Source organism: Carettochelys insculpta, chromosome 1, assembly GCF_033958435.1.
Source record: "Carettochelys insculpta isolate YL-2023 chromosome 1, ASM3395843v1, whole genome shotgun sequence".
Classification (NCBI taxonomy): Eukaryota; Metazoa; Chordata; order Testudines; family Carettochelyidae; genus Carettochelys; species Carettochelys insculpta.
In genome coordinates, this window is record NC_134137.1 from 275,721,392 (window position 1) to 275,951,975 (window position 230,584).

Genomic DNA, 230,584 nt, shown 5'->3' on the forward strand with positions numbered 1-230,584 from the left:
CAGTATACCAGCACAGGTGCTACCAGAGCACCTGACCACGTCCATCCCTGCACCGGCAGCAACTTGACCACCTTGTGTCTCTGGGCACACCAGAGAGCCTGAGGATCAGGAAGACCCAGTTCCTAGAGTGTCGTCGTCGTCCTCTCTGGATCAGGCACTTGAGGGCTCTTTGTCTTCACTTCCTGCCCCAGATGCTAAGGCACGAGCTTCTTGATGCCTTTGCTTTTGATCCCCAGCAAGGGTATGAACACTTGTTTTCCCACATCCCACCAGGGTCATTTGTGGTCAGCACAGGTAACCACAAGGAGAGGTGCAGGAGCAACTGGGGCCTGCCCCCAAAAATAAAGACATCAAGAAGCTGGACTTCTTCAGCTATAAGATATACTCAGCAGCAAGGCTCAGATCTTGAATTGACAGGCACCATTGTGCCCAACTCCTGGAACGCATCATCTAGGTGCTACTCCCCACAGACTCTCACCAAGAATTTGCTGCATTCCTGGAAGAGGGCAAAACTGTGACCTATATCTCCCTCCAGGCAGTGCTGGATTCAACCAACTCAACTACTAGAAGCATGGCCACTGCCATCATGATGCGGTGGGAGCACCATGTGATACACATACACATCACATGTGGCTTCAAGTGTCTGACTTCCCCTTGGAAGCCTTGCGCCCAGTCCAAGTTCTCCCATTTACTTGTGTTGGTTTGTTTTCGGACAAAACAGTCACCAGCTCCCCCAGTCTGAAAGGCTCCTGAGCAACCCACAAGTCACTCGGTATCTTCTCGTCAGCATCTCAGCACAAGCCTTTTAGGTAGGGTGACCATTTGTCCTGTTTTTACAGGGCTAGTCCCTTATTTAAGCTGTCTTGCAGGCATCCCAACTTTAAGAAAACAGGCAAATTTGTCCCATGTTTTGTGGGGCTCCTGTTCCCTGGCACCCTGCGTCTTGGGGTGGCCACCTCTCCTGCCAGCGAGCTCCTCCACTGGGTGGCTGCCCTGTTCTCTGGTGCTCTGCACCTTGTGGCAGCAGCTTCTGCTACAGGGGAGCTTCTCTATGGGGCAGCTGCCCCTTTCCCCAGCACCCCACTGTGGCAACCCCCCACTGCTGATACACTCCACAATGGGGCAGCTGCTTCATTCCCTCGTACTCTACGCTTAGGGGAGGCAGCTCCTGCTGCCAGGGAGCCCCTCCATAGGTCAGTTGCCTTGTTCCTGAGCCTCCCACGCCTCAGGGTGGCAGCTCCTGCTTCATTCCTTTACCCTCCCTGGCAGGAGGCTTTGAGACATCCCCCCCCACACCAGGGAGTTCTGGAGCCCCCATCCTCCATTCCCTTTCATCCCTGGTGCCTCACTCTGGAGCAGCAGCCCCCATTGCCAAGGAGCCCTGACATGGGACAGCAGCCCTACCCCCGCACCCCGGTGGCCAGTGTCCCATATTTGTCATAGGGCAATGTGTTCACCCTGCTTTTAGGCCACACTCTCCTCTTGTGGCTTCCCAGGTCCCTTTGGCAAGACCATTTCCCCAGTCACGGCAGAAACTATCACTGCAGGAGGTCTTCACAGTCTTCCTCGGGCTACTTCAAAGAGATCACAAGTCCTGGACTGAACTTTTGAAGGTTCACCTTAGGATGATGCTGCCCATCTCATCCCCGTGCCCCTTATTATGGACAATGTCCTGCATCAGGAGCTGCTGTGACCTGACCAGGTTCCCAGCCTGGCCCTCACAGCTCACCTACGAGGGTGCAGGCTTCCTCAGCAGCATTCCTGCCATAAGCTCCAATTCATGATATTTACAGGGCAGCCACTCGGTCCTTCCTCCACACCTTCGCAGCACACTGAGTGGTCATTCCGCAAGCAAGAGACGATGGAACCTTCAGCAGAGCAATTCTGCAGACGGCCATGTGGTGTTCTCTGACCTCCCCAGAGAAACTGCTTGGATGTCACCTATTGACATGCGCAAGAGCAATCATTCGAAGATGAAAAAAAGGTTACCTGTCTTTTGTAACTGTTGTTCTTCGATGTTTTGCTCATGTCCATGCCAATCCCACTCACCTCCCTTCTGGCAGAATACCAACAAGAAGGAACTCAGGGGTGGAGGGTCAGCAGAGCCCTATATATCACACCATGCATGCACTGCTCCAGAAGCCTCCACAGCCAACTTGGCAGGTACTGTTAGGGGAAGACCCTTCCAACAATTGTGCAAGCAGCACGCGCGCGCACACACGCACACACACACACTTACTGGCATGAACACGAGCAACGCATCTTGTTACAAAAGGCGGGTAACTGTTTTTTCATGGTGTAGACAACCAGAGATTTTCTAAATTCTCTCCCTCAGGAGCAATAGCTTATGAGCTTCCTTAATTAGGAGTTGAAGGTCTTTTGGTATCTGCTCTGGGCATTCTTTCAGACAGGTGCAGGCACCATTGTCTTAGTAATAAGGTCCCATAAAAGACATGGATTGGTGTCCAAAAATCTTATGATCTGCTGCAGCAAAACCTCCTGCAAAGTGGAAGAGACCAACACCAAGTAACTTTGACTAAGGATAAAGATCACATTTTGCTCCCAGAGTATGTTTGACCAACTCTGAAATGATCTTTCCCAGGAGATGAACATAAATTACATTGGCTCAAGGGACCTCATTATAGACAGCACAACACTGGGCTTCTGCCAGTCTGAACAACGCAACCACTTGTTTTCTTGTTTAAAAGTTTATTTTGAAAAATTAAAGTAGCTATTCTTCAGACACTCACTGGCCACTGTTTAAAGTGACAGGCAGAAATGAAGACTACAACTACCTGGATCTGGCCAATGTTCCAGTTCTGGAGTAAGTCATGTAAATTCACCCCTCTGTAAATTGCAGCATGGCTTTGTTAATTGTATGGAGTAACTTTTTACTAGGGTAGTATCCCAGAATCTCACTCCATTAGTCCATTAACTATACAAAGCAAGCTTATCAGGAGTGGGGGTAAAGGTTACTGCAGAGGTTACTGCAAAGGTTACTGGTAACTTCTCTGGGGGGGAGAGGGAAATTCCCAAGGCTGTTCTCACGTTCTGCATGCCCACTCTCCTCTCCTTTCGTTGAGGTGGATCTTCAACCTTCCCTGCCATTTCATCCCTCTACAGCATGGATGCAAACTGCTTCCTTCAGGCTACCTGCAATGCTCACTGCATATCAACACTTTGGCTTCCTCACAGGTGCAGGTTCAGATGCTGTGGAATTTAAGCTTTTGAGCAGGGGGCGGAGGAAGCAATACGCAGCCTTTTAGGTTTAAAAGAACACCTGTATTTGCTGGGCTGTCATCTCCAGTCTGCAGCCACTAGTAAGGAATAGTACCACAGAGACTGCATAGGAAGAGGATTTGTGTCTTCCTTGTGCTAAGCCTGAGGTAAGGAGGATGTAGGTGTGTAGGTCAGCGGCGGATGGCTGTGAAAAAAGTGGTGGGCTCCAAGTTTAAGTACTCTTAAGATTTCAAGCAACTGGATCAAGCCAAACACTAGCAAAGAGGGAAAACAGCTAGAGGCACTAGCCCAAGTAAAGAAATACCCTGAAATGGGGAAAGGCGCAGGGGGAGGTGAAGAATAAAACAGCTCTGGCAGTTGGCCCTAAAGAGCCCATAGCTATTTGTATTAAAGGCCTGAGCCTGCCTAATGCTCCCCCCCGCCCCACACCACTTCTCTTTAAGCAATGGCTTTTCAGTCGCTCAGCAAGTCAGGGCCTAATACTGGTTATTGTGGCCACCCACAGCTTCACTTCAGTTATTCCAAATTCCCACTGCTACATCTCCTGTACACAGCAAATGCATATAGGGCCCTTCATGACTTCATAGCTTTGGCCCATGGGTTCTCATTTAACTTCAGTCTGCTCTCCCTAAGGAGTCTGACACTTTTCTCCTTCCTCTGCTCCCCCAACCCTGGTGCCCCGCCTCTTCTCTTAGCTGCAGCATACTACTGATAATCATAACTAACGGAATATGGTAAACTTTCATAACCAGCAGCCCCGGTTGCCAGATACGCAAATGTTCTGGAAAATAGAGAGCTATACCTAGTAGTGCATAACACTAGAGCAAAACAAGATTAGATATAAGAAGCAAACAAAAATGTAGGCAGAGTACTTTATTTACCAACAGTAGTATTGTACACTGTAAACTTATGCTGTATTTGCTGTAGTTTTTTGTATTTACTCACTATGCTGGATTTACGGAAAACGTAAGTAAAATTTACTCATGGTTAAAGTGCTGGTTATTTCAGAGTTCTGGATGATAGAATACTGGATACGAAAGAATTTACTGTGTTGTTACATGATCCTAGAGATTCTGCTTCCCTTTTGTATTATTGTATATGGCAATAGCATCTACAGGCCCCAGTCAGTACCAGTGCACTATTGTGCTAGACACTGTGCATGCGTACGTGTACACACACACACACACACACACACACACACGAGTTAAAGGACAATCCCTATCTTCAAGAGCTTACAGTGGAAGGGTAAACTGAAGTAAGGCTTTCCTAAGCTGAGGAAAAAAGTGTATCTAGTGTCAATGAAAACCAGATGGTTGGCACCAGTTTTACCCACTTTTTAAGGACAGGGACCTTCTCATTAGCCCCTGCAACCTCCCCTCCACTCCCACTTCTGGGCCAAGCCTGTAGCAGTTGAATACATGAGAAATTAAGGAAATAAGATGAAAATAAAACTTGATTCCACAGTGAGGTTCTGCTGATTGGTTGGTTGTTTTTTGTCAGGGTGTAGAAAGGCACACATAGCCCTCGGTAATCTCATGTGGAGATGTAAGCAGTATGGTGGCTGGCCTCGGGGTACTAGAGAAAGAAGGTAAAAAAGCTGCATTTATAGATGTCATATTTTACCACTAGATTTTTATAAAGTCAAAGATGTTCACAAATGTTCAGGAAGTCTACATAGTGTCTCCCTTGCTTTAGCTAAGTCAACAGTGTCAGCAGTGCATCATAGGTATCTCTCCCACAGTGCCTGCAGCCCCTTTGATTTCTTTTTTTTTTTTTCTAGTGTGTTACGGGGAGAAATGTGCTGCAAGTGCTTGTGGGTGTCTGATGTAATTATCCCAGCGTGCAATGTCCCCCACCTGCTATTGGTAAACAAACAGCCCAAGGAATTTCACATGATTGTTGGGCCATTTTCCAAAGTCTACCCTGGATCATGCCTCAGCATAGTGCAAGCATGGATCCCGAATAGCTTAAAGCCATTGCACACTGTGTGATGACCACTTCCCAAAGTGTCATGCAGTATTTTATTACACAAAACCAGTGGGAGGATGAGGTGGATATGGATGATTCAGATGACATTGAAGGACTGGAGACCAGGAAGGTACTGCTGCTGGCTGACCTAGATGTATTGCATGCAGTGCTGGTTTTGAAGATGGGAAACCAACATACACTAGTGGACCTCATCATTCTGGAGCTCTGGGACAACCAGCAGTGGCTGAAGAACTTCCACATGCACAAGACTGCTTTCATGGAACTTCATGATTTGCTCTCCCCTACCCTGAAGCACTGTGATAGCCAAATGAGACCTGCTTTGACAGTTCCTGAGAGTGGCAATTGCTCGGTGGAAGTTTGTAATGCCTGACAGCTACCAGTCAGTAGGAAATCAATTTGGGGTGGGCAGATCTACAGGGGGCTGCAGTGATCCAGGTAGCCAAGGCAATTGATGCCCATCTGCTGCAAAAGACCTTGCCTCTGGGAAATGTGCAGGAGACGGTGGATGACTTTGCTGCCAGGGGGTTTCATAACTGCAGTGAGGCGATAGATGGAACACACATCCCCATCATCATCCTCAACCGCCTGGCTTCAGAATACATAAACCACAACGGGTACTTCTCCATGGTGTTGCAGGTACTGGTGGATTACAAAGGTTGCTTCACCAACATCTAGGTGGGATGGTTGGGAAAGGTGCATGCTGCACACATCTTTAGAAATTCAGATCTGTACAGAAAGCTCCAGAATGGAACTTTCTTCTCAGACCAGAAAAATCAAGATTGGCGAAAGAGAGAGGCCCACAGTGATACTGGATGAGCCTGCTTGCACTCTGGTCCCTAGACTCACTAAGCCATACACAGGCATCCCGGACTGCAGCGAGAAACACTTCAATTACAGCCTGAGCAAGTGCAGAAAGGTGGTGGAAAAGTGCCTTTGGCCAGATTCAGGTGCCTTTTGACCCATTTGGACCTTTGTGAAGCCAATATCCCGACTGTGATTTCAGCATGCTGTATTCTCCACTACATTTGCAAGTCAAAGGGGAAAAATCTAATGCCAGCCTGGCTGGCAGAGGCATATGCCCTGGGTAGCGTTTATGAAGAGCTGGATACACGGGCAATCAGCAATCCACATATAGAAGCAACAAAAATCAGGGAGGCTTTGAAAAATAGCTTTATGAATGAGGAGCCAGCCTCATGAAACTGCTGCTTTTAACTCTTGGGATACATCCACAATGATGTATGCTTGACATTTATGAAAGTATCTCCAGCTGCACCCCATCCCGTGAGAACCAATAAATGACATGGTGGTTTTTTCACAACAGCATTCTTTTTAGTTGGGGGGAAGGGGGATGAAGGATAAAGGGGTGGGGAAAAAGAAGGGAATCCTGGACTCAGGTGTGGAGGAATGTGAGCCTTTTGCAGTGTGGAGAGGTCCTGGGGGTGGACTGAGAGGCTATCCTTGCCCCTCCCCTCATATTTGGGCCCCCTAATGAGGGGAGGTCAGCCACATTGAGGGGAGGTCTGGCAACAAGGTGAGGAGGTCACATAATTGTGAGTTCTGTGGTGGATGGCCCTCTGTGGTTCCAGCATGGACCATAGAATCACAGAATCACAGGGCTGGAAGGGGCCTCAGGAGCTGATCTAGTCCAGCCCCCTGCTTCAAGCAGGATCAACCCCCAATAAGTCATCCCAGCCAGGACCTTGTCCAGCCGGGACTTAAAAACTTCAAGGGATGGAGAATCCACCACCTCTCTAGGCAACGCATTCCAGTGCTTCACCACCCACCTGGTGAAGTAGTTTTTCCTAATATCTAACCTACACCGCTCCCTCTTCAACTTCTGACCATTACTCCTTGTTCTGCCATCTGACACCACTGAGAACAGTTTCTCACCCTCCTCTTTAGAGCTCCCCTTCAGGCTGCTATTAAATCACCTCTAAGTCTTCTCTTCTGTAAACTAAACAAGCCCAAATCCCTCAGCCTATCCTCATAGGTCTTGTGCTCCAGCCCCTTAATCATTTTTGTTGCCCTTCGCTGAACCTGCTCCTGCAAATCCACATCCTTTTTATACTGGGGGGCCCAAAACTGGACACAATATTCCAGATGTGGCCTCACCAGTGCTGAATAAAGGGGAATTTCGGTCTGCTCCTTGACAGCCGTCAGGAGCTCTGCTGAGTCCCTGGTCCTCCACTGGACCACGCTTTGCTGCCACTTCTGGGTTCACTTTCTGTCAGCAGCAGCTTGAGCTTGCTCCCTCTGTGCTTCTTGCAGCTGCTGCAGGATGAGGGCCTGTTTTGATCTTTTCCTGCAGCACATCACAGCGACCCTGTCTCCTCCACTCATGCTGCCTGTTGAAGACAGTCAACATCAAAATTTAGACACAATGTTTAAATATGACACAACGCACTGACCCATACAATGAATGGATCTCTGTTTGGCAATCACTGCAACTTTTGTTTTCTAAAGCCACTTTTGGCGTGTTAAGGATAAGAGTGATGCAACCTCTGCAGAACAGAAGCTATGAGGTCTCCAGACCATTTCATTGGGGACAAGGTAAGATCCCGGCAGCTAAGGGAAGTGGGCGTGGGGTTTGAAACAAAGCTCTGTAAAATGTAAAGCGCAGGAAAAAAAAACTTTCTCGGCATCTCCTCCTAAATTCTGTGCTGGGAAACAGCCATTTAAAGTGGGGAGAGCCCATGCTGGCAATGCTGGTGTCTGGAAACAGGGGCCACCCAGCCCAGCAGCCGCATGGTGGAGGAGAGGGGTTGTGCCTGCCAGGCGCATGGTGGGCTGAAGGATGCCAGCCCTCTAAAATGTAAAGCTCAGAAAAAAAACGTCCTTGGCAGCTCCTTATAAATCCTTCACAGCATGTGGTTGTGGCATGGGGGAAGGGAAGAGCTGGGAGCCCTCCAGCAGCTTGGCGGGAGGGGAGAAGGCCAGGAGAGCCTGCCAGCTGCATGCAGGAGAGAGACGGAGAGCCCACCAGCCACATGTATGGCAGGGCAGTCCTGGGAGATTTAAATGGACGGGGAGCAGTGTTATAACATTAAGGGGACAAACTCTGATGAAATTTCCTGTGCTGCTTCCAGGTTGTTAAACGTGACATCCACCTTGTAAGATTAACAGACAGTGTAAAAGAAAATATGCTCAGACTGTGTGAGAACAGGGCTGGAAAATTTGCCAGAATGCTGTGTGGTGCCATGATGCCACATTACTTACCAGTTGCCTGGTGTGGCAAGGCATGCTATCATGGGAGCCATAATAAATCAGGCCTCCCCAAAAACCTTGTGCAGAAAAACAAGAGTACCTAGGTGAGACCTTTATGGAGATCTGCAAGAAGGATAAGCGCTCTAGCCCCAGAAATACTAACAAGATGCTCTAAGGAGCATAGGTCCACCTCACACCACCTGTAATCCACTTGTAGCGGTTTAAAAAAACATACTCATCAGAAAAGCCCTCTCCGGCATTGCTGATTCGGGAGTATCAGATGTCAATGAGGGGACTGGTTCCAGGGTAAGGAAGGGCTCCTGGTTGTCACAATCGGCTTCCTCCGGCGTCTGCTGACTGGTGGCATCCTGCTCTTCATCAGCCTCTGCCTCCTCCTTACCCTTTTGGCTCCCACTGGAGAGCTGCACATGGCCGCCTAAGGAGTCCATGCAATCCTTTGGGAGCGTGGCTGGGTCCTTCCCAAGAATCGCATCAAGCTGCTCTGAAAAGTGGCATGTTTTGGGAGATGTCCCAGCTCGTCCATTGGCTTCTTTCACCTTCTGATATGCCTGCCTGACCTCCTTGATTTTGACCCTGCATTGCTGAGTGGTCCCTGGTGCACCCTTTCTCCATCACGACCTGGGAAATCGTCCCATAAATGTTCACATTTCTTTTGCTGGATTGCAGTTTGCTAATCACAGATTCATCATCCCACACAGAAATAAGATCCTGGATCTCCCAGTGGCTCTATGCTGGGGATCTTTGGCAACCCTGAGAACTCTGATCAGAACTAGAACCCTGAGAACTAATGCTCGATGTGATCGCTCCTGAGGTGTGCGATCCATGCTGATCAGAAGGAAAATGAATTCAGATTCCCAGGCTTCCTGTTACCTACTTCCTTCACACCTGGGCTGCGTCTACACGTGCACGCTACTTCGAAGTAGCGGCAGTAACTTCGAAATAGCGCCCGTCACGTCTACACGTGTTGGGCGCTATTTCGAAGTTGAAATCGACGTTAGGCGGCGAGACGTCGAAGTCGCTAACCCCATGAGCGGATGGGAATAGCGCCCTACTTCGACGTTCAACATCGAAGTAGGGACGTGTAGACGATCCGCGTCCCGCAACATCGAAATAGCGGGGTCCTCCATGGCGGCCATCAGCTGGGGGGTTGAGAGATACTCTCTCTCCAGCCCTTGCGGGGCTCTGTGGTCACCGTGGGCAGCAGCCCTTAGCCCAGGGCTTCTGGCTGCTGCTGCTGCAGCTGGGGGTCCGTGCTGCATATACAGGGTCTGCAACTAGTTGTTGGCTCTGTGTATCTTGCACTGTTTAATGAAAGTGTGTCTGGGAGGGGCCCTTTAAGGGAGCGGCTTGCTGTTGAGTCCGCCCCGTGACCCTGTCTGCAGCTGTGCCTGGCTCCCTTATTTCGATGTGTGCTACTTTGGCGTGTAGACGTTCCCTCGCTGTGCCTATTTCGATGTTGGGCTGAGCAACGTCGAAGTTGAACATCGACGTTGCCAGCCCTGGAGGACGTGTAGACGTTATTCATTGAAATAGCCTATTTCGATGTCGCAACATCGAAATAAGCTATTTCGAATTTGGGTGCACGTGTAGACGTAGCCCTGGCGTGCAGCAGAGGTGAAAGCAGCCAGAATGGACACCTGTGGGGCACTGTGGGATACCTCTGGGATACCCCCCCAGAGGCAAATAAAATCAATTTAAAGTAACGCTGCTTCCACACTAGCAATAAAGACAATCACACTATAAAATCAAGCTAAATGTCTTATAACCGATCTTATGTTCTAACGTAGCCATAGCCTGAGGAGAGCTGTCATTGTGCTCCATTGTGTTATTTGGGCCTGGTGCTCAGAAGGCTATCTCCTGTCTATTGATAGGGCGTCTTCTGGAAATGCACCCAGCACTATCAGATGTGCAGGGCATATGTCCACTAGCCTTAAAGGGCCTGTTACCTGAACAAAAGCTGGTTTTCATTCAAAAATGACCTTTAGAGTTCTAAAGCAAATTTTCGTGGGAAACGGTTGACCCTAAACATTTTGGCTATTTGCACAAAATCTCATGCTTGCTTCTGCTGGGAGGTTTACACATGTTAATTGCAAGCATCTTGGCAAAGGTTTTTAAATGGCTACTAACTTCTCATGTTTTCTGAAAAATGAGGTTATTGGCTAAGGAAGGCTTTCAGCTGACACTTCTAGAGAATGAGGGACTTGCTTTAAAAATTGCGAAAACCTTCAAAAAGCTGAAACCTGCTTAGTTTTGCATATGCGGACTATTTTTTTAAGACTAGACTTATTATTTTTAATCCATTCTTACTTGCATTAGGAAACTATTTCCTTCTGGGCTCTCAGTGCACTGCATATTAAATCTCCTTAAAATGTGAGGCTCTTTCCCTGGAACACGCTTCAAAAAGGAGGTGAATGGGCAGTATTATCTGGTTTTGCTTCCTTGATATTGTTTTGAAAACAGCTGTGACTTATCTAGGTGAAGTAGTTGATATCAGAGACAGCTTCAAGGTAGGGAATGTTACAACACAGCAAGCTAACCAATTAGACCATTGCCATGCATCCTATTCAGAAAGGGAAAAGTAAATGCCAGAGTATACAGGAATTCAAAAGCTTCCAAAAGAACAATCCACTACACTCTGCTTAGTCTTATTAACATAAAACAGCTAATAAAATCTGGCACTTTAATAAGGTTGGCTGTAAAAAGACTCTTCCACTGTTCAAATAATTGAAAAAACAGACTTTACAGATCTTTGATGAGGAACAAGTTAAACAGCTAGCTGGCCAGGAAAGGTTTGGGGTTTTTCCCCTGCTTTTCTGATCCATGTGTGTAAAATGCTAATTAAAAGTAGTACAAAGGCACAGCAGATCTGAGGAACAACTTGAAGCACGGTGTAATCCAGCAAATGAAAATCATCAATTGTGTTAACATCTTAATTACCTGGTGTGTCCAGAACAGTTAGAGAAGGTACAGCAAAATGGTGGAAAACATGACATGATTTTAAACTAGTACACACAATAAGCCAAAACAAGCCAACCTTTCCTAGGTTGTTTTGTGCAGACTTTGCTCCTCTTGAAGTTGGGTATCTGTACTGACTGCAGATTCTGGTTTCAGTGACTCCACAAGGTTTAGCTCAGCGATCTCTGACCTGATAATTTGTCTGGAATGCTGGATCCTTTGCTTCTGCTGAAGTTCCAGTCATACCGAGTGTCCCGAGTACCATTTAAATAAGCAATGTGTCCCCATGCCATTTTTTGTTGGGCGAAGCTTATGAGGATGGCAGAAGGGTGCAGGAAGTTGGAGACCAGTTTGGACGCTGGTGTAATGTAAAGCAACCTCAAGTCTACTTTCAGTTGTACCTGCCAATTGCCAACAGCCCCCAAAGGGCACTCTTTTCCCCTTGTCCGTTACAAGATGAGAGCAATAGAGCCGTACTGGGATTCAAAATTTGTACTTGCATCCTCTTCCATCTCCACAATAAGCCATGATATAAAGCACATATATGGATTTGCAGGGCTCTACAGAGAAGGTCTGGGTTAAGGAGACATCCTGCTGTAAGGCCTGTTACCTGGAAGGACAGGGAGCTGAGTGGTGTGAAAGGTTGCACTACAGGTTGAACCTCTCTCATCTGGCACCTGGGGGATTTGACCAGTGTCAGATGAGAGAATTTGCCAGCCCACATGTGGTTAATATTGTCTAGCAGCATCACCAACACTTCCACCGCTTACTGGGCTCTTAGAAGACATTTAGGGATAAATTACAGCTACATAACCGCACAGAACACTGAGAGCCAGGACTGGTGGCTGGAAACAAACTTTACGGGACCACAGGAAACTTGGCCAAACACATAGTCATCCGGCTAAATAAAATCATGCTCAATTACAGACGTTGCCAGATGAGGGAGTTCTGGATTAGAGAGTTCAAACTGTCATTTGATACATAGTGTCCCTAGCAGCAGTTTGTTTTACTCTAGTAAGGTGAGTTCAGCCTGTGTTTTCTTGGGAATAGTTGGCTCTGTTCATAGAATCATAGAATCCTAGGGCTAGAAGGGACCTTAGGAGGTTATCTGGTCCAGCCCCCTGCCTAAAGCAGGATGAACCCTAAATAAATCATCCCAGCCAAGACTTTGTCAAGCTGAGACTTAAAAACCTCTAGGGATGGCGATTCTACCACCTTTTTGGTAATACATGTAACTTCAGACCATTGGTTCTTTTTCTGCCATCCATCACTACTGAGATCAACTTCTGTCCAGCCTCTTTAGAGCGCCCCCTTCAGGATGTTGAGGGCTGCTATCAATCTCCCCTCACCCTTCGCTTCTTCAAACTAAATAACCCCAAATCCCCCAGCCTCTCCTCATAGGTCATGTGCTCCAGCCCCTTCGTCATCGTAGTTGCCCTCTGCTGAACCCAGTCCAATGTAGCCACATTCTTTCTATATTCGGGGCCGGCGGGGAGGGGAGCAGAACTGGATGCAATACTCCAGATGTGTCCTCATCAGTGGTGAGTAGAGGGTAATAATAACTTCTCTAGATGTGCTGGAAATGCTTCTTCTAATGCACCCCAATATGCCATTGGCCTTTTTGGTTACAAGGGCACACTGTTGATTCATATCCAGCCTCTCATCCATTACAATCCCCAGGTCCTTTTCTGCTGCACTGCTACTTAGCTTGTAGGTCCCCAGCCTGTAACAATGCTTGGGATTCTTCCATCCCAAGTACAGGACTCTGCACTTCACCTTGTTGAACCTCATCAGACGTCTTTTGGCCCAATCCTCCAATTTATCTAGGTCACTCTGGACCCTCTTCCTACCCTCCAATATATCAACATCTTCCCTGAGCTTAGTGTCATCCAGAAATTTGCTGAGGGTGCAATCCAGCCCCTTATTCAGGTCATTAATAAAGATGTTGAACAATACTGGCCCTAGAACTGATCCATGCGGCACTTCACTTGAAACCAACTGCCAGCCAGATATCATGCCATTGATCACTACCCGTTAGGCCTGACTGTCTAGCCAGCTTTCTATCCACCTTACAGTCCGTGTATCCAATCCATACTTCCTTAACTTATGGGCAACAATGTTGTGGGAGATTGTACCAAATCTTTGCTGAAATCAAGGTATATAACCTCCATTGACTTCCCCATGTCCACAGAGTCTGTTACCTCATCATAGAAGCCAATCAGATTGATGAGACATGACTTGTTCTTGGTGAATCCATGTTGACTACTTTCCTGTCTTCCAACTGATTCAAAATGGATTCCTTGAAGATCCCCTACATGAATTGTCTGAGGTAAGACTGATCGGCCTACAATTCCCTAGATTGTCTTTCTTTTCTTTTTTCATGACAGGCACTACACTTGCCATTTTCCAGTCATCTAGGACCTCTCCCAGTCTCCACAAATTTTCAAAGATAATAGCCAAAGGCTCTGCAATGACACCTGCCAATTCCTTCAGTACCCTTGGATGCATTCAATCCAGGACCATATATGTGTGTGCATGTAGCTTTTCTAAATAGCTCTTAACCTGTTCCTTCTCCACAGAGGGCTGCCCACCTCCTTCTCATACGGCATTGTCTAGTGCCGTAGTTTGGAAGCTGACCTGGGCCATGAAGACTGAGGCAAAAAAAAGCATTGAGTACTTCAGCCTTTCCTACATCATCTGTCACCAGGTTGCCTGCCTCATCCAGTAACAGCCTCACACCTTCCCTGATATCTCTCTTAATGTTAATATGCCATCCCTTCTTGTTACCCTTCACATTCATTGCCAGCTGCAGTTCCAGTTATGCTTTCACTTTCCTGATTACTACCCACTATTCTCCAGCCATATATTTATATTCCTCCTTAGTCATCTGTCCGAGTTTCTACTTCCAATACGGATCCTTTTGAGTTTAAGTTCACCAGGCATTGCCCTGGTAGGCCAAGCTGGTTGCTGACCATATCTGCTTTTCTTACTGCACATACAGATGGTTTGTTCCTGTGCCTTCAATAAGACTTTTTTAAAAGAATCCCAGCTCTCCTGAACGTCTTTCCTCTTCCTATTCATTTCCCAGGGGATCCTGCCCATAAGTTCTCACAGGGAATCGAAGTCTGCTCTTCTGAAATCAAGGGTCTGTATTTTATTGCTCACCTTTCTTCCTTTCGTCAGAATCCTGAAATCTCCCATCTCATGGTTGCAGCACCTCAGGTTGCCACCCACTTCTATTTTTCCTACTAGTTCTTCCCTCTCTGTGAGCAGCAGGTGAAACTGTGCATAGCCCCTGCTCGGTTCCTTCAGCACTTGTGTCAGGAAGTTATCCCCAACGTTCTCCAGAGACTTCCTGGATTGTCTGTTTGCTGCTGTATTGGTCTCCCAACAAATGTCTGGGTAATTAAAGTCTCCCATAAGAACTGGGGCCTGTGATTTGGAAGCTTCTCTTAGTTGTCTCAAGAAATGTACATCTACCTGATCTGGTGGTCTACAGCAGACCCCCAACCACAACATCACCTCTGTTGCTTCTGCATCTAAGCTTAACCCAAAGATTCTCAACTGGCTTTTCTCCCTCCATACAGTGGAGCTCTGAGCAGTTATAGGGCTCTCTCACATACATCGCAACTCCTTCTCTTTTTCTTCCCTGCCTGTCCTTCCTGACCAGTTATACCTTCCTCGATAGTGCTTCAGTTATGCGAGTCATCCCACCAAGTCTCCGTTATTCCAATCACCTTATACAACTTTGACTGTGCCAAGGCCTCTTTTTCATCCTGTTTGTTTCCCAGGCTTCTTGTGTTTGTGTATAAACTTCTTAGATAATTCCCTGATTGGCCTACCTTCTCCTTTCGACCCAGGGAACTCCTTTGTTGCTCCTTCCTCCTTCCCCACTTACTTTGGACCTTGTCACAATCCCCCGATGAACCTAGTTTAAAGCCCTCCTCAGTAGGTTTGCAAGCCTGCCCACAAACATGCTCTTCCTTGCTTCATTAGGTGGATCCCATCTCTTCCTAGCAATCCTTATACCCAGAACAGAATCCCATGGTTGAAGAAACCAGATCCCACACTACCTGTACAACCACGCATTTACTTCCATGATTTGATGATCTCTACCTGGACCACTTCCTTCAACAGGGAGAATAAGTGAGAACACCACTTGCACTCCATATTCCTTTAATAGTAACAGAGAGATAGCCGTGCTAGTCTATATACTATCAAAACAAAAAAGCAGTCCAGTAGCACTTTAAAGACTAACAAAATAATTTATTAGGTGATGAGCTTTTGTGGGACAGACCCACTTCTTCAGATCACAGCCATGCCTGAAAGCAGTTGCTTAACTCCACTGGAATTGGAGATATCTGACTTGGCTTTCTTGTCCTGGAGGCTACATGCTTCCAGTTTCGTTTCTTGTTTTGTACGGCACTTACTGGTTGCTCAGCCTGCTTTGCCTGCAGGACAAAATGCTGCCTTCTGTGGAGGAAGTCTTCACCTTCTCTGATGAACCAGAGGATAGATATTTGCACCTCAAGTCCTCTAATCTTTTCTTCCAAGATGGTGACCAGCTTGCACCTGGTACATAAGAAATCCCTTCTATCTTCCAGGAGGAAGACAAACATGGTGCATGCTGTGCAGGTCACAACAGCTGACTTGTCAGTAGACTTGACGCTATCCAGCTTTCCCTTTTGTCAGAGAATTCCCTCAGATGCCATTAGTGCCACCTTAAAGGGCAGAAGCGAAACAAAACTATAAAAGAGACCAAACAATAACACAGGGCTCCCCAAAAGGTGAACTCCCAGGCAAACTCCCCTGTCAGCACCCCCTTGTCAGTCACGCGCCCATTGGTTGCTTAGCCTGTGGCTTTTGAAGCCTTCTCTCTTTTGATGTGTCCTACCCCTGGTGAGTCGCGCGCACACACTCTCTCTCTCTCTCTCTCTCTCTCTCTCTCTCTAACTGCCATGGTAACTGAGCTCAATCAGTAACGGAACTGCAGATTCAAATTCAGAAATTCAAATTCACACACTCAGCCCAGCAAACTGAAATTCAAACAATCAGCCTAGCAATCAAACTCGCCCACAAGTAACTGAAGCAGTGTAGTCATAATGCACAGGTTCAATAATGCTTTGAGCACAGTGTATCTGCTCATAATTCGGGCATAAAATCACAGGCCTCCTCAACTGACTGACTTCTTCTGCACACACCCCCTGCACTGAGAGGAGAGACTAGAAGGGGAGCTCACAGGGGCAGGACCAGCTGCAGAGCCAAAAAGACATCTATGAACTATGCTTCAGGAGAGGTGCCCACATTAACTGTCTCTCCTGGGGAGCCTGAGCACATGCTTCTCCAGCTGTGTATCTGAGTTTAACTGCACACAGGGAACAGCCTGGAGCCTCCAACTGAACACTCACAGCTGACAGTTGCTTCAGGATCCCTTCATAGATCCCTTCTGCTGCCCAGTGGTACAGAGTGAGAGCAGGAATTGTAGATCGGTTGTTACATGTTCCTAGTCAATGAAAAGATCTGACACCTGCCAGGCTGTTGCATCTGTTTGTTTTAGTGTCTTAGCTCAGCTCTCCATCCTTGAACATAAGGTGCAGGATGTGGAAGAAATTTTCGTGCTGTTCCTGGAGACAGGCCCAGAGTGCAGGAGCTCCTGGTTTCTTCTGTTCTCCTCTGGGCTGTGTGTAATGAGTGACACTAGATAGTGGACATTCACCATCTGCAGTAATCTCGAACAGTGTTAGTTCCCTTCCTGAGCACAGAGAATCATACAGCAGAGGTAAATAGACAGGTGTTCTGCTCATTTTGCACTAGCATTTCCTGCATATAATTGATTGAAAGTCGATGGGTGCCTGGCTCTACAAAGCAAGGTGGCCAAAGAGGGCAGCTATACTTGCGGGTGATGTGTGCAGTGGAAAATATTGCAAAAGCCTGACATTCCAAGCCAGAAGTGGCTCTTACAACGTGATGTGTAGAAAAACTGGGTGCTTGATTTCACTAGACATGACCTTTCCAGGACACACTGGCCATGTCTACACGAGCCCCAAACTTCGAAAGGGCCACACAAATGGCCATTTCGAAGTTTACTAATGAATCATTAGAAATATAGATAGTGGGATTTGTGATGACAGGGAGAACCGTATGGTGACTTGCCTGCCTGGTGCGAAGGTTGCGGATCTCTCGAGGCATCTAGACAGACTTATGGGCAGTGCTGGGGAGGAGCCGGTCGTCGTGGTACATGTTGGTACCGATGACATAGGGAAGGGTAGAAGAGATGTTCTGGAGGCCAAATTTAGGTTACTAGGAAAGAGTCTGAAATCCAGAACATCTATGGTGGCATTCTCTGAAATGCTTCCAGTTCCACGTGCAGGGCCAGATAGACAGGCAGAACTTCAGGGTCTCAATGCGTGGCTGAGACGATGGTGTAGGGAAGAGGGGTTTAGATTTATTAGGAACTGGGGACACTTTTGGGGTGGGGGAGCCTATACAGGAATGATGGGCTCCACCTAAATCAAGGTGGATCCAGACTGCTGGCATTAAACATTAAAAAGGTCGTAGAGCAGTTTTTAAACTAAGAGGTGGGGGAAAGCCGATTGGTGGGGGGGAGCACCTGCATCGGACGGAGACTTCTCTTACACGAGGCTCCATAGATAGGGATTCCCTAGAAGTTAGTCAGATAGGGAATGAGGGAAATAATATATGGGCAAGATCAGATGTGAAACAATCGCATATAAAAAAAAATCCGACGCGTCTGTGAAAGGCGGACATATAAATAGTGGTAGTTTTTTAACGTGCTTTTACACTAATGCTAGGAGTCTGTCTAATAAGATGGGTGAACTGGAGTACCTCATATCAAAGGAGGAAGTTGACATAATAGGCATCTCAGAAACAGGGTGGAATGAGGACAATCAGTGGGACACTATCATACTGGGATATAAATTATATCAGAAAGACAGAACAGGTCGTGCGGGTGGCGGAGTGGTACTATATGTGAAGGATAATATAGAATCAAATGAAGCAAAAATCCTAAAGGAATCAAAATGTTCCATAGAATCATTATGGATAACAATTCATTCCTCTAATATGAATATGGCATTAGGAATATATTACCGACCACCTAACCAGGACAGTGATAGTGATGCTGAAATGTTAAGGGAGATTAGAGAGGCTATCAAAATAAAAAACACAGTAATAATAGGCGATTTCAATTATCCCCATATTGATTGGGTGCATGTCACCTCAGGACGGGATTCAGAGATTAAATTTCTTGATGCCTTAAATGACTGCTTCTTGGAGCAGCTAGTACAGGAACCCACAAGGGGAGAGTCAATTCTCGATCTAGTCTTGACTGGAACGCAGGATCTGGTCCAAGAGGTAAGTGTTACTGGACCGCTTGGAAATAGTGACCACAATATAATAACTTTTAATATTCCTGTGTTGGGAAGAACACCGCAGCGGTCAAACACTCTGGCATTTAATTTCAAAAAGGGGAATTACACTAAAATGAGGAAGCTAGTTAAACAGAAACTAAAAGGTAGAGTAACTAAACTAAAATCCCTGGAAGCTGCATGGAAACTGTTTAAAGACACCATACTAGAGGCCCAACTTAAATGTATACCCCAAATAAAAAAACACAGTAAGAGACCTAACAGAGAACCACCATGGCTAAACAGCCATGTTAAAAAGGCAGTGAGAGAGAAAAGGGCAGCTTTTAAAAAGTGGAAGTCAAATCCTAGTGAGGAAAATAGAAAGGAACATAAACACTCCCAAATTAAGTGTCATAATGTAGTAAGAAAAGCCAAAAAAGATTTTGAGGAACAGCTAGCCAAAAATTCAAAAAACAATAGTAAAATGTTTTTTAAATACATTAGAAGCAGGAAGCCCGCTAAAAAAGCAGTGGGGCCCTTGGACGATAAAGATATAAAAGGAGCGATCAAGGAAGACAATGCCATTGCAGAGCGATTAAATGATTTCTTTGCTTCAGTCTTCACGGCTGAGGATGTTACAGAGGTTCCTAAATCTGAGCCAGCCTTTTTAGGTGACAAATCTGAGGAACTCACTCAAATTGAAGTGACATTAGAGGAGGTTTTGGAGTTAATTGATAAGCTGAATAGTAACAAGTCTCCAGGACCAGACGGTATTCACCCAAGGGTTCTGAAAGAACTCAAATGTGAAATTGCGGAGTTATTAACAGTGGTTTGTAACCTATCCTTTAAATCCACTTTGGTACCAAATGACTGGAAGACGGCCAATATAACACCAATATTTAAAAAAGGCTCTAGAGGAGACCCTGGAAATTATAGACCGATAAGTTTAACATCAGTACCAGGCAAATTAGTAGAAACACTAGTAAAGAATAAAATTGCAAGGCACGTAGAAGAGCACGAATTGTTGGGCAAAAGTCAGCATGGTTTCTGCAGAGGGAAGTCGTGTCTAACTAATCTATTAGAATTCTTTGAAAGGGTTAATAAACATGTGGACAAGGGGCACCCAGTGGACATAATATACCTAGATTTCCAGAAAGCCTTTGACACGGTCCCACACCAAAGGCTTTTATGTAAATTAGGCGGTCACGGGATAGGAGGAAAGATCCTTTCATGGATCGGGAACTGGTTAAAAGACAGAAAACAATGGGTGGGAATAAATGGTAAATTTTCACAATGGAGGAGGGTAACTAGTGGTGTTCCCGAGGGGTCAGTCCTGGGACCGATCCTGTTCAACTTGTTCATCAATGATCTAGAAAATGAGGTAAGCAGTGAGGTGGCAAAGTTTGCAGATGACACCAAGTTGTTCAGGACAGTCAAAACCAAAACAGATTGTGAAGAACTACAAAAAGATCTCAGCAAACTGAGTAATTGGGCAGCAAAATGGCAAATGAAATTTAATGTGGGTAAGTGTAAGGTAATGCATGTTGGAAAAAATAACCCAAATTACACGTACTACATGATGGGGTCAAATTTAGCTGCGACAGATCAGGAAAGGGATCTTGGAGTTATAGTGGATAGTTCTCTGAAGACATCCACGCAGTGTGCAGCGGCAGTTAGTAAGGCAAATAGGATGTTAGGAATTATTAAAAAAGGGATCGATAATAAGACAAAAGATATCATACTTCCCCTATATAAAACTATGGTACGCCCACATCTTGAGTACTGCATGCAGATGTGGTCTCCTCACCTCAAAAAAGATATATTGGCATTAGAAAAGGTTCAGAAAAGGGCGACTAAGATGATTAGGGGCTTGGAACGCGTCCCATATGGGAAGAGGCTAGAGAAACTGGGACTTTTCAGTTTGGAAAAGAGGCGATTGAGGGGCGATATGATAGAGGTATATAAAATCATGAATGGTGTGGAGAAAGTGAATATAGAAAAATTATTTACCTTTTCCCATAATACAAGAACTAGGGGACACCAAATGAAATTGATAGGTAGTAGGTTCAAAACTAATAAAAGGAAATTTTTCTTCACACAGCGCACAGTCAACCTGTGGAACTCCTTGCCCGAGGAGGCTGTGAAGGCCAGGACTCTATTAGGGTTTAAAAAAGAGCTTGATAAATTTTTGCAGGTTAGGTCCATAAATGGCTATTAGCCAGGGATAAAGTATGGTGCCCTGGCCTTCAGAACAAGGGCAGGAGATGGATGGCAGGTGATAAATCACTTGATCATTGTCTTCTGTTCTCCTTCTCTGGGGCACCTGGCATTGGCCACCGTCGGCAGATGGGATGCTGGGCTGGATGGACCTTTGGTCTGACCCAGTATGGCCATTCATGGCTACATCTACACTAGAGTTTTGTCAACAAAACTGGGGTTTTGTTAACAGAATTGGAGGAGCATCTACACACAAAATGTGTTTTGTCAACAGGCTATTGACAAACTTGGCACTTCCACCAACAGTGTTCTGCCTCTCTGCAATGAGGAATAATGCCTTTGTCAGCTGTTTCTGTTGGCAAAAATAAGCTGTGTGGACACTCCGGGGAGCTCTCTGCCAACAGACAGGGCTTCCAGTTCACCCGGCAACCCTATCTGCTGAGCTTCCGGTTGGCTGTTCTGTCAAGAGAGCGGCCAGGCAGTCTGGCCACTCTCTGCCAACAAAGCAGACCACTTTTTCAATTCACTTTTGTGTGTGGACGTGATCTGTTGACAGAAGTCAGGCTGGAAGATTTCTCCTGACAGTATCGTCTGTCGACATATCGCTGTAGTATAGCTGTAGCTTATAAGACTGGCCTCACTCACCTGTGCAAAAGCGATAATAGGCACTGTGGCATGGCTTCTACTGCCGTGCTCCAAGAAAGCCATACAGGTGCATGGAGCCAGGATGTTTCAGTCATCACCCCTGTGAAGCTGCCCAGCCCAGACTGTGACCTGCACTTCAGACACCATGTTGCAGGCAGCAGGATTCCATTCATGTTAGCACCTGGTGAATGAGGCAGGACTGTGAGGCTCATGTCCAGGTTTCTCTCCCTTTTCTAACCTAAGCAGCGGACAGCAGCACCAAAACATTTTCTGTGGGCAAAATACTTGCAGTGGCACCTCACTAGTAAGCTCCAAGAAAATATGGTCCAGTTATGACTCCTCTTAGCCTTGGGAAAGGAGTGCTGGTGGTCCTTTAGTTGCTGTTAAAACACCATCCTTCCTGTACTGTATAACTCCATATGGTGTTACAGATAGGCATGCATAACAATGAGAGTTACATTAGGATGGTGGGACCCTCTCTCTCCCTGTCATTTATACAGTACCTAACACAATGGGGTCTTGTTCTAATGATACTCCTACGGTATTAACAACAATAATTGTGCTATTTTCTACTGGATTTTTATCTATCCTTGTTTAATTAAATCTGTTCAAGAAGTTCTGCCTTTGTGAGGCTGTTTGGATGATCAAGCCTACCAAATGGATGTATCATACTGCGAAAGCTCACACATGCTTTTACATTTAAAAAAGCAAAACCAAACCTCAGGGCAAGCATTGTGAATAGGAGATTGTAGCTAACGCAAGAGATAAATGAGTCAAACTTTATTCTGATGGTTCCCTAAGTCGTGAGCAAGTTGATGTCAGAACTAATTGTTAATTACAGGCTTTTTTTCTTCATGCCTGATGCAATGATTGCAGTTTAAAGCACAAATGATTGAATTATGCAACCTTCAGCACATCCATAAATCCCCCTTCACCTTTTAAATGGCATATTAGATGCTACTGGTTGACTCTAATTCCCTGGAAATACTGAAAAAAATTGGCTCCCCATCCTGCAGTATTTAATAAAAACTGTACGGTGGCCATTTAGAAATATATGAGCAAAATTCATAGCACAGACTGAGATTTGAGAATCCTACCGTGAAACTAGTATGGTAGGGAAGCCTGCATATGGATTTTATTTCTTAGAATTCATTTGGTTGTGTAAATCCCAGAGCCATATCACATCTCAGTTCCAGAGGCATTTGGAGAAAAAATACTTCATTATTTTGATAACAGAAGACTGACTGTTTGCCCCCTTTCATTTCTTATGTCCAAGCCTCATAACACCCTGTCTGCAGAGGAAAAATTCCCATCCAAGTTGTAAAATTTAAGTAAATGGAAATGCGTGAACAGTGATGCGCTGAAAAGAGCACCTCCAGGACCATGATCTTAGTTGACATGCTTCTCACAGTGGTACTTTGTTCAATTTGCATGTTTTAAAGACAAGCCTTAAAAAAAAAAAAATTTCTGATATGAGCCTGAGCTTGTCTCAAGCTTTGAACTTTTCCATCCTTTCTCCTGATTATGGCCAAGTGACCCATATTTAAAAAGCATTTACAATAAAATTATAGTGCTTTCTTTTGTGTTGCTGGTTTTCCCAGTGAAAAGCCGAAATGTTTTAAAATTGTCACTTTTCGACAGAGATAATGGCTGTAATATATTTAGTCTCTTCCCCCTTGTTGTGTTTAGAATGGCTATGCTAATAAAGGGCACAGCTGTCGATACTTTATGGCCTGCTGAGGGGTTGCGGGGGGAGGGAAGGAAGGCAAAAAACAGATTGACTGTGTGTCAACAAATGCAGCTGGGAAAGAAAAAAAGGAGCCCCTTGAAGGCCTCTGCAACTTATAGTCCAAGATAAATGATGTCCCTATGTTTAAAAAAAAAAATGGAGGTTGGCATTCAATAAGAGGAGGCTGAAAAGAGAATGGCTTCAAACGAAAAGCCTTTTTCTCCTTCTAGACAGCGTACAAGAGAAATGAGCAAAACTGACCACAGAAGAGGGGGAGCAGCCAAGGGAAAAAACAAAAAGCCTATCCTGGAAAATATATGGCGTCCGTGAATGAGCTGAAGTGCATGATCACCAGCAGGCGCAGAGAATACTGTTTAATGGAAAGGCTGCAGCAAACTTTTACACACTGTTGTGGTTTGGGTCTAGGCTTGTTTCTGAGGAACGGGGGGCTGTCAGAAGGCACTATGATTATTCATAACAAATAAATTAAAGTGAGCTAGTTGGAAGAGAAGTCACACGCAGAACCTGCAGGGCCAGCCTTGGCTGCACTCAAGGCTTACTTTCTGAGTATTGTTTGCTGTGGTTTTCCCCCAAGTGACCCATCTTTTACAGGTCTCGCCCTCAGCTCTGAAGCGAGCAGGCGATCATGTATTTGTGGCACTGGGCTACAGAGTGTGGTTATGAATGATTCTTCTTGCAATCCAATTCAGTCTCCTCCCTTCCTTCCCCCACTCCCATTGTCTCCCTCTCACTTTCTGGGGCTTTGTTTGACATTGTTAGTGTCCAAAACAGCAGCTACATTTTAGCAATTTGAGTGATTAGAGCAAAACAATGTAAAATGGAGCTACAGCACCATTTTAATATATGGCTCAAGGAGATGAGCTGTAGAATTAAGACTGGAATTAAGATATTGCGTATGGTCCAATATCCATTAAAGTCAATCGGTAACTTTTCACTGACTCCAGTGGCAGCAGGGTTGGGAAGCCGGGTGATGTAACCACATGCAACCAAACTTTGCAACATTTCTTAAGAAGCAGGTGCCGGGGGGAAGGGGAACATTGCACTGCAAGTGGTGGTGTGATCAGCTGTGAACAAAGTCAGGCCACAAGGTCGTTTTGCTGAAAGGCGTATTGCTGTGATTTGCTGCTAACAATCACTTCCCAACTTTGAGGACCACCTTTTCCTGCGTCCGGCATGTAGTGCTCAACAGTAAAGTCAGCACGCAAAGTAGGGAAGGAGAGGAAAACAGTGAAACAGCCACAAGCGATGCTGCAGTCACACACGCCATGTGACACAGGATATTCAAATGAACTCCGCTATGAGGAGCAATTAATAAGACTGGGACTTTTCAGCTTGCAAAAGAGCTAAGGGGGAGAAGATAAAGGTTTATAGCAACTGGAATTTAAAGGTGTTGACCTGCTGAGGTGATAGGGTCCAATAGATGGCAAATGCAGTTAGTGTATACATGCCCTGAGTCAGTCTAGCAGACCTGTACCAAGCCACATTTTAGTTGTTCTCAAGCTTACCAGGCTCTGCGTTTCCATCCAAGAGGGGACAATCTCTTTGTGGTTTCTTTTCTCTCCTGAGTGGGACGGTACTGAGCAAACAAATATCATCAAGCTTTGTTGGGGAGGGGAAGCTGGAAGCTATTCACAAATCCACCCTATTAAACAATCACTTTCCCCCTTTATTTATAAAATTTCAGCCACAATTATTGTCCCTTACAGGGCCAGGACATACATGTAAGCCAGACACATAACAGACAAGACAGAATTGGTAAATGCAAGTATCAGAGGGGTAGCTGTGTTAGTTTGTATCTGCAAAACCAGTGAGAAGACCTGTGGCACCATACAGACTAACAGAGCATAAGCTTTCGTGGGCAAAGACCCGCTTCGTCAGATGCATCTGATGTAGTGGGTCTTTACCCACGAAATCTATGCTCCAATATAGCTGTCTCTAAGGTGCTACAGGACTTCTAGTTGTTTTTTGGAAAGTGCACTCATCTTTTTGCACAGCACTCTTTGAGTTTTAGGTAGCCCACACATTTCACGAGGGTGCAAGCTTTCTTTACCCAAGTGCTGCATTTTTCCTGCTAGTTTTGCAGCTGTCTGCTTTGTATATGGGGGGGGCTGACAGAATTGCCAGGTGTGGCTCCGTGATCCTAGAAGAGGTGGGACTGGGGCTAGCCTCTCCCCCCACCCTCCCAACCCAATGGCGCCACCTGGAGTGCTCTGTGTGGGATTCTGGAGCACACTGCATGGGGTTCCAGCAATGATTTAAAGGGCCCAGGGCTCTGGTTGCTGCTGCTGCTGCTGCTGCTGTGGTGGTGGACAGGCGCCACAGGCCCTTTGGAATTGATGGGCCCTGGGGCAGTTGCTCCCTCTGCCTCCATCTTCAGTGGGCCTGTCAGTATCACCCTGCCCTGAGTCTGTCCAGGAAAAGAGGAGCTTTTACTTATCTTTACATGGTTGTGTATCTTTTACTTACTTAGTGTTCCATGATGCTAGAACTGGAAGGGACCTCAAGAGGTCATCAAGTCCAGTTGCCTGCCCTCTCCTCAGGAGCAGGCACTGTCTATATCATCCCTGTTAGATATTTATCCAACCTGTTCTTAAATATCTCCAACAATGGAGATTCTACAAGCCCCCTCAGCAATTTATTCCAGCACTTACCCACCCTGGCAGTTAGGAAATATTTCCTTGTATCCAGCCTAAACCTCCCTTGCTGCAATTTAAGTCTCTTGCTTCTTGTCCTATTCTCAGAGGCTAAAGAGAATATTTTTTCTCCCTCCTCCTTGTAACACCCTTTTAGGTATTTGAAAGCTGCTCTCATGTCCCATCTCAGCCTTCTCTTTTCCAAACTGAACAAACTTAATTCTTTTAATCTGCTGTCATAGTTCATGTTCTCTAGACCTTTAATCATTCTGGGTGCTCTTCTCTGGACTCTCTCCATGTTCTAAAATGTGGTGCCCAGAACTGGACACAATACTCCAGCCGAGGCCTAATCAGTGCAGAGTAGAGCAGAAGAATTTCGTCTCATGTCTTGCTCACAACAGTCCTGTTAATGCATCTTCCCATAATATTTTTGTTCTGGCAGCAAAAACATTTTAAGCAGATTAACAAATCTGTATAAAAGAAGAACTGGCTAAAACCACACTTACACCAGCAAAGGTATAGCAACGAAGGGTCCTGTGGCACCTTATAGACTAACAGAAAAGTTTAGAGCATGAGCTTTCGTGAGTAAACTCACTTCTTCAGATGCTGAAGAACCAGACCAGCATCTGAAGAAGTGAGTTTACTCACGAAAGCTCATGCTCTAAACTTTTCTGTTAGTCTATAAGGTGCCACAGGACCCTTCGTTGCTCTACAGATCCAGACTAACACGGCTACCCATCTGATACTTGACAGCAAAGGTATGTGGCCTTAATCTTACCCCAGCTGTACTCATTCACTGTACATAAATATGTAGCATTAATCACATAGACTATCAAAGCTCTTAAGCATACAGCTAATAATCCATTCAATATTTAAATGTGCAATAGTGACATGTTATTCTGGTCTACTCTTAATCTATTAGCAAGAGTAAGAGAGTTTTTTTAAAAAACGTGATGATTCTTTAAGTGTTCTTAGCTTTTTAAGCATGGGTTTGGGGTGGTGTTTTTGTCTTTTGGTGAATCAGTACCGTAGTAGTAGTAGTAGTAGGCATCCTTCAGTCTGCATAGACTATGGATCGCGCCCTTTAAAGTTTCAATTGAGGACTTCATTTACAGCGTCTATTGTGACTGTGAAGACCCACATGAGAGTGACAGTCCTTGCTGCATCTCTTGCAGATGTAGTGGGTGTCTGGCAAGTCCTTATTGTGCTTTTTGTGCACTCGCTTCTCCTCTGCTAGCTGTCTGATCTTCATCTCACCCTTCTGAAGGCCCTTGTGTAACCCCTGCCTCCATCTACTGTGGTCATCTGCTAGTTCTTCCCAGTTGTCCAGCTTGATGTCTACCTCTCTGAGGTCTCTCTTGCAGACATCTTTGTAGCACAACTGGGGGCGTCCAGGAGGTCTTTTGCCAGAGGCTAGCTCACCATACAGGATGTCTTTTGGAATCCTTCCATCATTCATCCTGTGGACGTGGCCAAGCCAGAGGAGTCGATGCTGCCTGAGGAGGGTGTGCATGGTTGGGATTCCAGCTTGCTCGAGGATGGCGGTGTTGGTCACTCTGTCCTTCCATGATATTCCAAGGATGCGCCTGCCAGCGCAAGTGGAAGACGTTCAGCCTCTTTTCCTGGCGGGCATACAGGGTCCAAGTCTCGCTGCCATAAAGGAGGGTGCTGAGGATGCAGGCTCTGTAGACTTGCATTTTGGTGTGAGTGTACAGCTTGTTGTTATTCCACACTCTCTTGCTGAGTCTGGACAGAGTTGTGGCCGCTTTTCCGATCCTCCTATTAAGCTCAGTGTCCAACGACAGGGTGTCAGTGATGGTGGATCCGAGGTAAACGAACTCGTGGATGAAGGACAATAGAAATTTTCCTGCAAATGTGTAACCCCAGAGGCACTGAGACTATGTACTAGGGAGAGTGAAGTCTCTGCTCTACAGCCTTGGCTGAGAGCCAGCTGGCCTTTAGCTCATGTGGTAGAGCCCAGGGCTTTAGCCCCTGAGGTTGCAGCTTCAGTCCCTCCTGCCAATGACCTGGGTCTATTGGCATTACAGATGTATTTTCAGGAATGTCTCAACCTTAGGATCTTGATATTTAGCTGATGGGTACCCTAGTTCTCCTCACTCTGCCTTGCTTGTGTCATATAGCACATGGAGTGCTTCTACAGTTGATCTTTTGCTTGCCCTACTTCAAAAGACAGGCTGAACACGTCAGTCTATATCATTAATTCAGTTGTTGGCCTGTATCCACTACTGATTCCTGTGGTGTTCCATTTGGTACCATTCCACAGGCAGAAAGGTTACCTGTATAAATTACTCTGAGTTCCTGATTACACCAACTAATTGGGAAGCCATACCGTGTTTTGGTTTCTGAGTATATAGCTGTAGGCCCATACTCTGGGCTGCTTTGAGTTAGGCTCTAAAATCCATATCTAGTCTTTAAATACAAATGAGCTACTTTTCATATGCACAAATATACAATCGCTATACATAACACTGTCGGAAACCAAATCCCAACAGGTAACACACAGCTTTGTAGGGGTGGGGAGTGTTTAGTTTTCTCAGAAAGGCCAGTTACTTAAAAAAAAACAAAAACCAAACATATAATTTAAATGCAAACAGCAGAGTGTTTATATATTTAATTTTAACAGCTTTACAGCGTATGAAAACTGACGAACGACAGTAGTTATTCCTAATCTCAGGGCACATCTACACTTAACGGAAGATTGCTGACCACCATCTTCTAGTAGAGCTGAACTAGATTGAATGATCAGGGCACTGTCATCGACTCTGGGTCTCCTGGCAGTCACAAGAAGGTAAGGAAGTCAACAGGAGAGTTTTCGCTATTGTCTTCCCACTGTGGGGACAGCAGCAAAAATCAAGTGAAGGTACGTCGATTCCAGGACACAATTCTCCTTCACCTTCTCTGGGGTTGCAGATCTTAAATCAATTCCTCGCCCCCTGCCCCCCAGTGCAGACCTGGCCTCATTTTTATTGTAATTTCTGACATTATTATGGAAACTAAAATACTTGTTTTTTTCTATGTTTTAGTATAATATTGTAAACTTCTTTCAGGTTTCCTGGCAGCAGGCTCTAGTAGAACAGATCGTGTCTGTAACAGGGCACACTCAATATTGCCAATCTCAGTAGATTAAAAAATCATGAGTCTCTCTCCACCTTGCACCAATTCAGCCCCACAGCCTCACCTCTGCTCCATCTGGCCCTTTCCCAGGAACAGAGGTGCTGTCCTGTCCCCCTTGCTCATGGCTGGGGACACTGAGTTGTCGGGGTTGTTCTGCTCCTGCCTCTCCCACTCCTCCTGGGAGAGGTCCAAGCAAACGGGAGGGCAGTCTGCTAACTTCTGGAAGCACTGAACTCCATGAGGGGCATGAAGCTTCTAGCACCACCACAAAATGAGATCCAGGGCCCTCAGCAATCCTACCACCAGTGCTTTTATTCTAGGAAAAAGAGGTGCTGGAACTCAAGTCTGATGATTCCTCAGAGGGATTAGGGTGTTCAGTTTGAACGGCCTGGTCTCAGCAGGAGCTTCTGCACTGGCCCCTGGGCTGCTGCATGGTGGTGGGGGCTCCTGACCCAGTCTCCACAAACTGAAGGGCGGCGGGGAGTCCTGCCCCATGCCTGTGATACTGTGGAACTGGTGGGGGCTCCTGCCCTAATCCCTGTGTCACCCTTCTGCCAGAGGGAGTGGGCAGCAGCCAGGGCCGGGTTCAACATCTAGGGGTTCCTTTTCATCCATCTCACACAGAACTGGCTCTAGCCCCCACCCAGTAGCCTGGGAACGTCACACACCCCTGGGCGCCTCGGAGAGGCCATGCTTCCCCACTCGCAAGCACAGCGCCTGAGTGTAGAAAAGTAACTTTTAATGAAAGAGGCAGAAGAATCATATGGCATAAGCTTGGAAAAATACCACACCCAGAGTTCATAACCAGCCCTCAAGTAACTGTCCCAGCTCAAATGGATTGAGCAGTGTCCTTTGCCTCTCAGGATCACCAGTCCAATACTGTAAACAACCAATCCACACACCCAAACTTTCTCCGTACCCCTCTTCAGATGTCCCACTTACAACTCTGTTCAGTCCCTGCAGGCCCTGACCCATCACCCTGATGCATTCCCTCATTGAAGCTGGGGCAATGCCATCTTTATGCTTGTCCGGTGTTCTGCTTGCCCCTGCCAGCTACCCCACCAGCCAGCCACCCACCAGTCATGCCTGCCCACCACCCCTCCTACTGGCAGTCTGGTGGCTGCTGTCTTGGGGATTTTGCTGTAGGCAAAATCGTGTAATTTCAGCTCTCCTTAGCTTCAATTAGCAATAATTTCAGCTCGTAGGGACATTCAGCTCTTAGTCTAGCCACAGCACTTCCGTACCCACCAAGGTGGATTCTCACAGAGTATCTTTAGGTCTACTTTGAATGGGGGGAGAGGGCAGGGGAACAAACTAATCAAACCAGTCTTACAGCTGTATAGCCAAAAAGTTTCCAGCCAGCTGGGTCAACCACTATGCCTCCCCACTTTTTTTTTCACAATGCTTAGAGGGAGCCCTGTGCAATCCATATCTTACACAGTAGTGATCACTGCCTTGTACCCCACAAAACTGCAAGCATTGGTGAGACTCCACAATTCTTACATTGGGTGATAGTATAAACTGTGACTTTACAACAACACGTTGTTTACCATAGACAAAACTTCATTGCTTCACCTGCTCCCATCAGGCTTTGTTTACAAGACATTACATATGCACACCTTTGTATTTTCATGCAAATGGTCTCTGAAGGACACATTCTCTAACTCCTTCAGCAGTATTGAGCTCCTGCTGGCACATTCCTTACACCTGTGCTGCTGCGGTAATGGTGGGAGCTCCTGCCCAGTCCCCATGCTGCTGTGGGGCAGCAGGGGCTCCTGGCCCAGTCCCTGCACTGCTGCAGGGCGGTGGGGGCTCCTAGATCAATCCTTGTGCTGCTGCAGGACAATTTGTGAAATTTTTTCTGGTGTTCTAATGGGAAAAAAGTGTCAGAGTTCCATTCTGGTGCGTTCTGCCGGAAAAAAAGCCCTGCCTTTACCACCCATTTAAAAATATGCCAAACCGAGATGGCAATAATGCATGCTGGCTCTTCCTCTGTGCCAATTTCAGCCCAGAAAGGAGGCATTCTGAGGACAGTAGTTCCCAGCGAGCATGGGAACTATAAGCCTGACACAGCAAGAAATGCTGGGAAATGGGCCAGGACTACAAGCACTCCCTCTTTCCTCAGACTGAGGATGACTGAGTGGAAACCTGTGTGAGGGCTTCTACCAAGCAGGGAGTTCTACATTTAGATTTTCTTTTTAATTTTGTTTGTTTGTTTTTCTCTTTTTTTCTCACTGAAAAATTATGAAAAAAGTTAATGAAAAGGTTAAGCACAAATGCAACTTTATCATGCTCCATTGGATATTTAATTTGTTTTTACCTTTTCCCTCCTCCCCATTTTTCTAGGATGGGGGAAAAGCCAAAATGAAACAAGTTTAACTTCAGTTTTTTTATAATCAAAATCAAAATAATTCCTTCATTTTCAAATAAAGAGGGGGAGCCTTTCATTGAAATATGCTTTAGTGGCTGTTGAAAAGCTCCAACAGTTTCGATAAACTGTTCATTTATGAAGGTGATCTTGTGAGCCTTGGCTTAGCCCTGCCCTGAAAGTGAAGGTTTTGGACTTGAGTTGAAATTTTTTTTTCATGACTTTTGTTACACCAACAGTGGTGGAGTTTGGTTTGTCCAGTGAACTGAACAACTCGTGGAAAGGAAGAAAATAAAAGAGTGGCTACGCCCAAGGACAGAAAGGTAAGTCATGGTCACTGCAGTCATCCTGTAGCTATATTTTAATTTTAATAGAACATAACTCCTTTGCTTGTGAGCATAGTCCAGATCTTCAAAAGAATTTAGGCTCCTGACTTTCTTTAAAATCAGTGGGAGTTAGCAGCTTTAAATACCTTTGAGGATATGGGTCTATATGTCTCTCCCTATGGAAATCACAGGAATCTTTTGTAACTGGTGGCTGAAAAAAACAAATGAGTTCCACAGTAGGGGTTGGGAATATGAACATGAGAGAATTACAACGATCAGCTCCAGTCCTCTCCCTCACCCCTATCATTGTGTCTCCCTGAGTCTCCTACATTCCTTGAACCCCCAAGGTCTTTTTCCTGTTGCTTACATTCCATGCTCCCTCATCCTCCTCCTAAGGCCTCATCCATCTTCCTGTTACTCTCCTTCCTTCTACACCCTCCTGTTCCCCCATTACTGCAGCTTCCCAGTCTGCTCCATATCTTTTCACCATTTCACTAGACTCTGGCTTCAACACACTCCCACCTTGTCTCTAACTCCTACCAGTACCACCTGTGCCTCAGCCCAGCCAAAGGCATCAGAAAAGGATTAGTTTGTGATTAGTTATACTAGAAGCATTATTCTTTATAAATATAAAGTCAACTCTTAATTTGTTAACTGCCACCATAAAAAGTTAAGCCTGGCATTATAATGTCAGTCAGTATGGCTGTGGTCACACTTGGCCAAAGCTTTGATATGGCCATGCAAATGGCCATATTGAAGAATACTAATGTGGCGCTGAATTGAATATTCAGTGCCTCATTAGCGTTAGGATGCTTCTGGACACGGAGCTTCGAAAGCACCAAGTGTGGCCACAGCCTATGGATTTATAGAAAAAAAGGTCTGGTCAGACAATCTTTCTCACTTTTTGATGGGACTACATGCATGAGTTGATAAAAATAACAGTTGTAGACTTCTGTAAGGTATTTGCTTTAATAAAATACAATGGTCTAAAGAAAATTACCATAATATAATGTCAATGTATTAAAGCTGTTGAAAATGACTAACCGCTCAATCTCAAAATTGTAATTGCTAATGAAGAGCTATCATCTGGTGCACTGTTGCTTAAACTATGTTCTGCCGAACACTAGTGTTCTGTGAACAACTCACAGGTGTGCCGCGAGAGTCCGACACTTTGTTGATATCATACACTGCCCATATATATTTTCTGTTGTTAAAATCAGATACAATGTTACTTCTTCATTACTGTGATATCTGACTAAATTACTTCATTTAGTTTTTGCTGTATATGTTGCTGTTTGTTTTTCCTTTGGTCTGAGTTTTTTTTTTTGTGAAGAAAATTTTCATAGATGTTCTGAATAAAAAAAATTATTGTTTAGTGTTTCATGGTCTCAGAAGTTTAAGAAACACTGCTGTAGTGGACATGCTTCCAGGAGGGTCTTTATCAATGATTTGGTAGATAATATGACGCAGTGCAACGATTATCAATGATTTGGTAGAAAATATGAAGTCATTGCTGATAAAGTTTCCAGCTAATACAGTTTGGTCAGAGGTAAGTCACTGTAAGGGCAGGTCAGTTTTCCAGAACAGTGAGAGTCTTGATGGGCTGCATGCAACCAATCAATGTGTAGGGTCATACTTCTAGGAAAAAAAAGATGTAAGCCGAACTTACTAGATGGGGGAGAGCGTCTGAAATCTGTGCTCTGAAAACGATTTAGGGAGGGCAAACAGCTGAATGTGAGCAGCCAGTCTGCTGCTATGGCTAAAAGGGACAATGTAATCCTAGGCTGTGTAAACAAGGTAACATTTTATAGGAGTAAGGAGGTTTTTTTTTACCTCCATGTCGCATTGGTGAGCCCACTGTCAGAATCCTGTATCTGGTTCTTGTATCCACACTTCAGAGACAAGGTAGAGAAATTGGAGTAGGTTCAGCTAAGTGCCAGAAGAATGATGGAGTTCCTTAAGTCTTTCACTGTACCTAATTTACAACAGAGAAATTTAAGAGGTGACTGTCTAGCTACACAGGCCGGCTATGTGAAAGTTGAGGGCTCTTTAATCCAGCCAACAAAGTTCAAAACAAGATCAAGTGGCTGGAGACAGCAATGTTCAAGTTGAAAATAAGACACATTTTAATGGTGGGGCTACCCCCGGTGCAACTCATAAGGAGATGTAGTGGAATTTACTGTCACTTGAAGCCCTTAAATCAAGGGGGTGGGGAATGTCTTTATACAAGATCTGCTGAACTTTAACTACAAGCTCTTTGGTTTGACTCAGGACTGACTGGCTGAAATTCTCTGATCTGTTTGTCACGCTCCCTGCAGCTTTGCACCGTTCACTGGTTATCGTTTGGGCAGATTTTAACATTTAATACCCAAAATATAAATAGTCACAACTTGAGCTGGCAAATAATTCATTGCAAATAATATGACACATTTTGCACTTTTTATTCACCTGTGAACAATCACCACTTTGTCAAATCTGGTCAAACACTTCCTCTGACTTGGCCTTCTCTGCCCTGGGATATTGGCCTTTGGTGACCAACCTCAGATGTAGCTGGACCGATGCAAATTCCCACAGGAGACCAGGAAAGAGACAGTTTGCACCAGAGGAGCTTATTTCTGCTTGAAGATAGAATATTGCACAGAGTTTCTTGTTAATTTGTTTCCTTTTTTTTTTCGTTCATAGAGTGTATCATATCCTATTGCACAGTCTGATTCTTGGACTACCTCCCATTCATGCGTATTTAGACCTGGGGTCAGCAACCCCTGGCATGGCCGCCAAGAGTGGCACGCAAGCTGATTTTCATCATTATGCAAGGAGGTAGCTCAGCCCCGCACCTCCTCCCACACGTAGCTGGGAGCTTGCTCAAAGCCATGACATCTGTGGATTAAAAAATACCAGCTAATGTTACCAACCACCACCTCAGTGGTAAATCTCTGCATCTTCTTGTATTTATTAACTAAGCTGTTGCAAGTAGGACTATTCATGACTTTAAAAAGCATCACCGGCACTCAGACCCTACAAAGAGGTCAAAAGGTCACATTTCGGCACTGCCTCGGACAGGTTTCTAACCCCGGCCTAGACCATATTCCCTCTTTTTCATGGTCACACGACATCGCTATGTCACCAGCAACTGCATAAATGGAAAAATTGCTATTCAAAATTACCTATTTTGTAACCTTTCTTATTTGATAATTGTTTTGAAAAAAATTAATCACATGCTCCACTTTTGCTGTTTGCATCTACTTCTACTTCTCTCCCCCACCCCGCACCACACACAGCTGGAAATGAAGAGTCTTCGTATCGTGGACCCAGGAAATATATGTTATAGGTTAAATTAAGTTAAGGAATTGATGCAAGAATTACTGGGCTGGGCGTCTAAGATCTGTTACGTAGGGGGTCAGTCATAATGGTCCCTTCTGGACTTAAAATGTATGCATTTGCAGGTAAAATTTAATTTAATGAAGAGAGAAGGAACAGCTGTGCACAGCGGAAGTCAGCACCATTCGCAGAGCACTATGTAACCCCAAATAAACTGGAGCACCTTCCCAACGGTACAATGTGGTACCTGGTGGCAGGGAAATAATTTCATTTGAACCCCTAGGACAGAGACAGAAAGCCAGCTGGAGATTAAAAAGAGGGACATCAGTACAAAGCCATTGCTAGATTTTGCTATTCCTAAACGTTTTATTAGAATTCCTGATAGGAGCAGGCATTATGAGTAAACATATATAAATAATGCAATAAAATATTCAAGACCTCTAAAAAAGCTACAACTGTGTTGAGGAGAAAACTAAACTTGGTGCTCAGTTAAACCTCCACGACCCTTGTCTGATCCCCCACCCCATCCCCGCCTCCTGGGTTTTCAATACGTCCAACAATGAAAGTGAAATCCTATCCCATCCAATTAGAAGAAAATGAATGGCTCATCTACAATAAATGGGCTGTGAATAACAATAAGCCAACAAAAGAGCAATGAACTGGAGACAGAGTACAATCTTCCTGAATGTTAATCGGCAACTAACTCCACAAGCTTCTTAGATGTGGAAAGAATTGGGGGGAAAATAGATTAAGGAAACCTTTAGAACACATTGCCTTTTAACTATTTAGGCCTCACATTTTTACCTAAATACCAGAGTGCTTTTAATTCTGTCTTTTATAGACGGCTGTGTATGTTCGCTTCTTTTGTGTTTATATTTGAAATAGTAGGTCCTACAATACATACTCAGATACAGGTTTTTGTTGTTGTTGTTTTGAGGGGGTTTTGCACAGCTAAATCTATTTTTTTTAAATAGTTTGGTAAAACCAATGAGTACTGGAAACTGCACAGACTATTTTTAGCTTGCAGAATTAAGTAGTCCCTGGAACTCTGAAGAAGCAGCAGTTGCCTTTGGAAGGCATTAGAACCTAAGAAAGCTTTGCAGTAAAGGACACACCATAAAGAAACTACCGACAAAATCAGTAATTGGGGATCTGAAAGTAGAAATACTTTCCTCCTCTTGACGTACACGTACACAGAGCAAGTGACAGCTTTAATGGCGATCGCTGTATCCTTCCATCTCTTATATTTCTTTTCACAGTAGCCTGAATGATGTCTGAAGTACTTACCTAGCGACCCAGCTGCTCTTTGCTCTGTTTTTAATCTCATAGGTGATCTTTGGAAAACAAGGAAAAGCGGCAGCATTCCTGGCAGAGTCAGCATTAAACCCTTCACTAAAGCCTCACCCTTGTGTGAGCACACGAGTACATCTGAAAATGTGGGCTACCAGCTTGAGCTGTCTGGCTACCCAGTCAACTTCCATATTACATTTTTGCCCCCAGGCAGGCATAGAGGTCAGACATCTGAACAACCACAGAAGCCAGCTTGGGCTGCCATCCCCTTCTGCCCACTATAAGCTATGCATTAGAGGCCCCATCCAAAGACCACTGAAGTCCTTGGAAATACCTCCACTGACTTCAGTCGGCAGCAGATAAGGCCCTTGAAGATTATCATCTCATGCTGCTTCCCCACAGCCAGGTGCTCACCTTAGCAGAGCTGTAATACCAAAGGGGCATAAAAGGCACATCCCAACCTCTAGCAATAATAACCATTTGAAGTACTGTGTCTTGTCAAGCATTGTGGCATCACAGCAAAGCAGAAAGCATTAGGAGGCTTGTCTCCTCAGGATATGCTTTGCACTGTTGACCTTCAAGCCAGTCCGAGCTACTGGTGTCTCCACCTATCCAAAACCTGTGTCCTCATTACCTAAATGTTTGTTCCGCGCAAAGCCTCGTACATAGAGGTTCCACCAGGAAATGCTTATTTGTAAAAGCTTGGCCTCATCATCACAACGTTTGGTTTTCTGTTGCACTCAGTTTACAAAGGGTTGCCCTGCAGTGCTGCCTACAATGTTCTTCTGATCTTCCTAATGGCATGCACTCAGCAAGAGAAAAAAAGAGTAGGCAAGATGGCAGGCATGGCCATAGGATATACCATAGGGTTCAAGTTCCCAACCTTCGACTAGTTGTACATTGAAAAAATTCTGAGTGATGTAACAGTACTTGGTAATCCTTAGCTCTGCCATTCCGCCAGATCAGCTTACTCACAGGGGATAATCAAGCAATTTTCTTTGACTTTGAAAATATTTTTACTGCATTATTTTTATTTGGTCCCAGTGAGGCCTAGCACGTGGTTGGCAATGTATCACAAAGGACCCCTGAAGAGTTTACTATTTAGAAAGACAATCTGACTTGGTGGGGCGGAGTATGACATACAAGTAACCAGGTCAACCTCTGGCTGTGTGATAATATTGTGTGTTTGATAATGGAGGTTTTAAATAGAGAAATCCACTATTCCCATGTGTGCCCCCAGTAGAGTCATTTGGCAGGTAACATCTTGTAGATGTCATGACAGACGTGGGGCTTCAAAGTTAAGTAATTAGGGTGTTATCATCTGGCCTGATGTGGGGGTGTCACCAGAGGCAGGTGGATCAGCATTTCACTTGTTCTTCAGAGTTTTACTTAATTGTAGTAATTCAATTTAATTTTACAAGTGAAAGGTAAGTCGCTAGTTGTTATGACTGTGATGAAAACCTAGCAAATGTGACCCTGTGTAAAGTATGCAGAGTTTGCAGAGAGCCTGAAACAATGGGTCTGGTGTGAACGGCCCCACTCTTTACAATGGCAAATGAGAATGACTATACTATAAATGCCACTCTTGTTAACTATTTCACTGCTCAATGAATATGCGAGAAAAGCAAAGGAGGATTGTATGACAGAAAGACCAGAGCTGTCCCATCCATAGTATGGTTTGGGGCAACTGCCCTGAACCCCATATTTTGTGGGGCCGTGCACTTCAGGTGACCAAGAAAGCACAGGGTCAAGGGCTGCCCAGGGGATTAGTGGAGCCCTGGCAGCAGGGCTCGGGCTCCTCCCTGCACTCACTGGTGGCAGTGGGAAGCAAAATAATGCAGCCCCAGCCTGCTCCACTCTGTCAGCTTCCAGCCTCGCTTGGGGGGCGGGGCCAGGGGGGTTGAGGGAAGAGATGGAATGGAGACAGGGGTTTGGGGAAAAGAGTGGAGTGGATAAAGAGCAGGGGTTGGAATGGATGAGGCCTGAGGCAGATGGGAGGTTGTCGTGGGCCCTGCAGCCCTCCAGGGATGGCCCTGACAAAAAATCTGCACAATCTACTCAGAATGATTGTCCACTTTGGATAGGGCCTTTAACAACACATGGCTGGCCTGCAGGGGTGTGCCCAGTTGGTTTTATTTTCCTGAGGCTGGGAGCTTAGCCATCACAAGTTTGGGAGACGCTGCTGTGGTCTTTTCTCACCTGAACTCCATGACCTACTCATGTGTGTAAGGCCCCGGGCCTGCTGCAGCCCTTACAAAGTTAACCACCAAATCTCACCAACACTAACTGCTGAAATACACCAAACACAAGAAGAAAGTGAACCATTTAAAGAGTCAAATTATGTAAAGATATTAAAATTGTACAGCAGACGCAGTTTAGAGTAGGGATCTTTTTTGCTCCCAAACCACAACACAAACTTTCAGGTAACCACATTCCTGGAGATGTTCCCAAACATAATATCTAAGTCCAGATAAAGCTGCCAAGTTTATCTATATAAAATCTAACTATGTTGTGTGTTTTCATTGTACGCCTGGAAAAATGAAAGTAAAGAAAGAAGACCTACCTCACCCCCGCTAATCTGATATACAAGCAAAGGTTTAGCCTTTGTATGCTTTGAGAAGAGCAAGAATTCAGCAGGCATGCAGATAAACAAGTAATATCTGTGACCAGCTAAAGGGGACTTGGAGAAGAGAATTATTCATCTGTTACATTAAATAACAATTTGGTCTCAGCAGCATTAAAATAAATGTTCAAAGCGCATTGTTTGCTTGAACAAAGAGGGGAAAGAGCTGTTAGAACCAGTTTACAAAGTGCAAATAAGGGCACAAATAAGAGGGGGACATGTATGTTAATGAGCTGGGTGGCCACAGTTCAGCATGGAGTTGCAAGCAGAAAAACACTTTCCTGCTAAAGTAGTGTACACCCTTGTGCATTACCTTTGAAAAACAATAGTGTACCCTGCTAAAACTTAGAAGCAAGAGGTCCTCAAATTAATTCCAAATGTTCATGTGTGTCTAATGTATGTTCTCTGGCACATCTAACCCTGAGTGCCCGGCAAGAACAGGACAAGCTTGGTATCTGGCTGCTGTCCCTGTCACATTCACTGGAAATAGTGTTGCTTGGTGCTTCTGTAGCACTTGCCATCCAAAAGTCTCAAAGTGCTTTATAAATATTTAGGCAACCTTGTGAAAGAGCTGAGTACAAGCTGGGAGCAGTTGCAAGTGCTCTGGAGGAGAGAATTAAAATTCAAACTGATCTGGGCAAACTAGAGAAACAGTCTCATAAACAGGATGAAGTTCAATAAGGACAAATGCAAAATGCTCCACTTAGGAAGGAATAGTCAGGTGCATACAAAATGGGAAATGACTGTCTAGGGAAGGTGTACTGTAGAAAGGGATGTGGGGTCATAGTGGATCACAAGCTAAATATAAGTCAACAGTTTAACATTGTTTCAAAAAAGGCAAACAGCATTCTGGGATGTATTAGCTGGAGTGTTGTAAGTGAAAAAATGAGTAATAATTCTTCTGCTCTACTCCTCACTGATTAGGTCTCAACTGGAGTATTGTGTCCAGTTCTGTGTCCTGACACATTTCAGCAAAAGAAGGAGAAATTGGAAAAAGTCCAGAGAAGAGCAATAAAAATGATTAAAGGTCTAGAAATCATGACCTATGAGGGAAGATTGTATAGTCTGGAAAAGAGCAGCTTGAAAGGGGACATAACAGTGTTCAATGTAATAAAAGATTATTACAAGGAGGAGGGAGAAAAATTGTTCTTCTTAACCTCTGAGAATAGGGCAAGGTGAAGTGGGCTTAAATTGCAGTGCGGAAGGTTTGTGTTGGACATTAGGAAAAACTTCCTAACTGTCAGGGTGGCTAACCACCGGAATGCATTGCCTATGGAGGTTGTTGAATCTTCATTCAATGGTGATTTTTAAGAGCAAGTTACACAAACACCTTTCTGGGATGGCCTAGATAATTTTACTGTGGGGTGGGACTTTCAGAAGAATCCATTTCAAAGGTTAACTGGACTATTAAAGAGAGGGGCAAAGGACACCAAGCCATTTTTCACCAAAAAACCCCAAAAGAACTAAGCACATTGCTCCTTGTAGGTGATTCTGATAAGAAGGATGGTCAGCCATGTAGCTGGGAAGTAGTGTGATAACAATCTTACTTTGAATCAAGATTGTAATTTTGTTGTCTCTAGAAAGTATTTCACTTTTATTTGTTTGTAACCATTTATAACACTATCCTTTATACTTGGACTCACATAAAATCCTATTTCCTTTTATTTATAAATGTATTTTACTTCTAATCTAAACTAATCCAGGGTTACATTTGAATTGCAGTGATAGTTAACATCTGTTGACATGTCAAGCTCTATTGGGCTGTCTCTTTAAAGGAGCAAACAAACCTTGTTATTTCTCTGAATGGTCCAGGATAGAGATGGGCATTGCAGACCATGTGAATTTGCAGCTGGGGGCTGCTAGAGCCATTTTGCCAGATCTAACCAAGGTCAGTGGAGTCAGAGTGTGGCTGTGTTATAAAAAGCAGGCTGCTGGATTCAGAGCTACTGGCCCAGGGTTACTGATCACACAGATACTCAGAACAGGTTTGTATGCTGCTGAGAAGCATGTAGACAAGGGAATTACAGTAGCAGCACATTTTATAGTCCCCACAGTTACAGGTCAGGTGATGACACAGTCTTTCAGTCATGTGGATTGTATCCCAAAATGAGACACTGGCACTGTGAAACTGTGGACTAGTTGCTTAACTTCTGTGTCCCCTTTTCCCTCCATCTGTAAAATGGGTCTAAAGTTCTTACTTTGTTCATATGGATTCTACAAGGCTTAATTCAGTTTTCAGTTTTTTTAGGTTTTGTTCTTGGGTTTTAATATTTTTTGCAGGGGAAAACATTTTCTAATGACACCTACTATCAGAATCTGGCCTACAATGAATCAACAGAAGAGCAGGAAATAGAGATTCTAATTCACCAAACATTTTAGCACATGCTTAAGTCTCATTGACTTCGATTTGCTTCAAGTTAAGCATATATTTGCAAATTTTGTTATACCAGGGCCAGAATCTGGGGTGAAATCCTGGATCCATTAAAATTGATGCAAAGGTCCCTTGTATTTAACAAGACCGAGATTGCACCCCAAATCTCCTGGATTCCAGGCTTGTGCTATAACCACTGTGCTGTCTAAAGCTCAATAAAATCCATTCTGCTGGTTTTATGTCTCACCATCCAACTGCTTGCTAACCCCAGAGAGTCAATGTTTTCTTTGTTTATCTCCTTCCTGCCCAGTGCTCGACATAGCTAGGACATTTTTAGATGATCCAGTAGAATGACGTCAGAAGAGACAATCTCTGTCCTTGGAAAGATTTCCTGTAAATACTGCCTTCTTTATGGCTTGTCATTAGTTCAACTGTTGTGTAGGCTCCCAAGGTCTCTTTCTCCAGATGTATTATGCAGGAGATCTGGTCAGAGAAAAATCCAGTATGGCTGGAGTCAACTGTCTCCATTAACTGCCTCTAAACACAATTTTCCATTAGAGTCATGCTGTGTTTTGTAAGACTGTAAAGCTGTAACCTAATTCTTGAAGGTCTCTGCTTTCCATCCACCAATATAAATTAATTTCTCGCTCTGACAGGCCAGAACAGGCAACAGGAGTGGTCAGCCCAGGCTTGAAGGGTTATATATGGTCATCCTGATGATGACTTACACCCTTAGTGCTTTGGAAATTTGAATCTTGACAAAACAGTATGATTTGCTGTCCCACAAGTAAAGTGATTAACAGTCCTCTTATTTAGGAGTTCACTCACGTTTACCTTTGGGCACAGTCATCCCATTCCAGTCCTCTGTCAGCTGACCTAATAGTTCCCCTTTTCCTTTCTAGTCAGTTGCAGGCTATTGATTAGAGTAGACAGTCTTAAGCTTGCTGAAATTTACTGCCCATGCACCACCAATGGATATAGGTCATTTCAGACTCCAGAGGGTCAATCCAATATTCCTTCAAAATGTCCACAAAACTGCAGTGTATAGGCAGGCCTCTTGTAGACACTTTTATACAGTCTTTAAAGGCTGTTATCAGCTGGATCAGTATATGGGGCAGATATTCATACTTTTAGTCGCCTAGTCTCAGCTTCAACCCTTTATTACCATCTTTATTACAAATACACCTGTCACATTTCTTTGCTTGTGGGTGTAGAAAATACTGGCAGGTTGTTTAGATGAGACATAATGATGACAGAGGGTCCAACTCTGTCACGTAGCTCTGCCCTCACCATTTCTCCCCAGCCAGTGACCTGTTCACCTCCATGCTTTTGACTTTGAGCAGCTGCCATTTTGAGTTGACCATGAGGGAAAGTCTTTCAAAATAGAACATTTTTAATTTTAAAACTGAAAACTAGCTGAGGAGCATGCAGAGCCCACACATGGCCCTCAGCAGCTACTGCTTTCCAGGGTATTCGGATTTGTGCATGTAATATTAGTATTTGTTATCTGTATTACTATGGCACATAGAAGCCCTACTTCTTGCTGAGGGTTACCTTGTGCTAGGTGCTGTACAAACACAGCCACAGTGGGCTTACAATCAAAGCATTAGATGAGAGACAACAGATGGATGCAGACAGAAAGGAGAGTACAAGGTAACAATGAGCCAGTGTTGGTCAGCGTGATAGGCTGCAGTCTCAACACACAAGCAGTTCACAATGCTGGGTTCTATAGAGACAAATACAGGCAGAAGCACCGCTTATTTAAAAAGAAAAAAAAAAACAGAATGAAACAGCCTCTGCCATGTTTGTTGATTTAAAGGTGTTTGTTTACCAGCTTTTTAATGTCTGGTCAATTCTCAGAAATGAAGTCAACCAAACAGTTCAATAATGTGGCGTGGAAGACATATGGAGGGTCTGAGCTAATTCCCCTAGTAACCTCATCTGTGTTGTCTTCCACGAACTTATGGCCCTGCGATTTTTCCGAGTTGCTCTGGAGCCTTCAGGGTTAGCAACCGGAAAAAGGCACAGAGCCGCAGCAATTGAATTTACTGGCTCCGGTGCATGTTTAATTCTGTAAAATATTAAAAACTAGACACTTCACTTCAGAGTGTCTTTAAAAATGGCATAGAAATTTCTGACTGGCAATAAACAGGTAGCTACCTGTCTCCTTCATCACTTCTCTTACCACAGAGTGCCAGATAAGGAGAAGCAGCTGTGGGAAGCAACTAGACTGATGCTCTACTCATTGAGGTATTTAATTACTTGAGAAACCATCCCTAGATCACTGGTGGGCAACCTGCAGCCCATCAGAGCTCAACATATGGCTTAGAAGACATTTTGTTTACCATTGCCCTGGTGCATGGCTGCTCTGTGCCACTGGTTTCTATCCATGCAGTTTTTCCCCTACTGGTATTACCAAAGTGCCATGCATTTAAAGCCAGGGCATGTGAAGTAAGGTGCACACAAGGGCCATGTGCTCCCTCTGCAGCCAATCAAAGCGCTCTACAGTTCAGCCAGCACACCCCACAAATTCAAGGTACACAAGTGCAGTAGTAAAACTACCCTATCCCAGAAGATCATCTTGATTACAACAATCTTGTGGCCCACTGAGATGGAGGAAGGACACTCACGCCGCCCACTCGCTAGCCTAGGTTGCCCATTGCTGCTCCTGATGCTTCTTGGAATAGTTGGATGCCCATGTCTTCTATCTAGTTCTTCATGCAGGCATCCTGTAACAGGCCCATCACAGTGCTGGCTGCCTGAAAGCTCTTGGCAAAAAGCTCTCCTTGTAAAATTGCACAAGAATAAATGAATGTTGTTTAAATATTTATGGCAGTATTAAATAATATAAAAGAGCATCACGTAGTGCTTTTCACCTGGATCTCAAAGCACTTTTAAATGTCAACAGGCATTATATCCAAACCATTTGCCAGTTGTCACAAAGTCCATCAGTGCCATCGCCACCAAACCCGTGCTAAACTGTCTTCTGGCTGTTTACTCAGGCTCAGTCCGAAAGATCATGTTCTTGGATAGGCCTGCTGTTACAGGAAGCTCAGCGCTTGTAGCTCAGCAGCATCTTTTAGCGTATAACAATGTGGCAGGATTGGGGACATCATTGTATAAAAGGTACACACTTCTGCATGGCGTACGTGTGTGCTGTGATCATTGCATCTGTGTGTTAATAGAGTCCCAGCTCTTAAAAGCCATGTCTACACGTGCATGCTACTTCGAAGTAGCGGCACTAACTTCAAAATAGCGCCCGTCACGGCTACATGTGTTGGGCGCTATTTCGATGTTAACATTGACGTTAGGCGGCAAGACGTCAAAGCCGCTAACCCCATGAGGGGATGGGAATAGCGCCCTACTTCGAAGTTGAACGTCGAAGTAGGGCACGTGTAGACGATCCGCGTCCCGCAACATCGAAATAGCGGGGTCCGCCATGGCGGCCATCAGCTGAGGGGTTGAGAGACGTTCTCTCCAGCCCCTGCGGGGCTCTATGGTCACCGTGTGCAGCAGCCCTTAGCCCAGGGCTTCTGGCTGCTGCTGCTGCTGCTGCAGCTGGGGATCCATGCTGCATGCACAGGGTCTGCAACCAGTTGTCGGCTCTGTGGATCTTGTGTTGTTTAGTGCAACTGTGTCTGGGAGGGGCCCTTTAAGAGAGCGGCTTGCTGTTGAGTCCGCCCTGTGACCCTGTCTGCAGCTGTGCCTGGCACCCTTATTTCGATGTGTGCTACTTTGGCGTGTAGACTTTCCCTTGCAGTGCCTATTTCGATGTGGTGCTGCGCAACGTCGATGTTGAACGTCGATGTTGCCAGCCCTGGAGGACGTGTAGACGTTATTCATCGAAATAGCCTATTTCGATGTCGCTACATCGAAATAAGCTACTTCGATGTAGGCTTCACGTGTAGACATAGCTAAAATGAGGTTCCAAAGTTGAAAAGGAGTGTATAGAAATGGCACCTTAAATAATCTGCTTCCTCTGTGTGTGTGTGTGTGTGTGTGTGTGTGTGTGTTCAGTCACATCTGCTCACTTTAGGGTTGCAAATATTCCTACTCATTTTGACTCCAGTTAGCACAACACAATCAGCATATGTATGGAAGAACAAGCTGGCCTCTATTGCTGCCTGCACATGAACAGAATTGTTGACTAAATTCCTCTTGCATGGTCAAATTCTACTTCGACCTTGAAACCCAGAAACTTAAAACAATTTGGGTATATTGAATATGTGTTCCTTTGGGCTTGTCTGCACAATGCCCTGATACATATTATGCCCTCATTGGCCAGCACGGACCTTGCAGGCATGCACTAAAATTTTCCCAGTGCATGTTAACTTAGTATGGTTTGAAACTGAACCATATTAACATGCATGAGGGAACTTTTAGTGTGCATTGGCTGGAGCCTCAAGGGCCAATTAGTGGGCAACATGCTAGTGCAGGCTAGAACATACACCTCTCTGGGGTGGATTAATGCTGTGCGTAGACAAGCCCTTGGTTAGGATGTGCTCTTGCTGCTCTACCTCAGCACATAGCTGGTCTGACCAAGTGAGACACCATTCAGGAATAGGATCAAACCGTCTCAGACTTGAGAAGGATGGACCTGACAGTCTGAATTTACTAGTCCTCCTCCATGAGGTTTGATACTCTAAAGGGAAGAAAAAAAACATGGCCGGGTTTGGGACGCAGAGTGACTAGTTTGTGCCATGCTGTGAGCAGAATTAGACTGTAGCTTTGATAGGATCATTTCCCTTGCTGCCACGGTAGGGGGTCTGACCTGAGGAAAGAGACATTTGGGTGCTTTACTGGCCACTTTCTACTATTCAGCCCCCTTGTCATCATTCAGCCTACCACACACATGCCAGGTGACTGGCTTGGCCTAGCCCAGCCCAGAGTGGCCTCTGGCTCAGGAATATGCAATTTTAGCAACATCCTCCCCCTGAATTGCCCCTTGTGCATGTTGGCCAGTATCTGTCCCAGTACTTGGAAGGCCTCATAGGCAGGTTCTGTTAATAGGCCATCTGGGCTACACACATTTCACTTCTCTATTTCAAAAAGCCCCTGATTTCCACCTTCCCAACTTGAGGTGCTTGGACACGTTCATGTCCCATGGATGGTTTTTCAAACCCTCTCAACCTTGCAGTAAGAAACTTGCCTTTGCGCCAGGGCACGGGCCCAACCAGCAAACATGCGGTTTAAGTGGTGCTGAATCCGTCACCACCCTGCTGCCTCCATCACATACCATGCCCTCCTTTTTTTTCCCTGCATCTGTTTGTATCAGGTTTGTCCCTATGAGAGACTTGAGGAGTTGTAACAACTCTGTAGTACAGACTCAAAGCCATCATCAGTGGAGCTAAAATTCAGAACCACCTTCTCCAAAAATGCAGATTTTGGTTACTTAAGCTAAGGGGAAATCTTTCTTAGCTGCAGCAGTGTTAGACTGAATGGCTCAGGTCTCCAGATATGTGAAATTTTTAGTGAGGCTGGCTGCTCTTCAGTTTGACTCTTAAATGGCTCGGATGGTCTAAACTTCTTCGTGATGTTTCACAAAATGACACCCTCCATGTGGCTTGATCTTCTACATAGGGACGGTGGTTATACTGACCCAAACTGCCAGTGGCAGTATGCAAATGGACGGTCTCGAAAATGCAAATGGATGCTCATTTGCATATTTGCTCACTGGCAGGTGCTCTCACAGGCCCAAAAAAGCTGTGTAAACATGGTTCTGCTGGCAAATTCCCCTCTGTGTCACAGCCTCTTATGCCTGGAAAAAAATCAGGCATAAGAGGCTGCCGACAAAGGGAAGGGTTTCGCCGGCAGAACCGCATTTACACAGCTTTTTTGTGCTGGCGGCAGCTGGTGAGGGAATATGCAAATGAGCATCCATTTGCATTTTCAAAACTGCCCATTTGCATACTGCTGCCGGTGGTTTGGGTCATTGTAATCATAGCCGGGGTGTATACAAGGTCATGCTGTGCAGAGGATGCCATTTTGTTTGTCCAGGGGTTGGGTGGAATCTTCCTGCAGGCTGGATCTGGCCCACGATCTACCAGTTGAACCACATTTTTGAACTGTGGGGCACAGAGTGCACATGTTGCATACACAGATGGCATGTGACTGCTGTCCATGCTCTACGTGATGAACCTGACAGGAAAGTGGACTTGAACCTAACTTTGCACTCTCCCTACTTTTGTGGCAGCCAGGCAGGGGCTGGCTTTTCAGCCTCAGGCCTTCTGTAACTTCTTGTAGCTTGCATGGCACTGCTAGTTGCTGTAGCATAGTCAACAATGCCCAAGCACAGAGCACACTAACTACCTCAGAAGTGCTATTGTGTTGGTGGGGAGAGGAAGAAGAGGTGTAGGGCTGACCAGGTTGGCCTTTCTCTTAGTTCAAAATGGTGCTATGTAAGGGGAATACCTCGCTCTCGCCTGTTCAGGCAGCTTTCTGGCCCCAGGTCCCAGTTGTTTCAGGTCAGGTTTTACTTTCAGCACTGAAGTCCATTTGAACCTAAAAGAAAAGGAAAGCTCAAGCAGGAAAAAGCACATGAATTCAAATGACAGAATAAGTTCACATCAACCACTGCAAACAGAGTCCACCAGGTTTTGCACATCTCCACTTATGTCCTCTGGAAACCAGATGCTAGACAAGGAACGCTCAGTGAAACAAGGTGCCCAAACCAGAGCTGATTGCCATAATTTTGTTAAAAGGTTATGTTGATGAACAAATGGCTTTCTGGTCAATGGTTTTCCACTTTTTTCCAACCTCATTTAATTTTGATAAAAATGTTTGGGTTTGGGTTCAATGTTTCAGCTTTTGTTTTAAAAAAAAACTGATTATTTTTCATCATAACCCATTTTTAAGCCCCAAAAGGTGTTTTGGAACTTCTGCAAAGATTCATATTTTTCATTGAGAAAACCAAAAACTTTATGCTTGAAATGTTATAAAAAATTAGGTTTAATTTACCGTAAGTGTAAACAAACGGAAGGGGGAATCCTCCTTGTCTTAATCTTCACAACTTTGCTCCTCCTTGCTTAGCTGCTTGTGAGTCCTGTCAGTGCCATACTCAGACACACTTTCCCCTTTCTGGACAGCCCATGGGGCTAGCTTTCACCATCCTACCTGTTTGCTTCTCACATAAACATATTTTTGTTTACTTCCATGCTGCTCCTTACATCCTGACTCCTCTATTCAACCTTTCCGGAAACCCAGTGTCCTTTGTTGTTTTCCTTTGTCAGCCTCACTTCTGCTAACAAAGCCTACAAGAAACCAGCCACCATTTTATAGCTAGGTTTAGCGGGTAGCTGGGAAAAAATCACTATTTAGATAATTGCCAGGCTACAAAATATAGCCAATGGATCTGTTCAGACATCCCCCACAACTTCAACCTTCATACGCCACTGCTTTTCTTGGATAGTAGTCTCTTCAAGGTAGGAACTCTGTCTCTCACTCTTTCTACAGTGCTGCCATAAGGGGACTTCCTGACTGATCCAGGCCTCTGTAACATAAATATTAGATAATAATCAAAACTGCCTTCAGGTGAATTCAGAATGATGTGGCTCTCTAAAAGTGTTTGATCCATCTTCCATTGGACAAGATGCCCATGTTCCCTATAAGCTAAGTGTTTCAGAAGAGATTCAGGTGCTGCCCAGCTGATTAGGCAAGCACCCACAATCGCCTACAGTGGGCAGTGTGGGTTTGTATTGGTGGTGCACATCCACACATGCCTTGGTGCATATAACAAAATTTATTCCACCCATGGATGGAAAAATTAGAGGGAACGCTGCCCAATGCAAGTATCTCCACTAACTTTAGTAATGAAGACTATCTAGTGTTTTTCCAGCACTTCTCAAAGCACTTCACGAAGGAGACCAATATTGTGATCTCCATTTTACAGGTGTGGAAATTGGCACAAAGCAGGGAGGTGATTTGTGCAAGGTCAGCCAGCAGGTCCATGGCAGAGCTAGCAATTACAACTCAGTGCCTCCCAGCTCTGACTCGAATAGGTCAGGCTCCAAAGAAGCAAAACTTACCAAGTGATCATCCTCTATTGGAGAGCTCCAGGACAGATGTCCAGCCAAACCAGGCACAATATAAGCATCAGTTATAGATGTCCTCAGGGTAGAGAATGAATATCTTTCAATCCCTCTTGCAGGGACTATTATACGCAAGAATGAGGTATTCGTGTTTATTGCTGTCAGTTCATTCCTGGGCCCTCGTTTACATGCAATCGTGGGAGGCTTGAAACATGAGCCTCTACACTCAGGCCAGATCTTCAGCAGGTGTAAACTGGCACAACTCTGACTACATTGAAACCTTGCTGAACGCACCTGCTGTGGATCTGGCCCAAAATAGTCCCTAGGAATAGAGTTGGACTGTTTTAACTGTTCACCTTGTTCTGCCCAATTTTAGTTCTAGAAATAACTCCCCACACCTCAAAAACAAGCTAAACCTATTTAGACCACTTAATTTTAAGCAAGCTCAATCTGCTCTTTGTAATAAGAGCTTCTGGTAGTGGTGCCCCTTTCCCATACATCCTTAAAACTGACTTGCAAAAATCTCCTTGTTTTCCTTTAGATCCCTAGGGAAGTTTTAGAAAATACTCAGGCGAACACTCCCCCATTTCATTTTAAAGGTCAGGCTTAGAGTTGGCAGCTGTATAGGAGCTGTCTTCTGTAAAGAAAGTCTTAACTAGCCAGGCAGAGCCTTAACCCCACCGTCGAAAAACTAACATTGTCACTAGGATATGGAGAAACCATGGTGAAGAACTAGCAACAGCTAGACCACGGCAGAATGAGCAGTCGGCATCTGCTCGGTGGGCCTTTATCATGCAGTGTTGTATGTACGATTCAAAATGCGCAGAACGATTGTTGAAATGATGTAGACAAATTGACTCAAATTAGTTTAGCATGGGCCATGCAAAGTTTAAGCTTGTTGAGCCCAGACACATAGCAACAGGCCACAGCTCTTTTGGAAGCCAGTATATTGGAGGTACTAAGAGAAACAAATTATTTGGACCCAAACAACTAGGATTTTTTAAAAATTCCTGGCTCTAGAAGACCTTCATAGAAATCACAAGCCTTACTAAAAGACTCTATTGGAATACATACATTTTATAGAATGACTTGAGTGCTTCAATGTCATTTTTTATATTCCTTTGAGCTTTTGACTATTATTTAATGACAAACAAATCCCCAGGAACTGCAAAAAGATTAGAAGGATTGTGAGATTGTGTTCTCTGCTTTCAGTCAAACTGTCCTAAATCCTGCCAATACATCCTGAGTGCCCTGTGACACCTAAAGACCACCACGAGTGAGCTCCTTATTGTATTTACAGTAATCTAATTACACTAGGTCTTAAATTCACAGTCAGCTTTGGTATCTGGGCTTTAGTGAGAAGGCTACTTTCAGCGCAGAATGTAAACTTTAATCTTTTAAACTAACATACTCATGAAAAAATTGCAAAAAAGACAAGTTTTGAAACTCTTTGTGTAACTTTTGAATTGTGTTCTTTCCCCCTCAAAGCTATTTGAAGTATTTTTGGAGAGTTGATGGGTTTTGATTGGGGGTTTTGTTTTGTCCCTTCTGATTGCCTTGAGGTAATTTTTGAGCTCCAGAGGAGATTTCTTGAAAGGTTATAAACTGATAATCACCATTCAATGGGCAATTAAAAATATTTCTAAAAATATACTTCAGAATTAGTATATTCACACAAACACTTTTAAAAGCCTCTTAGCACTTCTGCTGTAGGGGGCAATAGAAATATATTGTGGAGGTAAAGACTAAACTAAATATTTTGAGAATTTGCTTTCTTCATACTTAGTGGACACCGAAGTCCAAGCTGATGAACTTATCATGCAGTAAGATCCACATGGCAACCACAGATAGATTTCCTATATATCAGTTCTACACACAGGTGGGCAAAACTGAAACTATGGCACTCTGAAAAGTTCCAGCTTTATTATATGTAAGAAAAAAAGGAAATCAAAAGCAGAACCAGACATAAATTACAGAAATCTAGAAATTCTTAGTGTGTCATTACTGCCATCAGGTGGCAGATAGTGGGTTTAGACTATTCCCATTTAATTTTCCACTTCAGCTTCTCCATTTGAAATTCTCAAATTGTACTGGGTTTACCAGTACAACTCTTGTGCTAATTTAAGAGAAATTTTCCAATCCAAGTTATGCGATGAATGTCTTAAAGGACATAGTGCTAGGGTTCCATGCTTGGAAACCCAAGTGACGTGAGCAGAGGTCTGCTCAAAAAAACCTCTCATCTAAAATTCAGTGAAATCAGTGGAATTTTAGCCCAAGCTATAAATATTAAAAGCTCATATTTCACTTGGTAGCACTAAAAATCCTGATGTGGGCTATTACTACTACATACAAGTCACAAAACAGTTTGTATTTTGCACACAAACACCTCTCTGCCAGGTTAAACAAGCAATCCTTATTTTATTGCCATTGTTAAGATTTATAGTTATGCTGCAAGAGAAGAGATACAGATAGTTATCCCTCATGTTTCTTAATGTCAGTTGAGTGCCTGTAATAAGTTGGAAATAATCTTCTGAGCTCCTATCCCATGTTCACTATTGAACAATTTGCTAGGCTGGTTTGTAATATTGTTTTCTTCTGAACAAACTATCCACTATACTGAATTAGTAAAACCATGACCTGATTCAATTGGTTAAATTGTATGTTCCTAGACCTAGGCAATGGCCGGTGCTATGCAGGGAGTCTGACCATCACCGTGGGCCCTTCTGGCCTTTGTTGGCCATGAAGCTGTTCCTATGCTGTATTCAGCATGAAATTATGCAACATATTAAAATGCCTTCTAAAAGGGTGTATGAAAGAGTGGCCTTCGCCACCTATAAAAACACTGCTCTTACTGTTTTAAAATTGAAGTGAGAGCTAACAGACATAATCTCTGGGCACACCTTAATCCTCAAAGTTAAATCATTTACAATTTGGTACAGCAGACACGCAACAGTCCTACATTTTTTTATTAGAGTGTGGCCATTTACAGAGCTAGGTGAGCCCATCTAATGAAATCAAAGTATGACTAGATCCCTGTAAATCACAATGGCTAGACCAGTGAAACAGGAAGTGTAAGATCGCCATCTGCTGGCTTGTTAAAAGCATGACCTCCTAACTGCTGTCACCGTTCAGGAAGAATTCCAAGGGCCCAATTCTTATTTCACATCTCAAAATAAACCAATTAAATTATTCCAGCTGTACATTAGTGTTTGGCCAAATTATGTGAACAATTCTTATGTTTAACTTGTACGTCCATGTTGCTATTTAAAATATAAAATCATAGAAACATAAGGTTGGAAGCGACCTCAGGAAGTTATCATGTCCAATCCCTTGCTCAAGGCAGGACCAAGCCCAACTAAATCACCCCAGCCAGGGCTTTGTCAAGCTGGAACCTGAAAACCTCCAGGGAAGAAGATTCCAACACTTGCCTTGGCAACCCATTCCAGGGCTTCACCACCCTCCCAGTGACTTTTTTTATATATATTACCAACTTAGACCTTCCACTCTGCAACTTGAAACCTTTGTTCCTTGTTCTGTCATCTGTCACCACTGAGAACAGCTTCTCTCTATGCTCTTTACAGGCCCCCCCTTGAGGTAGCTGAAAGCTGCTGTCAAATGCCTCCCTCACTCTTCTCTTCTGTAGCCTAAATAATCCTAAATCCCTCAGTCTGTCCTCATAAGTCATGAGCTCCATTTTTGTTGCCCTCTGCTGGGCTCTCTCCAATGCATCCACATCCTTTCTGTGAGGTAAAAAAGGTTCAGAAAAGGGCAACTAAAATGCTTAAGGGTTTGAAACGGGTCCCATATGATGAGAGGCTAGAGAGACTGGCACTTTTCAATCTAGAAAACAGGAGACTGAGGGGCGATATGATAGAGGTATATAAAACCATGAATGGTGTGGAGAAAGTGAATACATAAAAGTTATTTACTTGTTCCCATAATATAAGAACTAGAGGACACCAAATGAAATTAATGGGTAGCAGGTTCAAAACTAATAAAAGAAAGTTTTTCTTCACACAGCGCACAGTCAACCTGTGGAACTCCTTACCAGAGGACTCTGTGAAGGCCAGGACTCTAACAGAGTTTAAAAAAGAGCTCGATAAATATTTGGAGGTTAGGTCCATAGATGGCTATTAGCAAGGGGTAAGGTATGGTGTCCAGCCTTTTGTCAAAGGCGGGAGATGGATGGCAGGAGACAAATCGCTTGATCATTGTCTTTGGTTCACCTCCTCTGGGGCACCAGGCATTGGCTACTGTCGGCAGACAGGATACTGGGCTAGATGGACCTTTGGTCTGACCCAGTATGGCCGTGTTTATGTTCTTAAGGTAAACCCTCAATTTGATGGGTCCCAATTTAATGGACTTTGGAAATAATGGACACTGTCCACCAGCCACCCCTTCGTCCAAATAAATGCCAGAGGTTCACCTGAGACGCTGGAACCACCACCACAACTGCTAGAGTTGCCAGGGCTGGAGGAGCCGCCACCGTGGCTGCCAGGGCCAGAGGAGCTGCATGGTTGTGGTGGGGGGAGGTGCCGTGGGCATGGGAGCTCTCCTCCCCAAGCCCCGTGTGTATAGAGTGTATTGGCGCCCAACCGTTGCTGCCTCAATGGTGCTGAGCAGCAGCTGCGGCGTCGAAGCCTGCTGTCCGCTAGCTGGCTGGTGGCGGCAGCCCCACTCTGCCCTCGTGTGGGGAGGTCAGAGCTGGGGGCTGAAGAAGCCACAGCACTGAGTGTGCCAAGAGCTGTAGGAGGTGGAAGGAGCCAGGATGGTGTGCAGCTCCTTTCACCGTAATTGGGAGAGGGAGATGGAGGTGTGAGGGGAAGAAAGAGGCTGGAGTGGGGAAAAGAAATGGGAGTAGAGGACAGGAGTGAGCGATGGGCTAGAAAGGTCAGTGCATCATCACACAGTATAGCCATTTGGATATACCAGACTTTTGTCGTTAACGGACATCTCTTCCCCTCATTCGTCCATTAAAGTGAGGGTTTACTGTAATGGGGAGCCCAGAATGGGACACAAATAGCTTGGCTCACACATTGCTCACACATCGCTTGGTTGCCTCCTGCTTTGCCCTGAAACTGCCAAAAGAAAAGGTGAGAGATAAAGGATTTGCACTTACAGTTTGAAAAAACTGCTATTGCTGATTAGCCTCTGTGTTGGTACCACTGTAAACTGAGTGCAGAGAAGAGCAAAGGAAACTTAACAGAGGCCCAGGGTCTGCTCACAGAAGAAAGGAAGGGAAGGAGGTGAGATGGAAGGGAACTGTTGAGTAAACAGTCAACAATGGTAGGTGAGAAAGAAGCCTAACAGTTTACCATTGCATATGTTTTAGGACTGAATTTTGCAGCTGCTTACTCTCATAACAGCTATTGATTGGTTGTCTGGGCTTTGCAATGCTTCCTTTCCTTGGTATCAGTGTGGGGCAGCTACGAGTAGGAGGGACTCAGAGAGTGTCTTTCTAGCCATGTTAAAATCAGCTTGTTTGACATTTGAAGTAAGTGCTTCATAATGAAAGTGGAACTACTTTCTTCAAATGTGTCCTCTGCTGCGTTCTGGGATTTATTAAAGATATATATTTTTCCTGTGAATGATTTTTTCTTTCAAATGCAATACTTTTAGTATTGCAGTTGGCTACTCCAGGGTGTATATGGTAACAACGTGTGTATGTGGTAAGTATGACACGCCTTAGTGATTATTGACAATCAGCCTTTGGCTTTTTGCCTTCGTGCATATATCATAGTACACCATAATACCAAGCCTAGAGTGTATCTAAGCACTGGTCATTAGATATCTGTGATAAGATATGGAGGCACCTGTTTAGTTTTCTCCAACCTTCAACCTTTTGAAGACTGTAGAATAACGAGGAAGGACTAGGGACTCAGCATCCACTCAGGCTGTCATAGGGTGCATAGGATGCTCTAAAACAACCGCTTGGTAGTATCTCTGTAACCTCTACACACAACTCACAATCAACCCATGAAACTCCTTGCCAAAGGATGTTGTGAAGGCCCAGACTATAACTCGATTCAGAAAGAGCTAGATACATTCACAAAAGATAGATCCATCAATGGTTATTAGCCAGAGTGGGTAGGAATGGTGTCTCCAGCCTCTATGTGCCACCTCCAGGAAACTGGTTACAGGGAATGGATCACTCAATGATTACCTGTTTTGTTCATTCCCTCTGGGGCATCCTGCATTGGCCATTGTCAGAAGGCAGGATACTGAGCTAGATAGACCTTTGAGGGCAAATAGGGTAAGAAAAGCTGAAGCATATGTAGCATGGACTCTAAGGACTCACTCTAATCGTGAGGCTGAAACAATCATCTTCTCCCTCAAGTGCCTCAGCTACTAGCCTTTTTGTTATTGGTGTTGCTGTTTCTATTGTGGTCAGATTTGAGCACCTCAGCCCTGTATGAAGACTCCTTTATTAATCTCAGCTATCATTGGCTGTGTGCTCTAAAGTCCTTCACACATCTTTTGGACAGCAAATACACCCTTGATTCTTAGATTTCACCAAAGTTTCACACTTTTTAGGGCAGGGAAATTAGAAACACTGGGAGCAGTTTTTCACAATTTAGGTTCTAAGAGTTAAGTGTCTTAGCACATTTGAAAGCTCTACTAGATGCCAGTCTGTATCTTTAGACACCTAAATACTTTTTAAAATATGGCCTTTGGTTACGATTGTGTGAAAAATACGCCAATTATTCATTAAAGTTAAGCATGTACTTGACAGCCATGGTGAATTAAGCCCTTTGTTTACAAACTGGGCAAGCTTCAGTCCAGACCTTAGGCTCATCCTACAGGAGCAATAGAGCAGGTCAAGCTCTGTGGGTCTGTGCTGTTCTCAGGCTCCCTGAAGAATCTGCCACTTCATTCAAAGCCTAATCACTTTCAGTGGAAAGAGTCCCCCATTGGATTCAAAGTGGTAACGGCTGAAAAACTCTGTTGTCCATTAAAAACCTCCTGAAGCAGTCAGTCCCTCATCAATGTTGACTTAGGGGAGATCATATGCATAACTGCATACAGAAACACTATCTCCAAGTTGCAAAGTCAAGCACTTGTACATTAAGAAAAGTCAGAATTAATGTTACCCACACAACCTCACTTTATCACACTCATGTCCTTTGTCTCTGTGCATTATGATATAGTCCTTAATTAATCAAGAGCACACACTCATTTTCCCCTGCATGGGTCATCAGCATGGTTTTGTCAGTATGTCAGTTGCTCTTTTTAACTTCCAGTCTTTTCCTTCAGTCCTTTCTTGTGCCAGTAATTTTTTTCAGCAGTTAGAAGCTGTGTAAGTGAGCAAAGCTAGACAAAGATTTTGAGCTTACTCAGGTTGCTGCCTTTTGAAAAAAACGGCACCCGAACACATCAAACACTTTAATTCCACTAGTTCAAGGGTTGGCAATCAAAAGAGCAAGAAGAGCCATTTTGTCCAAATTCGGTAAAAAACTCAATAATTCAAGAATGAATGAATGGGAATACGAGGTGGCCCTTAACAAGTAATGTCAACCCATACTTTTCGTAACCCTTATTTTAAGAACAGCACACACACTTATCCAACATTGCACTGTACAAGTTATCCAATGTTTCGAGATCACATATAGCTTGCTATTCAGCTATCAGTTGTTCATTGCTGGGCTTTTAGACATTCACCAGAATATGGAAAACAATCCGGAGGTTTCTTTTTTTTACTTTGCAATTACAGTGTCAGAAGCCTCAAAGATGTCCTCAAAGAGCCGCATGCAGCTCCAGAGCTGCAGGTTGCAGATCCCAGCACTAGCTAGTCAGTGAATGATAGAAATAACAGCTTGGGTAGAATGGCAGGAAACCACAACAGCTGCTGTATTTTTATGCACCACTCCACGCCTGGCAAATTTAACAGCAACATCATTGTTCCTCAGTATTTCTAAGGCAGGGCTTTAAGCCTACATCCCTTACTTATGTCAACAGCCTTGGCTTGTTTTAGCAGTCCTACTGAGTAGTCAGTGAGACCACTCATATTAAAAATGGTTGAAAGTCTGGGATGTGGAAGCAGGGTTTGCTATAATTCACAAAGTCTGTAATATGTGGAGCAATACTGTCTCCTATTATCACACTGGCCTGTGTTCTCCTAAAGACGTGCATTTATACACAAACTCTGAAGTCATTAACAGAATGGTCCACTTCATTAAAATGTCTGCTGACCGGTTTGTGGATCAGGAGTGTTTTTATGTCTGTTTTGTGCCCATTAACTCTTTGTCTAAGAGAGTTTGAAGTCTGTCCAATATACAAAGCATCTGGGCATTGTTGGCACATGATGGCATATGTGATGTTAGTTGAGGAACATGAGAATGTGCCCGTGGTTCTGTGACTAAACTGGTTAAGTCCTGTGATGGCATCTCCAGAATAGATATGTGGACAAAGATGGCAGTGGGCTTTGTTGCAAGGAAAAGTCCCAGGACTGGTGTTCCTGCGATATAGACTGCGGCTGTTGGTAAGAATCCTCATAAGGTTGGGAGGTTGCCTGTAGGAGAGAACAGGCCTGTCACCTAGGGCCTTCTGGAGTATGGCATCCTGATTAAGGATAGTGTAGGTCTTTAATAATGCATTGCAGTGGTTTGAGTTGGGGGCTATAGGTAATGACCAGCGGCGTTCTGTTGGCTTTTTTGGGCCTATCTTGGAGTAGCTGGTCTCTGGGTATTCGTCTGGCCCTGTCAATTTGTTTTTTTATTTCTCCTAGAGGGTAGTTCAGGTTTATGAATTTTTGGTAAAGATCTTATAGTTTTTGGTCTCTGTCAGTAGGATCAGAGCAAATGTGATTGTACTTAAGGGCTTGACTGTAAACAATGGATCTAGTTATGTGTGCAGATGGAAGCTAGAAGCATGTAGGTAAGTATAGTGATCAGTGGGTTTCCGGTAGAGTGTGGTACCGTTCAGACCATCCTTGATTTGTACTGTAGTGTCCAGGAAATGTATCTCTCGTGTGGAGTAATCGAGGCATAAGTTGATGGTGGGGTGCAGATTGTTAAAGTCTCTGTGGAATTCTTCCAGAGTCTCTATACCATGGGCCCAAATCATAAAGATGTCATCAATGTGTCTTAAGTAGAGGAGGGGCCATAGGGGACGAGAGCTGAGGAATCGTTGTTCCAGGTCAGCCATAAATGTATTAGCATATTGTGGGGCCATGCGGGTGCCCACAGCAGTTCCACTAATCTGGAGGTATAAATTGTCCCCAAATCAGAAATAATTGAGAACAAAGTTACAGAGATCAGACACCAGATTGGCTGTGGTCACAGCAGGGATGCTATTCCTGATCGCTTGTAATCCGTCTTCATGTGGAATATTAGGGTACAGAGCCTCTACGTCCATGGTGGCAAGGATGGTGTTGTCAGGAACTTTTCCCATGTTTTGTAATTTCCTAAGGAAGTCCATGGTATCTTGGAGATAGCTGAGAGTGTTGGTGGCATAAGGTTCAAGGAGAGAGTCCACATAACTGGATAGTTTGGTGGTAAGGGTGCCAATACCCAAAATGATAGGTCATCCGGGGTTCCCAGGTTTGTGGATTTTGGGAAGTAAATAGAATAATCCAGCCTGGGGCTCAGATGGTGTGTCTGAGTGAATAAGGTCCCGAGTAGCAGCAGGGAGTTCCTTCAGTAGTTATTATAATATCTTTTGGAATTCCAAAGCGGGATCAGAGGAGAGAGGTCTGTAAAATGTGGCTTTGGAGAGTTGTCTCGCTGCCTCCTGTTCATAGTCTGACTTATTCATGATGACAACAGCACCCCATTTGTCAACTGGTTTGATTATAATGTCTGGGTTATTTTTGAGACTCTGGACAGCATAGCGTTCAGCATAGTTGAGATTGTGTCTCATTTGGTATTGTTTGCATATAATGTCAGTCTGAGCACGGTTGCAGAAGCATTGTATGTAGAGATCCAGACTTCCACTACAACTGTCAGGGGAGTCCACATAGAGTTCTTCTTCTTCTGGGGTTGGTGGGGGGGGTCGAGAGACTCACACTGTTGTTCATAGTTGTGTTGGAAGAATTCCTTTAGACCAGGCGTGTCCAACCTGAGGCCCACGGGCCGCATGCGGCCCTGGACAGCTAGTAATGCAGCCCCACAAGATTGTAAACTTTTAACATTATTATGTGTTTTATATACATTAACTATATTATATATTTTGTATGCAGCCCAAGACTATCTTCACTCAATGCGGCCCAGGCAAGCCAAAAGGTTGGACACCCATACTTTAGATGGAGGCAGAGAAAGAGGGCTTCAAGGTCACCACAGAATTGTATTAAGTTCGTGGAGGAAGTAGGGCAGAAGGAAAGACCCCGGGATAAGAGAGACCCTTCTGCTGGGCTCATTTGGTAGCTGGAAAGGTTAACGATATTGTTAGGTGAGCTGTCATTATTGTAATTGTAGTATCCTGAGGTATGGAGTAATTTAGAAAATTTATTCTCTTTTCTTTTTTGTAGGAAGTGGAAGTGTGTTTTATAAATTTCTTGTCTAGTACAAGTAAAGCCTCGTTCTGTGGGGTCTTGCGTGGATGCCTGATTATTGATGAGAATTTCAAGTTCAGAGAGTTCATTTTTAATCCTCTTTTGTTTATTGTAAAGAATTTGATCAAGTGGTTCCTCAGTTTCTTAGAGAGCGTGTGGCATAGATGCTCGCTGTAGTTGGTGTAGTACGTTGATTGTAAGGGTTTTCACTGTCAGCCCCTTGGGTACAATGTCCATTTTCTTGCATTTGGAGAGAAAAATGATGTCTGTCTGGATCTGGGCAAGTTGTTTCATGTAGTTGATGGATTTCCACTCCAAACGGCTAAATGTAGTGCCTTGCATGTTGATAAGGAACAGAGGAAGCCGTGCTAGTCTATTTACTATCAAAACAAAAAAGCATTAAAGTAGCACTTTAAAGACTAACAAAATAATTTATTAGGTGAGCTTTCGTGGGACAGACCCACTTCTTCAGACCATAGCCATACCAGAACAGACTCAATATTTAAGGCACAGAGAACCAAAAATAGTAATCAAGGTTGACAAATCAGAAAAAAATTATCAAGGTGAGCAAATCAGAGAGTAGAGTGGTGGGGTGGGAGGAGTCAAGAATTAGATTAAGCCAAGTTTTCAAAAGAGCCCCTGTAATGACCCAGGACCAATCTCAGAGCAATTCCAGCCCCGTGTCTTTGTGAGGCCTTTCCATAGTAACAGCAAACCTCTCTCCCCAAGTACCCTCCCTTCTTGCTGGAGGGAGGGAAGAAAGAAAATGGGGAAAAAGAAGAAAGAGAAGAAGAGAAAGAGAGAGAGAAAGAGGAAAATTGAAACTGAAAGGACAAACCCCCAATGTCCCCAGTAATTCTACAGGATAGGTCCTTTGGTAGGAAATCAAATGGTCTTAACTGAGTGATTTCTATGCCTAGAATTGAGGTGGTACCAGCTGGATCAGACAAAATAGGTTCCAAAACTCTCCGAGGCTCTTACCTTCTAAACAAGGACTATGAAAATCAGAAGTAGGGAAGGAGTAAATACGGATGAGGTTCTGCCTCATGCTTACATATGTTAATCCTAATTTGCTCTCAGTCCCCAAGGAGAGAGCTTGGAAGCAGCCTTGCTGCTGCAGAGCCACAGGAATCTCTGAGATTGCCCCGAGTTGTGCCTCTGTCCTGTCTGGCTGATGTCAGGGTCTCTCTATGAGGTCACCATCTCCCCACCACTTTTCCCCAATAGGCTGAGGTCCTGCAACAGGCCTTTGTGACGTCACTGCCATCACTTACACTCCCACCCATCTCCTGCAAGGCTGTTGTCCTGACCCTAGCCAGAATCTGGATGTTTGAGTTCATTCCTCTGGATCATCCCATCTACTGACAGCGGAGTCTGGGGATGAAGCTGGCTGCACAGCAAAGCACCAGAGCCTGCTCCTTACACCACACTCAGTGTTTCGTTAACTAGTAGACTTTAAAAGGCCAGAAGGGATCATTAGAGCTGTTATAATTATAAGGGTTATCCAGCAGCCTGGGAGTAAAAGGGTTAACCTCCTTAGCCAGGTGGGGTTGGCCTATAGGAATGTAGATACGAATTAAGTTTTGGCTCCTCCTTCTTCTGTTCCCTGTTACTTCTTCTTCTTTCCAGCCATAAGGGAGAGTGACACAGAATATCTCCCTTCAAAAACAGGCCCTCCAATCTTCTGTAAGTAGGGGAAAGTTTAGATAGATCCGTTAGGCTTTATTGTTTTATGGTTTGGGAAGTGGGGTTTGATGTCTGTGCGCTTTTTAGAAATGTTCTTTTACTCTCCTTGTAACTAAGTTCTAGGCCCATGGTGGAAACTCCCCATGTGTTTTACTTTGTGACTCTTCCATCTAGTCATAAGGCTTGCAACACAAATAGTGTTGTAATAATAAAAGTTCTTTCTTTTTCTTTTTATTAACCTGGTATTGGTTAATGTTTGTGTCCTGGTTTTTACTTTTGGGGCTAAGATTTCCCAAGTAGTCTCTCCCTGGTTTCCTTATTACTACTTGGGTGGTGGCAGCGAATTTTATCCCCAAAATCTAAGGTTTTTAGGATTTTTGGGGAGAAGTTTACACCAAAACCTGGTAAATAATGTTTTGGAGGTATTTTTGCTGGCCCCCATTTCTGCATTATCTTGCTAGAGTGGGAAAGGAGCCATGACAAGAGCATCAAATCTGATGCCTGTATAGCCCAGCTCTTCTGTACAGCTCAGTGGCTAAGTTTTGATCCAAGCACGTACCAGAATGGCTTCTAGTATTCATTGAAAGACATCTAGTAATGGTTTGGTAGTTTGTCCCAAAAGTGAATCATCCTCACTGTGAAATATTTGTACCCTGTTTCTAATATGAATTTGTCTCGTTTCACCTTCAAGTCAATGGTCTTGTTCAGCCTTTCTCTGGCCAGCAAGTAGCCAGTCTGCAGCACAGCAGGGCTATGGCAGGTTCCCTGCCTCTCTTGGCTTCACATGGCTCCCAGAATCAATGTCATGTGTGTAGGGGCAGCCAGCAGGCTCCACATGCTGCCCTGTCCCAAGTGCTGACTCTGCAACTCCCATTGGCTAGGAACCATGTCCAATGGGAGCTGCAGAGGCAGCACCTGCAGATGGCACAGTGTGAAGAGCTGCCTAACTACACCTCCAGCCAGCAGTTGGAGGGAACCATGCCACTACTTCCAGGAGCTGTTCAAGGTAAGAGCTTCCGGGGGCCTGCCCACCGATCCCCCCTCCCTCCAATCCTAACCCCGCTCCCATACTCTGAACCCCTTGTCCCCAGACTGGAGCCCGCTCCTGCACCCCAGTTCCCTCATCACTGGCCCCATATCAGAGGCCTCACTCCCAGCCAGAGCCCTCACCCCTCTCACACTCCAACCCCCTGCCCCAGCCTGGTAAAAATAAGCAAGTGATTGAAGGTGGGGAGAGTGAATAACAGAGGGTTGTGGGGTGGAGTGAGCATAGGGCTGGCCTCAGAAAAGGGGAGGAGCAGGGGCAGGGCCTCAGAGGAGGATGGGGAAGGAGATGGGACAAAGGTGTTTGATTTTGTATGAGAAAAAAACTGAGAACCCTAATAGTTACTCACTGGGGGAGGTCCACAGAAGACAACACACAAGGGAGGAAGCCACATGAACTAGTCAGTAGGAAATGCCAAGGAGAGGCATGTGTCCTAATCCCCTCCCCTCTCACAAAGTGAGGTGTCCAAGTTCTTGACTGTGGTACAGGGAAACACCAACTCAGGTAGGGTCCACAGCACAGACCCTCTAGAGTTAGGAACCAAAGCTGCTTCCTGCTTCTCCACAAAGCTGGAGGAGATGGACACATAGTAATGGGGTCAAGGAAGCTGGACCCCTTCCATGTCCAAGGCTGGTGTCCTAATCACGAGCCTCGAGAGTCATTCTCACACGTTCTCTCTGGCTCAGTGACTCTACTTATTTATCCAAAGTGGATGAAGGGCTGGTCAGATAAGAGAGTGTGGTGGGTCATAGTGGTATGTTAAACTAGGACTTAAAAGAGCCCCGCCTAGCCAGTGCTTGGGTTGGAGTCTCCCGGAGCACTCAGAGAAATGCCATTGAGGAGTTAGTGGCATTCCAAGTAGCTTCCATAGGGTCACTGTGCTGCAATGGCTGCCCTCCTGTGGATGGAGGGAGTGAATGAACCCCATATCTAGGGTGACCAGATGCTCCATTTTTAAAAGGACAGTCCCATATTTAAGCCCTTCTGCCAGTGACCCTACTTTTTATGTTTTCATCTCTTCCCTACTGATGGCTGTATTTTTGTGTGCCAACTGCTCGCCCACATGATGAGGCAATGGCTGATGATGGGGATGAGTGTGGAAGGCTGATGTTCCAGCAAAGTTGCAGTGTATAGGGCCAGCTGCTCCCCCTGCTGGTCCATCAGTGCAGTCCCTGCTACATGCCCGTTCTCCCCACCTGCCCTACCCTGGACACTTGTACCTTTTGCGGCATGAGGGAGACCCTGGCTCACATTTACGTCGAGTGTGCCAGGCTGCAGCCCCTCTTCCGGCTCCTCCAGAACCTCCTCCTGAGGTTCTGGCTGCACTTTTCCCCACATCTCCTTATCCTCTCACACCCTATCCACGGCCCTACGAAGTTGCAGGACCTCCTCATCAGCCTCCTCCTGGCCGTGGCCAAAATGGCCATTTACAAAACCAGGGAGAGGAGGCTGGCAGAGGGGGCGACCTGTGACTGTGGGGCCTACTTCCGTTCCTCCCTCCGGTCACAAATCTGGGCAGAGTTCCTCTGGGCGGTGTCCACTGACTCCCTCGCCAGCTTTGAGGAGTGGTGGGTGCTGTCCGGGGTTCTCTGCTCAGTGTCCCCCTCCGGTTCCCTCATTTTGAACCTTTGACCCTCACTCCCGTCCCTGTTTTTTCTTTCGTTGTCCCCCATATTCACTTGGGGCCGTGGCTTCTTTTTAGTGGGCTCCCTCTTGTCCTCAGAGGGGCCTTTTAATCATGGGCAGGCTATGCCTGCCCACCCACCCGGCCTTCCAATAGGCTCCCCACATGCCCTGTTTCCAGCCAGTGCTGGCTGGTGGTTGTGGTGGCTGATGTGCCCAGGCAGGCAGTGACTGGTTACATGTTACCTCTGCCCACCCATCTGCTCTTTACATGCTTCCCCTCTCACCCTCCTCTCCTTGGTGTGCCTGTTCACCCCTCTCTGCCACCAGACATGCTGCTCCTCCGGATCTCCCCACAGGAGGGTGCAGAGAAACTGCTGCTGGTTGGATCATTCAGCTCACTAACACCCTGGCTGGCAGGCTTCTTCCTCCCTCTCTGGCTGGGCCAGCCCCCAGGGAAAGCTCAGGGCCTCTAGCCAGGGGCATTGTCCAGGAGGAGCCACACCCTGCTTGTGCCAAAGTACCCCCCTTTCCCCCAGTGCTGGTATGGAGAAGTTTCTCCACCCTGCAGCCAGGTGATGGAGTGGTAGGGAAGTAACTATTTCCAGCCTCTTTGTGACCAAACCCAACAGGTCTCCAAGCAGAGGCACTTAGCACCCTCTTTCCATGATGCCCCCTGCCCTTGGTCATGCCCTCATGAGTTTGGGGCTGCTTTGTGTCCTATGCTCACTCCCATGTTGAGCCACCTCTCTGGCCAGGTTGACTGAAGCCCCTGCAGTCAAGTTCCCTGGGTCCTGGTGCTCAGTTCATCCTTAGGGCCTCATCCCTTCCTGCCCAAGCTCTAGCCAGGGAAGGGAAGCTGGCTGGATTATGTCAGTGGCCAGTAGCAGCCTGGAGGTGTTCACTGCCTTTCTGTGCTGTGTGGATAAAGGGACAAGGTGCTTCTAGCCATAGGGAACCCAGGAATGGGAGGGAAGAAATGACCTCTGGAAAAGCACTGGCCAGGTCATACCTAGCTCCATCCGCATTGTGCTGCAAGCAGCACCCATCCCTTCCTTGCTACACAGTGCCAAAAGGCTGCTGCTTGCCACGTTCTGGTATGAACCCCAACAGAAATCTGGAGAAGTGTCATGTGACTCTGTATACACCCACGTTACCTTGAGAAACAATGGTACCAGGAGAGGAAAGTCTGTCCCAAGGGCCCAGCCAGGCGTGGAGGGTGGGGAGCACTGTGTAGGAAGGGGTGGATCAGGTAACTCAGTTACCTCCATCCCTGTGTGAGAGAGGTGTGTACAGGAGTGTGTGTGTATCACCTCTCCCCATGCAAACCTTAACAATAAGAATGTAAATAAAAAGACTCCCGCTATGCAGTATTTCTTTTTAATAGGGGCTCCGTCAACTTGATGCTAATCTGAATGTGTGTACTCCTAATACATAGTTCTAATTGATTGCCATTGCACTCGCTTGAATATGAGTAATTTTACCAGGTGTTCCATCTTCAGCATCGACAAATATGGTCACTCTCCTCCCAGAAGAAATATGTTTTAGGGAGGCATTCAGAGGCTCTGAAGGAAGTAGATTAGCGCATAAGAAAACGGAACTGGTTACAATGAGATAAAACAAAAATTAACTTTCATGTTCACCCAAACTGAAACTTTCTGATGTGCAAAAAGAGCTTGGCTATGTTTTCAACCCTCACCCCTTTTGAAAGAACTTCATAGGAAGGCTGAAGGGACACAGTCAAGATGCAATCAAGTCAATTTGTAAAAGTAGTGACAGTTACTACACCTGTTCCTGAGTCCTTCCTGCCAACTTCTGTGGTTTTAAAAACACAGGTTTTTTTTTCTTTATGCTATGTGAAAAAGAGCAGGTCTGGTTGGTCCCTCCCTCAGCAAAGGCTCTTAAATAAAATAAGTTGTCATGGGATAAGAGGGAAGGTCCTATCATGGATTGAAAACTGTTTAAAAGACAAGAAACAAAGAGTAGGAATAAATGGTAAATTTTCAGAATGGAGAGACATAACTAATGGGCTGGGTCTACATGTGCCCCTTCCTTTCAAAAGGGGCATGTTAATGAGCAGATTCGAAAGATGCTAATGAGGTGCTGCAATGAATATGCAGCACCTCATTAGCATAATGGTGGCTGCAGCAATTCGAAAGTGTGGCTTTTCGAATCGGTCGCCGCCTGTGAAGACGGTACCTTCTGAAAGGAACCCCCCAGTTTTCGAAAGCCCTTCCTATCTGTGATCGGAAGAAGGGCTTTCGAAAACTGGGGAGGTCCTTTCGGAAGATCCCATCTCCACGGGCGGTGTGCGATTCGAAAAGCTGCACTTTCGAATTGCCGCAGCCGCCATTATGCTAATGGGGGGCTACATATTCATTGTAGTGCCTCATTAGCATATTTTGCACCTGTTCATTAACATGCCTCTTTCGAAAGGAAGGGGCACGTGTAGACCCAGCCATGGTGTCACCCAACGGTCTGTACTGGGACAAATCCTGTTCAACTTATTTATAAATGATCTGGAAAAAGTGGTAAACAGTGAGGTGGCAAAATTTGCTGACGACCCTAAACTGTTGAAAACAGTAAAGAACAAAGTAGACTGTGAAGAGCTTCAAAAAGATCTCACAAAACTAAGTGATTGGGTAACAAAATGGCAAATGAATTTTAATATTGATAAATGTAAAGTAATTCACATTGGAAAAAATAATCCCAACTATACATATGAAACAGATGGGGACTAATTTGTCTATGACCACTCAAAAGAGATTTGGAGTCATTGTGGATAGTTCTTTGAAAACATCCACTCAATGTGCTGCAGCAGTCAAAAAGGCAAACAGAATCTTAGGAATCATTAAAAAAGGGATAGACAATAAGACAGAGACTATCTTATTGCCTCTATATAAACCTATACTGCACACAGATGTGGTTGCCTCATCTCAAAAAAGATACATGGGCTTTGGAAAAGGTTCAGAAAAAGTCAACAAAAATGATTAGGGGTTTGGAACAGATGCCATATGAAGAACTATTAAAAAGAATGGGGCTTTTCAGCTTCAAAAAACGGAGACTAAGGGGGGATATGACAGAGGTATATAAAATCATGACTGGTGTGGAAACAGTGAATAAGGAAAAGTTATTTATGGTAAACTCTCTTTTAACTGGTATTCATTTAACTGGTACTCTCAGATAACCAGCAGTGGTACTAGGGACTATTCCTGGCACCTGGGTTTCCTCTTGCAGTGGAGCGGTGCCACTGGGAGCTCTTTAACTGTGGTGGAGACAGGTGGCCAGGGCACCTCTCCGGTGCCTCCCTCCCCTCCCTGCACGGCAGCGCAGAGCACAACCACCCCCGCGTGCGGCAGCATGGAGCACCCGTCCGCCCTCCACTCCCACACAGCAGCACAGAACACCCATCCGCTGCCCCCCATGTGGCAGCATGGAGCACCTGCCCAGCATGCCCCCCGGCTCCCACCTGGCGCAGCAGAAGGGGCTGGGGGACCCAGCATCTTAACCCCAGTGGAGACAGGTGGCTGGAGCACAGGAAGCCATCCCTCTATCCTCCCCTGTGGCAGGGAGTGCAGCAGAGTGCTGGCCAGAGCACCCTGAGCCAGCCTCTCCCCTGCTCATGGCAGCACCCGACAAGGCCTGAGCTGCTGGAAGCATGGAGCAGGCTGCATTGGTAGAGGCAGTGCTCCCATGGCCGGGATGGCCAGGGCTTTGGGGAGGGGAGTGTTGGCATAATGCAGACCTCAGGTGGCAAAGGGATCCTCTCCGTTATCTGGAATATTTGAATATCCGGCAACCTCCCGGTCCTGAAGCTGCCAGATATGGAAGCGCATCCTGTAACTGTTTCCATAACAAAAGAACTAGGGCGTCACCAAAGAAATGAATGGGTAGCAGGTTTAAAACTAACAAAACCAAGTTTTTCTTCACACAGCCCATAGTTGGCCTGTGGAACTCCTTGCTAGAGGAGGTTGTGAAGACCAAGACTTTAATAGGGTTCAAAAAAGAACCAGATCAATTCATGGAGGTTAGGTCCATCAATGGATGCTAGCCAGGATAGGTCAGAAAGGTGTCCCTAGCCTGTTTGTCAGAGGTTGGAAATGGATGTCAGGAGAGGGATGGCTTTTGTGATCATCTGTTCTGTTCACTCCCTCTGGGGCATCAGGCACTGGCGTCTGTAGGAAGATAGGATAATGGGCTAGATCATGGGTGTCCAACCTTTTGGCTTGCCTGGGCCGCACTGAGTGAAGATAGTCTTGGGCCGCGTACAAAATGTATAATATAGTTAATGTATATAAATCACATAATAACGTTAAAAGTTTATGATCTTGTGGGGCCGCATTACTAGCTGTCCAGGGCCACATGTGGCCCGCGGGCCGCAGGTTGGACACGCCTGGGCTAGACCATGGTTTCCCAAACTGGGGGGTGTGCCCCCCTAGGGGTGTGTGAAGAAATTCTGGGGGGGGGTATGAAGCTAACCAACCCCCCGCATCATTCTCCCCACCTGAAGAAAGAGATGACCTTTGTTTCTGGCTCTCAGCCCCTGCCATGTTACATGGGTGACCCAGCACAGCCGCTATAAGAACGAGGCAGCGGCCAAAGACCCACATGGAGCTAGCTGACTCCTGCAAAGGTGATTGAGTGTGTGTTGGAGAGGGAGGGGGAGGAGGAGGAGCATAGGGTTAGATGGGGGGATGGGGTAAGAGTGGAGGGCTAGTGGTGCCTGGCTTTGTGAGAGGGGAGAGGCTCAGGTGGGTAGCTTGCAGGGCTTGGGTGGTTCAGGCTGGCAGGTGGGCACCTGACCCTGGCAGCATGGGGTGGCTTGGGCTGGTGGGCAGCCAGCTGGCCCCAACAGTGTGGGGCTTTGGTGGGCAGGCAGCTGGTCCTGGCAGTGCGAGGCTTGGGTGGGGGCGGGTAGGTGGTTGGCTCTGGAAGTGCAGATCTCAGGCGGACAGGCAGCTGGCGCTGCGCCAAGCACCCACAAGGGACCAAGAAAAACTGGCTGTGCTTGTTTTTAATTTTAAATAACATTTTTATATCAAGTTCGTGTTTATTTTAAATTACGAATTGAAATATTTTAAGGGGGGTTGGATGATGGTAAACAAGGGGGGGGCATGAGGCATTCTCAAAATCAAAAGCCGGGGGGGTGTGATGCTAAAAACTTTGGGAACCACTGGGCTAGATGGACCTTTGATCTGACCCAGTATGGCCCGTCTTATGTTCTTATTGTGGTAGACTGATCCTCTGAGGACACAACTCTCCAAGAATCTCAGGCTCACCCATTCTAGAGAGGCTGAGTAGTGTATCTAAAGACAGTTATATCAGAATTTGAAAATAGAGAGCAGCCTGGGTAAAAGTGGTTATGAAATGGCAGAGCTGATGATTCTAAGGCATGGTAGGAGAGAGAACAGCAAAAGACAGTGGACTGCAAAAAGTCAGCCTTTAGTACTCGGAGTTTGCAGGTAAGATCCCAAGGGAAACAAGTCTCACAGGAAAAACAGCTCCAGCAGTTTTTCAAAGGTTGGTAGGAGGAAGAGGCAGAAAAATTGTTCCTGAGGGGAGAACAGGACATGAAAGGCAACTCAATTGACTCCCACTGGAGGAAAACCTTTGGTTCTAGCAACAGTCTGTGGCACTAGCAGTCTAGTCTGACTGCATTTCAACATAAAAAATCTGAGGAGCTGCGTCTACACATGCACGCTACTTCGAAGTAGCGGCACCAACTTCGAAATAGCACCCGTCGCGTCTACACGCGTCGGGCGCTATTTCAAAGTTAACTTCGACGTTAGGCGGCGAGACATCGAAGTCGCTAACCTCATGAGGAGATAGGAATAGCGCCCTACTTCGACGTTCAACGTCGAAGTAGGGACCGTGTAGACGATCCGCGTCCCGCAACGTCAAAATTGCTGGGTCCTCCATGGCGGCCATCAGCTGGGGGGTTGAGAGATGCTCTCTCTCCAGCCCCTGCGGGGCTCTATGGTCACCGTGGGCAGCAGCCCTTAGCCCAGGGCTTCTGGCTGCTTCTGCGGCAGCTGGGGATCCATGCTGCAGGCACAGGGTCTGCAACCAGTTGTCAGCTCTGTGTATCTTGCACTGTTTAATGAAAGTGTGTCTGGGAGGGGCCCTTTAAGGGAGCGGCTTGCTGTTGAGTCCGCCCCGTGACCCTGTCTGCAGCTGTGCCTGGCTCCCTTATTTCGATGTGTGCTACTTTGCCGTGTAGACGTTCCCTCGTTGTGCCTATTTCGATGTTGGGCTGAGCAACGTCGAAGTTGAACATCGACGTTGCCAGCCCTGGAGGACGTGTAGACGTTATTCATCGAAATAGCCTATTTCGATGTCGCAACATCGAAATAATCTATTTCGAAGTTGGGTGCACGTGTAGACGTAGCCGAGGACGTGTAGCTGTTATTCATCGAAATAGACTATTTCGATGTCGCAACGTCGAAATAAGCTATTTTGATGTTGGCTGCACGTGTAGACGTAGCCAGGGTGTCCCCCTGCAAATCTGAGGTAAGCTGACAGCGCAGTGGAGAAGCATCTCGGGGGCGGCCTTACCCACTCACTTCTGTACTCCTCCATTGCTTAGGTAGGAGCGAGTGGTTCTGGCTCGCCTCTATTTTCAGCAACAGTGGGAAGACTAGTGCCCCACACAGATGAAGCATAACTGAACCGCAACCCCTTTGGGGCGGGAGGGCGACAGCCAGGCCTCAGCACAGCGGTGGGAACCGCCTCTAAGCAGAGCAATCACGGCCGGATCCCCTTTGTAAACATGGGCGCCGGGCGCCAGGGGCCGAGCTCTTCCCCTCTGGCCAGTGTTCAGCCCAGGGAGACCCCGGGGCTGGGGGCTAACGGAACTGCCCCGCAAGAGGCCTGTCACTTCTCGCACGTGGGCAAACTGCCGCTCAGCCCAGCGCACTCCGGGGGCAAAGCGGCAACGCGGCGTAGCCCAGCCCCCGCCCGGATGGCAACCGGGGACCGCGCTTGTCACACGCGTGGGGCAGCAACTCCGCCGAGGGAGGATCGGGCCCTGACTTAGCTGCTTCCCCCTGGGGGGGGGACTTCCCCCCAGCAGGGCGTGCGGGGGGTCGGGGGCCGGAGCTCACGGGGCCAGCACCAAGCGAGCCCCGGCGGTAGGCGGGGAGCCGGCGGCTGCACGCCTCTCCGGGGCCGGGGGCCGGGCCGGGCCGGGCTGGGGCGGGGTCTGCGGGCGGCGTAGGGCGCCACGTCGGCAGCAGAGTCGCGGCGCTGGAGAGTAAAGTCTGCGCCGTGCAGGGAGCGGGCTGCGAGCGGCAGCGGGTGAGTAGAGCACCCCGCTCCCGGGCAGGGGCGGGCCCGCGAGGAGCTGGCTCCGCGTTCCGACGAGGGGCTCTACCGCGACAGCGGGGAGGGGTGGCGCGGTGCGGGCTCCCTCTTCCCCCCTGCTGCAGGGCTCCCCCCCCCTTGGTGGGAAGGGGGTGAGTGGCGGAGGGCACAAAGGCACATCCTGCCCGGGCCCCTCTGCCCCGGGGCCCCGCGTGCCTGGGGGAGCTCTGCTGCGCTCGGTGATGCGGAAGGGGAGGGAGAGTGTGTGGGTGGGACACGCGCACACACATCTTTTCCTAACCCCCTGCACCAGCCGCTTAGCGCCCCGCAGCAGGGCCTTGCCCTCGGGGCCCGGAGAGCAGAGCTGGGCCTTCGGGGCGCCTGGCAGGGGCGTTGCGCTGGGGCTGGGGCTTGTGTACAACGTGGAAGACGAGAAGGGGGTGGGGGCAGAGAAGGAGCCCAAGCGGCCTGTCGCCGAGTCTCCGGGTTCAATCACTGCCTCTCCTGCCACGTCATTCCCGCAGTCCAAGAAAGTTGTGTCCCTGGCCTCAGGGTCCCCACTGGAAGGAGCTGTGGTGAGGCAGGCAATGGTTAGAGTGTCACTCAGATTTGTTTTCAAGCCACACCTGGCTATATAGGGCCAGGAGCGCCCAGCGTTTACTCAGAGTAGAGAGGAAATGGTGAAGCTGCCTCCTCACAGCTTACGTGGAAGACTGCTCGTATGTTCTTTGGCCTAAAATCAGATCCAGGAGCGTTCCAAAAATTCAAATAGAGGGGAAAGAACTCTAGGGGATAGAGGAGGATTTTGCTACAGAACAATACTCCTTCACTCACTAAACCAGACTCCTTGGCTCAGACATTTTAATGTCGCAGAGAGGTAGCCATACAAAACAAAACAGCAGAAATGTAGCACTTTAAAGCCTAACAAAATGATGTATTCGGTGATGAGCTTTCATGGGACAGACCCACTTCTTCAGATCAATAGTATTTCCAGTACAGATGGACATCTGTAAGGACAGAGGTCCAGGAAAAAAAAAGTAGCTTCCCAATTAACAAGCAGTCCAGTAGCACCTTAGAGACTAACCTGTTTATTAGGTGATGAGCTTTTGTGGGTGAAGAAGTGGCTCATACCCACAAAGGTCATCACTTAATAAATATGATAGTCCTTAAGGTGCTGCAAGACTGCTTCACATTTTAATGTGTGAATGAGTATCACAGGGGACTGGAAAGGTGATGTTGTGCTGCTATCTGTCTTTGCAAGTGCAAAGAAATTGGACTGTGTCATGTCCTTGGATTCCTCCTCTAGTTCTGAGCTGGATCCTGAACTTCCCTGAGAAGTGCCTGTGTTCTTAATGCCTCCATGGATTTCAGGCTAGCTGAAGGATTTTGTCTCTCCTCTTTCTATTCAACTTGCCTGGTGCTGACTCTCTCACTGCTCTTTCACGCCAACTGTTGTAACAAATAAGATTCAGTGGCAGTCTTCTCTGAAATTATTTACTGTTTTCCTTTCTCTCTCTCCTTTGGTAATTCTGTCTCACGATTTTAGCTGACATTTTTTCCTCCCTTGATCATTACTCTTAAATTCTCTTTGTCTATTTGTCTGCTATCCTTCATCAACTCAGAATTGTTTTAGGATACAGTAGTAATGTAAAATATTAAACACTTACCAAGTTTTTTTGGTTCTCACTGTAGTAAGTTGCATTGACTCCTCAATAACCTCTTATGGTAGCATTCCACAAACTGTATGCAAATAGTTCATTATTTAAACTTGGTTTTTGTTGACTTAATGTAGTGACTTCGTGGTGTGGCCTGAAAATAAACTCATTGTTTTATAACCACACTGGTAGCTGTGATAGTTGCATTAAGCTCATAGACAATCTCTGTGCAAATGTTACTGGACCAGTCCCTGCAATTGTGTGGTAAGCTTTTACTTGCAGTCCTATGAATGAAGATATTGCAGATTTCATATAGAATACAATTGCAGATTGCTGAGTTACTACAAAATTGGCCAGAAAGCAGCAATATTTTTTCATAAATCACCCTTTTTAGTAACAGATGGAAGCACAGCAGAATTTTGTAGGTGGATAGGTCATGTAAATGAACAAATTAACATAAGTGCAGATATAGACCAGCTTCTAATTCTACCTAGTAAATGCTTGTTTACTTGTCTGTCACAAGAACAGATTCATACTTAACCACCAGTAAATGGCTTTGACTTTCTAAGGTATGCGCATTTCTTTGCAGGCAAGTTTATACTGCTGTAGTGGTAGAATCTAGGAACCTAAGTCATGAAACTAGACTTCATTGTATTAGGTGCTCTATGAATTTTAAACAAAAAAGATGGTCCCTGCCTCAAAAAGCTTACAATATAAGTAGAAGACAAGTACAGTCAAGTTATAATTTTTAGATATAGCAGAGATGATTTAATGAGGAGTTTGAAAGAGGACAAGGAATTCCTACCATGCAGAAGAGAAAGTCCTGGAAAGAGCACAAAGGTGCTCATTTGGAAAACGTAAAGTAGGCAATGAAAGGTGTCTTCATTGGCAGAGTGGTGATAGTTTATGGGCGATGTTAGGTAGACGGGGACAGGCCACTTGCCTTGTCGTGAGTTTAATTTCCAAAACGCATGCGTTGGAAAACAAGAAAATGTGGGCTGAAAGGTCCCTTGCAGACCTATAGCTCTGTCCTGTATAACTCAGTACCTTACACCTTCCTAAAATTTTTTTCTGCAGTGTAGTCTCTGGCTACCAGTCACAAATATTCTTCAGAACAGTGATGCTGCTCAAAGTAAATTGAGTGTCCATTGTAATGGTTTCACGTTGTTGTGGGCATAGGTAAAATCCAGGTTCTTTTAGGGTTAAGTATTTGTAATTCCCATAGGGACAGAGTTAAGGTTGGTATTCTGTGAGAGAAATGTTATCTTTGCACTTCAGACTTCTAATGTTGTATTTTTTAATGTGGTAGATTGCCAAATAAAAGCAGGCTCATAGAGTGTGTAGGCGTCAGCCCAGTTAGTGTACAATGTTCTTTATTTGGTGGGGGGATCTGGTTCACAACTGGCATTTCTGCACTTGAGCACTGACCCAGGAATGGTTAATTTCCACAACCAAAGAACACTTGGTATTTTTCTTGCTATAAATGTGAAGTTTGAGCTTCTTGCTGGATAGTAGATCACAGTAAATGTAGTGCAGGAATGTAAGACTTTGTGTTTGGTTACTCCTTCCTTTCTTTCTCCATCCAAAAAAAAAAAAAGCTTTACAAAAAGATATACAATTTAAAGCAGTTTATAGGGGGGCAGGTCTATATCTCAAGTACACTTTGATGCCTAACTAAATTTGTACTGCCTACTGTACCCTGGCCTCAGAAATGGTATGTCAGTTCTCAGGCTGTTCTAACTATGTACATATATTTTTTTAGAGAGGCTTGAAAACTGGGTTTCAAACAGAAGTTCTGTTTCTCTGTAATAAGAGTAACATTGAGCACCCTGCTGTGTCCTTTTAAGACTCAGAGGTGTAGCTATGTTAGTCTGTCACTTCACAAACAACAAGCAGACCTGTGGCCGCTGAGACACGATTATTAAATCATGAGCTTTCTTGGGTAAAACCCACTTCATCAGATGGATTAAGTATGTGTTCTTGGTTATTTCTGAGTGAGTATATGATGCTGTTGATGCATTGTCTTTTGCTTCAGAAATCCCAGCAAACTTCAAACCACCCACTTAAAGTAACTGAAATAGATTTCTCTAGAGGGATTGTGAACATATCACATGCCCTTGTCCAGGAAAGTAGCATGACCCATGGTGTATCTGGGTGGATGCTGAACTAATAGAGTAACCTCTTTCATATCCAGCATTCTATCATCCTGAGCTCTCAAATAACTGGTATTTTAACCATAAGTATATTTAAGTTACGTTTTCCATAAGTACAATATAGTGAAAGTAAATACAAATAACTACAGCAAATACAGCATACAATACTGCTGTTGTTGGTAAATAAAGTACTCTGCATATATTTTTGTTTGCTTCTTAATATCTAATCTTGTTTTTCTTTAGTGTTATGCATTACTAGGCATACCTCTCTATTATCGAGAATGTTTGTTTGAATATCTGACCACCTCTGGGTTCCAGGGCTGCTGGATATGAAAGAGTTTACTGTACTTAGCACTTGTAACCATCACATGTAGCATGAATCCAGGCTTTAAAAGTTTAAAGGTATTAGCCATCGTGGTAGTCAACGTGGCCTAGGGACAATACCCTGATTAGAACCTCAGTGGCAAGGCTTTCAGTCTAGTGCTTGTGCTGTAGTAGAAAGCTGGGATTCTTTCCAAGGTGCTGTATTTGTCGTATCAGCCTATGGCTAGTAGGTGTCTATGGAGTCTCCTGTGTTTTCTGGAAGGGAAAAGAATTTGACACCTCTGTCTCCAAGTCTCTTGGCTATTTGGAAGCATATATCAGGAGGGTAGTTCTCTACCACCTTCCCAAGACTGCCAGGGTAACTGGTTGGTTTGGAGCACTTTTCCTGGGTAGATAGTTCTATTTCCTGCTGTAGCTGCTTCTCACAGTATTTCTAAGCAATACTTGCAAAATTAAAATTACCATGATTCTTGTCAATTTCAGTCCTTTCCCCCAGGATTCTGAATAGCAGCAGTGAAATAACCCGGTTATGTAGATTTCACACTATTGTTTGGGACAACTTGGAGCTGTGGAGACACTGGGTTTTTCTGTCTGTAAACTCAGAAAGAGAAGTGCTGCATTAGATCACCTTCCAAACACACAAACTAAACAGTCACAACTAGAAATCAAACTCTTTTAAATGTAAGCTATAATTTTCCACAAATAGCTAGTTTGATTCCCAGCTTGTTAAGGAAGTTTTCCATCATGACACCTAGTTGCCAAGCTTTACACAGGACACCTTGTGGAGTAGGATGGACAATCTTTTCCTCCTTTGGTCTTGGGCAATGGGGATGTTAGAAGTGGAATAAAATTTGTGAAGTGTTGGTTTCCTCCCTTGGTGTCCTTTATCAAATTGTTTTGCGGGAGGGTGAATAGTGAGATGGATGCCACACATGCCTGGAAGAATATTACAAGTGAGCAAATCACTTTGGAAATGCTGCTCTGTAAGATGTATTGAAAATATTATCTTCTCTTAGGTTTATATAGATCGCTGTTTCCCAAACTTAAAACGTTTGTGCACCCCTTTTGGGACTTTGGCCTTAGCAGCATACTCCTTCTCCCCATGCTTATCTCCTGATTTTTTTTAGTCATTTATTTTAAGCTGCATACTCCTTAAAATCCCTTCACATGTCACCAGTGGTGGCGCATGTGCCATGCTTTGGGAAACACTAATATAGATCATCATTGTGGAAACCACTGAATGAAGTAATATATCTGGTAACTGATAACCTTTGTTTTATTCAATGCAATCAGTATATTAATCTTAGAATTTTCTGACACTTTATTATTGTTCAGGTACCTACAGCAGTGTTAATATCATTTTGCACATCCTGAGTAGACTCTTGTTATTATAGGCACTGAATACTCCTGTGCATAAAGTTGCCTAACCATGTTCTTTTTTTTTTTTTTTTGTTCTAAAGAACTTTTTTAACCCACTAACTCTGGAAAACTGTCATCTTTGGGGCTTAAATTTCCCACATCTCTTGTCAACTGAGAACGAGGCTTTTGAAAGATTAGTCAAAACTCTTTTTTTTTTTTTTTAAATGTAAGGAGAATGATGAATACTTCTGTGAGTGTATTAAAGAGAAACTCAGTTCTGATTTGAATGGCTCTAATACCTCAAAGGTTAAGGCAGAAACAGAGACCATAGATTAGAGAGATGCTTGTTGACTGAGCCAAAATGGATTTTCACTAAGTTAAGGGTTTGAAAATGGGACTTGACACGTCTACCTAGTCTTAACATAGAGTAAGCTTTAAATCTATCTCCTGTTTTATTAGCATTGTGCGCATGTGAGGGGAAAATGGTACATTCCACTGCATGTACAAGTGTATATGCACACTGAAAGAACATACGCAAGGAGACAGTGTTCCATAGAGACCCATATGACCTAGTAATGTGACCTAAATGAGGTAGCGTCTTTGAGGGCTTTTGCCTTATTGAGGGTGTCGTGTGAATTATGTGAGCTTGTTTCACACGATGGAATTTACATCCAAAAGGTTGCAAAATTACACTGAATAATTAAGTAGTACTAAAATTCAGGTTCCTCATACAACTTTAACTTTGCTACTTTTTGTATATACTTATGATGTGCATCTTAGTTACATTGACTCATACTGTCTTAGATTTGTCTCCATTTGTGGGTTAGATGGTTCAGCAAGAAGAAGCAAATATTCACCCAAGTCTTTATTTTTGGCTTCCTTCTGTCTGCAATTTTCCACATAAATCTGGATTTATACTGTAATAGAGAATGCATTTTTCTTTGGACACATTATATTCTGTTTAATGAATGAAGCCAGGTTTCAGAGTTCTTTTAAATGCATGGTTTGGGTAGTGCATAGTAAATGAGATTCTGTCAAAACAAAAGAGCAGTCCAGTAGCATTTTAAAGACTAACAAAATAATTTATTAGGTGATGAGCTTTTGTGGGACAGACCCACTTCTTCAGACCATAGTAATACCAGAACAGACTCAATATTTAAGGCACAGAGAACCAAAAATAGTTACCAAGGTTGACAAATCAGAAAAATTGTAATCAAGGTGGGCAAATCAGAAGAGTAGAGGGGCGGTAGGAGTGGGGAAGTCAAGAGTCAAATAAAACAAAGTATGTTAAAAGAGTCTCTTCTGATATGGCTATGGTCTGAAGAAGTCCCGCGAAAGCTCATCACCTAATAAATTATTTTGTTAGTCTTTAAAGTGCTACTGGACAGAATTTTGGCTCTGAATGAGATGGAGTCAGTGACAGAACAGTGAGGATAAAATAAATACTAAACAGCTGCCTCACTCACTGTATTTTGTCCATCCTACACAGTCTGATGTAAGAATTCTATAAGTTGTTAACTTATAGCAAGCAGTGTCCTTTAAGAGCTTGATGGACGCACCTTATCCTCCAGCCACCTTACAGTTTTTCACTATCAAAGGAATCCTTAATTCCAAACATGGGGTTGTTCATATGGGCTGTCCTCTAAGAACCACTGTTTACAGTGATAAGTAACCCCACGCACCTTCTTTGAGAATTGGTTACTCATAAGTGCTGAATATCTGCAGTACAGATAAGTTACCATATACAGGAATTCTAATTTATGTGGTTCCTAGTTTTTCTGACACATGCTACTGTTTCGCTATTGTACATTTCTGCACTTGGTTCTTTTTTTGTCTTTAAAGGTGGGGGGGGGGCTCAGACAACCTGTAGCTGTGGCATCTTGGGGCTGGGCAGTTACCTGCTCTGGAGCTATATACTTAATACTCTGTAGTTGGGTGGCTTTTTTTGCCTGACTTAACAGTTCTGCAGCTTAAAACGGAATATATTTTGTATATTTTTATACAAAAATATATTTTGTACTTAAGCAAAGCCCCCGCTTTTTAAGTAGCTTAACTACATAATTTACTGTGTTTCTTACTGAGATCTTCCATTTTTTAAAGTAGCTGTGTGAAAACATTTGGTTCCCCCCCAAAAGAATTATTTCTGACACAACAACTCAACAATAGCTTCATGGATTTTTTTACATATTTACCACAAATTAGTCTGTGGGTTGATAACACATTTGCAAAATTTCAGCCCACCAACCCCAACTTCTCAGAAAATTGATAGGAGAATGCAAGAGACTTCTTGTTCTGCTTATGCATATGTATAGCTTCAACTTCGAGCTGTTAGGTTGTATAATGGGATAGATAAAACTTGTATTTTATATTTAACCAGACTCTTACTTACATGTTACTAATACTTTACTTTCAGTTTGTCTTAATTGTTAAATTGGATTTGTAGATGCCAAAAGTAGAAGGATCCACTGTGATCTTAGGCTGTAGAGCTTCTCCAAAATGATTCCTTGTATATACAGTAAACCACTGCAATACACGCAGCCAAGTTGCCTGTGTGTGTTGGGTTAATGTGACTGCTGCCCTTGCCAGGATTGAGGAAACTGCTCCTCTCAGGGGTGGCAGCCTGATTCTTGGCTTCCCTCCCTCCCTCCCTCCACAGGAGCAGTTTTCCGGTCCCTAGGAGTGGCAGGGAGCTGGGAGCCAGGCAGCTGCTGCCTGGCTACCTGCCACTCAAGGGTAACTTCCCAAGTTATCCAAAAATTCAGTTTACATGGGGTTGCCAAGAACATAACCTCCTTGTAAGTGAGGGGTCTGCTGTAGTGGAAAAACATACAGTCTTCATTTATAAATTGCCAGTGGAGAGTCCATCACAACCCTTGCAGTATTGATTTAATGTTGGTTTACCCTATTAAAAATGTGTTCCTTATTTCCAGTCTGAATTTGTATAGCTTCAACTTTCAGGTGTTAGGTTGTATTAGACCTTTCTCTGCTGAAATGGAGATCCATTTATCAAATAGTTGTCCCCTGTGTGGTACTTGTAGAATATAATCAACTCAGTCCTTACCTGTCTTTTGGTTAGATTGAGCTCCCTTGAATCTGTTTAGTTTGTCACCTCAGGGCAGGTTTTCTGATCCTTAATTATCCTTGTTACTCATCTCTGAACCTCTCCAATTTATCGACATCCTGCTTCTTGAACTGTGGGCACCAGAACTGGATGTAGTATTCCACCAGCTGTTGGGCTAGTGGTTAACACAGAGATGAAATAACCTCTGTATTCCTTATGAATATTCCTCTGGTTCTGCATTCCCGGATCACATTAGCCCTTTTGGCCAGTGTGTTACACTGAGAACTCACATTCAGCTGATTGTCCACCATGACCCCCAAATCTTTCTTCCCAGGATAGCATTCCCCATCCTATAAGCATGGCCTACATTCCCTGTTCCTGGATATATACATTTACCTACAGTAAAACCATATTGCTTGCTTGAGTCCAGAATTTAAAACAATTCACATTCCTATGTATCAGTGATGATCTATAATTGGAAGAAAATGAAATTGTTATAACAGACTGGTACCTTGTTAGAAACGCACCCATTCAGTGATGACTTCCTGTTGCATTTTGAAATCTTATCAGCCAGCATTTAATCCACACAGTGTGCCATGCTAATTTTATCTATTTAATTTTCTAATCAAATGTAATGTGGTGCCATGTCAAATGCCTAGGTTTATTATCTCAACAATATCTTATTTATTAACCAAACTTGTGTTGTCTCCCTCTCAAAAAAAAAAAAAAAAACAACACCCACCAATTTACTTTGATAGGATCTACCTTCCATAAACTGGTGTTGATTGGTGTTACGCTCCTGTAATTCTTTATTACAGATGTGCATCAACTACTCCTTTATGTACAGAATTTGCTTTCTTTCCATCATCTGGATTTCCCCCCACGTTCTCAGATTTACTGGAAATCACCATTAATAGTCCAGCAAGCTTTTTTGCTGGGTCTTTTAAAACTTTTGAATGCAATTATCTGGACCTGCTGATTTAAATGTCTAGCTTTAGTAGCAGCTGTTTAGCATCCTCCAGGGATATTAGGATAATGATATATGTTATGATATGACTACTTAATTGGGGTTTTTTTTTTTGTTTTTTTGTTTTTTTTTTTTTTCAAAATGCAGAACAGAAATGTGTTGAACATGTGTACCTTTGCTGAATTATTATTAACTCTGCTAGGAAATGAAAGAGCTGAGTGGAAAATCTCCTTCTGTTCTCATCTGTAATGTGTGGAGGGGAAAGGTAGTGTGTTCATAGAGGACCTAAATATAAATAATTCATGTCTGAGGCCTCATGAAATCAGTACTAAAACATCCTCTGAATTTAAAAATACAGATGGCAATTCCTAACTAATGGCTTATCTTCAAATTTTGTGAAGTTTCAATCTGATTTAAATCTGTCCCTTAAAAAAAAAAAAAAAAAAGTGATGTAATTACTTATACAACAACATGGACTGACTTTTTTCTTCTGTTTTTAAAATCAGTAAATAGATTGTTCTGAGCACATATACAGCAACATACCTTAGTTAAGTAAAATTGCCATGTGTTCTATTCCAGAAGCATATACAAGATTGCTGAACTAAGGTATCGCAACAAAATAAAGCACAAAACCTTCAATACAGTCGTTTTAAACTTATAGGCTACATCTACACTAGCACACTACATCGAAGTAGCCTATTTCAACGTAAGAACATCGAAATAGGCTACTTCGATGCGTATCGTCTACACGTCCTCCAGGGCTGGTGCCATCGACGTTCAACATCAAAGTAGCGATGGAGAACGTTGAAAGGAGCTGCGCCGGAAGGAAATGCGGAGCGTCCACACACACAAGCGCTCCCCGTCAAAATAAGGGGCTAGCAAAGCCCCAAGCCGCTCCCTTAAAGGGCCCCTCCCAGACACACTCGCCCTGCACAGCACGAGATCCACAGAGCCAACAACCAGTTGCAGACCCCTTGCACGCAGCATGGACTCCCAGCTGCAGCAGCCAGAAGCCCTGGGCTAAGGGCTGCTGCACACAGTGACCATAGAGCCCTGCAGGGTCTGGACAGAGCATCTCTCAACCACTCAGCTGATGGCCGCCAGGGAGGACCCCGCTATTTTGACGTAGCGGGACGCAGATCGTCTACACACCCTACTTCGATGTTGAACATTGAAGTAGGGTGCTATTCCCACCTTTGGATAGGAACAGCGATTTCGACATCTCACCACCTAATGTCAGTTTCAACATCGAAATAGCTCACGGCATGTGTAGACGCATTGCGTACTATTTCGACATTGTGCCAGCTACTTCGAAGTAGCCAGCTAGTGTAGATGCACCCATAATGTACTCACTTTATAACACTTTTTTCTGGACTATGCAAGCGTTAGGTTTTTTTTATCACTCTCACATCATTGTGAGTGTCCTTCATTAATATACAAAATAGCTTTTTGGAAAGGACTTTCTATTACAGTGAGCTTAGATCAAATACAGTTGGCATAGTTTGTGTTGCAGAAGTTTCACAGAGCTGTATTGCTGGAGGTTGAATTTTTGGGGGGAATGATCCCATTTAATCTGTCTAATCAGCCTGATTGATGAAACTCTAGTATCTTAAGAGTTGACTGGACAACTTCTGAAAAGAAAAGAGCTTTAATAGTTGCAGTCTGTGTGGGTTGTTGGGAAGAGAAGTGATAGGTTCTTCTCTGCATGACAGGTCTGCCAGTCAGAATTGTTGGATTCTCATTTGTCACCTTCTCTTATACTGATACAGTAAGTGTCAAAGAGCCAGCAAACAGGACAGTCTTTGTTAAACACAACCAGGATATTACTGAAACCCAATAGGTCCCTTAAATTACGTATAGCCCTAGAAGGTCATTCCTAAACTTTGAAACATAGACTCAGCATAGCACCATTGAATTCTAATTGGTGTGATTCTGATAAAACAACCTGCAAACTTGAGAACCATGGTACTAGCAGTAGTATTTAGGTGTTAGCAAACTATTTCTGTAATAATACTAAACTGATAAAGGAGATGGCTGAATCCTAAAGTAGATTAAAATAAATTCAGTATTATAGCATGAATTAGAAACTGACAAATGGAGATCAGTTGTAATGTTTTAACTGTTTAAACTTTCAAATTGTGGCTAACGTCTGAGGAACAATTTCTACATTTTCACTCTTTATAGAGACCAGTAATTTAGAGGGAGATCCAGACTAGTAAATAAGAATTGCCATACTACATCAGACCTGTGGTCCATCTAGTCCAATATCATGTTTATCAATATCCGATACCTCAGGGGAATTGTCGGGAAATCTTCAGGGAAGATTGACCCTGACCAGGTCGATCTTCTGGAGTTCAATTTCACGCATCTGGTAAAGATGCAAAAAATTGATCTGTCTGGGGTTAACAGCCAACCCCTGTACTCCTTGCTATTATGACGAGTAAGAGAGGTCGACAGGAGAAATGATCCCATTGACCTTCCTTATTGAAGGCAGTCACGTAAGTCTATTTCCAACATGTCAATTCCAGCTACACTGTTTCCATAGCTAGAATTGCGTATCTGCAATCTATTTTCAATTCTAGTGTAGACTTGGCCTTAAAGTAGAAACTTATGGAATAGTCTGTTCACAGTGGAAGCTTCACAGGGCAGCGATTGTCTTAAACTCTCTTTCTTCATGATCTATATCCTCCTAAAATTATATTGTTCTGCCCCTGTGCATTGTATGAGTATCTAGTGCTCTTCACGTCAAAAGTTCCTTGTGGCAGAGTGTTCCACAAATTAGCTATGGTTTGTTTCCTTCCTCTCAAATAACTGGCATTTTTTCCTTAAGTAAATTTTAGTTACTTTCTCTATACCATACTTATGGAAAAATGTAACTACAAATAAATACAGCCAATACAGTATAAATTTATCAAGTGTACAGTTCTAAAGTACCCTGCATACATTTTTGTTAATATCTAATCGTGTTTTCCTTAATGTTGTGTATTGCTAGGTATACCTCTCTATTATCCAGAATATAGGTGTATCCATCAACTTCATGGTCCTGGGGATGCTGGATGTGGAAAAAGTTTACTGTATTTTCTCCTATTCTCAGTTTTGTCTCCTTAGCCAGTTTCTAATACTTGGCAGTATGTTGCTTTTTTTTTAATATCCTATCTGATTCCATAATTTCTTTCTAGGTTCCTATAAGGATTTTTTTACAGAAGCTTTTGAAAAGGCCAGACTGTTTCAGCTGATTACTCTCTTTAGAAAATATTTAGTTGACATATTCAAAGGATTCTTATATTGTAGGCATTTTTATAGATAGTGAGTTGATTACCCTATCACAGGGGTGAGCAAAATTTTTACATTGGGGGTGCCCCTTTTCATCTGTGTAATTACCCGGGGGTCTCGATTCTGTCTAATAAAATCCCAACCAATGTAAATTCACTCTGTTTAAAGAGCCCAACCCATGCTCTAGCTTGGAGGGGGAAAAAAACCCACAAAAACCAGCTTCCTGCTGTTCAAAGAGCTCACCCACCCCCTTTTTCCAGCCCTCCCGGGCAGCTCTTTACAGGGAAACAAGGAACAAAACAAAAGATCGACATAATTCCACTTAAAAAAAAAAAAAAAAAAAAAAAAAGGAGGCCTGGACTTGCTCAGGAAACTGAACAAGGGGCTGTCCCAGTAAAAGCGCACACACATTAACCGCACTCATATAACTCTGCAAAACCTGACTCCCAGGAGTTGTAGGTAATATGGCTGGGAGACCCAGACTGGAAATGATTCTGGCGCTCCCAGAAGATAGTGAATGCCTGGGGGGAGCCGGAGGGCTGGCAGCGCAGGTCATCTGAACCTGGAGGAGAAGTGAGGAGGCAGCAGAGGCCTCTGCATGGGCGAGGGGTGGGGTGGGGAAGGGAATAACTGGAAATTATTCTAGATCTCTGCCTAGAGTGGAGACTGCAGAGCAGGGAGGCAGGCAGCTGCACAGGACAGGTGACAGGAGAGAAGCTCCAGTAGGCATGGGAGAGCCCCTGTGGGGGTGGTGAACCAGAAATGAAGCTTGTTCTCCGCCAGCTGAGACCAGGGAGGCAGGCAGCAAGCACTGCACAGGGCAGGTGACTGGAGAGAGGTTGTGGGAGGCAGCAGAGGGCGCCAGTGGGGAGAGGAAATCTGATTGCTGCCTCCCCTTTTGCAGTTTTGCACCCCCCACCCAGGAAGGCACATCCCTCAGTTTGCACGCCCCTGCTTTATCACATGTTCAACTGTGTGGTCTATAATTGTGAGTTTAATTATCAGTTCAATCCATTTGTTTGGTCCTGAAGGGTCTTTGTCCGTAATTCTCCATATCTACTCTGGCATCTTCGAAGTTGGGGGCAAGTGTAAATGCAGCCTTTGTGTTGCAACACCTTCTCTGTGGATATTTTGAGTCTCTTGTTACCTGTCTCTTCAGTAAAGTCTGTAGTGAAGATACATGCAAAGAAATAACTTAGCTTTTCCACAATGTCCTTTATGCTCCCCAATTTCTTCCTACTGGTATAGCATATCACAGACACATGTATACATACTTGTACAAAGCAAAATAAAATCACTACAAATTCCTTGTAGACCTCCTAATTGCAGCCTTACATTTTATCTACCATAGCTTATACTCATTTCTGTTTGTTTTTCCAGGTTTGGATTTTCACTTTCTGAGGGATCCCCGTTTGGCTCAAATAAGTCTTGATCCTTGCCATTTAGCCAATCATACTGGTGGCTTACTTTTTTTTATCTTGCCTTCTTAGTTCCTCATCTCTCGTACAGGTATGTATGCATTGAGACTTATGCTTTAGTAGCCTCCATGATAAATCTGATCACTTGTAATTTCCAGTTTAGGGTCAGTCTTGAAAAGATACTACACTACACTTTCTGGAATTGTGTGTCACTAATCACTGTTGATATGGTATTTGAGACTATCTAACTTAATTATATTGCGATTGTTTTCGGGGCTATTGATGGTAGGCACTTGAACAAAATGCTTACTTAAGATGGAGAGGAGAGGTCTCTCCTCTGTGTTTTACAGCTAGTTGCTCCAAGAAGGAATTAAGGCATAGTGAAGGAGCTTGATGGGTCTCTATGGCTGTGTCTACAAAGGCACAAATCTTTGAAGTAGCCATGCTAATGGCCATTTCAAAGATTACTAATGAGGCGCTGAATTGAATATTCAGCGCCTCATTAGCATTAGGACGCTTCCAGCTGCGGCACTTCGAAAGCCCTTCTTTCAAAAGCGTGCGGCTTGGCGCAGCTACATGGGGGTCCTTTTCGAAAGGACCCCGCACCTTTCAAAATCCCCTTATTCCAATCGGTGATCATGTAAGGGGATTTCAAAAGGTGCAGGGTCCTTTTGAAAAGGACCCCCTGTGTAGCTGTGCTGAGCGTCCTAATGCTAATGAGGCGCTGAATATTCAATTCAGCTCCTCATTAGAAATCTTCAAAATATGGCTATTTCGAAGATTTGTGCCCATGTGCCTGTGTGAATGCTTAAAATAGTCCGTTACAGTATTACTGTTGCCGCCTCTCCTTAATGAGGAAACCAGTAATAGAACCCTACAGGTCTATTTTTATGGCTTGAAATTTTTATCCATTGACGTTCTGTTAGTGTGTGTCCTGCCTCATAAATTGTCTTTCTACATTTTGAAGAATCTCTTCTGTATATAGTACTGATCTCCTGCACCACTGCTATTTAATCTGTTCTTCAGTAACTGGGACAGGTATTACAGTATCCTGTTGATTTTTCACGGCCCCCTTTCCTCCAAAAACTTAGCTTGGATTTTTCTCTCGCCAAAGCACAGTTGAGGCATGTTATTGGGGAGGCTTATATTTGTATCTGCTGACTCTGTTCTGTATTAAAGATGTAATTTTTGTGAAACTGGGGGGATGAATCTGAACCCACAAACACCCAATTATAAGAAAACAGCATTACTATTTTTAAACTGCTATGTATTTTAGAGAATTTTTTTTGTTCAAGAGCTAACTCTTACCATTCAGGAGGAGGACACTAAATTTGATATACAGTTTCCTCTTCTCACAACTTAAAGCAATGTAAGGGTTTGGTTGTGCCAGAAAAATGGGATGTGCCCAAAATGGGATTATTTTTCATAAAACTATTCAGAAAAGAGACAATTACCAGATAGGGGCTGGCTGGTGCCTTTTCGGGGTGGGAGTGCTGAAGCTTCCACCCCTCCCCAGATATGTACAGGGGCATTGCAAACTCCCTGTCAGAGAGAGAGGGGAAAATCCACAAACTCAATTGAGTTAAGGACCTGAGCAACATTATGTAAAATGTGCTAGTATCTCATATAGCAGATAATGTCATTTTTGAGGGAACTTTCACATACAAGTATTTTAAATTTGAAAACTGTTTAATATTTTGCCAGAAATTATATACTATAGATGTACATTTCTTTTTTAGGCAATAATGAATCAAACGGACAAAAATCAACAGGAAGTTCCTTCATACCTTAATGATGAACCCCCAGAAGGTAGGTACTAAGTTCCTGTAAATTTTTTTGATAAGAAAATGAGAAGCACAGTTCAGTTTTGAAAAGAATGAGTATGTGATGATTTTATTTTTGCATACAAGAATCAAGCTGTGTACTTTTTTTTATGATATTCTTTTATTGCTTCTAGCTCTAAATAGCTAATGCATTGAAGATTAATTGAGCTAGATTCTATATGTGTAGGAACAGAATTGTTTACTAAGGTGCAATGCATTGCCCAGTACAAACCCACTGAAGGCAGTGAGGTGTCACAAGTATGAAAAGCACAGTTTGAAGACTGAGTTTGCATTATTGTAACTGAGAGCACAGATTGCCAGTTGAACCTTTATTAGTGATGGTAATGTGTAAGATAGTTTGGTTTGACTTTTGCAGATACAGGGCTGCGTTTGAAAGGCTGGCAGTTGAAACAAAAAAGAGAGCTTGTTAGAATACATCTGATACAGGAGTTGTTGAGATAACATTGCATTTAATGACTGGTTTGGGAATCTGTCTTCAGAATAGAATCACATTTACTTCAACTTGCTAAATTATATAAAAGTATCTTAGCGCATATTGACAAGTATCGGGGGTAGCCATGTTAGTCTGTATCCACAAGAACAGCAGGAAGTCCTGTGGCACCTCGGTCTATAAAATGTCACAGGACTTCTTATTGGTTTTAGGGTATGTCTTTACTTACTGTCATTTGACGTGCCGCGATTGATCTTTCGGAGTTCAATTTTTGCCATGCGTGTGAAGATGTGACAAAATTGATCTCTCTGGGCTTGGCTGTCAACCCTGGTACTCCATGTGATTGGGTGGAGTATGGAACGTTGGCATGAGCCTGGAGACTCCTGATCTATACTGGGGCAGAAAGTTGATTCTGATATGTTGATTTTTAGGTATGCTAATGGCATAGTGAGAATTGTGTATCTGGCATCGATTTTTGTTCCCTAGTGTAGACCATGCCTTAGTCAGCAGAAACTGAATCTGTTATCTTTTCTGATTTAGCTTTTTCTTCTGTTTTTAGTGGTGCAGAGGAAATAATGGCTTTCGGCAAGTGAGCTGGATTCTTTCCAGGATACAGCTCGCAGATTTAACTGAATTCTGTGTGCAGAATCATGTGTGGCATGTCAACTAAACAGTTTTCTTTCAAGAGCCTGGTTGTTTTTTCACACAACGCTGAGTCCATGTTCTTTAGTCACACTTGAGAAAAGAATAGAATCAGAAAGCAATATTTGTGTGCAGGCTTTTTCTTGGGTTGTTGCTAAAGCTGTAAGAGAATTGAATGGCAGTATGGCCTCACGCAAGAGATCTTAATTTCTCCTCTGTTATGAAAGTGCAATCTATAAGATTCAGTGGGCTTTTTGGTTTAGGATATCAGGTTCTCATGTGTATCTTGAATTTCAGTGGGCTATTTTCTGATACACCTATTAGCTCAGGTAGCATATTTTTTCTATGCTTCTATTAACTTCAGTGGGATTGTCTGTGAGGAAAGGAATTTCTTAACCTGCATACGTGTGTCAGAATCGGGCCCTAAACTAGCCCTCCTGCAACAGACATAAATTGGACTAGAGGAGGAAATGGCATACAACTCCTAAGCAAAGCAAAAGTCCTGAGGGTGACCCCTCTGTTTCTAGTACAGACTTCATATTTTATATAGTTAGTTACACAACTTTTGTAATTAAATGCTAAGTTGTTCTGAAGAATTTACCTGCCTTACATGTCATATAGAGCTTTCATATCTGATGCAATTATACAAATACATCACTTTAAACTTAAGAAATGGCCAAACATGGATGCATCCCAGTTTCAATCTTGGTCTCAATGCCATTTAAATTTGGCTCGCCTATTCCTCTATCATGATGCAGAGACAGAGGGGAAGAATGGGATTTATCCTGCTTTTTGTCTTCATTTCTGTGCTGAATGCATCTGCTGGCACCAGACCCTTTGAGAGAATGACAGAGGCCGGGCTCACTTTGAGGTTAGCGACTCCAGCCCAGTCCCAGTCCCCCAACGTATCTAACTTCCCATCCACAGTGTCATACTAAAACCAAACGAATATGTGAAAATGAACACTTGAAACCTTTTATTTATTAACAATTAAGTCATTATACCAATAGTATGTGTATTAAAAATGTAACTTGTGAGTTTCCACTGCAAGCAAAATTCTTCATTTTAGGAATGTTTTTTGTCTTTGTGTGCAAACTCATTCATAATTGAAGAAAAAAATCCAACTTGTGTGCAACATCACTGCTAATGTTAAGCATTGTGAGCCCATTCAAATGCTCTTGTCCCATTGTAGAACAATTGTAGTTCTACACTTGTATTAACATGTTGAATATGCATTCGTCTGAAGCCACCGATGCAGGGAGACTGACAAAAATACATAATGCCATTGTGATATTAGGAAATTGAATATTTCTTGAAGCAGTTCTTTTGGCTTGCAGTCCAGTTTAGGTTTGGTGGAATGTGTACGTTTCGGGAAGATGATTTCATCACAAAGATCTCCTGACATTTTGTTGTACCTTTTGAAACTGTTCAGCTGTTTAAAATAGATCTTCATCTCTCAAGTCCCACAGGAATCCAAAAAGGGTACAAAGTTGTCACAGTGACTCAAATCAATGTGTAAGACCAGATTTGATGAGTCAATAATAACAAAAAAAAATTGACTTGATAATGCATTTCTGCATAAGATTGAGATGTTAGGCTGCAATTGGTGGAAAACACATTTGAAACGTCAATACGTATGCTACTGATTTGGACTCAAAAAGGATTGTGTTCCATTGATCACTAATCTTTTGAATAGCTTTTTAAGAAGTCATTCCATGTTATCCCTTTCAACAGCTAATGTAATTGAAGCACACAATGCTACAAGATTAGTTGTGTGGATCATTTTTAGTAGCTTCATCCACATGGATGACGTTAAAACACATTCAGATTTGGAGTACACCTCTAAACTGAGTTAAGCTTGGTGAGAGTAAGAGATTCAAGCTCACTTTAAAGCCTTCTCACGGAGTCCAAATGCTGTGCAACTGGTTTAACACCATCAGTTCAGGCTGACCATGTTGTTGTCAAGGTGCTGTGAAGGGAAACGGGCAGATGCTGCTTCAGAATTTGCCACTTTTGAGGACTGCTACTGAAGAGGTTGTACAATTGCTGGATTGTTCCTAAGTATGTGATTTGCTTCCTTTCATGATTCAGATCAATCAACATTGACAATATTTAGTATGTGGTTGCCACAACTGGAGAAAATACAGTTTTTGGATTTTGCTCAAGAAGGACTGTTTGTTTTGATTCTGAGCCACATTAGATCCACTGCCATTGGCTTGGCAAAGATAACTTGTAAATTTTTAATTTGAAGGCTTCCAGAACTTCTAATACATGACTTTTTTTTTTTTCCATGAATTTTTAAGAATCATTCTTTGATGGAAACCTTTGAACTTCCTGCAATTTTAACATATTGAACAACCAAGGTCATCTGTTCTTTGTGAGAATAGTCTGGATTTGTGTCAATACTAATTGAAAAGTACTTACGTTGTATCTCTTCAAGAACTGTTTGCACAAATGTCCACACAGCTCAATAAACTCATTTTGTAGACTGGTTTCCAGCAAACAGATAATGAACTTGAACCTGTTTTTTCCCACTCTCTTGTGATTCATGAATATGCTTAATGTGGCCTGATAAAAGTGGGCCATACTTACTAAGATGCTCAAGTATGTCAAGAAGGTTTCCCTTTGTAGGGTCGCTGAAACGTTGACTGGAACCAAACAAAGCCAATCCCTGGCTAGAAAGAAAAAGAATGACATTCCGTATGCACTCAAGGTTTTTTGTTTTGTGTGTGGTTTTGTTTCCAGTTATCCAGTTTCTGTCTCTGTTTCACTCAGGAGTAAGTTTTCAGTTGAATTGTCAGCTAATGCTATTGTACTTGCTGATTTCCACATTACATAGTTATCTTTATGCGATACTGAAATTTCATGTGTGAGTATTCAGTCTTTCAACTTCCTCCAGCCTCTACTGATGCTCCAACTGGCTGGATTAGACAGCACTGATGGATTGGAAGTATTATTGTTAAAAATGAAATAGTGTACACAAGTACAAAGCTTGCTTTTCCATGCTCCAGCAGAGCCATTTTCTTGTGTAGAGCTCTCCATTTGGAAGAGGTTTTTGTCAGTAAACAAGTTGGGGGGGGGGGCGTGGGGGGGAGCATGATTTTTATGATGCTTCAATATATTGCTTGGAATCTGAAAACAGTTAACTTAGAAAAGTGACTGTATTCAAACAACTTTGTTCTTATCAAGAAGTCCAATATCAGGTTCTGAGGACACTGTTGTTCCTCTGTCCTGTGCTAGTCATAAGTTCTTGTCCTTGCGGTGCAGCATCTCCGAGGTTCTCATCTTCTGCCTGCACAGTCTCTAAATCAAGAGTAGATTCTGCATCCATTGCTACTGTTGGCATTTGTGTTCTGATTAATGACCTCATTTTGAGGCAGTGACATTGAAGTGTCATTTGTGGGTACAAAGTTTTCATCATCACAGCTGGAAGTGTCACTATCTAATGGCTGAGGCATCTCTTCTAAGAGAAATTATGTTCTTCATTCATTCTGTTGCTTTTGCCATCTTTTACTTGCACCACTTTCAAATTTTGGCTTTTTATAAAGGGGTTATTTTAAAACACAGTAACACACAATAAATTAATTTGCTAAAGGCTTTTGGCACAAATTTTTAATTGTATCTACTTCACAAAGAATACTTTATAATGGTTTGGGGGTGTTTAGCCTTGTTTCAGAGTCTTGAAATTGTGTCTAACATGTTCCTGTTATTAAATTCCTCTAATAACAAGTGCATTATTATCAATATGAACACGGAGTGATTGCCAGATAAGATATAGGGTTTATTAAGCAACTAAAATTCAAAGTTTATTATCACAAGAGCTTTCAAAGGTGAATCTAAAACTGGACGATGAGGTCACTTACAGCTGAGCGTGGTACGGTTATTTTGTACGTAGACACATTTGAAAAAAAAACCAGGTATATGAAAATCTCCTATGCAGAGACAAACATCTAACTGAATGGTTAAACTCCATTCTCAGAGCAAGCAAAATCACTTTATGGGAACAGAATTAATTATGACTGTCAAAACTTCTTCTAAATTATGCAAAGACTGTAAACAGTGTTTAAAAATGTGGAATCACTAACCACAGAAGCTACTCCAGGCTGCAGTCATACAGATGAGAAAATGGATGTGACTGAAAAACTGGCAAAGGCCACAGGTCCTACAATGAATTAAATCAATTTTTTGCAGGTATACATAGCTTCTTTTATTTCTGTTATGACTGCAAGATGTATAATAAATGGAAATTACTTGGTAGAAGAATGTAAAAATTTGAGGCCCCTTTGTCTCCTGAGGCCCAGGCCAAAGGCTCTTCTGTCCTTCCCACCCTGATATGGCCTGGCTGGCACTAACCTCATAGTTTGCCTACGTGTAGTTCTACCTCTTCCAGACTTCGATCTTGGTGTGACATTCTCTTAAGAATTTCTTGGCAGGCTTCCTTTTTGAGGAAAGGCTTAGTTCTAAGGTGCCTTGAGCAATCTTTTGTTAACTAATGGCATAAATGTCTTCCAAATTCTACAGCTGTGACACCTGGCAAATCCCAGGAATTTCATAAAAAAGACTTTGAAATTTCTAGACAAAACTACTACAGATTTGCAAAATATTTGTGTGTGTTCAGCAGTATAGGCTCTAATGAGTCTAGCGCCCTCTGCAAACTCAAAAATATAATTACCTTTTGCAAACTGCAATCATGTCACACCTGCATTCACTATAAGCCTTGGTTCTGTAGGCGGCTGATTGTTCTGCATGATTGGTAGAGCCAGCATCTTGAATAGGTGCTGTGTGCTTACAAATTTACTGCTTTAATAAACAGAATAGTGCTAAATTCTTTTTCTTCATTGTAGTGATCAGAAACAAGGGGCTAGTTAGCAAACAGTAAACTTCATGGAACAGATGTAGAAAATGCCAGTAGCTGTGAGGAATGTTGTTAATCCTGGTTGCCTATTTACTGCACAGTATGGGGGGCAGGGGGAAATGAAGTAATGTTTCCATTATTAAAATTATGTGGTTGTACTAATACACATAATCAGGAGCCTATAGATGATTTTACTTGAGTCAGGGTTCACCAACTAAAGCAACTGGAGGGAAGTGGGATACCAACTTTCTTGCCACACTGAAGTTTGTAACCAAAAATTGCTAGTAACTTGTACCTCTATTAGAGTTTGACATTAGAAAGAAGGGCCATAACAGTCCAGGTCACAACAAACAAAGATGCTATTAAATGTACTTGAACAGCAAACTCCTTTTTCCTACTCACGCTAAACACGTTGCGAATGAGTCAGTCGAGCTACTTTTTTGACTGAGCTTGTGAGAAGTTCTTGAACTCCTCCTGTCGTAAGAATCATTTCTGTCGCAACAGACATGCGATCAAAATGTAGATTTTTCACACAAACTATTCTTTCAGTTTAGGAAATTTCTAGGGTCTTGTATATTGGAAAAATAGCGTTAAATGTGCCATGTGATAATTTTGCTTAAAACGAAAGTATGAACCTTGGATAGTTCCAGAACAGACTGACCATGTTCTGAGATACTGAGTCTTACTCAAAATATGCTGGTAAGGATTCACTTTGCCTTGTGATCATGTGTTTTTTTTTGTTTTGGTTTGTTTGTTTGTTTAAGTATATGATGTGTCCCATTTCTTACAACTATGAGCAAATCCCTCCCCATCGTGGAAGAAAGGCTGATACAAACTGGCAGCACTTTAATGCCCAAATAGAGGCTACCAAGCCTTCTGTTCTTTTCTTTTATCCTTGTTTTCCCATATAGAGATGGCATTGCTTGTTGGAAGTATTCTAGGGCTCTTTGTAATGGATACAGAAAGTTATCTCTTTGAGGGTATGTCTACACTAGGCAACTTAGAGCAGCATGGCTGCACTAATACAACTGGACCGCTGTAGCACTGATCATGTAGCTGCTCTATGACCTCTCCTATTGTCATAATTAAACTCCACCAAAAAGCAGTGGTAATTGCTTTTTTGCTTCTTTAAAGAATTACAGTATTGACATTGACACTTGGGAGATGCTTGCTCAGGATCTCTCAAAATGGAGAGAAGGGCTACGAGATGGTCCCCTGCATTTTGAACGTGCCCATTAACAAGCTGAGGAGGGCAAGATGTACAGGAGGAAGGAGAAGCAGGCTTCCAGTCATGGTAAAGAGCCTCCTGCTGTACCTGGAAACATCTGTCCTCATTGTAATAGAACTTGTTGTTCAAGGACAGGCCTTCTCAGCCACCTAAGGATCCACGGTTCCCATGGAAAATGATCATCTTCGGCAGCAAGTGATTGCCATCATTGTCCCCAGTGGAACAGTATGAGAGTGAATGCATGCCTGCAGATGTAATATTTGAGATGCTCACTATTCTTCTTACCCTACTCTGCATTCACTTGTTTTTCTTATTGTTTCCTGTTTTGTTTTTCCCCCATGTGCTGTTTCCTTGTTTGGGCCCAGCCCTTGCTACTCTGTTTACTGTTTCTTTGCATCTCACTTTTTGTTGATTCCACCTATCATGAGTCACTTGCTCCTCTCTTGGCATCATATGATGTTTCTTTCCAACACACAGTTCAGCTGGTGTTTAACTGTGTGTGAAACATCTTTCTTCACATAGCTCTTATGATGATAGGTATCTCCTGAACTACTTCACTACTACAGCTCTTTGTTGGTACCCTGCTGTCTCTGAAACATCTTTCAGTGAAATAAGAGCAATAGACTTGGTGAGGACTGAGCACTGCAGAAGGTGAAACACGAGCACTGTAGAATGCTGCTTTGAAACTCTTAGTTTTATTTTGGTATCAATGGAGTAAATTCTAGACACTGAAAATACAATGCAAGCAAATGCTCTCTATGCATGGTGAGACTTGGTTGTGGAAGCTTTTTGAACCTAACATCTAATAGCGTTGAGAATTACAAACTGCTAAAAAAGAAATTTTGTTTATAGAAGATAAAATATCTATGGTGGTTTTAGTATTCCCAGTGCAAGTTTACTGTGTGCATCTTTATCTTGAAGCTTGCCTTTAGAAACTTGGTATGCTAAAATGTGAGAGGATAATGAGATGATTTTCCAATTTTAAGTTATAAAAAAGAAGACTGAAAAATGTAGAGGACATTGTGGGAGGGCTAGCTCAGCGGCTTGAGTATTGCCCTGTTCAACTCAGGGTTGTGAGTTCAATTCTTGATGGGGCTATTTAGGGATCTGGAGCAAATATATTTTGGTGGGGAGGGATAACTCAGTGGTTTGAGCATTGGCCTGCTAAACCCAGGGTTGTAAGCTCAATCCTTGAGGAGGCCATTTAGGAATTGGGGCACATAGATGTCAAGGATGGTACTTGATCCTTCTAAGAGGGCAGGGGACTGGACTAGATGACCTCCCAGTGTCCCTTCCAGTTATATTTAATTTAATTTAGAAATAAGGGCTTGTTGTAACTTATTTGTGTGCCCAGTAGCAGAGAGGACATGGATGGACCCTAGAACAGGCCTGAGCTTCTGTTCTTCTCATGCTCCTTCCTTTCCTTCCACCAACCAAGCAAAACAAAACAAAGGCTGATGAGAGGGGGAAAAAGAAACTGCTGCCTTTTTTTAAAAGCCAAAATATCCTCCCCACAACCACTTCCGAACATAACTGTAGTACAGCTTCTTCTGTAGCTCTTCCCTTAGGCTCAGTAGGTGCCATGCTCTGGTACTGCATTGAAGTTCTTTCACTTGGGGAGACAGCCCTACAGCAAAAACACTGAATTTTTCAGTAGCCAAATCCCAATAGAGAGGTAGTCAAGTCTTCAGGGGCTGAGGTGGAACTAATATCTGTAGCAGGGGATTGGGAAGAGAAAGAGATGTGAATTAACTGAAGGCTTGCATGGGGAGCCTTAGTTTGAGTATCCTTCAAAGCTGATCCAAAAGTGCAATACTCACTGTTAGTTAATCCGTAACATGGAACAAATGGCATCCTGGCACTCTCAGATGTAGTTCTTTTTGAAAAGTGAGATAAATTAAGCTCAGCCTGGGAACATGGATGCTTTTCAGGAAGGCAGTGAAGGGTCAATAAGACATGCACCTTACTATGTGTCATGCCATTAAAAGCAGCAATACTCATGAATAAACTGTATTCTTCCAAAAAGTCATTATGGACTCTAACGTTTACGCTTCGTCTTTCAGGTTCATTGAAAGATCATCCACAGCAGCAGCCTGGCATGCTCTCTCGTGTGACTGGTGGCATTTTCAGTGTAACAAAGGGAGCGGTTGGTGCTACGATCGGTGGTGTAGCCTGGATTGGAGGAAAAAGTTTGGAAATGACCAAAACAGCTGTTACAGCAGTACCTTCCATGGGAGTGGGTCTGGTTAAAGGAAGCGTTTCTGCTGTGGCTGGGGGCATTACAGCTGTAGGATCTGCTGTCACAAATAAAGTGCCTTTCACAGGGAAGAAGAAGGATAAGTCTGACTAAAAAACGACTCATAATATTACATCAGTGGCATTCGAATCTAAGATTTGGACTACAGCAAAGCCATATGTCTTAGACGCTTATCTCCTCAAGTGCTGTGGGAAAACTTGCTTTCCTCTGAACGGACAGAAGAAGCTGACAGCACAGTGTGGGGAGGTTCATTCTAAACCTAGATTCAAGCTTTATATCTGGTGAAATGTTACACTTGATAAATGTAAAATCAAGCACATGTATATGAAGGGGTAATACATGTTTGAATATTCATTTACTGTGCATCTTATGTAGTATCGGACTAAAATGTGAAAGTTAAAAAATTTGTTGGCACTCTTTCCAGTACTGGATCTGTGATGTGCCTGCTACCATTTTAGTGGTTTCTGCATCCTGTTGATAAGGAATCCTTGAACTATGTAAAAGGCATCTTCTGATGTGCCTAATATCATACTTTTTCTGCTTTTTGAAACTGTATTTTTGTACAGATTATGAATTTGCAGTGAGTGCATTCTGATAGTGATGGCAGGCAAGAGACAGAACTGGAGATTTTCAGAGGTAGGGAGGGGAAGTATGCTTTAAAATGGTTTGTGATAGAAGGCATAATAAAGGTTTGCTTGCAGTATACTGATTTTAATGATTCAGGCCTTATGGTTGGAAAAACTATTTTTTCACTCAATGAAGCTGTGTAAAGAATTTTCTAATGTCCATCGTTTCAATATAGTTCATAAAATAAGCTTTGGACACTTTTTTAAATAAGTGCTGATATCTGAAATTTAGTCATCTTTTACTAAAGCCAATACTGCTAAATCTCAGGTGTATTTTAAAAGTATCACTTTATCACCTGCAAATGAAAGATTACTACTTGTGACTTCTTCTATCTAGAACACAATTGAAGAAGGTGGCTTGATTTCAGTTAAGCCAAGGTTCATGATTCATATGGTGATAGATGGTAACTTGTAATTATCTTGAGAGAAATTCCTCTGCTGTGAAGTTAGAAACCACTGAAGAGAGATCTAATTAAACCGCTAACTGCAGGATTTACTGGTTTAGGCTGTTGCTTTAATAATTTTCCTCTCTTATAACCAAGATATAAAGTTTGTTTTTTCACTACATTTGTACCTCAAGTACACTTAACACAGCACTGTACTCTTTAAACAAACAAACACAACTGACATTGTTTGAGATAACATTTCTCATTTCCTTTCTTTAGTGAATTGCATAGGGACAGATTTTTCAACCTTAACACACTTTGAATGAGTGCATCTCATACATCTGCATGGATGTGCATGACACGAGTTCAGTTATTCAAGATCTGCTGTTGCTGCAGCTAATGTAATCTTTTTGGCAGCCTGTAAAAGATGGCAGAAGTTTCAGGTGGCTGTTTTGTATATGTAGTATTTCCTAAAAATGTATGTCCCTGTGGAGAATTTATAAACGTGAGCTTACTTTTAAGTGGCTATGTTTGTACAAGGAAGATAGAAGTAGTTTTATAAAAATTGAAGGTCAAAGGGCATCACTTGTCTAGACAATTTTTATTCCTGTTCAGCTTGTTGATAGGGTATAGTTGATTTAGCCATCTAGTATGTCCAAGCCATTGGTACTTCAGCTGTAATCTAAAGCAGCTTTCCTCAGTAGACAGAATTACTGTTAAATATATGTATTTATCAGACAGTTTTCTAGCACCTCTGTAGAAGTGGAAATTTAAATGTTAAAATATGTAGGTTTTTTTATTTTAAGGAGTCAAAAAAAGAAGTATTTACTTGTCTTGCATTGCTACACTACTCTGTCGTGTACCATTTTGGGGGATTGAAGAGGACCATGTAGTTAATGCAAAGTCACCTGTTGGTTCAGGAGCTTTAACACAGAGTTGTGTGACAATCAACTACACAGAGGTTGACAACTTTTACTACATTCACTGTTCATCAAAATCATTACTAATCTTTATAGAAACTGGACATTTCAGAGGGTTAAATTTGAAAACACAAACTCCTTGCCCTTTTTTGATAAGCAATTTACTTTTTTTAAATCACACTATGAAATTTGCAGCAAACTAAGTGTAATCTGAGAAGTTTCTCACTAAACTCTGTACATCTCTCCTACCATCTTGCAGCACGTTAGGAGCAAAATGTATTATTCAGTGATTCTGAATTCTTGTAACTACACAGTTTAAGCAGGATAGGTTGGCAGTTTAGAGCTCGGTCCTATGTGGTCTGCATCTTTATTTTCCACTTAATGTATGACTGACCTTTTTGTTTTTGTTTTGTTTTCAAAAGATGTTCTAATTGTGTCCTGATTGGAACTTCTGAAATATTAAATTGTTACAGTTTAAATTCCTCTGACAGCTTCCTTTCTAGATTTGGGTAAGGTAAAGTTACAGAGGAGATGAATCTTCCTGTGAGTTGAACTTGGTGGGGTGGGAGGTCTCAATACAACATGGCATTCAGAATTGTCATTAAAACACTGTTTCAATCAAGGGCCAAGCCAAAGCTACAGCTCCATTGTGCTTTTAGTTTTATGTACAGGTGAGAAGCAGCAAGGACTTTCTTACTGCTTTAGACAAGAAAAATAGTGGAAGAAAGAACACTTTCCTATTTGATCAGATGGGATAATTGAAGCAGAGAGAAAATGATTTCCCCAAGGTCCAGTGAATACTAAGGGCACAAGAAACTGAACGCTGATCTCCAGCATCAAATCCAGCGTGTTAATCACAAGTCTGTCCCAGATGGCTTACAGCAGGAAATAAGTTTGCCTCTTGTGACTCTCAGTGCATGGAAGTTCTTGAGCTGTGAGACAGGCTTTCTCAATTCCAAGAGGAAAACAGTCATGGCAGATAGAACATGGACAGCTTTGTTCCTTTGTGGGCAGAGTCCTAAGCAGCTTACTCTAACTCTTTCAGAAAAGATCTTACAGATGGGAAAACTCTAATTTTTAAGCTGTTGGAGAAGAGGGTAAAAAAACTGATTAGTTGGTTCTGTTTTTATGAACGTTGGGTAGGTCAGAGGAGCAGTACTAAAAATGGGAGTTCATTGGATCATGGCTACATTTTAACTGTTGGCACAGCGAGGAAGAATCCTATCCTTCAAATTAGTGTAAAGAGAAAAGGCAAGATTTGTACACAGGCAGGGAGGGAGAACTAGAGATGACTACCAGGCTGTGTCATTGGGAACGGAGTGACATTTTGAATAGTAACAGAGGAGGAAGAGGAAAATGTTGCGGGGTGGATGTTTAAAGAGACAGGGTAGCTGATGTCATATTTTTTTAATTGGACAAACTTTCAGTAAGGACAGAGGCACAGGAATTTTACACCATCAGAAGCTGGATTTCTTGTGGGATGCTTCCTAGAAGTGTTGAAAGTTAAACTCTAGCAGAAAAACACACAGAGCTGGTCTCTAGGAATACATATTTGGTATGTGCCTCTGTAGTATACAATACTTTGTGATTCTGTATGACGTTACGTGATCATTTTATGTAATCTGAGGTGAGGAAATGGTTCATTTAAGGACCAATCACACCTTTTCAGCTGAAAACAACTGAAATGGGACTGGAGGACTAGTGAATAAATGTGTATACTGTAGTCCATTTGGGAAAATTTATTGAAATAATCCAATTTATTAAACTAATTTAAATTACTCTATGGGAAAGTGAAAGCATAATTAACAGGACCAAAGACTAAGGGGGGCAAATTTATGAAATGAGTTTTCAGGAAGGATTGAAAAGTTATGTAATTTTAGAGGTGATCATTTAAATGATAATTTTTTCATAAAGATCTGTAACTTAGAATTGATGTGCGTGTGCTGGAGCAGGTTCAGCGGAGGGCAACAAAAATAATTAAGGGGCTGGAGCACATGACCTATGACGAGAGGCTGAGGGATTTAGGCTTATTTAGTTTACAGAAGAGAAGATTGAGGGGTGATTTAAGAGCAGCCTTCAGCTTCCTGAAGGGAAGCTCTGAAGAGGATGGAAAGAAACTGTTCTCAATGGTGACAGACAACAGAACAAGGAGCAATGGTCTGAAGTTACAGAAGGAGAGGAGTAGGTTGGGTATCAAGAAAAACTACTTCACCAGCAGGGTGGTGAAGCATTGGAATGCATTGCCTAGAGAGGTGGTGAATTCTCCATCCCTAGAGGTTTTTACCTGCTTGACAAAGTCCTGGCTGGGATGACTTCGTTGGGGTTGATCCTGCTTGAAGCAGGGGGCTGGACTGGATGACCTCCTAAGGTCCCTTCCAGCCCTAGGATTCTATGAACTTCAAAAACAGCATGGGGGCAGGTGAGGAGTCCTCCTCCTAAATCCTGCATATTAGTCACAAAAGAAACAAGCCACCTAGAGGTTCTTCATCTACCTGGGCCCTCTGACCCACCGTGGGCCTGCTACGGGGAAGGCCCTGACCTGCCACCTACCCCCAACGACATGGACATGCCCAGGTCTCCAGACCTACCATCTGCCATTACCGAGAGGATGTGGACTTGGCTGATCTCCTGGATGACACCCCAAACCAAGGGAACTGGCGGTAGGAAGTAGCCCAGAGGATGTCCTGCCAGATCCCCTGTCAGTGTGGTGTAGTGTGGCCTGGATTCCCACTGAATGGCAGCTGGCATGAGCTGGTATTAGGGCCCTGGGCTAAGGTGGAGTGGGTAGGCCTGTGTCCCTGCTCCCCCAGAGAGGTAGCCCTGGCCTTTCCAAACCCACGCTGCCCTGGTGCCGCGCCTGTCACTCTATTCCGCTCCAGGGCAAGCCCTTTACGTACTGTGTGTTTGCTCAGCCTGGTTAAAAGGGAGCTGAGCCTTCCACAGACAACTGCCAAGGCCTGTCCCAGGGCTTACGTACTGGTTGTAGCAGGGCTGAGCAAACAAAGCACAGCCCCTTACGCTGACTGCTGCCCCAGAGTCAGGGCTTATATACTGTCTGTCTGCCTTGAACTGGGTGGCTCTGAGACTATAACATGGTGCTGTGATCTACCCCCTCTGGAGGGATGAAACCCTAAAAGAGACCTCTACAGTGGCTTGTCTTTAAAGCATGTCTATTTTACCATCCTCAGCCTAGTGTTTTGCAGATGAATGGCAACCTCTTTTCCCAATTTGATCTGATGTGTATTCACAGGGTCTATCTTCAGGATCCTGGTAGCAGTGATACTGGTGTTAAGGAAGAAGAAAATTCTCCCTTTTCATGAACAGAAGCAAACACACAGTAATAAAAGGTGTATCATTTATCATAGTAAATAATCCCTATTTCCTCAGCAGCTGTAAATCTCTAAGAAAATAAGGGACTTAAAGAAAAAAGATTTATTGTCAATATGTCCTTTATTTATATAGCAAACATAGCAAGTCATAAAATCAATGGCACTGTATATATGTCTCTGAAATGTATACTCATAACAAGCAAAATAACAGTTCACATATATAGCAAGGTTAAAGAAAACTGTCCTGATCCTGTATTTCACGCACACCAAAAATTCCATTGTCCTCAACCATATTGGCTGAGTTAAGCCCCAAAAATTTGGTAAGTGTCTTATGGACAGCTGATACCAAATCAATTTACAGTTTGATGTTTTGATCATTCCTAATTTGTTTGAATACAAGGTTTTAAGTTTCCAGACATTCTAAATATGGTCAATTCACCACTCTTTCATGTATTTTTATCTCCTGCATACCAAGGAGGAATATACATAGACCACATACTCACAAAAGCTTATGCAGAAACTCCTGCCATATTTAATTTCTATAAGGTGAGACAATCATTGATTGTCATAGCTCACATCTTTCACTCCCTGTAAAGAAAATCACCCCATGAAGCCTAATGACCCCCTACAATAGCTGCTATTAAAAGATCAGCATTTGTCAACAGTCACCACATTATGGTATCAAAGTACAGTCAAACCTCAGTTATGTGAACCCCAGTTAACCAACACTGTTTTGTCTGACACTGAGCCAGACAGCGTGGGAGGAACCGGAATGTTTGATAACTGGGGGTTGGATAATCTCTCCCAGCACCATGCCAGTAGCAGCTGCCCGTGTGGAGTGGCAAGGTCTGCCTAACCAGGGAGCTGGCGGGGAGCTGGCACTGCAGCAGGTGGTAGCCCACTAGGGCACCATGCTTTGGAGCTGGCAGCTGGTGCCCACTCAGGGAGCTAGCTCTGAGGAGCCAGTAGCCTGCCTGAGCCAGGTAGGGCTCTGTGCCCTGGGGCAGGCAGTGGCTGACCAGTGGGGAGCTGGTTCCAGGGAGCTGGCCCAGGGCAGCCAGGGCTCTGCGCTCCAGAGCTAGTGGCAGCTCGGGCTCCAGGATCAGCTGGGGGCTCTGGACTCCAGGGCCGGCAGGGGCTGCCCACCTGGGATGACTGGGGCTCCATGCTCTGGCCACAGGGGCTCTTTCCCCTAGGGCTGGCTGTGGCTCCAGCCTGGGAACAGCGGGGGGTGCCCGTCTGGGGAGCCAGCCGCAGGGAGCCACTCTGCAGCAGCTGGCACACTACTGTCCACCCCAAGGAGCCAGCCCCGGCCTTCCCCTCTCCACCCCAAACCTGCTTATCTGACATTTGAGTATCTGACCAGCAGTCAGTCCTGATTATGTCAGATAACTGGGGTTTTACTGTATGTTTTACCACATGCTTAGGAAACGTAATGGCTGTCTGCATATCCTTTTTAATATTCACCAGTTTAAAAGCAAAGACTTGTGTCTGAGCACAGCTACTGTAAAAGGCGTAGGGCCCCATTCTTCTCAGATTTCTTTGCCTCCTTCCTTCTGGAAGCACATTCTTTATCGCAGTTAATCCTATTCTTTTTCTAGCCTAAGGAAAAGAAGAGGGAACTAGCGAAGCCATGGCCAAAAATAAAATGAGACAGCTCCTACAAGAGGAGCCAACTTGCACTTCCTAACATAGAAAGAGACACTGTCTGCATTTTGTTATTTATATTATATTAATATCCAGGGTACCTAACCAAATGATGGCCTATAATAGGGTGTACAAACCACAGTCTGAGCACAGACAGGAAGAGTAGGAGAGGTCTTTCCTCTTTATAAGCAAGCAGTTTGATCACAACCCCAGGCAACTGTTAAGAGTTCCCAACTACAGAAGTAGGCAACCACAGCTGTAATCAACAGAGGAAACAAGGAAAAACAGGGAGCACAGAGGAGGAAATGGATGCAGAAAGGCAGGGGATAGCTTGGTACAATCCTCCAGAAAACAGCTGAGAACCTGAAACCCCAAAATGTGAAGATCTTAATTGGAAACAGAGGTTTAAGAACTCACCTGAGAGAAACCTAGGAAGGTCAGTCAGGAAAAGATGAGACCCCTTGAGAGATAGTGACAGGGCCCTCTTATAGTAATGACCGTAAATAAATATGGTAAATAATTCTTACACATACTTTTAGTGCAGACTAGCTATGTAATCTTCCACCCCATCAAACTGCCAGCTTTAATTTGGGCTCAATTTCCAGTGGCCTGACTACTGCAGTGGCAGCTATATAAAGACTTTTTTGAAAACCGCTTATCTGCTACCTAATGTACAGTACTGAAAATGCATGCAGCTAACTTTTCTTGCTGGTTAAGAGAATCGCTCACTGCATTGTCATAGACTGGCCAGTGCAACACCAGCTGCTCACAAGCCAGGTAAACAGGTGGCAATTAGATGGGGTAAGTGCTTTAAAAATTGTGTGTGCTCAAGATACAATCTAAAGACACAATCCTTATGTAAAATGATAGCAAAGATACTGTTAACCTGTTAATTATGATAACTTTTTGTAATACAACTTTTAAAAGTATGACTGATCTATGAATTAAAGCTATCTCCTACACAGTTTCATGCAGCAGAATACAAACTGGCTAAGTTTATTTTTATTTCAGTCCTTAGGGAAGGGTAAAATTCCCTTTTGGAATAAATTAAAGGCATTCATATTAAGCTAAAGGAGCAACAGGATTAAACACTGGTCTCTCCCTCTTTGCTTGTATCTTACAATAAGTGGCTTCAAAATCTCTCTTTGTTCCATTCAAATTTTCTAGATTTCCATTTTTTATATTGTATCCTAAAGCAGCTAACTTTTTAATTCTGTACTGTAAAATTTGAGTTGTCAGCTCCAGCACCATTGGTGTCTCTTTAATCTGATCTATAGAAATTCCCTCCTTCATCAGTCCCTTGAGTCTTTCTTCGAGAATTGAAACAGAATGGTAGAGTAAAGCAGGGCATTTCAACACTAGCTCTTTTAATTCTTGATCACTGCACTTAAAAACGTCTTTGGAAAAGAACATGCTCTCCTGCATTGTGTTAGGACTAATCTGAAAAATAAAACCTTTAAGCCTGGACAGCAGTTGTAGAACTTCAGAATCAGTGAACTCTTTCTTCCGGAGAAATTCCAAGTTTTCTTGAACTGTTGGGGAGGTATTTAACAAAATAAATGGGTTTTGACTGAGTAACTTCAGAAGCCAAGTCTTCATATTGGCATCAGAACCTCCTAAATTTAGATACATTCTCTGTAGTGTCTCTACTATATGTTTGTTTTTTTCAACAGGCTTGTAAAAAATATCAGGTGCACTTGTGAAGAATCTGCTGATTATATTATTTTTCAAACCCAACTCTTGAAAGAACCGAACATTAGACTTCTGGTTCTCATGATGTTCAATGGTAAAAAATGATTCTGGAAACAATTCTATTAATTTGACCAGTTGTTTTTCATTCTGGCATACTGATTGCCACAGCTCTCTTTGAGAGTTTATCTCTGCTGGGGTGCGGAGGATTGCCTCTGGGCAACGTTCCAAAATATTTGCTATGGTAGTCTTATCAGCTCCCATTTCTTGTAAAGCATTAGCAGTTTCTTTGACATACGCTGTATCCTGAAAGAGGACCCATTCCTTTAGCCTCCGAACTTTTTTAATGTCAACGGATAATCTGTAGAGATTCTCCAAAGTTCTTTTGTTCTCCACTTTCAATTTTGTATCAGTTGTATAACCAGAATTCTGTAAAAAGCTTCTGTCCTTCACTTGATTCCGCAGGGATGAGAGACTCAGCAATTGTTTGCAGTGCTGACCTCTAGCGAACACAAGTGTAAACACGTGTGTTGCATTATTAGCAATTCCTCTCAGCATTCTGGAGTGCCACACTACATATAAAATTTAAGTAAAAACAAAAATATTAGAAAAATGTTCATTTCTGTCTTACGTAACATTTCAAAAGACATTCATGTTCAAATCTGAGCTGGTAAAAGAGACAATTTTCAAACATTTTCAAAAGAAATTTCATATAATTAGCAAAAAAGTCTATATTCAGATGTTAGTTTTCATTCTACTTCAGTGTGAATAGGTGCTTTGTTGGAATAATAAAACCCCAAAATTCCTTATGTGGAACATGGGGCAGCATATTGACTATTCTGTCCCAAATACCACACAAGTTTAACAGCTCTCATGTGGTTATTGTAGCAGTAGTCCCCCAGATAGTGTTCATTTATAGGCTACTGGTGGATGCCTCTGATGTATTGTAAGATACAAGACAAAATTCTGTCCAACCATGCAAAAATGAATTATTGGCCAACTCTTCAGCACTCAGAAGTATTTTTATTAAAATGTAGCTCTCCAGTTGTAATTTGAAGTATTTAAAGGGATTCTATGCAATGTAGTTTTTTTTGCTTGGAACTTCTGTTTTCAAAAAATCAAATGAGAGGGAGAAGCTTAAATATCTTTCTCAATTACTTTGAATATATTTAATTTTTCCCAACATTCTCTCTCTCAATGGCAATCTATATTCTAAAAGCCACTGAACTCACTTTTTATAATAAATGATCATTTAGACCATGAGATACCCATTTAGTCAGAGAAATTTAAAAATGTCTGAACTGACAGCTTGGAATTTTGGGAAGGGCATTATCACTCTTTCTCTAGCTACCTGTCTTCATCTCCCACCCCCACAGCACAGCTGTCTTCTCTTTTTCTGCCCTTAACTTTCACTGTCACCTGTTGAATATAATGAGTAAACGAATTTACGTGTAAATTCTATCTGTGTGGCCTTTGGATTTGGTGCACGGATGTGACAGACCCAGACAGTCAGAATGTGGCTTTGGTTAATTAGTATTCCCACCCATGCTCTAACTGAGTTTAGGTTATCACTGATGCAGCTGCACATACTGAGATGACAGAGCAGGGATTAAATACATAAAAGGACTACCAGGTAAATTTTACAATTCCTTGAATTTCTACGTTTTATAAAAGCCTTTTAAATGCTAAAGGGAAGAGTAACAATTTTAAAATACATTTGTTTGAACAATTTATCGCTGTAAGCAACACACCACTGATCACTATACCAAAGGCCAGCAAAAAAAAAAAAAAAAAGTCTAGTTCAGTTTGTGCACTTGACAATTTTGGTAATGTCTATATTACAGTGATCTGTCAACAGAAGTTACTGTCAAAACTTCTGTGGACAGATCATAGCCAGACACTGAAAACGGATTGATATCGGGACTGACTGGCCCCTCCCTCCCTCTCTCGACAGAATGGCCACCCGGAAACACAGCAGACAGGGCTGCCTGGTGACCAGAGGGCCCCCTGGAGCATCCACATGGCTTTTTTTGTCAACAGAGTCTGTCAAGAAAGGCATTCTGCCTCATGGGGGAGAGTGCCGTGTTCTGTTGACAGAATGCATTTTTAGTGTGGACACACTGAATTCTGTCCACAAAACCCTCTAGTATAAATGTAGCCCTCGGGTACCATCAGTTTCACTGTACAGCAATTTCTCCTTGGCTAAAATACTTTATAAAGATCAAAAAGAGAGTAGAATAAAGGTCAATTTTTCATGGACTTTAAGGAAGTTCTTCCACAAACTGTGAGGTTTGCCTTCATTGGGGGGGCAAGAGGAATGTTTGTCGGGGCAGGTCTGGTGAGGCCCTCACATGCAGTGGGAAGGAGAATGGGCCAGCCCTAGTCCATGCCACCATTAGTTCCGATTGTGGCTTCTACCTGCTGCCTCAGCTGCTAGCTTTGGCTCCGCTCCTGGCGCCCACACCATCCTCACAGCCTTGGGCTTCAGTGCCTCTCTTGGCCACAAACTTAGAGCTAGCTATGCTCCCACTTACTCCTGTCTGCCCTTCCCCTCAGCGCTGTTGCCTCACTCCTACCCCTGGCTCCTGGGAGTGTGCCGGTAGACAAGAGTAAGGGGAGGGGGTGCAAACACGAAAAGTTTGAGAACCATTATTTTAATGGCAGAAGGGACCATTACAATCTCCCACATACCACGGGACAAAAACCTCCCCAGTAATTTCTACATCAACTCCATTACTTTTGTTGATGTCAAGGCTGTTCCCCACTGACGCCCCCGCTGCGTCTACACTACATGATAAAGTCAAATTTAAGGCAGTTCAGTTTTACAGCATCACTTTCTTCACTATAAATACCATTAGCTTGATTTCAAGGAGCACTAAGATCGATATCATAACATCGTTGAAAGTGGCTGGGTGTAGAATCAAGTCTGAATTTAAAAGTTCGAATAAAGGCTAGTGTGGAAGCACCATGTCTTAAAATTGAATGTATTAGCCTCCAGAAGTGTCCCATATGTATCCCACAAAGCTATGCAGTTACCCGCTATGTATGGCTGCTTCCATCTCTGCTACTCTTTAGTTGAGCAGGAAGTAGGTCACAGAAAGCCAGGGCATTTGAATTCCTCACCAGCAAGCCCAGGAAATATAAGAGGCACCCAGAAATACAAGAGGCACTACAATTTCTTTTACTCATCGCATTGCACTGCATCACCAGCCTTCGCACCGTATCGGTAGACATCTCTTGCAATCATGAGCACTCAGGGTAATAGTCTGCTTAGTTCTCAGGGTTGCAAGAAAGCTCCTGCATGGGGGCTGCAGGAGATTCTGCCTCTCCTTGCTCTTTGGGAAGAGTCGTCAGTGGCAAGCAGATGTTGAGTGTCCAAGAGAAATATGGACATATTTGAGATGTCATGTAGGATGATCGCCAGAGATTACTGCGATGACTTGATGCAATGCCAGCTCAAGGTGAAAGAACTGCAGCAGGTGTATCACAAAGTCTGGGAACCCAACCAGCAGTCCTGGTCATCTCCAAAGACCTGTTGCTATTATGAACAGCTGCATGTGCTTCTTGCGGGAACGATCATGTTGCCTATTCTTAATTTTGACTCTTCTGGAAGACCTGTTCCAGAGTCTGGGGTGATCTGAGAAGAGCTGGGGGGCCAGGAGGAAGAGGCCAATGGAGAAGAGGACAGCGTCAACCACCAGGGACCCGAGGAAGCTGTCGCCAACAGCCTGGAGCTCTTCATCATTGACCTGGAGCCAGTCCCCTCTATGCCGGTTCCCGAGACCCTAGGGCCCCACTGTCCTAGTATTTTTTCTGAATGCTACAAGTGGGTTTCAGCTGTGTACAGGTATAGGTATAGGTTTTCTATGGATCTATGCCCCTCAGAACAGCATGTTAATATTTCTGGGGATGGTGCGCTTATCCTTTCTGGAGATCTCCAGGAAAACCACATCCAGGTGCTCTTGAATTTTTTGCATGAGGTTTTTGGCCAGGCCTGACTTATTGCAGCTTCCACGGTAGCACACCTTGCCATGCCAGGCAACCAGACAGCAATTGGCCGTCATGGCGCCACACAGCATTTTGGCAGATTTTCCACGCTTGTTCTCACACAGGATGAGCATCTCTTCTTTTTCGCTATATTATTCTTAGGAGGATGATGTCTTCTGTGGCAGCCTAAAGAAGCACAGGAATTTGGATCGGATTTCTTTGCAATGGTTCCTGCATTTCCTTTTACATTTCCCTGGAGCGCACTGCCGCACTATATGGCCAGTGGGCACTCCGTCTTCCTCCCTCTGCGCGGCTGGCAGGCTCTCTGGGCCTTCTCACTCCCCATTTCCTTCCCCACCCTGCTTATCTTTTCACTTTACAGGGATCCCTCCTCACCCAGCCATCCATGTGGCTGGAATCAAACCCCTCCCCCTCACCACATGGCTGCAGGGCTCTGTGGACCCTGGTCCCAGACACTGGCATGGCCAGCACAAGCGGGGTTTCCTTGTAGCAGACTGCTCCAGGGAATGGCCAAAAAAACCTTTTCCCCTTGCCCCAGGACACCAGCCTGCTTCCCCTGCTTTGCAGCCCCACCCCCACACCTTTTAAAGCAGACAATAGCTTACCATATCCACAACAAAATGGTATGGATAAGTGATGGCTTGTGCAATGCATGGTTTGAACCCTTGTCATTCTTGAGAAGCCTTAAGTGGCCTTGCAAAAAGAAAGTTTCATTGATTGTAAAGACAGAAACCCACTAATTCCATAGGTAAGTGCTTTGTGTGAATTGTATCTCAGTGTTAGCCTTTACTTTCCATCAGGCATCCTCACCATGGGAGACAGGGCAAGGAAGCGCAAAAGGTACAAGCAGGATCTTATCCTGCAGCACATGGAGCAGGCTCATGCAGAAACCGCTGAGAGCAAAAGAAACACAGCACAGTGGCAGCAGGCTGTGCTTGAGTTCAGGAGAGAGCAAACGGTGCACCTGAGGGAGGATGCAGCAAAGCTCATAATAGCAATGAGCAACCCAACCAAGGTCCTGCACTCCATGCCTCCCTACCTCAAGGTCCTTGAGGGCTCAGCTCCCTGCTGCCTGACCTTCCCTGAATAAAGGCTGCCCATCCCCCATTGTCACAGTCCCCAAACACGGGGAGTAGGGGCAAGGTCAGTCTGTCGCTCTACCCCCCAAGAACTACTGCAAAATGCCATTCCCCCACCCCTTACATCCCTTCTCCCCCACAAACATTCTTTTGATGACAACCACGGTGTGATTTTTGGCACCCATGTCTAGTTGGGTGTGCAAATCATCGTGGGGACTCGTGGGGATGGAGAGGGCCAATAGTACAGCTCACCACTACACCAAAGTCTGCAGAAGACTCACAGCAGAGGGACTCAGGCAGGTGTGGAAAGGGCTGATAGCACAGCTACCCGCTGCTACAGCAAGCTCCACAGAAGACTCGTGGCAGAGCAACCTGGGCGGGGGTGAAGAGGGCTGATAGCACAGCTGCCCATATTTTTGTGAAAATAACCCTCACTTTACATACATTCTTCTTCCTGCAACCTACTCCTCTTCCCCCAAATAAAAGCATTCTTTCTGTGAAAGCCCTGGTCTGATTTATTGGTTCACATTTGGTGGGCAGCACAAATAACTTTTTAGGGGGGGAGTGGTATTACAACAGTGAAGTAAGCTTTTGTGGGCGAAGACCTGCTTCGTCATCTGACGAAACAGGTCTATGCCCATGAAAGCTTATGCTCCAAAATGTCTGGCAGTCTATAAGGTGCCACAGGACGTCTTGTTGTTTTTGAAGATACAGGCTAACTTGGCTACCTCTCTGATAACAGTGTGTAACCCTTCTATTAATGCCAGATGCCTGCCAGAAGGGCCGGGTTCAACTCTTGTGGGGTTTTCCTGTCAAGGATACAACCAACTGGCTCGAGCCCCCACCCAGTGGCCTGGGACAATTTCACCCCTGTGTGGGTGCCTGTAAGGCGGTTCTCCCCGCCCCTTGCAAGCACAGAGTCTGAGATAGAAATGGCTCGTTTAATGACCATAACCTACCCCAAGGTTACAGTGACAGATGCAGTATATCTAAGCAAAGAAGAGACAAACCCCCTTCACCCAGATACCATCCCCATATGCAGTAGAACCCAGTCTCTTGCTGGGGCTCTTGGCCCTTTACCCCACACAGTTACAGGGTATACCTTCTGCGGTGCAGTCCCAAACCCAAAGCCCGCAGATACATCACCAGCGCAGTACTAGCTATCCACTTGTCTGCACCCTCCCCTCGCTGCCACCAGCCGCCCGCTGTAGCCCGCTGGTCGCCGTCATCCGCCGCTCCTCCTACCGGCCGCCCGCCAGTCGCCGTCGTCCGCCGCCCCTCCTACCAGCAGCCCGCTGGTCACCGTCGTCCACTCCTCCTACCGGCCACCCGCCGTCGTCCGCCCCCGCTCCTACCGGCCGCCTGCCAGTTGCTGTCGCTCCTACCGGCTGCCTGCCGGTCACCGTCGTCACTCCTAACCCCAACCCCGCTGCTTGGGATCGCCCTAAGGCAAAACCCTGTGATTTCAGCTCTGCGTGGCCTCAGCTGCCACTCTGTGATTTCAGCTCCTGGTATCTCTCATATGGGGTTTCACAAGCACCCTAGTATCCAGCTCTATCTTTCAACAGGTGGGGAGGGTTAGTCAAGCCAGGCTTATAGCTATATGGCCAAGGTATAGGCAGGGCCATGGCACTCAGCAAGCTGGCTCAACCAGTGCCCCTCCCCTCCTCTCTCACAATGCTTTAAACCAGGGAGCCCTGTGTAATCACTGTCTTACACAGCTAAGGCGACTGCCCTGTCCCCCACAACAACCCAGAGCATTGGTGAGATCTCACAACTCCCGCATTAAGTGTCAGCTTAAATTGTGATTTTACAACTACGTTTACAACAGACCAAATCTCATGGCTTACTTGCTACCCATTAGGCTTTGCCTGAAAAGGTATCACACATGCACACCTTTGCATTCTCATGCAAATGATCACTGGGAGACACACTCCTCCCAGCCTCAGTATCACACCTGCCGCCCTTTGCATTCTCATGCAGGTGACCTCTGGGAGACACATTCCTCCCAGCCTTCAGCAGCATTGCGTTCCTTCTGCCACATTCCCTACAAGTGAAATACAGCACAACCATGTGTCTGGCAGCTCATTCATGAAGCTATGTTTCAAAGCCTCCCTGATTGCTGCTGCCTTCACGTTGTTAGAGAATGGCCTTGTAGGCAGCTGCAAATATCCCCTGCTCATGGCATCAGTCTCTGCACTCCAGGCGCTCATGAAATTATCCCGCCTGGATTCAAAAATTTTATGCAAAATACAACACACTGTACTTACAGTGGGGACGTAAGTTTCTGAAAGGTCTAACGAGTCAATAGGCACCTGAACCTTGCTTTTAAATGGCCAAACACACAGTCCACCACCATTCTGCACTTGCAGAGTCTTAAAATGAAGTAATCCTTGTTATGGTCCAGGGTGCCAGTGTATGGCTTCATGAGGCAAGGAAGCAGAGGGTAAGCACGGTCACCCAGTACCACTATAGGCATCTCTATGTCGCCAATCTTGATTTTACAAGTCTGGAAAAAAACTCCCATCCAGAAGCTTTCTGTCCAGACCACAATTTCTGAAGATGTGTGCCTCGTGAACCTTCCCTGACCATCCCACGTTGATGCTGGTGAAAAAACCTTCATGATCTACCAATACCTGCAATGCTATCGAGAAGTACTCCTTTCTGTTTGTATATTCAGAGGCCAGGTGGTCCAGGCCACGATGGGCATGTGCAGGCCATCTGTTGCTCCACTGCATTTAGGAAAACCCATGGCAGCAAAGCCATCCATCCATTAAGGCCTGTACATTTCCAAGGGTCATGGTCTTCCTCAGGAGATGCTGACAGATTACACTGGCTATCTGCACCAATGCTGCCCTCACTGTAGATCTACTTACCCCAAATTGATTTGCCACTGACCAGTAACTGTGAGGTGTTTGGAAACTTCCACAGAGCAATTGCCACTTGCTTGGGAACTGTTAAAGCTGGCCTCATTCTTGTGTTGCTGTGCTTCAGGCGGGGGGAGGGCAGCAAATCACAACATTCCATAAAAGTGGACTTGCACATGTGAAAGTTCTGCACCCATTGCCGATCATCCCAGGACAACAAAACAACGTGGTCCCACCATTGTGTGCTGGTTTTATGAGTCCAAAACTCCCACTCCGTTGTCAGCAAGGCATCCAGGGCAGCCAGCAATTCTAAGTTCTTGGACTGCAGCAGAGTGATTTCCTCTTCAAAATCTTCATTATCACCCTCAACTATCATCTCAGACTTTGAAGTCAAAAGAAAAAGTGCACTACGTTCCAGGAAGTTGCCATAATGGTCTGCACAATGACTCAAAGCATTTGAGGATCCTTGGCTGTGCTAGTGCTCTGCTGGAGAAAATGCCATGATCTCCCATTTGTTTTCATGAGGTTAGTGGGTGCTCTGAATTCTGGGAGAGTGTTATGCATTCTGGGATAGTGATATGAAAGACCCACAAGCAACCGTGGCAATTTTTTCCCCCCACAGCTTCCAGCCCAGAATGCCACAGGGCTAAGGCACTCTGGGATAGGTACCCACAATGCATTGCTCAGGCAGTCAAACTTGGATAAGGCAATGGAGATGCAGTAAGTCAATACAGAGAAATGGTAGGCTGAATTTCCAGAACGTTTGAGGACAATTAAATTCAAATTCACAGGATGAAGGTTAAAAATTAAGTTTATTAAAAGTCAGTTTTATTTCATAGTGTAGACGTAGCCTCTGAGTGCAGAAGGTGGGGGTCTGCAAGAGACCTTAAAATACCTTGCCTCTATAGGTTTCTGCTTCAAAGCTTCCTAAGGTCACAGATGCCCTGAGCCTGGGAGGTAGCTGCCACCACTCAAGTGAGAAAACCCCTCTTTAGAGCCCAGGAAGACACACTTGGGATGTCTCCCTGGGGGGCAACCCCAAGCTCCTAACCCTCCCTTTGAAGAAAGGTTAAAAACAAAGAGGAAGAAATTAAGCTCCAATCTGATAGCTGACTTTTCAGTCCTAGACCTGTATATACAAAGACCCTTCTCTAGGACACAGGAATCAAAGCATTACCTTGAATATGGTGATTTATTAATAAATGATATACCCGATAAAGTATACTTGGATGCTAGATGTTACAGAGCAGCTAAAGAAAGTAATTAAAGCACAGAGAATTACTTCACTGAGATTCAATTTAAAAGTTACAGTGTAGGGGGGTTAAAGGGGAGGGGGTACATCAGCCAGCCTGAGAAGTCCCACACTAAACCCAAAATAAGCAAATACTCTGATCATGTCTGACTAAACATTTCTTTTCTATTTACACATTCATATGCCCAGATTTCTTTAAGGCCTGGATATTCATTGAATCCTTCAAGTCTGCTTAGGCTTAAACCATCTCTGTCTCTCTCTCTTCTGACTGCACCAAAGAGAGACTCTCTATAACCTTAAATTCAAAAATCCCCCCCTCTCTTCCCATTGGCTCACCTGGCTGCTTCCCAACAGAGAACCCACACTCTCTGGATTTAACTCTTTACAGGTAGTCATTCATGACAGTTTGATATTAAGGCTGTTGATTAAATCAGTCAACTAACACCACTAAGTCAAAAATTAATTTCATTTTTAAAAAATTAATCATGGTTCATCACCGTTTTAATCATGCTGCTAAACAGAATAACAACTGAAATTAAATATTGTGGATATTGATTTAACTACTATGCAGAATAAAGTACACCCCATTTACTTCATTATTAATTACAAATATTTGCAACGTAAAAATGATAAAAAAATAGTATTTTTCAGTACACCTCATACATGTACTGCAGTGCAATCTCTTCATTGTAAAAGTCCAATTTACAAATGCAGTTTGTTTTGTTTTTGAGTGCTGTCATTTAACAAAAACCATACAACACTTTAGAGGCTACAAGTCCACTCAGTTCTACTTCTTGTTTGGCCAAGAAGTCCAGGGTTCTGGTGTGCAAAAGGCATGTAAGGGAGGGTCACAGATTGCCCACCACTGGACTAGGGAGACTACAGGAAGAGAAGAAATCTTGATTTGTTTCTCCATACTATTACATACTCAGGGTATTTAATGTTCTTAATTCATACTCCACTAACAAAAATATTAAAAACCTGCAAAGTATTTTCAAAACATCACACTTGTCTTATACCTTTGTGCTTGCTCCAGTCTCCAACAGACAGAATGATTGTGAAATATAATTTCAGCATTTTTAGTGGCTTGTATGTAGTTCAATCATAAAAGCAGAAATCTGAATTGGTTTTAGAGTTACAAGATTTGTTGTTCAGTAGAAAATATCAGATGAATACAACTTATAAAGACAAGTTTGTTTAGATTTGTGGCAGATAATGCTGCTTGCTTCTTACTTACAATGTCACCTAACAGTGAGAACCAGTTTTGTTGGTATAGCCAGTTGTTACATGCCAAATATGATAAACATTCATATGCTCCTTCATGCTTCTTTCATCATTCCAAAGGACATGCTTCCATGTTGATGACGCTCATTTACAAAAAATGTGTTCATTAACTTTGACACTGAACTCCTCGGGAAAGAACTGCGTATCTCCTGCATAGTTTCACTCACATTCTGCCATGTATTTTGTGTCATGGCACTCAGACGATAGTGCAGCACGTTGTTTGATTTAAGAACATTTTCACTACAGATTTGACAAATGGAAGAAGGTACCAATGTGAGATATCTAAAGAGAGCTACAGCACTCGATCCAAGTTTTAAGAATCTGAAGTGCCTGCTAAAATCTGAGAGGGACGAGGCATGGAACATTCTTTCAGAAGGCTGAAAAAAACAACACTCCAATGTGGAACCTACAGAACCCAAACCATCAAAAAACCCAAACTTCTGTTGACAGCACCTGACTCAGATAATGAAAATAAACATACGTTGGTCTGCTCTGTTTTGGACTGCTATTGAGCAGATTTTGTCATCGGTGTGGAAGCACATATTCTGGAATGGTGGGCAAAGCTTGAAGGGATATATGCATCTTTAGCCTATCTGGCACATAACTATCTTGCAAGGTCAGCTACAACAGTGCCAAGCCAATGCCTATTCTCAATTTGAGGTGACACTTGTAAAAATAAAGGCAGCATTATTTCCTAAATTGTGTGTTTTAGTGATTGCCAGAACAAGAAGTAGAACTAAATGGCCTGATAGATTCTGAAATTTTACACTGTTTGTTTTAAATTTAAATAGTTATTTTTGTACAGAATTCTTCATTTGGAAGCTCAACTTTTATGATAAAATAGGTGCAATAGGTTAATTGAATGTTTTTCTTTTTACAGTGCAAATATTTGTAATTGAAATATAGGCTACCTCTACACTAGCCCCGTCCTTTGAGAAGGGGCATGGTATTGAGAAAGGTCGGAAGATGCTAATGCAGTGCCTCATTAGCATAACGGAGACTGCAGCGATTCTAAAGTGCCGCTCTCAAATCACATGCCACCTGTGTAGACAGGGGCCTTTCGAAAGGACCCCCCCAGTTTTCAAAAGCCTAAAACCAAATAGGAATAAGGGGCTTTCGAAGACTGGGAGATCCTTTTGAAAGGCCCGTCTACATGGGCAGCACGCAATATAGAAGCAGTACTTTCAAATTGCTGCAGCTGCCTTTATGCTAATGAGGTGCTGCATATTTCATGGCAGTGCCTCATTAGCACCTTCTGTCCTCGTTCATTACCTCTGGCTGCCCCCATCCCCCATGTACCTCTCACACATCACGGCACCAAAGCCCTGCACTTCTGCTGCCTCCCTCTCCATCTCAGCACTTTCAAAGGCAGTATGAATCCCCGGATTCACTGCTCCATCACTGTTCCTTCTCCTCCCTCTCAGAGCTGGAATGCCACAGATCAGCTGGGTAGGCTGTTCTAGCTCTAGGAGGGAGTGGGAGGAGTGGGGAGGGAGATTAGCAAAGTGATTTGCAGCTCCTCTGAAAATCCTGGGAGGGGGAGGGAGAGGGAGGCATAGGAAATGCGGGGCTCTGCTGCTCCCATGCATGAGAGATGCATGGGAGAAGGGGCTGTCAGGGGGGTCCACAGGCCAGAGGTGGATCCCCAGTGGGCCACATGGAGGCTTGTGGTCCATAGGTTGCCTACCGCTGCTTTAGCACCCTATTCACACAGGCTCCGCCTACATGGCACCCTAAACGGGAAACAAGATATGCAATTCGTGCTATGCAAATTGCGGGTATTATCTCACCTTTATTTCTAAACAGACTACTTCCGCGCCTAGCGCTGCCTGAACAGCGCCCGCGCCGAAAGAGTGCGCTCTTTCCAAGCGTCCCTCGCTCCTCCCACATGGCAGAGCGCGGGCATGCCCCAGCAACGCGCCCGCTACTTCGGGATCCCTCCGCCGTGGAGAGGGAGCCCTGTGCACGCGCGAGCGCGGACGCCTCTCCAACAACCACTAACACGTTTCTTCAGCAACCTGGGAAAGCGTGAAAATCAACTCCGCCTCCGGCCCCCGCCCGGTCCCGTCCCCAGGCCACACACCCGGTCCCGTCCCCAGGCCACACACCCGGGCCTCTGTCGAGCCGCAATTCTCCGGGCGGGGCAGCGCGCGCGACCGCAAGCGACGGGTGACGCCGCCAGCCGCCCTAGCCGCGTGGCAACGCAGGGGCCGGGTGCGCCGAGGCCGGCGGCGCGAGGATCAGGCGGGGACGCCTGCGCATGCTCCCGCAGCTCTGTGGGGCGGGGCGGTCTCACTGGACCCTGAGGAGCGGGGGGGCGATAGCCAGGGACAGGGCTACAGCTTGGGGGTGGCACCAGCCCGGCCTGAGCGCCCCACTGGCGGAGTTACCTCTGTCAGCAAGAGCCTGGGGGCGCGTTCGGCTCCCGCCTGTCCCCTGCGGCCGGGCCGGGCTCTTGGCGGAGTTATCGGCTCTTCCCACAGGCGAGGGTCAGTCACAGCCGGCTCGCGGGTGGGACACGGGGACGGAGAGAACGATTCCCGGCCCCCACTGACTTTGCAGCTGGCGCCGAGCTCGAGCCGCCTGTCTTCATCCCCGCTGCCGAGCGGGGGAACAACGAGGAGTCGGAGGCGACAGGCCGGGGAGCACAGCGGCAGCCGCACAATGTCCCCTGCTGGGAGCTGCCTGCGCTGCGCACGTGGTTCCTTCCGCCAGGGATGGGCAAGGATCTGGCTTCCCCCTCCCCCTCTCTGATTTGCTCACCTTGATCATTTTTTTCTGATTTGTCCTCCTTGATTACTATTTTTGGTTCTCTGTGCCATAGAGTCATAGAACAGTAGAGCTGGAAGAGACCTAAAAAGCCATCAAGTCCAGCCCCCTGCTCTAAGCAGGACCAAACCCATCGGATCAGCCCCACCAGGGTTTCTCCGGGCAAGACTTAAACACCTCCAGGGATGGAGACTCCACTACTTCCCTGGGTAGACCATTCCAATGCTTCACCACCCTCCTAGTGAAAAAGTTTTCCTAATGTTCAACCTGGACCTTCCCAACCGCAGCTTGAGACCATTGTTCCGTGTTCTGACATCTATGAACAGTCTTTCTCCAGCCTCTTTGCAACCTCCCTTCAGTTAAGTTGAAGGCTGTTATCAAGTCCCCCCTCAGTTTTCTCTTCTGTAGACTAAACAGTCCCCATTCCTTCAACCTTTCTTCATAAGTCATACGCCCAGCCCCCTAATTATTTTGGTCACCCTCTGCTGGACCCTCTCCAGTGTATCCACATCTTTCTTATAATTAGGGGCCCAGAACTGGACACAGTACTCCAGATGCGGCCTCACCAAAGCCGAATAAAGAGGAATAATCACTTCTTTGGGTCTCCTAGCAATGCTCCTCTTGATGCAACATAATATGCCATTAGCTTTCTTGGTTACAGCAGCCCACTGTTGACTCATGTCCAGCTTCTCGTCCACTACAACTCCCAGGTCCTTTTCTGCAAAACTACTACCGAGCCAGTTGGACCCCAACCTGTAACAATGCTTTAAATATTGAGTCTGTTCTGGTATGGCTATGGTCTGAAGAAGTGGGTCTGTCCCACAAAAGCTCACCTAATACATTATTTTGCTAGTCTGTAAAGTGCTACGTGACTGCTTTTTGTTTTGATAGAATTAAACCTGTAACTCCTCAATGGGGTGTTTGCATAAAACGAATGAAGCGCCCCCAGCCTCCAGCACAGGGGCCTGCGGCTGCATAACCTAAGGAATTGGGGGAGGGGATTGAAGTATGTCTGAGGGAAGAGGGCAATAGGAGGCACCTTCAGACCCCACTGACTTGTAATCTGTGCAAAGCAATAAATAAACTAGCAGGTGCTTTATTACAGAAGCTGCCCAAGGAGCCATTGGTGGCTATGGACCAAACTGTCTTTATTTCTGCAGGAGAGCTGAATCTGCTCCCTACCGATTCAGCTTTGCTTAGTGTCTCCCTATAATGTCCTCCTACCAACGGGGGCACCAGATTGCTAAGCAAGACTGTGGAACACCCACAAAGGTGTTTTCCTGAGAATCTACTCTAGATTTGACTGGGCTTTGAGCATGCTTTGACTGAGCATTGAGGGTAAGTTAGGCAGTGTATGGATACCCTATATCTGCATAGGGGATAACTCAGTGGCTAGAGCACTGGCCTTGAAAATCCAGGCTCTCTCCACAGGCGAGATGCAGTCACAGCCAGCCCGTGGGTGGGACACGGGAAGGGAGCAAACCACTTATGAGTGAATTCCATCTTTGAGGGGGCCTTTCTTTCTTGCTTCCCCCGCCTTCTATACCTAGGACATTGCATTATGTCAATGACAAATATGCTTTATGCAAATCACAGCATGTAACCTCTCATTGAAAAGCTAATCCACTGAATGTGTATATTCTGTTTGTATGGGTGCATGTATCATTCTTCCATGTGAAGTTAGTATAACGTTTAAACTTGTTAGTTAATCTAGGTAGGCTAGTGAAAGCCATTAGTGGTCCTTAAGGATCATCATGGCCTGGTGCTCAAGACAAGCATGAGTGAGTAGTCTTGTTTTCCCACAAGCCTGAACTCTGGTTGGCCCTATAAAGACATGCCAGCTTGTGCTAGAATCCATGCTGAACATGGTATTCTGTCACAGGGGTATGGGAAATGGGACACAAACTTCCTGACCTGGGAAAAATTCTATTTTAGGAATGGAAAGGAATGATTGTCTTCAGCTGGTTTTACAGAATGCTCCCCACAAGAGGACACATGAAAAGATCTGGAAGCAAAAAAATTTTAAAAAAGGGAGGGAGAAGCTGCTTGATCCAGGTCAGGAAAAAAGATCAGCTCCAGCCTGAAAAGCTCTTTCCCTGCAAAAAGAGCTAGGGTGAGAAATTAAGATTAATAATTAGTGTATTAGTAGACTCATCCAACATTGCTGGGAGGAACCAAACAGCCCACTCTCTGGCTTTTCCCCAGAGCTGGCCCCCCAGGGGTCGGACCACCTATCCCGCCTGTTGTCTTCTCCCCAGGGCTGGCCCAAGGCAGTGGAAGGGTTATGCATCTCACCCATCGGCCTCTCCCTGGAGTGGGTGGCAGGAGGCTATGCACACTGGTCCCCACGGTGCATGGGGGTCTGTGCACCAGACCTGCTGGCTTTTCCTGGGGCTGGCACAGGGTGGTAGGGCCATGGGCAGCTGTATCCCAGGGCCAGTTCGGGGCAGGAAGGGCCCAAGCACCACACATGCTGGCTTCTCCTTGGGGTCTGAGGGGCCAAACACCTTGCCTCGGATGCTCCCTGAAGCTTGGGGGCTGGTACTTTGGTTGCTGACCTCTTTTGAGACCATTCCAGGCTACCTAACAGCTCCCCTTGGGGCAGGCAGGGTCTGCGAAGGCTGCCTGATGGTGCTTCCTGTGACCCACCCAGGATAGCTGGGCCACAGGCTGGTTGGTAGCTGCTTCCTGAGGAAGGCTGGGGTGGTGCATGCTGCCAGCTAGCGAGTGATTATTGTGGTGCTTGCAGCCCCCCCATGGCAGTTTATGAGTACAAGTGTCTTTTGTGCTTGCTGTCCCCTGCTCTCTGTTTGATATGAAACAATCATATTCCACACATCCCATTATCCTGGCACAACAAAACTCAGCCTTTGCTTTAAATTCTGAAAAGAAGCCGCTGCATGCCAAATCTGGTTGTCCTAACTCTTACCGTTTAGGAGTTGTTGAACAAGCAGACCCACAGAGGAATGGACAGACACAATTTTAAAATAAAGTAAATCCTCAAAATGCACGATTTTGAGTTGCGCTTAACTTGCATTAATGCGAGTTAAGCGCAACTCAAAATCCCACTCCCCCCGGGCTCTGGCTCAACCCGCCTGGCCCAACACACAGCCCCGGTTCAAACCCCCGCCCCCCCACCGGTTCAAACCCACTATGGCCTGGCTCACGACCCCCGCTCTGGTTCAACCTTCTCCCTCCCCCCAGCCCTGGTTCAAACCCCCCATAGCCCATCTCACCACCCAAGTACATCTCTGGCTCACCACCCTCACGTGGCTCTGGCTCAACCTGTTTGCCCCAGTTCAACCCTGCTACCCAAGTTCAAACCTCCTATGCACAGCTCTGGCTCAGCTCCACACACCCCCAGCCCTGCAGCCCTAACCCACCCCAATCTTAACCCCTTGTTCCCCTTCCATGGCACCAGGCTTAACCCTCCCCAGCTGCCCCCTAATCTCAGGAGTTACCTTTCAAAAGGAGCTCCTGCTGCTTGCCCAGCTGCAGAACATGTTTTCCACCAAGCAAAAAGACTGCCTCCCACCAGACTTGCATGAAGTTCAAGTTACAAAAGAGTGCATGGGAATGCAACCCTCCCATAACTTGAGGGACTACTGTATACAGCAAGAATCAAAACATGCTAGTTAAGCCTGTTTAAGCTTAGTAACTTACTCTGATGTGCTTATCACTTGCAACCACTAAAATCCCAATGAATAAAATTATTTTTATCAAAGCCAGTGTAAATAATTGGGCAAAGACAACAACCATGCCTATCTTTCACTGATAAAGAGAGAACGTTATGAACTTTCTTCAGGTCAAGCTTTTATATACATAAGATGAATTTATTTGGGGTTTTGGGCCCATTGGATGTTGTGCACCTGGATGTTGTCAAGTCCCTGTGACTGAGCCATCCCACAGCTGAGCTGCTCTTGGTATCCGTTATTCTTCTGGGGTGACTGTTACCCAACTATTTGCCTTGGCTGTGGTAAACCAGAGATTCTGGCTCTGTACGACTGGGTGGTGGGGTGTCCCAAAGGGCAGGTTAGGCAGGTTCAGTGGTATGATCAGTCCATCAAATTACAGTATGAAGGGGATATATGACCCAATCCATCACCATCCTTCTTTAGTTGTGTTTGAAAATCTTGAACCCCATTGTATCACATGCACAGTCCCCAACAGCTGCACTAAGATACAGGTTGAACATCTATAATTCAGAACTCTCATCCAGCAAACTCTGTAATCTGGCATGATTTTAGTTAGCCCGATGACCACTTATCATGGGGGTGGTCAAGTTTTCCACGGGTACATAAAATTTGTTTCCAGCCACCAGTCCTGGCTCTAAGTATTCTGTGCTGCTGCTTAGCTGCAATTTACCCCTAAATGCGCTCCAGAATTTATGGAGCCAGGGCGGACCTGGTTGGGCACCTCCACCTGCCAGGTCCGCACCTGCGTTGCCCCGGCAACCAGGATGCACTCTCTAATTGCATATTCATGAGCATCTAGAATCCACCTATCGGATCACAGGATTTTCAAACCTTAATTTATAAATATTCATTACCCTCATAAATATTCATTCTAACCGGCCTTTCTAACGGCCATCCTATATCTCTTACATTATACCTATTTGTATAATTACTTTAGCTTTACATTTTGAAGTAAATTTTTCTTTATTTTTATTTTATTTCCATGTGGATTGATAGAGAATAAAGTCAGAAAAGTCAAAATGAGAACTTTTTATTTTTAAAATGCTCAGCTTCTGTAGGCTGTCTGGAAAGGGTAGTGGAAGGCACACAAACCTCACAGCCCATGGCCAGGGACATATTCTCTTTAAAGAGGAATTTACAACAAATTAAAAGTGTATTTAAAGAAATGCATTTTATATTTCTTATATACTTACTAATGCCTTAATATTGAAGTTGATTACAAATTTTTTTGTCCAGTAGATCATTGCTCCTAAAGAATGAAGCCAAGTTAATATAGCTTAGACTGGGTCTCTCTAAATTTTAACCAATACTGTACAGAGGTGTGAAAAATCTGCACATAGAGGCCAGCTCTACACAACAAAGGAAATTTGACTTAAGATACACAACTCCAGCTACAAGAATCGTGTAGTTGGAGGCAATGTATCTTAGGCTGAATTTCCAGTGTGGCCCCACAGCAGGAGGTCAATGCAGAAACTATCAGCTTCCCTTATTCGTCAGGATTGCAAGAAACACTGGATTTGATGGGAGCAACCTCAATGATCACTTTTGTGCATCCCAATTTTTGATACGCTAAATCAAACCTTGCAACACCTCCAGATCCTTACATATAAGCATGCCCTCTGTGCTATAGTTATGCTGACCTAATTCCTAGTCTAGATTTGGCTAGATTAACAGAAGCTATTCAGCTATATCCCAGCCATGCCCTAGTTTTACCTTTACTTCTAATCATTTCAGTTTCTTGGTTGTATGCTAGCCCCCTTGGAACAAAGTATGAATTATAAACTGTGTGCAGGAAAGACTGTGGTTTTTCTAAGGTGACCACACATCCTGTTTTGGCCAGAATGCTTTATTATTTATTATTATTATTATTATTATTATTTAAAAATCTTGGCCTAGCTGTCACAGCTTTGGCAAAAATGAACACTTATTCCATTTGCTCTTGCCAACTTTATCCAGTAAGTAGTGTGGGGGCAGACAGAGAAGATGACAGCCCAGTCCAAGAGTGGGATTGAAGATAGGCTGGAAGGAGTGGAAAGGATTCCACCACGCAGCTGACCTGACAGGGTTTAAATTACAAAATCCTGCTCGCCCCCGCCCCCAACTTGACTTGGTGACTGTGGGGTGAGTGGTACTTGCACGTGCCTTAAGGACGCACCTAGGGCAAGACCCATACACTATCCTTTTTTCACTGCCTGGAGAAATATACTCAACTCAGGGATAGTGGAGACTTTGAAAGGATTTTATTTTTCCTCAATCCCAAATACTACCAAACATAAAAGTACTTAATACACTTCATCCTTCCCCCAGCGTGATCCAGAGGTGCTACAACACTTCATGCAGCAGGGGTGCTGAAAGCCATGTTGCCAAGCTGTAAAACCTCTATGTAATTTATTTGGCAACACCTGTAGTTCCACTCCTTAAAATAGGGTAACGAAAGGTGTAAATAAGTTGGTGCACCAGTAAGAGCGTGGCCAACTCGCCATCATACACCAGAGAGGTTCTTGTGCAGGGCACGGGTGACCCACCCCACAGCCCCGCCCCGCGCCCGGGTTCACCTCCACCGGCGGTGGGCTGCGTTGGGCCAGGCCTGTAAGAAATACAGGTTGTCACGCCGAGCTCTCTTACTCCAAGGAACAGGCTGTCCGGGGCACAGCCCCACTGAGAAGAAGCAGAGCCCGAAGGCGGCAGAGGGGAGACCGCGTGAGGGACACAAACAGCTTCGCTGGCGGAGCGCCGCGCCTCAAACCGCGCTCGTGCTGCAGCTCCGTTACGTAAGCTGGTCCCTCCGCGCTCCGCCCGTCCCTTCAGCTAGTCCGCGAAACAGGCCCGGCTCGATGCCCGGACGCTGACGTACGCAGCCTTCACTGCATATCTGCCCTTCTACGGCCTCCGCTCCCCCACCGGGGAGCGCGCGCGCGCACGCAGAGACGCTCCAGCCGCCAGCCGAAGGCGCGGTCCGAGCCTCCTCGCAGCCCCGTGCTCATCCGGGCTTCTCCACCCTCCACATGGAGGGGCGGGGCTCGCAGGCACAGAGGTACCGCCCTCCCCCCACCCTCTTCAGTTCGCTTCCCGAGCCGTGCCGGCCGCTGGGGGTGTCCCCCGGAGCGAGCTCGGGGCTGTGCCTCTAGCTCGGCGGTTCCCCCGGCTTCCGCCATCGCGCCCTCGGCCTAGGCGCCTCGCGGCCGGTGCTCGGGCGAGTAAACACACCTCAGGAACGTGAGGGCGGCTAGTCACATGGGGCGGAAGTAGCCAATGGGAAGGCGGGGGCGGGGACTAACGACTCCGTCAGCGCCGGAATCCGGCGCGGTGTCACAGGGCGAGCGGCGAGGAAGCCACGGGTGTGTCCAGCCAGACGCACCGCTAACCGTCCCCTGCTGCCGCGCGGGGGGGATGTGTCCCCCTCCGGCGTCCGAGTCCTCTGCCGCCTCCGCAGGATCCTAGAGCCGACGCGCAATCGCCACGCGGAAGGAGCAGGAGCAGTTTCGCCTCTCAGCGTCTCCCCCGCCACGGCGGGACCGGGGACCGCGGGCCGCCCCGCGCGAGGACTGCACGGAAGAGACGAGCCCGAGTCCGCCATGAGCCGCGGCGGTGGCTCCTCCTGAATCCGCCCCCTTCAGCGCTGCGGGCCGGATCGCGCCCCCGGCCATGGGGGTGAATGCTGTGCACTGGTTCCGCAAGGGGCTGCGGCTGCACGACAACCCGGCGCTGCGGGAGTGCATCCAGGGCGCCGACACTGTCCGCTGCGTCTACATCCTCGACCCGTGGTTCGCGGGCTCCTCCAACGTGGGCATCAACAGGTGGCGGTGAGTGAGCGGCCCGCGCCTCCCCCCTCCCGGCTTACATATGCGGTAAAGCTGCCAGCCGCCCCTTCACCCTAATTGGCCCTGCGGCGACCTCCATGCGGCGGATCCAGCCTCGGCCAGCGGCCCACTGTGTCTGCCTGAGCAGCCCCCCCCAACCCCAGCCCCCCGCCTCTTGTGTGCTCCAGCCGCTGGCGCCCGGCTCCAAGGCAGAGAGCTGAGCGGCCTCCGACTAAAGAAAATCTGGCCCTGCCCCAGATAAGGTAGCTCTCCCGCTCTCACTTGGATCACTCATGCTGTTCCCTGGTTTTTAATCCGCGGTGTTGTATAACCATGACTCAAGGAGACCTAGATGAGTCGGGTAAAATTCTAGTGTCTGCAACGCCTGTGATTTCCAGCAGAGGGGCATTGTTAATAACAGAAGCTGGAAACTTCAGGGAAAGAAACTACCGTATGCAAGTCTCTTGCCTTTTAAATCCTAGAAATGTATGGATGGAAGGGACCTCGAGGTCATCTACTCCAGCACCTTGTGTCCCTTTTGTAAATAACAGTCCTAAACTTATGTGAAGACTGACATCCACCAATCCCTTTTCCTGCTGAAGGCTAAACTCAAACTTTTTTTTTTAATAAATAATAACAGAGGGGTAGTGGAGACTGGGGTATTTAATAGTTATGAGTGGACCCCTACCAGACTCACAGTACATTTTGTTCAGTTTCATGGCCATAGGACTTTAAACTTCCTAACTTTCATAATTTCAGATACTTAAAACTGAAGTTTCATGGTGTTGTGATTGTAGAGGTTGTGACCCAAAAAGGAGTTGTGGGGGAGGGATCACAAGGTTATTGTAGATGGTGTGGTGGCACTGCTATCCTCACTCCTGTGCTGGTACTGGTAGTGGTGCTGCCTTCAGAGCAGCTGGAGAGTAGTGGCTGTTGATTGGGAGCCCCGCTCTGAAGGCAGAAACACCATAAGCAGAAGTAAGGGTGGTATGGTATGTTGTGCCACACTTACATTTGTCAAGTATCAGAGGGGTAGCCGTGTTAGTCTGGATCTGTAGCAGCAACGAAGGGTCCTGTGGCACCTTATAGACTAACAGAGAAGTTTAGAGCATGAGCTTTCGTGAGTTAACTCACTTCTTCAGATGCTGGTCACTTCTGAAGAAGTGAGTTAACTCACGAAAGCTCATGCTCTAAACTTTTCTGTTAGTCTATAAGGTGCCACAGGACCCTTCATTGCCCTTACATTTGTGCTGCTGCTGGAGGGGTACTGTCCTCAGAGTTGAGCATCTAAGCAACAACCACCACTCAGCTTTGGAATCAGTGTAGAAGTAAGGGTGGCAGTACTCTGACCCACTAATAATAATGTCTAATACACTAATTCCACTATTTTATTAGTTTTTTTTCTTTTTTTTCCCTGCAATAATTACCAGTCCTTTGCTGAATGCTAATTTAGTCTTCTCAGGACTGTAGCATTGAGAAGCGTTAGCTTCACTTTACAAATGATGAGGCTGAGGTGCAGAAGAGTGAAACGACTTACCCAAAGTTATACGAGGCATGCATGGCAAGAGTTCTGAAACCTGTGGTGGTTTAAGGATTTCTTTGTGGATTCCAATGGTATAATTTTTTTTAAAAAACCTCCTAATTATTTTTGATAAATGGTGAACATCTAAAAGTCCAGCAATGATCTCATATCTAAATAGCAAACAATGTGATCTTGAAACATTGGGTAAGTGCCCCTTTAATATGTGCAGTGCATTGTGGGATATGGTACTGTAGTGGTGGTTTGATGGTGTTGCTGTTAAAGTCTTGATTTTGAAAGGGACAAGGAAGCTTGCAACATTCCTCCTGTGAAAGGTAACACACATTTTAAGAAAGAAAACTGAAATTAAACATGAAGTAAAATTGGCATAATTTAAGTCTGTTCAGGAGTGAAAATCAAGAAGACTGTGATATGAACACATGTAAAGTGTGAGGAAATAGAACATGTAAAACATTTGTAAACATTGTGCAGTAAACATGTATCACATTACAAATCGTTATGTGTGTTCTCTTCTTAAAATAGGGGTTACAAAAATATGGTTTGGTGTTATTTATTAAGGACTGTCTTGTATTAACATGCAGTGCAGCTCTTGAATTATTGAGTTTTTACCAAATTTGAAAAAATGGCTCTTCCTTCTGTTTTGGTTGCTGACCCTTGATTTAGGAGAACTTGAATTTGCTGAGTTACCAGTTGAGAGTCTTTTCAGTGATAGCTTACTTTTATATACTCTCTGCTATCCAAGGATATCAGAGTACTTCATGGACAAGTTAACTTTTTATATGTTTGGAAGTTGCCAAATTCTGCTAACAGTAGTTACACCTTCACAAGGCCACAGAGTACCCTTTCTGTGATATTCCATTTAATGGTTAATGCACATTTCTCAACAACTCTTAGAGTTAAGCAGCTTAAAAAGTGTTGTTTGCTGGATCCTCATGTTTTGTATAGGATGATGGACAATTGTTTGTAAAAGTTGTATTCATTTGATATTTTCTACTGAACAATTCTTGTAACTCTAAAACCAATTCAGATTTCTGTTTTTATGATTGAACTACATACAAGCCGCTAAAAAAGCCGAAATTATATTTCACAATCATTCTGTCTGTTGGAGACTGGAGCCAGCTCAAAGGTATAAGGCAAGTGTGATGTTTTTAAAATACTTTGCAGGTTTGTAATTTTTTTAGTATTGGTATGAACTAACAACATTAAACACCCTGAATATGTAATAGTGTGGATAAACAAATCAAGATATGGTTGTCTTCCTATTGGAGGGGTAGCCGTGTTAGTCTGGATCTGTAACAGCAACGAAGGGTCCTGTGGCACCTTTATAGATGAGCATTTGATGAAGTGAGTCTGTGCTCACGAAAGCTCATGCTCAAAACTTTTCTGTTAGTCTATAAGGTGCCACAGGACCCTTCGTTGCTGGTTCTCTTCCTGTAGTTTCTCTAGTCCAGTGGTGGTCATCCTGTGGCCCCCTGCAACCCTCCCTTATTTGCCCTTTGCCAGAGCCCCAGACTTCCTTGCTCCTTCCCCTCCCTCCCAGCACTTTTGGAGTGTTGCAAATTGTCTGATTCACTCTCTGTTCCTGCTCCTCCCCCTCGCTCCCAGATCTGGAACTGCTGTGAACAACTGATTCTTGGTGTTCCAGCTCTTGCAGGAAGGGGATGGAGTGAGGACGGAGCACAAATCAAGAGATTTGCTTCACTCCAAAAGTGTTGGGAAGGAGAGGAAAGAGCAAGGAAGTGCAGGGCTCTGGTGCCCTAGTGTGCGAGAGGGGTGTGTGTGTGTGGGGTGGGGGGAGCTGCAGGCTGCTGTGGCCCACTTAAATGAAGGAGGGCCATTTGTGTGACACACTCACCATTCAAGGTTGCCCATCGCAGCTCTTGTCTGTTCAAGGTCAGTAGGCAGCGTGGAAAGTAGTGATCTGTGAGAATGTGTGAACTTCATGGGATATGCTGAAAAGAAAGAGCCCATTAATACGAATATCCTCTGGGTTTCCAGCAATCATTCGATATACATTTATGTGTGTGATATATTACTCACATTTAGCACAAGTTAAATAACTCATTCTAAAAACATTCTTCGTGCTGTACAAAAGACAGTGAATCGCTGCTCTGAAGAACTTAATCTAAAAGAAAAATAGATAGGACACAGGAGAATTTTTTAAAGGAAGAATACCTGCTCACTGATCCTTACCTCAACAAAATTCAAGGTCTTACAGCATTATTCCCAGATACGGCAGCACTATCTTCTGGAAGAAGATTTGAATTGCTTCAGATTTCAGTGCTTGTATGGCTCTTGCTATATATGCAGTTTCTGTATCAAACACACTCCCCTCTTTTTCATCGTTTTCTATTATGTGGTTCATTAAAGCTTTTTTTAAGGTAAAAGTTACAACCACCATTATTAAGATGTCAATAAAAACGTCTCAAAAATGACTTATCAGAATGACTTCAATAAGTTTATAAAAACAAAAAGTAAGTTTGTCTTTAACTAAATGGAAACAGTGTTTTCCCTTTTGTTCCCACTTTTTAGCAGCTGTGGTGTATGCACACAGAGCTGTAAAAATGGCACTTTCAATTTGGAGCTATCATTCAGCAACACCAAACACCTTCTCTTCTCAGATTTTGCTATTTGCCCACCTTTTTTTAAAAAGAGCATTGCAGCAACATAACAATTCTGTGAATAGGAGCAGAAGCTCATTCATAGCAATTGAAACCCTTTTAAAAAAAACATTTTAAAGCTGATGCTAATTTGTTTGTAGTGCTCTTTTTTTTTTTAAATTAAGTTTAGCATTGGGTTGAGGGATGGCTTTTAAATGAGGAAATTTTATGTACACAATTCTCATTTTTCAAAGGGCTGGCCTTATGACCCACATTCTCTTTCTGACCTGGCCACACTTTGTTTAAAATCAGTACTCCTGGAGTAGTGACAGTCATTTTCAGTTTTTCATCTGCTGGATGTGCTGGAACTGCCTTCCCAGTGTGCGTCCCCCTGCCCTCTTAACTGGTTAACCAGTTAAATGGGAGGTTAACCTATGGTTAACCAATTAAATAGGGTTTTACTTCCTTACTCTGCATACAGGTAATGTACTTTTTTTGAATTGTTCTTTTCCTGTGGTAATATTTTGACATGTTCAGTAGATTATAAATTGGGTCCTACCAAAGTTAAAGCATAATTAGCAGACTGGGCATTAGAAAACTAACAGCAGTAGGTTTTGCTGCTTCTTGGAAATAACATTAAATTGTGATAGCTCTCTTTATAACATTCACGATTTCTCCATTCATAGTGTAAGTTGTGCAAGATAAAGGGACGTTTGCTGTGTTTCTTTTAACCTGGCAAATTGAGTGTGTGCTTCATTATATAGATGTATTGGAAATTCTCTTTTTAACCATATGCAACTCTTTGTGTGAATTGAACAAGAAGTCCGGTGGCATCTTATGGATTAACAGATTTATTGGAGCATAAGCTTTCATGGGCAAAGACCCACTTCGTCAGATGCAAGAGACATGACATGTATCTGATGTAGTAGCTCTTTGCCTATGAAAGCTTATGATCTGATAAATGTGTGAGCTTGTATCCGCAAAAACAATGAGAAGTCCTGTGGCACTTCATAGACTAACATGGCTACTACCCCTTTGATACTTGTGTGAATTTAGTATTTTTGTATGGTAAATAATTACACTTGCTCAATACTACAACCAGTGATATGGCTTCACTGACGTTCTTTTTCTTGGCTTCTTGCCTATCCACTCTAAAACTTTAGTATTACTCTTTTTATTATTTTGCCGCTCAAGTTGTGTTGGTGCATAAGCATATCTGTCTGTTGATCATTCCAAAGGTGCTGGTTCTAGTTAATGAATTTTCTATTTCTAGTCTCAAATGGAAGATTCTGCCCTAACACAGGATGGGTTAAATAAAAGTAAAAAGTAGTGTTGCCTGGGGCTGAAATATACACAATTAAAGTTGTCTCCCCCCCCCCCCCCCCGCCGCCCCAATAACATGGTCTTGATATTACTTGCCATTTGTCTGTAACTCCTTGATACTAGGGTTGTGGTGTCTCACTTCTGGCATTGGCGTTTATTGGGTGGCTAAACTTGCTGAGACGCATATGAAAATCTTCTGAAATTCGAAAGCTGAGGCACATCTGCTGGGACATGGGGCATCACCCCTACTTCTGCTGAAGCCTTAAGCTATGGCAGGTGTCCCTCATGGGGTACACTCCTGAGACGCCTTCCCCACCCACCTTCTCTGCTTGGGCAGATGCCCCTGGCTCATCTTCCCACTGCAGGCGTAAGTCCTGAATGCCTCCCTCAGTCTGATAGGTGGAGAATGCGAGAGTACTCCTTGAGCCACAAATCAACTGTAAAGTTGCTACATGTGGAGCCAAAGCCCGATTAGGCCTCCTCTGACATATATTAAGAAATCTTAATGGACTGTAATTTTGCTGGTGAACATCCTTTATGCGGTTTAAATCAGGGGTTGGCAACTCTCGGCACGCAAGCCAATTTTGAATGACATGTGGCGGGGGCTCTGACTTTGTTCCTCCTCCCCTGTGCAGCATGGGGGGCTGGCTGGGCGGCCAGGAGTGTGGGGTTGGGGCTGGAGCCATCTGCTGGAGCACTGGCAGTGGGAGGTTTGTGTTTAAAGGCAAATAACAGATTTTTTTAGTTGTTACTGTAACTTAAAAAATGGCTTACAAAGAAATGACATTTGTGTTTTTGTACAAAGGCATTCATGGTCAAAGACAGTCTAAAGAGCACGTTGAAAAACTCTTTTCTTAACCATTTCCACTAACAAAACTGAATGAATTTGACCCTATTGTTTGGGAGCCCTAATTATAATTGTGAATTTTACAGCATTATTCATGAGAATTATAGAGCAAACTGACAGGTATGTCACTGATGGGCTTTATTTGTTAATGAAGCTGTTGTAATTAGGACTATTCGTGACTTTCAGAAGCATCAGCAACCTGACATATAGAGGTCAAATTTCAGCACTCTGCTTCAGAAAGGTCGCTGATCCTTGGTTTAAATTCTGCCCTTAAAAATGATCATCTCATTTTACAGTGGAACCATGGTTTAAAGAAGAAATTGACTTATTAATTTTTTCATAAAAGATAACAAACGTTATAAGTATATATTTTTTGTGGGTAGGTTGCCAAGCAGGGGTCAACAACCTTTCCAAGGTGGTGGGAGTAGTATTGGTAAGCCTCTTGCACTCCTACATTTTGGAGCATAGGCCATTGACAGCCATTTGCCAGTGTCCCAGATGTAGCCCATCTTTTTAGTGTCTGGCTTCAGGTCGCTACATAAGCTGTTTCTTGAGTGCATCTTTTCCTTTTTCCATGTGGGTTCCAACTTAAGGCTTGCCTTGTGATATTGGTGGTTGGTTTTCTAAGGGTATGTCCAATCCATTGCAGTCTTCTCTTCCTGATTTCTTCTTCGGCAGGAGGTTGGTGTCAGTTGCTACAGCTCTTGGTTGTTGATGGTGTATGGCCAGTGGATCAAAAAGCTTTTACGGAGGCAGTTATTGATAAACATCTGAATTTTTTTTGACAGTCTTCTTCGTTGTTCTCCACGTTTCTGCTCCGTACAGGAGGACTGACTTGACATTGAAATTGAATAACCTGATCTTAGTCTGAGTTCTGATCTGCTTAGAATGCCAGGTATTTTTCATGAGAAGCAAGGATGTTCTTGCTTTCTCAGTCCTCGCTTTCATATCAGCAGTGGTACCCCTTCTTTATTGATGCAGCTGCCCAGGTATGTGAAGACATCAACTTCTTCCAGCACCACATATGACTGGCTCTGTGCTATTGATACTGGTTTTCAAGTTCTTACTTCTTCCCTTGTGAACATTCAAGCCAACTGTAGCTGACATCTTCAAGCCAAGGTCTGACATCTTCTCTTGCGTCTGTTGGTGGCTGTGGGACAGAAGTGCCAGGTCATCTAGGTGGGTCCACAGTATCCACTGGTTCTCATTTCTTTTCCCTGCTGTTGTTGTTGTCTTCACAACCCACACTATCACCAGGAGAAAGAGTAAGGTGGCAACAAGCAGCCTTGTCGGACTCCGGTCTTTGCTTTAAAGCTCCCTGTGAACTGTCCCCCTATGGTAAACTTTGCAGGCCCTTCCTTCATAAGGGTTTTTAATGAGGCTGACTAACTTGATTTGTATGAGGTAATGCTGGAGCAGCTGCCAGAGGGTTTCCCTGTGTATGCTGTCAGAGGCTTTTTTGTAGTCCAAGAAGTTGATGTAAAATTGCTCCAGAATGGTTTGTAATGTTGTGATCTGGCCAATGCATGACCTGTTCTGTTGAAAGCTGGCTTGCTGGTCTCTCAGCTCTGGGTCCATTGTTTCTCATTCTTTCCAGGATGATTCTATTGAAGAGCATCCCTGGCTCTGACAGAAGTGTGATTCCTATGTAGTTCTTGCAGCTGGTTAAGTTGCCCTTCTTTTGGGATGTTGATGAGGTAGCCTCCCTTTAAGTCTTTTGGTATATCCTCTTCTTCTCAGATCTTCTCAAAGAGGGGAAGAGCATCTCTACCATGGTATCTGTGTCTGCCTTGAGGGCTTCTGCAGGAATGTTGACTGGCCTGTGGCTTTGCTGTTTTTGCTTTCAAGATGACCCTCCTGATCTCGTCTCTAGCTGGTTTGCCACAGTCTATTCTGCTGCTTGGATGGCTGGTGGATTTTCTGGGGCTGGTCTATTGAGAAGCTCTTCTAAATATTCTTGCCATCAGTTCAGTTGCTGATCTGTCCCTATTATTACCTGTCGCTCTTTCTCTTTGACTGGTCATTCTAGCCTGCTGCGTTTTCCTGAAAGCTCGCTTGTAGTGTTGTATAGCTGTTTCATGTTTTGACTTGCTGCCAAAGGATCTGCTGCTTCCACCAGATTCTCTGTGAAATTCTGCTTATCCGTCTTCACGTTCTTCTTCACCTCCCTGTTGACTTCTGTGTAGTCTTCCTGTGCTGCTGCGCCTCCTGCTCTGGTGTGGCTGGAGTTGATTATCTCTTTCCTATGCTTCTTCTCTTGTATCTTACACATTGTTTCTGGTGACATCCATGCCTTTGGGGGGCGGGGGGGGGTTTGTAGACTGAGGTGAAGTACCAAAATTTGACCTTTTGGTGGGTGGGTGGGTGGCAGGAGTGCCAGCGATACTTTATTTATTAATGAAGTTGGTGTAAATAGGACTGTTAGTGACATTAAAAAAGATGCAGAGCTTTACCATTTATGTGGTGTTTGGTACCATTAGCTGGTCTTTTGTTAATCCACAGGTGACATGGCTTTGAATAAGCCCCCTGCTGCATGGGGGAGGGAAGGGGCTTAGCTCCTGCCTTGTGTGCCAATGAAAATTGGCTCATGTATCACTCTTGGCACTGGTGCTGGGGTTTGCTGACTCCTGCTACATAAAGAGTTTGAGCATAACTTTACCTCAGGTTGACTGTTTTTGAACAACTTTGCCTGATACAAGTAGAGTACAAATCGATGCATATATCACGTTGGTCTTCAGGGTGAAAGAAAATGTTTACTCTTGTTTTGGCATTTGATTAATAAATATGTGGAAAGATGTCTTCATTCATTGCCTTGCCATGCAAGGATTCACTTTAGCTGATCAATTGCATGTATTCTATTTTCTTTGATTCCTCTTGGTTGGGACAGATGCTGGGTTGAGGGGGTAGTTTTAGAAAATCTTAGGGATTCTCTTACTTTCCTGTGGTAGAATTTTATTTCTTCTCTTATTTTGTACAAAATATTAGTATTTGAGTTTAAGTGAGTCAGTATTAACTCTGCATTAGGGATGTTAATGGTTAACTGGTAAGCCTCATCCTGACTGGGCTGGAGCGGCCTCCCCACCTGCCCCCCTTTAATTGGTTAATCAATTGAATGGTAGGTTAGCTCGCTGTTTAACCTGTTTGCTAATTAGATGGGATTTTACATCCCTATTATGCATACAGTTAATATAATTTTATTTTAAAGTGTTCTTTCGGTATGTTCAGTAGGTTGTAAATATGGACCTACCAAATGCATGGCATGAAAAACACATCTTAAACTGTGAAATCTTTTGTGTGCTTTTATTTGTACTCAGATTTTGGGGGGGGAGATGAGCATTCCTTGAACTGAGGGTCCTTACCTGAAACGGAGTTGCAGGGGGGTTGCAAGTTTATCTTGGGGAGGGGATGTGTCACAGTATTGCTACTCTTACTTTTGTACTGCTGTCAGAGCTGGGGACCTGGAGAGTGGTCACTGCTGGTTGGGTGCCAACTCTGAAGACACTGTTCCCTCAGAAGTAAGGATGGCAATACTGTACAGTAATCCCTCAAAAAGTGCAATTTTGAGTTGTGCCTAACTTGCCTTAATACGAGTTAAGTGCAACTCAGAATCCCCCCACATGTGGCTGTGGCTCAAGTCACCGCCCTGGAGTGGAGGCATGGAGGGGACAAATGGAGGAGGGAGGAAGCAGGCTCCGAGAAGGCTGGGGTTGTCCATGCAGACCCCTCTGGAGAAGACAGGGGTGGGCAACCCTCTAGTAGGTTGGGTTGTTTTTTTAAAAGAAAATTTAAGATTAGATTATCTGGAAATAGTTCTTTAAAAGATCAGCCTGCTCTCAACTACATTATAATAATCCATCACGCTGTCATATAAGTAGTTCTGCAGTTGTAAAAGGAATGACCATAGCAGACACCACCTCTTCATGTTCCTGAGCTGTACATAATGGATACTTTGGTTCTTAGGCTATCATATAATCTCTTTCGATAGTGCCAAGCTTTTAGTAAAAGTGTCTCAAATATACTACTTTTACAGAATTTCTTAACTCAAGATTGCTTGATTCTTGACAGTTGAAGTTGTTGGGTGACATCAGGTTTAGCTGTTTTGATCCCTTTGTTCACAAATTTCTTTTGAGTTTCTTCTCTTTTTTTGATCTGGTCTCATATGTAGGGTAGTTAAGTGGACATTTACTGGTATGTTTTCTTTGATACCCATTCATAACAGTTCAGAGAATATACTAATAAAATTTGAGCTCACTGGCAACATGTTCTGTGACTTGATAGCAATGCTTTGTAGATGAGAAAAATACTATAAAGGGAAAGAGGAGCCCAGGACGTGGACAAGTGCAGGCAAGAAACTAGAGTGCAGCCTGACCTCAGAGAGATGGGCAGGTAGTCTCTTAACAAACTACTTATTTTTTCAGCTTCATGGGTTTATACCCAGCATACCGTCCAAAACATCTACCTGTAAATCTGTGCAAGCCACAACTTTTTTTTCTGTACAGAAGTTTGTAATGCTGCTGTGAACTTTTTGAACCTGAGGTTTTTGAATGCCGGCTGTATTGCAGCACTTGAGGAGCATCAGTAAATCTACATGCAGTCCTAAAAGTTGATTTGGGGGGATAAAGAGCTATCATTTAACATATATAAATTAACTTTAAGGATAAGTTTCTTCCTTTTCTGGAACTATTGAAGTTGAGTGAAGATTCCCGACACAGGAGGACAAAGTTTATAGGTAAACTGTCTGAATTGAAGTACCTTGACTAGACTCTTCTGACATCAGTTACACATTTTCCTTCATCTCCTTATAAGAATTGTATTAGGTTTTTTAAAGCTGTTTTCTATGCCTTCTTCAGGGTTCAATGCGTTTTTAAAATAGCTAGTTGTTGAAAGTGAGGGTGAGTGAGGTAGACTTTTCTCCTATCTCATCCCTTTTCGTTGAAGAAAGCATAATTTTCTTTACAGTAAACCTTCAATTTAACAGACCGTGATTTAACGTACTTTGGAAATAATAGATGCTGTCTGTCAGCCCTCTGTGCCCCCTCCCCGCCAGTTAAAGCTGGTGACTTGTCGCCGAGGCTGGAGGAGCCACTGGGGCCAGAGGAGCCCAGAGTGCAAAGAACCTACTGCCGAGCTTTCTCTCACGAGCTTGCTGCATTCCTCTCCGGTCTTTCATGGAGCGCACCCTAGTGCACCTTACCTTGCAAGTTGCCTCCAGTCCCGCAGATTCAGATTTAATGGACTTTCGGCATTAACGGACACCCCCACCCCTCATTAGTCTGTTGAATTGAGGGTTTACTGTATGCAAAGTTGAGATATATGTTACTACTTGGTTTGTTTTTTCTTTTCAATGTAACTTTATTACACAAGACTTTATGGTTTGTTTTGTTCTTGTTTTAGTTTTTTAAATTATCTGTACAGAGCACAGATGGGACTAATTGAGGATAATCAGCCCAGGATTAGAAAGGATAACTTTTTTTGGCACGATTAATAAAATTTACTTTTCTAGGTTAAGGATTTTTCCCCCAACTGTCCTAAGATGATCCAAGATTATTTTTGCTATCGATGTCAGGCCTTCTGGAATCTAGATCCTTTGAATTTGTCTTTATTTTTTAATGTGGCTTTAATACTTGATTTCCAGTGCTTTACAATCTCTCTTTCAAAAGCCATGAATGCTTTCTTTGATATCAGTAAACATTAATATGTGTAAAGGCCTTCGTTTTCTGTTGTATGCTTGCACAAATTTAAGCTGCTCTGGAAATATCTGATCTGATCTGATCTGATCTTATTTGCTTCATTTTTCAAAAAGGGGTATTTAAAATATTCCCTATATTTTGCTATCTATCAGTATGCAATTTTTTTTTTTTTTTTTTTTGCTTAAACCTCAAAACCAGAATTTTTAAGAGGGGTCTTATCAAATGCAGGTCTTGCTTGCTTTCTATGGACATGATGCTCTTTATCTGAGTAGAGTTTTCTGTGTCTTTCTGATCAAAACTTTCTTTCCAATAAATCAGTTGGCAACCACTGTCCAGCTCAGACCTGTTTACATTTCAGTAGTGCTACAGTTCATTAGGTTGATATGATTTGCAATTATTGGAAGTTTGTTGGAAAGAAGCTTATAAAAAATGGTTGGTGTCGATTCCTCCCTCGGACACCACTTATTTGTTAACAACCTTTTTTTTTTAACTGGGAATGGGAGAGGTTGATATGTCTTGGAAAATCTGAAGGTCCCATTTGTAATTACTTCATATACAGCCTGTCTTGATGAGTTTGTCTGTCCTCTTCTAGAACAAAGAGTGGCGGTCTTGAACTCTGATTCTCTGCCATTGAACAAATGGAGTGTTCTGTTTCCCTCCAGTATTTTCTGCTGTTTTTCACCTTTTCAGGGTTCCACACATTGTGCTTTAGTAGCAGTTGCAAAGTAAAACAACAAGGATCTTAGTTTTGTTATGTTGCTCTGTGTGGGGAAGTGCTATTTGCAGGAGTAGTAAATGTTCATTAGGTTTATAGGATTTACACTGGACTGGGAAGCAAAACTTTGGATGATGTTCTAGTAACCATGTGATCATGAGTCATGGATTCAAGTGATCTCCCTGTTGATGCCTCCATAAGGGCAAATATGGGACTTCTGTTCATCAGGGTTCATTAATTTTATTTGTTTGCTGGGGGGATGCGGGGGTTTTATGTAAATGTCCAAAAATCAGATTTTGGGGTGTTATTCTCTTTGTACTGTAATGAGTACATATATAAAATGTACATTACAGGAGTGTACACTGTAGTGGTGAGTTCATGTGTGTTAATGTAGTATAGCTTCAGATAGTTCTGTGCTAGAGCGTACAAGGGAACCTGTAGTATATGCTAGCAGGGTCTGCACTAATAGTGGACAGTACTTTTTTTGGGGGGGCGGGGTGTCTCCAAGAACTGGGTAAGTGTTCAAGGGCCACATTCTTGCATAATGTTAATGGAGGAAGTGCAGGGTCTGGGATGGAGGTTGGGTGCAAAGGGGAGCTCAGGGTAGAGGACTGGGGTGCAGGAGAGGGTATGGGGTTTGGAAGGGAGTTTGGATGCAGCAGAGGATACTGACCTGAAGGAAGAGTGTAGGAGAAGGTTGTGACCCAGAGCAGGAGCAGGTTGTGACATGGAGCAGGGGATTGTTGATGCAAGGTCTTGGAGAGGCTATGGGTGCAGGAGCAGGGTTGGAGGTGGGAGGCAAGTTTCCAGCCAGTGGGAGCTGCAAGAGTGTGTGGAGACAGGGAGTCACGCAAAACCTATTCCTCTTCATCGCTCCTCCCTCCAAATTCCCTTCCCCCCCCCCCCGGCTCTGGCTTGCCACAGCAATCAAAGAAGCCCGCGGTCTCTGCAGTGGCATGCTGGTAGCTTGTCTGAGGCGGCGGCTTGCAGGCTAGATGTAGCCAACAGACCATATTTTGTCCACCCTGGTCTACATGTACCAGTTTGTCCTATGGGAATCCTGTGTAACTGCTCAAGCACACTTCATGTACCCTGCAGATTTCTTTGCTTCTCTGTCAAAAGTCTTCTTCCTGCAAGAAAGCAAGGGGAAGCCACAAGAGTGGCACCTCCCCAGTATCAGAGGCACACTGTTTTGGGTATGTAGAGCAGTCTGCAGAGTGATAAATCACAGAGGGCAGAGCAGGGCTGGGAACACCCCAGGTGGTCGCTCCTGTCCAGCGATAGGTTCAGCTGCTAGTCATGGCTTGGTTGGGAAGGACAGGGCTGCTTCTTCCATTGCAAGGAGCAAATAGGGCTGAATCAGACACCCCACCCCCACGAAAGCTGCTGGGAATTCCATGTACACATACTTTCTCTTTCTGCCCCCTCACTTCTCAGTTGCAGTGGGAGGGGCCACCATAGTGGGAGATGCTCTTTTCTCTGGTCAACCCTTAGTCTCTGGACACCACCTCAGGCACCTGAATCTTCACTCCACCAAGCCTCAGAGTCTGCATCTAGAGCCCCTGTGCACCTAGACCAAACCACTTGAACTTCTTCCCCAATGAGTTTCACCCCCTGCACCTGGGCTAACATGACAAGCCCCTTGCATTCACCCTCCAGACCCCCCCACAATCTCTACTTCCCCAGGGTTTGGTACAAACTGTTGTTGAGTCATAACTGCCTTCACCTGGACACCCCTGCACTCAAAACCCTCCAATGAGCAGAATTTGCACAGTTTTAAATTTTCTAATGTTTTGGCTTGGACTTCTCTCAGTTTAATGTGCAGCATAACACATTTTAGAAATCACGTCCTCTTAGTTCATGTTACTGCGTTGAGTAGACAAGCCCTTGGAAACAAGCAACCATTTCTGGTATTGATTGGATTAAGGGTATCTATTTTTTTGTGTTTGGGTGTGCTCTGTTGGTATTTATTGCTTAAAAGCAAAGATCAAAAGCCTCGGGTGTACTGTGTAGTAATTGATGTGCATTCGTAGAAGCCTCCTGTGTCTGGAGTGTGACTTTTCTCACTTACAAAATTTCATTGCCCAGGAGGAATAGCTCAGCGGTTAGAGCATTGGCCTTGTAAAACCAGGGTTGTGAGTCCAGCCCTTGAGGAGGCCTTTCAAGGATCTTGGGCAGGTGAGACTTAGGGGGGGAAAAACCCTGTCAGGGATGGTGATAGGTCTTATTGTGAGGGAAGGGACTGGACTCAATGACCTCTCAAAGTCCCTTCTAGTCTGTGAGCTATGTATTTGTACATATACTTTTGTAAACTTGGACAAAATTTAATTATGTGGGATTAATATAAATGGTTGAAAAGTCAGATGGTCAAAAGGTGGAAATTTGACTTTTCAGGTTTATCTGAGGCACAGGTGTCTCCCGAATTCTAGTGCAAGTTAGATATGTTGTCATAAACTCCTGAGTAAAGGTATACTCGCAAACTTATTTTTTTTCCTTTTCAAAATTTTAACAAAAGGCTTGTGACAAACAGATTAGTAACTGTCAGTGCTGTTTCTTGAATCTGTTTGTTTCCACTGTAACTACTTTTATCTTATCTTTATACAGGGTGTAATATGACAGGGGTTCTGGGCACAGCTAAGGGAACCAACCCAGGTTATATTGCTTACAGCCCAGGTTGGGATTTCCTTCTCAGTAAGACAGATCAAACCAGACACACAAGTACCTCTGCTAGCCCCACTGGCCAACCAGAAGCCAAACAAGCAAACCCACAGATTCTGTAGCTGCTTCAAAGGCACAGATCAGCAGCCCACTTTACTCAGGTGAGAGGTTATTACATCTATTTCACCAGCTCCACATAGGTTCTTCTGGGCCCCAGTGGGTCCAACCAAAGGTCAGTATATACTTGGACCTTACCCAAAACAGCACTCTGTGCCAATCCTTTAGAATCTAAAATCTAAACGTTTATTAATAAAGAAAACAGGGTTAGAGAGAGAAATTATTATAGTGCTACATTACATACAATGAACCAATTACAGTTATTGATGCAGGCCAACAATATCATATGCTGATTTCTTGAAAATCTCTGAAAGCACACCCCAGAAGGGGCAGAATCCCTGTTCACATAGCTTAGTTTCTGGAGAGTGGAGACAGGGAACCAATATGGTCACTGCCTGGGCCCATCTTATAGTTTTTCATCTGGAAGGAAAATTCCTTTCTTCTCCCCATAGGCACTGGAGGGTCAGGGTCATCTGACCCAGGTGTGCCGTTGTGGCAAATTACCATTGCTCACTGGTTTTGCCAGCATGTCTCAATTCATTTACATGGCGTGTGGAATGGACATTTGGGCATCTGATCTCAGTCGTATTGTTCAGCACAGGTCACCTGATGAGGTGGGCTGCTGTGGTACTTTGCCATTGGCTGCATTCCAGATGACAAACCCCAAATTCCTGAGATGTGTATTTGATGTCTGAGCTTTTGTATAGTCCATATCCTGGCTGGGGGTGGAGATCCCACCTCCTATTGTATACCCTTGGCTCTATAAAGTTTCCAGTTAGCGACAGAGCCAGTATCTATAACTACATGTAAACAGACTCAGGACATTAATGGCTTTCATTAGACACCTCGCTTGGGCCACCTGGCGCAAGGTTTGGTGCCAGTTGCATACAATGGTAACATAAATGGCTTCCATATTCAATTTAAAAATCCACTAACATCACACAGTTAAATCCAAAGCGACCTTGTCATTCATGAATTTTGTTACACCTTGGATATTCAAGTTTGTAGTTCAGGAATATGTCAGCTTCTTTCTGCGATGGACTGAAACAGCCTTTTTACAGTGAAGGTTGCTGGCAGCAATCAAGACCGATTTCGGAGATGTTCGTTCTGGCTGCTTCCCATGCTATTTTCTGCTAGCATTTTTGAACTTTAATAATTGACTTTCTTAAATGCTTTTTGAAGTCTGTGTTGCTGTACCGAATAGTTTGCTAGTCAGTGTAAAGTAACATGTTAATCTGGTATCTCAATATTCTGGGAGTCTTTATTTTTGTTTTCAGAAAAATAGAGACTTTGGAAATTCGTAGATTAGCATGCTCTCTTTAGAACGCTTCAGATGCACACATGAAATTCTAGTTACATGACTCTGTCCTAGAAGAGCTGAAAAGTAGGTCATTGTGGCAGGGAGTTGTCCAAACAGTCTACTGGTTGCCACAGCAACGACCTACTTTAAGAGGCTAATTCAGTTGATTCATGTTGAAATGCTCTTTTAGAAATCATGTAAGAAAATAGGTTTGTAGAGTATATGGGTGTAAATTGTACAGGTTTGTAGATAACTTTTCTCTTCATGAAATATGTCATCTCTTTGCCTACCTCCCCCCTCCCCATGTTCTTTGGGAATATGGGGCTTAAATCAAGACCTTCATTTTAATCTTCAGATGTTTTTATTTCATCTTTTTCATCAGCAGAAAGCTTCTCTTCCCCCTTAGCAGCCACATATAACATTTGGAGTTCTGGGAACAATGCAGTATAGAGTTAGATTTCATTTCAGAAACCATAAATGCCTCTTCTTTCCTGAGAAAACAAAATAACAGTTCTGTAGCACTTTAAAGACTAACAACATAATTTATTAAGTGATGAACTTTCGTAGGACAGACCCACTTCTCCTAGATCTAAAGAAATGGGTTCGTCCCATGAAAGCTTATCACCCAGTAAATTACTTTATCCTTTTAAGTGCTACAGGACTGCTTTTTTGTTTTGTGAAGGAACACACTAACATGGCTACCTCTTTGTGACTGTTCTTTCCTGAGATTTTACAATAAAACTTCAAAGTTATGAATGCTTTTTGAAATGGAGGTTGTTGGTAACTCTGAACAGAACATCGTGGTGGTTCTTTCAAAAGTTCACCACTGAACATTGACTAAGTACAGCTTTGAATCATGCAGAAGAAAAATGTTGCCTTTAATCGTTATCATTTAAGTGAGTCAATCACAAACATTTTACTTACCTTGTTAAATATTTTCAAAACTATCCCTTTATTTTTCAGTAGTTTGTGCAACACTGTCCTGTACTGCATTTACTCTACCCTGCCCTACTGCTGGCTAATTGCATATGTCCTGTTACAAATGAGGAGTGTTCTTAACTCTGGTGTTTGTAACTCTAAGGTTCTACTGCAGGGGTTGTCAGCGTCTCCAAGGTGGAGTGCTGAAATTTGACCTTTGACCTCTAGGTATGGTCGAAGTGCCAGTGATACTTTTTAACGTTACTAATAGTCCTACTTACAGCAGCTTCATTAATAAATTAAGATGTAGAGCTTTTCAGTTTAGTTGTGGTTGGCGGCAGGAAGGAAAGCCCTGGTGTGCAGAACTGGGGCTGGCATATGCTAGGGGCAAGCAAGCTGAGGGGGAAGAACAGGGCAGCCCTGGGGAAGCAGCACCTCCAAACACCTGCTTGAATTAACCACCAACCCGAAGCATGGTGGCACCAATTGGCGAGGTAGCAAGACAGGGCTAAATGGAAAACAAGAGGACTCAGCCCCCATCCCAGCCAGTGGGCAGAGGTGGTGGCAGATGGCAAGGATGGGCAGAGCAACTCAATCCCTGTCCCTGGGGGAGGTAGGGGCAGATTGCAGATCTGGGAGAGGGGGATCAGAGGAGCTCATTTCCTGTCCCTGGGGGTGAAAGGTAGATGGTAGAGGTTGGGGGAGCAGAGGGATCACCCCCTTGCTCAGAGATGAAAAGGGCAGATGGTGGGACGAGGGGTGGTACCTGCAGCAGGGGAAGCAGCTGTGCCCCACCTTTGGCCTGAAGGGCCTAGTCCACCACCCCCAACAGCTCTGTGCTGCCCCACACGTGCAGCCTGTCCCACCTGTCCCATCCCTTGGCCTGCTCATGGATGGGGCTTGTAAATCCCTGCCTTCCCGTGGCAGCTCTGCTTGCCTGTGGATCTGGGTGGAGCAGAATTGAGTTCCTTGCTCACATGCCAGGGTTGCTGACCTCTGTTCTACTGTATATGAAATTCTCTGTTTTGTCAGAATCTAAGGAGAGTGCTCACAGTTTCTGCCTGCCCAGCAGCCACACCGAAGTGTCCCCTCTGGGTTGTTACTGGGAAGCTGACCACGTGCCAGTTTTTACTAAAGGGTAAAAATTTGTGACAGTTGATGACAAAATGGCTTTAAAATCAACCTCTTAAGACCAGGATGTTGCTGTATAATCAGACTTTTGCTCCCTCCCCACTAATACAGATGTGCAACACTGAGGCCAGGCTTACACTAGGAGAGAGAATTGCATAGCTGGAGATGGTGAATCTTACATAGGTTTTTTTTTTTTTTTTTTTTTTTTTTTTTTTCCTCTACACTGTCCCCATAGCAGAAGGTCGACAGGATAAACTCTTCCATCAATTTCCCTTATACCTAATAGTCCTTTAGAGTGAGAGATTTGTGACTGCAGGCAAAACCAGAGCTGCCCTCAGCATTCAGTTTAGCGTATCCCTACTAGATCTGCTAAATTGAACCATGAAAGATCAACCCCTTGCGCATGAACTCTAAGTATAGGTAAGCCCTGAAATATCTTCAGTGCTCAATTACCAGCATTGGCAAATAGGAAGCACTACCTATGTGGCCATCTTTATGCATAATCATGAAATAGATATATAAAATACGCTGTTTCTCAACTCTGCTTGCTTGCCTTTATTCTTAAAACTCCATTAGGGATTTGGAAGCTTACAGGAACCCCTCTCAAAAATAAATTTACCACCTTCCTCCTCACAAGAAGAGACTAGGTGTTTGTGTACAGTGATGGCAATGAGAAAGGCATGTCCATTCCAAAAATCAAGGTTGACTTTGTGGTGTTTTTCTAAACAGGTTGTGTCTGTACAACTGATTAGCTGAGCTGAGTGTTTGTTTGAAAGGCCGTGTGCTCAGGCAGGCAGTTGGAAGCTGTGAGTCTTGATTAGGTTTGAATTGAAACACCGTGTGCTGATTGGCTGAGCTGTAGGCAGAGGGAGGAGCTATCAGGGAGGCCGAGCACTTAAACCCCGCTAGTAAGCGACCAGGGAGCTTTGCGACCGGGTGCTCGCAAACAGGGTGCGTGCTAACAGGAGGGAGTTTTGAGAGGGGAGTTTGGAGGGAGCCAGTGACTTCTATTGCCCTTAAACTTAAATCCTTTATAACAACCTCTATCTGAAACATTTAATTAACCCCTCATATATAATTAGAGTAGGAAATGGAGGCAGAAGCCCAGCAGCAGAGTGGGGGCTATCCTGTTTATTGTGTCGAGTGCAGTATGTATGACTACCTACCCTGTGGGCGGGTGGCGTATGTGTGTGCTCAATGCAAGGAGCTCCTGGCACTCAGAGACCGAGTGTGTGCTTTGGAGGCCAGGGTGGCTGAACTGGAGGAGCTAAGGAAGGCAGAGGTGTTCGTTGATGAGACTTTCCGGGACATAGTAGGGCTGTCCCACCTCCAATCTGACAGTCCTGATGCTGTTACGGAGAATGAAAGGCTCAGGGAAGGAGAGCAGTCAATGGGAGCAGAGGGAAACCATCCCATAGTTGGGACCCTCCTTCCAGAGGGTGCTATTGTATCCTCTCGTGCCGAGGATACTTCTCCGGGGGAGGGAGCACCAGCTGTTAGGAAGAAGCAGGTTTTAGTAGTGGGGGATTCGATCATTAGAAATATAGATAGTTGGATTTGTGATGACCGGGAGAACCGTATGGTGACTTGCCTGCCTGGTGCGAAGGTTGCGGATCTCTCAAGGCATCTAGACAGACTTATGGGAAGTGCTGGGGAGGAGCCGGTGGTCGTGGTACATGTTGGTACCAATGACATAGGGAAGGGTAGAAGAGATGTTCTGGAGGCCAAATTTAGGTTACTAGGAAAGAGACTGAAATCCAGAACATCGATGGTGGCATTCTCTGAAATGCTTCCAGTTCCACGCACAGGGCCAGATAGACAGGCAGAACTTCAGAGTCTCAATGCGTGGATGAGACGATGGTGTAGGGAAGAGGGGTTTAGATTTATTAGGAACTGGGGACACTTTTGGGGTAGGGGGAGCCTATACAGGAATGATGGGCTCCACCTAAATCAAGGTGGATCCAGACTGCTGGCATTAAACATTAAAAAGGTCGTAGAGCAGTTTTTAAACTAAGAGGTGGGGGAAAGCCGATTGGTGCGGGGGAGCACCTGGATCGGACGAAGACTTCTCTTACACGAGGCTCCATAGATAGGGATACCCTAGAAGTTAGTCAGATAGGGAACGTGGGAAATAATATATGGGCAACATCAGATGTGAAACAATCGCATATAAAAAAATCCAACGCGTCTGTGAAAGGCGGACATATAAATAGTGATAGTTTTTAACGTGCTTTTACACAAATGCTAGGAGTCTGTCTAATAAGATGGGTGAACTGGAGTACCTCATATCAAAGGAGGAAGTTGACATAATAGGCATCTCAGAAACATGGTGGAATGAGGACAATCAGTGGGACACTATCATACCGGGATATAAATTATATCGGAAAGACAGAACAGGTCGTGCGGGTGGCGGAGTGGTGCTATATGTGAAGGATAACATAGAATCAAATGAAGCAAAAATCCTAAAGGAGTCAAAATGTTCCATAGACTCATTATGGATAACAATTCATTCCTCTAATATGAATATGGCATTCGGAATATATTACCGACCACCTAACCAGGACAGTGATAGTGATGCTGAAATGTTAAGGGAGATTAGAGAGGCTATCAAAATAAAAAACACAGTAATAATAGGAGATTTCAATTATCCCCATATTGATTGGGTGCATGTCACCTCAGGACGGGATTCAGAGATTAAATTTCTTGATGCCTTAAATGACTGCTTCTTGGAGCAGCTAGTACAGGAACCCACAAGGGGAGAGTCAATTCTCGATCTAGTCTTGACTGGAACGCAGGATCTGGTCCAAGAGGTAAGTGTTACTGGACCGCTTGGAAATAGTGACCACAATATAATAACTTTTAATATTCCTGTGTTGGGAAGAACACCGCAGTGGTCAAACACTCTGGCATTTAATTTCAAAAAGGGGAATTACACTAAAATGAGGAAGCTAGTTAAACAGAAACTAAAAGGTAGAGTAACTAAACTAAAATCCCTGGAAGCTGCATGGAAACTGTTTAAAGACACCATACTAGAGGCCCAACTTAAATGTATACCCCAAATAAAAAAACACAGTAAGAGACCTAACAGAGAACCACCATGGCTAAACAGCCATGTTAAAAAGGCAGTGAGAGAGAAAAGGGCAGCTTTTAAAAAGTGGAAGTCAAATCCTAGTGAGGAAAATAGAAAGGAACATAAACACTCCCAAATTAAGTGTCATAATGTAGTAAGAAAAGCCAAAAAAGATTTTGAGGAACAGCTAGCCAAAAATTCAAAAAGCGATAGTAAAATGTTTTTTAAATACATTAGAAGCAGGAAGCCCGCTAAAAAAGCAGTGGGGCCCTTGGACGATAAAGATATAAAAGGAGCGATCAAGGAAGACAGTGCCATTGCGGAGCGATTAAATGATTTCTTTGCTTCAGTCTTCACGGCTGAGGATGTTACAGAGGTTCCTAAATCTGAGCCAGCCTTTTTAGGTGACAAATCTGAGGAACGCTCCCAGATTGAAGTGACATTAGAGGAGGTTTTGGAGTTAATTGATAAGCTGAATAGTAACAAGTCTCCAGGACCAGACGGTATTCACCCAAGGGTTCTGAAAGAACTCAAATGTGAAATTGCGGAGTTGTTAACAGTGGTTTGTAACCTATCCTTTAAATCCACTTTAGTACCAAATGACTGGAAGACAGCCAATATAACGCCAATATTTAAAAAAGGCTCTAGAGGAGACCCTGGCAATTGTAGACCGGTAAGTTTAACATCAGTACCAGGCAAATTAGTAGAAACACTAGTAAAGAATAAAATTGCAAGGCACGTAGAAGAGCACGAATTGTTGGGCAAAAGTCAGCATGGTTTCTGCAGAGGGAAGTCGTGTCTAACTAATCTATTAGAATTCTTTGAAGGGGTTAATAAACATGCGGACAAGGGGCACCCAGTGGACATAATATACCTATATTTCCAGAAAGCCTTTGACACTGTCCCACACCAAAGGCTTTTATGTAAATTAGGCGGTCATGGGATAGGAGGAAAGATCCTTTCATGGATCGGGAATTGGTTAAAAGACAGAAAACAAAGGGTTGGAATAAATGGTAAATTTTCACAATGGAGGAGGGTAACTAGTGGTGTTCCCCAGGGGTCAGTCCTGGGACCGATCCTGTTCAACTTGTTCATCAATGATCTAGAAAATGAGGTAAGCAGTGAGGTGGCAAAGTTTGCAGATGACACCAAGTTGTTTAGGACAGTCAAAACCAAAACAGATTGTGAAGAGCTACAAAAAGATCTCGGCAAACAGAGAGATTGGGCAGCAAAATGGCAAATGAAATTTAATGTGGGTAAGTGTCAGGTAATGCATGTTGGAAAAAATAACCCAAATTACACGTACTACATGATGGGGTCAAATTTAGCTACGACAGATCAGGAGAGGGATCTTGGAGTTATAGTGGATAGTTCTCTGAAGACATCCACGTAGTGTGCAGCGGCAGTTAGTAAAGCAAATAGGATGTTAGGAATTATTAAAAAAGGGATCGATAATAAGACAAAAGATATCATACTTCCCCTATATAAAACTATGGTACGCCCACATCTCGAGTACTGCGTGCAGATGTGGTCTCCTCACCTCAAAAAAGATATATTGGCATTAGAAAATGTTCAGAAAAGGGCGACTAAGATGATTAGGGGCTTGGAACGGGTCCCATATGGGGAGAGGCTAGAGAGACTGGGACTTTTCAGTTTGGAAAAGAGGCGATTGAGGGGCGATATGATAGAGGTATATAAAATCATGAATGGTGTGGAGAAAGTGAATATAGAAAAATTATTTACCTTTTCCCATAATACAAGAACTAGGGGACACCAAATGAAATTGATAGGTAGTAGGTTCAAAACTAATAAAAGGAAATTTTTCTTCACACAGCGCACAGTCAACCTGTGGAACTCCTTGCTCGAGGAGGCTGTGAAGGCCAGGACTCTATTAGGGTTTAAAAAAGAGCTTGATAAATTTTTGCAGGTTAGGTCCATAAATGGCTATTGGCCAGGGATAAAGTATGGTGCCCTGGCCTTCAGAACAAGGGCAGGAGATGGATGGCAGGAGATAAATCACTTGATCATTGTCTTCTGTTCTCCTTCTCTGGGGCACCTGGCATTGGCCACCGTCGGCAGATGGGATGCTGGGCTGGATGGACCTTTGGTCTGACCCAGTATGGCCATTTTTATGTTCTTATGTTCTTAGAAGTTTGCATAGCATTTTTAAAGTATATTTTTAAAAAGACAGTTTAACTTTGAATATGTAATGTGATACATAATTGCACATTCAAATAAATTTACTATACCCAGTTTAAAGAGTTATTTAGGGTTCATTTGTAGTGCAGCAGTTATTCTTGCATAATGTTGTATGGATGCTTTTATTCAGGAAGAGTGTCTTGTTCTGGTTTAACTTTTTATCCACTTTGAAGAAAAAGGTATTCTTGACATAAAATAAGAGCATCCCTACATCGTTATTCAGAAATTGCTGTTCCCAAATAATTGCAGTTGTAGATCGCTACAAATTCCAACAAGGAATGGTGCCATTGTCCATGAGAGTGCAGATCCTCCAAAACAAAAAATAGCCTAAATATAATGTCCCTCACACTAGCTTATCCCTTCCTTGGGATCATCTGTTTTAAGTAAGAGAGTCTCTCTGGCCTAGCCTACTCCTGTAGCAGTTTCCTTCATCTGAAGCCCTGTGCCAAATGGGTCTTCAGTTGGCACTGTGAGCCCCTTATAGATGACTCTTGGATCTAGCAGCTAGCCCCTTTTGTTCTCTTCCCAGTAACTTTGCATTACTTCCTGTTCCCTCCCCCACTCCTTCAGCCAAGAGGACAAAGAATCTTCTCCCAGCTAAAGCAAACCCAATGTATTGACTTTTGAATATGTGATCAGTGAGTGCTCATCATTCACCCTTGTGTTTGGTCTGGTAGGGATTTGACACAACCCTGCTAACTCATTATACTCATCCCTCACTATACAAGTGCATTTGGTGCCCAACTTTCTGCTCGTAGGTGAAAACTTGTAAGAGGGACGCTAAATTCTTATTAAAATACGGTTAAAAATCTCTGATTGGTTCCTGTTGTTCCAAACTTGGGGAAGGAGTGCCAGCATGTGATGCTGCTTTGGAAAGGTAAGTGAACATTGGGTTGGGGAGGGCTGAAGGCTGGGGGCAGTTTGGGGCCATGAGCGGGAGGGAGGATTAAAACCTGCAGGCAGCTCTGGTGGAGGAGGTGGTGGCGGCTTGTTCCTCTGGGCTGCAGCAGAGGTACCTGCAGGGTGGAGGGTGGGCCGGTGGTTTGGAATGGGATGGGGTGGGTGTTGGGAGTGGGCTGGGCGGGGTTGCGAGGGGAGCTGTGGACTCGAGGAATGTTGGGACCGGGGGGGCGGTGTGCGAGGAGTTGCTGCAGGGGGAGTGTTGGGAGTGCACCGGGGCTCTGCTTCAGGCGCGGGGCTGCAGGTTGCCCCTCCTCCTTCTCCCCCCCGGGCCAGGGACCCAGCGACTGGCTCATATAAGTGGGGGAGTTCACTTGCATAGTGAACGATGGTAAGTATATGTGTGTCTCGTTTTAGCGAGTACTCATAAGTAAAGTACTTGTTAAACGAGGGATGAGTGTAGATACTTGCATACATTTCTATGACACAGACATTTCATAAGGTATTTTCACAAAATTATCCAGAATTCAAAATGGTACAGACAATACCCCTCCCCAGTGTCTTGTTTCATTTTAACGTTATACAGTTGCATTTCCTGATGCATATTTCAGAGTTAAGGTTTTACCTGTAGCTCAGGGTTTGTCTACACTGACAAATGTGAAGTGCTGGCAGTTACAATGCTGCTCACAGAGCACTTCAGAGAACCTGCTGTTGTGTATCCACACTATGAGTTGCTAGTACAGTAGCATGACCACACTTGAGACACTTGCATTTGGAGTGGTGCACTTTGGGCAGCTATCCCATAAGAGCATCTCTTCCTCTTCTCCACTGAGGCTTGTGGGAAGGTGGAGGAAGGTTGCAAAGTATGCTGGGTCCTGATCCAGTGCCCCATGGTGCATTGCTTTGCATCCCAGCAGGCCTTGTGCTTCCATCCACATTTAGTGCCATCTTTTCAGTGGCTTTTGTGCTGTGCACTGGTCTGCAGGAGTGGATCCTGAACTGTTGCAGAAATGCTGAGGTCTCACTAACACATCATGAGTGACAGTCAAGTTATTCCTTAAGCTGCAAAGTGACAATATGGAGTCAGATGCTGGTGTTGCCACATATAGTAACTATGATGTGAGTTGTCTTGCGGCATTTATAGAAGTTTTGATCACAGTGGAATGCCACAAGTCTGAGACGACAAGCAATGGTTGCAGAACTTTCAGATGAGGACAGCAGCTTTCGTGGGTCTGTGTAAGGTCACTCCCACCATGTGGTGCAAGGATGTGAGAATGAGAGCTGCCTTGCCTGTGGAGACATGCATGGCAGTTGCACTGTGGAAGCTGGCAACTCTAGACAGCTGCCAGTCTCTTCAGAATGGGAAAGTCAATCATTGGACTCTTGTTGATGGAAATATGCAGGGCCACCAATTGCATGCTGCTTGGAAAGACTGTGACTCTAGGCAGCGTGTGTGAAATTGTGGATGCCTTTGCACAGATTGGCCTCCCTATCTGTGGTAGGATGACAGATGGCATGCATATTCCATTTCTGGCACCAGACCATCTAGCTTCTCAGTACATTAATTGGAAGGGATATTTCACCAGGCACTTGTGGATCACCACAGGTTGTTCATGGCCATTAATACAGGCTGGTCTGGAATTGCGCATGACTTATGCATCTTTTGGAACACTAGCCTGTTTGGGAAGGTGCAAGTGGGGATTTCTTCCTGTACCAGAAGAAAGGAAATGCCCATTGTGATCCTGGGAGACCTCACCTACCATTTAATGCCATGGCTCATGGAGCAGTTCCACAAGAGGTGAGCAGGTGCAGAATGACTTGTGGAGTATTCTTTAGGGTATTTTAAAGTCCACTGGTAATATCTGTAAGGAGACTTAGACCTGGCTGATGACAACATTTCTACGCTTAGAGCTGCATGTTGTATGATCCATAATGTTTGTGCAGATGAGAGAGAGCTTCATTCAGGGCTGGACCGCTGGGGCTCAGTGTCTGGAGGCTGAGTTTGAGCAGCCTGAGACCAGGGCTATTAGAGGGGTTCAGCATGGGACCACAAAGTTTGGGTATGTCTTGGGGCAGCAATTTGATGTTGAAAGCCAGTAATGCTTTTTTGCTATGCATGGAGTGCAGTGGCTGCAATGCTAGTAGGTGATACATCAACTAGAAAAGTGCCTGTTCCTTTGCTGGGCTATGCTTGATTGCTTTCATGTAATGGAATAAAGATTTACTTTCAAACCGAAGAATTTCCTTTTATTAAAAACTTCAAATCTAAGACGTACACATAGCATGACACATTTGTACTTCGGAAGAGGGAGGATTTGAGGCCCCAGCATGTGCACAAACTTGTATATGTCCAAATATCTTATGCAGTCCTGCTTTCTGATGTGCTGTGCTATAGCTGCTGCAGTTCATCAGGGATGAACTGCCTGGGGATGGGGCTTGAGTATATTGAGTGCCCACGGGAGCCTGAAGGGCTGGACAATGAAGGGACAGGCGTGGAATGCAACGGTGCAGACTGGGAACAGTATGGTGGCCAAAATGTGTTGGTGGTGGTGGGGCTCATTGGAAACAGGTTTTGGGACAGTGGCTGGGGAGAAGGCAGTCACAGAACTGCTTCATCTGCAGCATTAGCAGTGGCTGGAGCATGTCAGCTTGGCACTTCTTAATGTTTAGTTGCTTTGTTCCAGTGCTCAGCTTTCTTTCTGCTCCCTCCTCTCATTGTCCCTCCACTCCTTTCTTTTCAGCGGCAGCCTGCAGCATAACATATGCAGCAGGTCCTCCTTACTTTTCCAAAGCTGCTTCCTTGCTCTGCACAGGTGTTCAGCTGGTGGGAACAAGGAACACCAAGATGCCAAGGTTAAATCCATGAAGCCAAAATGAAACATTGAAACCATTGTTAAGGCTAGACAGAGTGCTTACACAACCCATTTTAAACATGGGCACTGTTCACATTCCTGTCACTAACTGGTTGTCCCAGGTTGAGTGCATATGAGACGCAAGACACCCAAAAGAATGAGTTAACCATTGGGGTAGGGGCATTCATTGTTGCAGGGCCTTACTGTATTCTGGGTATGTGTGTCTTCAGGAGAGCCAGCACTGCAGAATGGCCCTGTAATCATTAATGTTCACACGTTTGACAGGCTGTGTTCATCCTAGGAGATACCTTGTTGCTAAGGGTGAGGAGGGGAGTAATGGAGGGTCTTCTGCAAGACAGTGACTTCCATCCTTGCCTTTATGCAGCTTGTCTGTGTGTAGCAAAGGTCTCTCTCCCCCCATCCTCACATTCCAGTGGCATGGAATATCTCGGAGAGGTAGCTGTGTTTAATCTGTCTTCACTGCATTAGTCTGTATCTGAAGCACCTAAAAGACTAACACTTTTATCTATTTAGGTAATGAGCTTTCATGGGAAAGACCCACTTTAGGTTCTGTACCCGAGTGATGGTATGCCTCCGGTGCCTTGTGGTAGGCCCTTTCACTTTGATCCTGCATTGCTGCGCATTGCGGTCATGGCCCCTTTCAGTCATGCATCTTGATATTTGACCATAAGGATTATAATTCCTATGGCTGGTGCACAAATGCTGTTGACATCTAGTACCTTAGTTTTGCTCTGATAGCCTGGTGTGTGGAGCAGGCATGGCCATAGGAGTGGAACTGGAAGGGGTCTCGGGATGTTATCAAGTCTAATCCTTGCACTCATGGTAGGATCAAACATCATCTAGATCATCCCTGGCAGATGTTTCTCTACTCTGCTCTTAAATATCTCCAGTGATGGAGACGTTAATGTTTAACTAGTAGGAGATGGAGCAGCCCCCACCTACCGTAGGCAGAGGGTTGCTCCAGCCCAGGGGGCTGCTGCGGATGAGGACTACTCCAGCTTGGCTGGAGCACCTCCCTCCCATTGCAGCACCATGAGTGGCTATGTTCCAGCTGGGCTGGAGCAGCCCTAGTCCCTGCTCCTGCCCCCATTTAATTGGTTACCCTAGCATTTAAGCGGTTACCTAAATAAATGGGATTTTGCATCCCTAGATTACACAACCTCCATAGACAATTTATTCCAGTGCTTAACCACCCTGACAGGAAGCTTATTTTTCTAATGTCCAGCCTAAACATCCCTTCTGCCATTGCTTCTTGTCTTATCATCTGAGGTTAAGGAGAATAATTTTTCTCCCTTTTTGTCACACTTTTTAAGGTGCTTGAAAGCTGTTAGGTCCCCTCTCTTTTCTCAACTAAGCAAACCCAGTTCTTTCAGTCTTCCCTGATAGATCATGTTTTCTAGACCTTTAATCACTTTTGGTGCTTCTCTGTAGAGCTTTGCCAATTTCTTCATATGTTGCCTGAAATTTGGTGCCCAGAACTGGATACAATACTGTAGGTGAGTGTAGAGTAGAGAGGAAAAATTAACTCAAGTAGTGTGGAAGAGTTAAGTCTTGTGTCTCACCTACAACACTCCTGGTAATGTATCCCAGAATGTTTCGGGTTTTTTTTTTTTTTTTTTTTGCAACATTGTCACTATTGACTCGCATTTAATTGTGGTCCTCTGTGATCCTAAAATCTTTCTGCAGCACTACTTCCTAGAGAGTCACTTCCCATCTGGGAAGATGCACTGAGAGCGTTCCACGTGTTTTCTGCTGCGCATACATGTAAAGGACTTTCAGAATTCCCAAAGAGTATCAACGGTAGGACCAGAAGGTTGGTTGGTCACCTTGTGAGCAGGGCAGTAGAGGTCAAACTGATGACCAGAGAGGTGAGAACAGGCATTGTGGGATAAGTACCTGAGGCCTCGCAGTGCCGTAGTATGCAACAGTGTTCACATTGGCACCCAGTGCTGTAGCCGCTATGCAGCAAGCTCAACACCTTATCAAGGTGGTTCACCTAGAGCACAGCAGCTTTGGAATTAGTGTACACTAAGTGCCTTGTCTGTATGGACACATCAGGAAAGAGTGCTGGCAGCTGATATACTGCGCTATAACTTGACAGTATAGGCAGGGCCTCAGGCTTATCCCTCTGTGTGTTTGTGAACACACATTATTCTGCAATTATTCCCTGGAAAGATTGTGTTTATGCGCAGTGAATGAGGGTGCTGAGCTACATTTTTAGCCTTCCTGTTAAATTAGTGAAGCTGCCCCATAACCTTTAGTTGCAGCACACCTTACATCTTGCATGTTAAGTGAGTGAAAATGGCTGCATGCCAAGGACTGAAGATGGAGTGTTAACTCTTGAACCTATAGTGCTTAAAACTGCTATAATTCTTCATTCTAGCCAATTTTGTCTAGTGGTTATTTGTATCAAAAAAACAGCAGCTGGCTCAGTGTTATGTTTGGTTAAGAACACCTGGTATGTTTACTCCCATATTGGTAAGCATAGAGAATCGTTTCATACATACTAACCTACCCCCAACATAACTCTGCAGCTTGCCAAAGTTGGAGTCCTGTGTCCAAGTGGATTAATGAAAAGTTCAGAGTTTACACTTGTGACAGAGGCTCCTTAGCAAAGGGTCTCCTGTCTTTGTAACTCACCTTGAACCTGAAAAATTCACTACGTCAATTGGCCTGCTAAACCCAGCGTTGAGTTCATTCCCTGAGGGGGACATTAGGGATCTGGAGAGAATACGTTTTTAAAAAAAAAAACAAACCACCTTCAGGGATGGTGATAGGTTCTGCTGTGAGGGCAGGGGAGTGGACTCGACCTCTGAAGGTCCCTTACAGTTCTATTAGATAGGTATATCTCTCTATAGCATTATACCTTACGTGTTGCTCTGTATGGTTATATACTGTATCCACAGAAAACTCATAACCTGTCAAGATTTGCCTGTTGAGACGTACACAAGAGTAATAATTGAGAGAGAGAGTATTTCCATTGATATTTTGCACTATGGACTTGGAGTAAAATTAGTCACCAGAGAGTAATGTGTCTTGGCCCACACAGTCAGGAGGGAGTGGTCTCCTCATCCTTTTTATCTGGTGATGCAATGCAAGGGTTAATTACATGCTTTGAACTGCAGTACTACTGTCAGTGGAAAGCTATCAGAAGGAACTCCAAACAATCAAAATTACTTTAAGGTGAAAAAGGGAACATCACAACAAGACAAGGTTTCTTGCTATCTGAGTAGAAACAAAAGGCACATTCATTATAACGGAGTAGGGACAGGACCTCAGGATTAGCTCACCAGGAAATTTTGTGTGGAATGAGGGTATCTAGTTAAATCATATGCCGTTAAATAAATCTGCATTTATTATAAACACAGGTTTAAGGTAAACTGAGGCATACTGGTTCTTGTGGGCAGATTGTCTGGGATTTCTGTGAATAACTAGTGCTAGGGGATAGATATCACAGAACAGCAATTTCAAAGGGGGTCAGGGACTGGGGGGTCACAAATTGGTTACCTGCAAGGTGAAGACAGGGCTGACATAGCCTAGAAGAGAATACTTGAGGCCAGGTCTACACTCAAAAGAAGATTGACCATGCTATGTCATTCCACATGTATAAAATCTACACCCCTGAGTGACACAGTTAAGATGACCTATTCCCTGAGAGACCGTATTAGATCAGCAGAAGAATTCTTCCATTGACCTAGTTACCAACTCAATGAGGTGATTTAACTGCGTGGATAGGAGAGCCCTCCCATTTTTGTACTGCATGTTTACACCATATTGCTGCAGCTGTGCCATGGAAATGTTGCAAGTTTAGAGAAGTCCTGAAAGGCTGGTAATATTAAGGAGCTGGTACCCAGTCAAGCATAGGCAAGACTGCCTAATTCTAGAGGCAGGAAGCAACAAGGTGGCTCAGTCCTGGGTACCCCAAGAACTGAAATGCTATTTAGACAAGTGCAAGTGCTTGGATTGCAAGCACTTGGACCCTCACCCTATATTCTAGCTCAGGGGTGGCCAACCTGCGGCTCTTTGAGCCATTAAATGCAGCTCTTTCTTAGAGCCATGTGCAGGGAGTGCCATCTGCCACTCTGCGCACGTACTTGACCACTTGATTGGGAGAATTGTGTGGTGAGTTGCCAACATCGAGTTATAGTTGGGGGATAGGGGAGAGAGTATTGGCTGGGGGTGCCTGGCTCTAGGGGAGGGGAGGAGGATTGGGTTAACGTGGTGGGGCTGGGGTATTGAGCCACGTATTATATATTTATTAATATCTATTAAAAGAGATATTATAGGTAAATAAATTTGTTAGTTTTAAAAGTGCTACTGGACTGCTTTTTTGTTTCAGTAGTATATAGACTAACATGGCTATCTCTCTGTTACTGTATAGATACAGAGTGCAAAGAGCCACATATTAATTTTATCTATCTGTGGCTCTTCATCCCTAACTGGTTGGCCACCTCTGTTCTAGCTGAACAAGAAATACAAGCTTTCCCTAAACTAAAGGTTATGTAGGAAAGATTGGAAAATGAGGAGAGTTTTTTCAATAGCATGTTGCAAATCATTGTGTGTTCTGTGTGACTGGGAGGCAATATGGGAGAGACTGAAGGTAGAAGTAAAAAGATTTTGGGCCATATTTTCACTGCGGTGTTATGCTGACCTAAATTACGTCCGCATACGTCTGTGATAGTTATTACGTCACTTGTGTGTGCATACTTGGTTCGTGTCCACGGTGTGCTTTCTCACCAGGAGCACTTGTATCAAAGCAGTGTGCTGTGGGTAGGTATCCTATTGTGCTGCTCACCACCATCCAGCCTGCCAGATATTTTGGGAAGCTTTTTGCAGTGCTTCAAGAGACTGAAACAAGTCACGCAGGGTGACTGGGAGAATGGGTCAGATTCTTATAATGTAGCGTTCTCCTATCTCATAATTCATCACCATGCCTAATATTTCACTTCTTTTAAAAATTTACTTAAATCCGTGTATCTGTGCTTGCTCTCTGCAATCCCTGATGGCACCTACAGCCTGCACTATTCTGCACAATTGTCATGAGTGTTGCAAGCACAGGGCAGATGATCCTTCAGCATTTGCAGAGCTGTGGAGAATAAATATGGCAGTTCCTCCAGAGGTTTGAAACGGTTAAAAGTTATTGGTGGCATTGAGGGAGCAGTTGCAAAAGGCAGAGTGCCAATTCTGATCCCAAGAAACAAGCAACAACTGACGTACGGTGACCATATTTCCCTAGGCCAAATATGGGACACCCTGGGGGGGCCAGCTCCCAGGCTGCAGGCTGACAAGCAAGTGAAGCTTTCTGGCTGCCCCATGCCTCTGGGCACTAGTGCTGCTCCCAGCTCCCCCGAGTTGCAGGGAGCCAAGAAGCAGGCAGCAGCTGCACTGGTGTGGCTCCCAGCTTCCATGAGTTGTGGAGACCTGGAAACTGGGTGGCAGCCACGCCCAACATACTAGTCCCACGCCCCAACATACCCATATGTCAGGGCTCCCTGCTGGCTCCATCTCCAGCTTGTACATGTGGCAATTGAGTGTGTACTTTCTGGCCAGCAGCTGCACCTGTGCTGATTGTGGAGAGGGGAAAAAAAATGGTGGAGTTCAGCAGGGGACCTCAATACAGAGCAGTTAGCCTTTTTGCTAACATAAATTGGGATGCCTTCCTGGTGCCTGAAATACAGGGCTGTCCCAGCCAAAACAGATGGATGGTCACCGTAGTGGGATTGCATTGTCATGCAGCTATGGGATGATGAGCAGTGGCTGCAAAAGTTTTGGATGCACAATACCACATTTCTCACCTTAGCCTTCCAGCTGAGAAGAAAGTAGTGATTGCACTGTGGAAATATGCAACTGCAGTTTGCTACTGGTCAGTCAGGAAATCCTCTGCATGGGCTGCTTTCATGGGCTGTTGATTGCCTCCTCCTATGCAGGACTATGACTCTGGGTAATATGCAGGATGATAATGGATGATTTTGCAGCAATGAGATTTCTGATCTGTGGTGGGATATTAGATGGCATGCATATCTCTATTTTAGCATCAAGTAGAGAATGATGGTTGATTATGCTTTGGTCATTTGAAGGGTTGTAAATTAAAAGGCTCACGTTTTCTGATTTTCTTTTGCTTGATGTGAATTTTGCTTTGTCTGATGTCCACTTGAACAAGTCTAGCGTATTAGAAATGTACATATAAATGGATGTTTACTGAAGTACACATAGACAATGTGCATGTTGAATTAACCAAAGAATTGTCAGTTTGACTTTCAGTTTTAAACTAAAACGCAATACACAATATAATTTTGCAAGTATATTGAAATAGGTTTTGTGAAAATGCAGGAGGGAAAAACAGATCACTGAGAAATAGCTGTATACATTATTTTTAAATTTAGGTGACTTTTGTTCTTGAAAATATCTGTCATCTCTCACATGAATCTTGAAGGTGATTGATCCTTTCAGCAAGCAGGTAATTGTCTTGTGTTTCTTAAATGTTTGGCAGGGCGGAGAGTGGGAAAAGGTAATTTGGCTGAAGTTGCCTGCATGAAATTTGGTGGTGAATTTAAAGGGCCAGTCTTCCCTACCAGCAGAAAACAAAATTCCTACTCCCCTGTGACCTTCTAAAAGACCTGAGAATATTTTGCTGTGATGAGTCAGCAACGTACATAACTTTTAGGCTTGTTGAGTGAGTTTTTCAGTAGTAGTTGGGAGAATGTGCTTTTTAATAAGTTTTAGTGACCACTTGATGATCAGATCCTTGAATTTTTGCTCTGACCTGTCTAACACATGGCAGAATTCTGACTGATTTCTTTTTCTGAACCATTCAACGTTCACCAGAATGCTGCTTCTGTAGAGAGGAATTTTGAGTCTGGGGCAGTCCAGTGGCCTGAGACTTCACTTCTGATGTAAGAGACCTTTCCATCTTCTTTTATATATCCAGTTAGATATTTCTGTGAAAAGGAGGATCAGTAAAATAGTAACTGTGCAACCACAGTCAATAGTAATTATTTTTAAATTAATGCTTCAGTTCTGTCAAAGCTGATTGGCGCCTCTAGGAGATAATAAAGAATTTCAAACACCCCCTTTCCCTCCCCACCCAAAAAAACCCGCAGACTCATAAACTGAATGTGGGTTGGAGATTGTACGCTATAATTCTAGAGGCCTAGAATGTTGCATAAAACTGGTGACACACATTCTAAACTGTCTGGTATGATTGGCCACAGCTCACTAAGAAATTGTCTGTGCAACCACACACGTTTCTGGTCTGCTGTGATTTATCCTTGTTTGATTTCTAGCTTCTGACTGTGATTCTTGCCTCCTGATTCCAGCGCGGTGACTCTAATCTCTGGTCCCTGACTCTGATCCTGGCTCTTGCCTATTGATCCTGGCACCTGTGATTACTCCAATCCCTGCTTGTTGCCTACTGTCTTATAACTCTCCTTGACATATGACCAGTAGGCGAGACTGTCTGCGCCTTGGTCCCTTATAATCTATGTACAGGGAGTCCTCAGTTATAAGTCCAGGTTACATTCCTAAATAATGCAACTTATAGTGAAACAACTTATAAATGGGAATTAATATCCATAAGGAATAATGTAATTAGCCTGAGATACATTCCTCCCTTCAGTTCAGCATGCAATCTGCCCCTGCCTCCAGCTGCCTTTGCTGGGCTGTGTGGCTGCCTCCTCTGCCTTCCCCTCCCACGCCTGGATGCACTCTGCACAGTACAGGACCTGTAGAGGTTGTACCTCTCTTATCCAGCACCCTAAGGACCTGACCCAAGTAGGAAAAGAGAATTTTCTGAATGAGGGAAAGACATCTTCCCTCAGCTCCTGCAGCTGGCTCCAGACTGATCGCACATCCTAGCAGCCAGGTCCCAGCTTCTGGCTGCTCTTGTGTCCTAGCAGCCACTGTCCACTATGGCTTCCCTTCGCCCACAGACCCAAGCAACTTGCAGCTGGTCACAGCCACCTGCCCAGCTCCCTACTGCCCCGGTTTCCTGCAGCTCCACACTGGCTCCCTGAAATTTCACCCTAGCTTCCTGCAGCTCCCTGCCTCTCCCCTTCCCTTCCTCCCTGCTACCCACAGCTCCTCCCCAGTCCCCACTGACTCCCTGATGTTCCCTGCTAGTCCCCCACTGGCTCCCTGCTGCCGTCCCCAGGTTCCTGCAGCTCCCTGCCCCAGGTCCCTACTTACTCTTTGAGCTCCCTGCCTGTCCCCTGGTGGCTCCCTCCCCCAACCCCCAATTCTTCCTGGCTGCCTGCTGCCCCCCCCCCCCCCCGCCGCAGCTCCCATGCTGTCTCCCCAGTTTCCCAGAGATCCCTACTGGTCCCCCTTCCCCCCGCAGCTTACCACCCACCCTCCTGGCTTCCTGCAGCTTCTGGGTGATCTTTCTTGACTTCAGGGCTTGCTTCCAGTATCCTTGCACTACAGCGTCTGCTGCCTGGCCAGCACAGAACTCAGCTGTGTTCCTAGCTTTTGGTCCTTGGCCCCCAGGCGATGTAAGTGCTGATCAGTGATTCATGCAATGAATTTACTTTCCTGAATTAACAACATATATGTGAAACAACTTATAGCAAGGTGATGTACAACAAGGACCCCCCATATCAGGTGCACCAAAGAGTAGCTGAATTTAATGAAATTTACTCAGAACTGAGGAATTGCAGACCAGATATACTCTGGAGCAGGGGTGAGAGAACTACTTCTGTCAGGCCCTGCTTTTCATCCTTGCAATTAGCAGCCTTCCATCTACCTCACAACCCATCAAATGTAATGCCAACCAACAGAAATTTCAGTTATTTTAATATGTAATACCAACCAATGCCATCAAATGTAAATGCCAACCAACTGAAATTTCTGTTGGTTGGCATTACATTAGATGGCATGGTTGGCGTTACATTACGTTTATTCATATAAAAGCCCTTTGGACATGTATAAGAAAATAAGTATGTAGAATGTAAAAACTGTATTAATACATAAAAAGAAAAAAGAAAAAAACAGTCATGTAGCAAAGTTTGACAGGGCCAGATGGATACCCAGAAACCAACTACTCTGAGAGGCCCAGAAAAGCTAATGACAGAACACCACTTGTCATTACCTACAGCCCTCAACTCAAACCACTGCAACACATCATTAAAGATCTACAACCTATCCAAAATCATGATGCCACACTCCAGAAGGCTCTAGGTGGCAGGCCTGTTCTCTCCTATAGACAACCTCCTACCCTTGTGAGGATTCTCACTAGCAACCACAGGCTATACCACAATAATACTAATCCTGGAACTTTTCCTTGCAACAAGCCCCATTGCCAGCTTTGTCCACACATCTGGAGATGCTATCACTGGACCTAACCATGTCAATTACAGAATCACGGGCACATTCTCCTATTCCTTAACTAACATCATATATGCCATCGTGCCAGCAACGCCCACACACTTTGTATATAGGGCAGACTGCAAACACTCTTCACCAAAGAGTGAATGGATATAGAGCAGACAACGAAAATCTCCAAAAACACAAACCTGTCAGGCAGCACTTTAATGGAGTGGGCCATTCTGTTAAAACCCTGAGAGTTTGTGTTCTGCAGAAAAGAGACTTTAACAACTGTCTACAGAGAGAATGTTTGGAACTAACATTCATGTTCAAATTTGACACATTAACATGTGGTTTGAACAGGGACAGCAATTACCTGACCCATTGTAAGGACTCTTTCACATCCTTAGATGATTGACCTAATACTTACTTCCTCACGCACACGTACACCCACACAGCCCTTTGCTCTTCTATCTAATTTGCCAACCTTGATAACATTTTTGGACCTCTGTGCTTTATATATTGAGTCTGTTCTGGTAAGACTATAGATCTGAGCAAGTGGGTCTGTCCCATGGAAGAGATTTTATACATTTTTGAATAGGAGGTATGCTAATATTTTGTTTTAAAATACAGAACTTTACAGGTGCTAATATATCAATAGACAGCATAGCTTTATTTAGTCTAGTTTAAATATTACCTTTGTGTACATTTCCCACCAGATGTGAAACAGGTATAGGGTACTGTTTTTGAGAAGCACCGATGACTGTATTGTGCACAGAGAAATATTTTATTGCATGCTTCGCATCCCAGAGAACAATAGTCTAAAAGTGTACAGTAATGTGATTGGAAAAGGTCATAGTAGGCAGCGCGGCATAGCATAAAGCAACTTTTTGTAGTTCATCAAACAGGTTAGGACAAATTCAGATACTTATTTGCTTCTCACTAACATCTACCATTGTAACTAGTAGATATTAATGAGAAGCATAACTGGTAATATGCTGGTTGGGGGAAACACCACAGTTCACGCAGTCTTCATGGGTCTGAAAGGACAGAGCTCCTATTGCTGTGTGACCAGTTACTCAGTTGGGTCTAGTCTGAAGACTTGTGGCAGGTGACACACAACTGTGGCTTAGTATAACTCACTGCTTTCTTTCCATCTCTTTATTTTCCAAAACAGCCCCAACTGTTCAGCTTGGTCTTTTCATATAATTTTAATATGATTCTTTCTGAATTTGGTAATGGATCTCTGAAATTACACTGGCTTACACAACGCTGTCTTATAGTGGTTTTTTTTCCTTTTTCTATCACTACTTTGATATAGTGGCAGTGAAGAGAATAAAAATTACTGGTAATAGTAAAAAAATCCTTTTATTGCCTCATTCACTTTTTTCCATCAGGTTTAATTTGTATTAACACATGAAAATGTCTGTTACTGTGATGCATGGAAAGTAATACAAAATACCAACTCCCTTACTGAGTACTACTTCAGCCTTTCAAAGCCACAGTAACTTGCGTACCGAAACAGTATAAAACTTAATATGGGATTAAATGAATCTATAAAACAGACCTCTTTCTCAAAAGGACGACGCTGTTTGGTGGTAGGAAGCATTCTATCTCATTGCCAACTGATGCTGTAAAGTGTGCGTAATGTTTAAATCCTGTCTGAGCTTAATCTGTTTACAAGAACATACTAGCCATACTATGTAATGACTGATTGCTACAAATCAACATAAGAAGAAAATATGCTGGTGAGTCATTCAGTTTGCTAAAATCTCTGATAGTGCTGTACTGCAAAACAGTGTGGCAGCAGTCTTGACAGATTTTATCTAGCACAATCATACATCTGCCTCATATAGATGTTAATGCAGTGAACACGTGTAGATAAATTAAAACATTTTCATATGTGATCTAACATTCTAATTGGACCAATGACAAAAAAGCAGACCTTATTACCAAATGTAGTAGACTGGGATAGTGTTCCCTCTAATTGCATCCGCATCCTCTAAAGTGAAGTGAATTTTGTTGTGTGTACCAATATGGAGGTGAAGTGCAGGGATGGGGCCAAAGGATTCTGAGTGTGAGGGGGGACTCAGGCCTGGGCAGAGGGTTGGGGTGCAGGGGTGTGAGAGCTACACAGGTGCGGGCCCTTGGGTTGGGCAGAGGGTGCGGTTTAGGGGTGGGGGCACTAGGCCCAGGCCTCTGGGGCTGCAGTTGTTTGGTCCAGAGGAGAGGTGTTGGGTTTGGCCATCCCTCCCTTGGCCACAGCAGGCTGGAGACTGGTCTAGGTAGGAGGATGGGGCAACAGTGCTCCTCCCCACCTTAAATAAGTGCCTTGAAAAGGGAACTTAAGTCTGGTTATTTTTTTCCGACAAGGGAGGCATTCATTTAGTCATCCGTTTCAAAGAGTTAGTATAAATGTAAAATGCCTCATTCATAGTTAACAATTTAAAGTTGACTTTGTTGAATAATACATAGGGTGACCATATCTCCCTGTGTCAAATATGGGACAGCTGGTAAAATCACTCTTACTCTACATTACTCACGCTACCTCAAGTTGAGTGATACCCAGTTAAAAAGAATTATGTTGTTGGATTCTTATTATTTACCTTCTTGTTTCAGGCTTTATGGCTCGCACAGGGAGAGGTGATACACATCCCTACCCACCCCCCCACAGGAGAGATGACACGTACACATGCCCGTACACTTCTCTCTTTGGGGGGTGATCAACCAAACCGAATCATCCCTGCCCAATACTCTCCATCCTCCATGCCTGGCTGGGTCCCTGAGATTGGACTTACCTCTCCTTGTACATGGCAGTTTCCTTTTCCTGAGGCAACACATGGGCAGGGCACATAAGGTCACTCCTCTCCCACCCCCCGATTTCTGCCGTGGTTCATGGCAGAATGGGTCCAGCAGCAAGGGATAGGACAGGAGCTGCAGTGAGCCACAGAGGAGGAGGAAAAGAAGAGAGGGGGAGGAATGACCTTGTCTGTTGTCTTTGCACAACTCTCCTCTCTCCTCCCATTTCTCTTCCTGCCCATGGTTTCCAAAGGCACTAACACCTCCAGGCTGCTGCTAGCCATTGATATAACCCAGCTGCTTCCTATCCCCTGGCTGCAGTGCAGGCAGGAAGGGGGTGGGCCCTAAGCAGGCTCTATGCACTAGGGTCCACGGAACCTGACTGCAGGGTCTTCAGTGAATGTGGCCCGAGAAGTGGCTCATCGTGATAGGCTGCCTAAGGGATGGAGCAGCCTCATGCTTCCAGAGGGCAGTAGTACCCAGGGCAGGTGCAGGTTAAGAGGATGCTAAGCTCCTGTCCTAGGGGCTCTGTAGAGCCTGCATATTTGGGGTATGAACAGGCTAGAAATTGCATCTCCCTTGCCACTCCAGAGATTAGCAGAGGGGTGACAAGGCTTTCTAGTGCATATGCAGGGCTCCACTCCTGCAAGTCAGTGTCCCAGGCTGGAGGATCTTAAGATTTACCAGGGTGCTGGTTCAGGCAGACACAGTGGAGGAAGAAAGAAGCCTGCCAGCCAAGTTGTTGGTGAGCTCAAGGCTCCTGCCAGGGGCTAGTTTTCTGCACAGCTCTAGAAACACGATGTGCCCTGCTTGGGAAGATATAGAAGAGCAGAATGGGCAAAACAGGGAGAGGACAGTGAGAGGGTGAGTATATGAAGGACCAGTGGATAGGCAACAAGTTGCAACTGGCCTCTGCGTGGCACTGGCCTTCTCTCACCAACCACTGCAGTTTGCAGCCAGTGCCAGCTAGAAATGGGATTGTGGGAGGGGGTGCTGCTGACTGAGAGCTGGCACACAGTGGGGGCTGCACTGAAAGGGGAATGGCTGAGTTTCCCCACTTCCCCATGCATCTTCACTCTGCCATTAACCTTGCGCACCTACTTCCCTTGTCAGCCACTGGACCCACCCACTCCTCACTGGTTGGGCAAGGATCTGGCCAGGAGCATGGGAGGAGACACAATATACAGGATAACTGGCCTCCTTTAAAAAACAGTCAGGACACCTGCAAGAGGACTTAAATATGGGTTGGGCAGAGGGTGTGGTTTAGGGGTGGGGGCACTAGTCCCAGGCCTCTGGGGCTGCAGTTGTTTGGTCCAGAGGAGAGGTGCTGAGTTTGGCCATCCCTCCCTTGGCCACAGTAGGCTGGAGACTGGCCTAGGTAGGAGGATGGGGCAACAGTGCTCCTCCCCACCTTAAATAAGTGCCTTGAAAAGGGAACTTAAGTCTGGTTATTTTTTTTTTGACAAGGGAGGCATTCATTTAGTCATCCGTTTCAAAGAGTTAGTATAAATGTAAAATGCCTCATTCATAGTTAACAATTTAAAGTTGACTTTGTTGAATAATACATAGTGACCTTTTTTAAAGGGACAGTCCCGTATTAATATAATCCGATATCCCTAATAACACACAGAGAGAGAGAGAGAGAGTTCCATATCTCACACACAAGCACATACACACGAGAGAGAGAGTTCCATGTCCCTAATAATATTTAATCTTCATTCTGACAGTTATATCTTTCATGTATTAAATTTTGTGAAAGGATTAAGCAGAATAGTCTGACTAATGGTATGAATGAAAATGTGGGAGTGTGAAGATTAGACAGGGTATATGAGAAGCTATTTAATAGGGTTTTGGGAGAGAGAGCGAGTCTGTCTGAGCTAATGTACTGAAAGACGTAGTCTTGCACTTGACAGCATTACCTTTTTTTGTCCATGTGCTCAAATATAAACATGGAAGTGAGGTCGCATAGTCAAAAATGAGGTGTAGATTATTGTCCAGCTAAATAAAACGGATTGCCAATCCATGCAAACTTCATTTTAATTTAATTTCATCATGTCTGTTTAACTTATTGATATCAGCTACTTCAGTTTGAATTTTGTAGATTAAGATTTTACTGCAGTAGGAAGTACTTAACAATGGTGTCAGGTCTTTGCAGTATGTCCTGGAGGAAAAATACATGATGTATCATGAATAATGTATTAAATTCAGTATTTAACCTTCTCCCCTATGTACCTGTTGCATGTACAGAAATATGCTGGCACACTTGTTTGCCTTCTCTATTGCAACAATTTTTTGATTTACACAAACTTCTAGCAGAATCCTATTGCTTATTCTAGGATAAAACTACTTTGTAATTTTACGTTTCTGTTACACGCTAATCTTAAACAATGCTCTTAGTTTCTGTCAAAGAAAAAAAATTATAGCATCTTATTTTTAAGGATAAAAGTTCTGCATGTATATTGAAATGATGATGAATCTAAAATGTTTTACTCTGCATGGAAATTCAATATTCAAATAAATTTATCCTGAATAAAATTTATCACCAATGGGGAGGTGAATTACAAGGTGCCACAACTTGGGCACCAGAAACTAGAGCCACACACACCGTATCGACTTTCTGAAACCTTGGCATGCCCAGGAGGCATGTGCAGCTGACTGAGGAAACCTGTTCTACCCCTCCCCTCCTTTAAACAAGTGCTCTGAACAGTTGAGGGTGTATCCTAATTTAACACCAGACCAGAAGAGGGAAGTATCTAGATGATCCCCTGGAACCAAGATGATCCTCTGGAACCAAGAACCACATCCAAAACTGATCCTGACTGAGTCACAAGAAGCAAGTCCAGACATTCCTAGGATAGTAGTGTATTACATCTGACAAAGTGGGTCTTTGCCCATGAAAGTTTGTGTTCCAAAATATCTTTGTAGATAAGGTGCCACGGGACTACTTCTATTACCAGCAGTTTATCCCCCACTTTGCCACAAGGGCAGGTCTCCTAATGGATTTAGTGAAGTCCCATAGTCCTGATCCAGTAAGATGGTCTAAAGCAGCAGAGAGGGCAGGGTGTTCATGGCTCTATGGACCTTCCTCTGCAGCAGCCCCATATTGATAGCTCCATATTTCACTAAGGAATTCAGTCTGCAAACATGTGCATCCAAGGTAGGGCTAAGGGCCATCCTATCACAGATGGTTGGGGAAGAGGGACCCCCGGCGGCTAAGATTTTCAGAGCATTGTTGCCATCCCCTGTGTTGGCAAATTTCTGTGTAGTGAAAGAGGGAAGACAAAAATACTTTTTACCTAGCCTTTTCTGTCCCCTTTCTTTTAACTTTGGACCCTTCATGCAGGGAAGAGTGGATGGAAAGCCATGTGAGAATACAGACTGCACAGAAGTAGTATAATGAACTGAGAAGCCAAATACCCTCCCCTCAGCAACTCGTTTTTTCCCCCCCAAAAAAAAACTTTATTATCTACTCTTTCTTCATGCTTTTCACTGTCCTTGTGTTATTTTCAGGGATCAGATGCAATCAGTGGAAGGGGGACAGTCTGTGGTTGGCCAGTTGAGAACACAGACTGGGTACAGAAGCTGTATAGTGGACTAGAAACCCCAAAACCCTCTCCTCAGCAACTTTTTTTTTTTTCTTCAAATCTTTATCTACTCTTTCTTCATGCTTTTCATTGTCCCTGTATTATTTTCAGGGATCAGATGCAACCAAGGGAGGGGGTACAGCCAGTGGATGGCTACTTGAAAAGACACACACTTGGTGATTTTTTTCATAAGATCCTTAATAACTCAGTTACAGGAGAAAGAGATTTCTGTTAACTTTGTCTTCTTTGTTGATGCCCTACTTTTCTTTCCTTCTCACTTGAAAAATGGACATTTGCTCAACACTGGAGGGGAATGAAGGCAATGCAATGTGGGAAGGTGTCACATACAGCGAACATGCTCAGAATGCTATATGGGGATGAGGGAACTGTGGGATAGGTTCCCACAAGGTACTGCTGCAACAGTTGATGTTTGCCAATTGAGTGTGAGAGCAATAAGTCAACTTTGTGAGGAGCAAGTGGGGAGGTCAGGATGGTCAAATTCGAATTTATAAAATCCAGCGTTATGAAAATGATATTAATACATTTGAATTTATCTCATAGTGTAGAAGTAGCTTGTGTCAGCACAGGGTCTTTAATGGTTTTCAGTCCAAAATTGAAGAACATTGCTATTTACATTTAGTCTAGTGAGTGGTCTGTGGCTGAGTGCCTAAAAATGATAGGGACAGGTGATTTTCACTCATGTGACAGTCTCCATTTTGGAGAATACATTTACACAAAGGCTGTTTCCACAGTGCATGATTATTCAGAAATAACTTATTTTGACATTATAACATTTAAAAGAAGTCACTTCTGAAAAGAGCGTTCACACTGCAAGAGCATTTAGAAATTGAGTGGTCACACTAGAGAGCCCGATTTCAAAATAAGAGCAGTGATGGGGTGCCTCCAGGGGGGCCAATTAAGTCAGAATTACCTCTGCTGAGTGTGCAGTCATTTTCAAAATGGAAAGGGGGTGTGTGTTCGTTGAAAGTTGTTCATTTTGGTGAAGTTGCTATTTTGAGTTGGATGCCTTGTTATCCTAGAATAACAAGCTTTACAGTTGAATAGTAACAGAGAGAAAGCCATGCTAGTTGGTCAACTATCAAAACAAAAAAGCAGTCCAGTAGCACTTTAAAGACTAACAGAATAATTCATTAGTGATGAGCTTTCTTGGGACAGACCCACTTCTTCAGATCATAGATCTGAAGTGGGTCTGTCCCAAGAAAGCTCATTACTAATGAATTATTCTGTTAGTCTTTAAAGCTTTACAGTGTGGAATCAAGGGTTCTTCCGCCAGAAAAAATGCTTTTTTCAGCCCCCCCATTCCACCCCCCCAAAAAAAAGTGTAGACCATCCTAAAGAGAGCAATGGAATTCCCTCCACAGGGATAAGTTATAAAGAGGGTCCTTGGGTTCCTCCATCTTTTATATTCAGCCTGCCTTGGTGATCGCCTGACATACTCGAAGACAGAATTGTCAGGATAAGATCATTTCTGACCTGAAGATTTCACCTTATGTAAAGGCAGTTGAGTAAAGCTCTTTATGCTGAGTTGAATTAAGTAGCTTCTAGTAGCTGTTTTCGAAGACCCTTTCCATCATAATTCTCTATTTATTTCATAACTCTGTGGGAAAGAATTTTTCTTTTTTGAGATTTTTTTTTCAGGCTTTATATAGCAATCCAGAAATGAATTTTCAGTATGTTTGTAAATCTGCAGCTGACTTCATTGAACTGCCCAAGTGCTGAGAGCAAGGGGGCAGGAGGAACATTTTTGTGCAGGAAACATAAATAACTTCACTGAAACTTTACATTTTTCTGGTCACCGTGGAAAGCTAGTGTTTTTGCTTTACTTGAGGAAATAATCTTTTATTGCTTTTTAAAAAGTTGAGATTTAATTCTCATTTTTCACGGTGTACTTAAGTTGTCAATGTGTGTTTACATTTTATGCTTGTATAGCTAAGTCAGCTGTGCAAGAGCTGTGAAACTTGAAAGCTATGCAAGCTGAGTTTCTCCATAAGTAGAAGGCTTAAACAGAAGTTTTGGAGCTCGCAACATGTGCAAGCCAAAAGACTCCAAATTTGTTTGGGTCATTTTTTGAACAGCATGGTGCTGCTTTTATATTCATTCGTAAAACAGTTACATTTAATGAAATGTTAATGTTGTAAAAAGTTATCAGTTGTCAACGTAAAAAGGCCTTTCACACTATTGAAGTTTCACGTACAGTGTAGAATTTATTCTGATATGGTAGTTAAATGTTAAAAAAAAAAATTGTTCTAAGTTTAATCTATATCAGTGATTTCAATTTTTTTCCATTTGTGGGCCCCTTATGAATTTCAAATTGGTGTGTGAACTCTTTTGGAACTCTTAACACACAATCTGTGGACCCCAGAGGTCCACATGTCACATTTCTGTGGTAAAACCACTGTTCCGTAATAGTAGCAACTTTTTGGAGACCATTAGACATAATGTGCAAACCCACAGGGAACCACAGATCATAGGTTCATAATTACTGCTTTATACCATATCAAACATATATGCATATATTGGCTTAAGATAAATTTTAACTTTTACATTCTTTGCAAGTGAAGTCACAGCTGCATTACAATGACTCTAACTTCTGCATTTTGCTTCTGGGGGTCAGTATCCAAACTTGTTTATCAAGTAGGCTGAGAGTGGTTACACACTGAAGATCCTGCCTGAGAGCCAGTATGAATTGCCCTCACCGGTCAGAGGAAGGTTTTAATAGGCACCCTGCTTAGAGCAATAAGACACCAAAACTAAAAAAGATTTCAAGCGTTATTGAGCTATTCAGTTTCAGGAGGCCTGTGCAAATGGAACTGCTGGAAACTCCCTTTTGCTAGGGAAGTCACTGGCTGCAGCAGCTTCTTACGTGGCATATCTCAACAGACCTCTATGATGGAACAATTCAGACCAATCAGAGAAATCAAGACATCAGCATAAAAGGTTACAAAAATGCTCTGATTAACAAGATCCTTCTTATGCCATAGTTGGCCATGTCACAACTGCCCAGCAAATGGTATGTGGCTCAATGTGCATTAACCATGTCACCTGAAGCCATAGCTGAAGGGCAGACAGGGAGAACAGCCCAGATGTGGAGGACCAAGCAGTGGGAAGGGTTTCTAGGCCCACCACTTAATTCTTACTAACTCATTGTGCCCCTGTGCAAATCAGCTGTTGGGGATTCCTGCCATGCTTACCTTAGGATTCAGTGAGACAATGTGTGCAGTGCAGCTCTTCTGGTGCACTATACGATCTGTTGAAATACACAGCTATGCTGTGTAGCACTGCTGAGCTAAGTAGAGGATCTAGTGAGAAAAAAGGGTTGTTCCATGCTCTGCCTGTCTCACTGTGGATCCAGTGGACAGTTCGCCCTATAACTACAATGCTCCAGGTGCTGGCTTCTGGGATTCAGTGGGACAATAGGGTCATGTCACGTGAAGGTTTTCCCTGCCTCTTGCACAGGTCTGGGTTTGAAGAGTATCTGTAAAGTTCAAGGAACCGACTTATGAATTGTGACAAAAAACGTACCTTCCAAACATTGTGTGGTGTTCTAGCCCAGCTGCAGGTAAGAATGGTCCTCCAGATTGACTACTACTTTAGTCATGATCTGTCTCCCTAGGGGAGAGAGCTCTCTCTCCCTTTATCCTATCAATAAAAGGATAGGGAATGCTATAAGTCAGGGTGCATTCGGCAGCTAGACCCTCAGAACTTAATGCTTCTAGCTCTTTTTCCCTACTTATAAATCTTAGACACTGGGATGGAAACCCAAAAGCGTTCTGTGTGTTCTAACCACAGGCTTCAGTTCTCCACAGAGAAAATTTCTAAGACTTGGATTTCCAAAGAAAAACAGGAATAAAAGGTATAGGGACTTGCTGTGCCTTCTAGCTCACAACAGTTCAAATATTCTCGGGCTAAAATTTCTGAAATGGATAAGAACAATCTTGGAATTCCAGAGATCCTCAATTTCACTTCCTTGAAAGCAGGGGAAGATTTTTCCAATTTTTGGGCAATAGCTCTTAGAGGAAGAATCTTAGAATCAGGTTTTTGATTAGTGATTTGAAACCATTCCCAGGAATATAATGCAGATTGTATATTCCTCTGAATAAGTCCCCTTAAAAAGGAAACACTGAGGAAGTGGGAGAGGAGGGAAAGGGAGTTAATTCACCCTCAAGTAAATTTTGTGATAATTTATGCTCTCAAAGTTGATGCTTTCAAGCCTCATGGTTTAAAAAAAAAAGTCTTTAAATAATGGGGGCACCAGAGAGTGCTTATGACCAAGGTGAATATAAGTTCCTTGAGTGTGAAACAGCCCATGGTGAATCCCCAAATATTAACACTGAAATCCCACCATCCAGCCCCAAGGAATGCTGTACCTTACTATTAAATCCCTGTGATTTAGAGCACATTTGTATACATAGCCTACATACTGTTGTCATAATGGTTATACAAAGTATGCCTTGTGTGATATCATTTGAAAATTAAATCAGTGTAATGGTGAAACCCCAGTCACTCTTCTTCCACGTAAGAAAACAAGGGAACTAGCCCTTTGACTTTGGATCAAGATCCTGACCTGAGAATTTGGTCAGCCATGTTTCTGGGAACTTGTGATTAAAGATTTTACTGAATCAAGTCTAGCTTGATAAGTCGAAGCTACTAGAAAGTGTTTTATCTTTATTTCTCTTATAATGACTTTTGACTTTTAACTTGACCTTTAATGCGTAAATTCCCTTAAAATCTATGGCCATGTCTACACGAGCCAAGAACTTCGAAATGGCCATTTCGAAGTTTACTAATGAAGCGCTGAAATACATATTCAGCGCCTCATTAGCATGCGGGCGGCTGCGGCACTTCGAAATTGACGTGGCTTGCCCAGCCGGGGCTCCTTTTCGAAAGGACCCCGGCTACTTCGAAGTCCCCTTATTCCTATCTGCTCATAGTAGCAGGGGTTCTTTTGAAAAGGAGCCCCATCTGGGCGAGCCGCGTCAATTTCGAAGTGCCGCAGCCGCCCGCATGCTAATGAGGCGCTGAATATGTATTTCAGCGCTTCATTAGTAAACTTCAAAATGGCCATTTGCATGGTCATTTCGAAGATTTTGGCTAGTGTAGACGTAGCCTGTCTGCTTTTGTAGTTAAGTTTGGTGTTTTTAAACTGAACTGTTTGGTTTTCCCCATTTGAAGAAGCAGTCTGTTGAACATTGACCCTTTATTAGAGCAACAAATCTTTAATATCTGAACTGTCCAGAGCATGTATTTTGGGGAAAATTCAGAGCTTGGGAGTGTGTTTGGATCACTTTCTGCAAGTAGTAACAAGTGGTGGTGGAAGCCAGATTATGACTGGAGTTCGTCTGCTTGGGTCAGAGCTGCTGGACCACTACCACTATGCCCAGACATCCAGGATGAGACATGCATGCTAATAGACTGTTTCTCAGTGGCCCTTGTTGGAGTTGCAACAGCAAAGCATTGTGAGGTTATGGTGCAAGCAGGGCAGGTGGTTGACCATTCCTCACTGGTGTGGATTGAATCCCAGAATATTATAGTGACACAGTCAAAGCAGGCGTTGTACATATCTTGGTATTTTAACTGAGATGAGCGTAAGTAAAACAGTTCTGAGTGAATCAGAGTGGTGGCTGGGAACAGTCACAAGAAATATTATGAATTTATTTTCTTTTTGCTTATTTCAGGAGAGGGGAATTAAAATAATAAAGTATAAATAGGGGCTCCAGCAAAACAGCAATAAAATTGAACTTGGCCAGGTTGAGAGCTATAACATGAAAATGTCATGAGGTATACAAGGTTGCTAGGCAGGCAGGGACAGAACTGCTTACTGGTCTGTATTGCACTCTGAAATGTCACAGATACCCTCTATCTGTTTCTATTTCAATCATATATTATTCAGAAACAAAAACAAATCAAAACCCCCAAAACTCAGAGGATGCCTGCTGCTGTTTCTGCTTCTGCAAAGAGAACAATATCTGAATCTGATGGAATGTACGACCGGGCTGCAGATATAGTTGAAACTGATTCTACCTTTTCCACTCTACAGACTGCCATGTCTAATTTGGAGTGCAACGCAAATTCTATCCAGAAAGATGGGTTAAGCTGGACACACAATTTCTGAAATGGCTTTTATTTCAAAGAAAACAAATTACAGGTTGTAAAGAACTGTAGTTACGTCAAGACTGCTAAAATCAAGCTAATTGATCTAGAAGGCCACATACAATGATGTAATGTCAGGATTGGAAGTTTCCATGAGGGAATAGAGAAAGGTAAACAGTATGAATTTGTCCCTAAACTGCTGAGTTGTTGGATCTGGCAGTAGATTTTATTTTTGTTTTCATGTAGAATGGGCATTCTGGGCCCTTACCCCCAACAGCTGCAGGAGGCCAGCCTACATGGTTGATCGGGAAGTCCCTGAAGTTTACTACTAATGAGCATATATTGCAAAGATCCAGGTGTGGGAGAGGAGGTTGGGGAGATGCAGTATTGTGAAGAGAACCAGCAATTAAAATACTTCCCTTTGAGGATTATGCCCTGATGTGGTTTCAGTTAGGTCAGGTCAGATTTTAACCAAGCAAAAGAGATGGCTAGGAGGATGGACTTGAAGTTTCTAGGTACCTGCAGTGCTCCCTATTAAGAGTGACAAGAAGATAGTATCATTCAGGTCCCCTCAAGAAGCAGAAAAGTACCTCAATCTGCAAACTTCTTTCTCTCAAGAGGAAAGATCTGTGGAATGGTGTGATTATTATTCGGTGACACACGATGCAGCTGTTCTAAACAAGTTGACGGACTCTGGCTGATATTGATGTCAGTCCCTCTTCTTTTTTTTTTTTTTTTTTTTTCCCTGCCCATCACTCATGGTTAAAGGGTTATTTTCAATTTATTTCCTATTGCCCTGTCTCCCTGGAAAGGAACATTCATGTAAATATTTTCATTAGTAAATTTTATATAGCGCTTCAATTATTAGATGCTGTTTCCTTATAAGCCAGTGTATCAAGGTTCTATTGCTATTTGGTGATAATTATAGCTGTCAGGTTTGGCGTTCCAGGGTCTCTAGGTTATGTCATGTCACCACCCTCCATGTATCAAGTGTGTATATTTGGGCAGTGTTAACAAGTTTATATTTTGATTGTATAGAATCAATGTGTATTTTTTCTCTCCACTGTCTCCTGTTTTTGTTGTCACTTACTCTTTTGTAGCCCTCCTATGCAGGGAATTTTTCTCTACATCTGCATTATATAACTTTTACCACGTAGCTTTGCAAGAACCATATGTCGCTCAGGGAAAACTTGCAATTTCTCATTTATTCACAATGCAACTATGTATAGCATCAATAATCCTCCCCCCTCCATAAACCCTCAAGTTATATGGGGGTTACATTCCTGTGTAAGCTGGTTCCTAACTCCCCTGGGCTTGCAGGAGCAGTGACACTGACCAGCACCACCAGCAATTTAAAAGAAAAAACAAAAACAGGGCTGGTTAGTTTCCTGACTCTTAAAGTGGCAGGGAGCATCTTCTGAATACATGTGGGACCCGGGAAGCTGACCAGCCACATGCTTAACACAAGTTAAGCACAACTTGAAACAACTTGAAGCCTTCCCCCAGCAGTGTCACTGTCGGGCTGACAGCAGCGCAGCTGGGGAAGGCAGGAAGAAGGGGCTCTTAGCCTGCCTTGCTGCCTGCAGCTGCGGGCAACTAGGCAGGCTGACAGCCACAGAGCAGCTTCAATTTGTGCTTAACTTGTGTTAAAGTAAGTTACGTGCAGCTTCAAGCTGTGTATATTGAGGGTTTACTGTGAACGTGCACACTCATGCTTTTTAATTAAATGTCTTCTGGAATATAAAAGGTTTTAGTAACACTTAAAAGAAAAAAATACTCATTACGTAAAGAGACTATTAGGACAGGAGTGTCCAACCTTTTTTCCATCAGGGCCATGTGGCAATTTTTTACATGTTCCAGGGGGCAAACACAAAATAGCCCCAAACCACTCCCTTTCCACCCCCAGGCTTAAACTCCCTCCCTGCCCTAAACTGGATCCCCAAACCCAGGATTAATTTACCCTGGAGCTCTGTGTACTGCTGCACCCCCACTACTAGTTCTCTGAGCTGTCTCCTCTTCACCATGGCGGCACAGCTCTCCCCAGGCCTCCTATTCTCCCCCACGAACAACACGCTGGGGCAGCTTCCAGTGCCCTGCTGCGCTGAAAGAATAGGACTCAGTTAACTAGTTTGATGGCCAATAGGAGGGATCCAGCTGTTAAACCAATTAAATTGAGTTCTACTCCTCTAGTGTTTCTCAACTTTTTTTTAATGAAGTATCCCTTTTTAAAACTGGGAAAAAAAGTAAGTGCCCACAGTATCCACAATTTTCAGACCTGCAAAACCCCCATCCCCTCCCCCTAGAGCCAAGCACCCCGAGCCTTCCACTTTAACCCAGTCCCCACTCCCTCCTTCAGAGCCAGGTATTCCCAGTCCCCCTGCTTTAACCCAGTTCCCCACTCCCCTCCTCCAGAGCCAGCCCCTCACTATAATCCAATGCCAGTGGTGACTCACCAGGGCTGCCGCTGCTGCCGCCACCACCATCACTGCTGCCATGCGCTTCTCCCTCCAAGTGCTGGAGAGGGAAACATGCAGAACGACACACAGTGCTCCCATCGCTCTGAGCATTTTATTGCTGAAAGGGGGCGGCGTGCGGCTTCAGCATGTGTACCCCCTGCTGTTTCTTTCTGCCCCTGCTGCGCAATATGGGATCCAGAGGATGAGTCAGACGGCAAAGATGGGAGCTGCAAATGACTCCTTAAAGAGCTACATGTGACTTGGAGGAAATCTGCCAAAGACAGGATAGGCTGTTTTGTTGGGTCTCCTCTACTCGTTCTCAGAATATCAGCATTTGACTTATCTATTAGCATAGCAATGCCCCTTTCTTTAGGATTAAAGCACAATTGGAAACTGAGAGGCCTACTTAATCTCTAGTTTACAAGCTTCAAGTTCCATCAGATGTAGCTCCTAAAACAGGGAGTCTAACACGCGGCCCGCGGGTCAGAATCAGTCCCATGGAGCCTTTTTATCCAGTTTGCGAAGCTGGCAGCAGCGCCATTTTTAAAAGACACTGGGTGGCTCCATCTATGTATAGCAACATGAATACTTATGTACTTTATGCACACACCACTGATTTAGACTACAAGATGTTTGGAATTTGGGTAGTCCTATGGCCAGAAACTAATTTTTTTTTTTTTTTTTTTTAAAGCACCTCCTTTAACCTAGTGAAGATTGGGCTTTTTTATTAGTTACAGGATTTGATCAGAGCTGTCTCTTGTCGGGGCATCATTGATACTGTTGTTATGGCTGAACATGCTCCCACTGATACATCTTTTATGTTCCAAGGGTTTGCATCTTCAACGAAATTGTGGTGATTAAATACGTCTCCTTTGATCCATCGTTTGATAACTTTGTGCAGGGGAAGTTAGAACTCTGTTTAATTTTAAACAAATGCCCCAACTAATTCATCAAGTGGCACACTTTGGGAAACCTTTTAAAGCCTTCATCAGAGGTTGCATTACCTCTTCTGTCACTTTTAAAAAGAAATGAAGATAAATAGAATTCAAAAACCAGAGAAGTCCTGTGGCACCTTATAGACATCTGGTGAAGTGGGTCTTTGCCAACAAAAGCTTATACTCCAAAATATCTGTTAGCCTATAAGGAATCACAAGATTTCTTGTTGTTTTTGAAGATACAGACTAACATGGCTACCTCTCTGATAAAAATAATTGGTACTCTTACAAAGGAAATAAAAGCGTTGAATGAAGATTATTCTTCTCCCTCCACAGAGAAACTCGGAACCTTCATCAATCTAAGATCAAATCAACAAACTTCTGTCCCAAAATACTGCTTTTTGCTTTTTTCTGTTTCAAGCAGAACTACTTGATATCTGGTGAGAAAGCTGTCAAGGTGTTGGCATATAGACATAAGCAAAATGAGTTTGCTGCTATTCACAATAGTAGTAGTAAACTACATACAACACAGATATCAATAAACAGCTTCAACGGTTTTAGTCAAAACTACATTCAGCTGAAGAGGAAAATCAGTAAAAATGCTCCTGATAACTTTCCAGTGAATTCTTGGCTGCAAATACCTGACTCTGAGGGAACTTTCAGGTGCTGCTCTATAAATCACAGAACTGACTCAGGCTGTAAAAAAAAAAATAAGATGGCAGAGCTTCACTAGTGCAGATGAGTTTTCAGCTGAATTTTACAAAAGTTCTCCAAAACTTTGAACACCTAGATTATTGCATATGTTCCAGTGAGGCCAGAAATAAACACAGTCTGCCATCCACTTTAAGAGGAGCTGTAATTTCAGTTATTCCTAAATCTGGGGAAGATCTGAGACAAGATCTGGGGAAGATCTGAGCAGTTACAGATCAATTTCTTGAATCAGTTATGGTACTAAGATTCTTAATTAAAGATATTGCTGTGTAACTGTACTGAGTTCTTTCACATATTGTTCACATGAATCAGGTGTGCTTCCTTCACAGTGGGAATGGTTCAGATAATTTATATCAGCTGATTGATTGATATTATTGCCACTTCAAGAGATTCTAAAGTATTTTAGCTGTCCTTTCTCTAGATGCTGAAAAAGCCTTTGACAGCATAGGCTGGTACGATCTCTTTCATATATTAGTAAAAATTGGATTTAGTAAATATATATTGCTTGGATTAAACTTTTGTGGTCTAACCCACGTGTTGGCAACCAAAATAGTAGGAGTCATTTTTTTTCCAATTTAGTAGAAAACTCCAAAACTCTGAGAAAAGTCAAGGAATGAGAGGACAGAGAAGCAGCAGTCAACAGCAAAACCAGAGCAGCCAAGGTGGCAGCTCAGAGACTATTCAGAAGCTAAAAAGAAGTTTAAAAGGCTGTAAAATGGGACAAGAAGAAATTTGTGGAAACCCTTGCACAAGCCGAACAAGCTGCAGGGCAGAGAAACTTGAAAAAACTCTGTAACATCACATGGAAATAACTGGGTCACGGTGTGTGGTAGATCAGCCAGTACAGGATAAGGAGGGGCGTGGACTAACAAACCCAATTGCGCAGCTCAGTAGATGGAAGGAACTCTTTGAAGAGCTACTGAACTGCCCTGCCCACATGGAACCTCCCAAGTTACCACCTGCAAATATACCTCTGCAGATTGACAGGAGCAGACCTACAAAAGAAGAAATCAGAAAAGCATTGCCCATGTGAGAAGTAGAAAAGCACCTAGTCCAGACAACATCCACACAGAAGCAGTCAAGGTAGGTAGTGGGACATCAGTCAACATGATGGATTATTTATTTAGGACGCTGAAGAGATCCCAGAAGACCAGAAACATGGGTACCTCCTCAAGCTGCCAAAGAGAGAGGCAGCCTGAAGGAATGCAAGAACAGGAGGGGCATTGCGTTACTGTCTCTTCCAGGAAAAGAGTTCAGTAGGATTCTCTTGGAGGGAATGAAGACAGAAATTGATAGCTCAGAGAAACACAGGCTGGCTTCTGAAGCGAGGGATCCTGTACTGGCCAAACAGCAACTCCGAGTGATCACAGAGCAGTCGCTCAAGTGAAACTCTCACCTGTACATAACTGTCATAGACTTTAAAAAAGCCTTTAACAGCATTGATAGACACACTTTGTAGGAACTGTAACAGAGAAATAGCTGTGCTAATCTATATACTATCAAAACAAAAAAGCAGTCCAGTAGCACTTTAACGACTAACAAAATTTATTAGGTGATGAGCTTTCGTGGGACAGACCCACTTCTTCAGATCATAGCCATACCAGAACAGATTCAATATTTAAGGCACAGAGAACCAAAACTAGTAATCAAGGTTGACAAATCAGAAAAATATTATCAAGGTGAGCAAATCAGAGAGCCGAGGGGCTTTTTTTGTAGAAACTGCTTCAACACCATAGCATCCCATCTAAAATTAACTTGATTCATTCAAGTAATGAACCCTCGACGTGCCAAGTTATTCACAATGATGTCTTGATAGAATCTTTCAGCTGTTTGGGAGTGTGACAAGGGTGCCTATTGTCACCTTTCCTGTTCTTGATCACAATGGACTGGATTATGAACAGGACAACATATGGCCATCAACGAGGCATTCAATGGACACTTTTCAAACAGCTAGAGGACATTGATTTTACTGATGATGTCACCCTCCTTTCACACCAACATGAAAGCATGAAAGAGAAGGTCACAATACTAGACAAAACTGGCTCAATGACTGGACTGAGCATTAACACCAGCACCATCACACGTGGAGGGGATGACCTGGAAGATGTGGAGCAGTTCATCTATTTAGGGAGTATGAGGGGCATAGCTGGAGGGAACAGATAAGGATATCAGTGCCAGGTTAGGGAAAGCAACAGCAGCATTCAAGACTGTCCCATATGGAGTTCACAGATGGTATCTGTGAAGAAGAAACTGCAGCTCTTCAATGCAAATGTGAAGAGCGTGCTCTTGTATGAATGCAATACCTGGCATACTAAAGAGTCATCCAATCACAAGCTGCAGGCATTCATAAACAGATGCCTGAGGTAGATCCTTCATATCAAATGGCAGGACTTCATCACAAATGAGGAGGTTTGGAACAGAGCGGGACAATAGCCAACTGACATTAAAATCAAGAGAAGAAAGTGGGGATGGCTAGGTCATGTTCTCAGAAAAGCATCATCCAGCATAGTCCCTCAAGCTCTTACATGGCATCCACAAGGAAAATGCAAAAGAGGAACATCTCAGACAATGTGGAGAATGTCTGCTGAGATCGAAGGACAACAACTGGAGTACTCCTGGAGTAAGTGAGAAGTTTTGTCCCAAGACAGGATGAAGTGGAGATTTGTTGATGACCTACGCTCCACACAGAGTACATGGGTTAAGTAGTAGTAGCAATAAAAAAACTAAATAATTCAAGAGCTGCAATGCATATGCATATGAGATGCTCCTTAATAAATAATGTCACACTGTACTTTTTGTAACCTCTGTACTAAGAACAGCTTGCTTAAAACGATTTGGAATGCGATACATATTTACTGCAGGACATTCACAAATTTTTGCATATTCTATTTTCTCACACTTTTTACATGTGTGTTTTGAACCACACTTTTCCTCACTTTCACTCCAGAACACACCCACCCACCCACCCTCCAGAGAGCTCTAGGGGAGTTACCCAACATTTCTAGATCACATATCATTTGCTGTTTAGTAGGGCTGTCAGTTAACTCACATTAATACCTGAGGTTAATGCAAGGCAGATTTAACACATTAAAAAAATGAACATGTTAGTTGCAGGAGAGTTAATTGATGGCCATCTGGGACACTTTAGAGTAAGGCTCCCAGTCCCATGCTGCTGGTTTTTCCTGCCTGGGTCCACAGTGCTGGAGCTGCTGGTGGGGCTCCCAGCTCCAGAGGTGCCCCCCGGCTATGTCCCACAGCTGGGGTTGTTGGCAGAGCTTTGCACCCCAGCCAGCTCCCAGCTGCATGGCTGCCCCCAACCAGGGTCAACCTCAACAGCCCACTGGCTGCAAGCTACGGCGACATGGAGCCCCACTTGCAGCCCTGCAGCTGCGTGACCCCAGCTGGGGGAGAGCTCCACAGCTGGAACCTGGCTGGGGTGCAGAGCCTTGCTGGTCACCCCAGGAACGCTGGCTGGGGACAGACCCTGCGCTGAGAACCAAGACCCCAGCTAGGTGCAGCCCTGTGGCAGGAAGCCGGCTGGGGAGCCCCACTAGCAGCTCCAGAGCAGCAGGGACCCCAGCTAGTGATGGGTGGGGGAGAGGGTAAATGCATGGCCTGCATTTGATTGTGATTAATTTTTTAATTGCTTTGATAGCCCTGCTATTTAGATACGAGCTGTTCATTTTTGGGCTTTTAGACAGTCTACACATTCACCATTTATCAAAAATAATCAGGAGGCTTTTTTTTAGATAAACTGGAACTATAGCATTGGGAGTCACAAACAAGTCCTTGAAGAGCCACATGCAGTTCTGGAGCCACAGGTTGTAGACCTCTGGTCTAACATGCCTTACATGACGGTTACCAAATGGTGTTATTTTTGCCCCATTTCCACTATACAGAAGAGGTTTGAGACAGGGCTGCCCTCTTTCTAGCACTAGAACCTCTTCCATTGCCATGGGTGCAAATGAACTTGGTTGCTCTATCGAGCTGAGGCAAATAGCACAAAATTATGCCCTATGCTGTTGATGCATTTGCATTGTTTCAAAGCCAAAGGCACTATTCTTAACCTTCCAACTTCTGTTGTTAAATTGAGACACCTCTCACAATCTAAAAGTAATTAGGGTAAATCAGAAACCTTAGCATTATTAAATATGCCCATAAAGGGGTGATTCTTGTTTCAAACCAGAGGCTTATTAATTTTATTTGGCAATTTCTTGTATTTGTATTGTGTAAAGGAGTAAAAAAAGTTCTTTAGGAGAAAAAACGTATGTGGATGGAAACTAGTGTAATCTGGCAACGCAGTGAATGGACAATAGTAAACAATGTCTCATGGACCACACAATCCTGATGGACTGCAGGTTGCCCACCACTGCCATAGTATCTAATTCTTTAGGCCTATTTGGTGGTCCCCTTACACTTTCCTGGAATCAAAAGACTTCTAGAACTAAACTTATCCACCTGTGTACTTTTATATTGAAGCTTCTGTCTTTTGGTCCTGGAAAGCAGCTTTTTATCTAGTAGTATTTTGACCATTTCATTATGATAATTAAATATTTAAAGCATAGTGTTCAGCCAGTAAGTCCTTTAACTGTGATATATTAGTTTTATCACACCTTTACATGTACCTCCTTTTCCAGGCTTTCTGTTGCATCTGTTTAAGTGTTTAGTTGGGTTCTCTCTCTTTCATCTCTTCCTGGAGAAATTGGGAAGCTATTTGTAGATACGATTAAACCTTTGTTTTTCCTTCTTTGTATTCATTCTACTTGGGAAAGCTACTTGGAACCTATCATTATAGACTGGGTTGGGCAAATACTTGCCCATAGGTCAGATCCAGTTCCCCATTGGCCCCAGATCACCATTCCCGGCCAACAGGAGGTGTGGGAAGCAGTGCCCAGTCCACACATCTTCCTGCAGCTCTCATTGGCTGGGAACGGTGGCCCACAGCCAAGCTGAACTGCAATTGCCTGTGCCTACAGAGGGACAGGTGAATACAACCTTTTTATTGCCCAGACCAAGAGAACCACAGAAAAACAGAATTTTTTGATTATCAGTTCTTTTCTATGTACAGGCTTGATCATTAATGACACTTGTCTTGTGATGTAAAAAAGCTAGGCCTTCCCTTTAAAAGTAGTTATTTTTGGTACCAATCCAGAACATATTACAGTACTGGATGCCCTCATGCGAGGACTGGGGGATGCTGGGAGAGATGACATATGGGTATGGGAAATTATCTATTGCTAGCTGATAGATTGATTGATTGGAAGGGATACCATCATTCTGCATTTGTTGAGTCATCACATACCAGATATAGCAGTAGAATTTCCATGCATATGGAGACTAGCAGCAGGCAAAAACTGTATTGTTAGTTGAAAGCCACCAAAATGATTTAGCAATGTTTAGCTAAGTTGTTTGTGATTTGTTTATGATGTCATGGACATTTTTGGTACATTTGTTGACCAATTTCTGTTGATAGTTAATAAACATCTTTAAATTTTCATTTTTGTACATTTTCTTTGTCAGGGTGGAGTGGGGGAACAATTATATTTTAGTTCCTTTTCAGTGCAGCTAAAGGCAAGGAGTAACGGTATTATTGTATAGCTTGCACTCAAAAATATTTCTTCCCAACCTGTAATTTATTATTCTTGCTACATATTGCCCATGATAAGGTTTGTATGAGTGGGGAAGTACTAATGTCTGTAGTGCTTGCAACACTTGAATACTTCAGCTTGCATAATACTTCACAGAGTAGTTTATAAACTTGAACTAATCCTTCACGCTCTTTGTTAAATATGTTAAGAACAGTTAGTTATATCCTAATTTGCATAGATTAACTGCTGAATGTCAACAATTATACTGCCAATTCATAGTAACTAATTGTACTTATGAATTTTTGCATTAAATTGTATGGACATGTAGAGACTGGCTAAAATAATCTCTCCATTTGGCACACTTGTAGACTAGGTACCCTCGAGACCATTTTTGGTTGGTTTATAGAGTTCATGGTTTGGCTATTTTATTTGCTCTGTATAAATCTATTAGGCAGGCAATCAAGTCAGTGACTTTTTGTGGCTTCCAAAGTAAACCACAAATCTTAAATAATGGATAGAAGTCCTGTTTTTATTGATGTAAGTTCAAAAGCAATGAAAAAGTAACACTATCTAGTTTTAATGACAAAATACAGCAAACCCTCGAAATGCGTGATTTCGAATTGTGCTTAACTCAGAATTCCTCTCCCCTGGCCCTGACTCAAACCTCCTGGCCCCGTGCAGCTATGGCTCACCCTACCCCACCACATGCAGTTCCAGTTCAACCTTCCCTCACCCCAGTTCAGCAACCCCCACCCTGGTTCAAACCCCCTGCGCATGGCTCTGGCTCAGCTCCACCTCTCCCCCAGCCCTCATGCAGCCCTAATCCATACCAGGCTTAACCCCCGTTCCCCTCCCACAGCCCCAACCCACCGCCAGCCTTAACCATCACCACCTCTCCTCCCCCCAAGGGTCTACCTGTTCTGTGGAACATAATTTAAGAAACACTGATCTAGTGTGATCTCAGCTACGCTGTTTCTCACTCACATTTTAGGGTAACTGTGTTGTGTGAGGCCTTGCCACACAACTTTTTATTCTTCTAATAGGAGACTGACTCCTGTGCTTTGCTTCGCCCCATTTCTCTGTTTATTGAATAACTGCACTCCAAATTATAAGTAGCATTAAATTTGGTGTGTTATAAAACTAAAATATGAGGCAGAAAAATGAAATTGCAGTTTAGTTCAGTTCAGTATATACCAGTACATGTTAAGAATATAAACAAGTGTAGTCGAAGTACTTACATAAAATTTGAACCTCGTCCAGAATATGCATATATGAACACAGGTCTTCTGTGAAATCCTGGAAACGTGGCAATTTCTATTTGATTTTCCACTAGTAGTCCCCTTTCTGGTCCCCCTTTCCTAATTGAAAATATTTTTGAAGTATTCCAGAAAAATAAATACTGCTTTATAATAAGTTCTTTCTTCTGCTTAGGTTTCTGCTTCAGTGTCTTGAAGATCTTGATGCTAATCTACGAAAATTAAATTCTCGTTTGTTTGTAATTCGTGGACAGCCAGCTGATGTGTTTCCCAGGCTCTTTAAGGTAAGCTTTTAGTCAAAGGTGGTGTTTTTGTGGGAATGCTTTGTTTTCCTTTTCATCTTGTGCTGTTTCACCTCTGCTCAGAAGTTCAGCTGTCAATCAGCAAACTAATTATGGTTGGGAATACAGGGTTCCTGTTGCCTTTTAACTTAAATCATTATTTATCTCAAGATCTTTGACGCCCTGAGGACTTTTTCAGATTAGAGGTTTTGGTTTGGAAAGGGGATTTCCAGACATGTTCGTTTTCTTGCTTAGCAGCTGAATTGCTGACCTTGAATTGATTTGAAATTATCTTGACTTTGCTCTTTTTTGTATAAAATAAAAGAGAGCTTATAATAGCCTGCAAAGTATGTACAGTTTTGTGCTGTTGCTAACTTTGCTCCTAGATTGACAACTCCCCCTGAAGGAGAGAGGAAGTTTTTCTTTATTCTGGAACAATTGTTTGAAGTTTCTGGACAGAAATGTTGTAGTCATTCCTAATTTGTAATGAGATGCTTCTCTAGAGGTTAAATCCTCTGGCTGTTCTTTGGGTGGTTTCAGGGTATGGTGTTATACAGGTGTCTCTCTCTCTCTCTCTCTCTCTCTCTCTCTCTCTCTCTCTCTCTCTCTCCACGTCTGGAATCTTTCTGAGGGGGGAAAATATGCAACATTTCAAACCTATTTATTTACATTTCTAAATGTGAAGTAGGAATTTGGGAGGGAGATCAAACTTTTCTGACTGTATACAATCAAGCTAGAATTTCTAGCTGTCTAGATAATTTGGCCGGAATACTGCTTGACTGTTTTTTGATGAAGTTAGATACCTAGCCTCTAAAGTGATTTACGTTAAGGACGGTTAAAGTTTTTGTGGTGAGGATTTTATTACTTACACTTAACAATCTGTCCTACCTTGTATGTAGCTTGGGCATGGTGGGTATATCTACCTTTTCAGTTAAATACATATGGCTGGCCTAAGTCAGCTGGCTTGGGCTTACACTGTGATGTTGTTTAATTGGAGCGTAGATGTTCAAGCTCAGGCTTGAGCCCAGGATCTTAGACCCTGACAGCTGACACTGGCTAGCTGCTGATTTTACATTGCACTGTAGACACACCCTGTGGTTAACTTCGAGGCCTGCGATAGAGCTCTGTGAAGCTTGAAATCTTGCTCTCCTCCTCTGAGTGGTGTATCTATGGGTGCTCCACTTCAGGATCACATTTTGCCTTCAAAGGAGATTTTTGGTGGTAGTTTTTCACCCACCTCAGCCTGAAATGGCACTGTCTGCATTGAGCTTGTCTTATAAGATGTTTCTTATTATAGGGGTTAGTTTAGTTGAGGGGAGGGCAATAACCAGCCCACAAGCCAAATGTAGTTAGCCATGGTTAGCTGCTGCTGGCCCACCAGTGGTTAACCCTGATACCGCATCCAGCCCACAGGGTAGTTCTTGCCCATCTCTTGTTTAGTAAGCAGAAGCTAGCTGGTGGTTGGTTTTATCTGAGGTTTGTTTGGTCCTTTTTATTAGACTCTCCCTCTGGGAACGTGTTTTCCTCAATAGGATGGTATTCCTGGGTAACTGGGGTTCATACCCTTTCTCACTTTCCAGGAGACTATCCTGGAGACAACTAGACATGCTCATTGTGTCCATTGCCCTGGAGAAACACACATCCCTTAAAAGTGCAGCACTTCATTTCAGGATCTGGAAGAACTGGAAAATTAAACTGAGACTCCTCCTCAATGTTCCCTCTAACTTTTTCCATCCATGAGCAGAATAAATTCTATGTGCACCAAGACATGCGTGTATGTGCACTGCCAGTAGAAACGCATGTTTCTCACTGTAGGTGGCTGTGGGCGCTCTGTTAATCACCTAGGCAGAGCCCGAATCTCTCCTGGGTGGCTGCCCACGCGCTCAGCTTACAGGGAAACACTGCTGCTCGTGACAGAACATTCCCACCTACCTTTCCCCCGTCATACACTGGTTTATGATCAACTTCAGTGCCTGTGCCACTTCAGCACAACACTCGAGCAGTGCCAGCCACAGCACACTGGTGTGCCGTGAGAACTGTCCAAGTGTGCAGTGAAATTACGTCAGTCTCCCCTCTCTTTGGTGGGGGCGCTGGGAGGGGAATTGACAACCTGTGCCAGCTGCCTACGTCTCCACTGGTGCAGGGCTTGTCAGTCTCCGCCACCCCATGGTGGCTTTGTGCAGAGCCACCAAGAGGGAAATGCTGACCCCTCAGGACCCCGTTTGCACTGGGAGGCAGCTGAAATGCTGCTTCCCAGCCCAAACAAGCTGGCTGGGAGCCCTCCCCCACTCCCTCCTGTGGCAGAGGAAGGGTGGGAGCCTGCTGGAGCAGGGACGTGGTTGAAACGCCACTTCTGGCTCCAGGGGGCTGGCGGGGAGGGGAGGCTGTTTTCAGTTGTTACTCAGTTACTCAACATTCCTAGCATGTGGTTGAGTAGACTTTGAAAACCTGTCTGGGGTGGCTGGCTAAGACAGTGTATTCTGGGGTGGATTTGAAACATTAATGCGTTTGATCCTAGTTTAGCTTGTTGTATGTACTACTACATTGCAAATCTCTCCAGTGAGACTGTAACCATAGTAAATGTAAGTAAATATGACCTTTATGAGCAATCGATTCAGCTGGAAAAAGTGGGTGTGTCGTGGAATTTTGTCTCATTGAAGTGTGTAGTGTTACTAAAAAGGTTGGGAACCACTGCTCTAGAGGAAGACTGCAGAGGCCTCTAACACTCTAAAAGGATATGTCTTTACAGCAACGTAAGCCCAAGTTTAATAGACTTCTATGTAGCAGACTCTGGATTTGTTAATCTAGGGCTTGAGTGTCTACACCCATTTGTAACCCCAGGTTAGAAACTGAGTCCAGTCTCTACACTGCATCATGTGGGCCTAATACCTACCCATATCCCAGACTTCTTCACAACCTCACAAAATATGGTATTCTAACCCTGTATTTGTGGTGCAATGTGGGAAAACTTAGCTGTCAACCACACTTGGTCCAGAGGGTAAAGAAAGTCAGCCTACGGGATTGTGAGATACCTTGGACCAAAAGTATGTTTTATTGCACAGCAGACAACTGCAGCTGGCCTATGTCAATGTGATTCAGGCTATGGGGCTATAATGCTGCATCATCACTTTCTCTTTCCTCTGAGGTAGGTTTTTAAAAGTCACTACAGATTGAATTTCTCCTGTCCGGCACTCTTGGGACCTGACCAGAGCTGGACAAGAGAATTTTCTGTACCATGGGAGGTCAGTATTGCCTAGCACGTTACCGATGCTTCTACTGGTTATTGGGCACTTACAGACATTTAGGGGTAAATTACTGCCAAATAACAGCACAGAACACTGAGAGCCAGGACTCATGACTATAAAGAAACTTTATGGAACCACGGGAAACTTGGCCACACCTAGGGTAAGTGGTCATCTAGCTAATTAAAATCATGCTGGATTACCTATGTTGCCAGCCAAGAGAGTGTCAAACTAGAGAGAGGTTCATATTGTATAATAATTTCTGGATTAATTCTGTCTGGGAATTTAGCTGCATGATAGCTCAGTGGTTTGAGCATTGTCCTGCTAAACCCAGGATTGTGAGCTCAATCCTTGAGGAGACGATTTAGGGATCTGGGGCAAATAGATTAACAACAACAAAAAAAAAAAATCTCTTGGGGATGGTGCTTGGTTTTGGCAAGGGGACTGGACTCAATGATCTCCCAAGGTCCCTTCCAGCTCTATGGGGGGTGTGTGTGTGTGTGTATGTTGAAAAATGGGTAGAGGGAGCCTGGCTTTTAGTTTGTTTTCTGCTGCTATTGAGATTTTTGAATTTGCTGGTGTGTGTGACTGTATTATTGTCAACGTAGTTATAGGCAAACAAATGTCTTTTCCTCTTCACCGCATGGTGACTGGTGTTTCTAACTTAACACTTCTTTTCCTGAATTGCAGGAATGGAACATTGCAAAACTTTCTATTGAATATGATTCTGAGCCATTTGGGAAGGAGAGGGATGCAGCAATTAAGAAGCTGGCTAGTGAAGCTGGAGTGGAGGTCATTGTACGAATTTCACATACGTTATATGACTTAGACAAGTAAGTTCTGACTGTCTTAAGTTGAAAATGTAGCAATGTGTGTCTGTTATGCAGTGGTCAGTCATTGTTTTGCACAGAAACCACAATGTGCAAATTGCAGTCTTCTTTACTATGTGCTATTTAGATTTCATTCTTCCTGCTCTCTCATTCCTCACCATCCGCAGTGAAATGATGACAACCTAATTCAATACGAAGTAGAATTTTGAACTCCAAAATGGGTCAGGGAAGATAAAATATGCTACAATCAGCCTAATAGTAAATAGGATTTATTATGTTTTAAATATTGGCTTTTGCATATAGTTCATTTTATATACCACTTTTTAACCGTTGTGTTCTTTCATTCTACAGGGTGATAAAGAACCTGCTAAGAATACTAAACATCAATATTAATATGATTCCCTCAGTTATTTTAATCTTCAGTATGCAAATATGCTAAGATTGAAAGTCCTGTACTGTTTCTAATCAGCTAGTTATGAACTGAATGTTTTTCACACATTCCCTTTTTACCAATTGTGTATCTGGAAAGTTATTGGTGATCGCTTGATATCACCATATTGCCTTGCTCAAGGTCCTACTTACATTTTTTTACTGATCACTATTTTTAATGGATTAGTACTTTAACCCCCTTTTTATACATACATAATGGACAAAATGTAAAGTATTGGGCCCATTGAGATTTAGATATATTTATTAACTATGTTGCGGCTTCCAGTTTTATACTATATTAGTTAATCTAAAAGTAATTTATTTCACATCTTTCTAGTAGCTTCTTGCATTTGTATTTTTGTTTCATTATTTGAATTGAGGGGTTGCCCTTTCTTCAGTAGTATGAGGGGAAAAATTAGCTAAGCTGTTTAGAAACAAACAAAAAATGCAGCTCCCTGGGCATAATATGGTTTTACCATTCAGTGCTTCTATATAAGGATTTGTTTGTGTATTCCTGAGCTGTGTTCCTTCAAATTTTTTATGTCCATGGGCAGAACAAATTTTGTCATGTACACCAATATGGAGACAATGGGCAACACATCATCTTCATGTTGGTGCACATAACAAAATTAATTCTGCACATGGACAATCTGTGGTGTGGACGTGGGTGAGGGGTGTGGAGTATGGTGGGGGGCTCAGGCTTGTGGGGTGGATGAGGGCTCTGGCTGGTGATGCAGGCCGTGGGGTGGGGCTGGAGATAAGGTATTTTGGGTGTCGGAAGGGGCTTCAGGCTGGGATGAAGGGGTGTGGAGTGCGGGAGCAGTGGACACAGGGTAGGTGTTTGCAGTAGGTGGGCAGTCAGGGCAGGAGTTGGGATGCAGGTGGGGGCTCAGGTTTGGGATGTAGGGTGTGGTGAAGGGGGTTAGGGGCTCGGGCAGTGAATTGGGATACAGGGCACATACCTGGGGCAGCTCTCGTTTGGTGGAGGTACAGTACAGGTGGCTCTGGAAAGCTGGCCCTGGCCTGCAGGTAGTGCTCCACCATGCCCCACAGCTCCCATTGGCCACAGTTTCTGGTCAATAAGGTGGGGAGAAGGAGGGAAGGTGCCTCAGTATGTGGAGCTGCCTCCTGCCCCTGCTGCCAGAAAAGGTTGGTCCAGAACAAAGGGGCTTCACAGGCCCCCTTTAGCCTGGTGTCCTGGGCTACAACCCCTAAAGCCCCTTTCTTAATCTGACCCCTTTCTCTGTTCTGGCCACAGCAGTTACCTGCTGCTGGCAGGAGGAGTGCCCCTCTGGCTCCAGCAGGGAGCTGCTGTAGCTAAGGGGAGAGAGGTCTCTCCGCCGACCCTTGGTTGCTGCTAGTTCCCTGTGCAGCAACAGTAAGCCCCTGCATGGGGTTTATTAGCCAACTGTGTAGCCAGTCAGCGTAGAAGAAACTTTGCTTGTGAGGGAAGAGTGAAGTGTAGGAGCATGGTGAGGGGCGTGCGCATACACGTACAATGGCTGCTCTTAAAATCATTACATCTTATTTTTTTCCTAACTGAACTTACCCTAATTTTCCTTTGGAATACCTCTAGTATTTATTTCCTAAATGCAGTTTTAAAGCCCTTAATTGGTGGCTTGAATGTATGTCTTGGCAGTTACTTTATTTTTACTGCTGTCTGTAATCTGTTTGCAGATGGGTGTGTATTTACCTTTTTATTTATTATTCATTAACTGATGAGAGGCTTTTTAACCCAGAAAGCAAGAATAATAATAATCACCTTGTTTATGTGATCAAGGCCTTCTGTCTCGGTAGTAGGACTGGAGTAGTATAATTACAGTTTAACTGGCTGATTTAATGTGTATATAGAAAAATAAAATAATTCAAACCACAGTTCAGAACAAATTTCCTGTATACATCTGTGTACATGTATATAAATTTGTAATGTGCACTTGTATGAAATGAATGTATTTGTTTTTTGAACACAGGATTATAGAATTAAATGGAGGACAGCCACCTCTTACCTATAAAAGATTTCAGACTTTAATCAGTAGAATGGAACCACTGGAGATGCCAGTGGAAACCATCACTGCCGAAGTAATGGAAAAATGTACTACTCCAGTTTCTGATGACCATGATGAGAAATATGGTGTTCCATCTCTAGAAGAATTAGGTATGTTATAAGAGGTATATTCGTGCATTGAAGGATGTTAAAAACATTTTAGATATTAGTTAGGAAATGTCATACAGCAAAGATGGAAACCGTGTCCAGGTGACTCCAAGACTTCCTGGCTTCTTTTGGTACGAGGCTAAATAGATGGGGGAAGCTCTGTGTTTTTTGTTTTCCTGTAACATACCAATATTCCTGTAATATCAGACCACAGTTAGAGCACACTTGCTTTAAAACATTGTACTTAGCTAATATGCTTATTTAACAGCTCTTCTTTTGTATTAAACATTTGCCCTATTCTTGTGCTTCAGGATAGCATCCTGTATTCATGCAAACCAGTGATAAAAGCCTGTTTCTGCAAAGCTAAAAAGACATTATGATAAAGTAAACAAAATAATAAAGACTCTCTTCTAAATTCTAATGTATTTTGTCTTCAGTCCCTTCTGTTAAACACAAGCAGATATGACATTGACTCCAGGCTGTCACCAGAAGTGTCTGGGAAAAATCTTGTCAAACCTCCACTGCTCTGTCTAGTCTAGTCCAATTCAAGTCACTTAGTTTTGTTTTTATAATAAAAGAAAAAGTAAAATGTGCAATTGTATAATAAATTGATCAAATAAATAGTAACAGCTTTGCCATCAATATTTAAATATTGTTTGTGGTAATAATCTGTTTAATTATCATTGTCATTTTAATCTCGCAACGCGAGTGTAGATGTGAAAATATTTCTAATTAAACAAATAATGATTAACGAGAGGAATACTGAGAATCAAACTTTGACATTCACCATGAGTTTCTGTGATAAGACCTCTTAAAAATATACAGACCCTAACAAATCATTTTGAAACATTTTAAAAGAATTTTTCTGCTCTTCAAATAAATGTCTGTCGTCTTCGAGTGGTCCCCGTGGGTGCTCCACAATAGGTGTTGGGCTCGCCCGGTGCCGCAGATCGGAATTCTTCTAGCAGTTTCTATTGGATCGCGCATGTGCCGATGTGCGCCGCTCCCTTGCGCACCCTCGGTCATGTGCGCGATCCTGTCCCCGTCAGTTCCTTCTCAACCGCCATCGGCTGCAGACGGAATCCGCTCCGGCTAAAGCGTGAGACAGATAAGATAGTTGTTTCTATGTGTTAGTTCGTTGTTTGTCACTATTAGACAAAAAAAAAAAAAAAAAAGAAAGAGAAGAGCATATTAAATAGCAGAGAGAAGAGGAACGAAGGAGAGAGGGGCGGACAATAGGCTGTTAAGCTGTCCGCTGCCCTGAAGGCCGTGAATGTTGTTCTGGGTTAGAAAGCACTGATTAGTGGCTAAGTACCCTATTAACAGTAAAGACTCACCACAATGGCTTCCTCGGGGTTTAAGAAGTGTGAGTCATGCCGCGAAGCTATACTGGCCTCAGATGGGCATAGTGAATGCATTCATTGCCCGGGGGAGTCTCATGTTACCCAGAAGTGTTCCCACTGCGCTAAGCTTACAGCCAGGGCCGGGAAGAACAGAGAAATGAGGCTCAAAATGATCTTGTTTGATAAGGCCCTCCAGCCTGAGCCGCCAGAGAAGCCTTACACAGAAGGGCCCTCTGGGTTGCATAAAAGGAAGGCAGCCTCTTTGACCCCCTCTGTGCAGAAGAGGAGGAAACTCTCCCTGGCTCAATCCTTGCCGGCGGTCCCAGCAAGCAGGACGGGCGGAACACAGAGCCCCCAGCCGTGAGCTGATGAAAGCGGCAGCGCAGCAGCGCACGTGGCCAAGGCCGGGCCTCTGACTACACAGCAGGCAGCACGGAAGGCGCCGCGAGCGCCAGCACGTCAAGCGCCGGAATTGGCGGCACCGGCTCCCGCAGCGCCGACGGCACAGGGGCACCCAGCACGGGGCCTACCGGCGCCGGAGGAAGCTACCCGTGCGGCACCGCTGTTGACAGTGCTGAGCGCGGTGCCGACAACAGGGCCGAGATCCCCGGCATGGGAGGGGCAAGGCTAGAGCTAAAACCCAGCACCTTAGTCCATCTCCAGGCAGGGCTGTGGTGCCCCTATCACCACCCCCTCTCCCGAGATATACATGCCGCACCGCCGGGCGGCAACTCCACCGGCTTATTTCGGGCCTCCCTCTCCGTTCCTCCAACCAATTTTGCCGTGGCTCAGGCCACCTTCACCATTTTTGGGCATGGATCCCCTTGAGTACTATCACAAACCAGCTTTACCACTATCAATGTCATCACGGAGATCCCGCTCTCCCAGACATCATGGGTACACTCCCCGATCGTGGTCCAGGTCTCCATCACCGGGCCCTTGCCCATGTTGCTATGGTCGTCCTCATCATGCTGAACACAGACACCGCAGGTCTAGATCCAGGGGCAGTTCCTCTCCTGCTACTCGTCAATACTCCCGTGTACACTCTCGCTCTGGGACGGGAACGCAGTTGTCCCAGGGGGAATTAGGTCCAGAGTCCCGAGACTTCTCTTCACAGCCCACCAGGGAGCAAGTATACCACTGAACTCGGGAGCCAGAGGATTTGGGGGAGGCTTACCCCAGCGGTTCCTCCTCATCCTCCCCAGATGAGGCCATTGCCCCTGGGGATGTCTCCCCTCTGGATGACCTTAAACAATTCCAGGAGCTGTTCGAAAGAGTAGCATTCACGCAGGACATTCAGATAGCAGAGGTGCAGGAGAAGCACCATAAACTCCTGAAAAATTTGAGATCCCTGGCTTCATCTAAAATCGCTATCCCGCTGGACAAAGCCATTATGGAGTCAGCCACTAACATATGGTGGACTCCGGCCTCTATTCCGCCTACGAACAAGAGAGCGGATAAGAAGTACTTCGTCCCAGCCAAGGGCATGGAGTTCCTGTTTAGCCACCCACAACCCTATTCTTTGGTGGTCGAATCATCCCAGCAGAGGTCGAAGACGTCTCGGTACAAATCAGGGGGGTTGGATAAAGATGCTAAGAAATTAGAGCTGTTCGGCGGGAAGGTCTACTCCTCCTCTACCCTATTATTGAGAGTGGCAAATTACGCGGCACATCTATCAAACCATAACTTTGACAGTTATTCTAGACTCACTCCTCTCTTGGATTCACTTCTGGAGGACAAGAAGCCAGTGTTAAAGGCGATTGTCCACGAGGGCTACGCGGCATCACGGACGGGTGTCCAGATTGCCCTGGACGTGGTGGACACAGCGGCACGTTCAACAGCCACAGCAGTGGTAATGCGTAGGGAATCCTGGCTCCAGACATCCGGTATCCCCAGAGACCTACAGGCAAAGATCATGAATCTTCTTTTGACAAGCAAAAGCTGTTTGCGGACTCAACCGACTTGGTCCTCCACTCCAGCAAAGACTCGAGGGCCACACTTAAGACCTTGGGTATTTATACTCCCCCATAAAAGAAAAATAAATTCTATCCTCAGCAAAGACGCTATGCTTACCAACCACAGTGCGCACAATATCAGCGAGGCTATGACCAAGGGCGCCATCAACAGCAGCAGCAGTACAGGGCCCCCAGGCGACGTTCTCAACAAAGCCGTACACCCTTGGGGCAAGCCCAGAGATAGCAAGTTTGACGGGTATGTTGAGGACTGCACTATCAACACCATCGCTCAATGCCATTCTCATCTCATGTTCCATCATCGCCTCAAACTGTTCCACTCCCAATGGCAAAAGATCACAACAGACAAATGGGTGCTAGAAATTATAACCACGGGTTACACGATCCCCTTCCAGTCACTTCCACTGACGAAACCTCCCCCCCCGGCCTCATCTCAGGGACGCTGCCCACGAGGCAAGGCTGAAGCAGGAGGTAGATCACCTCATGTTCATAGGGGCGGTGGAAAGAGTGCCGAAACAATTCCAAGGGAAAGGTTTTTACTCACTCTACTTCCTAACAGAGAAGAAAACAGGAGGCTGGAGGCCGATTTTGGATCTACGGGGCCTCAACCGTTACTTGCGCAAGCAGCGCTTTCGGATGATTACAGTTGACTCCATACTTACGGCACTGGATGATGGAGACTGGTTTGCAGCCCTCGACTTACAAGACGCTTACTTTCATATAACAATCCACCCAGCACGCAGACGCTTACTCCGCTTTATGGTCGGTGGGGAACATTTCCAGTACAGGGTTCTTCCGTTCGGCCTATCTTCGGCACCCAGAGTCTTTACCAAAACCCTGGCAGTGGTATCAGCCTACCTGCACAGATGGGGTGTTTATTTTTCCATATCTGGACGACTGCCTACTGAAAGGGGCCTCAAAGGCAGAGGTCCTACGCATGATACGCGTCACCGCGAACACGTTTACTTTGCTGGGCCTAGTTATCAACCTCGCAAAGTCAAAGACCGAACCCACGCAAGATATAGAGTTCATAGGGGTATGCATAAACTCTATCACATCAAGAATATACCTGCCCAACGCCCGCTTCCGTGCCATCAACTCCCTGGTGCAAGTCATGATGTACAGCCCCGCGGTGCCGGTCCTAACATGCCTGCAACTGTTGGGGCACATGGCGGCAGTGACGTTTGTGGTACAGAATGCCAGGTTACACATGCGAAGCCTGCAGCATTGACTGGCAAGTGTTTACAAACTGGCATCCCACACTGGCATTGACTGGCAAGTGTTTACAAACTGGCATCCCACGACGGAGGTGCGCAGATCGCTAGTGTGGTGGGAAAACCCCAAGAACCTACTAGTGGGGGTGCCCTTCCACCAACCACAAATTTCTATTTTTCTTACAACTGACGCCTCCCACATAAGATGGGGAGTGCACATTGGCAGCAAGGTGACGCAAGGGCTATGGTCCCCTGCGGAACAGACACTGCACATAAACATACTGGAGCTCAGAGCAGTGTTCAGTGTGTGCGGACATTTTCAGGAATACCTGCACGGCAAAGTAGTCGGGATCAATACCGACAATACCTCCACTATGTTCTACATCAATCGACAAGGAGGGGCACGATCCCGTGCGTTATGCACGGAAGCAGTCCGATTGTGGAACTGGTGCATCGCCAACATAACGATGAAAGCCTTGTACTTGCCGGGCGCCCACAACGTGAAGGCAGATCAGCTGAGCAGGCGCTTCGCACTCACGCACGAATGGCAGATCCGCTCTGACCTGCTACGGCGCATATTTCGTACATGGGGGTTTCCCTAAGTCGATTTGTTTGCCACCCAGTACAACAAGAAGTGCCCCCAGTACTGCTCCAGAGCAGGAATAGGGTGGGGGTCCCTGGGGGACGCATTCATGATTTCATGGAAGGGCCCTCTACTCTACGCATTTCCCCCCACAACGCTTATCCACAAGGTTCTGCAGACAGCCAGAAGGGAGAGAGCTCGCATGATACTCATAGTTCCAACTTGGGACCGGCAACAATGGTTTCCCTTGCTTCTGCGCATGTCGGATTGTCCACCACTCCCCCTACCAGTGGCGCCGGACTTACTCACACAGGCTCAGAGGTCCATAGTGCACCCGCAGGGACTACGCCTACAAGCATGGTTAATCCATGGCTCAGCGCCTTAGAGAGCATGTGTACGGAGGGAGTACGACAAGTCCTTGGAGTGTAGCCAAAGGACCTCCACCAGGAGGACTTACGAACAGAAATGGACACGCTTTACAGCCTGGTGTTCCGCCAAACAGTTAGCTTCCCTTGACATTCCTATAACTGTAATACTAGAATACCTATTGGACCTCAAATGAGACGGGCTTTCTCTATCCTCGCTAAAGGTCCACCTTGCCGCTATATCAGCGCACACACACATTCACCTCTCTCCTGAAGTGGCAGACTTACTATTTCAGCCTCTGCAGCGCTACTTCCACATAGTGGATGTGGTTAATGCGTGAATCAAGCAACTCAATGCCAACTCAATCCCATGCAATTGGGTTTGGCAGGACAGAATATTTTTCAGTGACTTTACAGTTTAAATTGTTGATTATAAAACTGTTCTGGCCAAATGCCCATTTTTTTTTTTTAAAGTTATGGGAAACTGTGTGTTGCTGGAACATTTACTGGAGACACAAAAGTAGCAGTTTTAGGCCATCCTTAAAGAGGATCAGCTAACAACCAGATTGGTGCTAGAAACAGTACTGTATGTAACTGATACAGGGGTCCACCGAGTCTTCATAACAGTGGTACTGAGGCAGGCTTCTGCCTTGCACCTTTCTGGGTTGCCCAGAGTGGTGCAGAAGATTTTCAATATGAAGGGCCTCAACTTGTTGCAGAGATTCTTTCTACATCCTGAAGGATTCTTGGACCACATTACACTACTGAGAAATCAACACTGCAGGACGGAAGAGAAAATGTAACTCTTAGCCACACAAAACCGACCAACTCAACATTGTTTTGAGTTGCAATGTAAGAAGACCAGGGCTCAAAAATGGAAACAGTCTGCTCCCCAACCTTCTACCTCTGAAACCATCTCTAACCACTTTTGATGCCTTTGTCAAGGGCCTGAAAAATTATACCTAGCAATGACAGCTGCCAACTGGGCACTTGTCATGCCCCTTCAGTTGTCTCCTGATCCTGTTTCACAGCAATTTTATCATTTCTGACAGATGAGTCCTGCGGATTATTTCAGAGAATTACACCATTTAGTTCATGTTCCTCCCCCATTGTCCTTCAGGGACCCTTATCATGAGAACCTCCTTCATCAGGACATATATTATTTGTTGTGTCATTGAACCAGTCCTGGTACAACTCAGGAGTAAAGGGGTGTACTCATTATTTCCTGATCCTCAAAGTGAAAGAAGGTTAGAGACAAATACAGGAAGGTGCAGACATTCAAGATGGTCACACTAATAGCCATTATTCCAGCTCTAGAACAAGAAGTTTGATATCCAGTCCTTTGAACTATAAGAGATCTATTTCTGTATCTCAATACAACCCTCATATATGAAATTTCCTATAGTTTACTTTTGGGGTGAACCACTGTTAGTATAGACTGCTCCACCCAGGTTCTCTTTGTACTCTCACAGTAACCCCGGTACAGTGACTGGGGTTTATCAGCACCAACCTCAGTGCAGTACAGGCAAGAGCATTCCTCTTGGTACACACTCACCCGCCCCCCCGGGGGCAGGTGCTTCCCTCTTAGCCTGAGATACTCACCCAAAGAACAACAAGACTGAGGGCAAAGGGCCTTCCAAAGAAGTGACACTCCATATCATGCTTGTAGAGAGAAGGGCTGGCAGGAATGCTTATATATAGTTTCTGCCATTCATCAAGAACATCCATGTGAAAGTCATGATGGATTTAATATGACCTGTATGTTCTTCATATATCACTAAGAGGGTGCCAGATCTCTCTCTCCATCTCCAAGGATGCATTTAGACTTTGGAAATGGTGCATCCATCACAGTGTGCTTCTCTCAGCTATCTACCAGAGATACACAACATTGCAGCCAACAATTTCAGAGTTTGTCATGACCATGAGTGGGAACTGAATGCAGAGGTGCTTCAACATGCATTAATTCACTCTTTCAGGAACCCGCACTACAGATCTCTTTGCTACTTACCGGCACAAGAAATGTCCTCGTTGCTGCCCAGGACTTGCCTGGAAAAGCATTCACTGGGGATGCCCTCATGCTGCTGTAGGACAGGGATCTCTTGTATGCCTTTTCCCAGTTTACTTTTTTGTCCAAGGTCTGTTGAAAATTCAGCTAGACAAAGCAAGAGTTAGTTTGATCACCCCTCTTGGCCGAGATGCATCTGACTCTTACTGACACAGATGGCCACATGCCCTCCTGTTCCTCCTGGGCCCATTCCTAACCTGATCTTTCAAAACTGGGCTGATCCTTCACCCCAGTATGAGGATCCTTTGATTCCAGGTCTGGCTCTTTAGTTCCATGGCTTAGACACAGAATTCTGTAATGAGCTAAAAGATGAATTGTCACACAGCCAAAGTTGATTATTCAGCATACTTGCCTACAAAATGGAAATGATTCCAGCTTTGTTGTCATTCTAAACTTACACACCCAAACTCATTTTCTCTCCCTCTGATTTTACACTACATTTTAGACCTAAAGATGTCAAAACTTTTGGTTAGCTCCCTTATGGTGCCTCTCATGGTGAAAATGTCATTCCACCAGCAAGTGAACAATTGCTCAGTGTCTGCTGATGCATATGTTCCTTTAAGGTCACTGGGACTCACTTTTCACATATGGCATCACCCGCTACAGACTGTGACCTTAATCTAGTTCTCAGGGCTTTGACAAGACTTCCCTTTTTGAGAAATAGCAGCCCTGATGGTACACCCATCATTCATGGGGGTTTTTTTTTTTTTTGGTTGAAAGACCAATTCATCTTGAAGCATAGTTCAGGTTTCTTCCTACTTTTGCTTGTTTTCCATATGAATTAACAGATCCATCTCCCTCTCCTCCCCACCTCAGTAAGATCCTGAAGCTCTGAGGTATTAGCTCAAAGCCCATCCAAATGGATTTCTGGTTGCATTAATCACTGTTACCAAGTGCACAACCTGTTTCTATCCATATATTCCATAAGCACTTCCTGAGGTCCATTTCTACCCTGGTCACATTCCTGGGATAGGAATATCTTTAAGGAATTCGTGCAGCAGCAACTTGGGCCTCTGCCCAGGCATTCTCAGAACACTGAGATCACTGAAGGTTCAGCCCCTGATGCCACCTTCAACCCAATAGTACTCTGCAATAACAGTTTCCATTTCAGTCCTTCAGCCTCTAGTAGTGGGTAGTGCTTGGGAGTCACCTGTAGGGATACTACTTAAAGAAGTAGTAGAGGAAGTTATTCACCTTGAGCAGTAACAGTGGGGTGGTTTTTTTGTGATGTTTCTCTCTATGGGTGCTTCACAACCCATCCTTCTCCCCACTACTTCAGAGTTTTCTCTAGGGTGCTGCTGTAGAGAAGGAAGTGAAGGAGTTTTGCCTGCACAGGGTTAGATGGCCATAAGAGGGAGAGAGCACGTGCACAGACTAAATGGTCACTGCTACTAATTAATTTCCTATTAGAGGTGCAGGGTGCGCACACACCTGCTGTGGAGCACCCATAGGGTACACGTCTCAAAGAACCATTGTTACTCCACAAGGTGAGTAACTGCCTCTTTACTGGCAAGTATTCACCTAACCTGTTCTTAAGAACCTCCAATAACGTGGATTCTGCAGCTTCCTTCAGAAACCTATTTCAGTGCTTCACAGTTCTCATAGTTTGAGCATATTTCCTCATACAAGTTGAACCTCTCTTTTCCAGTACCCTTGGAACCTAACCAGTGCTAAATGAGAGAATTTTTCAGACCATGGGAGGTCAATGTTGTCTAGCACATTACTGAAACGTCCACTGATAACTGGGCTCTTAGCAGACGTGGGGTAAATTGCTGTTAAATAACAGCACAGAACACCAGGAGCCACGACTTTATGGGACCACAGGAAACTTGGCCATACCCATGATAAGTGGATGTCTGGCTAACTAAAATCATGCTGGATTACGGATGTTGCCAGATGAGAGAATTCTGGATTAGAGAGATTCAACCCGTTTCAAACATCTAAACCAAATATCCCTTTCTGCAGATTATGCTGAGTAGACATGGAGACTGTAGAGACTTGTCTCTGTAAATTTGATTGTAAATTTAAATTTGTCAAAACAAGCTGTTAACATTTTGACTATCTTTAATTTTTTGTTATGCATCCTTAAAATTCTAATGGAAAAGGATCTCATTTAAATAGAGAAACTCTGTAGTTCTTGTATCCCAAACATTTAGAGTTGAAAACTCCAAAATGAAAACAGTTTGGGAGCGATTTTTAATTGACTGTGCCGAAGAATTTAAGTGAGATCTGTCCAGTCTTGCCTTTTATAATAGGGCATAAAATTGTACTTAGGATGCTTGCAGCTAAATGATGTTTTAATAGGGTTTGGTAGGACTTGTTCACTTTGGCAAACATTTCAAAAGCTGTATTCTGCTATCCAGTGATGTTCTCAAACCAGGATACAGTTATTCTTCAAGAATTGGGATAACTCTGTGCTACAACATTAAAAAAAAATTTTTTTTTTAATTCAATCAGGTTTTGATACAGATGGCTTGCCTTCAGCAGTGTGGCCAGGTGGAGAAACAGAAGCTCTCACACGACTGGAGAGGCATTTGGAACGAAAGGTATGTTGTATTGTGGTAAGCAAAATTGGCATTTTGAAAACCACTGTTAATTACTACCACAGGTTGCACCTCTGAAAGCCGTCACTCTAGTTTGGCAGGACCACAGATGCTTCTGGGCTAGAGAGCCTAGGAACCTAAGGGCAGGAGGGCCGGTTGGGGCCTGGGCCAGTGTCTGACTGGAGTTGAAGTCGGTGAACCGCAGGAGCTGGCAGCAGGGTGGAGCTGGGGCCAGAGCCCTGTGCAGCCCACAGCAACTTGGAGCCAGGGCCAGAGTTCCCTAGCAGCAGGCCAGTGCTGAAGCTTTGTGACGGCCACAAGAAGCCTGGGGCCCAAGCAGGAGCCTCCTGGCAGTATGGAGCAGTGGTGGGGCCCTGCAGCAGCAAAGGGGGCATGGCAGGAGTCCTATAGCAGTACATGACAGCCCATAGCAATCTGGACTGAGGCCAGAGTCCCTAGCAGCAGGCTGAGACCAGAGCCACACAGCAGCCCAGGGGAGTGCCAGTGTGGTTCCCCCCAGCAGGCCCCAGGACCGTGGGGCAGGCCAGAGCCCTGCAGCAGGCAGAACTGGAGTTGGAGCCCCACATCAGGAGCCAGAGCCTGACCCCTCCAGGAAGGCAGCAGCTGGGCTTGGGAGCTGGTGGCAGGGGACCTCCCCTAGTGTGGCACATACTCTTTATCAGGACCTGACTGGTCCTGAATGTGCCAGACCAAAGATGTCCAACTTGTACAAATAAGTATGGGGGGGATTAAAAAAAAAGAACTTCCAACTAACTTCAACAAAAGACTTGTACCCTGCTATGGATGGAATTGCTGTTATGGTTTATGTAATGATTTTTAAAAGTCATTTAAAAATTTAGGCTTTCAACTTTTATAAAAATTGAACAATTAATAAAAATGGGATGATATCTCATGTAGTGTAGAATCTATACAAATGCTTTTTCCAATGTACAGTAAACTCTTTCAGATCTAGCAGCCCCAGGAGTGGGAAGTTACCAGATGTTAAAATATTATGGATGAGAGAGAGGGAGTACTGCAACACCAGTTCTCTGACTTCAAGGCCACACTACAGCAGCGCCTCCCTCTCAAAAGCCCACAGCAGCCTGGTCCCCACAGCCCCCTCCACACTTATCACCAGAGCTCAGATGCTCCCAGTGGCTCAGGTTCCGGCCCGTGCTACTGAGTAGGGCGTTGACTTCATGTGCTCTGGCCACCCGTCCCGCTGCCCTCTCGCAGGGGTTCAGCAGCTGGTTGCTGAACAGCCCAGGACCCTCTCCACCCCAGGCAGAGTTGGGGAATGGCAGATGCATCAGCCTTGTTTTGGCTCCCCACCTGCATCCCAGTGCCAGTCCCTTCTTAAGAAGGGGAAGCGGCATTGATGGCTCTGGGTGGGACAGGATCCCTTTGCCAGCTGTGAGCAGCACAGCCCCCTGGAAGAAGAAACCTATGCACTGTGAGAGTGCCTGGTGGCAGTGGTTGTTAAAACCAGTTGTTTGAGAGTACCGATTGACTGAATACCAGTTAAAACAGAGTTTAGTTTAGTTACCTTCCATAAGGTGCAGTTTTAGTCACAAAAAGCGAGTATAAAGAGAGCTTCTTAATCAAGTTATGTTTCAGTTGTATTTTCAACTTTATAATCTTCCTCTCTGTCTATGAATCATCTAATCTGTATTCTACCAATTTGTTTTCCTTTTTCTAAGGCTTGGGTAGCAAACTTTGAGAGACCACGAATGAATGCAAATTCTCTTCTTGCAAGTCCCACAGGACTTAGTCCCTATCTGCGGTTTGGCTGTCTGTCATGTCGCCTTTTTTATTTCAAGTTAACAGACCTATACAAAAAGGTATGAACTCAGCTTGGTCGGTTATTCATGTTTGTATAAAGTGAAAAAAACTGAAAGTATTTTCTTTTTGTCGTGCCTTTCAGGTAAAGAAGAACAGCTCTCCTCCCCTCTCCCTTTATGGCCAGCTCTTGTGGCGGGAGTTTTTCTACACAGCAGCTACTAATAATCCACGCTTTGATAAAATGGAGGGAAATCCCATCTGTGTTCAGATTCCATGGGATAGGAACCCTGAGGCTTTAGCCAAGTGGGCAGAAGGCAGGACAGGATTTCCTTGGATTGATGCAATTATGACACAGCTCCGTCAGGAAGGTTGGATTCACCATTTAGCCAGACATGCTGTGGCATGCTTCTTGACTCGAGGTGACCTGTGGATTAGTTGGGAAGAAGGAATGAAGGTACAGCTTTTCATTAATGAATTTCTGATACAGAGAATCAGAATTACATATGAAAGAGATCCATTAGTAAATTCATTAGCTTTTAAATGTAGATTGTGGTCTAAACATATTAAATCATGTAGTTCTGGTAGGAGTGATGAGGTCTAAGTTTCAAGTGCCAATTATACCCCCTTTTTATGTCTAGTAGTGGCTCTTGGTGCTTAACATTAGGTAACCCAACTTTTGAAAATTGAAGTTAACAACTTAAATCTCTTTCAAAATCTAAATAGAATATGGAGGAAAAGAGTAGGTGATCTCTTGAGGACACTTTCAGCTGCACAGTTCTATGATAAGAGTAAATGCAGATTATTCATCCATTGATACAAATTCTTTACAAAACATACCATCCATTCTCCTTCCAAAAGAAATCATCAATCTTTTGTTTTCAGATTAGTAGGGAAAACAATATGGCAATTAAGGGTGAGAAGAGGAGTAAGTGTCGCAGACATACAATGCCTTGCTGTATCAGGATCAAACATGTGGACAACATGATTTTTGAGTAATCTCAATTAGTCAGTCTATATCTTCCTAAAACTGGAGACATGGACATTTGGGCTGGGTGTACATGTGCCCCTTCCTTCCTTTCGAAAGGGGCATGTTAATGAGCGGGTTCGAAATATGCTAATGAGGAGCTGCAATGAATATGTAGCGCCTCCTTAGAATAGTGGCAACCACAGCAATTCGAAAGTGTGCCTTTTTGAATCACGCGCTGCTCATGGAGACGGGAGCTTCCGAAAGGACCCCCCGCCAGTTTTCGAAAGCCCTTCTTCCTGTCTGGTGATCGGAAGAAGGGCTTTTGAAAACGGGGGGAGGGGAGTCCTTTCGGAAGGTCCCATCTCCATGGGCGGCACACAATTCAAAAAGCCGCCCTTTCGAATTGCTGTGGCCACCGTTATGCTAATCAGGTGCTGCATATTCACTGCAGCGCCTCATTAGCATCTTTCAAACGCGCTCATTAACATGCCCCTTTCAAAAGGAAGGGGCACGTGTAGACCCAGTGTCAGAGTACAAAGGTGTCAGTCGCATTTAGTACTTGCATCTTCTTCTTTGAGTAGTGTCCATATGGGTGCTCCACTGTGGGTGTATGTGCTCCCCTGTGCCTCTAATCAGTGGTGCAGGCTGTGCATACATCTACACTGGAGCACCCATACGCTAAGCCTATACTGTAGCCGTAACTCAAAATAACATATGCAATTTGCGCAACACTAATTTCATAAGGTATTTCAAGTTATCTTATTTTGAACTCGGTGCCATTGAAATTCAAAATATGGAGCTATTTCAAGGTTTCCTCTACCCCTCTCACAAGAAGGGGTGACGACAACAGAATGCCGCACTCCAAAATAGTGCTGCTATTTCAAATGTATCCCAAAATAGCAACAATAATATAGCCATAGTCATGGTGGCACACATCTCAAAGGACCGCTGTTACTGCCACAAGGTGAGTAACTTACTTGGTCTTTGTTTAGTCCTTGATTTTTGGTTGTGTTTCAGATGATAAAATCTCTAAATATGGTCAGGTTTTTTTTTCATTTTGTTTTTTGTTTTTTGAAAACTTACTACAATTATAAACAAAGTTCCTTCTGTTTGATCTTGAAGATGAATAGATTTGCTAGCTGAGTTGTGGTCACTGTCTTTTTCCTTTTTCACATGTAAACAGCATTCTTGGTTATGCAAGTAATTAAATGAAAAAACCAAAGGCAGGTTGTCATAATTAGTTTATACATGTGTAAATTGTGTGTCTGTATATTTATAATGTACAACTTTATTCATTTGGTTGTACATCTTGCAGCTATTGCTTTGCTTACCCTTGGAGTTGTTAACCCAAGGTACAAAGGAACATATTTATGTAGTACAAGAAGATATAATTTGAACCTTCCTTTGCTGGTGAGAATGAATCTCCCATTAATTCTTGCAGTGTGTTATACAATCTTAGCAAGTGTGCTTGAAGGGGAGCATCTAGTGGCTCGATTGTGTACTGACATTCTTTTTCTTTCACCAGCAAAAGTTGGTGCAATGAAAGATACTACTGCCATGTATCTCTAAACTTATTTGGTAACAGCTTAAATTTAAAAAAATGTTTCAAAATTATTTTAACCAAATATTTTTGAGAAAATAGATAACCAAACTGCTTCCATAAAAAGGTATAGTAGCAGGTGTTTACCTAACATTTTACAAGTTTTTTTAGATATCTTTTAAAATTCTTCTTTTGTTAAATGATATTGCTTAGATCGGGGTCATCAACCTTTCCAAGGTAGCGTGCTGAAATTTGACGTTTTAACCTCTACGTATGGGCCAAGTGCCAGCAATACTACTTAAAGTCACTAATAGTCCTACCTACAACAGCTTCATTAATAAATAAAGATGCAGAGCTTTACCATTTAGGTGGTGGTCGGTAGCTTTAGCTGGTCTTTTGTTAATCCACAGGCAGCATGACTTTGAGCAAGCTCCTGGCTGCACAGGGGAGGAGGGGCAGGGCTGAGCTCCTGTCTCATGTGCTGATAAAAATCAGCTCTCATGCTACTCTGGCACCCAGGCTGGGGGTTGCTCACCCCTGGATTAGATTCTTCTTTTTGCTTTCTGTGGTGTTCTAATAGCGATGTGTAATTAAGTATGCAGTGCACATTTAGCAAGGAAAGACCTTTTCATTTTCTGCTGCCCTAGTAACACCTTCTTTCCCACACACATTTCGCTGTGTATTAAACTTGAATTTTAGATTTCTAGCGGAACATGTTAATTGTAGTCCTGGATCATGTTAATATTTGGGGGGTACAGGGGAAGATTTATTATCCTAGGAAGGGAATTAGATTGTGATATGACATTTTGAGATTAGGTAGGTTTTAAAGGAAAACCTGCTGAATATTTTTATGTATTGAAAAAGAACTTTCAAAGCGCCCCCCCCCCCCAAAAAAAAAATCAGTGTTTCATATTTCCCTTCAAGAAATAATCTTATCTTTCTTTCAGACAACAATCTTAATGATGCTTTTAAGCAAGGTGAGATGGTTTTATGCAAGTTAGGATTGATCAGATCCACTTTCTCCATGGAAAGCACTGGAAACTTAAAATTCTTCAGGTGTCCTCTATGTACTCCCTCTCTTGGGACTGTTGCATCAGGATGGTAAAACCATCTGGTAGCAGTGCTCACTCCCCTGCATACCTCGTTTAGTGTCCAACTATGTTCTGAGAGTGAGAGTTTAAAGAGGTTGTGGCATTGTTGGCACCTGAGTTACTTCCAGCTGCAGCAGTAAAAGGACATGAACCAACAGCTCACATATTCCACTGATACTGTCTGTATCTTAGTAAAATGTTAATAGTTTCATAGTTAGTAGTCCATGGATTAGGTTAGATTTAGAGTAGATTGTGGATTTAAGGAAAAGCTTCATTTTTGCTTACATGTGATCCCAGTAAGAAACAACACAGGTCTTTCCAGTATCTGACATGCAGGTTCCATGTTTTAAAATGTTTTGAGAAGAGCCATTTCCCATCTGTAGAATATTCACATATTAGGCTGGCAAAGAAAGACAAAAGAGACTTCAGACATTTTTATTATTGGAGGTATGGTATGTCAAACTTCTGGGATCCAAGAACTCCTAAAGGAGCAGAAAACACGAATTGGAAACTTAATCAGCTCTGATGGAACGCAAATTCAAGAAATTCACAACAAAATGATCGCTCCTGACACTAAGCTTCAGTTCCAAATTGATGGATTTGACCATTTTCTAAAGTCTTAGACCTGACTCAAAAATAACATTCTGTGGAACTGGTTTTAGGCATTCACTCTAAATAGTTTATCAGAACCCTGGGCAGCATATCAGCTGTATATGATGCAAACAGAAAAGGAGGAACCTGATTGTCTTAAATTTACCATGAGGCAGTAAGACTTTGGGATTTGTGTATCCAGTACAACATAAACTCAATTGCCCTGTGAAAAGCTAACAATATAATTTTAGATAACTGAACAAAGATTCTTTGGAGACAGATGAATGGTTTCTTAACAGTTGCAAGAACAAAATACAAAATAAAGCTGTTGCATTAGAACATCAGTGAAGGTATCAGATCATGCACTAGAGGCCAGCTTCAATGTTGCCAGATTGATTGCTAAAGCCAAAAAACCGTATACTATTGCTGAAACTTATTCTCCCAGCCTGCCAATTATCCACACTATGATAGGTCCAGAAGCAGCAAATGAGGTAGCCAGTTTTCCTTTCCAACCATGCCATCAGCAGATGCATTGAAGAAGTGTCAAAGGATATAGAAAAAACACTGAGAAAATCAAAACCAAAAAAGCAGTGAAGTAGCACTTTCAAGACTAACAAAATAATTTATTAGGTGAGTTTTTGTGGGACAGACCCACTTCTTCAAACCATAGCCATACCAGAACAGACTCAATATTTAAGGCACAGAGAACCAAAAATAGTAATCAATGTTGACAAATCTGAAGAAAAATTATCATCAAGGTGAGCAAATCGGGGGGGGTGTGTCAAGAATTAGATTAAGCCAAGTATGCCAAAGAGCCCCTATAGTGTCTCAGAAAATTTGCATCCCAGTTCAAACCATGTGTTAGTGTGTCAAATTTGAATATGAAAGAGAGTTCAGCAGCTTTTCTTTCTAAAGCAGTGTGAAAATTCTTCAATAAGACACAAACTCTTAAGTCATTAACAGAATGGCATCTGGGCATTGCTTTGTATATTGGACAGACTTCCAACTCTCTCAGACAGAGTTAACGGGCACAAAACAGACATCAAAACACTCCTGATCCACAAACCAGTTAGTCTGCATTTTAATAAAGTGGGCCATTCTGTTAATCACTTAGTTTGCATCTTATTGAGGAAGAATTTTCACATGGTTTTTGAAAGAGAGACTGCTGAACTCTCTCATGTTGAAATTCGACACATTAACACGTGGTTTGAACCGGGATGCACATTTTGCATACTTGGCTTAATCTAATTCTTGGCTACTCCCCCACCCCACCCCCCGCTCTCTGATTTGCTCACCTTGATAAGTTTTTTTTTTTCTGATTTGTCAACATTGATCACTATTTTTGGTTCTCTGTGCCTTAAGTATTGAGTCTGTTCTGATATGGCTATGGTCTGAAGAAGTGGGTCTGTCCCGCGAAAGCTCACCTAATAAATTATTTTGTTCGTCTTGAAAGTGCTACTTTACTGCTTTTTTGTTTTGATAGTATATAGACAAGTACAGCTTTCTGTTATTGAGAAAATCAGAGGCAAGAAGATTTTCCTGTCAAATGATGAATCTGCAGACACTGACAGTTGTACACATTTGCTCCAATCCCTCAGAGAGAGAGAAACATCTACAAAACCATTACCAAGCTTTCCTGAAACTACAATACCCACCTAAGGAAGTGAAGAAACAGATTGACAGAGCCAGATGTGTACCCAGAAGCCACCTGCTACAAGACAGGCCCAACAAGGAAAACAAGAACACCACTTGCCATCACATACAGCCCCCAGCTAAAGCCTCTGCAGCGCATCATCAGTCATCTCCAACCCATCCTGGACAATAATCCTTCACTCTCACAGACCTTGGGAGGCAGGCCAGTCCTTGCCTACGCACAGTCCGCCAACCTGAAACAAATTCTCACCAGCAACTATAGACCACAACATAGTAACTCTAAACCTGGAACCAATCCCTGCAACAAACCTCAGCACCAACTCTGCTCACATATGTACACCAGTGATGTCATCACAGGAGCTGACATCAGCCACAACATCCAGGGCTCTTTCACCTGCACATCTACTAGTATGTAGTATGCCATCATGTGCCAGCAATGCCCCACTGCAGTTTACATTGTCCAAACTGGACAGTCTCTACATAAAAGAGTGAATGGACATAAATAAAATATCAGGAAAGGTAACATACAAAAACCTACAGAACATTTCAATCTCACTGGACACTCAGTAACAGATTTAAGAGTAGCAGTCCTCCAACAAAAAAAAAAACCTTCAAAAAATAAACTGCAAAGAGAAATTTCCAAGCTGCAATTAATTTGCAAATTTGACTCCATCAACCAAGGATTTAACAGACTGGGAGTGGTTGGACCATTACAAAAGCCATTTATCCACTCCTGATAATTACATCTCCACATTAGCTGCTGATAATGGGCTGCATCCCCCTGACTGAACTGATTTGATTTTTCCTCTCTTGATGATCACAACTCCACATTAACTGCTAAGGGGCCACATCCTCCATGACCGAATAGAACTTGTCAACTCTGGCCCTCCCCGTGACTGAGACTCCCTCTGTAAATCCACCTCTGGGAATCCCGACTACCATCATGCATCTGATGAGGTCGGTCTTTGCCCATGAAAGCTTATGCTCCAAAATGTGTGTTAGTCTATAAGGTGCCACAGGACTTCTTGATGTTTTTGAAGATACAGACTAAGTCAGCTACCTCTCTGATACTAAGTGCAGTTGTTTAGCTTGCTAAGGAGGGCAGCTTGAGGGAGCATTATTTATTCTGTAAGGAACTTCCACAGAAAACAGCAGCTGGGCAGCACATGAAACTCTCCTGAGTGGCTGCCCAAGCTCACAACTTACAGGGAACATTTGTTAATGGGCATTGCTGCTGGTAGATTCTACCTTTCTGCACCAATCAGCAAGAGTCCCAAAAATGTGACTATAGAGCATCTATCTTGAAGAACTCCAGTTACAAGTAACCTTCATATGTCAAAGCTAAATTTTAGAATTCTTAAATAAGTAAATATTAACTATTAACTACCTACTTCACCTTGAATGGTCCCTTGTCAGATGAGTTCCCTCATGTATAAAAATTTGTTTACCTTATATTTTGCTGCAACACTGAGTACCTTTCCCAGTCCTGAAGAAGAGCTCTGTGTAAACTCAGAAGCTTCTCTTTCACTAAGATGTGATCCAACATAAGATACTGCCACATCCACCTTTTTTAATTATTAACTTTAGCTGTTAATTGAACCATCTTCCAAACAGCTATAAAAGCATTAGAAAGTATAAAAAAAAATTAGAAAGTTAATGTCGCTTTTTATTAGAGTACATATGGAGCTGCTTGGGAACGAAAATTCACACCCCTGGTTAGAGAGTATGTGACTTTAGTGGATACCACATAGGAGACCTGGGTTCTGTTCCTAACTTTGCTGTTGGCTTTCTTAAGTGACTCTGAGCAAGTTTTCACCTCTCTGTGCCTGCATTTCTCATCTGTAAAGTGCATTTTGCAAAGGTATGTCCAGCTTCTGTGTTGTGGAATCCCCTGAAAGCCCAGAAGACTGGAATCTTCAGTGCAGAAGCCAGACATACCTCTTTTCCACCATCACACTTAAATGGACTTTAAAGAAGTATGTCTGTAAGTATTTATTGAACACTCTTTGGATGTTACAAAGTCTGTCAGAAGAGACAGGATTTCAGCATTTAAGAGCACAGTTTTCTTTAGTGACATTTTGATTGCTGTGCAATGGCTTAGGAGTGTGTGTGGAAAATGTGAATACATTTAGACACTTTTATTTCTCAAGGTGTTTGAAGAACTGCTGCTTGATGCGGATTGGAGTGTAAATGCTGGAAGCTGGATGTGGCTTTCCTGTAGCTCATTTTTTCAGCAGTTTTTTCACTGCTACTGTCCTGTTGGTTTTGGTAGAAGAACTGATCCTAATGGCGACTACATCAGGTAATTTGACATAAATATTGTAAATCCATCGTTGAAGTTGCCTGAACTTTAAACAGCTATGTTTCACACAATACATTTTTTTTCTTTTAAAGGCGTTATTTGCCTATCCTTAGAGGTTTCCCAGCAAAATATATATATGATCCTTGGAATGCCCCAGAGAGTATCCAGAAGGCTGCAAAATGTGTAATAGGAGTTAATTATCCTAAACCAATGGTAAATCATGCAGAGGCAAGCCGCCTGAATATTGAGAGAATGAAACAAATCTACCAGCAGCTTTCACGGTACAGAGGATTAGGTATGACTGTAGCATACGTCATATGTTTATTTGAAGGTTTTGTTTCCCCTTCAAGCTTTGAAACCTATTCTGTGGCCATAGGGGCCAGATGGGAGCCCAGTGTCAGTGGTAGCTCTCTTAACCAAGTAAAGTAGACTAAAAGAGCTGTGAACCTCACTGTGACACTTGCCTTTTCCCTCTCCCTCCCCTCTTCATATTCCGTTTCAATGCATCTGGTCTCTATCTGCCAAAGCAGTTAGTCCCAAAGTTTCTTGTCATCTCTAGTGCATCAGATATTTTTGTATAGATGGAACTTTTTCATGAAAAAGTTATAATGGGAAAAGTCTTGCAACTTTAGTTATACAATACTGTTCACAAACAGAGGGGTTAATCTTGCGAAATTAACTTTAACCCTTTGTTTACATTCTTTCATGCACATTTGCCTGTTACATCTGCCTGTCTAAATAATGTCTCTATTCCTGTAATGCATAGATGTCTTTTGCACTAAAATGTACCATATATAATATATGCAATTCAAATTTATTGCAAAAATACTGATTTTTTGATAAGTGAGGTAATTATAACCTAAAAGTACTTGGGCAGATATCCTAATTTACAGTAGAGAGAAAATTAATTCTCCATACTAATAGAGTTAAACTATTAAAAAAAACTGGTGGGAGCCAAGTGAAGATAAATACAAAGGGAAATATATTTCCTTGCCTCAATATTGTTGGCAGTAAATTTTGTTTCCTTGATTAGGTCTTCTTGCAACAGTGCCTTCTAACCCAAATGGAAATGGAAATGGTGGCCTGATGGGGTATTCACCAGGAGAAAGCATATCTGGATGTAATAGTGCAGGTGGTAAGTAAAATCTCCTATTCTGATGAAAGTATTGGAAATGAGAAGCTGCACAGATTCGTTAAGTGAGCTCCACAGCCATCCTCACAAAAACAGTATTTTCTGGAAACTGCTCTTAAGAATATTTTCAGATCCTCTCTTCCACTGAGACTAATATTTGTATGCTCATATAAATGCTGATAAGGCCACTCACCTGAAAAATAAGTATATTCAGTATAAGGAAGTAAAACTTAGGAATGTTCTAACCAGTGCCTTTTTTGTTTTCTAAAAAAGGTGCTGATACTTAGTCGGTTCCCCACTCCCTCCCCTCAGCCAATCCCAGGTCTGGGGTTGCTGAGGTGCTGGTGCTCGGCAAGTACTGGCACAAAAAAAGCACTGGTTTTAACCCTTGTAAAAGTTTTAATGCGTTTTAAGCAATTTTCCAATATGTTTGAACATGTATTTGCCTCCTTTTATGTGTGGTGACAGTGATAACATAACAAATTAAATCAGATGACAAACTCTTCGAGGCAAGGCCTGGTTTTGCTATAATGTATTTGTATTCTGCTACCAAGTACTCTGGGACTGGATATTCTTGGCACCACCACTATACGCATGATGGCAAAATACCCCAGATATGTCTACAATAGAATCATAGGGCTGGAAGGGACATCAGGGCTACGTCTACACGTGCCCCAAACTTCGAAATGGCCATGCAAATGGCCATTTCGAAGTTTACTAATGAAGCGCTGACATGCATATTCAGCGCTTCATTAGCATGCGGGCGGCAGCGGCGCTTCGAAATTGACGAGCCTTGCCGCCGCGCGGCGCGTCCAGACGGGGCTCCTTTTCGAAAGGACGCCACCTTCTTCGAAGTCCCGTTATTCCCGTGAGCTCATGGGAATAAGGGGACTTCGAAGAAGGTGGCGTCCTTTCGAAAAGGAGCCCCGTCTGGACGCGCCGCGCGGCGGCAAGGCTCGTCAATTTCGAAGCGCCGCTGCCGCCCGCATGCTAATGAAGCGCTGAATATGCATGTCAGCGCTTCATTAGTAAACTTCGAAATGGCTATTTCCATGGCCATTTCGAAGTTTGGGGCACGTGTAGACACAGCCCAGGAGGTCATCTGGTCCAGCCCCCTACCCAAAGCAGGATCAACACCCACTAAGTCATCCCAGCCAGGACTTTGTCAGTCCAGGACTTAGAAACCTCGAGGGATGGAGAATCCACCACCTCTCTAGGCAACACATTCCAGTGCTTCACCACCCTCCTGGTGAACTACTTTTTCCTAATATCTAACCTATACCTCTCCCTCCAACTTCAGACCATTGCTCCTTGTTCTGCCATCTGACACCACTGAGAACAGTTTCTCACCCTTTTCTTTAGAGCTCCCCTTCAGGAAGTTGAAGGCTGCTATTAAATCACCCCTAAGTCTTTTCTTCCATAAAATGCTCCTCCTAATGCACCCTAATATGCCATTAGCCTTCTTGGCTACAAGGGCACACTGTTTACTCCATATCCAGCCTTTTATCCAGCATAACCCCTAGGTCCGTTTCCGTCATACTGCTGCTGAGCCAGTCAGTCCCCAGCCTATAACAATGCTTGGGATTCTTCCGCCCCAGGTGCAGGACTCTACACTTCTCCTTTATGAACCATATCAGATTTCTTTTGGCCCAGTCCTCCAATTTATCCAGGTCCCTCTGGATTCTCTCTACCCTCCAAACGTATCTGCCTTTCCCCCTAGTTTTGTGTCATCTGCAAACTTGCTGAGGGTGCAAACCAGTCCCTCATCCAGGTTGCTAATAAAGATGTTGAACAACACTGGCCCCAGAACTGAGCCTTGTGGCACTCCGCTCGAAACAGATCGCCATCCAGATATTGAGCCATTGACCACTACCCGTTGGGCCCAACGGTCAAGCCAGCTTTCTATCCATCTTTATAGTCCAAGGATCCAATCCATATTTCCTTAATTTATGAGCAAGAATGTTGTAGGAGACGGTATCAAAAGCTGAAGTCAAGATATATCGCATCCACTGACTTCCCCATGTCTACAGAGCCTGTTACCTCGACATGGAAGCTAATCAGATTGGTCAGGCAGGACTTGCCCCGAGTGAATCCATGTTGGCTACTTTTGATCACTTTCCCCTTTTCCAAGTGCTCCAAAATGGATTCCTTGAGGATTCCCTCCATTATTTTCCCAGGGATTGAGGTAAGGCTGACGGGTCTGTAGTACCTTGGATTCTCCTTCTTTCCTTTTTTAAAGATGGGTACTCCGTTTGCCTTTTTCCAGTCATCCGGTGTCTCCCCCGATCTCCAAGAGTCTTCAAAGATAATCGCCAAAGGTTCAGCAATGACCTCTGCCAATTCCCTCAGTACCCTGGGGTGCGTTAAATCCAGACCCATGGATTTTTATGCATCTAGTTTTTCTAGATAGCTCAGAACTTGTTCCTTCCCTACAGATGGCTGCCCTCCACCTTCCCATACTGCATTATCTAGGACCGTCGTGTGGGAGTTGACTTTGTCAGTGAAGACTGAGGCAGAAAAGCATTGAGTACTTCAGCTTTTCCTACAATACCTAACGTGTAGTTTTTAGTTAAATATTTCTCATTAAAACCTAACTTAATGAACGCTTGTAGGCTATGCACATATGTTTGTGTGTTACGTACATAATATAGGGAGTACAGATTTTAAAAAATGCTCTGAAACTTAAAAAGCAAAAGCAAAACTTTCAAAGGGGCTTCAGTCCAGTTTACAAAATTGAGGTTATAGTTTTACTTTATCAAATTATTATGTGCATAAACTGCATTTGTACTTTTCATGTCAGGAATTTGAGTCTCAGTTCCATGACTGATGCACAGAGATCTGAATTTTGTTAGAGCAAATCCTTGGACAGACAAAAATGTTCCCATGACTTTGCAGGCTGTACTTAAAAAAAGCTTCAAAAATTAGATCTTGCTCTCTAGTTTCAGAATGCAGTATTCAGTAATTCCCATTGTAAGTATGTATTTTAAACAATTAGACTTTCAGACATTAGAGAGATTTATTAAATGTTCCATCTGTGCTGTATTCTATGCTGAATATAAAAAAAAATACTATTTTTTTTTTCCAGGATCTCAAATGGGAAGCAATGATTGTCACACCGTGAGTGCTCAGACATGCACAATTGGAGACTCACATGCAGGATCAAGTGGAATTCAGCAGCATGGTATTACTTAGCAAATAAAATGTGTTCAGAGAGGTTCTTGCAATTTTTGAATTTGTTAAAATCCTAAAAACATCTGATTTCCCTCTCTGCCCAGTGACAGCAGAATTCTAAAATTGAGCTTTGCTCACTTTTTGTTGAAACACACACGTGTAATGATCATTTAGCATGACCTTAACTTGTGATCTGAAATAGGAACAGCTCTGTCTCCAGAATCAAGTTGAGGACGGTAGTAGCTTTGTTTTGAGGGTAAGTGTACGGGTTTGTTTAGTTTGGAAAAAAGAAGATTAAGTGGGGACATGATAGCAGTTTTCAAGTATGTAAAAGGGTGTCATAAGGAGGAGGGAGAAAACTTGCTCTTCATGGCCTCTGAGGATAGAACAAGAAGCAATGGGCTTAAACTGCAGCGAGGGAGGTTTAGGCTGGACATTAGGAAAAAGTTTCTAACTGTCAGGGTGGTCAAACACTGGAATAAATTGCCTAGGGAGGTTGTGGAATCTCTGTCTCTGGAGATATTTAAGAACAGGTTAGATAAATGTCTATAGGGATCGTCTAGACGGTACTTGGTCCTGCCATTGGGGCAGGGGGCTGGGCTCGATGGCCTCTCGAGGTCCCATCCAGTCCTCGCATTCTATGATTCTGTGATATTTTTACAATAGTCTTTGAAAGGACACCAGCAAAGAAATTAAAGGCCTGTTCTTGTCTTTTGTTACAAATAATACCTATAATTACTACAACTCAAGGAGCTTGGAGGAAATAAAATTTGTTTACTTTGTGCATTTGACAGCAGTTTGTGTAGAGTCAATTTTCTTTCCAATATAGACACAGCTTCTGCTGTTCGTATGTGTGAACAGGCAGGAGAAATATTTTTTTTAAAGAGCTAGAAGTCTTTAAAACACTTCCTGTGAAACAGGTGTCCACGTGGCAGTTATTACTTGAGTTGGCCTCCCACTGCAATCTCAATAGAGATTAAGGGTTGACAAAACAGACATGAAGACAGGACTTAATTCTCACTCCTTACAGGTCTCCCAAACATGGTTGAAGCAAATGTTTGGCAGAACAGGAAAACTTGCTCTTGCTTTTTGCTGTACATACTCTGTTGTTTGACGATTCTTACCTTGAGGGCTGTCAGGCAATTTAAGCGAACCAGTAAATTCTGGTTCATAACTGAGGCTCCTAGGTACTTTAATAATACAAATAGTGACTGATGGGGTAATGAAACAATAGATTAAATTTGCTTTCATCTTTTCCCAGTTCAGTTGTGCTGTTTACTCGTGTTATCTTAATTGATAGTATAAAAGATAAAGTGGCTGGACGGTATCAGAATTATGGTTTGTAGCAGTTAGGAAAGCTAGGGTTGTTTGTGTGTGTTGTGAATAAGTGGTCTTGAGAGAACTTATTAGTATGAGAATTTTTCTGCAAACAAAAATGACCTCTGGCAGATTTCTCTGCATTTGAGAGCTGAGTGTTTGGCTCCCCTTGTTCACCCCAAAGGTTTATGGGTGCAAATATATAACTGATAAATAAAGGGGAAACACACAAATGATTTTAAGTAAATGTTTACTGTACTTTAACAGGACAAAGCAGCAGTGGGTCTGTCCCACGAAAGCTCATCACTGAATAAATCATTTTGTTAGTCTTTAAGGTGCTACATATCTACTGCTTTGTTTTGTTGGAGCACAGACTAACACAGCTACCTCTTGTACTTTAACAGGTTATTATCAAGGGAGCAGTATTTTACATTATGCCCATGGAGACAATCAGCAATCATATTTACTGCAACAAGGTGACTTGCATTTTAAAAAAATGTCATTTGGATACATAACAAGCAAAATAGCGTCTCAAGTTAGGTATTGATTTAATTTTACAGGAAGAGCAGGAAGTACTGGCATCAGCACTGGGAAACGGCCAAATCCGGAAAAGGAAACTCAGAGTGTTGGGTCAAAAGTCCAGCGACAGAGCACTAATTAAATTGGTAAGAAATGAGAGTGCCAGAAATCTTGTCAATGAACTAAATTACTCTATGGCGTTTTGCATCCATTAGCATACAACACATATGCTGTGGCATGGTGTAAAGGAGAGGAAATATGCATAACTACTGACTAAAGATGACGGAAAAAACAGCACTTGCGCTGTGCTTCCTCTTGCGCACAGTTGTGGTGGGAGTAGGAAAACCAAAAAAGAATTTCTTTGAATGCTCACTCCTGTCTGTTGTCTATTATGGATGTGCATGTTTCTTAGACTAGAAAAGTTTTGCAGGCAGTGTCCTTAGTTCAGCACATGTGCCCCTGATTTTCTCATGCTCGGGTGCGAGTATACAAGGGGCTGGGAGGATTGACTGCCTCTTTGGTTCCTTCTTACTGCCACCTGGCCTATGTCTGGGTCTCCAGCGTTCAGAGCTGCCTCTTTCTCTTCTGCCTGATCTTTGAAACCTCTAAATATTTATATGTTTATTATCGGTTTTATTTTTAATGTTTTTAATAGGTGTATAAGTATAGCTAGTGAATAGTTAAACTCTCCTTCACCAGGGGTTTATGTGCATTCCAGTATGGAATTAGATTATGCCTCGATTATCTGGGTTTAAAAGCCACTTCTCCTATCTGGTCCATGATGACCAAGCGCACTGTCTATACTGCCTTGGGGAAGTGCCTGTCTCTTCCCGATAAAATATATGTCACTCCTTTCCTAGTTAGATTGCGCAAATGTGAGAATTCTATATTAAAAAGTGCCTCTGGAAAGACAACGAGCTCTCAGTCAGACCCAAGTCAGGGGAACCTTCTGTACATCAGCCAGAGTCATCTAGGAACCTACTTCCTACTGTAGGGCTTCATGAAGGGTGCCTGTAGGAGCCAGAGCATGCTCTCAAAAGCAGATTCCCCTTCTAAGTCTGTTTCAAAGGGGACAAGTTTCTCCCTGTTCAAATCCAGGAAGTCTTTGTGCCCAGCTTCAGAGTGCTTATCTCTGGGACTTAGGATGTCCTATGATTTAAAAAAAGGCACATAGAAGCAAAGCTATGCTGCTATGGGACTCTGCATTGGTACTGCCTTTGCTGGTGATACTGGACAGGTGAAGAGATCATGAATAACCAATAGCTATAAAGAGCACCATCAACCACCATTTATACCACCACAATGTCATATGCCCTCACCAAATAGGTTTGATTCTCTCTTCCCCCACTCCCACCCTAGAATATGCAGACTATGGGAGAAGTCTGTTCTTATCCTGCCTACTTGCCACCATTTTCTTTCAACTCAACTGCTGGCACCACTGATTGAGGTGGACTGGACATTCCCAGCGTCTGGGTAATCTAATCAGCTATAGCAGAGAAGCCATTTTGCCTCCTCCTGTCTTGACTGATTTCCCTCGGTGATCAAGAGCTTTCTTGAATCAGCCTTCTGTGCCCAAACCAGGACAGTCCTTTCAGGATGGGTAGTACTCTGTATGTTGGAGAGCTCCCCAATCTACCTGTCACCTTTCCTTATATCCCTTTTGCGGCTCATGGGACCCATGTGCATCATACCCAGGATCCCTGTGATTTAATAAGGAGTCATGCCACTCTCCAAAAGAGAAGCCATGGTTCCTTTCTGAACCTGCAGAATTTGTCATGCCAGTCACTAGAGACCACCTCTGTTGCTTGGAGGCTTGGGTCTAATTGGCATATACGTGAAGCAACACAGCACGAATACTATAGTGACAATTGTGGCCAAAGTGAGGTCCTTACTAATTACAGGGAAAGATACTAGACAAGCGTGTGTTGGGAGGGTTTCATTTCTTATTCCCCACATCCAGCAAGACAATGATTTTGGCTGCTTGTCTGCTTGACTGAGGGTCTCACATGGACCCTCAAACAGTGCAGGGCATCTGCCTGACTGGAGAAACCAGAATAAGTACAAATCTTCTGGGACTCCAGCCAATCTGGGAGTCTTGCAAAGCATTGCTTTAATTCCATACTTCATAATATTGGACAGTATAATAATTCCATGTAAATAAGCAAAGAGGAGCGAGATCCATCCACCTGTGTATAGAAGCAGACACTTTATGCAACTGATGTATCAAGAACCACATCTTATTGGTAGTGTACCTTCCAGGAATCCAGAATTCACTGCCAGAGTGCCTCAGCAGGCATTTTGTCATCCACGATGAGGTGGAAGTTGCACAGTTCAGTGGTGAACAACGTTTTCTTTCAGTGGGGAAACCTCCACTTGGGAAGCAAACAGGAAATGCAACATACACTGCTTCAGAAGAACTCAAGAAAACACCTACAGTGGAATGTGTGTATTCGCAGCACATCTGAAAGAAAAACAGCTAACATACAGCTAAGTAACCATTTTTTCCTGCTGTTTTAGACTATGCTCTTATTAAGACAACAGGTCTTTTCCTTAGTTCACTACAGGTTCACCTGGCCCAGTCAGATGTTACCCACCATCAAGTTGTTACTCAACCTTAACTTACCCATCAATATTTCAGAATTGTCTGATCAGAACCTTTCTTCTTATCAGGAAACCAACCCCCTCACTGAAACTTTAATTTAATACTGTCAGGCTACATCTACACTAGGCAGTTTTGTTGACAAAGCTGGGATTCTGGCCACAAAACACATGGAGCATCTACACACACAATGTGTTTTGTTGACAGTCTGTTCACAAAGCTCAGCAGTTTCGTCAGCGTTCTGCCTCTCTACGATAAGGAATAAAACTGTGTCAGCAGCTTCTGTGTAGATGCTCTTCGGGGCACGCTGGCAACAGACAGGGCCCCCGGTTCACTGGGCAGTCCTGTTTGCTGAGCTTCCAGTTGGCCATTCTGCTGAGAGAGGATCGGGCAGTCCCACAGTCTCTGTCGACAGAGTGAATCAACAGAGCGATCTGCTTTTATGTGTAGATGCTACCTGTTGACAGAAGGTTTGCCAGAAGATCCCTTGACAAAATGCCTAGTCTAGCCTCATGTTTCACTAAGCCACTCTTTGAACTGATAGCTATGTGTTCTGTGTCTTACTGGTAAATTAGTGGTTTCTTCCTCATTGCCATCAATTTAGTCAAAAAGATAGGTGAACTTGGGGTACTAATGGCTGTACATAGTATCCTAGAAGAACAAAATCTCTACATCCAACAGCTACATCCGCAGTTAATTCCTAAAATACTTCCATCATTTCACACAAACCAGTCAGTTCATTTATCTGCATTTGCAAAGCTCTTTGCCTTTAGTGAGGTGAGAAGACTTAATTCTTTCAACAAATGATGAGTGTGGTCATTTTATCTGCAGAGAACAAAACCAGAGAATTAACTTGACTGTTCATTTCCATAGTGGAGTGATTCTGAGGTCAAGATGTATCTTCTCAGTGGATCTCTGGTATCATACTCTTATCAGGTGGCACCTCACTAGGGTAGAGACTTGCTATGGAAGGGAAAAAGCAACTTCAGTAGCATCACTTTGTTTCCCTGTAACCTACATGGAGTTCCATCTACGCTTTCATGAGGTTCTTGGCCAGTCATTACTCTGTGGTCCACTACTCTGACATTGATCCATACTTTGGGCCATTGGTTCTACAAGCAGCTATACCATCTTTTGTTCTTGCACTAGCCTTCTTTCTGAGTACTTCATAGTGACCCACAGGGACCAGTGCTCAGAGAAGAAAGTGAAGTTACTTACCTTGTTGTATCAAGATCTCTTCAGGAAGTTGCCTCTATCTGTATTCCACTGCCCCCTCCTTTGCGTCTGCTTCACAGCTTGGCAAGGTTCATGATAGAGAAGAAACTGAAGAGGCAGTTGGTCTTTCCCACTCCTTATACTCTCAGAATAGAGCACAGGAAGAGAATATAGGGAGTAGGGAAGACCAACTGGCATACTACTATACAGGCATAGACACTGCTTAACAAAAAATCTCTGGTCTCAGGCGTATGCAGTGCATGCGCATACCCACAGTGGAATAGGCAGTGGCCATACATCTTGAACTCCCAGTCACAACAAGGAAAGTAATTTCCCTTTGTATCAGATTGGGCATTTATTTGGCCTTGTGGCTGTGGGACAGGGTTTCAGAAAGAAAAGCACTCCTTATGGGTATCCCGCGATCTGCATTTAAGGTTTGACTCCTCTTCAATTCTCGAATTCTGTATGGTTTCCAGGCCAAGCTCTTGGGGATCCACAGCATTTTTAATTTCTCTTGACTTGGAATAATAAAATGTGGTGAGTGTTTTTGGTTTCATTTGGTTGGGTTTTTTTTTTTTTTTTTTGGTTTTCGTGCTGTCACTGCCATGTGTGTGTTTTACACTTTCTGTTCCTTTGGTTCTTCCTCTGTTGCGGAGAATTTAGCTAAACATGAGCTATAACTGCAAGTTCATTTTTTTTTGACAGCAATATTTGTGTGTTTTCTGATGGTAAGATCTAATGCAACATACACCCAATGTTACTGTGTTGACACATCTTCACAAAGACATTGCAGTACATGGTTGAAACATTGTGCAGTGATTTCTTTGAGTCTGTCACAATATGTTAGTCTCTTCTGATTCTTTATCTCCATTGCGCTACTAGCCTCTTGAAGCATAGGGAATGGAACCTGGAGACTCTTATGCATTTGCTCAGCACTAGAATTTTACCCCCTGCTGTGTCGTGTGTAAAGTAGTATGAATGTGCTCCCCTGGTTCCATCTAAATTCACTCTTTGTGAAACTTCGTAAACTCTGAGGAACAATTTTGAATTGCTCGTGCTCTAGAGATGCAAATCAAAACCTAAACTCCCAGGCAGGGCATTACTAGTTTGAGAGTATAATTTCTGTTATCTGAAGGCATTAAATGACTACTGAGCTTCACTTGACTCTACATAATATTGCTTGTTCTCCAGTGTTGCAATCACAAGTGTGTTACAAAGAAAAAGATTCTTTTTTAGGAACTTTGACTCCAGTTGTAGAGCTGTCTAGAGGAGATACATAAATTCACATGGATCTGAAATGAGTACCTATTGAACAAATTAGTCTAACTAGTCATCATGTGTCCCAGTGGATGAACATGTACTTTAAGAAAGGAAACCTTTTTCTCCTGTCAAAATTAATGGACTGCGCATCAGAATGTATTTTTAATTATTATTGGAGTTGTCCAGGTATGTTGCTTTCACCAGTCTATACAGTTCTCTCCACCCTGATGTACCTTTTGGATTTCTTCCACAACTTGTCAACAAATTCCCCATCCTGCAATCTTTTGTGGTTATTTTTCTCATGGGCACAGTTACGCTTTTGGAAGACCTCACACAACATTTCTTAATATCTAAAATGTCAGTTTTCATTTTGTTTAAGGTGTATCATATGCTGTTCCTGGACTCTTACTGAAATGTCATTGTAAAATTGTAGTGAAATGTATTGTACACATCATAGTAATGTGGTAGGAAAGCTTCATATCATGTAAGTATGTGTATTGGCTAGTTTACTGTAAAAGATAATCAAATCATACCATTTGTATGATATGCTGAGGTCTGCAAGATACGGTAGATTCACTAAACGTAACAAACGTTGATTCTGTCAAATTGGAGAAGTACGTTACAGACGTCATGAAAAATATTCTTCGATTGATTACTTAATTTCTTTTTTCCTGAAGTGTTGGAAGAGAAGATGCTGCACAGAAAGTACTGAAGGCAAAAAATTTTTTTGCGCTGTATGGGAGCTGAAGAATTGTGCGAGTGCTTGTATTAAAACCACACCTTTTTCAGAAATTTGTTTCAAATATTCTGAATTGTTGTAAAGTTCAGTTTTTGGAATGTTTTTATTTCTAATTGGCATTTTTATGGTTTTTAACTTTTTAATGACTTTCATAAAGGACAAATTGAGATTTGTATATAAAGCATTTGGTGAGGAATTTGTTAACTTGAATGTAAATACAAACATTCATGTTTAGTGATAGTCTCATCAATATATTTTTGATATTTCATGTATGGTAACAGTAAAGACAGTACAGTAGTAATGGCTTTTCTGTAAAATAGAAACTATGTGGGCAGAAATTGGCAAGTATGGAGGTTTTTAGACTATTTTTAAAATGAACAGCATTTTAACCTCTGTATAATCCAAATTCTGTATATTTTCATAATGTCAGAGCTTAGGACTGTGTTTAATTAAAATACAGTAGAGTTGTAACCTGTATTAAATGCAGCTGTATATAAGTCACTTGCCATTTATTTCTGTCAAGAAGCTGTAAAATTGTTGTGTGTGTCTAGTCCTTGTATTTCTCATTGCCTTGTTCAGTTAAGCTAAAGTTACTCTATTTAATAAAAATATATCTACAGATGTACTGATTTTACTTCATTTTGTGTGTGAATGTGTACATGCACACACAGTATTTGTTGCTGCTCTGGTGATGATTACCCAGAAAAACTGTCTGGGGAAGAGGGGAAAAGATAATCTTCAGATTTAGAATGATTGCATGGCTTCCATTTTCACAACTTTTCATAGCAGCAGAACTAAAAACTGTCTGTAGAGGTTACTCATCTATAGAAATGATACATAAAATCTAATCATGAAAAGCCCATGTGACAGGAATGTAAGGCTGTAAAGTCTAGGTCCAGGTCTACGCATTGCCAGAAAGTCAATTTTAGATAAGCAGTTCCAGCTACAACAATTGCATAGTTGGACTTGACATATTAAAGATCGATCTTTTTCTGGCTGTCTGCACAGAGAGAGGTCAATGGGAGAAACTCTCCCATCAACTTCCTTTACTCCTCATGAAAATGAGGAGTCCCACAGCCAATTGTAGAGCCCTGATAGTTTGATTTAGTACATCTCCACTCAGCATGCTAAATCAAACCCCGGAATATTAAATTGTTCAGGATCAATCTGCCAGTAAGTGTAGACATACCCTAGGATCTAGCATTAGGAAATGTTAGAATTAAGATTTCCTTTTTCAATCTTAATTCAGCCCCCTTGGGCACATTGCTTACTATTTTTTCCAGGGGAGTGGTGTTAGTCTGTAGCTTCACAAGTAGCAAGCAGTCTTTACGCTATGTCTAGACTGTGATTGCTATTTCGGCGTACAAATGTATCCCAAAATAGGAACTCCTTGGCTTTTCTCCGTGCTCAAAATAGTGCAGCTATTCCAAGTATGCCGTTCTGTTCCCACTACCCCTTGTCGTGAGAGGGTAGCAGAAACTTCACATCTCACAGAGCTGGAATGGACTTTGGGAGGTCATGGAGTCCAGTCCCCTTCCCTTTTGGCTGGGCCAAGCAGTATCCCCCATTTTTTTTTTTTTTTTTTTTTTTTTTTTAAATCTGTTTGCCCTAGGTCCCTAAATGTTCCCCTCAAGGATTGAACTGACAACCCTGGGTTTAGCAGGCCAGTGCTCAAACCACTCAAAATAAGGTAACTTGAAATAATTTACACAATGCAAACTGCATAAATTATTTTGAGTTAGACATGCAGACTAGACATAGTCTTAGAGACTAACAAATTTATTAGGCTGTGAGCTTTCATGGGTTAGGGTTTTTCATCAGAAGTGGGTCTTACCCATGAAAGTTCGTGACTTCATAAATTTGTTAGTCTTTGGTAACTTTTTTCCACATGACTCCAGTCCTACCTCATTCGCTGGATGCTTTAGATGTAGATGCCTTGCTATGTGTCTTCTGTGTTTCACTTACAAGTAAGTGTCACACAGTAACCTAGCAGACAGCTTTTTCCTTACTGTGATGTTAGCTCTTCTGCAGCCCTGTTGATTTCTGCAAATCCACTCAATACTTTGCCTTGGTCTGACATTTTCTGGGACAGCTTTGAAGATTAGAAAAATTCCAAGGACATAAGGATCCCAGGAAGAACAGCCTGAATTGTTACATTTTATATATGCAGGAAGGTCAGTTTTCTGTTTTGATGGCTAAGCTAAATAAATTATTATTTGATTTGCTGAGACTTGTTCTTAGCAGCATCTTTTCAGATGACATTTAGTCATAAACATTTGCTCTCTAGCATTGTGTGTCAACTTGAAGTTATAAATTCAACCCAAACATGTATCCTCCTCTTCTGTGCAGTGACATTCATGTTTTGGGTAGAGCGAGAAAATCTAATTAAAAGTACCACTTGTTTTTTATGCTGTGTTATTTTTGTCCATGGAATCACCTGTTGTTTGAAGTGCAGAGTGCTTGAGAGTTCTTCAAGGGAATTACTGAGCCCTAAAATAGGAAGCAAGATGCGAGGCGTTTTTCCTAAATTAGGTCAAGCAGATTATAACAGTTTGCTAGTGAAGCACACATCCACCATTTTTGTGCTCTAAAACTGGAAGAGCATAAAATGAGTGTGAAATGTTTTTAAAACATCTTTCTATGTTAAAACAGTCTTGCTGGAAGCTACTATGCACCAGTCATACTTTACAGCATATACTACCATGCAAGCATTCTGCAGCCTAGCAGCACCACTGTCTCCCATATTTTGGACATCTGGGCTGCTCTCCTATTTCTGGAACTCAACAAGGTGGATCAGCATTTTGGTGCTGCACATGGTAGCCCTTCCCCCTTTCTTTGCGGTTGCTTCCAGTTTCTCTTCCTCCACACCAACAGCAGCCAATGGTGTATTCTGTTGCTTCTGCCCTTATACCTTCTGCTTCATCTTTTCTGCCTTCGGTATTTCTGGAGCACAGTGAAATGAGGTTCCCTCCTGGAAGGCAAACCAAGGCATTTACAAGATGACAGGTGCTTTGCAGGTATTTGTGATGGAAACAGGGTTGGAGAAGCTTGGGCTATACTTGTGTCAGCTTTGATGGCAGCCTTATATCAAACCAGTGAACTTATTGTAGCAACATAATACATAGTCATTGGCATTGTTTGGTAATCTGAGCACAGGAGATTTGGGTTGATAATCCTAAGGATTTCGGTGTGCTCAAAAAAACCATTTTGGCATTGTATGGAGGCAGGCCAAAGTGATATGTGGGCTTAGGAAGGATAGTGACAGGAATACAAATTCCACATTCAGTAGTGTGGAATTCAGGTGCTACCTTGGAAAAGAGTCCCAGAGAAATCCAAAGCCCCAGGAGTGGTACTCTGTACCTCAGGGGAATGCCCTGTAACCCATAAACTCCTCATTTATGTATAATTGTGATATTGCCATGTAAGGTATCGGGAATGATTGTGATCTGCTGAAAAGTCACTATTCTGTCTAAATATATGCACGATAAAGTAGGGTGTTAGTTACTGCTAGACCCAAATAAGTGAACAGGGCAGTCAAGCAAGCAGTTATGCAGACTCAAGGCATATCCATACTACAGGGGAAGGTCAAAATAAGTAATTTTCAGCTACATTAGCTACAGCTGAAGTACCTTAATTTGGGCTTCTACACCATCTCCACTAAGGGAGGTTGACAGGGGCATGCCCGTTGACTTCCTTACTCCTAATGATGGGGAGGAGTACTGGAGTTGACGAGGTGTCCTGTAAATTTGATTTAGTGCTGCCCCACTAAACATGCTAAATCAAACTTGGGAAGATCAACCACTACAGGGTTGAACTTCCTCGTAGTGTAGCTGTACCCTCAGTAAAAAGATCCACACGGACCTATTTGCACTGTATCTTGAACCTTTTCTGCTTGCTGGGTGATGCATGCTATGAGCTTTGACAGGTTGTGCCCATATATCTTTTATCTGTCAGGGAGCAGGCCCCTCCCTAGGATGGAGTGAGATTCCCCTTTCTGACTCATCATCCGAGGCCAGACTTTCAGGCAGATGGGCTCAGCTCTCGCTATCCACAATAGAACTGAGAATCAAGATGTCTCTAAGTATGGGACAGCTAGGATAATCAAACCTTAGTGTGTCAAATTTTGCCCAGGGTGTTCTACCACTGGGATTGCTGGAGAAGCTTGCAAGTGCCCTTGTGAATGAAGAAAGCATCCCTCTGCAGCATGATCCTGTCTCAGAGCTGTGAGCAGCCAACCAATAGCATTATATTCCAGTGAATGGCCTCTGCAGAGTCAATTTTAGTCTGCTGGCTGTCAGCTCTGGCAGCTGTCAAATTTGACTTCATGGTCACTGCGTGGTGGAGGGAAAGAGAGATGCCTTCATTCTGACTGAACTTAGGTTGGTTCAGACTGTGTCCCCTCACGATTGTGGAGTGGGTTGCTCAAATGGTGGCCTCCCTAGTGATCAAGTAAGGCACAGTTCTGTGGAAGTCATTCCAGGGTGAATTAAGATAAGCTGAATTCAGGCCACTTTAATTCTCAGTGTTAGAGTCCCTACACAATTTAATGCGGTTTAACTAATCAACTTTACATTCATATCTTTGGTTAATTCAGATTAAATTTCCTGACTGTTCCTATTTACTC

At 43.9% G+C, this 230,584-nt stretch overlaps 3 protein-coding genes across 4 annotated transcripts; 2 read left to right on the top strand and 1 right to left on the bottom strand.

The window, feature by feature from the left end:
• The first annotated feature begins 71,529 nt into the window (after positions 1–71,529).
• TMEM263 (transmembrane protein 263) lies at positions 71,530–100,735 on the top strand. The gene is made up of 4 exons (XM_075008000.1): positions 71,530–71,618; positions 85,797–85,925; positions 87,574–87,643; positions 96,897–100,735. The coding sequence occupies exons 3-4, from the start codon at positions 87,580–87,582 to the stop codon at positions 97,181–97,183; spliced, it is 351 nt and encodes a 116-aa protein (XP_074864101.1). The 5' UTR covers positions 71,530–71,618; positions 85,797–85,925; positions 87,574–87,579; the 3' UTR covers positions 97,184–100,735.
• Positions 100,736–100,901: 166 nt separating this feature from the next.
• Positions 100,902–118,841, bottom strand: MTERF2 (mitochondrial transcription termination factor 2). 2 transcript variants are annotated; one of them, XM_075007982.1, is made up of 2 exons: positions 117,968–118,232; positions 100,902–106,259 (listed from the first exon to the last, which is right to left on the bottom strand). In XM_075007982.1, exons 1-2 carry the CDS (start codon positions 118,065–118,067, stop codon positions 105,061–105,063), a joined length of 1,299 nt encoding a protein of 432 aa, XP_074864083.1. In that variant the 5' UTR covers positions 118,068–118,232; the 3' UTR covers positions 100,902–105,060. The 2 variants fall into 2 exon arrangements, with proteins under 2 accessions (XP_074864083.1, XP_074864090.1); XM_075007989.1 differs by lacking the exon at positions 117,968–118,232 and adding an exon at positions 118,568–118,841 and having other exon boundaries at positions 100,904–106,259.
• Positions 118,842–124,879: 6,038 nt separating this feature from the next.
• Positions 124,880–226,033, top strand: CRY1 (cryptochrome circadian regulator 1). Its single transcript, XM_075008013.1, has 14 exons — positions 124,880–126,444; positions 187,238–187,346; positions 191,276–191,418; positions 193,815–193,999; positions 203,997–204,085; positions 205,783–205,923; positions 206,007–206,318; positions 213,857–214,008; positions 214,101–214,303; positions 215,042–215,143; positions 218,226–218,321; positions 220,033–220,104; positions 220,189–220,293; positions 225,899–226,033. Exons 1-13 carry the CDS (start codon positions 126,287–126,289, stop codon positions 220,287–220,289), a joined length of 1,863 nt encoding a protein of 620 aa, XP_074864114.1. The 5' UTR covers positions 124,880–126,286; the 3' UTR covers positions 220,290–220,293; positions 225,899–226,033.
• The last annotated feature ends 4,551 nt before the right edge of the window (positions 226,034–230,584 follow it).

Bases quoted from the DNA above. Each gene is read 5' to 3' on its own strand.
- CRY1 (XM_075008013.1), top strand. From the start codon at position 126,287: ATGGGGGTGAATGCTGTGCACTGGTTCCGCAAGGGGCTGCGGCTGCAC. The intron at 126,445-187,237 runs GTGAGTGAGCGG...TCTTCTGCTTAG, and splicing joins GTGGGCATCAACAGGTGGCG to GTTTCTGCTTCAGTGTCTTG. The intron at 215,144-218,225 runs GTAAGTAAAATC...TTTTTTTTCCAG, and splicing joins TGGATGTAATAGTGCAGGTG to GATCTCAAATGGGAAGCAAT.
- MTERF2 (XM_075007982.1), bottom strand. From the start codon at position 118,067: ATGTGGGAGGAGCGAGGGACGCTTGGAAAGAGCGCACTCTTTCGGCGC. The intron at 106,260-117,967 runs GTGAGATAATAC...TTTTATATGTAG, and splicing joins TAGTCTGTTTAGAAATAAAG to TGTGGCACTCCAGAATGCTG.
- TMEM263 (XM_075008000.1), top strand. From the start codon at position 87,580: ATGAATCAAACGGACAAAAATCAACAGGAAGTTCCTTCATACCTTAAT. The intron at 87,644-96,896 runs GTAGGTACTAAG...TTCGTCTTTCAG, and splicing joins TAATGATGAACCCCCAGAAG to GTTCATTGAAAGATCATCCA.